The sequence below is a fragment of the Rhineura floridana genome, chromosome 18 (assembly GCF_030035675.1).
Source record: "Rhineura floridana isolate rRhiFlo1 chromosome 18, rRhiFlo1.hap2, whole genome shotgun sequence".
NCBI classification, from domain to species: Eukaryota; Metazoa; Chordata; class Lepidosauria; order Squamata; family Rhineuridae; genus Rhineura; species Rhineura floridana.
The window spans coordinates 10,413,238-10,656,137 of NC_084497.1; the positions used below are offsets into that span (position 1 = coordinate 10,413,238).

General features: G+C 48.1%; 7 protein-coding genes across 18 annotated transcripts; 4 read left to right on the forward strand and 3 right to left on the reverse strand.

Annotated features, from left to right (window-relative positions):
* Positions 1 to 7,493: 7,493 nt before the first annotated feature.
* PDE4C (phosphodiesterase 4C) lies at positions 7,494 to 65,892 on the forward strand. The gene is made up of 15 exons (XM_061602208.1): positions 7,494 to 10,949; positions 21,455 to 21,646; positions 25,261 to 25,297; positions 28,249 to 28,322; positions 29,467 to 29,519; positions 32,918 to 33,066; positions 41,739 to 41,832; positions 49,945 to 50,123; positions 53,058 to 53,156; positions 53,395 to 53,559; positions 53,984 to 54,083; positions 55,374 to 55,528; positions 55,725 to 55,847; positions 58,053 to 58,235; positions 61,668 to 65,892. Exons 1-15 carry the CDS (start codon positions 10,810 to 10,812, stop codon positions 62,217 to 62,219), a joined length of 2,295 nt encoding a protein of 764 aa, XP_061458192.1. The 5' UTR covers positions 7,494 to 10,809; the 3' UTR covers positions 62,220 to 65,892.
* A 14,485-nt stretch (positions 65,893 to 80,377) lies between these two features.
* Positions 80,378 to 98,317, forward strand: RAB3A (RAB3A, member RAS oncogene family). Of its 3 annotated transcripts, none has more exons than XM_061600599.1 (5): positions 80,378 to 80,496; positions 89,276 to 89,545; positions 91,133 to 91,251; positions 91,855 to 91,979; positions 96,277 to 98,317. In XM_061600599.1, exons 2-5 carry the CDS (start codon positions 89,318 to 89,320, stop codon positions 96,465 to 96,467), a joined length of 663 nt encoding a protein of 220 aa, XP_061456583.1. In that variant the 5' UTR covers positions 80,378 to 80,496; positions 89,276 to 89,317; the 3' UTR covers positions 96,468 to 98,317. The 3 variants fall into 3 exon arrangements, with proteins under 3 accessions (XP_061456583.1, XP_061456582.1, XP_061456581.1); XM_061600598.1 differs by having other exon boundaries at positions 80,414 to 80,496; positions 89,318 to 89,545; XM_061600597.1 differs by lacking the exon at positions 80,378 to 80,496 and adding an exon at positions 81,457 to 81,559.
* A 2,108-nt stretch (positions 98,318 to 100,425) lies between these two features.
* On the reverse strand, positions 100,426 to 108,239 carry MPV17L2 (MPV17 mitochondrial inner membrane protein like 2). Its single transcript, XM_061600600.1, has 6 exons — positions 108,071 to 108,239; positions 105,715 to 105,914; positions 102,873 to 103,043; positions 102,169 to 102,245; positions 101,964 to 102,092; positions 100,426 to 100,919 (listed from the first exon to the last, which is right to left on the reverse strand). The coding sequence occupies exons 2-6, from the start codon at positions 105,899 to 105,901 to the stop codon at positions 100,848 to 100,850; spliced, it is 636 nt and encodes a 211-aa protein (XP_061456584.1). The 5' UTR covers positions 105,902 to 105,914; positions 108,071 to 108,239; the 3' UTR covers positions 100,426 to 100,847.
* A 59-nt stretch (positions 108,240 to 108,298) lies between these two features.
* HAUS8 (HAUS augmin like complex subunit 8) lies at positions 108,299 to 119,637 on the forward strand. Its single transcript, XM_061600596.1, has 11 exons — positions 108,299 to 108,442; positions 108,524 to 108,576; positions 109,363 to 109,418; positions 110,092 to 110,188; positions 110,548 to 110,628; positions 111,149 to 111,219; positions 112,712 to 112,786; positions 113,506 to 113,664; positions 115,334 to 115,475; positions 116,316 to 116,457; positions 118,291 to 119,637. Exons 1-11 carry the CDS (start codon positions 108,417 to 108,419, stop codon positions 118,409 to 118,411), a joined length of 1,023 nt encoding a protein of 340 aa, XP_061456580.1. The 5' UTR covers positions 108,299 to 108,416; the 3' UTR covers positions 118,412 to 119,637.
* Positions 119,638 to 120,956: 1,319 nt separating this feature from the next.
* MYO9B (myosin IXB) lies at positions 120,957 to 210,567 on the forward strand. Of its 10 annotated transcripts, none has more exons than XM_061601376.1 (42): positions 120,957 to 121,148; positions 134,303 to 135,197; positions 151,254 to 151,348; positions 151,570 to 151,632; positions 152,368 to 152,467; positions 152,922 to 153,022; positions 153,585 to 153,714; positions 157,260 to 157,349; positions 161,983 to 162,099; positions 162,323 to 162,457; positions 167,732 to 167,853; positions 168,933 to 169,074; positions 176,757 to 176,952; positions 178,386 to 178,461; positions 181,046 to 181,135; positions 182,307 to 182,420; positions 183,820 to 183,859; positions 184,459 to 184,581; positions 187,054 to 187,134; positions 189,123 to 189,233; positions 190,349 to 190,471; positions 191,647 to 191,796; positions 192,620 to 192,786; positions 194,678 to 195,553; positions 196,339 to 196,402; positions 198,035 to 198,168; positions 198,880 to 199,028; positions 199,734 to 199,924; positions 201,223 to 201,321; positions 201,449 to 201,628; positions 202,129 to 202,170; positions 202,470 to 202,581; positions 202,816 to 202,889; positions 203,101 to 203,293; positions 204,132 to 204,260; positions 204,968 to 205,073; positions 205,528 to 205,659; positions 206,443 to 206,566; positions 207,535 to 207,582; positions 208,545 to 208,678; positions 209,427 to 209,554; positions 209,893 to 210,567. In XM_061601376.1, exons 2-42 carry the CDS (start codon positions 134,349 to 134,351, stop codon positions 210,054 to 210,056), a joined length of 6,294 nt encoding a protein of 2,097 aa, XP_061457360.1. In that variant the 5' UTR covers positions 120,957 to 121,148; positions 134,303 to 134,348; the 3' UTR covers positions 210,057 to 210,567. The 10 variants fall into 10 exon arrangements, with proteins under 10 accessions (XP_061457360.1, XP_061457363.1, XP_061457367.1 ...); XM_061601379.1 differs by having other exon boundaries at positions 202,132 to 202,170; XM_061601383.1 differs by having other exon boundaries at positions 209,427 to 209,566; positions 209,893 to 209,980.
* ZNF414 (zinc finger protein 414) lies at positions 210,564 to 226,379 on the reverse strand. The gene is made up of 8 exons (XM_061601388.1): positions 226,169 to 226,379; positions 220,324 to 220,477; positions 218,886 to 218,990; positions 217,708 to 217,815; positions 216,481 to 216,586; positions 213,901 to 214,439; positions 212,970 to 213,128; positions 210,564 to 211,598 (listed from the first exon to the last, which is right to left on the reverse strand). The coding sequence occupies exons 1-8, from the start codon at positions 226,169 to 226,171 to the stop codon at positions 211,522 to 211,524; spliced, it is 1,251 nt and encodes a 416-aa protein (XP_061457372.1). The 5' UTR covers positions 226,172 to 226,379; the 3' UTR covers positions 210,564 to 211,521.
* Positions 226,380 to 230,896: 4,517 nt separating this feature from the next.
* LOC133372581 (uncharacterized) lies at positions 230,897 to 235,728 on the reverse strand. The gene is made up of 2 exons (XM_061601387.1): positions 233,468 to 235,728; positions 230,897 to 231,873 (listed from the first exon to the last, which is right to left on the reverse strand). The coding sequence occupies exons 1-2, from the start codon at positions 235,716 to 235,718 to the stop codon at positions 231,842 to 231,844; spliced, it is 2,283 nt and encodes a 760-aa protein (XP_061457371.1). The 5' UTR covers positions 235,719 to 235,728; the 3' UTR covers positions 230,897 to 231,841.
* Positions 235,729 to 242,900: the final 7,172 nt, after the last annotated feature.

Genomic DNA, 242,900 nt, shown 5'->3' on the forward strand with positions numbered 1-242,900 from the left:
ATCCCCTTTGGCAAGCTTTAATAAGCCAAGAAGGGCAAGGGTTGAGAGGACATGTTGCTGGCTACATCATCGCAAGCACCTTGTCTACGTCAACAGGCGGCATCAACTGAAACCGTTCCCAAGAAGTTGCAGCAGACGTTGCACTGGACGCCTCATTGGGGACCACAGTAGATGTGGATGGGGCATCAAGACTGCTACGGAGGCGAGCCACTTTACCCTCAAAGTGCCTTGCAAACAATTCACAGTGGGCCTCCGAAGGGTCTAAAACTCCATTTCTTGGAGTCGATGTCAACAGCCCTGTCAAAACAGAAAAGCTCCACTGGACAGCTACTTGAGGATGCGATGGAGGCAGAGAAGTGGGCCTTCTTCGCCGCCCTCACTGCCACACAGTAGGCACGGTTATGATGTTTTACTCGTACCCGATCAGCCTCACAGCACGTCTTTCGCCACTTGCACTCTAGCCGTCGTCTATAGGAGCTCCTTTACACACAGTTAGATCATTGGGCCATCTAGCTCAGTATTGTCTTCACTGACTGGCAGCAGTGGCTCTCCAAGGTTTCAGACTTTGGGAGATTTGCTTTGATTTGGATTCCTGCATTGAGCAGGGAGTTGGACTTGATGGCCTTATAGGCCCCTTCCAACTCTGCTATCCTATGATTCTATGAGATCTTTCCCAGCCCTACCTGGAGATGCCGGAGATTACATCTGGGACCTTCTGCGTGCAAAGCAAGTGCTCTGCCTTTGAGCTACAGTCCTTCCTCTAAAAATAAGTAAGATTCTAGTCCTCATTGCTCTGCATAAAGTTTGTACAAAGCTATTTTACACTGAATTAGAGCAAGAGTTTATCTAGCTCAGTACTGTTTACACTGAATGGAAGCAACTCTCTAGGGTTCCAGGCAGGGGATGTTCCCAGCCGTACCTGGAGATGCCAGCAGGGATTGAACTGGGGAACTTCTGTGTGTTACCACTGAGCTACAATACTTGGAATACTGTGTACAGTTCTGGTCGCCTCATCTCAAAAAGGATATTATAGAGTTGGAGAAGGTTCAGAAGAGGGCAACCAGAATGATCAAGGGGATGGAGCGACTCCCTTACGAGGAAAGGTTGCAGCATTTTGGGCTTTTTAGTTTAGAGAAAAGGCGGGTCAGAGGAGACATGATAGAAGTGTATAAAATTATGCATAGCATTGAGAAAGTGGATAGAGAAAAGTTCTTCTCCCTCTCTCATAATACTAGAACTCGTGGACATTCAAAGAAGCTGAATGTTGGAAGATTCAGGACAGACAAAAGGAAGTACTTCTTTACTCAGCGCATAGTTAAACTATGGAATTTGCTCCCACAAGATGCAGTAATGGCCACCAGCTTGGACGGCTTTAAAAGAAGATTAGACAAATTCATGGAGGACAGGGCTATCAATGGCTACTAGCCATGATGGCTGTGCTGTGCCACCCTAGTCAGAGGCAGCATGCTTCTGAAAACCAGTTGCTGGAAGCCTCAAGAGGGGAGAGTGTTCTTGCACTCGGTTCCTGCTTGCGGGCTTCTCCCAGGCACCTGGTTGGCCACTGTGAGAACAGGATGCTGGACTAGATAGGCCACTGGCCTGATCCAGCAGGCTCTTCTTATGTTCTTATGTTCTGCAAACCGGCTCTTTGAACTGAGTGCAGAAACAAATTCTTGGCAGCCTTTCCAGAAATTGTATCATATGCTCCAACCATGGGGACTCTGTTAATAATCTGGCCACGTGCAATTTCTGCACCGTCTTCAAGGGCAGCCCCATGAACAACACATTGCAGTAATCAAAGCTTGAGGTTACTGGAGCATCGATCACTGGAGCCTGGCTGCCCTCATCTCCCAATAGGGTTATTGCTAGACCACCAGCCAAAGCTGATAGGAGGCATTCAGTGCCACAGAGACCACTTGCCACAGAAGGACACTTCCCCATCCACAGCGGGGGTACTTACCATTGCATCCCCCTCTTGTTTGCAGAGTGGGGGTTCAGTAGGGTACCCAGGACTCTCTAGCGCTGAGCAGGCAGTGGATGGTAAAGCTGTGTGAGTGATTGGCTTCAATTAACAGGGAGGAGGCTGACCCGATCAGCAGTCAGAGGGGCTGCCGACGACTGTGGGCAGACTCTCCTTCCCCAGATAACGTCAAGGGCAGCAGCAGGGTTGGCGTGTCGTTCAGCCTTTGGGGGAGGCAACTCATACATAAAAGGTCCTGTTGCGTCCAGGTAGCCAAATGGCACTCTGGAACATCATCAGAACATCCGAATTGCCCTGCAGGGCTGGATCAGGTCAAAGGGGGCCTATCTAGGCCAGCCTCACAGGGTCCAAACAGATGCCCCATTGCGAAGCCCGGAAGCAATCTCTTCCCCTCTTGTGATTTCCAGCAACCAGCATTTCAAAACACGCTGACTGTGCAGCCATTGTGGCCAGTAGCCACTGATAGTCAATCCTCCATAAACTTCTCTAATCCTCTTTTAAGGCCATCCAAGCTGGGGGCTATTGGTCCACTGTGTTTCATAAGAAGAGGAGTCCGGCTACTGGATCAGGCCAATGGCGGCCCATTTACGCCAGACTCCTGTTCTCCCAGTGGCCAACCAAGATGCCCATTTGGGAAGCCCGCAAGCGGGTTACACGAGTGCAACAGCAGGAACTCTCCAGCAACTGGGATTCAGAGACATTTACTGCCTCCGACAGAGGAGGGAAAACTGAGTCATTGATAGCTTTATTCTCCTCCATGAATTTGTCTAATTCTCTTTTAAAGCTGTCCAAGTTGAGGGCCATCACTGCCTCTTGTGGGAGCGAATTCCATTACCTGTGCATTGTGTGAAGAAGTCCTTCCTTTTGTCTGTCTTGAATCTTCCAGCATGATTAGATTGTGTCCTTGAACTTGAGGGGATTCAGAAGCAGAAGGTATAGCCATTGTGGCTAGCAGGCTTGTCCTCCATGAATTTGTCTAATTTTCTTTAAAAGCCATCCGGGTTCGTAGCCATTCCTGCCTCTTGTGAGAGGGAATTTCATAGCTTTAACTCTGTGCTGCGTGAAGACAGACTTTATTTTGTCAATCAGTGCTTGCAATACTGTCCTAGAATCATAGAGTCATAGAATCGTAGAGATATATTATGTCCACAGCAATCCCACAGTCTCCCAGGGAGGTTGTTGTTGTTACGTGCCTCCAAGTTGACTACGACCTATGGCGACCACCCTGTTTAGATCTTGTAAGGTCTGTGGCTTCCTTTATGGACTCATTCCATCTCTTGTTTGGCCTTCTTATTTTTCTACTCCCTGCTGTTTTTCCCAGCATTATTGTCTTTTCCAGTGAATCATGTCTTCTCATTATGTGTCCAAAGTATGATAACCTCAGTTTCATATTTTTAGCTTCTAGTGACAGTTCTGGTTTAATTTCTTCTAACACCCAATTATTGGGGTGTTACCCAAATTATGTGGGTGTAACCCAGGGAGGTTACCCAATCAAAAAATGAGATACTATTAGTCTGGCAGGATTTGTTCTTGATAAATCCATGTTGGCTTCCAGTAATCACAGCACTGGTCCTCTGGCTTCCTTCCTTGGTGATGGCAGTGGTGGAAGCCGGTTTGTCTGCCTGACACTGCATAGCCTCCCTCTCTCTCTGTGGAATTGGCCCCTCTTCAGCCTCCTACAAAGTGGCCCTGCTTAAGGCAGCTGTCCCACAGGAGGTGGCTGCAGAGGAAGGCTGTGAAGGGGACCCTCACCACCAGCCTCTGGTTGAAATGGACGAGGAAGAGTCCAGCCTTTGAGGGTGGAGGGAAGGGAGCTTCCCACTTTTGCTGCTAGACTGACCTTCATGTTCTTGAACGGACAGATGGGCTTGTGTTCAAGGTGCAGAGCTGGCCAGGCAGGAATCTCCCCCAAATTGTTCTTTTTTAAAAAGTGTTTTTAAATTTGTATATTTGTTTTTAATGTTTTTAATTGTTGTAAACTGCCCAGAGCGCTTCGGCTATGGGGCGGTAGACAAATGTAATAAATTAATAATAATAATAATAATAACTGCATTGTTTTCAAGGTGCTTACAGACTGACTGCTTTATAATCTGCTCCAGGATTTCCCCCCAGGGTTGATGTCAGGCTGACTGGTCTGTAGTTCCCCTGCTCCTCCTTTTTGCCCTTTTTGAAGAGAGAGACAGCATTTTCCCTCCTCCAGTCATTCGGCACTTCACCCATCCTCCATGATTTCACAAAGACAATAGACAATGGTTCCGAAAGTTCTTCAGCCAGTTCCTTCAATACTCTAGGATGCAGTTCATCGGGCCCTGGAGATTTGAACTCGTTCAAAGTGGTTAGGTATTCCTTGACCATTTATCTATCAATCTCAGGCTGCAATCTTGCCCCTTCAACTTCGCGTTTCCCAGGACTGTCATAGAGCCTCTTTTGGAAGAAGACTGAGCCAAAGTAGGAATTGAGCACTTCTGCCTTTTCTTTGTCATCTGTTATCATTTTGCCATCCTCACTGAGTAGCTGTGCCACCGTTTCTTTTCTCTGTCTTTTACTATGGACATACCTGAAGAAAGCTTTTTTGTTGCTTTCAGCATCTCTTGCTAGCCTTAGCTCATTCTCAGCTTTAGCCTTCCTGACACCATCCCTGCAATTCTGTGATACCTGCCTGTACTCTTCCTTTGTGGCCTGACCTTCTGCCTGTTGTGTAAATTTGTATAGATATTAGCAGAGATTGTCAACGGTCTGAGAAGCTGTTTGCCAGTGTGTGCGTTTACCTAAGAAAGCAGGCTTTTACCCTGCATTGAGATCACTGAGACGTAAGACTTAGTAAAATAAGAAAAGCTACTTTATAGAAATACATATTAGATAGAAAGGCATACCTAGTTCTAAATAACTAACTAAGTTGGAGGCACAGTGCCCAGGTTTGGGAGTTGCCCTCATGGCTCAGGAGGAAGAGAGCAGAGACAAAAAAGGTGTCTCCTCTCTCTCGACAGTCGAAGAAGAGAAGAAGGGAAAGGGCGGAAGGAGGAGGGGCAGATAAACTTCCCTAAGACATATCAGTCTAATGACGGAAGGAAGTCCGTCAGAGCATCACAGGTAAAGGTAATCAAGCTGATCCATCTGGAGGACCCTCACTCTACCTCCCTTCTAGAACATAGACAAAATAACAGAACAGGAGTTACTCTTGCCCCACTTCCAACACTTTCCACTTCCTGAATGTGTCCTTTCTTGTTTTCATGTCATCTCTATGCTTTTTGTGAAGCTACATTGGCTTCTTCTGCTGTCTTCCCCCCTTTTTCCTCTTGACTCAGGATAAGGCAGCTTCTTACCTTCCTAATTAAATCAGCTCTTTATTCAGGATCGTGAGGACTAGAATTTTACTTTATTTTTAGGGAAAGTGCAATAGCTGAATGGCACTTACTTTGCATACAGAAGGTCCTAGATTCAGCTGGCATTTCCATGAAGGGCTAGGAAAGACTCCTGAGCTTCAAATCCTGGAGAGCTGCTGCCAGTCAGTGTGGACAATACTGAGCTAGAGGGCATTCAAGAGGCAGCTGGGCAGACATCTTTGATTTGGATTCCTGCATTGAGCAGGGGGTTGGACTGGATGGCCTTATAGGCCCCTTCCAACTCTACTATGCTATGCTATGCTATGACTTAGGAGAAATCAGCTTCTTATATTCCTAAGTAGATGCACCGTAGCCTGAGGTACGTAAGCTAGTGTTATGTCCTTCCCACCCATTCCGGTGTTGCCACTCGGGAGAGGAGTCCCTCCACACCTTATTCTAACTCCGCCCTGGCCCCGAGGACGGGGCGCTCCCATCACCCTCAAACTCGGGGATGACTCCTCTGCATCCTCTCCTGCTTCACAGGAGCATGGAACTGCAAAATAAGTCAGGGGTCCCTTTAAGGATTGCAGACAGCTCTGCGCAGGTGGGGGCGGCACTTTCCCCTAATGCAGCCTTTCCCAACCAGTGTGCCTTCAGATGTTGTTGGACCACAACTCCCATATTTCGTGGCCATTGGCAATGCTGGCTGAGGCTGATGGGAGTTGTGGTCCAACAACATCTGGAGGCACACTGGTTGGGAAAGGCTGCCCTTATGTATGCATTTTTGCAAACATTGTTCAGTTGGCAAACTGCATTGCAAAATGTCAATAGGTTGAACAGAATTTTGAAGAGTGGTTTTTTTCTGGTTCTCATATTGTTTTGGAAAGGGCAAATTTGATAGATTCAACTTGAAATGTGAGCCAAATCAAAACTCTTGCCCAACCCTGCTGGAAGTGAAGGCCACGACAATTTTCTTAAACTCTCAGATGCCTCTGGTCCTTTGCTGAGACAACAGCTTCCCTAGCTCAGCCGGCAGGGCTCACTGAGAGCTGTCCAGGGTCTTGCCTTGCCTTGCCACAGCAGAGCAGGATAGCTTTGCTACAACAGCGTAACAAGCTGAAATCATTATGTAAACGCTTTCCCCTGACAGTCACAGAGGGAGACTGTGCAGGGCAGGGACTGTTTCACACTCAGCCTTCGTAGTGGACTCATTTCCAAAGCAAGTTTCCCTTTCGCCTCTCTGGTTGTAGTCAGTTGTGTGCATATGCCAAGTCTCCAGGATGCCCACAAGCTTTGCGTGTGCATCACTAGTTTGGGGAAATTGAGTTTGCAGCAAACATGCCTCCCCCATCCCCCAAATGATGTTTGAGATGCTACGCTGCTGCCATCTAGTGGAGCTCATTGGAACAACAACACAAACACACCAGGAACGATGGGGTGACATTGCAAAGGGTGGGGGGTTGGGGGTCCCCCAGGTTAGTCTGTTGCAGTGAAAACACCAAACGGCCTTGGGACGTCTTAAAGGTGGACATTTGTTCTGGCCAAAATATTCATGGAACAAATCCACTTTGTCAAATGTAAGGGATTGAACACCGATGCCTATTTTATGTGTGTACAGAGAATTAGACCCCCCCCCACAAAAATCATTGCAGTTTTGAAAGGTTCAGTTCATCACCTGGACTCAAACATTGAGAAAAACATGCTTCTTGGACTCAGGAGCCATCGTGCAAAATTTGCTTATGATCAATTAAGAGGTCTTCAAACAAACAACTTTCCAAAACAGTTTACTAAACTGAGTTGATTGAATTGGTGTTTTATGTATATAAAGGTGATATAAGTCCGCATACACCCCAGATATTTAAAGCACATTCCCAGCCCTGCCCCCCAAAAGACTTGTGATCTGCAGTTGGTTATGGGTGCTGGGAATTGTAGCTCTCCAGTTTCCCAGGAATCTGTGGGAGAAGCCATGTGGTGGCTTCAAATGTATGGTGCCTATGCAGCCTTTGCGTCTCTCTGTCCCCTCCTCGGAGACCAGACTTGGCCCTCCCTTCCCCACCAATGCCTCTGATTTGCAACCTTATATAGTCACTTGGCAGGAGCTACACTCTCCCCCCCCAACACACATGCATGTCCGTCAGCCCAGGAATCGTGGCACGCTGACATTGATGGACTTTCCCTGCACTCAGCTTCCCTCCACGGAGAATTTCCTCCGGGAATCTGCCACTCTCCTCCTCTCCGCAACTCCTCTCGGTCTCTCCCACCCCCCTTCTTCGAAGCTTCCCAGAATATCAGCATGTCTTGAGATGTGACGTTGGATTTCACCAGCATGCCAGGGCCTATTGCATGTGCTTGAAGTCCAAAGCTGCTGGGAGGAACGTCGTCTTGGATGTATCGCGTTATGTTGCCTCTTGAAACTGAGCTCGGGTCGGCTGCCGCTGGAGATGGGATGGCAACAGAAAGGGAAGGCCATAGCTCTGTGATAAATCGTCTGCTTTGCATGCAGAAGAAGATCCCGGGTTCAATCCACGTTGGGCTGGGACAGACCCTTGAGGCTGAAATCCTGGGCAGCTGCTGCCAGTCAGTGTAGACAATACTGAGCTGGATGGACCAATGATCTGACTTGGTATAAGGCAGCTTTCTAGGTTCCTATTGAAATTAGCCCTTTATTCAGAATCCCAAGGACTGGAATCTTAGATTTCTTTTTAGAGAAAGGATCATAGCTCAATCTCCAGCATCTCTAGATAGGGTTGGGAAAAAGGCTCCCTGCCTGGAATCCTAGAGAGCCGCTGCCAGTCAGTGTTGACAGTACTGAACTAGGTGGGCCAGTGGCTCCGACTCACTGCCTTATATTGACGTTTCTGCAAGAAATTCGATTTTGTTTGCATTTTAATGAGAAACTACCCAGTTCTCACTTTTCAAGCCAATATGCAAAACAAAACATAACTATCCTTTGAAATGTGCACTCCCACAAATTTTGAGATGCAGATCTCCAACCATTGTGTAGGAAGGTGCATCTGTTAGTGAAAATAACATAAACATGCATTAAATTAGGGGGAATTGCTTGCAAAAATGTCTGGAAATCGTTCTGGATTTGAATCCTTCCTCTGCTTTGGAAACCCTTCCCTTCTGGCTGCTTTCTTACTCTTGGAGATGCAGAAGGACCCCAATGGTATCTCCAGGTAGGTCTGTTTAAGTCTGGACAGCTGCTGCCAGCCAGTGCAAACAATATTGAGTTAGATGGACCATTGGCCTGATTTTGCATAAGGCTGCCCAAGGGCTCCTAGCTTCAAATCAAAGGATTGCATTGTTTCTGAGCCGGGATAGCCTGACCACTGTTGTCCACGCACTGGCAACCCCCAGGCTGGATTACTGTAATGCTCTCTATGTGGGGCTGCCCTTGAGGTTAGTCTGGAAGCTGCAGCTGGTGCAAAATGCAGCGGTGAGACTGCTCACTGGGGCAGGGTATCGCCAACATGTCACCCACTGCTGAAAGAATTGCACTGGCTGCCCATCAGTCATTGGGCCAAGTTCAAGGCTCTAGTTTTGGTGTACAAAGCTCTATACAGTTTGGGACCAGGATACCTGAAAGACCGTCTTACCCCTTGTATACCCAGTCGATCACTGCGCTCTGCAGGTGAGGGCCTCCTGCAGATCCCATCTTATCAGGAGGTCCATTCTGCACAACATAGGAAACAGACCTTTAGTGTGGCGACAACTACCCTGTGCAATTTCCTCCCTTAAATATTAGGCAGGCGCCATCTCTGTTGTCTTTTCGGCGCCTATTGAAGACCTTCCTCTTTCGACAAGCCTTTTAAGTCGAGACCTTATCCCAGTCTGCGTCTGTGTTGGAATTGCTTTTTAATATGTCCTTAAACCTTCTTTTTAAAAATGTTTTTAATCTTAGATGATGTTTTTATGAAACGTTTTTAAAGATGTTTTTGTTTTAATGTGTTCTAAAGTTTGTTTTTGTGATGTTTTTAAAGTTTTGTTTCCTGCCCTGGGCTCCTGCCGGGAGGAAGGACGGGATATAAATCAAATAATAAATATATATCTCCAGCCCAAAGGCTTCCTGACCCAGCATCAGTCAGAGTGAACAATCGTGAGCTAGGTAGACCAGCAGTCTGACTCTTTTTATCATGTCAGCTTGTTATGCCCATAACCCAAATCCTGCCATGCTTCTTTGTTGCGCCAGAAGGACCCATAGTTCAGTGACACAGGCCGTGCGTGCTCCTTTGGGAGGAAGAGCAGGATATCAATTCGATAAGTAATAGTGCTTTACATGTGGAAGATCCCAGGTTTGATCTCTGGAATGAAAAGATCCCAGATGTCAGTGCTGGGATTATGCAAACCTGGCCACTGCCAGTCAGAGCAGACGGTTCTGGGCAAGTTGGGCAAACGCTCTGATTCGGGAGAATGCTCATCGTCTGGATCAAATGACACCCTTCCACATAACAGTCACACAGACAAACACAAAATTGTGCCAAAGCCAGCATGCTGTAAGGAGTTCCTTTTGTGTATTAAGACTGTCCCGTCTTCACTACTGGGAGGTATTTGTGTGCGTGGGGGTGTTGCATCGTCATGGTCCCATTGACAACTGGCAGGTATTTGCGAGGAGCAGCAGCTAAAGGTCAGAGCAACTTTTTACCTTGCTGGAGGGGGAGGATTGAACGCCAAGGCTGCTGGGCGGACCAGCTGTGAGTTGATCTGCCTACAAGTGCAATTGGACCGTGGTCGCTGCAGCAAGGGCACAAGGGTAACTGGCCCCCGACTGGCTTTACGTTTGAGGCCAATCCCGCCTTGCAGGGATCGTCACTTTTGTTTACTGTGCCATATCAGCTCAGGCATTTTTATTTTTTTTGCACCTGGGTTTCTAGGACTGTGCTTTTCAGAGCCCAGTGGTTGCTGCTGGAAGCCAACCACGATTATGGGGGGCTTCTGGCCTCGTGAGCTGTGGAGGCAGGCCATTTGCCCCCTTGTCCCTGGCTTACCCCTGCCGGAGACAGCGACGACGAAAGAAACTTGGCCTGCGCAGCGCCGCTGTCAGTTGGGCCTCTGCCAAGCTGTTTGTTTAGCTTCCCAGCTGGGGGTGGGCCGTGCGGCAAAAAGTTTCCTGGGAGCAGGCTGGACAAAAACGTGTGTGCAAAATGCGGCTCTTGCTTTGGGATGGAGGGGCAGCTCAGCCCCTTGAAGAAAGGTGGCCCCTGCTGGGCTGGTGAGCCCCCACCCCTGTGGGGATCTCTGGTTTGCACGGAAGCATCCATGGAAACTCAACCAGTCCAGGGCCAAGAAGGCATATTCTTCGGGGCCAGCTTCAAAGAGGACAAGGCCCAGCTGGGTGCCCCTGCGTGGCACTGACCTGCCATGGCTCTGGGCTCCATCATTTGCTGCTGTGGTCTGAGTCTGTTCCAGATTCCCCGCAGCTGCCAACCGCACTCTCCCTGCTTCCAGAGGGAATGATCGCCCAAGTTCTCTGAATTTGTGGGTCGGCAGGAACGTCTCTGGGTGATGAACCCTTCCAAGGCACACGGTTCTCCAGGGGCCTCCCCGAACCCCTCACCCTGCAACTCGCCTGTCCTCGTCAGGAAGATGATGATGAATCAAAGCCTTCGTCTCCAGCGGCGATTCACCGTGGCCCACCCACTTTGGTAAGGGTGTCCAGAATTGGGGGGGGGGGAGTCTACATTCCAGGTTTTTTTTTTAATAGGGCAGTAGGTGGTCTGTTGATTCTAAGCCAGCTCTCCGGTTCGGGGGTAGGGACGGCTTTTCAGACCGAGGGCCGCATTCCCTTCTAGGCAACCTTCTGGGGGCCACATGATAGTGGTGGGTGGGGCCAAAAGTGTAGTTGCCCAGGGTCTTGCAGAGTGTTACTCTCCTTATTTTTTGGGGAACAGGGTCCCAGCAAAGCCCCTATGTCTCCAGTACCTTATGAGTCAATCAGCATGAAAGAGGAGTGTGTTAGCCTTTGAGAAGACTCTGGGTGTCTGTTGTTGTGGGAGAAGGCATCAACAAGGATCTCATTCACAACCCAGCAGCAAAAAGGGGGGGCGTGGGTGTGGCTGTGACTAACATGAAGGGACCCCCCCACTTCTGAATGTGCCACTACAACTACTGGGTGGGGCCAGAGGCAAAAGGGGGCGGAGCAACAAGCGTGAATTGTACCTTTGTACAGTTTATACACACACTCACCATCCCTGTCTGACCTCTGTCCAGGCAAGTAACAGCTGAAAGAGATTTTCTAGCCACGCAAAAGTGATACGGTGAGGGGTGAGGCTGGGGAGAGCATGTGACCTGGGAGAGTCTCAAGGGCCAGACAGAGAGGTCTGGCGGCCACATTTGGCTCCAGGACCTTACTCTGCAGCATAACGATGACCTTGTCAGGAGTCCTAACACGTTGCCCTCAAGCCTGTCCTCCAGAGTGGTGTGGTGGTCAGAGTGTGGGGCTGGGACCTCGGAGACCAGGGTTCAAATCCCCACTCAGGCGTGCAGCACAGCAGGGCTACTGCGGAGCCTGTCACCACTGCTTAGCCTCAGCCTCCCTCTGGGGGCGGGGGGGGGGGGCGGGAATGAAGTTCAATTTGCATTTAATGCCAACCTACCTAATTTTCATTTTCTGAAACTATGATCTGAAACGAAGTTAGCCTTCAGAATTCACACTTCTCTGAATTTCGTAGTGCAGTTCTCCAACCAAAAATGTTCATCAATGTGTGACTATTAGTGACAATAAATATTAAAAATCCACAACATTAGGAAATATTGCTCACAAAAATGTGCATATTAGGCAGAACTGATAAAAATGTGCATATTAGGAGAAATTAGCCCCAAAATGCTGATGAAGTGCCAGGAGGCCTTTTTCTTTTTTTAAACCAAACTGATGTGCAAATGTGGGGAACTGAACTTAAAGAATGGAAAAATGAGAAACCCAAATGTACAGATTCATCCATCCTTACATACCTTGCAGGGACGTTGTGAGGATCAAATCAGGGGAAGAGGAGAACCGCCTTGAGCAGGATGAGGAAAAGCAGGATGTAAACATGCACCCAGGAGTGGCTAACCAGATGCATCTTTTTTGCCCTGGCATCTGGTGCTGAGAGATAGACTGCCCCTGAACATGGATGTTCCATTTAGTGATCATGATGGATAGCACTCGCTGCTGTTGTCTTTCTGTGTCTAATGGTAGGGCCGGCCTTCCTTGTGGACTTTCTGCAGACCAGCCAAATGAAGCTCACCGACCCTCAGGGCCCTGCAGCCCAGTTTTGAAAAGCTCTGGGGCAAGGCACAGGATTTGTGCTTTCCCCTTCCTAACAAGCCAAGAACAGAATGCTGAAAATTGTCCCGGGAGAAACTGAGTTTGTGAGGGTTGAAAGAGAGGGGATTCATTGGAGGCAGCCTTTTCATGGGATGTAGTCCCTGGAATGTCTTCTTCTTTAGCAAAGCCAGGATCCATAAGAATGTAAGAAACTGCCTCCCTAGGTCAGATGTTGGGGCCACAATTTCCCACAAACCTGCGTTGGTTTTGACACCAATGCCAGAGCTGAATCAGGGGCAGGGGAGTTAGTTTATTTTTCTCTGCATTTAACATTAACTGCATTAGTAAGAAAAACAAGGCTTGCGTGCAAATAAAACCTACTCCAAGTAGACCCATTGAAATTAATAGATATGACTAGCTTCAGTCCAGTAATTCCAATGGTTCTGAGCAGAACTGAGTTGGATGCAACCCGTAGATTCTATCGTTATTACAATGCAAATTGTGTGTGTGAGGGGGTGGCTTGCAGAAATGCCATGGTTTTAAGTGGTCCTCCAAGAGACCCGTGGCAAGTGGTCCGTGGGGGGAGGGATGTGAGATCGCATCACGAGGCCCATTCCTGTTCAGCTGTTCCATGTGTGCTGCTCCCTCAGACACATCTCCCTGTTACTGAGCCTCTTCCAGCAGCATCAGAAGCTATTTATAGGAAACTGCTGGATTCCCAACGCACCCCCCCTCCAAATGAGGTCAGGAACTATGAAAGCAAACAGGATTGGATGGGATTGCTTTTTTTGCTTTTGTTAGTGGACGGTTTCTTGCCAAATGCCCCCCCCTCCTTTGTTGGGGGGGGGGAGAGGAATCTGGCTGAAGTAGGAATGGGCAAATCTGTCCGTCTGTTTCTCGGCTTCTTGTTTCTTCCAATCTAAAGTTCTGTTCTTCACATTTCCACATCAATTTGCGATTTTTTTTTTAATCCTCATGAAAATTCATTAGGATTTTGAGTGCAGATTTCTCCACATGTTTTTATGCAATGTTGCCTAATACACACATTTCTGCCAAGCAACTCTCCATAATATAATGTGGCTTTGTATGTGAATTTCACTAATACATGCATTTGTATGCAGTTTACCCTAGTGAATGCTTTTTTGTACACCTTACTTGGCTGGAGATCGGCACTGCAAATTCGAAGAACAGCTGAGTTTCAGTTTGAATATTGTTTCCGAAAGTGCAAATTAGACAGGTTTGCCTTTAGATAAGTTGAATTTTTTGCCCATCCCTACAGTCAAGCCAAACTCCTCTCCTGGGCTTCTGATGAGAAGACATTCTCTCTCTCTCTCTCTCTCTCTCTCTCTCTCTCATTCTCTCACTCTCTCTCCAGCAGCTGTTCTGGTAAGCTTGTGTTGGTTTTTCCAAAAGCATAGGTTGGCGTGTCCACAGTCCCCACAAAGGTGAAGGCTGCGAGATGCAGAACAGGCAACGGGCAGTTCTTCTTCAGACAGCAGACAGTTAAACTGTGGAACTCACTGCCACAAGATGAAGTGATGGCCCCCAACTCAAATGGCTTTATTATTATTATGCCTAGCCTTACCAGGCGAATGCCACTGGGGATTGAACCAAGGACTGCCTGCATGCATAGTGTGTTATACTGCTGAGCTATGCTCCCTAAAGACAAAATAAGATTCCAGTCCTTATGGTTCTGGAGGATAGGAAGCTGCTTTATCCCAAGTCAGACTAACAGTCCATCTAACTCAGTGTTGTCTATAGTGATTGGCAGCAACTCTTCAGAGTTTCGGATGCAGGGGGTATTCACAGTCCTGTCTGAAGATGCCTTCCGGGATTGAATCTGAGACTTCCACAAGCAAAGCAGATGTTCTGCTACTGATCTTTGGTCAAACTGAAAACATGCCAGGATTTGGCACCCCAAAATAGACCCCTCCACTGCCTCCGCCACTGCCTGCCTCACAGGCCCACTTAGATTCCTGCCCTGTGCTTCTCACTGAGTGCGACTCAACAGGCTCCCAAAGACAGCTGTGGGACACACAAAGCATCAGTGCAGAAGAAGGTGGCAGCTCACTTGAGCATGCACAGAGTGCTTTCTCTTCATTACTGGCTGATCACAGCGTGCTGTGTCACCCACCTGGAAGTTTTGGGCTGAGAAAGAAAGGGTTCCATGGCAAGGGCTCACTTAAAAAATAAATTCAGCATTGCCCTGGGTTGGAGAGGGAGGGCTAGGCGATCGTTTTCTGGAGCAGCTAATGGGTGAGGCTCATGGGTTGGACATGCTCAGTGCCCAGAAGTGGCCAGCGTCCGTCCACACAGGGCTGAGAGTTTCAGTCTGTACAGCAGACCCTCCATGCCTCCATGCCCTGGGACTCTCACCAGGCCATACCCCTTGCTGGCCTTGCCTCACACCCTGCCCGAGTGCTTGTGCCAGGCTGGAGCGTGTCCTTGAACTGTGAGGATGCCCCTTGAAGGGGTGTGTGTTTGGCCTGCCCGTCAACACCAGTGTGCGGTCCCTGGAAGGTTGCTGATGAGGGGAATGTGGCCCTTTGGCTACGGAAGGTCCCCCCAACCCCTTTGGTCATTCACCCCAGGCAGACCGTTTGTCCGGATGGTGTTTGGCCCACAATGGCTGCTTTGTGTCCTGTGAGGCTCCTGCCATCAGAAGAAATGATCTGGAAAGAAAACCAGAAAGGATTCCTGAAGCGATTTATTTATTTATTGCCTCAGCTCAAAAGCCCTGTGGCCCTCGGGGATCCTGTGCCCTGGCATGACTGGGCAGAAAGAAGATCCCACCATCAGCACGGTTGCCTGGGAAGGAACACCCATGTCTCGAGGGTGGTCTCGGTGAAGGGGGCCTACCCTGGAGGCCGATCCTGCACAGCCCAGTCCGAGGCCTGTACAAGCTGGGAGACAATTGGCCAATTATGTGCGCTGACGTGGGCTGCAGGCGGAGGCTGAAAGGGTGCCCTTCGTGTTGTAGGGATGAGAGGTTGTGAGGCGATGGAGGGAGGGGGTCTGGGGGGGTGTTGTGGCGAGGCGGGAGGGAGGCAGGGTGAACGGTGTGGCCCATTGGCGGGTCAACCAGACGGGTGCCTTTGGAGGAGCATGTTGTCACCTGCATTGGCAGTGTCCTGGGCGAGACCAGCTGGGTGCCAACCCTCCTGGCCTGCCCCTGAGGGCACCCAGTTGGCCCTCCCGCCTGCTTTGAAGTGCCCACATGGCCTCCGGGAAAATGTACAGGGGTCTTTGGTGTTATGTGCTAGCAGAGAATTGAATCGCAGCTGCAGCGGAGTGTGCATGTGTGGACATGTGCTGTGTCATTTACCTGACAGGAGCAGACCTTGACCCTGCATTCAAATCACTGAGACTTCTTGTTGTTGTTGTTATGTGCCTTCAAGTCGATTACGACTTATGGCGACCCTATGAATCAGTGACCTCCAACAGCATCTGTCATGAACCACCCTGTTCAGATCTTGCAAGTTCAGGTCTGTGGCTTCCTTTATGGAATCAATCCCTCTCTTGTTTGGCCTTCCTCTTTTTCTACTCCCTTCTGTTTTTCCAAGCATTATTATCTTTTCTAATGAATCATGTCTTCTCATTATGTGTGCAAAGTATGATAGCCTCAGTTGCATCATTTTAACTTCTAGTGATGGTTCTGGTTTAATTAGTTCTAACACCCAATTATTTGTCTTTTTCGCAATCCATGGTATGCACAAAGCTCTCCTCCAACACCACATTTCAAATGAGTTGATTTTTCTCTTATTCAGTTTTTTCACTGTCCAACTTTCACATCCATACATAGAGATTGGAAATACCGTGGTCTGAATGATCCTGACTTTAGTGTTCAGTGATACATCTTTACATTTGAGGACCTTTTCTAGTTCTCTCATAGCTGCCCTCCCCAGTCCTAGCCTTCTTCTGATTTCTTGACTCTTGTCTCCATTTTGGTTAATGACTGTGCGGAGATATTGATAATCCTTGGCAAGTTCAGTGTCCTCGTTGTCAACTTTAAAGTTACAAAAATCTTCTGTTGTCACTACTTTAGTCTTTTTGACGTTCAGTTGTAGTCCTGCTTTTGTGCTTTCCTCTTTAATTTTCAGACTTTAACTTGAGACCAGGGTTCAAATCCCCACACAGCCATGAAGCTCACTGGGGGACCTTGGGCCAGTCAGTGCCTCTCAGCGTCAGGGAGACAATGGTAAACCCCTCTGAATACCGCTTGCCATGAAAACCCTCTTCATAGGGTCGCCATAAGTCGGGATTGACTTGAAGACAGTCCATTTCATTTTCATAAATATTTTATTTATATAAATATATCGTTGACAGGAAAGGCCTAACTAGTTAGTACTAAGTTGGAGGCGCGATGGCCAGGGTTGGTCATTCACCCCATGCTGGAAGAGAGGAAACAAAGGCAAAAATGTCTCCTCTCCTCAGCTGGTCCGAGAAAAAGAAGGAAGGAGATTTTGGAAGTGAGGCCAGCTCCCCGAGAGTATCCATTTGCAACAGAAGCGAGACAGATGGAGGAACACGGGTAAGGTTTGGCAGCTTAGCCAGCGGGAAGACCCTCTCTTTACCTCCTCTTAGGTAGGCAAAGAGAATCCCAACAGGAGTTGTTCTTGCCACACTTCCAACAACTGGAAACCATTAGAGTCTGCCTCAGTTGCAGTTTCATGTTTGCAAGAATGATTCTTTCACAACCCTGAGATGGGTGCCAGGGACTCTTTTTCTGATCTTCGCATGATGGCAGTCGGGAGGTGGGTGGGCAATCATTTTGTGTGTGTGTACAAGTGAGAGAGAATGGAATTAAATTATTAATATGAATACATTTTAAGAAAAAGCGTAATGGCATGATGAGATGTTGCTTTAGGGGGAAGAACAGGGTAACTTTGGTGGTGTTTCGCTTTGTTCTTCTAAGGCTTGGATGAGTGCTGATGGATCTGAATGATGTGTTAGACGCATCAGGTACAGCCCCCACAGGATCCTAGAATCCCCGTGAGGTTGTGGCAGGGACGAGATCAAAATTGGTTGGGTTCTGGTAGGTGGGGTTCACAACTCGGTCTTTTCACCACTGTGCTATGCTAAACTCTCACATGTACTCAGAGTTATGCTGGCAATTTTCATTTCCCAAGGATCCCTGGGAAATTGACTTCAAGGTTCCCAGGGAAACCTGTTTCCAGGGATCCCAGTTCATTGCAGAGTGGGGGGTTGGACTTGATGACCTTCAGGTGCGCACCCACATTTCCTATCCTTTTACATTTATAGCTTCTTCCAATCCAGTGGCGACTGGTGTCTTTTGAAAGTGATGGGCAAAATGCAAGGAGCAAGCTGGAGCCAATGAAAGGTTAAGGCAGAACCAGCTGATTCTAGTTTTGCCGCCACCCTCCTCCCTGCCAGTCATGGAATGGCAAATTCAGAAGTGCAGGGTCCATGCATGATAGTCACACCACACCCTCTGACAGCCACGTCCCCAGGATTCACTCTCTCTTCTGCCACTAGAACCAGAATAAAACTGCTATGTGCATAGCGCCCCCCCCTCCAAATCACTCTCTCTCTCTCTGGGGACTAAATGTTGCCAGAAACCTTTTGATTTTAAGAATTCTGAAATGAAGTCAAGTGTGGGACTAGGATTTTGGAAACCATGGTAGTTTGCCATGAAGCTCACTTCTAACTTATCCTAGGAGTCCAGCAGCATGAAACGGGAGTTACTGACTCTCAGTTACTGACTCACCTCCTTTCACTCTGATTGGCTCCAATCAGCACGAAAGGACAAGTGAGAAGACTCTTCTCAGTGGCTACGCATGCTTTCCTTTCATGGTGATTGGCTGTACATAAGGACCCTGCTCACAAAAAAATAAGGGGCCTGTATCCCCCCCATCAGCCTGCTTCCCTGCTGAGTTCTACAAGGGAGTAAGGAGGAGGAACCTGACAGGGAGGGCTGCCAACCGTGGACGAGCTGGTAGCAAGAAGGTGGGGGCTGGCTGAGGGCAGATTGAGGTTGGTGGCGCAGAGCTCCGCTGTGCCAGTTGCCTGAGGTCTGTAACACCTGTGGCTCTTGGCTCCCTGCCTTCCTGGCCACCAGCCCTCCCCTTCTCGTCCCTGGTGGGGTGCACATTTTTTCTCTCACAACATCATGGAAATGGGCACAGAGCCAAGAGGCGAGAGTCAGTCTTCTCTTGGCCGATCCAGACTGCAGCCTGGGGGCAGCTTTGGGGTGAGGAGGAAGGAGGAAAAGATCTGGGCGTAGTGCTCCAAAAGGAGGTGCTGCAGGGAACCCTCTTCTGTTGGGGGGGGCAGGGATCTATCTATCTATCTATCTATCTATCTATCTATCTATCTATCTATCTATCTGAAAACAACACAGAAAAGGGCAGTCAAATTGATCAGGAGCTGGAGCCAACTCCATTGCAAGGAGAATCCTAGAATAGTAGAGTTGGAAGGGGCCTGTAAGGCCATCCAGTCCAACCCCCTGCTCAACAAAGGAATCCAACTTAAAGCATCCCTGACAGGTGGCTGTCCAGCTGCCTCTTGAAGGCCTCCAGTGTCGGAGAACCCACGTCCCTAGGTCATAGGTTCCATTGTCATACCACTTAAACAGGACATTTTTCCTGATGTTCAGATGAAATCTGGCTTCCTGCAACTTGAGCACATTATTCCATGTCCTGCAGTCTGGGATGATCCTGGAGAGATCCTGGCCCTCCTCTATGTGGCAACCTTTCATGTACTTGAAGAGTGCTATCCTATCTCCCCTCAGTCTTCTCTTCTGAAGGCTAAACATGCCCAGTTCTTTCAGTCTCTCCTCACAGGACTTTGTTTCTAGTCCCCTGATCATCCCCGTTGCCCTTCTCTGAACCTGTTCCAGTTTGTCTGCATCCTTCTTAAAGTGTGGTGTGCAGAACTGGACGCAGTACTCAAGATGAGGCCTAACCAGTGCCAAATAGAGGGGAACTAGTACTTCATATGCAATTTGGAAACAACACTTCTGGTAATGCAGCTTAAAATAGCATTTGCCTTTTTTGTAGCCACATCACGCTGCTGGCTCATATTCAGCTTGTAATTAAGCAGGTGGGGCTTTCTTATTTTAGGAGGAAAGGCAATTGAGTGGGGAGAAAAATGATAATGTCATATATAAAATGGTGCTCGCCGTGTAGAAAGATAAGTCTTTCTCCCACTCTCATAAAACAAGGAACACAGGATGCTGCCTTGGACAGAGTCAGACCATCATGCCATCTAGCTCACTACTTTTGACAGTGGCTGGCAGCGGCACTCCAAGATCTCAGGGAACATTCCTAGGGAAATGCTGGAGATTGAACCTGGATCTTTTGCATGCAAAGCTGTTGCGCTCTGCCTCTGAGCTATGCTCCTTTAAAAAAACACACACACACCCAAGATTCCAGTCCTCGTGGTTCTGAATCAATGGCTGATTTAAGCAGGAACACAGAAAGGTACCTTATACCGACTTAGACCATCTGCCTCAGGGGGTCTCTCGCAGCCCCTACCTGGAGATGCCGTTGGGGACTGAGTCTGGGCCCTTCTACATGCAAAGCAGATGTTCTGCAACGGAGCTACATCCCTTCCCCCAAAAGCAAACTCTGAGTTGTCCAATCGATTGGAAGCTGCTTCTAGACAGGCACAAGGAAGGGTTTCTTTGGGCAATGGGCAATTAAAATATGAGACTGCCTTCAAGTCGATCCCAACTTATGGCGACCCTATGAATAGGGTGTTCATGGTAAGCGGTATTCAGAAGGGATTTACCATTGCCTCCCTCTGAGGCTGGTCCTCCCCAGCTGGCTAGGGCCTGCTCAGTTTGCCACAGCTGCACAAGCCAGCCTCTTCCTTGTCTGCAACTGCCAGCTGGGGGCAACTGGGCTCCTTGGGACAATGCAGCTTGCCCACGGCTGCACAGGTGGCAGGGCACGTAACCCCCAAGCCACTCCCTGTGGGGGTGATCTTTAGCTGGCCCTTGACACCCAGGAGACACGAGCAGGGATTTGAACTCACAGACTGTGGACTCCCAGCCAGGCTCTCCTCCCCACTGGGCTATCAACATATGGAACTCACTGACACAGTATGAAAGATGATAGCCCCTAGCTTGAGCAAGGAAGGGGTGAGGCCAATAGAACTGGAAAAGGTTCCTAATTTATTGGAATGGATGATTTCCCATGCGCGCATCCCTAGAAACTTGAACATCCTAGATGAAAGTCTAGGAAGTAATTTGCTCTGTCTAGGTCAGAAGTGAGGGACCCTGCGGCCCTCCAGATGTTGTTGGACACCAACTCCCATCAGCCAATGGTCAGGGAGTCTAGCAACATCTGGAGGGCTACAAATGACTCTCCCTCTGGGCCTATGTAATGAGTCAGTGAGAAACAACAACAGCCTTTTCACGTACACAGCACTGACGCAAAATATTTGGAACCTAACTGCTGTTTATAGTATTCACTGTTGGAGACTGGAACTGGAATGTGTGTATGTGGACGATTATGTGAAATTACAAAACTGGATTTTTTAAATTAAAAAATATATTAAAGGATAGGCCGGTGCCTTGTAGTTTTAGAGTGTCAGAGTAGGACCTCAGGGACCCAGGTTCAAAGCCCACATGAAGGTCACTGGGTGACCTTGGGGCCAATCACTGTCTCTCAGGCTAAGCCACCTCACAGGGTTGTTGTGAGGATCAAATGAGGAGGGGGGAAACTGTGTATGCAACCTTGAGCTCCTTGGAGGAAAAGTGGGATATAATTATAATTAAATAAAAGATAGTAAGAGCTGTGATAGCTTAATTCCTTGAATTGGGTATGAAGATAAAGAAGTGGCGCATCCATTCTCAGTGGCCTCTAAATAATGGACAGAGATGGCTGTCCTTGCTTTCGTGCAAGGCAGTTGTTTCATCTTTCCTCTTTCTCTCTGCAGTTTTGACATCGAGAATGGCTTTTCCCCGGGACGGAGCCCGCTGGACCCCCAGGCTCCCTCGGGTCTGGGGCTTGTGCTCCAGGGAGCCACCCCACACGGCCAGCGTCGAGAATCCTTCCTGTATCGCTCAGACAGCGACTATGACCTCTCACCCAAGGCCATGTCCCGTAATTCTTCCGTCGCCAGCGACATGTAAGCATGGGGGTGTGGTGGGCTTTGTGGGGTGCACCTTGTGATTCTGAGGCAGCTTCCTATTCCATACAAGAGACCCACAGCAGTGCACAATCCACTCCCTCTCACTGTTGGGGACAACACTCCAGGGACATTTGCTGTCCAGCTTCTGCGAGGGAAGGTGCAGCTGTCAGTCTGGCTGGGCTTAAAGCCTCCCTGGGACCTTATTTTTGGTGTTGGGGGAGAGAGACATGGAAATAGAATTCTGTTTTTGCATTTTTAAAGCCAGTAAAAGGTTTTAATTTTAAAATTTTTCTGTTTTAAAAAATAGTTTATTGAATTAAAATATATATATATAGAGAGAGAGAGAGAGAGTGTGTTAGGGGATATATATATATATATATATATATATATATATATATATATATATATATTACTGCCACATCACAGAGCTGCTCATCTAGTATTCAGTTGAATGAGATCAATAGAGGAACATAATTTTTATAAATCACAGTTATGAGGTCCAAATTTCATGCATTGAACCACAACAGCCTCCACCTCATGGTTTTTAAATAGGTGGAGGACAAATCTCTTGTTGAGCAAATGGATTCAGTACCCAAGGGAAATAATAATAATAATAATAATAATAATAAATTTAATTTATGCGTCGCCTATCTGACCAATGGCCACTCTAGGCGACTTACATGTGAAAAATTAAAACACAATACAATAATACAGAATACAAAATAGAACAGTGCGACAGCAAAAGCAATAATAATACAGGGCATGAGGCATTTAATCATAGCATCTAGCCCTCCCCGGAAATCCCGAAGGCCTGCTGAAAAAGCCAGGTCTTTAAGGCTTTTCGGAAGACATTTAGGGAAGAGGTGTGCCGTAGATCTTGTGGGAGGGAGTTCCAAAGAGTGGGGGCCGCCACTGAGAAAGCCCTCTCTCTAGTTCCCGCCAATCTAGCTGTTTTTGTTGGCGGGATTGAGAGACGGCCCTGTGTGGCTGATCAAGTCGGGCGGCATAATTGGTGGCGTTGAAGGCGCTCCTTTAGATAAACTGGGCCGAAACCGTATAGGGATTTAAAGATTAATATCAACACCTTGAATTGGGCCCGGAAAACAACAGGAAGCCAGTGTAGATCGAACAACACAGGTGTGATGTGATCCCGGTGGCGACTATTCGTAAGTAAACGAGCCGCCGCGTTTTGTATAAGTTGTAGTTTCCGGACCGTTTTCAAGGGTAACCCCACGTAGAGCGCATTACAGTAATCCAAACGAGAGGTGACCAGGGCGTGTACTACCAGTGGGAGCTGATGAGCAGGAAGGTAGGGTCGCAGCCTTCGTATGAGGTGTAGTTGATACCAGGCTGCCCGGCTCACAGCCGAAATCTGAGCCTCCATGGACAGCCTGGAGTCAAGTACCACCCCAAGGCTGCGGACCTGGTCCTTCAGGGGAAGACTCACCCCATTGAACTTCAGGTCAACATCTCCCAACCTTCTCCTGTCCCCCACAAGCAGCACCTCGGTCTTATCGGGGTTCAGCTTCAGCCTGTTCCTTCCCATCCATCCACTCACGGATTCCAGGCACTTGGACACGGTCTCAACAGCCAACTCTGGTGAAGATTTAAACGAGAGATAGAGCTGAGTGTCATCCGCATATTGGTGACACTGCAGCCCAAATCTCCTAATGATTGTCCCTAGCGGCTTCATGTAAATGTTAAATAGCATGGGAGAGAGGATAGAACCCTGTGGCACACCACAATTGAGAGGCCAAGGGTCTGAAACCTCCTCCCCCAATGCTACCTGTTGGCACCTATCGGAGAGAAAGGAACGGAACCACTGCAATACAGTACCTCCAATTCCCAATCCCTCCAGGCGATGTAAGAGGATACTGTGGTCGACAGTATCAAAAGCTGCTGAGAGATCGAGGAGGACAAGAAAGGTGAATTCTCCCCTATCTAATGCCCTCCTCATATCATCTACCAGAGCGACAAAGGCTGTTTCAGTTCCGTGACCAGTCCTGAAACCTGATTGGTATGGATCCAAATAATCCGTTTCATCCAAGTGTGCTGACAACTGGTTGGCTACCACTCGCTCAATGACCTTGCCCAAGAATGGAAGATTCGAAATTGGGCGAAAGTTATTAAAAACTTGGGGATCCAAGGAGGGCTTTTTTAAGATGGGCTTTACAATTGCCTCCTTGAAAGCTAATGGCATCACCCCCTCTTGCAGGGATGCATTTACCACCGCTTTGATCCCCTCACCCAATTTCTCTTTGCAGCTTATTAAGAGCCACGATGGGCATGGATCAGTTAGGCAAGTGGTAGGTTTCACAGTCGAAAGCACCTTGTCCACATCCTCAGAAGAGAGAAGCTGAAACTGATCCCAATGTACCGGCTTGCAACTGGCCAACTCTGGTTCACTTACTGTGTCCACGGTGCATGGGATCGAGCTCCGTAAGTGTTCAATTTTATCGGCGAAGTGCTTTGCCAATATGTCACAGGAGGCCTTTGACTCTTCCAAGGGTTCCTGAGCAACTGGACCGACCAGGCTTCGGACCACCTGGAACAGCCTCCTGGGACAGCACTCCGCGGACGCAATAGAGGCAGCAAAGAAAGCCTTCTTTCCTGCCCTTATTGCCACTTGGTAGGCAGCTACTGCTGCTCTAACTTCTGTCCGGACATCTTCGGAGCGGGATTTCCGCCACCGGCGTTCTAGTCGTCTCACCTCCCGTCTCAGATTACGCAGCCGTGGTGTATACCATGGTGCTAACTGAGTTCTATTCAGGGGGAGAGGACGTTTCGGAGCCACCCGGTCCGCTGCTCTGGTGATTCCCTCATTCCACTCTATCACCAGGGTATCGACCGGGCAGCCTTCAGCAGGTTCCAATTCCCCAGACGCAGTCAGGAATCCTTCTGGATCCATCAGGCGCCTGGGGCGGACCATTCTAATAGGTCCTTTACCCCTGCGGAGGGTGTGTGGCATTGAGAAGTCTATGTTCACCAGGTAGTGATCTGACCATGACACAGGGGTGGAAGAAACCACCCCCAATTTCAGAGCACTTCCCTCCCCTCCCAGGACAAACATAAGGTCGAGAGCATGACCGGCTACATGGGTGGGCCCAATGTTACTAAGGTGCAGTTCCCAGGAAGCCATGGTTTCCAGGAAATCCTGAGGGGCTCCAGTGAGAGTGGTCTCGGCATGCACGTTGAAGTCACCCAGCACTAACAATTCTGGGGACAACGCCCGTACAGCCGAGACCACCTCCAGCACCTCGGCCAGGGAGTCTGCTGTGCAGCGGGCTGGGCGGTACACTAGCAGGATCCCTAAACTGCCCTTCGAGCCCAACCTCCAGTACATGCAGTCAACACATTGAGTCCTATGGAGAGGGAGTCTGGCAAATGGTTCAGAGCCTTCTGTACTGTGTGATGGGGCGGGCAGGAGTCTTTGGTTGTGAGAATGTGTTACAACTCATGTCTCTGTTCTGGAAGCAAGCTACTCCACTGAGTGGCATCAGCAGTTTGGTGGGGACTACCTCTCTACAGCACAGTCAGAGTGCCAATTAATCTGGACTGGCCTCTTCATCCAACCTAGTTGGGATTTACGGGCTTTATCTCTTTCGTTACAGGCATGGAGAAGACTTGATTGTCACCCCTTTTGCACAGGTAGGCTTCTCTTCGGGGCTTGGGTTTGTGCTTGAGTGGATGAGAGTCGGACAAAAGGAGAGAAGGAGGGAGGCTGATGGGAGATGGAGATGGTGTTTGTCTGCCCACCTGTGCCACTTGAAGAGTGCAAGACCCTAAAGAGAGCCCAACTGTTCGGAAGGGGGGGGATTTGGTTTGCTTTGCATTTGGATGTGAGCCAGCCTCATTCACTTTTCCAAGATTGACACGTACAAACTGAAACACAGCTGTCCTTTGAAATTCCCAGCGCAGCTCTCCAGTCAAAGAATGTATGCGCAAAATGCATACACATGGGAAAGAATGCACATAGTAAGTGAAAACAGTGTGCAAAACTGCCTTTTATTAGCTAGCAAAAATGTATGCACAAAAATGTGCACTGAAATGCCGTCAAATTTTTGTGAGGATGTTTAAAAAAAGAAAAAAAAAAGAAATAACAAGTGGATGTGGAAGCTCCAAACTGAACTGAAGACTGGGGAAAATGAGAAACTGAGTGAAAGCAAAATGGACGGAATCTTCTACCCTTACCTACTATATCAGATCAAATACAGCCCACCTGCACTAGCAGCCTCATTGACCACGTGGGCAGGAACACAGAAAGCTGCCTCACCTTGAGTCAGACCCTTGGCCCATCTAGCTCAGTACTGCCAACCTTGACAGGCAGCAGCTGTCCAAGGTTTCAGGCAGGCGACATTCCCAGACCGACTCTAGAGATGCCAGGGACATTCTGCATGCAAAGCAGGTGCTCTGCTACTGAGCTATGGTTCCTCATTTAAAAATAAAGTAAAATTCTAGTCCTCATGGCTCTGAATAAAGGACTGATTTAAATAGGAACACAGGAAACTCCATATGGAAAGAGGGATTGGACCAAGATGAAGGAGGTGTGAAAACTGGAGGGAGGAATATGAAGAATTTAAGATATGGAGACGATACCATACTACTAGCAGAAACCAGTAATGATTTTAAATGAATGCTGATGAAAGTTAAAGAGGAAAGCACAAAAGCAGGACTGCAGCTGAACGTCAAGAAGACTCAAGTAATGACAACAGAAGATTTATGCAACTTTACAGTTGACAACGAGGACATTGAACTTGTCAAGGATTATCAATACCTCCACACAGTCATTAACCAAAATAGAGACAATAGTCAAGAAATCAGAAGAAGGCTAGGACTGGGGAGGGCAGCTAGGAGAGAACTAGAAAAGGTCCTCAAATGCAAAAATGTATCACTGAACACTAAAGTCAGGATCATTCGGATCATGGTATTCCCGATTTCTATGTGTGGATGTGAAAGTTGGACACTGAAAAAAGCGGATAAGAGAAAAATCAATTCATTTGAAATGTGGTGCTGGAGGAGAGCTTTGTGCATACCATGGACTGCGAGAAAGACAAATAATTAGGTGTTAGAACAAATTAATCCAGAACTGTCACTAGAAGCTAAAATGATGAAACTGAGGATATCATACTTTGGACACATAATGAGAAGACACGATTCACTAGAAAATGCTGGGAAAAACAGAAGGGAGTAGAAAAAGAGGAAGGCCAAACAAGAGATGGATTGATTCCATAAAGGAAGCCACAGACCTGAACTTACAAGATCTGAACAGGGTGTTTCATGACAGATGCTGTTGGAGGTCACTGATTCACAGGGTCACCATAAGTCGAAATCGACTTGAAGGCACATCACACACACAGGAAGCTCCACATATATGGGGATGGCAACGATTCAACCTAGGGCCTTCTGCTCTGCCTTTGAACTGTGTGTCATAGATGCACCTATAGGAAGCCCACATGCAGTTCATGAGGGCGGTAACTCTCCTGCTGTTCCTCGCCAACAACTAATATTCCAAGGTAGACTGTTTCTGTTTGTGGAAGTTCCATTGAGCTATAATGGCTAATAGCTGTCGACAGACCTCTCATATTCTCTGAGAACTTCCTTAATCCTTTTTTTAAAGCCATCAGAGTCTGTGGTCATCTTTAGTTTGTGGTAGCCAGTTTTGTAACTTAATTTTGCATTGCTTGAGGAAGGCATTCCTTTTGGTCTGCTGCCCAGCCCTTTCATTTGGTGGTTTCCTCCTTCCCTCCCCACCCACCGAAGTAGAATATCTGTGTCCTCCACACCATGCATATTTAAAAAACATTTTTTTAAGAACTTCCATCGTATCCCCCACCTCATCCTTTTTCTAAACTGAAAGACTGATTCGCTAACTTCACAAACACCTTCGGCCCCCTACTTTACTTTACTTTACACCCTTGGGGACAGTTTGCTACCCCTGGAATTCCCTCTTTGACATAATTATTAAAGTTGCAGGAACCCTGAATTTTTTGCAGTTATTGAAGGTGAAGGAGTCTTCTTCCTTTACAACTATTAAAGGTGCAGGAGCCCTGAAACTTTTTTGCAACTATTAAAGGTGCAGGAGCCCTAAAACGTTTTTGCAACTATTAAAGGTGCAGGAGCCCTGAAACTTTTTTGCAACTATTAAAGGTGCAGGAGCCCTGAAACTTTTTTGCAACTATTAAAGGTGCAGGAGCGCTGTAGTTTTATGCTATTCTTTAAAGTGCAGAAGCCCTGTTCTCCTTTGCAACTATTAAAGGTGCAGGAGCCCTGAATTTATTTTGCAATTATTAGAGGTGTAGGACCCCGTATCATCCTTTGCAATCATCAAAGGTGCAGCAGCCCTGTAGGGTTTTTTTTTAATTATTAAAGGCGCATGCGCCCTGTTCCCTTTTACAACTGTGAAAGATGCAGGTTCCTTGTGGGATTGTTTTGTTTGTTTGTGTTTGCAGAGCCTCTGTCCTCTCTTCATCTGCCCACCCTAGATATTTACCAGGAAAAGTTACCGGGATTTGTTGTGGCCTTTTGCACCAGCGTGTCTGATGGGGAGCGTGTGTCTTATGTGACTGATCTCCTGAGGCAGGTTACTTCTTCCCCCGCAGGTCCTGGCCAGCCTGCGGACAGTTCAGAGCAACTTTGCTATGTTGACCCACCTGCAGGAACGCATCGGCAACAAGTGAGTGAATGAGAGAGGTGAGGTGAGATGATACAGTCATTTTGATGATTTACATGTGTTTTTATTCTAATGCCTTAGAATGATAGAATAGTAGAGTCGGAAGGGGCCCGTAAGGCCATCAAACCCCCTGCACAATGCAGGAATCCAAATCAAAGCATTCCCGACAGATGGCTGTCCAGCTGCCTCTTGAATGCCTCCAGTGCTGGACAGCCCACTACCTCTCTAGGTAATTGGTTCCATTGTCGTATGGCTCTAACAGTTAGGAAGTTTTTCCTGATGTCCAGTCGAAATCTGGCTTCCTGCAACTTGAGGCCATTATTCCGTGTCCTGCACTCTGGGATGATCGAGAAGAGATCCCGGCCCTCCTCCGTGTGGCAACCTTTCATGTACTTATTATTAGTCTTACTCAGAGTGGACCCATTGAAATTAATGAGCAGGTCTTAACTAAGATGCAATAATTTCAGTGGGTCTACTCTGAGTAGGATTTAGTTGGATGCAACTTAATAGAACATCATCATCATCATCAAACTGGAGCAGGTTCAGAGGAGGGCAACAAGGATGATCAGGGGACTGGAAACAAAGCCCTGTGAGGCGAGACTGAAAGAACTGGGCATGTTTAGCCTGGAGAAGAGAAGACTGAGGGGAGATAGGATAGCACTCTTCAAATCCTAGAAAGGTTGTCACACCAAGGGGGGCTGGGATCTCTTCTGAATCGTCTCAGAGTGCAGGAGACGGAAGAATGGGCTCAGATTTTGGCTGAACATCAGGAAAAACTTATGTTAGAGCCGTACAACAATGGAGCCAATGGCCTAGGGCGGTTGTGGCCTCTCCAGCCCTGGAGGCCTTCAAGAGGCCGCTGGACAGGCACCTGTCGGGGATGCTTTAAATTGGATTCCTGCACTCACTGGATGGCCTTATCGGCCCCTTCCAACTCTCCTGTTCTGTGATTCTATGATCTACATGTTATGATTCAGTTATAATTATATGATAAAAAAGCCATTCATTCAAGCAGCCACCTGGGTCTTTCATAACAGGGCTGAGCTGCTTGTTGGGGGAAGAGTGTGTACCCCCCCCCCTCTGCCAGCACCCACCACCAATGGCCTTGGGGGCTCAGAGGTGGTCACCGTCATTCTATATTTTCTAGGAGAGCATCTGGAGCAGGCAACCTGTCGTCCACGTCCAAAAGCAGCCTGTCAGGTAAGTGGCTGTGGATCCCTCCAAACTGCCTGTATTTTGCAGGAGGGTTTCAAGGCTATACTGGGGAGATTTGAGTTTGCACACTTAAAAGTGGATTAAAACACTCTGGTGCCCTAGCACAACAAATCCACTTAAAACAACGACGACACAGCCTTTTTGCAGTTAGAAAAGTGACTGGGAAACTAATGCACTGAAAAATGTGGAATGAACAAATGAGTGAAAACACCCTTTGCCTCACATCTTTACCAATGCTAGAAACTCACTTCTCTTTAAGAGTGAGACCTCAGAGTCTGGGGGTTATGGTTCATTGGGGAGGGAGGGAATTGCCCCCTGGCTCACTGCTCTAAGCCCTAACAGCAGGAGGAATGCTGGGAAGGGGCAAGGAAAGGTCCTTCCACACTCAGCCCACTCCCCTCTTCTTGAAAGCACAGAGGATGTGGAGGTAGGGTCTGAGGAAGCTGCCTTCTACCGAATCAGACCATTGCTCCATCTAGCTCAGCATTGTCTTCTAGACTGACTGGCAGCCGCTGTCCAGGCTTTCAGACGTGGGGGATGATTCTCAGCCCAACGAGGAGATGCTAGCGGGGACTGAACTGGGGAGCTGCTGCACGCAAAGCAGCAGGCCTGTGCCACAGAGCTGGCCCTATTGAAAGAGGCTGTCTGTGGGGTGTGTTTTTTTAATGACTCCTGTGGCTGGCAATCATAAGGACAGCTTTCCTGCGAAACTGGCTCTGTTTGTGTGTGTGGCCATTATCAGGGGATCCCTGCTCCCCTGCCCCCCACCATCCCGTGGAGCCCCCACCATCTGCAGTCTGCTTACGATGCAGCAGAAGGTCTGCTTCTTCCCACCCCCTCCCCACTCTCCTTTCTTCATGCCACCTCTGCGGAGGGTGGAACGTCACCCACTGACGTCAGTTTTTTCATTATTCAAAAACTCTCTGGCTTTTTCTGCTGGAGTCGGCATCTGGGCCTCTCTTTCTCCCTGCACCCAAATTGCCAGCTGCTGTTTTCCCCCCTAACCCTTTGCCCAACCTCCCACATTACGGAAACTCAATGCAACGGTGTGCGAAATGCATGGACACAGCCCCTGGCTCTGTGCTGGACAGGGCAAAGGAAGACTCCTTCGCACAGAGCGCACAGTCAAAACTAAGGGATTTGCTCCCACAAGAGGAAGTTATGGCCCCAATTTGGATGGCTTTAAAGGGGGATTAGACAGATCCACGGAGAAGGATAAAGGCTTTCAGTGGTTACCAGCCACAAATGGCTATGTTCTCCCTCGAAAGCTTCAGGCTTTATGCCTCTGACTATCAGTTGCTGGGAATCCCAAGCAGGGAGGGCTGCTGCTGTTTATTTATTTCATTTATTTAAAGTATTTCTATCCCACCCTTCTACCCTATAATAGGGCACTCAGGGTGGCTTACAAAAATAAAACCAGACATGTGCATAATAAAATTGTAAGCAGTAAAATCACAAAAACATTAAAATAAATTAAAATACATAAAACACAATTAAAATGTGCTGTTGTGCTCAGGTCCTGCTTGTGGGCTTCCCAAAAGGGGCATCTGGTTAGCCACTGTGAGGACTAGATAGCCCCCTAAGGCCTGAACCAGCAGAGCTCTTCTGACATCCAGCTTTAAAGAGGATCAGATGAATGCATGAAGAACCAAGGCTATTAATGGCTACTAGCCGGGATGGCTGTGCTCTGCCTCCGTTCAACAAGACTTGGACTGGGCAGCCCTTTAAAGAGGGGACGGGGTCAAATAGTCGCCTGTGAAGTAGGACAAAGGGCCGTCTTCCTCTGTTTGCCACGGATTGCGGAAGGGCCGGAGCTCTGTGGCTGAGAACACCTGCAGAAGGTTGCTGCTGCAGTCCTCAGCAGCATTGCCAGGTAGGGCTGGGGAACGTTCCCTGCCTGGAATGTTGCTGCCATTCAGTGCAGACAGCACAGATGCAGGTGGATCAGGTCAGGGGTCTGAGTTGGTATAAGGCTCTGCTTCTATGTTCCTTTCTTCATGAGGGCTGGAATCCTGCTTTCTTTCTTTAAGAAAGGACCACAACGTGGTGGTCGAGGGCCTGCTTTGCATGCAAAAGGTCTCTGGTTCAATTCACGGCGACTCCAGGGTGGGCTAGGAATGTCCCTCACCCTGGAGAGCAGCTGCCAGTCAGTGTAGGCAGTGCTGAGCTAAACGGAACAACGGTCTGACGCAGTGTAAGGCAGCGTCCCATGTATTGTGAAGTGTTTCCATCCTGTTGTTATCCAAGTCACAGCCATCTTGGGTCTGAACTGGGTTGGGAGGGCAGCAGTGCCTGGGACCAGGCACTTGCAAGGCCGTAGCTCAGTGGTCGGGCGCCGCTGCGGTGCAGGCAGAAAGTGCCCTTTTCAGTCCTGAGTGGCATCTCTAGGTGGGGCTGTGACAGACCCGAGTGCAAAACCCCAAAGAGCCGCAGTCAGTCAAGGGTGGGCAAAACCGAGCTGAGCGGATGGCCTGACTTGGAACAAAAGAGCTTCCAGTGTCAATGAGCCAGAACCATGAGAGCCGGAGACTTAGGGTAGAGACTAGGGATGGGTGAGAGTTTCGATTCAGTTCGCATTTCAAGCAGAATGCATCAAATTTGCACTTTCTGAAACAATACGACAACTGACACAGCCGTCCTTCGAAATTCGCATTTATCAGAATGTTGGGGTGCAGTTCGCCAACTAGACAATGTTTGCAAAAATGCATCTATTAGGGGAAAGTGCTTAAAAATCATACATGCGTGAAAATAACATGCAAAAAGGCATTAAGTGATGAGAAATGGCTTGCAAAAATGTGTACCTTGGTCAAAACTGCAAACAAAAATGTGTTTATTTGGAGAAATTTGCACTAAGATGGTGGAGAATACTCAAGAGGATTTAAAAATAAATAAATCGCCGGTTGCTGGAGAAATGTAGAGAACTGGATTTAACATTAGAAAAGTGAGAAAGAGAGACAACCGAAATTGGCAGATCTCTCCATCCGTAGCAGAGACATACACCCTCTTCGAGGGCACATGGTGGCACTAGTCAAACCCCACCTCTTTTGACTGTCAGCCCTGGTGGGATCAGTTCAAGTGCTTTTTTTTAAATTCCCTTCAAAGAGATTTTGCAACTGATCGGCAGATCAACCCATTCCCCCTCCAGGTGTGGCCAATGGAAACGCTTTGCTGTAGGTGACCAGGGTGCTCACAGCTTAAGTTTTTTTCAAATGGAAGGACCAGCGCTTGGCATGTAGAAGGCGGCCCTGGGTTCAATCCTGACATCTCCAGGTAGGGTTGAGTGAGACCCCCCCCAGGCTGAAACCCTCAAGAGCTGCTGCCAGTCAGTGTAGACAGTATTGAGCTAAACACAGCAGAAGGCAGACTCTGATGTTCTGTTTCAGATTGCCCACCTCAGCAGCGTCCTTTGCTGTCTTCCGAGGATGCCTACCAAAAGTTGGCCGTCGAGACCCTGGAGGAACTGGACTGGTGCTTGGACCAGCTGGAGACTCTGCAGACCCGCCATTCGGTTAGCGAGATGGCGTCCAACAAGGTACGGACCTTGGATCCTCCGACGTCCAAGAGACAAGTCTTGGGTTGTGCTGACTGGCTGCTTCAAACCCCAGTCAGTTTTCAGTACTGAGCTAGATGGACCTCTGGTCTAGCTCTGTATAAGGCAGCAACTCCCATTTAAAATTAGCTCTTTATTTAGAACCATGAGGACTAGTGCTTTACTTTTTAGGGGAAAGGCCATTGCTTAGTAGAAGAACACCTGATTTGCATGCAGAAGGCCCTAGGTCCATCTCCAGGTATTGCTGGGAAAAGACCCCCTGCCTGAAAGAGCCGCTGCCACTTAGTGTAAACAATATACAGCTCAATGGACCTATGGGCTAAGGCAGCTTCCCGTGTTCTGTTAAATGGAAATGGCCTCCCTTCAAGTCGATCCCAGCTTACGGTGACCCTATGAATAGGGTGTTCATGGTAAGTGGTATTCAGAGGGGTTTACCATCACTAGCTACAGTTTTCCTTAATGATTTAATATATTATTACGGTTTTCCTTAATGACTATTATTATAGTTTTCCTTAAGCACTTAATAATAATTAATGTCAGGTATTATTATTTATCACATGTGTACACCACCTTCGCTTCCATGATAGATATAATATGTAACTATGTTACATTTTAAGATCCTCTGTGGCGCAGAGTGGTAAGCGGCCGAAGCTCTGCTCACGGCCGGAGTTCAATTCCAATGGAAGGAGGAAGTCGAATCTCCGGTAAAAGGGGTCGAGGTCCACTCAGCCTTCCATCCATCCGTGGTCGGTAAAATGAGTACCCGGCCTATGCTGGGGGGTGAATGAATGAATGAATGAATGAATTTATTGATACAGTCAATAGACCAATCCAGACAACATACATAGTTATTTAATGTACGTCGCCTAGAGTGGCTATCTGCCAGATAGGCGACACACAAATTAATTATTATTATTATTATTATTATTATTATTATACAAACAAATACCAAAAATCCAGTGTTAGGTCCAACCCCAGCACAATTAAAACAATTAAAATGACTATACATATTATTTTACAATTGGGAAATTCTTCCTACTTTTCCTAAGTTGGATGGCTGCCGCACTAAATTTAGCGACTGCAAAAGTCACCTTGGGGGAATAATCACCTAGTAAATAGTCTGAATAAAATGCATAAGATCTACCTGGAAGGGATGATAAAATAGGTAAAATTAATTGCTTTCTCAAGTCATAATAGTATAAACAGCGTAGCAGGACATGTTTGTTGGATTCAATTTGTCCTTCATTACAAGGGCATAGTCTCTCTGAGTAAGGAATTTTATTATATCTGCCTTCAAGGACAGCAGGGGGCAAAATATTTAATCTCATAAGCATAAAGGCTCTACGAAATTTAGGAAGCTCCAAAGTCGAGAGGTAAGACATTAAAGTAAAGAATTTGGGGTTGTGGCGTTGATTTCTAACGAGTAGGTGGTGCTGAAAGTCAATATCTTTGAGTCGTTGTTTGGCTAACTCTCGAGCAGATTGATAACCCAGTTGGAGAATATAAGATGGAGATAAACCTAAACCCAACAGCTTATCTTGAATCATTTTTTTCCAGGGGGAGTAATAGTTGTCAGCAAGAACATGGGGAGCCAAGCCTAAAGGGTTAAAAATCAATTTCAGCCAAAATAGTATTCTCAATTTCCATATACATGACTCGATAGATTGGAAACCACATTCTAGTCTCAGAATGTGGTTAAGGGACACAGGTGGGGACTCCTAGAATGGATCTTAAAAAGGAGTTTTGAAAAGCTTCAAACTTTGTAAAGTTCGTATATGTACTAGTTTGAGCACCATAGAGAATTTGCGGTACAATTTTAGCCACGAATACTTTTATGGCCGGGGAAATAGATTGACCTCCTTTAGTATAAAAAAAAGATAATAAAGTCTTTGTTGTACGCTTGGCATTTAACAGAGTAGAAGTAATATGTTGCTGCTGTGAACCTGAGGCTTGAAATATAATTCCAAGGTACCTAATGGTTTTAACCTGTTCAATGGGTAGTTTGTCAATCCTCCACACATGATTTATCTTTTTTTTGGTGAAAACTAGTACTTTGGTTTTCTGGTGGTTTATTATTAATTCTTCCTCTAGACAGAATGACGTGAGAGCAGCCAGCATTCTTTTAAGACCTATAGGGGTAAGCGATAGCAAAACTATATCATCGGCGTACAATAAACAAAATCTCGGAATGCGGAATAACATTGGAGGGTGCGATGAGATAGGTGTAAGAGTGTCCACTATGGCATTGATGTAGATGTTAAATAGCAGGGGTGCAAGAATGCACCCCTGTTTAACTCCCTTTGAGGTGGAGATTTGTTTCGTTAAATGGCCTTTATTATTACATCGTATTTGTAACGAAGTATTTTGATATAGACCTTGGATCAGAGCTAATAGACGTCTATCAATGCCCAATTTTTGCAATTTCAGCCAAAGTCTAGGTCTAGAAATTGTATCAAAAGCCGCTTTTAAATCCACAAAAGCAGCAAATAAAGGATGGCCCTTATTAATACTATACTTAGAAATCAAGTGCTGCAAAACCAGAGCATGGTCGTAGGGAGAGCGTACGGCTCGAAAGCCTGCTTGCTCTGGAGCTAGGAGATCCCTTTGGTTGACCCAATCTAATAATTTCCTATATAGAAAGGTGGCATAAAGCTTACTTATAATATTAAGCAAACTTATTGGCCTATAGTTTGCTGGATCTAGATGGGAGCCTTTTTTAAAGATGGGAATTATTATTGCTGCACCCCAACCTACAGGAATGACCATTGAGGAGTTGATCTTAGTAAACAAAGCAGCCAAAAGAGGGGCCCACCATTGAGCATTTAGTTTATAAATCTCTGGGGGTATATTGTCAGGCCCAGGAGCCTTATTAAGTTTTAGAGAGAGTATAAGATCCAGGGTTTCGGCTGCAGTGACAGGTGGCCAGGGGGGGATGTCGGTGAAATGAGTACCCGGTATATGCTGGGGGGTAAAGAAAGGCCGGGGAAGGAACTGGCAATCCCACCCCATATATACGGTCTGCCTAGTAAATGTCGCAAGACGTCACCCTAAGAGTTGGAAACGACTCACACTACAAGTGTGGGGGCACCTTTACCTTTATGTTACAGTTTACTAATTACCATGTTGAAAAAATGGACTGCCTTCAAGTTGATCCTGACTTATGGCAACCCTATGACTAGAGTTTTTATGGTAAGCGGTATTCAGAGGGGGGTTACCATTGCCTCCCTCTGAGGTTAGTCCTCCCCAGCTGGCTAGGGCCTGCTCAGCTTGCCACAGCTGCACAAGCCAGCCCCTTCCTTGTCCGCAACTGCCAACTGGGGGGCAACTGGGCTCCTTGGGACTCTGCAGCTTGCCCGCAGCTGCACAGGTGGCAGGGCACGTAACCCCTGAGCCACTCCCTGTGGGAGTGATCTTTAGCTGGCCCTTGGCACCCAGGAGACACGAGTGGGGATTTGAACTCACAGACTCTGGACTCCCAGCCAGGCTCTCCTCCCCACTGGGCTATACCAGCTACTACATTCTATTAAGTACAGTCTAAAATGTCCTAACTGCACCAGTAGACAGAACAGGGTTGTATGTATGCATATATTTATTTATTTTATATCCCACCTTTCCTTCCAAAAGAGTCCAGGGTGGCACACAACAAGTGATACAACATCATAAAAGCACCTTCAAAACAATTCCAACACAGACACAGGCTGGGAAAGGTCTCTACTTAAAAGGCTTGTTGGAAGAGGAATGAGACGGCGCCTGCCTAATATTTATGGGGAGGGAATTCCAGTGAGTCAGTGCCACAGCACTAAAGGTCCGCTTCTGTTTGTTGTGCAGAACGGGCTTCCTGATGAGATCGTATCTGCAGGAGGCCCTCACCTGCAGAGCTGAAGCGATTGATTTGTGTATTTAAAGGCTGAGGTGATCTTTCAGGGAGGCCCGTAAGTAAATGAGGGCATTATGTTTGTACAGCTAAAGGCTGAGAGGCAGATCGCTGCTTATAGTGCGAACGCATCCAAGCCAGAATGGTTTGGTGCAGCCTTTCCCAGCCTTTGGGTATCCAGGTGTAGCTAGACTACAACTCCCATCAGCCCCAGGCAGCATGGCCAATGGTCAGGAATGATAGGAACTGTAGTCCAGCAACATCTGGGGACCCAAAGGTTGGGAAAGGCTGGTCTAGTGGTTAGAGTGTTAGACGAGCACCTGGGAGACCACTCAGCTATGAAGTCCACTGGATGACCTTGAGGCCTCTCAGCCTAACCTACTTCACAGGGTTGTTGTGAGGATAAAATGGGGAGGGGGGAGAGCCATGTACACCGCCTTGAGCTCCTTGGAGGAAGGGCAGGATATAAATGTAATAACAGAATGGATGGAAGCCAGAGGGGGTAGGAGAGGCATTAACCCCTTTTCCTGTTTAATGGAAATGGTGCATTTAAAAAGGTTTTGTCTAATCCAAGGTCCTGTATCTCTCTTCCACATTTGTTCCCTAACAACAATAGAGGTAGACTTCCCTTGGGCAAGAAGGCTCTAGCTATCCTGGTTAATAGCTGTGGATAGTCTCACAACAAGAGCCCTGTTTGGTCAGGCTAAAGATCCATCCTGCCATCCTAATCCTGACCCTACCTGCAGAACAGTCAAGAGCCAGTGTAATTTAGTGGTTAGAGTGTTGGACTAGGACCTGGGAGACCAGAGTTCAAATCTTCACTCAGCCAAGAACCTCAGCACGGTGACCTTGCAGTGGTCAGTTATTGTGAGGATCAAACAGGGAAAGAGGTAAAGTCTTATGCCGCCCTGGGCTCCTTCTGGAATTCCTTCCTTTATTATTTAAATAATAAATACTTTGAGCTCATTGGAAGAAAAAAGTGGGGTATGAATGCAATAATAAATAAACAAAATAATCAACTACCAGTGGCCAGAAGCATCTGCCACAAATACCCACACACATTTCAGTAGGAAAATGTTTGATTTTGCAGGTGTGTTTGTTTGTTTTGCAATTTTGGCTGAAGAGACAGGAAAGAAAAACAAATAAACCACTGGGTTGAATGGAATGTTTGTCCTTTTAATTTCCAATGGGTCTACTCTGAGTAGGACTACCATTGTAATGCCTCTCTTTCCAGTCACCTTTCTCTGTCTGTTTGCAGTCCTTAAATCCTCCCCAAATGCCAGCATCCTTTGCGGATGGCTGGCCAAATGACGATGGAGTTACCACCACATTTCCACCTTGCCAAACCCTATTTGAAAGCTTTGACTGCTCCCAGAGCTCAGCAGAGGTGTGTGCGTGCATGTGTGCATTAAAAAAAATGCTCCCAATGCTTTGAGCTGCATCTGGGTACCTCTAAACAGTTAAGCCAAACAGCAGCATCCCTGAGGCGATGCCAGCCAATAGGAATACTGAGCTGGCCCCTGCCCCTCAGCTTGTGGCTTCTGATTGGGTGGATGCGGAGACGAGAGATACCTGAAGCAAGCTGGAGCATCCTTGGTACATCTGTCTGAGTAAACCTCCCACTGGCTGTGATGCAAGGGAGACCATAGCCCCTTCCTCACCTTCTGTCCCAGCTCTGAGCTTTGCAGAGAAGCGTTCGGCTTTTGAAGAGGGTTATTTTTTAAGCATCTGGTTGTGGGTCCAGGCCTCTCTGGAGGAGGTTTCGTGGCCAAGAGGGTGGGAGGGTGGTTGAGCAGCGTCTGATGGCAATCAGGCTTGGCCAATTTGGTGTTGCGATGCCTGACGCCAGCCCCTGGCTGTTTGCGTTCCAGGGTCACATCCTCAAGGTAAGCGGTGGTGTGCAAGGGTCGCCTCCAGCTCTTGGCAAGCAAGCAGCCCTTTCCATCAAGGGGCAGAAGGGCTGCTGCGAAGATCTGTCCCCATACCAATTTTTGTTTATTGGTGGGGGTGCTTTCCTAGCAATGGGGATGCATGCTTCATCTATGGGACTACGTTGTTAAGAAGGGGTGATTTTGATTCATCTTGGGAAGGGCCATAGCCCAGTGGTAGTAGAGTGCCTACTTTTCAAGCACAAGGTCCCGGGGTCAATCCCTGGCAGCTTGTCCAGGTAGGGCTAAGAGAGACCCCCTATTTGGAACGCTGGAGAGCCGCTGCCAGTGCATGTCAACAGTATTGAGTAAGATGGACTGATGGTCTCAGTCAGCATAAGGCAGCTTCCTAGTTCCCAAAGTGGGGCATTTTGTTTTGTCTTTTAGCCCCAACAAAAGCTCTCTGAGGAGCTCCCTCAGAGACGCTGGAGACTTGGGAAGACCACCCTCTCCGTTTCACTGACAGCAGACAGGGATTTCCCCAACAGCAAAAAGTCACGTGGTACCTTAACAACGAGCAGGTTTATTCTGGCAGGAGCATTTAGTAGTCCAAGAAAGCTTGTGCCGTAATAAATCTGGCAGTCTTTCAGGTTCCACAAGACGGTCATTTTTCCTGCAAGACACTAACAAAGCTCTCTCTCTCTCTGGGAATTGTTGCAATGGGGTTTCAAAGTGGACCTCCTTTCCCTTTCCCCCCAAGCAACATGCTTCTGGATTCAGAGCCACTCTGGCTCTCTTCAAATAAGCTTTTTGGGGACAGCTAAAGAAGCAAACATTTGTTTCAAATGTCACAAATGTCACATCACTTTCCTTCCTTAGACTGGCTGCTTAAATTTTTTTTTTAATGTTTCTCGATGAGGAAATGGTGTGTGTTAACCCCACAATAAAACTGCAGTGTGTGACTCCATGCTGTCTCCCAGACATAAATCACCCCCACCTAGTAAATCTGTATTTACCATTCACCCTGATGAGTTCTGCGCGACTTGAAATCATGTGTATATGTGTGTGTGTGTGTGTGTGTGAGAGAGAGAGAGAGGGGTGTCTTGTGGGCAGGAACTGTACTCCACTAGTAAGAAAGTAGATTTGGTTCAATATATGCAAAATCCAACATATTTGGAGCTAAGGGCTGCTCTAGACATCCTCTTTATTTTGCATTCAAGATTATTTGTGCTTGTGATGGTATCGGGGCGATTATACGCCATGCTACTTTCAATACTGTTTGCACCCGCAAAGGTTTCGGGGTGGACGTCCTCCTTCGTTTCCAATCAGTGCATGCCCCATCATTTCCTGCTGAAATCCTGCAACTTTTCATACCACAAATATTATAGGGTTTATTGTTTTGGTCCCATTTTTGTTGCTCTGTAGTGCAGGAGTGCATCTCCGGATGGCAATAATGCAATAACATAGGGGAAGCATTGCAGAACAGTTAATAAAGCAGAATTATGTGTGGGTGCAATAATTGGGTGTGATGCACTGTTATTGTATCAATATGTTGCAGAATATACTTGCACACAAACATATACTTGCACACAATATACTTGCACACAAAAAGAATCCTGCCAGACTGGAAGGGCCTTTAGTCATGTTTGGGAAAACTCGTAAGATATTGAAGACCTCCTTACATACATAAATCGTTGCATTTGTGACATATCCTTTTCTAAGATTATACAACTTTCTGAGATTATAGAATAATCTGGCTAGGTTTTAATTCTGCTTTCTGCTTCTCTGTCACTGCCATCATTTGACTGCCCTTTCTCACTGTCAGAGATATTGCTGGAATTACTGAGTCCAGTGTGTCTACACGTTTATCTCCTGCAGCTACCAAACTGCTTGATGCTGTAGATGGGATGCTGTCATCAGGATTCACTGTCTCTTCTTCCGCAGTTACAGAATTCTCCCTCTCCATTACTTGTCTTGGCTTTTTGAAGTAGGAACTAATAAAGGCTGGCTTGCAATTAACACTCACTGGCACTCTTAGTGGCTAACAAACTCCCCTTTTATGCTGACTGGCTCATAGGATGCTGGAGACATAAGGACCCTGCTGGGACTTTGCTCCCAAAAAAGTGAGAGGTCTAAGACCCCAGACAGCTGCACCACTACAGATAGGATCAAAGGTTCTCCACCCTTTCATCCTTTATGTGCTGTTCTGTTTTCCAGAGCCATTTTACAGCAAAATTGTGTTATGAATTAAAAAAAACTTTCAAAATCTGCTTTTTAAAAAAAGCTCTGGTTTTTAAGTCTTGTTGATCCTTGTCAAGGATTCACGTTACTTGGGTCAACATTTTTCATATCCCTTGGATTTAAACCTAAGAAATCCATAATTAGAAATGCTTTAAAAACAACTAAAGTAGGAAGATAATATTGTAGGTCAATCTAAAATATTGTAGGTCACCAAGAGAATATGAAATCTGCCCCCCCCCCGCAATCTCCAAATTTGCTTGGATTCTCAGTTGCAAACTTTAAGCTGCTTTTGTGTATATCAGGGATGAGCAACCTGTATCCCTCCAGATATTATTGGATTCTAAGTATGATGGGAGTTGGTCTCAAATGAAATCTGGAAGGCCACAGGTTCCCCATCCCTTCTCTATCACAGCCTGTGGAAATGAAAGGGGAAATTCATTCCAAGTGCCCAGAGGCATTTCCCTGCTGCCCAGGCCACTTTTCATGGGATCATGAGGACTAGAAACACAATTTTTTTCTCACCAAAAAATTTTGTCTCCTGAAAACAGCTCTCTTACCTATTGTTAACTTTTGGTGGGATACAAAATATCCTGATTGTCACGCAGTGGTGTCTGCCTGTCCGTTGCTCATTTGAGTTGTTAAACTATTTCCTGTTTTCTTTTTCTCTCCAGTTCAAAAGGATGCTGAATCGGGAACTGACACACCTTTCAGAAACAAGCCGTTCTGGCAACCAAGTATCCGAGTACATCTGCAACACTTTCTTGGGTGAGTCCTTGGCTTTGTGGTCACCAAGGGCAGAGCTTGGGGAAATGGTTGAGACTGGCAGGGTGGGGCGGGCTAATTAATTTGTGTGAGGGGAATGCAAGTGTTTAGTAGGGATGGGATTTGGTAGCTGGCTTCTATCTGCTTCTGACAGTCTCGCTTTCAGTACTGATCTGCCATTTTTTGTTCCGGATTGTTTGCGCAATTCCCGATTTGCTGGTTTTTCCAGTGAAAAAAAATAACATAATTGCTAATGAAAATGCTTAAGTGAGTTAAGAATGCATCAGCTTAGAGAAAAGCTGATTATGAAGACAGTAATGTAAAATTTGGAGCAGGTTTTTTTTTTTAAGTGCTGATGACAGCCATGCTGCTGCGAGAGATCAGTGCCCATCCGAAAACAATGTGGATTGTCGGATTATATCAAAATCCGGTAATAAATCCTATTTAGCGAATGTTCTTGCCCATCCCTAATGTTTAGGGAACGGTGCCCTGTAGCAGAGCAGAGGAGGGTGGCTAATGGCTTTCTCCTTTCCTGCCCTGCCTGTGCATGTCAGCCTTGAGCAATGGGGCTTAAAGGATCTTAGAAATAATTTAAAAAAACAACTAGCTCTTCAAATGTCAAGCTCCTTACGAGCACCTGCTTTGCGTGTGGAAGGTCCCAGATTCTGTTTCCAGGGAGGGCTGGGGAAGATCTATTAGTCTAAAACCCTTGAAGAACCACTGCCGGTCAGTGTAGCCAGTACTAAGCTAGATGGCTCCGTGGTCTGACTGTGCAGAAGGCTGCTTTCTTATGTTCCTGTTTCATTGTTCTGCAGAGCAACTTGCCCCCGTGAAACTGACCTGTGCGTGGCCTGCCCTACATTCGGTTATGTGTGGTAGCCCCCGCCATTCTTTCCTTCCTCCACCCCCTTCAGCTGTCCCTCACTCTTCTCCTCAAAACCAGAGCTTGGAAGATTACTTTTAAAAAGTAATAAATTATAGTTACGATTACATGGCCCAAAAACTACAATTGCTCTGAAAGTAACTGATTACTTTTCCTCATAAGTAATCACTACAATTACATTTCAGTTACTTTTTTTAAAAAACGCCTACAAGGTGCTGGTCTTGGCTGCTGCACATACAAGTAGCCTAAAACAACATTAAAAATAAACACACACATACAGAGGTAGTAGAATAATTCTTTTTATCCATAAGATAGCAATGGTGGTCTCTCCGCTGGTGTGGGAGGCAGAGGCCACTACTCAGATCTTTGCACAGCAACATTTTCCCCTGAGATGCAAAAAAGTTTAAATACTGCAAATGCAGCACAGTAGCCAGAGAGGGTGGTGGAGGCCACTTTGTGTGCCAAGTGCAAACACAGTATTCTCTCTCTCTCTCTCTCTCACACACACACGTTGTCATCTTTTGCCTCCACAGTTCTTTATCTTCATTTTGCTGCTGCCTCTTTCTCTTCCTTTATCTATGATCTTGCCCTCCGGCTCCTTTTTCCCTCCACTCCATTCTTCACTACCACTATCCATTTTGTTAAACAACTGTTTTCTCCACTCCACCCCGTCTCGCTCTCCACCTCCTCCCTAGTCGTCTCCTACCCACCCACAGAGCATGAGGGAAGAGCAACACTGCACAGAAGCCCAGTTTGAGGCACATGATTTTCATCCACAAATCAGAGGAGCAGAAGACTTCCCCTGCTCCCCCCCCCCGAGTAATGCCCAAACATAATTCTGGAAACATTACAATTACTCCACAAAAGAAATAAATTACTCCTAGTTCTATTGCAATCAAAATGTAAAGGAATTACCCACTTGTTCCTCAAAAAAGTAACAAATTACAAGTAATTCATTACTTGTAACTAATTACTTCCAAGCTCTACTCAAAGAGAGCCAGTGGGGCATAGTGGTTAAGGTGTTGGACTGTGACCTGGGAGACCAGGGTCCAAATCCCACACAGCCATGAAGCTCACTGGGTGACCTTGGGCCAGTCACTGCCTCTCAGCCTCATGAAAACCCTATTCAGAGGGTCACCATAAGTCGAAATCGACTTGAAGGCAGTGCATTTACATTCCACAAAGCGGCTTTTGATACCATCGACCATGGTATCCTTCTGGAGAGGCTCGCGGAGTTGGGAGTTGGAGGCATTGCTTGGCAGTGGTTCCGCTCCTATTTGGTGGGCCGTCTCCAGAAGGTAGTGCTTAGGGAACATTGCTCGACACCGTGGGTTCTCCAATGTGGGGTCCCGCAGGGGTCGGTTTTGTCTCCCATGCTTTTTAACATCTATATGAAGCCGTTGGGTGCTGTCATCAGGAGTTTTGGAGTGCGTTGTCATCAGTACGCTGATGACACGTAGCTCTACTTCTCCTTTTCATCATCCTCAGGTGAGGCTGTCGATGTGCTGAACCGTTGCCTGTCCGCAACAATGGACTGGATGAGAACTAACAAACTGAGGCTCAATCCTGACAAGACTGAGATGCTGCTGGTGGATGGTTTCTCTGATCGGATGGTGGATACATACCCTGTCCTGGATGGTGTTACACTCCCCCTAAAGGAGCAGGTCCGTAGTTTGGGAGTCCTCTTAGACTCTTCCCTCTCACTTGAGGCTCATGTAGCCTCGGTGGCACGGAATGCGTTCTACCAACTTTGGTTGGTAGCCCAGCTACGTCCCTATTTGAGTAAGGAGGACCTCACATCAGTTGTACATGCTCTGGTAACCTTGCGTTTGGACTACTGCAACGCGCTTTATGTAGGGCTACCTTTGAAGACAATTCGGAAGCTACAGCTAGTGCAAAATGCGGCGGCCAGATTGCTAACAAGGACCAAGCGGTCCGAGCATATAACACCTGTTCTGGCTCGCCTGCACTGGCTCCCAATATGCTTCCGGGCCAGATTCAAAGTGTTGGTATTGACCTATAAAGCCTTATACGGCGCGGGACCACGATATCTGTCCGAACGCCTCTCCCGATATGAACCAGCCCGTACACTACGGTCTACTACGAAGGCCCTCCTCCGGGTTCCGACTCATAGGGAGGCCCGGAGGGTGGTGACAAGATCTAGGGCCTTCTCAGTGGTGGCCCCTGAACTGTGGAACAGTCTCCCCGAGGAGGTGCGCTTGGCGCCGACATTGTTATCCTTTCGGCACCAAGTTAAAACCTTCCTCTTTTCCGAGGCATTTTAATTTAAGTTAACTTAATTTTAAATGTGTTGTAATTGATTTTTGATTATGTTGTTTTTATATGCTCTATTGTATTATATTGTGTGATTTTATTGTACTCTTGTGTTCACCGCCCAGAGAGCTATTGCTAGTCGGGCGGTATAAAAGTGTAATAATAATAATAATAATAATAATACTCAAAACCAGACGTTGAAGCCTAAGGTCCTTGTAGTCAGGGACCCATCTTTCATTTATGCTGTGAACCCTGATGCTGCCGGATTAATAAAGAGGGACGGCACCTCTTTTGTATGAGACTCATGTTAAACACCCCCCCCCACAAAACCAATCTGACAGAAACAGTGAATAAATTTATAGCATGCCTTATACTGACTCAGGCCATTGGTCCAACTGCCAGTATTGTCTGCACTGACTGGCAGCAGTGGCTCTCCAGGGCTTCAGCCTTTCCTGGAGATGCTGCCAGGGATTGAAGCTGGGACCTTCTGCATGCAAGGCAGGGGTTTGTCCCTTCCCCACAGAGTATCTATATTGCTGCAGACACACGCAGGATGAACTTAGGCTGGACCAATTTCTTCTGACGTAAGTGTTTGTGAAAAATAAGTATGTTGTGAGGCCAAAATAACATGACATGTAAAATAAGTAAATAATTGTCTAAAAATCCATTTCCCTTGCAAAGATCAAGTGTATTCAATGCTGATCATTCAAACCGCAATAGAAGGTGATGACACAGTTACCTCAGCTTTGCAGTGCTAATTGTAGACCGATGGGTGAGAGAGAAAACTGTTCTTGATTACGCTCTAAATAAATATAATCAAACATTCTGTAATTTCATGCTAGAGGCTCTTGTCAAGGACTGACAAACCTTTCTTGTACACGTGAAGTGTTCCTAGCTTTGCTATGCTAACTAAATGTGTCCACGCACAGACATATAATATCTCTGCTCTTGATAAAGCTCTAAATGCCTGCAGTCAAACATGCTGATAATTTTAGTTCACTCGAGTCTCCTTTCAAGGAAGCAAATACTGAAGTCAGGCCCAAGGCTCCCTTTTACACATCAGATGTTAACCCATTCTGTCCTAGTTTTTTCCTGTAAACTGAACATCTGTGGTGGAAGAGAAAACCCTGGGGTCAATGAAGCCCTAAACAAATAGAATCAAAGTTACTGGCTAAATTATATTACAGCAATTTCATAGAATAGTAGAGTTGGAAGGGGCCTCTAAGGCCATCTAGTCCAACCCGCTGCGCAATGCAGGAATCCAAATCAAAGCATTCCCAACAGGTGCCTGTCCAGCTGCCTCTTGAATGCCTCCAGCGTTGGAGAGCCCACTACCTCTCTAGGTAATTGGTTCCATTGTCGTATGGCTCTAACAGTTAGGAAGTTTTTCCTGATGTCCAGTCGAAATCTGGCTTCCTGCAACTTGAGCCCATTATTCCGTGTCCTGCACTCTGGGATGATCGAGAAGAGATCCCGGCCCTCCTCTGTGTGGCAACCTTTCATGTACTTGAAGAGTGCTATCAATTTCACATTGATGTTCTTTTGCTGAAAAGTGGAACCGTTCAAGCCAAGCGACAGAGTTGTTTCTCCATTGTTTGAAATCTAAAACTTATAAAAAGTGGGGTGGGGAACTGCTAGAAGAAAATCTCTGACAGGCTCAACGATGCAAGATGCAGTTGATATGTAATCGACTGAAAAATTGCCAAGAACAAGCCACAATCTTGGGGATGAGCCAGCAGATCCCGGTATGTTCATTGGAAGACTCCCCCTTTTTTGACCAAGAATATGCCTTGAACACACCATGGCCAGAGTTTTTAAATATATAATACATAAATATTATAAGTATTGGAGCGAATTTGAAGAATGGAAAAAAGGAGATCCCATTTTAGGGTGAAGATGTCAGTTCATCCCATTGAATCAAGTCAAGGGGTTCATTATTTATAAAGGAAGTATCCTGTTGTAAATTAGGTACTAAATGCTGGGTAGGTAAATAGTTCAGGGTGGTATGTTTAGTGCATTTAATTCCTTCAAAGTCTGCACTACCAGACGGAGAGCCCTGAGCAGATTTTTTCTTAGTACTAACAGATCTCTTCTAACTGACACCCTTAGTATTAGTACTAATACCAGAGCCGTTTATAATGTCTCTTTGTCTCTTAGTGGGTAATAGAGGCTCAAGGGAAGAGTCTTTAAAAACTCTTACAGGAACAATTAGGAACAATAACCTGTTCCTAATTAAAAAGGTAGGAATATCTGATTTGGTGAAACTAAGAAGCACACTGTTATAAGCTGGAGAAACAGACAGCAGTTCTACTGCTCCCAGATCTATAAATCTGATTCCAAATAGTTGCTTTAAATGATGTGGATTTATTTATTTTATTATTTATTTTATTAAATTTATTAGTTGCCCATCTGGCTGGTTGTCCAGCCACTCTGGGTGACGTACAAAATAAAAACATACAAATACATTAAAACATTAAAAATCTCAACAACAATAATAAAACCTAACCCACCCCAAAAGCCTGCCTGAAGAGCCAGGTCTTCAAGGCCCGGCGGAAGCTCATCATAGAGGGGGCATGGCAGAGATCATTTGGGAGGGAATTCCACAGAGTGGGGGCCACTATTGAAAAAGCCCTCTCCCTAGCCCTCACCAGTCTAGCTGTTTTAACTGATGGGATCGAGAGAAGGCCTTTTGAGGCTGACCTTGTTGGGCGGCATCCCTGATGATGTTGGAGGCGCTCCTTCAGATAGACTGGGCCAAAACCGTATAGGGTTTTAAAGGTCAGAACCAACACCTTGAATTGGGCCTGGAAAACAACCAGTAACCAGTGCAACTCCTTTAGCACTGGAGTGATGTGATCTCACCAGCAGCTGCCTTTAATCAGGCAAGCTGCTGCATTCTGTACCAGTTGCAGCTTCCGGACCGTTTTCAAGGGTAACCCCACGTAGAGCACATTACAGTAGTCTAGTCGAGAGGAGACCAGGGCATGTACCACCTATGGGAGCAGATGATTGGGAAGGTAGGGACGCAGCCTCCGTATCAGATGGAGTTGATACAGTGCTGCCCGGCTCACAGCCGAGACCTGAGCCTCCATGGACAGCTGGGAGTCAAGAATGACAAGAATGTTGTCTGTTCAGCACTGGTTAGGCCTCATCTTGAATACTGCATCCAGTTCTGGTCTCCGCACTTCAAGAAGGATGCAGACAAACTGGAACAGGTTCAGAGGAGGGCAACAAGGATGATCAGGGGACTGGAAACAAAGCCCTGTGAGGAGAGACTGAAAGAACTGGGCCTGTTTAGCCTGGAGAAGACTGAGGGGAAACATGATAGCACTCTTCAAGTACATGAAGGGTTGTCACATAGAGGAGGGCTGGGATCTCTTCTCGGATCGTCCCAGAGTGCAGGACACGGAATAGTGGGCTCAAGTTGCAGGAAGCCAGGTTTCGACTGGACATCAGGAAAAACGTCCTAACTGCTAGAGTGGCTCGACAATGGAGCCAATGACCTGGGGAGGTGGTGGGCTCTCCGACACTGGAGTCATTCAAGAGGCAGCTGGACAGCCATCTGTCGGGAATGCTTTGGTTTGGATTCCTGAATTGAGCAGCGGGTTGGAATGGATGGCCTTATAGGCCCCTTCCAACTCTACTATTCTATGATTCTATGTTTGACCAGCTGGACTGTATGCCAGCTTGGCATGCCTCCCTTAAAGGGCCTAATATTTAAAACAACCTGGTAAGCCTGCAGAACCAAGTGGTATCCTGTGCCCCCAAAATCCCATTTTGCAAAATATATTAGCAAGAGGTTCTCCCCCAATCTGTTGGTTTGTCACACAAATTTATGTGTGCATGTTGGGGGGGGGGGAGAGAGAAGACCGGGGTGAGGTGGAGAGAGAGAGAGAGAGAGAGAGAGAGAGAGAGAGAGACCCTGTCTGGCCTTTGAAACATCACTTTCAGGAAAGGACCAGCATTCCAACACGCATTGTCTCCCGTTGCCGTGGCGTCAGTAATATTATTAGCCTCTGCTGACGTCAATCGTTCTGCGTCTCAGTAATACAGTATTGGGGTGGGGGTCTCCCTCAGAACAATGTGAGACTCGTGCACGGAGCAGGGATTTTCATCCTGGGCCTTCTCCAACACGGTTGAGCTCCTCGTATTCAGAGGTGTTACCCCAAGGAGGGCGATCCAGACTCATTTTTAGAGTATGGTGCTGGGGAGCGGCCTAGGCAAGGTCCCTGCTAGAACTGAGGACTGCTTTGGATGAGGTTCAGAAGGCAGCAGCCTTGCTTCCATTTCCCTCTCCTTCCTCAGTTTATGCCTGTGTCGAGTTTTAGATGGTGAACTCCTTGGGGCAGGGACCTGTCCTTCTCGGGCTTTGTAAAGCTCTGTTTATAATAATGCGACAGAACGATGTGACCCATTACTAATTGTAAGAAGGAATGTCTTTTGGGAACGGCATATTGCTTCTGCTGAGATTTTCATACTTTGCACCCTTGGGGAACTTTTTTTCACCTCCCAGCCCGAGGAAGTTCCAGAAGGTTCTGTGGTGTGTTTTTAACAGTGGACAGTCAAGTCAGCCATCCCAGTCAGTTGGGCCTCGGTGTTGCCCCATTTGAACTAGTATGGAACCCTGGAACCTCCTCACAGATGGGTTTTGTGCAGGGACTCAAGATGCAGATTGTTGACCCCTCCAGCTCAGACTGGCAGCGTCTCTCCAGGGTTTTAGCCGTGGGAAACTCGCACCCCTGCCAGGAGATGTCACTGGGGATTGATCCTGGGACCTTCTGCATGCAAAGCAGCTGTTCTGCTACGGAGCCACGGCCCTTACAGGACGACCCTGTAATTTGTAGGGAGAGCTGTTTTCCAAGGAAGCACGATAATCCCCCACCCCCATTAAGCTTCTGGGGAACTGTCGAGACTAAGCTTAGCCTCATCGTTGCTTGTGTGTTCCCTGCTTGCTTCAGACAAGCAGCATGAAGTGGAAATCCCGACCCAGCCTCCCAAAGAGAAAGACAAGGAGAAGAAGCAGCACCCGATGTCGCAGATCAGTGGCGTGAAAAAATTGACGCATAGCTCTAGCTTCAGTTGCGCCACCATCCCTCGCTTCGGGGTCAAGACGGACCAGGAGGGGCTGCTGGCCAAGGTGAGGAAGAAGTATACCAGCATTTCAGGAGGAGATGTTCCCTATCGCCAGGAATCTGGTATGATCCATCGTGTGCCCATATATGTGTATCTATTCTGGGAATGGGGTGGGGGGACGGGGTTCAATTCAGTTTTCATTTAAAGGTGAACTTACCAAATTCACATTTTCCAAAATATTACGCAAAATATTACACAGACATCCTTCACAACTTGCACTTGGCTGAACTTTGTCATGCAGTTCCCCAGCCAAGTAATGTGTACAAATATTTATTTCTTTTATTATTTAATTTGTATCCCGCCCTTCCTCCCAGCAGGAGCCCAGGGCGGCAAACAAAGTGCTAAAAACACTTTAAAACATCCTAAAAAGAGATCTTAAAATACATGAAAACAAAACAGCGTTAAAAACATTTTTAAAAACCCCAACTTTTAAAAAGGGTTAAAAACATTATTAAAAAACATGTATTAAGCAATTCTAACATGCATATCCTAGGGGGAAAGTGTCTATACAAATGCACATATTCATGAAGATAACATACAACATTGCATAAGGACAAATTGCTTTGCAAAAATGGGTATGTTATTTTTATTTATTTTATTAAAGTTGTTAGTCACTTTTCTACACACATATGCACACTCAAAGCAACTTGCAGTTAATAAAAAATTAAAAATAAAGTAAAAGATTAAAAATACGTGAAAGTTCAAAACAAAAACATACTGTAAGGTGGTTGAAGCGAGAAAGGCTTAGAGGAAATTTGCACTAAAATCCTGATGAATTTTCACAAGGACTTTAAAGAAAAAAATCCAAAAAATTGATGTGCAAATATGGAGAAGCAAACCTAAGGTTGGAAAAATGAGAAACTCAGATAAACTAAAATGGACAGGTTTGCCTGTCCCTCATCTATGCATGGTTTGCAGAAGGAGAACGGCAGTCTGTGGCACAGAAGACAGGAAACTTTGAGACTGTCGCTATTTTGCAGGTGGGATTCTGTTCGCATACCAGCACATTCAAGTTGCGCAATTATAGTTGATTTGGAGCTCTTGTGCCACAAACCCACTTCCCCAAAAGATTGAACTCTCTGTGATAAGGGAAGTGGAACTCAGGGCGGCTTACAAATAAAACTACATGTAGTTAAAAACATACAAAAACATACAATTGAAATACAATTAAACTATACACAACCTTAAAACCATGAAACAGGCACTTAAAATACTAAAAAACAATTTAAAATAATACAAATAACAGCATAAAACAATAAACAAACCTTGTAGAGCCCAATCCTAAACACCTTCTATCCCAAAAGCCTGTCGGAATAAATAAGTCTTTACTTGCTGATGGAAGGATGGCAAGGAGGGGCCATTCGTGCCTCCCTAGGAAGGGAGTTCCAGAACCTAGGAGCAGCCACTAAGAAGGCCCTATCTCGCATCCCCACCAATCGCACTTGCGAAGGTGTTGGGACTGAGAGAGAGACTCTGAAGAATGACAATTCAGAGTGAATGCCCAGTAAAGGAGTCATGTGCAACTGTCAATTTCTGTTTCTTTCAATTTCTCATTTTTTTAAACCTTAGGTTCATGTCTCAACATTTCTACATCAATTTGCAATTTTTTAAAAAAAGAGTCATCATAAAAATTCATCATAATTACAGTAACTGCATCGCAAAGTTCAGAGAAGTTTCAGTTTGGCTGTCTTTCAGTTTGCATATCGTGTTGGAAAGTGCAAGCCTTTAAATATGAACTGAATCGAGCCTCTCCCCACATCCCTAGTCTGGAAGCACCCACAGAACATCTCAGTGTTCATTACGTTTTTAAAAAACAAAACCAAGTTTCTTGCTCTAAAACTGTAATGGTAAGCCATAGTAAAGATCACCAGCTGCAGCCCTGTTGCACGGGTAGTGTGGTGGCATCTTTTGAGGTTAGATGGGGTGGGCTGCAAGGGAGAAAGATCTGCTACTATGGGATGCCCTTCTAAAACTCTTTGCTTCTGTTCCAACCCACCCCAGGCCAGGTGAACACTGTTTTCTTTGTCCATCCTTTCAATGGAGCATTGTCTTGCTGTTTGTGTTCCTCATGTTATTCAACTGACAATTTCAGGTTGCCTAAATTGCTTTATATTTCATTTCTTGTGAGTTTTTAACGTATGTCTGTCAAACATCCTGGACATCAGGAAGGAAGTGAAGAAACTGAGGGAAAGAGATAGAGGGAATGAATGAATGAAACTGAAATATTGCAATGAGAAAACACAGGGAGGAAGTAAAGAAAAGGATGAGGGGAGGTAGAAAGATGGAGACATCTCTAGTAGAAAAACAGACATTGAGAGGGGAAAAGAGAGAAAGATTTGGGAGAAAAAGGAAGAAAGGAAAGGGGAAAAGAAGCAGAAGGAAAAGACAAGAAGCCAGAGGGGTGACCAAATTAGATGTCTTTTGACTGCAGGGTGTATTGCCTCTCTTCTCTGTTGTGCTGAATAGTTTGTTAATTCTGCCTGACAATGAGCCATTGAATTTCAGTTTTGTATGGATTGCTTTGTTGTTTGATTCCTTTCAATTAGAATCATAGAATTGTAGAGTTGGAAGGGGTCTATAAGGCTATCCAGTCCAACCCCCTGTCAATGCAGGAATCCAACTTAAAAATCCCCGACAGGTGGCTGTCCAGCTGCCTCTTGAAGGCCTCCAGTGTTGGAGAGACCGCCTAGGCCACTGGTCCCATTCTTGTACCGCTTTAACAATTAGAAAGTTTTCCTGATGTTCAGTTGAAATCTGGCTTCCTGTAACTTGAGCCCATTATTCCATGTCCTAGTTGTTACTTTTCTGCTTAAAACTATGGTAAAATGTTTATTTAAAGTTCTTTTTGTTCTGCTGGGTTGGCCTTCCTGTTTTGGTGGGTGGAGTGCTCTGTTACAAATTTGCTCTCTAAGATTACAGCCTGCCCTCTCCTCTCTAGGAATTAGAAGATGTGAACAAATGGGGCCTTGATGTCTTCAAGATCACCGAGTATTCTGGACACCGTCCACTGACAGTCATCATGTACAGCATCTTCCAGGTGAGCCATCTCGTCCTCGTAGAAAGTACCAGCTCTTGAAAGGAGCGACTTGCCCGACACCAGTCCTGTGCTGGCTGTGTACTGCGAGAGGAAGTGGTTGTGTTTGCTAGGACCAGCAGCCAAGAGACAAGTGGAGGGTGGTCATATCCACATCAGAATTCTGATGAAAATGGAGACAGGAGCAGAAACGCATGTTAAACTACTAACAACTTCTTATTCTGCACTCCCTACTCTGCAGGAGAGAGACTTGCTTAAATCTTTTCAAATCCCCGTGGACGCTTTCATCACGTTCCTGATGACCTTGGAGGACCACTACCACGCTGACGTTGCTTACCACAACAACATCCATGCAGCTGATGTGGCACAATCCACACACGTCCTGCTCTCCATGCCAGCTTTGGAGGCGAGTGGAGATTCTGGGGAAGGCTCTTCTGAGGAGCTCAGGGGGTGCGGGGGAAGAGAGCTGGGGACCTTCTGGCTTTGCTGTAATTATTGGCACAAGTTTCTTTCTAGCTCCTCATCTGGACTGCAGTTCTGCAGGTAAAGCAAGCACTTTACCAATGAGCTACGGGCCCCTTTTAAGAAAATAAACAATGTGAAGAAATGTGCATGAGACTCTGAAGGGACCACATTTCCAAGGGAAACCGAGTGCCTGGCAAAGCAAGCCAAGGCCTCAGTTGTCCCTGCAAGAGCATGGGCCAGCACTTGCCTTCTGATCCTACCACACTCCAATCTGGTACCCCAGTCCTAAAGTTCTGCTCATGCTGTCATTGGTTTTGTCCTCCTCACTTTCCTTCTTTCTCTCTCTCTCTCCCCCCCCTCCCCAGGCTGTGTTCACTGACCTGGAGATTCTGGCTGTCATCTTTGCAGCTGCCATCCATGATGTTGACCACCCTGGTGTCTCAAACCAGTTCCTGATCAACACCAGTGAGTGAGCCACATCCATTACTTGGCACAGTTTCCATATTTCCAGCTGTTAGAAGATAAGAACATAAGAAGAGCCTGCTGGATCAGGCCAGTGGCCCATCTAGTCCAGCATCCTGTTCTCACAGTGGCCAACCAGGTGCCTGGGGGAAGCCCGCAAGCAGGACCCCAGTGCAAGAGTGTTCTTTGGGGCCTCGCCTCTGGTCCTTAATTTCTTGTATTTGGGTGTGTTTATGCTGCTTATCATACGGCATCCCAAGGCCTTCCTTGGCAAAATGGGTAACAGCAAGCTGAACAATTTAAAACATCAACACACACCCTCACCAAAAAAAGAGGATTAGACAGATTCATGGAGGATATCAGTGGCTACTACTAGTCATGATGGCTGTGTTGTCTCTCTGCTGTCTGACGCAGTATGTCTCTGAATGCCAGTTACTGGGAATCACAAGTGTAGTGAGCTGCTGTTGTGCACAGGATCTGCTTGTGGGCTTCTCATTGGAACATCTGGTTGACCACTGTGAGAACAGGATGCTGGACTACGTGGGTCCCCGTTGGTCTGATAGCAAGACTCTTCTTACTGTATATTCTCATGAAAGCATCAGAAACCGGTTAGTAGGTCCATATAAATTGGTTGGCTATTTCTATTTCATAGAACCATACACTAGTCGAGTTGGAAGGGGCCTATAAGGCCATCCAGTCCAACCCCCTTGCTCAATGCAGAAATCCAAATCAAAGCATTCCCAACAGATGGCTGTCCAGCTGCCTTTTGAATGCCTCCAGGGTCGGAGAGCCCACTGCCTCTCTAGGTCATTGGTTCCGTTGTCGTATGGCTCTAACAGTTAGGAAGTTTTTCCTGATGTCCAGTTGAAATCTGGCTTCCTGCAACTTGAGACCATTCTTCTGTGTCCTGCACTCTGGGACGATCAAGAGATCCCAGCCCTCCTCTGTGTGGCAACCTTTCATGTACTTAGAATCATAGAATAGTAGAGTTGGAAGGGGCCTACAAGGCCATCGAGTCCAACCCCCTGCTCAATGCAGGAATCCAAATCAAAGCATTCCCGACAGATGGCTGTCCAGCTGCCTCTTGAATGCCTCCAGGGTTGAAGAGCCCACCACCTGTCTAGGAAAATCAAAAATTTCAAATCCATACATGAATTTATGCAACTTGGCTCCCTTTTACCCAATATGCATGCCCTCCTCTGATCCTAAGTTCTGGGCACCATGTTGACCTGACAAATTAACCACCTTCCTTCTCTTCTCTTTTCCTCCTCCAATGGCGCATTCTTTTCCTAGACTCAGAACTGGCATTGATGTACAACGATGCATCGGTGCTGGAGAACCACCATTTGGCCGTGGGATTCAAACTTCTACAAGAGGAAAACTGTGACATCTTCCAGAACCTCTCTAAGAAGCAGCAGCAGTCGCTCCGCAAGATGGCGATTGACATGGTGAGGAGTTCAGCCCATAGTTAAAACTAGGGCTGGGGAAGTCTGACAATTAGCTTTTCTGAATATATCATTTATCCATTTATCCAGCTCTGTTTGGAAACTGGTAATTTATATTTCAGTTGATTTCCTTTCTCTCTCTGCCAGTTTTTTTTTCTACACTGTAAAAAAAAATCTTTTTCTGTGGTTCCAACAACAGGTCCTAGCAACAGATATGTCCAAACACATGAACCTTCTGGCTGATCTGAAGACTATGGTAGAGACCAAGAAGGTGACCAGTTTGGGAGTCTTGCTTTTGGATAACTACTCAGACCGCATTCAGGTGAGGCTTTTTTGGAGGGGAAGGAGGTTGAATTAGAAGGGGGATCCTGAAGCAGAGCTGGAATCTCAGCTTGGAAGGAAGGGGGGAAATACATGTGAATCCAGATTTGGGTTCAAGATCTTGCTCTGAAAGGATGGAATTCAATTAAGTTTGTAGTGGGAGCCTTTTGACTCACTAGTTGTCATTGTTAGGTGTAAGGGGCACTCCTGGATTGAGTTAACAGGGGAAGTGTGGTTAGGAACGTAAGGAGGTAGCAGTATCTGTCCCATCCTGGGTTCACCGCAATCAGCGCTGTTTCTGTTCTGCTGTAGTTCAGCTTCTGCTAAAACCTACGTTATTTGTTTCACTATCCACAATGGCAATTTATTTATTACATTCATACCCCGCCTTTCTTTTAATGCGAGAAACCCAAGGCGGCTTACATATGGTTACCAGGCAGTTTCCCATCCAGGGACTGACCAGACCTGACCCTGCTTAGCTTCAGCAGGGTGCTGGCCTCATGTGCCTTCAGACCATAGCCATGGAAGGGAAATGTCAAAAGCAATTTAGCAAATAATGTAATTATTTACCTAATGTCTGTGGACTTAGCAAAAATGATGATTGCAAGTCCTGCTTGTATATGCGTGCATGATTTCTTTACCTGGCCCTCTAATGAACACACAAATTGTGAGCATTTCTGCTCCCATTTCTGTTTCTGATGGAATTTTCCAACATCCTTAAGTGTGAGACAATAAAACACAGAAAGTTGGTTCGCACAACATGGTAAGCCAAACTAGGGCTTACTGAGACAATGCCCAGAACAAACCTTGGCTACAGGGCTGGCGCTGGTGTGTTTGGCGCCCCCTGCAAATTATAAATTGGCACCCTTACCTTTTATAATTTTTTGTGTTCATTTTTCAATTCAAATGTTAGTAATTTATTATTAATTTTTCCAGGTGCTTTAAAAACGGTTTCTGGGCTTAGGGGCACCTCTGGCGCCCCTCAAGTGTTGCACCCTCCTGCCATGCTTACCTTGCTTACTGTGTTACGCCGGCCCTGCTTGGCTATAGCTCTTGGTTAGTGAGGAGAGAGTTTAACCATGAGTCTCCGTTTGGACGGTGCACTACGCCAAACCTAGGCTTCTCTCAGCAGTGCAATGGTAAAAAGAACCAGGGAAGGAGCAAAATAGCTGTGAGCTTCTCTCCGGGAGCCCACATGTCCACACTGTCTCGGAAATCCATGGTTTGGTTTACTGAGTTGTGCAAAACAAGCCATAGTTTAGTCAACATTTTGCCTGAGGCTTGATGCTGGACCAGTTTCTTGTCCAGTCACCTTCACAGCTCAGTGAAAGAAAGAGATATCAAAGATGGATGAATGGGTGGGTGGGTGGCAGGCCATTCATGAGAGACATAAATGCATCCATTTAATCTTATTAATAAAATATCACGATTGCAGAAGTATCGAATAAGTACTAAGGGACCTTCAGACTATCAGGATTTCATGGGGGGATTCAAACACATACAGGAGGAAGTGGATTAAAGTGCTCTACTGCCTTAGCACAACAAATCCACTTTCAAAAAGAATGAGACTTTTTTGCAGTTAGTAGAGTGACGGGGAAATGCCTGGGAAAGGGTGGGCTGAACAAAGGATTAAAAGAAAGACACATAAAAACTCTGCAAGCAAAGCGGGACAAATGCTCACTAAATACTAGCTCTAATCTAACCTCTGCATCAGGATGACTTCTCCATAAACAGGCTGTCTGGAGAGACCTTGGAGACAGGGAAAGTCATATGGCAATGGAATTTCAGGCCAACTGAGACGAGGGGTGGTTTAGCTCTGCAAGGCATCTCTGGAGTGCATCTGAGAATATGCAGAGTTCCTTATCTCATGTAGTGGTTGCGATGGATTCATTCCTTGATCCTCACCACAACGTGTCTGCTCGACTTAGGCCAAGGCTGAAGGAGCCCAGTATACTAATGAGACAATGTTCACTTTTTTGTTTTAATTACAAAATATCTCTATGAATAAACTTTAAAGAATATTAACAGTAGCTTCAAGACTGCACAAGGTTTGGGTGGAATGGAGAGGAATTTGTTGCATGCCAGGGTACTCCCCAACAGGTGTCTGCAATCAGTGTGTGCATGGCATGGGTACTGTCCAATCAGTCCCTGCAAATGTCACTACTTGAATGTACACTTGGCAGTGATGTCACTGATGCCATTGCAGGTGTTGCAGAACATTGTACACTGTGCAGACCTCAGCAACCCAACCAAACCACTGGAGCTGTACCGCGAATGGACTGACCGAATCATGGTGGAATTCTTCCACCAAGGGGACCGAGAGCGAGAGAAGGGCATGGAGATCAGCCCCATGTGTGATAAACATAATGCCTCCATAGAGAAGTCCCAGGTGGGTACACCAGGTGGGCTCTGGGCTTGTTGATGGGGTGGGGACAGGAGCCCTTTCAAAGGAAGAGATACACTTTGAAACGAGGGAGCTCAGACTTCCCATGGAAATCTGTAGGTCAAACATTACAAAGCAAAGATTCCTGAAGTGGTGTAGTGAGAAGAGCCTCCGTTATAATTTCTTAAAGCATTTAAAGTACTTCAAGCGTTGCAGGCAGTTTGTCTCTGAGTACCAGCTGGACTGATCCTGACTATCTTAGGTCCTTATTAGCCTTCTCCTCCATGAAGTTGTTGACCAATGGCAGGTAGTAGCGATGCCTGTATACTACCTCCACTGTCTGAAACAGTAAATGCCTCTGAATACCAGTTGCTGTGATTCACAAGTGGTGAGAGTTGCTGTTGCACTCGGGTCCTGCTTGTGGCCTTCTCAGAGGCCTGATCCGGCATGCCAGGCTCCTCCGATCTTCCTATGTGAGTTGAGGGTGTTAAATTGTGTGTTTTGCTTTGAAATAAAATTATAGGGTTGTGTAGTGCGGGGGGGCGGGGTGTCTTACAAAATGGTACTGGACTTAAACGTTGGAGGCAGAATAACTATGAAAAGAACTGTTAGTGTTGGGGGATTTTAACGTGCATGCTGAGACCACTCTCATTGGAGCCCCTCGGGATTTCCTGGAAACCATGGCTTCCTGGGAACTGCGCCTTAGTAATACTGAGCCCACCCATGTAGCTGGTCATGCTCTCGACCTTGTATTTGTCCTGGGAGGGGAGGGGAGTGTTCTGAAGTTGGGGGCTTTTTCTTTTACCCCTGTGTCATGGTCAGATCACTGTCTGGTGAACTTTGACTTCTCGTTGCCACACACCCTCCGCAAGGGCAAAGGACCTATTAGAATGGTCCGCCCCAGGCGCCTGATGGATCCGGATGGATTCCTGACTGCGCTGGGGGAATTGGAACCTGCTGAAGGTCGCCCGGTCAAAACCCTGGTGATGGAGTGGAATGAGGGAGTCACCAGGGCATTAGACCAGGTGGCTCCGAAACGTCCTCTCCCACTGAACAGAACTCAGACAGCACCGTGGTATACACCCCGGTTGCAAAGTCTGAGACAGGAGGTGAGACGACTAGAACGCCGGTGGCGGAAATCCCGCTCTGAAGATGTTCGGACACAGGTTAGAGCAGCAATAGCTGCCTACCAGGTGGCAATAAAGGTAACAAAGAAGGATTTCTTTGCTGCCTCTATTGCATCCGCAGAGTGCTGTCCCAGGAAGCTGTTCCAAGTGGTCCGAAGTCTGGTCAGTCCAGTTGCTCAGGAACCCTTGGAGCATTCTAAGGCTTCCTGTGACAAATTGGCAAGGCACTTTGCCGATAAAGTCGAACACCTAAAGAACTCGATTCCGTACGCTGTGGATGCAGTGGAGGATCCAGAGTTCACCAGTCATAATCCGGTTCAGTGGGATCGGTTCCGGCCTCTTCCTTCTGAGGATGTGGACAAGGTGCTTTCAACGGTAAAGCCTACCACCTGTCTGACTGATCCTTGCCCATCATGGTTCCTTATGAACTGCAAGGAGAAATTGGGCGAAGGGATCAGGGCGGTGGTAAATGCATCCTTGAAGGAGGGTGTACTGCCACCGGCCCTCAAGGAGGCAATCATAAAACCTATCCTTAAAAAGTCCTCCTTGGATCCCCAAGTCTTGAACAACTTTCGCCCCATTTCGAATTTGCCATTTTTGGGCAAGATCATTGAGCGAGTGGTGGCTAACTAGTTGTCAGCACACTTGGATGAAATGGATTATTTGGATCCATACCAATAGGGTTTCAGGACTGGACATGGTACTGAAACATCCTTGGTCGCTCTGGTGGATAATATGAGGAGGGCATTAGATAGGGGAGAATTCACCTTTCTTGTCCTCCTGGATCTCTCAGCGGCTTTTGATACCGTTGACCACGGTATCCTGTTAGATCGCCTGGAGGGATTGGGAATAGGAGGCACTGTTTTACAGTGGTTCCGATCCTTTCTCTCTGACAGGCATCAACAGGTAGCATTGGGGGATGAGGTTTCAGACCCTTGGCCCCTCATCTGTGGAGTGCCACAGGGCTCTATCCTCTCTCCCATGCTATTTAACATCTATGTAAAACCGCTGGGAGCCATCATCAGGAGTGCTGATGACACGCAGCTCTATCTCTCTTTTAAATCCTCACCGGAGTTGGCTGTGGAAACCTTGTCCAAGTGCCTGGAATCCGTGAGTGGGTGGATGGGAAGGAACAGGCTGAAGCTCAATCCTGATAAGACCGAGGTGCTGCTTGTGGGTGACAGGGGAAAGTTAGGTGTTGTTGACCTGAAGCTTAATGGGGTGAGTCTACCCCTGAAGGATCAGGTCCGCAGCCTCGGGGTTGTTCTTGATTCTAAGCTGTCCATGGAGGCTCAGATTTCGGCAGTGAGCCGGGCAGCTTGGTATCAGCTACACCTTATACGGAGGCTGCAACCCTACCTCCCTATTCATCAGCTCCCACTCGTAGTACATGCTCTGGTCACCTCTCGATTAGACTACTGCAATGCGCTCTACGTGGGGTTACCCTTGAAAACGGTCCGGAAATTACAACTGGTGCAGAATGCGGCGGCTCGTCTGCTCACAAACAGCCGCCGCCGTGATCACATTACGCCAGTATTATTTCATCTACATTGGCTCCCAGTTGTTTTCCGGGCCCAATTCAAGGTGTTGGTGTTAACCTTTAAATCCCTATACGGTCTCGGCCCAGTTTACCTGAAGGAGCACCTCCAGTACCACCAACTAAGCTGCCTGACTAGATCAGCCACGCAGGGCCTTCTCTCAGTCCCACCGACGAAAACAGCTAGGTTGGTGGGGACTAGAGAGAGGGCATTTTCAGTGGCGGCCCCCACTCTGTGGAACTCCCTCCCATTCGATCTTCGCCATGCCCCTTCCCTGGATATATTTCGCCGAGCCTTAAAAACTTGGCTCTTTGGACAGGCCTTTGGGATCTCCGGGATGGGCTAAAATTGTTTAAAATTGTTTATTGATTGCCCTACATTGTTTTATACTGCTGCTATCTAAAATGGTTATTGTTGACTGCATTGTATTTTATGCTGTATTTATATTGTATTTTATTGTATTTTAATGTGTACGTCGCCTAGAGTGGCTTCGGCCAGATAATTTATTATTATTATTATTAAAAGCCCAGCACATTTATTCAAATTTGAATGATTTGGTCTGATTACAAAAAAAAAAGGGAAGCATTTTTATTTATTTATTTATTTAGGCTTGCACAAAAGTTTTCCAAGTGCAGAATTGAGACGGATGGGGAGGGAGACACAGACTTGAAATGTAGATTACGAACTTTTCCTGGAAAGGAGGTACATAGTTGGGCCCAAAGAGTTGCTTGTGTGGCATATTATCACACCCTGCGTTGCTTCTCTTCCGGCAGGTGGGATTCATTGACTACATAGCTCATCCGCTGTGGGAAACCTGGGCTGATCTAGTTCACCCTGATGCCCAGGAAATCCTGGATACTCTCGAAGACAACCGGGAATGGTACCAGAGCATGATCCCTCACAGCCCGTCGACACCTCTTGATGAGCCAGGATCCGAGAAAGGAGGCGGCGGCGGCGGCCCTGATAAGTTCCACTTCCACCTCACCCTGGAAGAGGAAGATGGAGAAGAGTCGGACCCGGAGCAAGAGAGTGAGAGCCCCCTGGAGGAAGATAACAGTGAATCCAAAGCTTTGGGAACCACGGACGACTCGGAATCTGCAAACGAGCCGCTGTCCTCCCCCACGGACAAACTGGGCAGCCCCCACAGGAATGCCCTGGCGAAGCAGCAGGAGGCATGGGATGCTGGCAACCAGAGGACACTCTCGCAAAGTGGCAGTGGTTCGGTGGCAGCCCCCTCCGAGTTAGAAAGGAGTGGGAGCACGGCTGGTACAGAGCCATGCCTTGACAAAGAAGGGAATATCACTTTTTTGCCCCTGGGGACGTAATGGGGGGACGGCAGTGTTGTTGCTCCATTCTGGCAGCACCTTGGCGTGGGTGTCTTAGCCGGTGCCTTTCCGCCAGCAGCCTCAGACTCCGCTCCCCAATGCAAGCGACTGCCACTGTGGTTTTTTCCTCATCCAAAGAAATCCGTGGGAGGACACCAGGTTTGAACTGCAGGCGTGTGCTCACCAGGGGCAAAACGCCAAGCTCTTCCTTCCAGCATTTCTCCTCGCAGCATCCGGGTTGCGCCAAGCCCAGCTGAGCAGAGGTGATTCCTCACTTTCTCTCGTCAGATCTGTCCACGTCGCCATCTCCCAGCGTGGTTTCAGCTTGGACAGAGCCTGCTTCTTGCTTTCAGACAGCCCCTGGCGGAAGAGGGTCTGTCTTACTCAGGCTTTGTGTGCAGAGCGTCACGTCTTTAATCCCTGACATCTCCAGTTTTTTTTAAAAAAGGATTTTGGGTAACTTAAGCGGGCCGGGAACAGGATTTTCCCCCAACTGTGAGATGGACCTGGGGAGCCATTGTCAATCAGAGTAGACAAACACTCATGGTCTGACTCATGTGGTTCTCTGAAAATGCTGGTTTCATTTGGGGGGTGGGCTCCATGGTGGAGCATCCAGGTTCGACCCCCACATCTTGAGGAAGCAGGGCTAGGAATGGCCTTTCTCCTTCTGGGAGCATGCTGCCAGTCAAGGCAGACACTGAAGGGTTTGATGGACAAGGTATCAGACTTGCGGAGGCAGCTTCAAATGTTCTGAAAGAGGGGGGCTGTGCAGAGAGAAAGGACTCCGCCATGGTTCCCTCAGCATAAGCAAACCAGTTTCCCTCCAGCTCTCCCAGAGAGAAGCATTCACCCTGGGAGATTGCCTCCGTCCAGTTACAAAGTGCCAGCGGCTGCAACGGCTGCCCACCATTGTGATGTCAGGCCTTTGGGATGGGAAACTCATCCCTTTGTCTTGTCCTGTTTTGTTGCCACGCTTCTCCTGGTATCCACAGAAGTCAAGGCCTTGCTTCACATGATCTCATCCTGATAGCTGCAGGGAAAATAACTCCCTTTAGGCAAATCTCCTTGTGGTTTTTTTCTGCCCCATGGAAATATTTCCAGAAAGCGATAAAAATCTACCTTTTTTTTTGAAGGCTCTGTTTTGGAATGGAAACACACGATAATTCCCCGCCCCCTTTACATTTTGCATAAAGGGGGAAACTTTAGTTTCATATCCACTTTGTTTTGTGATACATGTTCCATTTATTTATTCATTTATTTATCGGTTTCTCCCAGTGCAGTATTTTTTTCAGAAGGCAGGAAAGGATCTGGGGAGAGATGAAACTGTTTATTTTAAAATAAGATCTGGGTGAAAAAATGGTCTCAAGAACAAAATATTAAACAAACATTATTGTAATATTTAGCTAATCCCTGCCCCTTAACATTACTTCTAATATAAATTGTTTTTTGTAATGGGCTCTGACAAAATTTAGGTTCCAGTGGAAAGTTTTGACACTTTCCCTGAACAATATAATTTTTAATTGGAAAAACAAACTAACAAGATAATTTGGCCCTTCTGAACGTTTGACCATTTGGAACTTTCTTACAGTAAATAAAATCCTTACCCTTTTCCACTAAAGGGGGAAATTTCTTGCAGGAACTGTGTGCATATCTGACTGCATATAAGGCTCTGGATTTATGCATTTGAGCATTTTCAATTTTTTAGGAGACTTTCCTCCCCAAATGGCCCATTTTTAAATAATTGTGTTTAAATTGTCAAGATTTTTTTCTTTAAAGCTGGATTTCAAATACGGGAAACCTAGGTGGCCCCCCAGATGTTGCTGGACTCCAACTCCCAGCAGCCAGCATGGCCAATGGTGGTCAGTGAGAAGGATGTGAGTTGGGGGTCAAAAATGGCTCCACAGGGAAGGCTATGCTAGCTTCCTGGCAGGTGGGTTGCTGTTGTTTACCAGGGGCGCAGGGGAAGGGTGGCCGGCATGGTCGTCAAGTGCACCATTAGGAGCACCAGATTTGCCCAGCTTGGAGTGCAACATGTGGAGGACCCTGAAATGTGGAGGGGCAGCTTGGGTGGATCAGGGCTAGCCTTTGCTGTTTTTTTATTTAATCTTATTGGTTCTACACTTCCAAATATCCCATACTTTCCACAAAGGAGGATTGTTACAAATGGTGTTTTTCGTTGCTAAAAAATACTTCAGATAACTTTAGATGAACCAGAGTTCTGTTCAATTCTTGAATATCTGTAGGCCAGTCCCCCTTGCCTTCAAGGAGACCCGCAACTCTGGTGGTCTCTGTCCAATATACAGTTCTCCCCAATGGGGATCTGCTGCCGCCACCACTTGAAGTTATGCCGCCACCACCCCCGGGTTGCAGAGCATCATAAATAGGAAGCAAAGTTTTCTGGGACTGCCATCAGCCACTCCAAGTTAGGGTGGGAGGGCACAGGTTGAGATTTGCATTATATTTGCATATGCTAATTTATATGTATAGATACAGATTTCAAAATCATCACTATATTTAAAAATGGAAACACAATGAAATCTCACCATAGTGTGGAAAAGACTTTGGCCCTGTGTGCTGCCAACATAGGCCGCCTTTTGGGTGCTCACTGTTGATGGGCAATTTCAAGGCACCCCTGCGCTCCCTTCTTAAGGTTGTCGCCAACTAAGTCCTACTCAGGGTAGATCCATTGAAATGAAGGTACCCAAGTTAGCCATGCCCATGCTTTTCAGTGGGTCTGCTCTAAGTAGGACTCACACTGGACTCACAGCCATTTATCTTGAAAGCAGACTTGGAGCAGAAAACCCTTCCACCAGAGGACCATGCTCTGTAAAGTAGGGCACATGGCCACCCTATAGCAAACAGCAGAGAGAAGTTGTAAATGGAAGACCAAGGCTTGGAGATCGGATTCGAGAACCTGGCCAAGCCACCTTTTATGGTCCTGGAAGGATGAACAGTTGGTAGAAAGTGTATCCGGTGGGGTCTTATGTAAGTATTGGAAATCCAGGGAGTATGTAAGCAAGAGTGACTCTATGAGCTGGATCCAGGGAGAGTCAGAGTCAGAGTAGACTCACTGAAACTAACAGACAAACATGGCTCATTTAGGTCCATTGTTTTCAGTGGGTGGTATCCAGTGTAGCACTAAGCAACGCATTCTGTCAGCACATGGATTCACGCTTGTGCAGCAGAACTTCTACTCCCCTCTCCTCCCATGTGCATCTGTTCGGGGTTTGGAGTTAGGAGATGGGGGTCCCAGGCCATGACTGGTGAGGTTACCACCCTTAATTTATTTGGAAGGGCATATATTTATTTAACGGAGATTTTTGTAGCCTTATGTTTAACAATAATAATATGGACGTGTAATAACCCTCACAACTGTGTTTTGCTCACTTATCTTGTGTTGTTAGATACTGGTATTACTGTGACTTGCACTCAGAAGTTATGTTTTTCACATTGCACTTTTGAGTTTGCTGACCAGCTACTGAGGCCTGGCCTTGTAGGCTGGGCCGTTGGAATTATAAGGGAGAGATTCTTGTTTTCTATGGCATTTGGTCTTCCGTGCAAGATGAACCATTCCCCACCTTTCCTTTTTTTGCAATGTAATTTCCATGTAAAAATGCTGATTTTTATTTTTTATTTTTTTAAAAATCATGCTATAAAGCTATAACGTTTGAAACTTGAATCTCTGCCCCAAGGATTTTACAATAACAGAACAACTGACAATGGACAAAGAAAACAGCGGATGGGAAGAGGGAAGGACAATGGGCTGGTTGTGATTGCTGCAGACAGTTTATAGCAAGCTGGGGATGGAGATGGCCATGTTAAACAAGGGCGTAGGGTTACAGCTAGAGAACAGAGAGATTTGGGGAGAAATTTGAAGAAAGAGAGAGGTAACATTATGGTGGCTCAGAAAGAGTTGCAGGCCTAAGAGCAGAGCTTGGAAAAGTTACTTTTTTTGAACTACAACTCCCATTAGCCCCAGCCAGCATGGCCACTGGATTGTGCTGATGGGAGTTGTAGTTCAAAAAAGCAACTTTTCCAAGCTCTGCCTAAGAGGCAGGAAAGGGTAATGGTTAAGCCTAAGGGCCCCTCCAGGCTGGTGTCTTATGGAAGGTAGATTTATTCTGCTTTATTGGTATGATGCTTCCCCAATGCTACCACGTTATTGGTGGCCAGAGGGGCTCTAGTGCAACAAGAGTGGGACAAAAATAAACCAGAACATTTCTATCTAACTAACTATATAATATTTTTGCAAACCATCATGCTGTCACACATGGGAGTGGGGCACAGCAGCAGGCAAGGGAGCGAGTGTGCGCATGAGCATTGGAGGGCAAGTAGGTGGGCTGTGACGCCCTTCCCTGGCTCTCCCTGTCAGGTTCCTACCTGCTTGTGGCTACTGCCTTTCACTAGGCACCACCAGGGACTCCACCAGTCCGGACTGTCCTTTTTTATGGTTTCTCTCTCCGCTCTAGCACAGATCTCAATAGATCCCCCTGCTAGGCAGCACCACCAGTCACGTTCTACAACCAATGTTCCCAGAGACCTTGCCTGAGTCTCTCTATCCGGTTACATTCGTGACTGCGTGCCTATGTTGTTCCCAACCCCCTTGTATCAATGCAGATAACTCATAACTCGGGGTTGCTCTGGATACTTATAATGTTATCTTCTCCTCTTCACCGCTGCCACCATTTGTTACTGTTTCCCTTCAGCCTTGGTTATTACCTTACCCTCCCTTCTGGTCTCTGAAACCCCAGCCAAAGATCAGGCCTTCGGTAAACCAAAATAGTATTTATTAAATAACATTAGTAACAAGATAACTTTGATAATGATCTACAAGCTTATGGTTTCATCTATTACTGTGATATTTGACTTATTACTAATCCGAACTCCACCTCCCTCTTTCTCCACACTCTCCTGACATACACCAACTCACACCCACCTCCAAACTCCACCAAAACAACCCACTAACATCCACCAGACACCTCTCAAACAACCCACTCACGTCCACCCAGATTCAACTGTCATCCTTCCATTTATACTCTCAGCCATCCAAACACTCAGCCAATCATCCAGCATTCTACTGCTCATTTACTCCCCCCTCCTCTTTCATTCCACTTACCACATATCTTCTATACAAACAGCACTTACCATATATACATTAATACAGGAACATCACATTTCCCCCCCCTTAAAAATAACGGCAGAGTATTATTCCTGCTCTAGGATTCATACGCCGCGTTAACAATAAAACCAAGTCTTTATGGGGAAAATGTCTTTTTTGTTCCTACGTCTGTGTCACGTCACTGCAGTCCCGGCCACTTGCCTGGAAAGTCCATCGGCCAATACATTGTCCTTGCCTTTGATGAACTTGAAGTCCACCTGATAGTCTTGTAGAGCCCAGGACCACCTCTGCAGCATAGTGTTATGGTTTTTCATAGTCTGTAACCATAACAAGGCCTGATGATCCGTCGTCACCGTAAATCTTCGTCCCCACACGTATGGGCGCAACTTGCTCAGTCCCCACACGACCGCTAGGCACTCCTTTTGGACCGACGAATAATTCTTCTCCCTCGATGTTAGCTTGCGACTAAGATACGCCACCGGATGTCTGGTGCTTCCTGTCTCCTGCAGCAAGACGACTCCCAGTGCGAGGTCCGACGCATCCGTAGCCACGGTGAATGGTTGCTCATAGTCTGGTGCTATTAATATAGGTCCTTGGCACAAGGCTTGCTTCAAAAGATCAAAAGCCTTTTGACATTCATCCGTCCATACCACACGTTCAGCACACTTTTTCTTTGTCAGCTCATGCAAGGGGGTTGCTATTTCCCCAAACTTTTTCACAAACTTTCGGTAGAATCCAGCCACACCTAAAAATGCCCTAACTTGTTTCTTTGTTAAGGGGATAGGCCATGATTGTATTGCCTCCACCTTGCTCCATAAGGGGGTTATTTTCCCACTCCCCACCTTATGTCCTAAATATATGACCTCATTCAATTCAAACTGGCATTTCTTGGCTTTTATTGTGAGGCCTGCTTTTCTTAATGCCTCTAATACTGTGGTAATTACATACGTCACTGTGTCAAGCTTTTCTCTTATGGTATATGGTCCATCCCAGTTAGCCTGTAATTTATCATGTTTCCTGGGTATGAATGCCATAACCATATCTCCCACATCATACACACGTTCCCTGGCTGTTCTGTCATACCAGTAACTTTGCTTCTCCAGAGCTTGACTCAAATTCTTTTGTACAGCTTCCATCATCGATGTTAATTTGCTGCGGAAGTCTAATACAAAATCAACTACAGATGTTTTGTACTCTCCCAGGGTTCCTTCCCATGAATTTTTTAACAGTTCCAAGGGTCCCCTCACTTTTCTAGTGAACATCAGTTCAAAGGGTGAGAAGCCTGTTGACTCCTGAGGGACTTCTCTGTACGCGAATAAGAAGCACCCCAAACGTTCATCCCAGTCTTGTGGGTGATCTTGAACATAACTTCTTATCATGGCCTTCAGAACCCCATTAAATCTCTCAGTCAATCCATTAGTGGCTGGATGGTAAGTGGTGGTCTTTAGATGTTTTAGACCACAACACTTCCACATACATTGCATCACTTCTCCCATGAATACACTGCCTTGATCCGTCAGCACTTCATGAGGGAAACCCAGCCTCATAAAGATTTTTAACAAAGCCTCTGCCACTACAGGGGCTTCTATGGATCTTAATGCTTCCGCGTCTGGGTACCTGGTGGCAAAATCCACCACCACCAATAGATATTTCTTGCCATGCCTTGTGGGTTTGGAAAAAGAGCCCACCAAATCTACTCCCACTCTATAAAAGGGTTGTCCAATTATAGGAAGGGGCTTCAATGGTGCCTTAGTCTTTACTCCACTTTTTCCCACCTTTTGGCATATACCACAAGATAGACAATGTTGTTTTACATCTTTGGAGATATTTGGCCAATAATAGTGTGCAGCCAATCTCCTCTTGGTCTTTTTTATTCCCAGATGTCCTGCACATGGGACATCGTAGGCTACCTCTAGCAATCTGGTTCTGTATTTGCTAGGTACTATCAATTGCTTCACTGGTTCACATTCATCCTTTCTCCCAGCAGGCATCCACAGTCTATATAAAATCCCATTCTCACACACAATTTGATTCCTCAGTTTGTCAGTGAAAGGAATCTGTTGGGTCAGGGCTTGCTCCTTTATTTGCCTCAAACTTGTATCCCTATTCAGTTCTTCCCTGAACTGCTCTGCCTCTTCCCCAGAGACCATTTGATACAGTTTGTCTCCTTCAGCAGGCCTGCCAAGGGTTGCTATGGTGACCTTAGGCTCGATAACAGGTTGCACCCTGTTTTCTTCAGCCTCTGTTAACATGGCTTCTGTCTCTCTGCCAAGCTGTCGTCTGGTCACCACATATATTTTTCCTTGTGCCCCCATTACATCTCTTCCCAGTATCACTGGTTCTTGTTGCTGGGCATTAATACCCACTTTATATTTTCCCTCTCTGCCTCTCCACTGCATTTTCACTAGGGCCATGGGTAAGCTTTCTGGTTTACCCCTCACTCCTTGGATAGTCACCGTTTCCTGAGGTAATATTTCCTCAGATTTTATTAAATCTGGCCTCAGTAACGTCTGAGCGGCACCAGTATCAAGCAATGCCCAATAATTTGCCCCTTGAACACACACTTCTTCTCTTAGACTTGTATCAAAGTCTTTTACTTCTGTCCAGTTTATCTGGCAGAATTGAACCTTTTTTGTTTCCAGCTCTTTTGGTTCTGTTTTCACTGCCCTTCCCTGAGCAGGATTGCTAATGGGGTTGGCAACCTCACATTGAAAATGTAGGTGCCCCGGTCTACCACATTTATAGCATAATTTCTCCTCCATTTTAGGGTACACAGATCCACTCTGGGGTGTCCTGTGCCCTTCAGATTTTACTGGAGGACTCACTCGCTGTGGTACCACATCCTTTCTGCCACCATTATATGGTCTGGGTTTAAACTCTCTTGATGTTTTCCCCACCCAGCCAGTTCTATTGGAGGCAAAGTGATCTGCCATCTCTGCGGCCTCCTGCACCGATGTAGGGGAACGGTCTTTGACAAGGAGCCTTATTTCTGGTGGTAACTGATGGAATAATTGATCCAGTATCATGAGGCTTTTCACCTCTTCCACTGACTGAGCTTTGGCACTACTCATCCACTTTCCAAATATATCCATCAACTTTGCTCCCAGTTCAACAAAAGACCTCCCTGCTTGGATCTGACAGTTTCGGAATAACTTCCTAAAGTAGTCAGGTCCCAGTCTGAATCTTTTGTATACTGCCTCTTTAAACTCGGCATATGTGACGGGCCTGTCTGAGGGGAAATATTGATATACCTCTGCCAACTCTCCCTTGATCAAGTTTAATAAATATTGCATATATTTATCCTCTGGTAGCCCCCACATTTGAGCTGCCTTTTCAAAGGTGCTGAGGTAAATTTGTGGATCTTGTCCCGGCTCAAACACCGCAAAATCTTTTGGTGTAACTTTTATTTTGGTTTTATTTCTGTCCTTTCTTGTTTCATCAGAATGAAACTTCTCTCTTTCAAATTTTAACTTTTCCACCTGTATCTCAGCATCCCATGCTTGTTGCTTCTCCCTCTCCTCAAACTCCATTCTCAATCTCTCAATTTCCAACTCCCGCTGCTTTTCCTTCTCTTCCATTTCAAAGACCCTCTGCTTGTCTTTTTCCTCAGCCTCCCTCCTCAATCTCTCAGTTTCCAACTTTAACTTCTCTCTCAAATACTCTATATAAGCGGGATTGCTTGAGTATCCTTCTGGGGTCTCTTCCCTGACAGGTTGTTTTTGCTGGGCAGTTGTAAATCCTATTAGTGCTACCCTCAATTCATCTACCCCTTTACCCTCGTGAGGTAAATTGAATATTATGCACTTCTCCACCAGCTCCTCTCTTTTCATTTTTATATATTCAGCCATGGTGTTGGAGTTCACTCACTCTTTGCCACGCACTCTTTGCCAGTCACTCTCACAAGTAATCTTTATTTGTTATTTCTGTTTGCCACACCACTGTTAGGGACTCTCTTTTGTCCGTATCTGGACTCTCTTTTGTTTGTATCCCACCGCTACAGCCACCACCTGTGATGCCCTTCCCTGGCTCTACCTGTCAGGTTCCTACCTGCTCGTGGCTACTGCCTTTCACTAGGCACCACCAGGGACTCCACCAGTCCGGACTGTCCTTTTTTATGGTTTCTCTCTCCGCTCTAGCACAGATCTCAATAGATCCCCCTGCTAGGCAGCACCACCAGTCATGTTCTACAACCAGTGTTCCCAGAGACCTTGCCTGAGTCTCTCTATCCGGTTACATTCGTGACTGCGTGCCTATGCTGTTCCCAACCCCCTTGTATCAATGCAGATAACTCATAACTTGGGGTTGCTCTGGATACTTATAATACTATCTTCTCCTCTTCACCGCTGCCACCATTTGTTACTGTTTCCCTTCAGCTTGGTTATTACCTTACCCTCCCTTCTGGTCTCTGAAACCCCAGCCAAGGATCAGGCCTTCGGTAAACCAAAATAGTATTTATTAAATAACATTAATAACAAGATAACTTTGATAATGATCTACAAGCTTATGGTTTCATCTATTACTGTGATATTTGACTTATTACTAATCCGAACTCCACCTCCCTCTTTCTCCACACTCTCCTGACATACACCAACTCACACCCACCTCCAAACTCCACCAAAACAACCCACTAACGTCCACCAAACACCTCTCAAACAACCCACTCACGTCCACCCAGATTCAACTGTCATCCTTCCATTTATACTCTCAGCCATCCAAACACTCAGCCAATCATCCAGCATTCTACTGCTCATTTACTCCCCCCTCCTCTTTCATTCCACTTACCACATATCTTCTATACAAACAGCACTTACCATATATACATTAATACAGGAACATCACATTGGCCAGTGAGTGTTGGGAACGAGTGGGGGCAGGTGAGCAGGCAAGTGAGTGAGCATCAGGGGCAGGCAAGTGGGTATTGGAGCGAGCGTGGGGGCATGCAAGCAAGCAGGCATGAGGCAGTGACATTGCAGGAGGCAGGTAAGCAGTTGAGGTGGGCAGGCAGGTAAACGGCCTAAACGAGGCAGCAGTGCCTGGAGGGCTGTTTTGGGAGTAGCCTGGGGGTGGGGTGGGCTTTTGGGGGATGTGTATGTGCTTGGAAGTGTATGTGCTTGGAAGTGCCTGATTGTGTGTGTGTGTGTGTGTGGTTGGGAGTCCTGGGGGGTTGGGAGTCCCTGTGGGGGGATTGGTGCGCAAAGCGCTCAGGAGCAAAGCCCCTAGTATGGTCTTAAAAATTTATGGGATTTCCACAGGAAGTTACAGGACATGCACTGAATGGAAATGAAGTGGCATGTCTGCCCCAAAACCTTTGGCGGTGGACACAATATCAAAAGCTGGATGGCGTATGACTGCCTTGATAGCATCATGAGCACAAATAATCATGAATGTGCAGTTAAAAGGGCGCCTGGAGTAGAAGTGGAGGAGAAATTCGATTCAGTTTACATTTCAGACCAGATCTATCAAATCTGCACTTTCTGAAACAATAAGGGAGCCTTAACACAGCCAGCCTTTGAAATTCGCACATACCGGATGCAGCTCATAAACCAAGCAATGTTTACAAAAATGCATATGTTAGGGGAAAGTGTGTATAAAAATGAATTCATGATTGAAAATAACATACAAAAATGTATTATATGATGAGAAATGGCTTGCAAAAATGTGTACATTATTCAAAACTGCTTACAAAAATGGGTTTATTAGGAGAAATTAGCACTAAAATGCTGGAAAATTTTCATAAGGTTTTTTTTTAATTGTAAATTGCTGTGGAAATGTGAAAAATGAATTTAAAATTGGAAAATTGAGAAACCAAGAGAACCAAAAACGGACAGATTTTTCCATCTCTAGTATTGGAGACCTGAGTTATGAGTCAACTGACCCTGGGAAATAAGGGCAGAGAAAACAGAGTCAGAGTCATATAATCACTGCTGTGGGAGACAGGAACTCTGCAGGTTCACACAACATTGATGCACAATGTTGTATCTGTGTGAAGAAGCATCAAAATCCCACGTATCCAGCAGTGTTTAATTTCTCAGAGATAAAGGGGCTCAGGTGAGTGCCCCCCTCTCAAAAACAAGGGAAAGGGCCATAGCTCAGAGCACCTGCTTTGCATGCAGAAGGTCCCAGGTTCAACCCCCAACATCCCCAGGTAGGGCTGGGAATGTCCCCTCCCTGAAGTCCTATAGAAGCTGCTGCCACTCAGGATATACACTAGTGAGATGAGCTAGATGGGCCAGTGATCTGAGCTGGCATCATAAGGCAGCCTCCTCTGTTCCTGTTCAAATCAGTCCTTTATTCAGAACCTTGAGGACTGGAATCTTACTTTACCTTCACAGGAAGGACCATAGCTCAGTGTTAAGCACCGATCTTGCATGAAAAAGGCCCCAAGTTGAATATCTACCAGACTGGGCTGGGAAAGGCCACCCCACCACTGCCTGAAACCCTGCAGAGCTGCTCCCAGTCAGTGCCAATAGTACCAAGGAAGATGGGCCAGTGGTTTGAGTCTGAATAAGGCAGCTTGGAAATGGAAATGGGCTGCCTTCAAGTCAATCCTGACTTATGGCAACCCTATGAATAGGGATTGCATGGTAAGCGGTATCCAGAGGGGGTTTCCCATTGCCTTCTTCTGAGGCTGTGAGGCAGTGACTGGCCCAGGGTCACCCAGCGAGCTTTGTGGCTGTGTGGGAATTCGAACCTTGGTCTCCCAGGTCCAGCACTCTAACCACTACACCATACTATGTTCCTATTTAAATCAGTCCTTTATTCAGAACCATGAGGACTGGAATCTTACTTTATTCCTTGGGAATGCATCAAAACTCCAAGGGAAGATCCATGACTCAGTGGAAGGGCACCTGTCCTGTCTGCAGAAAATCCCAGGGTCAGTCACCAACATCTCCAGGTAGGGCGAGGGAAGACCTCCACCCCACCCCAAGTCTGAAACTGGACAGCCGCTGCCAGAGGGGACAAGATGGGATCAAGGGCCTGGCCCAGTACAAGGCAGTGTCCTGTGTTCCTACCCACACACTCTTGCTCTCCAGATGCACACGTGTCATCCTGTGAAACACTTTCATGGAAAGAGGGAGGGTCAGCTGGCAGGCTCTCTGGTGTATGACATTTTCAAGCTAATGATTTTTGGACGGCCGTCCGGGGCTCAGCAAAATGACAAATGTCCATCTTGGCGCCAGCCAAGCCCCTCCCAGCAAATCCATCCTTGACAAACCTAGCTTCCAAGTAATGTAAATATTTAATCTCCAGGTTGGACAGCTTATCTTTCCTCCTTGTGTGTGCTGCTTTTCCTGGCTTGTCCCTCAACACCCTTGATTTATTACATACGTATTATGGCCCAGTTCGACAAGGTACTCATACCTCCACGGGGATTTATTATTACAGTGGCTGGGCACAATCTGCCAGCATTTAAGAGTTCCATGGGTCCAATTTCTCTCTTGCATGAGATAAAAAGTCATGGAGTTATAATTTAGGGCACTGGAGATTGCAAGGTGACCAAACAGTAGAATGCTCAGAAATTAAGTTCCTGATCCTCATAATGGTGCAGGGAAAGCCTGTCAACGGAGCACCAGAGATGCTGTAGAGAGGGCCTCACCATCAGCATTCAAGCCACACGTGTCAGCCTGTGATCCCAGGGACTGGAAATGAGAATTAGCAAAGTCTGATGCTTCCCTGCACACCAGGGGGTTTGGATGGTGACGATGACGTGGGAAAGTACTTAAAATGGAGTGTCCTTCCATTAAGCAGGTAAGATATTATTATTATTATTTATTACATTTGTATACCGCCCCATAGCCGAAGCTCTCTGGGCGGTTTACAACAATTAAAAACATTAAAAACAAATATACTAATTTAAAAACACATTTAAAAAAAAACAATTTAAAAACACATGCTAAAATGCCCAGGAGAAGAGGAAAGTCTTGACCTGGCTTCAAAAAGATAATAGTGTTGGCGCCCGGTGCACCTCGTCAGAGAAATCATTCCATAATTTGGGGCCACCACTGAGAAGGCCCTCTCCCTTGTTGTCAGCCTCCCACCTTCCCTCGGAGTAGGCACCCGGAGGAGGGCCTTGGATGTTGAGCGTCGTGTACGGGTGGATTTGTGTCAGGAGAAGCGTTCCAACAGGGATTGTGGTCCCAAGCCGTGTAAGGCTTTATAGGTTAAAATCAGCACTTTGAATCGAGCTCGGAAACATACAGGCAGCCAATGCAAGTGGGCATTAAATGAAGAAGACATGAAGTGAAAGTTGGGGTGCCTCCAGCCTGTCACTGTTTTGCAGGTGGGATCCAAACACATGCTGAAAAAGGGAAGGCTCATAGTTCACTGGTAGAGCATCTGTTTTGCATGTCGAAGGCCCCAGGTTCAATCCCCAGCTTTTCCAGGTAGGCCTGGGAATGTCCCCTACCCGAAAGCCTAGAGAGCTGCTGCCAGATGGACCAATGGTCTGACTCAGTAGAAGGCAGCTTCCTATTTAAATCAGCACTTCCCATGTTTCCATGATTAAAATCCTCTTGTTGCCCTAGTGCAGTTGGTTGCCAACCCATTGTTCACAGATGTCATGGTGCCCACCAAGGCCTTCAATGGCACCCCCAGCAGGTCGCCCAGAATCTGAGCTTTTATTTTTGTTTTTTTAAAGTAAGCCTCTAACCCTCCTAGAAACCACAACGTGCGGGTCCCCTTCTAAGTGATTTATGTGAAATGAGCCCACCTGGCTGCTCCCGCCTGTCAGTCTTATTAGCCAATTAGGGAAGTCAGTGCTGTGATTGATAAGGGAGTTGTTTGGACACCAGGCAATAGGAATCCCTGGGGTCCAAAACAGCTGCTGTTTTGCCCTCCCTTTTAGTGCATTTTCCCTTCTTTTCTCTGTTTTTTTCCCCTAGTCCTTGAAATCTCCACAGTTTGCCCTTCCTTTTCCCCTAGCAACCAGGATGCATCTTTCCTGTGCTGGGTTTGTCTGAAATCAAGTAGTAGTATTTGCAGAAACCTTGGCCCCTTTGTGCAACAAATCCACTTTTACAAAGGACTGGACTTTTTGTGATGTGGAAAGTAACAGGGAAATACATGGAAAAGTATGGGATGAACCAGTGACTAATTAAAGTATAAACGCCCAACAAGCAAACCAGGATGAATGCTCAATAAACAGGCTGTCTGGAGGGGCCCCTGGAGTCAGGGAGAGTCAAAATTGCAACAGAATTACAGGTCAGCTGAGATGAAAAGTGGTTCAGCTCTGGACCGCAGCACTGGCATGCATCTGAGAATGTGCGAGTGCCTTTTCCCATGTAGTAGCTACGATAGATTTATTCCTTGATCGTCACTGCAACCTGTCTGCTCCACAAGCAGGTTCAGGCCAGGATTGTCCAGGTAAACAGATTCAACCTGCCCCTATCCTTTCCTTTTCCTTTGTTTTAAAATAAAAACAAACTTTTACTTCTGAAAATCCCACTGTGGCTTTTCAGCTTGGTCCCAGAAACTTAATAGTGATGGCAGGTTGCCACCTAGCGGCCACAAGCACTTCTCAAAGTTAAGATTCATTCATGCAGGGCTGGAAAACCTCAGGCCCACTATCTGACCTTTGGAATTCACCACAACCCTCACTGGCTTTGCTTTCCATCCCAAGGGTTTTTGCCTGGCTGGAATTTGTCCTTGAACTCTGATAATGCTTCTTGCTTGCTTAGATGGAGGACAGAGAGGGGTGAGTGAGTGTGAGCGTGTGGAGCAACCAAGAGTGTAGTGAGACAATTTTCAGTGGGTGGGCAGAGACAAAAATTGGGGAGGGGGGGCATAAGGGTTGGGGCATCGGTCACTACAAAAGAGGTTTCTGGGGGGGGGGAGGTTTTCTTAGGTAATGACAAAAAATAAACCCCAATTTATGCATTTTAATTAGGAACTATGATTTGTGAAGTTTTAAAAAAGCAAAAAACAAGGGAAAATTATGGAGCAGATTATAAAGCAGTCAATCTGTAAGCACCTTGAAAACAGTGCAGTGATTACTGGAAGCCAACATGAATTTATCGAGAACAAATCCTGCCAGACTAATCTTATCTCGTTTTTTGATTGGATAACCTCCCTTGTAGACTGTGGGAATGCTGTGGACATAATATATCTCAACTTCAACAAAGCTTTTGACAAAGTGCCCCATGATATGCTGATTAGCAAGCTAGCTAAATGTGGGCCGGATGGAACAACTCTCAGGTGGATCCACAGTTGGCTACAGAATCGTACTCAAAGAGTGCTTGTCAAGGGTTCCTTCGCAAACTGGGGGGAGGTAATGAGTGGGGTACTGCTGGGCTCAATCCTGGGCCCAGGGCTTGTCAACATTTTTATTAATGACTTGGAGATGCTGGGAATGCTTACCAAATTTGCAGATGGTACAAAATTGGGAGAGATACCTAATACCCTGGAGGACAGAAACAAAATTCAAAGGGATCTTGATAGGCTGGAGCATTGGGCTGAAAACAGTATGAAATTTAACAGGGATAAGTGCAAAGTTCTACACCTAGGAAAAATAAAACAAATGCACGGTTATAAGATGGGGGATATTTGACTCAACAGTACTATATGCAAGAAGGATCTTGGGATTGTTGTTGATCACAAGCTGAATATGAGCCAACAGTGTGATATAGCTACAAAAAAGACAAATGCGTTAACAGAAGTAAAGTTTCCAAACTGCCTCATCTTGAGTACTGCATCCAATTCTGGACACCACACTTTAAGAAGGATGCAGACAGACTGGAACAGGGTTCAGAGATGGGCAACGAGAATGATCAGGCAACTGGAAACAAAACCCTATGAGGAGAGACGGAAAGAACTGGGCAAGTATGGGTAGCATCCAGCCTGGTTATTAACGGAGCAGACCCACTGACATCTGTGGGCTTAAGCTAGTCACGTCCATTGGGATGGATCTAGCTAAGCCAGGAGTGGGGAACCTTTTCCAGACCATGGGGCACATTCCCTTCTGGGGAACCTTCTGAGGGCCACATGTCTATGGTGGGCAGGCCCAGAGTCAAAAGTACACAGAGCAACAAATGTGAATTTATCCTTTGTACCGACGGGGGCAAATGAGGGCATTGCTCCCCCAAACGATAATTCTGCCTCCCAAATGAAATTTTCCTTCAGTGCCCAAACTTCTAGCATTGCAGTAACTTGAAACTTCAGTCAAGCTTTTAAAAACACAGTTTAGGCATCCAAAGAGAAGGGCAGGGCAAAGTTACCAAGGGAATGCAAGCACAGCAAATGCAAGAAACGTGAATGAAGTGAACACAAGTCTTGATGGATGGCGGAAGGAATTGGCAAACCAAAGGGTTTGCAACTGGAGGAAGGCAAGGCGGGAAGGACAATTCTGTGGTGCACTGCAGCGCATCTCACCCTCCCCTGCAATACTCAACCAGCCTCTGGGTGGCGTTGTAGCCAATAAGTGTTGCCCTCCAGGCAGTACCAAGACCACATTGCAAGGCCTGAAAATTCTTGTTTTCAGTCTTTTTCTCTCTTGTGTGCAGAAGTCAACTTTAAATTTTCCTGGGCTGTTAAAGAGGGCAGGGTTTTAAAAACCTTTCCAATATGAAGCTTTAAAGCTGCAATGCTAATCTCACATACCTGGAGTAAACCCCACTGAATTCAGTAGGACTTACTTTTGCCTAGACATGGCTAGGAAATCTCAGGGTTTGGCATACTTCTGGCCTGGCTGTTTATGACCTCATAATTCCTTGTACCAGATTATTTTGTGAAGGGGAAATAATAAGAAAATAATAATACACCACATCATCTTGAGGTAAATTGTCAGAAACTCCTTCATGTCTTATTTGGTAGCCCAGCTACGTCCCTATTTGAGTACATCAGTTGTACATGCTCTGGTAACCTTGCGTTTGGACTACTGCAATGCGGTCTACGTAGGGCTACCTTTGAAGACAGTTCGGAAGCTACAGCTAGTGCAAAATGCGGCGGCCAGATTGTTAACAAGGACCAAGCGGTCCGAGCACATAACACCTGTTCTGGCTCGCCTGCACTGGCTCCCAATATGCTTCCGGGCCAGATTCAAAGTGTTGGTATTAACCTATAAAGCCTTATACGGCGTGGGACCACGATACCTGTCGGAACGCCTCTCCCGATACGAACAGGCCCGTACACTACGGTCTACTACGAAGGCCCTCCTCCAGGTTCCGACTCATAGGGAGGCCCGGAGGGTGGTGACAAGATCTAGGGCCTTCTCAGTGGTGGCCCCCGAACTGTGGAACAGTCTCCCCGAGTTGGTGCGCCTGGCGCCGACATTGTTATCCTTTCGGCTCCAAGTTAAAACCTTCCTCTTTTCCGAGGCATTTTAATTTAAGTTAATTTAATTTTTAAAATTTGTTGTAACTGATTTTAGATTGTTTTATTTTTATATGTTTTGTTGTATTATATTGTGTGATTTTATTGTATTTCTTGTGTTCACCACCCAGAGAGCTATTGCTAGTCGGGCGGTATAAAAGTCTAATAAATAATAATAATAATAATAATATTAATAATAATAATATTTTTGTGTTTATTCATTGGTGACCAGGATTTATATCTCATGTTTTGACGACACATATTACTCGAGGAGGCTGACCATTGACTAAAAATCATCTTGAGGTAAATTGTCAGAAACTCCTTCATGGCTTATTTATTTTTGTGTTTATTCATTGGTGACCAGGATTTATATCTCGTTTTTTGACCACAAATATTACTCGAGGTGGCTGATCATTGACTAAAAACAGAATTAAGCATAGATTTCCCTCAATGACACGTGATTGCCCCGCCATAGATGCATCTAGAACGGAGGGAGGGAAGCTCGCTGAAATAATGGCGGGAGAAAAAAGTGCCGCGAGAGGATGGCAAGATCTCGCCCCCCCCCCCGGCTTTGACAGCGCGGTCTCAGAAGTACGCCGCATTGAGTTCCATGGGGCTGCTCCCAGATAAGCCAGTTATCGGCGATCCGCCAATCGCGTGGCGAGGCTGCAGCCCCATGATCCCGCCTCTAGGAGGAGGTCCTTCGTTTGCTGACTTCACTCCCTGATTTGCATTCCTCCCCTCCCCTTTCGGAGCGCTGGTAACGTCAGCCCGGGTTCTGCAGGCAGGTGCTGTTGCCTCGCGCCGCCGCCGCCGCTGTGTTTGCTGCCAGACCAGAAGCGCGTCCCCGAGGTGAGTGCGCGCCCGGTGCGCCCCCCTCCCCTTTTATCTCTTTGCACCCCCTTTAGGTCCTGTCTGCACCCCTCACTTTGCATTGCATCGGGATGGCCCCTTCGATGCCGTTGCGTTTGCATTGGGGGTTGAGGGGGGGTAACCTTCATTTGACACATGCAAAGAGATGCACGGGTGGGGGGGATATTGGGGCACAAAAGCCTAAGGCTCGGGATGTTTCTTTTACAAAGAGGTGCATTACTGTGGGCCGGAGCGGTGCTCGCTTTGCAAAGGGGAATGTGGGGGCGCGCGCAGCAATTAAAAAAATAGCGATGGGGTGGATAAGCTTTCCTTGCTGGCCTCGCAAAAGAGGCTTCTGTGGTGCAGATGGTAAACAGGCGGATCGGGAGAAGAGGACGGATGGGATGGGGAGGCGGGGGGGAGGCGAGCGGCGCAGGTTGGAAAGGCAGCCAGATCTAGCATAGCTGCCTTGGGTGGGCCTTGTTAGCGGGGCCGGGGGTGGGGGCGAGGGAGAAGCAAGCAAGAGTCTTGCAGCAACGTTTCGATATACCCCCCAGCCCAGACAAAAATATCCCTTTTCTAAATCTCTTTGAGAACTGGGTTTTATATCAAGTTGTGGCAAAATGGGTTTTTTGTCAATGAATGGCAAGCTGAGTTTTTGATGATTTTGTCTTCTCTCTCCTTCTAAATATGCCGGTTCTTTTTTTTGCGGGGTGGGGGCTGTGCCTGATCAACCTTCCTTCGCTTTAGAAATGACCCATACATTGCCGTGCTTGGGGACCCATGTGCAGTCCTGGAAATCAGGCTCTACGTCTTAGAAAAACAATCTACACACACTGATAGTTTATTAATATTTTCAGGGCCCTCTTTTGCAGACCATGATTGCAGCCCTGTTTTCCTGGAAAGGGGGGTGTCTGCCCCATTGTATGCAATGCAGCACTGGATGGAGGTGATGAGATGCCTTTCGCATGGGAAGGAGAGAGAAAAGCTCCTTGGGTTACATCTGATGTTAGCCCTACTCAGAGTAGACTCACTGAAATTAAGGCCCTTAAGTTGGCTCTGGGTAAGATGTATGTTGTGCAACCCTTTCCTTCTTTGACAGTCCTTAGTTTGAAATTCCACTGTCCTGGCGCTGTGGATACCTGGTACCGGAGGGCAAAAAGGTGGACTTGACACAAAGGCACCATTTTTAATATTAAACAGCTGCCTTGCTCTCTGTGCTATTTAATAACTGGGGAGGGCTTGGCTTCAGCACGGAGTAATGCTTGCGATGGGATCAGATTGTGCAAAAGAGGGAGAGGAAGGGAGAAGTGTGTTCTGTTGACGGATGGGGCCAGGCCAAAAGGGCCTTTGTCAGTTGACATGCGAGGTCTGGCCTATGAATGATTGATGCCCCAGCAACCAGGTAACGTGGGACTATTAGGGTCACTTCGTGCGCTTTCCCTCTTTTGCATGGACCACAAGTTTGTGGTGATGGGGGGCTGGACTGGGTGGGTTGGGGGGGCTGGACTGGGTGGGTTGGGGGGGCTGGACTGGGTGGGTTGGGGGGGCAAAAGTGTGTGGGGGGAGGAGAAGGCCTATTAGTAGCTTTGGCAGCTCAGATAGAACTCCTGTGTTTAGGAGCAGTCTACCTCTGAATACCTGTTGCTGATGGGCATGGAGGCAAGACTTCATGCCCTGCTTGTTGAGATTCCTGGGAGCTTGACTGCTGTGGGCACAGCCAGCAGGGCTCTTGGGTTATTTCCTTTTACGTTTCTTTTATTACTATATTTATATCCCACCTTTCCTCCATGGAGCTCATACAAACATGGTTCTCCCCTTCGTGAATTTATCCTTGCAACGACCCTGTGAGGTAGGTTAGGCTGAGAGACAGTGACTGGCTCCCAAGGTCACCCAGTCAGCTGCATGGCCGAGTAGGGATTTGAACTCAGGCCTCCTAGATTCCAGTCTGTCACTCTAACCAGTACACCACATGGGTTGAAGAGGTCAGGCCCAGGGCCCAAATGTGGCCCTCCAGGCCTCTGTATCTGGCCCTCCAGGCTCTACCCAGACTACACCCCTCACCATTCCTCCTTCACATGCTCCTCGACTGCTTTTGCCCGGCTGGAGATGTGTCTTTGAGCTCTGACCATGCCCGGATGGAGGGCAGAGGGGGAGGTCCAAGTGTGTGAGAACCCAGCCTGCTGGACAAAGATAAAGATTTGCATTTGTTGCTCTGCCTGCTTTTGCCTCTGGCCCCTGGAAAGTTTCCCAGAAGGGAGTGTGGCCCTTGGGCTAAAAAAGGTTCCCTGTCCCTACACTGGGCACATTTTGTGGAAGGTAGGTCTATTAGCTGCAATAGCTAAATGTAGCCTCCATGTTGGGAAGCAGTCTACCTCTAAATGCTGGTTGCTGGTGGGCAAAAATTATGGAGGGGTGTTTCTAGGGCTGCAGATCGTTTTCTGAGTCTCCTGGGTGTTTCTGAATGGGTCATGAATTTGAGGGAAATAAATTTCATTCCCGATGACTTTAGAGGTAATTTGGGAAGTAATGTTGGTGTAGTGTTGGACAAGGACCTGAGAGAGACCAGGGTTCAGCCATGAAGCTTGCTGGGGTGGACCTCAAGCCACTCACTGCCTTCTCTCAGCCTAACATGCCTCACAGGGTTGTTGTGATGATAAAATGGGGAGTGGGAGAGAGCTATGCTCGCCACCTTGAGCAATCCTCGAAGGAAAGGTGGGATATGTACTATGTAATATTATTACTGTATAACATATCTAATAGTAAACAAGTAGTTAATGGGCCTGCGTTCACCAATGGCACCAGGATGGATTACATGACAATATTACAGCATAAAACAGCAAATGGACATGTCAAACCTAAATTAAAATATTGGTTAAAATCAAATTGGCAACAGTTATGTCACTTGCAATATAGCAGGAAGGACCCACTTTCGCTTATCTCATCCCAAAAGGCCTGGGCAAATAGGTGCATCTTTACCTGCCAATGAAAAGCATATGGTGATGGAGAGGAGGTCGTTCTGCCACCCAGGGGACCACCACAAAGCAGACCGTGTCACGCTGTGCTGCCCCTTGAACCTCACTGGCTGGCAGCAAGGCCTCCTCTGCCAACCTGGACACCTGGGCAGGTCCATATGGGAGGAGGCTCTCCTTTAGATATTCTGGGGACTGGGGTGATAGAGTGAGGAACTGAGTTGATTCAGAGCAGGAACTGTTGAGGAAATTTGATTTGGGGGGTGGCAGGTGAATGAATTCAAGAGGAACTAATTCGGGGTACAAATTAATGGAAGGTTTTTTTCTTCTGGGGGTGGAAATCAGCTGGCCTGCCACCTTTGACATTTGGATTTGTATCTCTGTGTATAAATTAGCAAGTGCAGATTTGGTGCAAATCTGTGTCTCTGGGGGTGGGGAGTGTGCCCTGGATCCTTGAAGTCCTTAGCAACGGCTGTTCTTATGCTTATATAAAGATGAGCCAAGTTCCTACAGGCAGATAGATCTACCAAATGGATGTTAGTCATTACTGCACAAGTTTTCCCCCAAATGCCAAGTGCTGGAGGCATTAAAATGTGGAACGTCTGACACCTTCATCTCTTGCTTGTGGGCTTCCCAAAGGCCCCTGACTCTGGCTGGCATTGTAAACAGAGGGTTGCATCCAGTTAAATTCTACTCACAGTAGACCTATTAAACAATGGACCTAGGTTAGTCGGGCCCATTAATTTAAATGGATCTACTTTGAGTATGAATAATACTGGATGCAACCCAGGATGCTCTGCTGAAGGAGTGAGTCTGTTGATGGCTTTTAAACCAGGCTAGCTAAGTAGAGCCTCCCAGCTGAGGGGCAGTCTACCTCCGAATACCACAATGCTGGTGATAAACATCAGTGGAAAGAGCTGTCACTTCTGTGCCCTCCTTGTGATCCTCTGGAAACAAGATGCCGGATTAGATGGACCTGCCTCTTGCCTCCAGCAGGACTTTCCTTCCAAATGCCATTCACTGGGTTACAGCACTAACTCTGCTTGTGTTCCTGTAGTTTTCCCATCCTGCCCCAAATGGAGCAAATATGGGGCTTGTGGATATGGATTCCAGAGCATTGTGGGGCTGCGTGTTGCCCAGGTCTGAAGCTGTGCACCTCCTTTGCCCAAATTACAAGTTGTGCACGCAGGACTAACACAGCAAATGAAATATTATGTGGCGCTGTTTATTTTATGTAAGCAAGATCAGTGTGTCTACCCACACCCTGCTCTCATGCACCGGGTTCAGGTGAGTGGGGTTTTTTTAGGTCTTGAAGAATTTGGCTGGGCAAGAGGAGGACAGGGTAGAATAGTGGGATTAACAAGGGGCAGTGTTTGGGTTCTCAAGGCCTCCAAGAGGGTCTGTCAAGGGCTTAGAGTCAGAACTGAAACCTTATGGGTCCTTGAACATATTGCAGACCCTGGCTTAAAAGGGCAACTCCGGAACAACCATGAGAGCTAGAACCTTAGCTTGTTTTGACGTTTGTTTTTCGGTGGGAATGGTTGAGGTTCTCCAGAGCCTCAAGTCTACACCAGAAACCCAGTCAGATACAAAAAGATGGTCGCTCGCCCCAATTAAGGTGTGTGTGTGTCCTGCATGTGGATGTGCTGGATGAGCTAGTAGGGAGGGGACTGCAAGCCAGGTGTGCTCTGCCTCCCATGAGAGGCTGAGGACCGAGGGGAAGACCCAGAGCTCAGTGAGAGAGCCCCTGCTTTGCATGCAGAAGGTCCCACGTTCGGGCCCTGCTGGCATCTGCAGGAAGGAGCCCCTGCCTGAAATCCTGGAGAGTTGCTGCCAGTCAGTGTAGACAGCGCTGAGCTAGATGGGCTCATGGTCTGACTCGCTATAAGGCACCTTCCTTGGTGCCCTGTGCAAGGAAGGCATTGAAGCTGGACTCCTGCATGAATAGCATGTGCTGAGAGGTCGCCTCTTCCTCTTCAGATCTCGAAAGTGGCAAAGGGCATTAAATGACGGTGTGCATGTGACAAATGTGAAGTTTTGCGTTCGAGGGATGGGTGTAGGGCAAACAGGTGGACTGTTTATTGTCTGCTCGTTGATCCTTGCAAAGGATGCTAAACTTGGGGGGATCTTTGGTCTGATTCTGTAAAGGCAGGCATGGGGAACCTCAGGGCCGTGGTCCAAATATGGCCCTGCAGTCCTCTCTATGTGGCCCTCAGAACCTTGCTCAGGTCATGTCCCTCATCGGTCCTGGATGGGTGGATAGAGAAGTATGTGTGTAGAAACTAGCCTACGGTACAAAGGTTAAAATTTACATGCGTTGGACTGCCCGGTTTTGCCTCTGGTCCTGTCCATCTCTGTGGCCCTTGGAAGGTTGCCCAGAATGAAATGTGGCCCTCAGGCTGAAAGTGGTTCCACATCACCGCAATAAGGCGCTTGAGTTTCCCCCTTGCCTGTGATCTGTGTATGTGCTTCTTTGAATGAAATAACAATAAGTCTCGTTCTGCATTGGCAAAGTCAGGCTGGTTCGCTCCTGTTTTGACCTCATCTCTTAATCTCATTTTCCTGTTATCCTTTCTGGATTTAGCCTCTTTGTCATAATTAAATACCAGATGTCTGGAGGGGTTGCCGGGAGGGGGGGGGAGAAGGGAGAGGCATTCAAACTGGGAGCACTTTCTCAGGAGGTAGATGAACGGTGACTCCAATCGTGGTTTCGTGACACCACCACCCTCACTAGCCCCAGGGAAACAAGGCCGCGGAAGTAGCCCACGGCTAGAATCTGCTTTTTGACATCCATCTCCCGGGCGTGAAAAGACATGCTTTTCACCCGACAAAATCCTGATTAGGTCACTTTTAATTCTGCCTATAGGAACGATTCGATCCCATGATTTGTGTCGTATGGTGCGAGCGAGCAGCTGCCTGTTTAATTAGCTAAAAGGTTGTTCTTGCCCGCTTGTCTGATGAAGCAGGAGAAAAAGTAGGCCAGGGTCTCTAAAACCAGCCAACCAGGTTTAATGGTAGTTTTATATGGTAGAGTGGTTTTTTTTCCTGCTCTAAGGAAATCTGGGAAGTGTAGTTCTGTGAATACTGACCTCAAAGAGATAGTATTTTTAGCATTTTTGCCAGTTGGTGTAAAAAGAGCCCTACTAGATTGGACCCCAAATAAATAATGAGAATATGGTTCCTGAGTGAATGATCCTGTTGTGCGGTTTGATCAGAAACGACGGCAATGAATGCGAGTGTCCTCCGCTAGGGATGGAAGAATTGTGTCAGTTTCTCATTTATTCTGAGCTGGCTACCCCATTTCTATATATGTTTTTAATTTTTTAACAAAGCATGAAAATTCGTTTGCATTTACACGTATATTTCCCCTAAGATAATGGGTTTTTTTGGCTCAGTTTTTCCTAGTAGCAAGCAATTTTCCCTGATAGAATTTTATTTATTTTTTACTTACCACATTTATGCCCCGCCATTCTTTCATCATAGAAACCCAGAAGGCGCAATAGATGTGGTTCCCAGGCAGTCTCCTATCCAGGCACTGACCAGGCCCAGACCCGGTTAGCTTCAGCAAGATGGTAGCCTGGGACTAGAATGCAGTTCTGTATGTTGTTTTGCCTAATATACACATTAGTGTGTGTGTGTGCGTGTGCAGTTTTCACCAACATGTGCATTTTTTTGATGGAGAACTGCCTTGCAAGGTTTGGAGGGGAGATATGGATGGAGAGTTAGGTTTTGGTTTCATGTTCGTTTGGAGAGTGTAAATTTGGTAGGTTTGTGTTAAAATGTGAATGGAATAAATTTCTTTCCCATCAGTAAATCTGATATTTTTTACATAGTAAGTAAAAAGAAAGGCTTGTGGGCCTATTATTATTATTATTATTATTATTATATCCCACCTTTCCTCATGGAGCTCAAAGTACATTGAGGTTCTCCTCCCCTCCATTTTATCCTCATAGCGACCCTGTGAGGTGGGTTAGGTTGAGAGGCAGTGACTGGCCCAAGATCACCCAGTGCATTTCATGGCTGAGGGGGGATTTGAACTCTGGTCTCCCAGGTCCTAATCTGACATCCTGACCACTGTACTCTTGGGCCTGCAGTCTATAGTTAGCACAGGGAAAGGGGGAACTAGTGTGGTGTATTGGTTAGAGTGTCACACTAGGACCTGGGAGACCTGAGTTCAAATCTCCACTCAGCCACAAAGCCCCTTGGGGGACCTGGGATCAGTCACTGGTGCCCTCCAGATGGTTTGGACTTCAACTTCCCCTTATATATAGCCAGTTTGGGGCTAATGAGTGTCCAAAATGGCCATGCTGACTAGGGCTGATGAGTGTTGCAGTCTAAACATCTGGAGGGCACCCAGTTGGCGAAGGTGGCGCTAAATCAAGAAAAATAAACTTTCTCAATCAACATAAAACTCAATGGTTAAAGCATAAAAAAAGCAAAGAGCAGAATGACCCTTTGTCCCCGCTCTGCCTTATAAATGGAAATGGACTGCCTTCAAGTCGATCCCGACTTATGGCGCCCCTATGAAGAGGGTTTTCATGGTAAGCGGTATTCAGAGGTGGTTTTACCATTGCCTCCCTCTGAGGCTGAGAGGCAGTGACTGGCCCAAGGTCACCCAGTGAGCTTCATGGCTGGGTGGGGATTGGAATCCTGGTCTCCCAGGTCGTAGTCCCACACCTTAACCACTACACCACACTGGCTCTAAGCCTCCCAAAATGACAAAAAATGTGGTTGGGGCATCCCAAGGGAGGGGGGTCCATCACCTGGCAAATACCAGCCGTGGCGCTGATGGAAGTGGCGTCAGAAGATCTCAGGGAGCAAGGATGTTGGAACTGACCTTCCCTAAGTACGGGCCAGATTGGTGGGGATTTGGTGATCTTGGATTTCCTTAGGCCTGTATGGTCCAAGGAGGCAGATCTGTTGCCAAGGATTGGAAGTGGGGGGGGGGTTGCCTGAGGGGGAGACCCTGTGAGAAGACGAGGGGCAGGAAAAGCCAGCTTGGAGCGAATTGAGAAGGGGCGCAGGCTGTTTATCCTTAAGTGCTGATAAAATCCAGTTAGCCTAATCGCCTCCTCCACTCTCTGTTCTCACGCATAGCCAATGGTTTGCTTGACAGGACTGCAAAAATGTTCTCTTTGTTTCTTCCTAAAATAGTTATATCCTGTCTCTTTTGTGGGAGGTCCTCAAAAGAGCCCCCAAAGGCAGCTTGTGCATACAAGATTGGATCCCGAATTGCCCCTCTGTGGATAGAAACGCACCTTTGAGTCACAGAGGGAAGCAGGATCCAGGGAGCACTTTTCACTCCCCCGCCCACCTCCCGGTGGAATCCACCACACCGTTTCAAGGCATTCCGCAGCCCTTCTTAAGGAGTCTGCAGCAGGGAAGGTGGAATCGGTGGAAATCACCGCTCACCCCTTTCATCCAGCGTGGGCAGATCTCTGCTGAACACAAACCTGGACGCAATGTATAAAAAGTGTTTTTAATTTTTTTTAAAAAAATGCAAATGTTATAATAAAACAGGTAGCATTTGTTAGGTCCAAACCCAGCCACGAGCCGTCACAACCTACTCACCTCTCGTTCACCCGGGAAGGTGCGGAGTTGAGAGAACTATCCCCCACTGCCAGAGGCCCCAGGAAAACAAACACATTTAAATGCTTGCTGCTCTGAGAAGCAGCATTTCCCAGCGAGTGCAACAGACAGAGGAATGCTTTTTTGCTGATATTCTCCTTCCTGCCTTGTTCAGCAAGCGAGCACTGCAGTTGCCTCCTGACTGGTGCCTCGTACTTCTATCTCCCCCTCAACTCCAGGAGACCCTCACAGCCCGTTCCCCCTCTGCTTCACCCTCCCAGATGGCCTCTGCCACAGATGCCCGCTATGGCCAGAAGGAGTCATCGGACCAGAACTTTGACTACATGTTCAAGATCCTCATCATTGGGAACAGCAGTGTTGGGAAGACCTCTTTCCTCTTTCGATATGCTGACGATTCCTTCACCCCGGCCTTCGTCAGCACCGTTGGCATCGACTTCAAAGTCAAGACCATTTATCGCAATGACAAGCGCATCAAATTACAGATCTGGGTGAGGACCTGGGCTGGAGTTGTTCTAGGGTTGTTTGCAAGGATTAACAAAATAATAAGTGCTTGGGGAGGAGGAAGAGCAATTTCTTCACATGCACAAGGGTCCCAAGTTCGGTTCCCGGCATCTCCAAATGCAGGGCTGTGAAAGACTCCTGGAGAGTAAAGTAAGATCCCTTGTCTGTAAGCCTAGACAATAATGGGGCTAGATGGACCCCAGTGATCTGACTGCAGATGGCAACTTCATTTGTGATAATAATTATGTTATGTTTTATTGCTAGGCTGCCTTTTGGCCAAAAAGGCCCCCAAGGAAGCTTACACACAAATAAAAACAATACAATTTACAAAAAATCAAACGAACAAAATTACAGCATTTCTAAAAAGCATCAGCAGCTATCCAAAAGCATTCATCTTCCTGGTAAAGACAGTCCTCAGAAAAATGTCCCTGAGAGCAGGGGTGAGGGGGCATAGCAAGTGGGGAAAAGTGCCCCTTGATGGTCCCAGCAGCCTCATCCCTAATATTAGCCCTTCCTTGCAGGGTTGTTGCAAGGGAGAGATGCGGAACTTGAAGAGCAACTATTTTAGTTTTTGTTTCTATATCTGATTTGAAATGTGCATGTTATTTCTGTTTTTATTGCGCAAGTCGCTTTGAGACACATTGGTGCAAAAAATGCAACGATAATTAAATAACAGCTACTACTCCCATCCTCATCTCTGCCCATTGACCAGGCTGGCTGGAGGGGCGGATGCATCTGGAGGGCACAGCTCAGCTCAGGCCATTGGTCCATCTAATTTAGCGTTGTCTGCAGCCCTGACTGGGGTCGTCCCTCCAAGGTTCCAGACTCAGGAGTCCTTCTCCCAGCCCTCCTTGGAGATGTCTCAGATTGAACATGGGACCTTCTGTGTGTGAAGCAGATACCGTCACTGAACTATGTACCTTCCCCTAAAAATCAAGCAAGATTCCAGTCCTCATGGCTCCAAATAAAGGGCTGATTCAAACAAGAACATAAGAAGCCGCCATTGGTCTGTCTAGCCCATTATTGGGACTGACAGTGGCAGGCAGCAGGTGTTTCCGAGCCATTCTTGGAGATGCTGCTTGGGTTTGAACCTGAGACTTTTTCTCATGCAAAGCACTTGCCCTCCAGCAGGGGTGGAACCATAGCAGGATCTGCCTTGTGGGCCAAATGTAACAGGTGGGCAGGGCCACCTGCCTGTCAGTCACCTGGCATCACCCTTATAGAATTGGAAGGGGTCTGTAAGGCCATCCAGTCCAACCCTCCTCTCAATGCAGGAATCCAAATTAAAGCATCCCTGACAGGCGTCTGTCCAGCTGCCTCTTGAAGTCCTCCAGCGTTGGCATTCAAGTGTTGGCATCAGGGTTTTTTGTCCGTTGAAGTCCTGGCGTTGGGACTTCAAAGCATGTAGCAGCCAGCAAGTTGACCTTATTCATTTGGGTGGTTGTAAGGATTACCAAAAACATGTTAGGGGAAGAGTCCTCCAGAGTTAATTATTGCTGGGTTGCTGTCGAAGCAGAATTGTTGGCCTGTTCCATCGGGGTAACTTCATAACGCTCTCCCCCTCGGCCTCCCAGGATACAGCAGGTCAGGAGCGATACCGGACCATCACCACTGCCTACTATCGGGGGGCCATGGGCTTCATTCTGATGTATGACATCACCAACGAAGAGTCCTTCAATGCTGTCCAGGATTGGTGAGTCATGCTGGAGACCCTTTAGGGTAGGGGTGGGGGTCACCAGTGTCCCCCCCAATGTTGTTGGACTCCAAGCTCCCATTGGCCCCAGCAGCCGCCCTTGCCAGCGTCTGGAGGGCCACAGATGCCCCCCACTCTTGTGCAACACAGCCCACCCACCCCTCTTCTGGAAGCTGTCATGTCCTTCATTTGCTAAACTTGTTTGCCCACCGCCGCCGCCGCCTTTGCTGTCCTGCACTGGTTTTCCCCACTTTTTGGGGGGGGGCACTTACCCTTTGGGCTTGCATGACTGGGACAGATTGAGAAACAGACAGGGTCCATTTCATGGCTTTTGCTCCACAGGATCTCTTCCCCGTGGAACTTCTGCATCTCCCCCAAAACACCCAGGGAGGGTGCCAGTGAGGGGTGTGGTCTGGGGAAAGTTCCGAGGGCCAACTAGACAGGCCTGGAGGGCCACATTGGGCCCCTGGGCCTGTGGGACCCCTCCTTGCTTAAGAACCTCCTTGGCTACCGCAGCAAGGCTCAGCTTGGTAGCGGAGTGGGGCGTGTATGTCTTTGCTTGTCACTCTCTCCTTGTGTCTGCCTCCCACTTCCCTCTGTCAGGTCAACCCAGATCAAGACCTACTCATGGGACAATGCTCAGGTGCTGCTGGTGGGGAACAAGTGCGACATGGAAGATGAGAGGGTTGTGTCGTCCGAGCGGGGCCGCCAGCTCGCCGAACACCTGGGTGAGTGAGCAGAGAGGCTTGGTGAAAGAGGGGTGTGTGAGAGAGAGCTGGAAAGACGGGGGGGGGAGGAAGCAGGGAGGTGGAGACTCAAGGGAGATGACTGAATATGTTTTCCTGTGGGCTGGGCTTCAAGGCTGTGTATGGTTCCCCCCCTCCCGCTCCCACCAGCCGGCAAGTTGCAAACTATTTTGTTCCATATATGAGTTGCTTCCTATAAAATATCTTGAAGCAATTAATAAAAACATAAGCAACAAAAAAAATCACGACAATATATTTATTTATTTGTTACATTTATATCCCGCCTTTCTTTTTCATGAAAACCCAAGGCGGCTTATATACGGTTGCCAGGCGGTCTCCCATCCAGGCACTGGCCAGACTTCAGCAGGGAGCTGGCTTCATGTGCCTGCAGACCACAGCCTGGGACCTAATATAAAAGCAATTAAAACAGTTGTGTGCGGGTGTGTAGCTACTGGATATCTGAACACACACAATTTCAAATCTGATACAGATAAAAGCAAAGATACTGGGTTATACCAAACTAAATTCTATTCATCAAGGACCTCTTTAAATTAATGGACCTTTGTCATGTCTTTTAATTTCAATGGATCTACTTTGAGTAAGACTAATGTTAGATACAACACATAGGAATTATGCAAAACATACATAGAAATGGGGCATATTTGCATTATTTCTACAAGTCGCCGAATCTCCCCTTTTGCTGGCTCTTTTAGCCAGCGGTCGGTGAAGGCTGCGTTCTCAGGCTAGCGGTTGCTCTCTGCCTTTCGTGGTGACCCTGCCCTGCGGTTCGCTCATTCCTTCCCATGCTGTGTTTGGTCTTGTCCTGTTTTTCAGTTTTTTGTCGTGTAGCGTTTCCCCCCATTCCTTCCATTGTTGTTGCCTATGGGGGTGGAAATTCTCTGGTTTTGGTGGGGGCACCCTATGTCCGGAGCTGCCCTTGCTGTCTGGAGTAAACGTTATCCCTGTGCAGAGCCTTGGCGCATCTTGCTAAGGACCACTCTCAAGCAGAAGTGACATTTTGTTCCTACTGCAGCTGCTTTGGTAGCTTGCCTTGCTCTCTTTTGCTCTGTTGGCAGGTCTGCAAGAATCAGCCAAGGGGGCATTTGCTCCCCCTGGCTGAACGCTGTCTGCCAGCTCCTTTCTTTCAGGGCATGCAGTCCCAGCAGTAATAACCCATCAGGTACATTGGAGCTTGGGGGTTGAGTCTTGCACTGAGTAGCAACACCCAGTTTTTGGCATGCCGCTTTCCCCCCACCTTTTTCTTTTTGCTAGGTTTGTAGAGAGTGGCCTCTGTTGTGTCCATGGCTTCCCCTCCCATATTGGAAGATTCCCACCATGATGGCTACTCTTTGGGGGACCTGTCAGATTCCATCATCTCCACGGCTAACAGGCCTCACTTGACTGACATTCCCTCCAGAGCTTCCAGTCAGCAGAGAGCGGAATGAGTGTCCTGGTGGTTCAGGACCCCCCAATTGCCTTTCCAAGGGAGGGGGAGTTTCCTCATTTTTTGTCTTGGATGAAAGACTACATTTCCAAAGAGAGAGGGAGAGAGTATTCCTTCTCAAGTGAGGGATGACCAGAACAAGGACAGGTCCTTCATTAGGAAGGCTTATAGTCCGAAAGGTCTAAGAACTGCCAAAGGGGGAGATCTTACAGATCTCCTTCCAGTTCCACCTCTGTAAGGTCTTCTTTCTCTAATTGCTCTTCCTGAGGGGTGCTGTGGTCTCAGCTGCCTTACCAGTGCTGGGTTTTTGTAGGACAGCCACACAGGTCTCCCATCACACTTTTCTTAGACACTACAAAATAGATTCTTCTGCATCTGCGGACGCTGTATGTGGTAGGAAGGAGCGCCAAAAGGTGGTGAGGAAGTGAATAGGGGAGCAGAGGAATGTCGCCCTGGTTTCTGTTATGGCTCTGATCTATCCCTGTCAGGAATGTCTTCCATCAGGATCTGGCAAAAACAAATCTGTTTTACTGTGAATTTCTGTTTGAAGATCCTTTTGGAAGATACTTCATCCACTTCTCCTTCCTCTGTTGACTACGTTGTGTGTGTGGCTAAGGCTTCCTGTCCCCTTCTGAGGACATTACCTGTCACTGGGTATTGGGTTCCTGTTTTTTTATGGGAGGGTGGTGTTCCTCTTTGGTTTTCTGTTCTGGGAGCTGCTTTTCTTGTTCTTCTGCATTTTTTCTTTCTGGGGTCTTCTTCAGTTAAGTTCAATTGCTTGTTACCAGTTCTGGTCCAAAGATCAGTTGGGGGTTGAGAGGCTGTCTCCTCTGCCAGCTGATCTGGCTAGAGGAATCATAGTTTTGGGGTTCGGTGCCACCAATATGCAGATGACACCCAACTCTACTTCTCTTTTCCACCTAATGAAACCAAGGAAGCCGTCCAGACTCTGAATCGAAGCCTGGTATCAGTGGTGGACTGGATGAGGATGAACAGGCTGAAATTAAATCCTGACAAGACAGAGGTGCTCCTTGTCAGTCAGAGGGCGGATCGGGGAATAGGGACCCAACTTGTGCTGGACGGGGTTACACTCCCCCTGAAATCACAGGTCCGCAGTTTGGGAGTACTCCTGGACTCGGCTTTGAGCCTGGAGGCACAGGTCTCGGCTGTAGCAGGGAGTGCTTTTGCTCAATTAAGACTGATACGCCAGCTGCGCCCGTTCCTTGATTTGTCAGACTTGACTATGGTGACACATGCACTAGTTACATCCCGATTAGACTACTGTAACGCGCTCTACATGGTGCTGCCCTTGAAGACTGCTCGGAAACTTAAATTGGCACAAAGAGCTGCAGCCAGAATGTTAACTGGTGCTGGACTTAGAGAACGTACAACTCCTCTATTGTACCAGCTCTGCTGGCTGCCAATTTGTTTCTGGGCACAATTCAAAGTGCTGGTTTTGACCTATAAAGCCCTATACGGCCTAGGTCCAGGCTATCTGTTAGATCGTATCTCCCCTTATGAACCTGCTCGACCTTTGAGATCATCTGGTGAGACTCTTCTCTCTATCCCATCTTCTTCACAAGTTTTTCTTGCGCAGACACAGCATAGGGCCTTCTCAGTGGCTGCCCCTAGATTATGGAACTCTCTCCCCAATGAGGTTCGTACGGCTCCCTCGTTATCGTCTTTTCGTACCCAGTTGAAGACTGTTTTATTTAGACGGGCTTTTAATTAATAATGTTTATCTGTTTTTAATCTATTTTGGATTTAATGTACTTTTAACTGTTTAATTGTATTCTTGTTTGATTTTAATTGTTTTGGTTTTTAGCCTAACTATGTTTTAATTGTAAGCCGCCCTGAGTCTTTGGAGAAAGGGCGGGGTATAAATATCTTAAATAATAAATAATAATAATAATAGTCATACGACAGTAGAACTGGAAGGGGCCTATAAGGCCATCAGGTCCAGCCCCTTGCTCAATGCAGGAATCCAAGTTAAAGCATCCCTGACAGATGGCTGTCTAGATGACTCCTGTCCCTGGAGAGGAGGCAAAAGACTTGAGAGGACCCTGCCTGATCCTTCTAAGTAGAAGGTGTCAGCACTATCAGGAATGGCTTACATCAGGATCTACAAACAGAAACTCGCAGTAAGACAAATTTCTCTTTTCATTGCTAGTCCTATTCAGAATGGACCCGTTGAAATGAATGGATATGGTTAACTTAGGTTTAGTCATTTCAATGGATCTTCTCTGAGTAGGACTTAGTTGAATGGAACCCATAGTTTAGCATATTTCAAACCATCTAGCCAAGCTGTGGGAGGGAGGGTTCTGGGGATAAATCCTATTACAATCTCCAGGCAGGGGTGTGGGGTGGTCATAATGAAATGATTCAACAAAAGGTTGAGGGCAGACCAAAAAAACCCACGTGTCCTTTGCACAATCACATTGTTGATTTGTTGCTGTGAGGGCCGACCCGCTTGGATGGCTTCAAAAGGGGAGGATTAGACAAAATTGGTGGTGAAGTTTAATCTATAGACATTAGCTGTGATCCCTCAATTGAGTCTCCATGGACAGGAGCAGTCTGTCTCTGGCTACTAGGCTGTTGCCATGTCATGCTGTGCAGTGGGGGGGCATCCCAGAGGCATTTCTGGCTGTCCACTGTTGGGAACAGCATGCTGGGTCTGATTCTTACTCTTTTGACAGTTCTGCTACTCTTGCACTGGCTTTGGCCTTCATCCTTCAGAGCTTTTTTCAGGTTCCTGTGTTTTCCTTTCTTCCTCTCTCTCTCGTGCGCGTGTGCATTTTTACCGTCGCCCACCTTCTCCTTCTTCCTCCATGCCAGGATTCGAGTTCTTTGAGGCCAGCGCCAAGGATAACATCAACGTGAAACAAACCTTTGAGCGTCTGGTGGACATTATTTGTGAAAAGATGTCCGAGTCCCTCGATGCAGCCGACCCGGCCGTCACTGGTGCCAAGCAGGGTCCCCAGCTGACCGACCAGCAAGCTCCTCCCCACCAGGATTGTGCCTGCTAAAGAGACTTCGGTGTGGCCACCCCACTCTGTCCCACCCTCCTTGTCTGCCTCACGCTCCCCCCCTCCCCAGCAACTTGAGTCCTGGCCTGGTCCTCTGTGCACCCTCCCCCCAATACCCGTCCCCCGTCCCATTGCTTTATCCTTCGTGGGGCTGCGGGTGGGTGGGGAGCGAGACTCAAAAACCTAGCAGGCATCCACCTCTCTGTTAAAGCTTTTTTAAAGAAAGCTTGCTCCCTTTTAACCATCCTTTAATGGGTGAGAATTAAATCCCTGCCTTGCCTGTCTCTCTTGTGGCTAGTTAGAGATTCTCTCTCTCTTTTGCTGTGGGGGGGGGAGGGGAGCATGGGGAAGGGGGGGTCGGCATCAGAGGAAGCTATTTTAACTGTTCTAGTTTTATTTATTTATACACATCTCTATATTTATAAATTTCCTGTTTTACAAATCCAGACCTGTGCTGCTATCCCTCCTCCCTTCCTCTGCTCCCCCTGTTGCTTCTTTTAAGGGCCCCTGTGAGCTCCTCGCATCCCATGTCTGTCCACAACCCCCCCCCCCCGGTCTTCTTGGAAATTCATATTGACACCAACAACCAAAGACAGTGGAGCAAACGTCTGAAGCTGATATTGTTGTGAGTGTATGTGGTGGTGGGGAAATCTTGAGGGAGGGCCATAGTGGCTCAGTGGAGAAGAGCCCGTGCGTTGCCTGCAGAATGTCCCAGGTCCAATCCCCAGGCAGGGCTGGGAGAGCCATTGCTGGCAGTCAGTGTAGACAGTATGCTAAGTCAGATGGATCGATTGGTCTGACTTGGAATAATGCAGATCCCGGTGTCTCTCTTTGGGAGCCACTGTCCCCCTCTGTTTGATCCAGGAAGGCCGAGTCATGTGGGAACATCCCTCGGTGCAAGCTCCATACAGGGATCTGCTAAACGAAGCCAGCCTTCCAGCTCCCCATTCGTTAGCTCCGATCCGTGCCTGCCCTGTTACAGGTACCATCCTCTGCCACTTATGCACACCATAGTGGGGTCCTTCTCTAGGAACGCTCTCCCTATCAGGGCGGCAACCTGTGACTCTCGTTGGCTGTAAGGTGGAGCTGGGGAAGCATCTGTGGCCCTCGAGATGATGTTGGACTCCAACTCCCATCAGCCCCAGCCAGCCAGCATGGCCAGCAGTCCGGGGTTACCCATCCCTGATCTAAGAACCAGCGTTCCCTGCCTCATGTCACATTCCATCTGCTAGCAGCCACCTTAGCCAACAGTCAGGGATGATGATAATGATGGGAATTGGAGTCCAGCAACATCTGGAGGGCCATAAAGATGTTCCCCATCTCTGAGGCCTAGGTCAACACACAGCCCTGGAAGAAATATACCTGGCTCTTCTGTCTCCACCTCAGAAGCCAAGGTCTCGCAACAACCAGATCAAGAAGACTTACTGCATTTAGAAAACTAATTTGCAGTTGTGGGGGTGTCTTGTCCACTTGCAGTCCAACATGGTAACATCTAGACACAATTTCTTTGCTCGTTTTCTTTAACAGCAGGCCTAAGTCGTAGCAAAGTCTTGCTGCTTGGCTGGCTGTGGGGAGCACTGTTTTGGCTATGGAGGCGGCCAAAGACGCTCCTCACCTACGCAGTGCCACTGAAATCCCGCTGGACCTTCCCTTGATTCTCGCTGCTAGTCCTTCCAAACCTCTGCCCTGCAGATGTGTCTGTCTGTGCTTCCCCCCCCCCCAATTTGCCAGCTGTGTAGTAATATCCTGCTCATATTTGTTCTTTCTCCTCCCGTCTTCCTCAGTGTACAGGAAAAGAAAAAAAATGCAATCTCCATCCCCACTTCCCTGTAAATAAAAGTAGACAGTGACGTGTGTGTGTGTGTGTTGATGTCCTGTTGCTGTGCCGTGGTTTGTGCCAGTGGTGTTTTTTATTTTTGTGTGTGTGTGTGTGTGGTGTTTTTTTTTAAGTTACCAGATGTGGTGTTGTTTTCCATTCCTTGTGACCCTTTTTTTTTAAAACCCAATATTTAAAAAGAGACAGGAAAATAAGGCAGGGGGAGGAGGGGGGGAACAACCAGTGAATCCTTCTTGGCTGTATTTGAAAACCAGCTTGAGAAAATAAAGGCTTTCATACCTGAAGTTAATGGACAGGCTACCTTAGGTTCATTAATTCCAGTGGGTCTGCTTGTCTCTCCCTTTTTCTACACAGGGCTTTGTTCCCCTTCCAGGTGTCGTTGTGACTGCAAATCCCATCAGCCAGCGGTCAGTTGTGAGTCCAGCAACATCTGGACGGCCATCATGTCCCGTCTTAACATATTTCAGCTTTCCTCCCATCTGGTGCCTTCCAGATGTTTTTGGATTGCACTTCTTACCAGTCCTGGCCTCATTAGGCCATCCTGGCTGCAGCTGATGGGCGTCGGAAAGGACCGTAGCTCAGGGGCAGAGGATCTGCTTTGAGTGCAGATGGTCCCCGGGTCAATCTACGGCACCTCCAAGCAGGGCCAGGAAAAGCCAACCCCCCTCCATCTGAAATTATGTTGTTATACTCCAAAGAGCTCAAGATGGTGTACAAAATTCTCCTCCTCCCCATTTTTATCCTCACAACAACCTTGTGGGGCAGGTTAGGCCGAGAGAGTGTGAGTGGCCCAGTGAGCTTTGTGGCTTGGGTGGGAATTTAAACCCACTCTGTCTCCCAGATGTTAGTCCAGCCCTCTAACCACTATGCCACCCTGGATAGCCACTGCCAGTCAGTATAGACAGTAATGAGTGAGATGGACCAATGGGTGTGACTTGGTGTATGGCAGCTTCCTGCATAGTCCAAAACATCTGGACCCTACCAGCTTGGGGAAGGCTGACATTATTTTTAGCTATGGAGAGCGAAGGGCTGGGCGGTTGGGCCGAACCTGCTGCCGCTCTGTTACACAAGGTCTCCTTTCTGCAGCCTTTCCTACTTCTGCCTGTAGAACTGTGCAGTTCTGTGGCTAAGTTTTCTCCGTGACCGAATCCCACTGTTGACGTTCTCCTTCGGTGTACTCCCCTCCCTTGTTCCCCTTTGATTTATTTTTCATGGAAACACTACCAGGTTTGTTTTACAGATACTTTGACACAAGATGTTCTCTCTCTTCTTGTGAAGTTTACTTCTATGGGGAAAATATATCTATAAATATATATATACTGTACTGTATTTAAAAAGTAAAAACCAGAACCTGTCAGAAGTGTCAAAATAAGTTGTTTCCTAAAAAAAAAAAAGGGGGGGGGGGAGAAATCTCACATCACTGTACTAAGGAGATATTGTGAAGAAATAAAATTGCTGATTACAAAAGCATTTCATGTTGAGAGTTCCTGTGAAGGAAATGGGAGATTGAATGCTGAAGTGTTTTAACTTTGCAGGGGAGATTGGTAACTCTAGTGCCATCTCCGTTTCCCTGGGCTAGTTTGGCTTGTGCGTTCAAAAGAAGGAAGGGGGCTAATTGCCATGTGATTTAGGGAAGGGCTGTATGTAGCTCAGTGGGAGAGCATCTGCTGTGCTCTGTCAGAGGACAGTGAGGCTCACGGTAGCCAAGGCGGCTACATTGAGCAGGGGGTTGGACTATATGGCCTTATAAGCACCTTCCAACTCTGCTATTCTAAGAGTCTCCCTCTGCTGTCTGAAGCAGGACACCACTGAATACCAGTTGGTGGGGATCATACGCAGGAGAGAGTGTTATGCTCAGGTCCTTCTTGCGGGGGCTTCCCATTGCGGCATCTGGTTGGCCGCACTGAGGAAAGGATAGAGGACCAGATGGGCCCCCTTTGGCTTGACCCAAGCTGCAGGCCTCTTGCGTTCTTAAAAAGACAAACCACCCCAATAAATTGAAGTGATAAAATGTCAGTCCTTGCACTGCAGAACTTACCTGCAATAATAAATATTTGTCCTTGAAACATAAAAAAGAAGCAGTCAAGATTATATTTAATTAAGGAAACAAAAACATAATTTTATTTATTTATATCCCGCCCTTCCTCCCAGTAGGAGCCCAGGGCAGCAATATTACACTTTTTACTTTCTTTTTCTTAAGGAAACAACTTAGAAGGGATCAGCTTTCAGAGGATGCCAACACTTGGTTCAACCCACGCCAAATCTGGCCCCGAAGGGAACTGCTTCAAGTCCTCCAGCTTTGCTCCTTCCAGAGACAGTTCTTGGTGTGGGAAGCTTGGCCGGTGGAAGAGGGAGCCAAGCTGCTGGTTTTCGGCCGGGGTGGGGGGTTGGCTGTTAGCCCAGGCAACAGTTCCTGCTTGTCCAATCCCAACTGCCTCGTCTTGGGGCACAAGGCTCCTTTTAGGCAGAGATGCTGGAGGCCTGCTCCAGAATGCAAGACGCCCATCATTGTTGTCGTCGTGGGACGGAGCAGGTGACCGCTGTCACCCAGCCGTTTGGATTTCAACGGCACCAGGCTTGCAATCCCCCTCTGGACTGTGGGATGGTTCTTTAGGCTAAAGAGAGAGGTGGAAATCAGCAACTGGGGGTGACTTTTAACCTCAAGGACTGTAGTACATCAGCTGTAGCTCAGCGGCAGAGCATCTGGCCTGCATGCAGAAGGTCTCCAATTCAATCCCCAATGGCATCTCCGGGTAGGGCTGGGAGAGACTCTCCACCTGAAACCTTGGGGAGCTGCTGTCAGTCAGTGTAGACAATACTGGGCTAGGTGAACTGACTGACTGAGTCAATATAAGGCAGCTTCCTGGGTCCAGGGGTGAGCAGCCTCTGTGGCCTTCAACAAATTGTTGGATTCCAATTCCCAACAGCCAACAGTCAGGGAAGATGATGGGGTATGGGGGCTGGAAGTCCAGCACAACCTGAAAGGCCACAGATGTGTCCCCCCCCCCCAAGCACATGCTTGGCTCCTCCTGGGAAGAAGGGCGGGGTATACATTTTAAAAATAAGTAATAAAATAATGTTGAATGTACCAGGTTGAGCCACCAGTTAAAGCAGGATTAAAGCATCCCTGATCTAAGAAGCAACATTCCTTATTGCACGAGAGAGATTATTATTTTTTGATTTATATCCCTCCCTTCTGGCAGGAGCCCAGGGCGGCAAACAAAAGCACTAAAAACATTAAAACATAAAAACAAACTTTAAAACACATTAAAACATCTTCAAAAATGTTCCCTAAAAAAAAGCTATCAAAACATCTAAGATTAAAAACGTTTTAAAAAAGAGTTTAAGAACATATTAAAGATGGAGGGATGCCTCTATTCGGAAGAGGCTTGCGTGCTGAATGCGGCTTCTGTCTCACCTTCGGGCCTCTTCCCCTGGCCATACCGCCTTCTCAGCCACACATGCTGCTTTGCCCCCTCCTTGAGTGTTTCTGCGTGGCTGGAAATGCATCCTTCAACTCTGATCGAGCCTCTGTCTTGCCCGGATGAAGGACAGAGAGGGGCGCGCACAAGTGTGTGTAAAAACCAGCCTACTGTACCAAAAGGTAAACATTTACATTTGGCGCTCCACCCACTACGCCTGCAAGTGGCCACACTCACCCGATGTTTCAGGTACGACAGGTAAGTGTCCCAGCCAAGTGTGATAACGTTCATGTAGACCACGCGGTACTTGGGGGGCAGGAACAGGAAGTTGATCAGCTGCGCTGGTGGCCAGATGCACCAGTCCATCTGTGCACAGGAAGAGGAAATCCGGTCAGGGGCTCAAGTCAGGAAAGGGGTGGCCGGCCGGGAGAGCTGTACTCACCTTGTAGAACTCCCAGAAGTTATCCTCCAGGTCCTGCCAGCTCTGATCCAGAGTTTGCCCCTCTAGCGATCCCATCCCTGCAGGCAGATGAAAGAAACTGGCAAGATGGCCCTTGCGTTCTTGCCCCAGGAGTGGTGCAGCAAGAAAGTTTTAGGCCTGGGTTTGCTAACTCTTTTTAGTCTTGTTGGCACATTTGGATTTTTGAGTGGGAGCTATTGATGCCGCTCCTGGTCATTTCTCTCCCACCTCCCCTCCCTGCAAAAGACAGGGTGGGATCCACTGTAGCACTAGGTAACTCATTCCATTAGCGCTAGGATTTACACTAGTGTAACGGAACTTTCTCTGTGAGCCCTCAAAATCTGTTCGGCAGGTTCCCCCAACCATCCAGAGTAGAGCTGGACAGAAGGGGGGAGAATTCTGTTGTGCAAATGTAAATCCTTACACTACTGGAACAAGTGCATTGGACCCCACCCAGAGCACATGAACGCACATACGCTTTGCTTTTCCAAGTGATCTGAGTAAAAAGTCAGATCCAGAGGATCTGGATGTGCAAAGCACATAAAGCTGGAAGTGGGGAAGAGAGTCACTTCAGTTCTATGTATTTTTCAAGGGAGGAAAAGGTAACTGAACTTCTTACTCGCTCCCCAAAGTCCCCCCCCCCAGCACCATCAAGAACATTAACAGCTGATGGTAACTAGCCTTACCCAAGAAGTACCAAACTCCCAGTGCCGGTGAGGCCACAATCTGGTCGATGAAAACCTTCTTGAGCACGCTTCTGATCCCGCTGAAGCCAGCAGCAGGGAAAATGCTGTCCAGCCACAGGTACCAATAGTGCATCAAGGGGCCCATGCTGCACCCGACGGCGAACATCCGAGCTGAAGGGCAAAAGCCACCTTGGTTAGCCAAGCGCAAAACCAGCTCCGTCACTTGGGAGCCCAAATGGGAGCATTGTTCGCAGGGAAAACAGATTGGATTCAAACGCCTTCCTCCAAATGGAACTTTTCCCCCTCTGCAGACGTTTGCAGAGGGGATAATGCTTTGTTAAGAGTAGGGATCAGGATCTTGTGGCTCTCCAGATGTTGTTGGACTGCAACCCGCATCATTCATGACCGTTGGGACTGTGCTGGCTGCAGCTGATGGGAGTTGGAGTCCGATAGCATCTGGAGGCCCACAAATGTTCCCCATGCCTGCTTCCTCCGCACTTGCTTTAAGAGAGCAAGCCCTTCTGAAGGTGTGCTTTCAGTGACAATCAGCTGATTGGTGCCGAAAGCAAGTCTTCTAAGGGCGTTGCTGTAATGGCCAGTCAGCTGAACTCTTATGAATGTTGCCAGGTGATTGACAGGCATGTAGTCCCACCCACCTATCAAAGTCAGCCTGTGGGAGGTCAGGGAACTAGAGATCCAACCCACTGACCAGTTCCAGCTCCCCATCCCTATAATAAATAAATAAATGTTACCCAACTGTGGCTTTTGGACCTGTTAATACAGTGACCATTTAACATTTGCCAGTTTTATCCCTTCTTTTAACTTTCATAATAGTTAACTGTTTTTCCTGCTGCGATTCCTACTTTAGTGCGGCACTTATCAGGAGTGTTGTGGTCTGCTCTGAGGATATTTATATTTGACAGAGGTCTGAAGGAAGGCTAGGAGAAAATGCCACGTCTGCTTCCTCAGAGTCCAGAGCAGTGAACTTTGGTCTTCCACTAATATCTTCAGTCAGGGAAGGTGGCATTGCTCAGCGGTAGAGCACATTGTTTGCATTCAGAAGGTCCCAGGTTCAATCCTCGGCATCTCCACACAGGACTGGAAATGTCCCCTGCCTGAAACCCTGGAAAGTGGCTGCCAGTCTGTGCAGACAATACACTGAGCTGGATGGATCAGTGGTCTGACCTGGAATATGGCACTTTCCTATTTAAAACAAAGCTTTCGTTGCAACCATGAGGACTGAAAACATACTTTTATTTTTAAGGGAAGGGCCATGGCTCAGTGGTTAGAGCCCCTGCTTTGCATGCAGAAGGTCCCAGGTTCAAACTCTGGCATCTCCAGGTAGGGCTGGGAGAGACCCCTGTCTGAGATCCTGCCGGTCAGGGCAGACAATACCGAGCGTGATGGATCAATGTTTTGACTTGGGACAAGACAGCTACTTATGTGCTTTCCTCAGAACCAAGAGGACTAGAATCTTACTTATTTTTAGAGGAAGCACTGTAGCTCAATGACAGAGCACGTAGTCCTTGCATGCAGAAGGTGCCAGGTTCAATTTTCAGTTAAAGGATCACGGGAGATGGGAAAGTCTCCCTCGCCCTGCAGATCTGGAAGTGCTGCTGCCCCTTCGAAGTAGGCAGCATTGGGACAGGCAGACTGAATAGTCTGACCTGAAACCCAGCTAATAAAAATATTAACAGATGCCTGCTTTCTAGGTGGACAGATCTAGCTAAAAAGCAGTTCACCAACACAGCACCTGCCCAATTTCCAGAGGGGCAGCCCGTGTTAGTAAACTCGACGTCCTTGTGGTGCCTTAAGGACTAAACCACTTATGGCAGAAGTCTGGAATCACCAACCTTTTTTAGACCAGTGGATACATTTGGATTTTTGAGCGAGTGGTGTGGGCACCATCCCCTCTAGCCACTTCTGGCAGAATTAATCTGAGCCTTGAGAAGTACACAGAGCTGAAAGCTGGGAAAGAGAGACACTCTTCCAACTTCCTCCTTCAGCTCTACGTACTTTTCAAGGGGACAAAGGTAACCACTCTGTTTCTCATGAAGAAGTGGGCAGTGAGTGGTGACGATGGGAACTCAGAAGATTCGTGGACATCAGGAAAAGACCTCAAGGGCACCACGGATGCCATGCTGGTGACCGCTGGCATAAGCTTTTATAGATTACAGTCCACTTCATCAGAGACATGAAGCTTATGCCATAATAAACTGGTTAGGCTTTAAGGTGTCCAAAACTCTAAGTTGAACTAGGGCAGGGAATAACAGCTGGTGTGGTGTAGCGGTTAAGGTGTTGGACTCCGACCTGGGAGACCAGGATTCGAATCCCCACATAGCCATGAAGCTCACTGGGTGACCTTGGGCCAGTCACTGCCTCTCAGCCTCATGAAGACCCTATTCAGAGGGTTGCCATAAGTCGGAATTGACTTGAAGGCAGTACATTTACATTTTTAGGGCAGGGAATGTGTAGCCCCCCCCTCCCCAAGGTTGCTCGAATACAACTCCCAGCAGCCAGCTGGGCCAATGCTCAAAAGTGATGGGAGGTGGGTGGAAGCCCAGCAACCTCTGGGAGGCCATAGGTTCCCCAGCCAGGCTCCATCTAATAAGTAGCATTTCCTACTCCTGGGGTGGGGACCATCTGTGGCCTTCCACATATTGCTGAAGTACAACTCCCATCAGCCCCAGCAACATGGGCTGTGGCCAGGGATGATGGGAGTTGTAGTTCGGCAACATCTGGAAGGCCACAGATGGTCCCCATCCCTGATTGAAACCCAAAAGGAGGCAGCTGAAAGAAGAGGCAGGCGTGGCTCAGAATCCACTCTGAAAGGCGGCCTCACCTGTCCGGCCCACATCCCGCTTCCGTTTGGGGTCCTGCCTCATCTCCCAGGCTTGGCGGAGAGAGTCCCCGGCGGCCAGGAGCCCCCCGCAGCTGACGGTGTTGGTCACTAGCAGGAGGCGACCTCTGAAGAGTGGCTTCCAGTAGACCGAGAACCCCACAAAGATCTGCCTCCCCCGGGCCAGCATCGCTGCTCTTCACCTGAGTGGACAGAGAACCACAGAGAGGGAGGAAAAATGAGATGGTGAGTGTGTATCAGGGGTGACTTGCATTTCTCATCTGATGCATGCAGGTGCGTCCCTGCATCTGGGTGCCTAAAGAAACACTGCGGTCCTCCTACACATGTTCAATGGGACTTACAACCTAGGAAGCACGTTAAGGGTTAGGCCATAGCTCAGTGGTGGAGCATCTACTTTACAGGCAGCATGTTCAGGTAGGGCTGGGAATGGCGCCTGCCTGAAACCCTGGAAAGTCGCTACCAACAGTCTTGACTCAGTATAAGGCATCTTCTTGTTTAAATCAGCTCTTTGTCCAGAACAGCGAAGACTAGAATCTTACTTTATTTTTAGGGGAAGGACCGTAGCTCAGTGTAGAGCATTCAATCCTGGCATTTCCAGGTAGGATCACCCCCCTCTGTCTGAAAACCTGGGAAGCTGCCACTAGTCAAGGTAGACAGTGCTGAGATAGATGCTGAGTTAATATGAAATCAGACTCACAAATAAGACCCACTCTCTGGAGTATCTTATTACATGATGGTGATGATTCTCCCGGAGGTCCCAGGCTGGGTTACAATAATTAAAAAAAAAAATCCTTAAAAACAATTTGAAAGCAATCACAATTTAAAACACAATTTTAAAACAAGGCAGTACAAGAAAGACCCTGCTCTTGAAACTCTGGATAGCCACTGCTGGCCAGTGCCAAACAGGTTCCTCAGTTTCTGTTGCAGATTAATGGAACGAAGAAGCTTAGAGGCTTTACCTTTAATGCCTCCACCGAACCATTTATAAAATCAGCATGTAAAGCAAGATTGGTGCCTCCCAAATGTTGTTAGGTTCAAACTCCCATCATTGTCCCTGACCATTGGCCATGCTAACTGCTGGGAGTCCAGCAACATCCGGAGGGCCAGAAGTTCCCCATCCTTGATGTAAAGCTTTTGTTCCTGCATCTCTTGAATTCCTGTCTGTTGTGCAGCAATAAAAAGCTTCACCCACGCTTTTGACTTTTTAAAATGCTCACCTGAATAAATTCTGTTTTATTCTATACATCTTTATTGATATACTGTACCATTTCCCCATCATTCTGTAGATTGCTTTGGGAAGCTGTGTCCCGGAAAGCAGCGTGTATATAAATGTTTTCAATAAAGTTAGCAGCTTAGGATTGAATCCAACTAACCCACTGAAGTTAACGGACCTAAGTTTATCATGTCCATCAGTTTCAATAGATCTACCTGTCGGGAACGCTTTTAAGTTGGATTCCTGCCTTGAGCAGGGGGTTGGACTTAATGGCCTTATAGGCCCCTTCCAACTCTACTATCCTATGTTTCTATGGTTCTATAAGTATGGCTAATCCTTTAGCCCTTGATTAGCAAGTCCTTTGCCCTCTACTGGGATATATGGGGGCAAAAAGCCTGGGAGAACAGAAAGGGGGGGAACTCTACCTATGCTAAGAGGCACAACACAGCTCTAGAAAGGCTAGGAGTGGGGAGACTGCAGGTATGTTGGGGTGTACTTTGTGGGCTGTTGGTTTTTGCTCTTGGTGCAAAAGTCATAACAGAATTAAAGAGTCTTGAGTCCTGGGATTGTGTTTCAAGTACCCAAACCGAACAGAGTTCACAGCTCTTAAAACACACAGAGATCTATCAGGCTTATTGGAGCAGTTTTATTGAAATGTAGCGTTTGGCTTTGTTAAACCTTTTTGTAAGTCTCTCGCTTGACTTCATTTGTGCCATTTATTTCAACACTTTATAAGCCGCTTAACGCCATGTTTTCTAGAGAATGCCAATAGATCTAGGTCTACCTCTTCTGCCTACGACTGTGATGAGATGTGTGTGACCTCTGTGCGTCCTCAGAGGAGCTCTTCACAATTCTGCGCCCTGCCATGGAAACTTTTGATGGGAGGGCAGCTCAGAAATTTCTTAAAGTAAGCAAACAGAAGGATCTGCTTTATAAGGTGTGTGCAGGCTCTGTACATGCTCAAAGGCACTCCTCAGCACGCACTTTGTCCCTCGCCCTTAATTCTTTTGGTGAAAAATGTCTGAGAAATAATTTTGGATACAAAGATAAATGAATAAACAGCACCTTCAAGAGCTGAATAAATCAGCTCCCCCTCCTCCCAACCAAAAAAACACGTGCTCTCACCTTTGACCCCTCTCCTCCTCCTCCTCCTCCTCCTCTTCTTCCTCCTTTTCCAAAGCCGGCTCCGCTTCCTCGCAGCTGACTCCAAAAAAAAAAGAAAAGGGAGAATGAATCAACCGGGGCAAACTCCGCCCTGCATTCTACTTCCGCCTTGGTACCTGTCATGGCCGCCCCCATGCTCGCCCGCCTATGAATTCTGCGCATGCGCCTTAAACGCTGAGGCGAGAGAAAAGGGCGCTCTAGCCCCGCTGCCGTATTTGTCTCCTCCGCGGCCACTCGCAACGCGCACTGAGCATGCTCAGGAGACTTCCCTTTTTTTTTTTTTGCTTCGTGTTTTCGTGTGAAGGAAATGGCGGGAAAAGCGCCGCTCGGAGGGTGAGGAGGAGAACTGAGGTAGCGGCTTCTCCCTTCCCTTTCCCCCTCCCTTCTCTTCCTCACTTTCCCTTCTTTCCTCAGGAAGCCCGGCGGGACGCCAGAGTTGGAGGCGGGAGCCCGGCCGAAGCAGAGAGGTGAGGGAGAGGAGGGGGAGCAGGCGCTCTGCACATGCCCCTGGAGCCTTGGGGAGGGGAGTGCTCTGCGCGTGCTCAGGAGTCCTGGAGGAGGTGCTCCATGGGGCTGTATTCTGAGTAAACGCACGCGGGGCAGCACAGTTACTCTTGCAACACCCCTGCGAGGTAGGCCAGGCTGAGAGGTGGGCGCCCAGGCCCGTGTTCCCGCCCAGTGGTCTTCATGGCTCCTCGCACCACAGCAGAGGAAGAGAGACGGGCCTGTGGCGGGGAGGGAGGCCTCCATCTGCTTTGCTGAAGGCACCAATTTGGAGGCCCTCCTTCTTGGACACGTCTCATTCCAGCTGCTCAACACTAAGAAACGGTGCCTGAGTTTGCTTTTTCCTCCTCCTCCTCCCCAGCGCCCTTTCCTCTTGTGCTTTGCCTTGCAAGCCTGAGGGTGGGCGCTGCCTTAACGCTGACATTTGCAAGCCCCTGCGGGAGTTTTGATTTTGTTGTTTTGCACGAGGGACAGGATAAAAATGCTTTCAATAATAATAGCAGCAGCTGAGCAGGGATTTAAACCCAGGTCTGCCTTCGCCCCTGTCCGGTGCATGGCACCACACTGGGCCAACATGCTCTGTGTTGGAGCCCTGATGTTGAAAAGGAAGCCCAGTGCGGGGCTTTTGATGCCGATGCCGCTCCTTTCCGCCCAGCGTGCGGTCACCTGTCTTGAGAAAAGCCGCTTCAGACATGCTCAGAGGCACTTTGCTGGCAGCTTCCTGTTTCTCTTGCTTTGTCTTTGTTTAGGAGGAAGAATCGTGCCGTCGCGTTACTTGCAGTATGACAGGAAAGGAACTGGGAAGGTGAAGTCTGGATTTCAAATCCCTCTTTTCGTGTTCCTCGTTTGTCTCTCTTTAAACTGCTGGTCTTGGACCGAATTAAATAAATTCATTCATTCATTCATTCTCTCTTTAAAACTCAGCCGTTAGTAAAGCTAAGTATTTTAAGAAGGAAACAGCACAGTTAATTTCTCATATGCTATGGAGTTGGACCTTTGGCCCATTGACCTCAGTACTGTCAGGCAGGGGGCAACCTTCCTCATCCATACCTGGGGATGCTGGGAACTGAACCTGGAGCCTTCTCTATGTAAAGCAAAAATGCTCTGGAGTTGAGCTACGGCCCTTTCATTTAAAGTGCACAGAGATGAGTCAAGCCAACTGCAGAGCAAATATTTCACCAATATTATTGCCTTCAGTCTTGTTCTTGTATGTCACTCCCTGCGTGCTAAGCTATGTTTGTAAATGCAGAAATTATCCTTCCTCGAGCGGATAATTTTCCTCTTGTATCATGTCTATTAGATTGTGAGCCAGCAACGCTAAGTGCAGTTTCCTGGATGTAAGCTCAGCTGAACCATGCTTGGGAATCTATATTTTGATTTGTCAAATTACTTGTGTGCACACACACATGCCATATTGCAATAGCAGCCCCATAACAGCAGTTTGCTAATTTGCAATGTTTTGTGTGCTTAATTGCCAGGCCACCTCAAACACCAGCCTGTCCTTTGCCAAACTGGAAAAGACTGCCCCTCCTAAGAGACCATTGGTTCAGTTTCAGAAATGCAAAACCTCGGCAGGTGAGTGGTTGGTGTTGCACAGCCCAAAGAACCTGCTCTCTGGGGTTGACCTGTTTTTCTTCACAAAATGTTCACACAGTGGTAGCTTCCCAGCTTTGTAGAACTGCTGCTTAGATGAGCCTCCTCTGTTTTCACTGTTGTAATTGTTGCTTTGACTTTTGAATGTTGTACTCTTTTTAATGGGCTTTTATTACACATTTAAATCGTGGGTGTTTATTTCAGTGTTTTGATGGAAATGTTTTATTGTGTGTTTTAATTAAATGTGTTTATATGTAATTAGTTTGATACTTTTAAATTGCTTAGATAACACTTTGGCTATTAAGCAGTATATAAATAATGATGAATTTTTCTCTCCCTAGAAGCTATAGGTGTATTGCAGTCAACTCTGGTGGAAAGTCATGGGAGTTCCCGGCCTGACCTGGAAGTGTCTGCGATCGAAGGTATGGGTGCCCTTGAGCTGTGTCCTTGAGCTTTGGAAATAACTTCACTTTCTGGCTGCATGTCCTTGGCATGGAGAAACTTTGTTTGTAAGGCTGAGGTATGGCCACTTACAAAGTGGTTTTGATACGATGTAATGAGAGAGGGAGGGCACTACTGAGAGGAAGAGAAAGTCAAAAAAATTGTGCTGGGTGCCAACTCCCATCAGCCCCAGTAGCCAGCATGGCCAATGGTCAGGGATGGGGATGGGAGTTGTAGTTCAGCAGCATCTAGGGGGCATCTAGTCTGTCCTTTAAAAGTATGGGTGGCCTGTCTTCTGTGACTTTTGACATATTCATTCTCTCACTCACTCACTCACTCACTCACTCACTCAAACCTTAAACAAAGACAAGAGAGATTGGTGTTGGTGTTGCAGCCACTTGTGGGTTTCACTCTACTAGTTTAAGCCCAGCATTCTAGCCTAATAGTTCTAAGTCAAACATGCCTGTCTGTGTGTGTCTCTGGTTGCCTGTGTACTTCTAGACAAAAGCCATCTCAAGATATCGATTTCAAAGCCAAGTGTACAAGTCACCTCCCGAAAAAAGCAGACCCCGGTGAGTGATGCTGGTTAATTGAATGGAGACTGTCAGAGGTTAGACCTCCCATGTGAGTAAGAAAAATCCCTCTGTGCTGGAATTTGAGATAAAACAGGGGTCTCAGTTTTCCAGAAGCTATGAAAATTTCACTTGGCTAGGCAGGCTGCTTGCAGAGCTTACCTGAACAAAATCAAGGTTGTGATTCTTCAGGTTTTGCTCTTTTATTATTGTCATAAATATAAATAAATACAAGTCCTAAGAGACAAGTTCTCTAAATCAAAAGCCAACTATTATAACAAGTACATTCCTTTTTCTACTCAAATATCCCCCAGTACGTCCTTTTGTGTCTCTCCATCACTGGCAGTCAGGTATGTCCCAACTCCCACCAAGCCAAAATCTTATGTCCTTCTGGCCCAGGTCCAATACATTTCTCTTTTCTTCAATTTCTATCTGTTATCAAAAGTCTTTTGCCCTCTTAAAATCACACTGGGGCCTTTGCAAAGAAAGAATCTAAACATCAGTCAGCTTTCATAGCACAGCTGACCCGTTGCTATACAGATCTCATAAAAAGTTTGGTTCCAGGCAATGTGCTTGCTCTCCTGCTTGGTGTAGATACATGTAAGCTATTTCATCTCAGGCCTGTGACAAGACTATAAGAACATGAGCCTGTAGTTGGATCAGGCCAAGGGGACCCATCTAGTCCAGCATCCTGTTTTCAGTGGCCAGCCAGATGTCCCAATGGGGAACCCATAAGCAAGTAGTATTTTCCCCTCCTGCAGTTTCCAGCAACTGGTATTCCAAAACATATTGCCCCTAAATGTGGAGGAAGAACATAGGCATCGTGGCTAGTAGCTTTTGTTAACTTTATCCTTCATGAATTTATCTAATTACTTTGGGAGGAAGGATGGGATATAAATTTAATATTAATAATTATAATCCTCTTTTAAAGCTGTCCAAATTGGTGGCCACCTCTGCGTCTTGGAGCAAATTCCATAGTTTTAACTATGCACTATGTGAAGAAGGATTTTCTTTTGTCCATCCTAAACCTTATAACATTCAGCTTCATTTAATGTCCATGGGTTCTGGTGTTATATGAGAGAGAGAAAAACTTGTCCGTATCTGCTTTCTCCATGTCAACCATACATTTATACACATCAATCTTAACTCGCCTTTTCTCTAAACTAAAAATCTGCAGATGCTGCACCCTTTCCTCATAGGGGAGTCACTCCATCCCCTTGATTATTTTGATTGCCCTTTTCTGAACCTTTTCCAACTCTACAACTCTATATTTCACTTTTTGAGGTGAGGTGGTCTGTACTGTGTCTGGTGACCCTGTGGGGATGTGTTTTCTTAAGATCTTACTGTTTTTTTTATGAGATGAGCAGCAGAACATCAGCCACAGGGAGATCAGAGTCCCTTTCTCTTGAAGAAATGGCCAGAGAGTGTGCATAAAGGCCCTTTTCTGTCCCTTGCACATAGTTGGAAGGAAATCTGTTTTCTTTTCTTTCAGGCATCTTCTGATCCTGACGACCTGATTGGGATGCTGAACTCTCAGATTCTGCTGTTAACCTATGCCTCTGTAAAGGTAAAAGGCCAGAAACCCTGTACAGTGTGGTGTGGGGCTTGGAGTGTCAGTTTAGGACCAGAGTTCAGATTCCTAGCTTAGCCATGAAGCTCACCGGGTGGCCTTCAGCCAGTCACTATCTGTCTCTCTCTCAGCCTAACCAAACTGGCAGGGTTGTTGTTAAGCTAAATTGGGGAGTGTGAGAAGTGTGTATGTCACCCTGAGCTGAGAAGGAGTGGGGAACTCTTTTCATCCCATGCCAGAGGTGGGTGGGGCCAGAGGCAAAAGTAAGCAGAGCAACACATGTAAATTGTACCTTTGTGCAGTAGGCTAGTTCCTTTGCACACCTCTCTCTGTCCTCCGTCTAGGCACACAAGAGACAGTTCAAGGGCACATTGTAGCCCGGCAAAAACACTTGAGGGTGCAGATCAAGGCCAGTAAGGTCTGTTGCCTGGGGAAAGTTCTGAGGGCCACATAGAGAGGCTTGGAGGGCCACATTTGACCCACAGGCCTGAGATTCCCCTCCACTACTTGAAGGAAGGTGGTATATAAGTCTAAGGTGATAGCCAGTGTTTATACTTGGAGTAATCCCATTGATTCCATACTCTTCAGTATGACTTAGTTGGATATTGCTCATAATAATAAATAGATCTAAGACTCCTTATTAGAAATGAAACGCTTCTTTAAGATGTCTTTTGTTCACACGTTTTTTTAACTGAGAAGTGTTGTGTCGTAAATAGATGGAGAAGAATCTTGCCCTTCTGGCAGATAATTCAGAGAAGAGCTTGATAACACTCTGTGAGGAAGCTGGGAGACTTCAGGCAGAAGTCCACAAAAAGAAACTCAAATTGCAGCACCTGAAGAAGAAGCACCAGCTCTCTGAAGCACTGGACAGACAGGTTTGTCTTTTGTTTTTCTTGTTAATAATAATTCCAGATGTTAATAGTTTTATTTTAGCCAGTAGGTGAGGAATTGTTTTTGCTGATGCAGCCAGGAGTTGCTCTTCTAGTGTGCCATGTGCCTGGGAGAGCAAACTTTCTTCTGCTCTTGGAGTAGCTGCCTTGGTTGCCCTGTACTGTGTGTTGGGAGTGAGATGGGGTGTGTGACTCGATTAATGTTCCTTGATCTCTCAGTGGCTTTCGATGTCATGGTATCCTTCTGGGACGACTGTCTGAGTTGGGTGTTGGGGGCACCACATTGCAGTGGTTCCCTTCCTACTTGGATGGCCAGCTCCAGAAGGTGGTTCTTGGGGAGCATTGCTCGGCTCCGTGGGTTCTCCAGTAAGGGGTCCCGCAGGGGTCAGATCTGTCCCCCATCATGTATCATATCTACATGAAACTGCTGAGCAGAGTCATGTGGCATTTGGAGTGCATTGACATCAGTATGACACGCAGCTCTGCTTCTCCTTTCCACCCTCTGCAGGTGAGGCAGCGGACAGAGTGAATCAGTGCTTGGTTGCGACAATGGACTGGATGAGGGCCAATAAAGTGAAGCTTAATCAGTTGTGGGTGGGTGGGTATTTGGCAGTGCCTGGGGTGGGTGGGGGTTGGAGAGCGAAGCCAGCAGTGTTGTGGTGGTGTTGAATTTTGTTGTGGTATAATTTACATTCCATAGAATAAAATACAACATAAAAAATAAAAGAAGCAATAGAAATACAATTAGAGATCAATATGAATATTTAATATGGACATGCTGTGGACCACCTGAACGAAGCTGGTGGATCACTGGTGGTCCAGCAACCACAGTGCAGAAACCTGTGGCATAGGCAGTACTGAGCTAATTAGCCAGTGGTCTCATTCAGTACAAAGCTGTTTCCTGTGTTCCTTTCTGGGTTGTTGTTGGTCTTTCCATCCTATTGCCATCTATCAGAGCATGTTCTGGTCCTTTATTCAGTACTTCCCTTTGGGAAGGTGCTGGAAAGTTTTTTCCTTTTGAATTCTGGGTCCACGGGCTACTCTTCCTGGAAGATGGACTGTTGGCAAGTGATGGGTTGCACCTCACAACAAGTGGGAAGAATGTGTTTGGCCACAGCATGGAGAAGTTCATCAGGAGACCTTTAAACTGAATCCTAAGGGGGAGGGAGACTTAAACTTGGCGGTAACAACTAATAAAGACTTGTGCACAGTAACAGGAACTGAGAGAACGGCTCTAATGGGGCCCAGGAATAGTCTTCATAAAAATGTAGGAAGGAAGCCAGGCCATAGATCACATGGTCTTCAATGTCTTACTATCAAAAGTATTTTAAAGTGGTTTATGATAAGAGTCAAAACTCTAAAACTTACATTGCAAATAAACAACAACAACAAAATATCCAAAATATTCTAACTAAAAAATCCTGCTGCAATGAATAGTTGGGAAAGAGGTGTGTTTTGTAACAAGTGTCTGAAATGTGCTACAGATGGAGCCTCCTGGCTTAATGGGGGAGAGGGTCCTGGGAAAAGCCTTCTGCGGTGCTGCTGCTTGCTGGCGTTCCACAGGTCTGGGGGAACTTAATGTGTGGGTCTGGCTTGCTTTGGGTGCTGTGGCTAACTGAAGTTTCTCTCTGCTTCCACCCCACTTGACTTCCAGCTTGAAGCACTCGGTCCTGTTTCTCTGCTATGCACAAAGTTCAGGGAGGAATACCAACATTTTGCCACAGCCCTGGACTCAACGAGGCATGAGCTGCCTGTGAAAGAGATCTACATGGAAGGGAACAAAAGCCAGTATCTAGGTATGGGGACAGGAATGCGAGAAGGTCCCAGGTTCAGTCGCTGGTATCTCCAAGTAAGACTGGACATATATCCCCCAAGTCTGAAATCCTGGAGAGCTTCTGCTAGCCAATGTAGACCACAGATGGAGAACTCGGGCCCAGGGGCCAAATGTGGCCCTCAGGACTCTCTCAGGCCACACCCTTCTCCTCAGGCCCTGCTGCACACCTTCTTGAGTGTTACAAACTCTGATAATGCCTCTTGCTTGCCTGAATGGAGGAGGATAACGAGGGGTGTGGTGAGCATGTATGTGTAGAAACTACCCTACTGCACAAAGGTGTAAAGCTCAGATTTGCTGCTCCGCTAGCTGGACCAGTGGTCTGACTTGGTATGAGCCAGCTTACTGTGTAGAGGCGTCACTGCTGGCTCCATAGTTGTAGAAATCTTTTTTTTAAAACCCTTGGTTAACTCAGCTGACCTCTTTGCCTGCCTTCTTCAGGCAGCAAGTCAAAAGCTGCTGTTTATGCATGCATTGGATTGGAGCACACCCTCCTCTCAATCCCTTTCCTTTTCTGTGTTGTATCTTTTACAACTTTGAGCCTAACAGTGGAGACTGTCTTGTTATCGATCTTTGTAAGCCTTTTTCAGCTGAAGAATGGGGTGAAAATGCTGCTTAAATAACACAAAAACTGTTTGGGTTTATCTCTCTTTATCCTTTGCTGTTACATTGCTGAGGGTGGGCTGTGGCTGTAGATCACACACTTGCATGCAGACAGTTCCTGGTTCAAGTCCCTGCCATCTCCAAGTAGGGCTCGCTATTGGAAAGGAACTGGGCTAACGGCATATTTCTGTTTCCTTGGCAGACAGTTTGCGGAAGGTCCTGACCGTCACTCAGAATGTTTTGCACGAAACCTTGTCAGAGCACTCTGAAGAAAATGCCAAAGCACTGAGTGTTGTGAAGGAGCTGGAGAAGGCATCCTTGAAGGTGGTGGCAGAGCTGCCAAGGTATTTATAATAAAAGCATCAAACCCAAGGAGGAGAGTTGTTGTTGGGGTGGGTGGAGAGAGCAAGTTCTCAAGAAGATGGGGAGGAGTACTTGGTGTACGGTGAACGCCAGCAGTCCTGACTTCTGTGTCAACGGTACAGACTTTAGAATACAGATTTTTTTGGAAAGACAGAAGTATGGTGCCCCGTTTTTCTCCCATCTCTCCCCTCAATCCCTTGATAGTTGCTTATCCGGTCTTTAGCATATTTTTTGTCACTGTGATGGTTGTCCGCAATGGAACTACACTCACAACAGCCCTGTGAGGAAAGTCAGAACAATTCTCTGGTTGGTTGATGGGAGAACTGAACTTGAAACAGTTGTGGAGTCAAGGCCTCAACTGGGTTTTGAATGAGAGTCTGGCTTCCGTCACGAGCATGAGGGTTTCTTTTCACAATAATGGGGGCCCCTTCAGATGGGTGGATTTTTTCGCATGCTTGTTCTGCAACATTGCATTGATGCGGTAACAGTGCGCTAGTGGTAGATTTATAGGACCGCCCTCATATATTTCCGCTTCATTAGTTGTTCTGTGATGCTTCGCTAATGTTACTGCGTTATTGCTGTCTGGAGAGCCACTCCTGTGCTATACGGCAACACAAGAGGAACAAAAAAACCCAACCCTAGAATAGTTGTGGTATGAAAAGTTACAGAACATCAGCGAGAAGTTATGGGGCATCCACCTTTTGGAAATGAAGCATATACCTGCTTTGAAACTTTGGCAGGCTCAAACACAGTATATATGCAGTCCTGCTTTCAAAACAGCCTGGCACCATCATGGTCAAAATAATCATGAACGCATAATGAAAGGGATGTTGGGAGGGGCCTCTGGGCTCCAACTGTGGCTCTTGGGCTGCTGGGGCTCTTGGAGTCCAACGTCTGGTGAAACACAGATGTTCACCATCCCTTTTCTATCAGCTGCTACACACCAGGACGTTTCTTAGAATCATAGAATAGTAGAGTTGGAAGGGGCCTATAAGGCCATCAAGTCCAACCCGCTTGTTGTGGGTGAGATGAGAAAGGAGATGCACCTTCTATACGACAGTGAGATTGTAAGCCTTTTGGAATTAGCTTAGAAAACAAAAAGCACTGGGGTAGGGGAGTGAAAGAAATGCATAAAATCATACATGAACAGAGAAGACAGGGAAAAGTTATTCTCACTTGCTCATACTAGAATTTGGGTCATTCAGTGAAAGTGACTTGCAGAAGATTAAGGACCAACAAAAACAAAGTTCTTCACACGGTGCACAGTTAACTTATGGAACTTACTGTCACAAGATAGCCACAGGCTTAGATGGCTTTAAAAAGGGGATTTAGACAAATTCTTGTAAAACCACTTCAATAGTATTCAAGAGAGGCTGGTGACAAACTAATTTTACAGCATGGGTTATATCCATGAGTAGAGCTATGGAAATTCATGGACATGGCTGACGTAGTCTATGAATTTCATTGGTTCTGCTCTGAGTAAGATTTAGCTAGAGGCAACCCACAGAGAATAGTCTTTGAGTGGTGTATTAACCATGATGGCAAAACAGAGCCTCCACATCCAGAAGCAGTCTCTCTAAATACCAGATGCTGGGGAGAAATATAGCCTTGGTAGCAACAGTCGTTCCCCCATTTTCATTCTGGGGGCATCTGATTGGAAAGAGGCTGTTGGATAGATGAACCTTTGTACATCTGAAACTGCAGGACTACTGTTTCTGTATTCTTCATTCCCTTTTCACTTGCTCTTTTTCAAAGAGATTAGCATGTTTACTTGCCTGATTTCGTTTCATGTTTTCCTCCTCCCCCATCCTCAGGACCTTTACACATGTCCTTGACTTGTCTGCTGATGTGAGCAAAGAGGCCTCGCTGCATCATCAGAAAGTGTGCGAAGACTCCAAGGGTCTGGAGAACGTGAGGCAACTGTACTTCTGCTAGGCCAGTGGCTGTTGGTGTCACTTGCCCAAACAGCAAACTGATCCACCAGGTCTGTCAGCAGCGTCTTGTTTATGCAGCATAAGGACTAAAGCTGCACTTCGCTGCTAAGTTGCAATAGCGCAGGGGGTGTGCCTGCATGTATGACTATGCAGTTTGGCCCCAAACTTTTGCGTCTGGCAGCGTATGCTGTCAAAGAGATTGAGAGGTGGCAAAATGGCTGCCAGGAAGACTCTTCCCCCCTGAAAGGCAGTTCAGCCTAAGGGAAGACAAGATGTGTTTGTACTTTGGAGTTCTTGTATTTTTGCATTAAAACATTTTTCAACTGCAAGGCTAGCTTCAGCCTTGTTTGCTGTCCTATTTTCTATTTACATGCACTGGATCATTTACAGCAGCAATTGGGGGACTTCTGTGGCTCTCCAGATGTTTCTGGACTCCACTTGCATCTTCATCCCTGCCCATTGGCCATGCTGGATGCTGGGCATTGAGAGTCCAACAACAGATGGAAGGTCACTAGGCTGGAATTTCACATGTGGGTGGATGGATGGAAGAATGGGGGGGAGTCAATGTAAAGCAAGGCCCCACAACTGTTGCTGGACCCCCAATCCCATCAGCCTTGGCAGCTGGCGTGGCATGAATGATACTGGAAGCTGGAGTCCAGCAACATCTGGAGCGCATGCATGTTTGAGGGAACCTTCATTACAAAAGCCTTTTTCCCCCTGCAAAGGTTATAGCAGTGACTATTTGGACAGGAGTGTTCTTTGAGTAAAGCAATTTGGTCTTTCCTGCTGCAAATTGGGTGAAATGTTTTCAAAGGAACCTCAGTCCTCCTAGCTTCTAATTTAATTTCATGGAGTTGAATCCAACTGTGTTCTGCTCAAGAGTAGATCCGTTGAAATTAGTAGATCTGTCAGTCATGTTCATTAAATTTGATGGGTTGACTCTGAGCATAATACAACCCATCTTAAACATTAATTAATTCGTGGCCAGCCTCTTCTGAGAAGGCACCTTCTGTTCTGATTTTTTTAAACACCAGCTGAAAACTTTTCGATGTCACCAGGCTTATGCAGATAACTGAGACGGTATCTTTCTGCAATAGTTAATTGATTTCTGATTGTAAATTTGTATATAGTTCTATTCTGTGTTTATATGTTGTAAATGGCATTAATTTTTTTAATGAATAGCAGTATATAAATACTTTCATAAATAAATGTGAACTGTTTTGTGAAGTCTGCCTGAAAAGTGGTATATAAGTTCCTTAAATAATAAAGTAGTTTATAAATGCTTTAAATACTGAGTAGAAGGGGAAAGACATGAAGGGAGGAGATTTATTCCATTGCCTTCAACATGAAAGCCACCAACCTGGATGGGTTTTGAAAGGATTAGACAAATTCATGAAGGTTTGAGGCTGTGTTCTACTGGCAGGAGGCAGTAACACCTCTAAATATCAGTTGCTGGGAGTGTCAGGCAGGGAGAGTTGTGTTGCACTCTGGGGAAAGGCAGAGCCCTTGCTCTGCATGCAGAAGTTCTCTGGTTCAGTCCCCATCAGCTTCAGGTAGGGCTGGCATGAACTCCGTTTGAAATGCTGGAGAGCTGCTGTCGGGTCATTGTGGACAATACAGCGTGGGCCAATGTATAAGGTAGATTCCCATTCTCATGCCTTTTGAAGACCCTCCACTTTCAACAAGCCTTTTAAGTTGAGACCTATCCCAGTCTGTGTTGCAATTGCTTTTTAATGTTTTTTTTTAAAGTTTTTAACCTTTTAAAAGATGTTTTTAACCTTTTAAAAGATGTTTTTAAAGCTTTTAAAAATGTTTTTAAAGTTGTTTTAGTGTATTTTAAGGTCTGTTTTTGTGATGTTTTAAAGTGTTTTTAGCGTTTTTGTTTGCCGTCCTGGGCTCCTGCTGGGAGGAAGGGTGGGATAGAAATCAAATAATAAATAAATAAATGTGCCTATTTAAATAATCCCTTCTTTTGGAACCCTGAGGACTGGAATCTTGCTTTGTTTTTAAAGGAAGGGATCATAGCTCAGAAGTAGAGTGTCTGCCTTGCATGCAGAAGGCCCCAGGTTCAGTTCCCCTCAGCATCTTCAGGTAGGTAGGGCTGTGAAGGACCTCCCAAGTGTGAAACCTTGGAGAGCTGCTGTCAGTCACTGTGGCCAATACCAAGCTAGAAAGCGCTCTCGTTCAGTATCAGGCAGGTCCCTCTAATCCAGTTTAAACGAGCTTTTTATTCAGAATCTTGAGGACTGGAACCTTGCTTTATCTTTAGGGGAAGGGCCACACTGTGGCTCAGTGGTGCTACGGGCAGAAGGTCCCCAGGTAGGGCTGGGAAAGAGGGAGCCTTTGTCTGAAACTCTGGACAGCTGCTGCCAGTTAGGGCAGGGGACCATAATAAGGCTGCGCTCCACGCCCCCTTTCTGTATGCTGCTTTCGGAAGGGAGGTAAGTAGAGGCAGGCGCTGGGGGGGCGGGGAGGTCCCGGCCACGCTGCCGCAGCCTGGACTTCAACGGCAGCGCGCCTGCGCGGCTCTTCCCTCTCGCCCGCGCGTGCGCCATAGGGTCGGCCGGGCGCAAAAAAGCGGCGCGCTCTGTGCCTCCCGCAACCCGGAAGTGGCTCGCGGCGCCGCCTCCGCCCTTCTCCTGCCCGGCGGCGGTGCGGGGGGGGTGAGGAGGAAGGGGGGCGGCTCCTGGTGTCGGCCCGGCCCAGGCGGAGAGTTGCCCGGAGGAGCCGCCCGCCAGGTGGGGATCTGGGCTGTTTGTGGGTGGGGGAGGGAGACTCGTGTGTGTGTTTCCACGCCTCCTGTCTGCCTGCCTGCATTATAGCTCTGAGGTAATTTGGAGGGGGAGGTTGGGGGTGCTCGGGGGGGGAGGGGGATTGGGCAAGGCACTTTGGGGTCGGTGGGGGGCAGTCAGTATGCACACCACACGCGCGCGCTTGATTCTCCATCTCTGAGGTAATTTGGAGGGTTTTTTACTAAAGAGGGGTGTGTTTTTTTTAGGAGTGTCCTGGATGGGAGGAAGAATTGGGGGAGAAAAGGGGACGTTTGGGGGACATGGGTCGCAGCCGTGTAGCTTTGAGGTAATTTCGGAGGGGGCTCTTCAGTGGGGGGGATGTGGGGGAGGGTTTCTGGGTGGGGGCAGTTATGGAACATACCGACTCCCCCCCCCCCGTCACTGGTCACGTGGTGGGGATTCTCCTGAGGGAGACTGGGGTGCTCCTCGGGGAGCAAAGGGGCAAGTGGGGTGAGTTAGGAAGTTCATGGGGGTAAAGCTCTGAGGTAATTTGAAGGCAGTTGTCAAGTTTGGGTACTTGGGGGTGGCATTGATGGTGGCATCTGACAAATCCTGGGGGTGGGATGTGTGTAGATCAGGGTGCTGTAGCTGTGAACCCATTTTGAGGGGATTTGTGGGGGAAGGTGTATATTATATATAATATAGATATATAATACCTTTGAGGCAATTTGAGGAGGGATCTTTTGAGATTGGGCTGGGGGATTGTATGTCTTTAGGGGGACTGGCTGGGCAAGAAGTGTTCGCGTAGTGGGAGGGATCTGAGAACGTCAGAAGAGCCCTGCAGTGTTGGATCAGGCCAAAGGGTGTTGTCCCGCTGGCCAACCAGATGTCTATTATGCGAAGCCCCAACAAGCAGGACGTGAGTAGAGCAGTGCTTTCTCCCTGCACTTGGGGAAAGTGCGGTATTCAGAGGCATTTTATTTTCTCCGACAGTGGAGGGAGAACATGGCCGCTGTGGCTAGTGGCCGCTGTGGCTAGTGGCTAGTGGCCACAGACAGCTTCATCCTCTATGAATTTGTTTAACTCCTTCTAGAGCTGAACATCAGAAGAGCCCTGCAGTGTTGGATCAGGCCAAAGGGGACCCATCTAGTCCTGTCCTCACAGTGGCCAACCTGATGCCTTTTCTGGGAAGCCCACAAGGATGATCTGAATGCAACAGCAACTCCCCCCCCCGCAGTTGTATGTTATAGCTGTGACATAATAAGGGACAGACTGAATGAGTATTCAGGAGGGATTTGTGTTTATGTGGAGAGACGCAGAAGAGGGAGTTCAGGGTTCAGAGAGAAGTTGAAGAGTTGGGACATGTGAAGGGGAGGGCCAGGTGGTGGAGAGTAAATATTGGAGGGGTGGGAGGAAGTGTGCCACAGTTGTGACTGTGTCTTTGAGGGGAGGGGTATTGGTCCCCATGGGGGGGATTCTCTCACCTCTGGGGCATGAATTTGATTGACAGATGTGGCATGTATTTGGAGGGTATAGGAGATTGCATCTGCAATGTTGGGGACAGGAAACAGAGGCTGGTATGTTGTGTGGGCCTGGGGAATGATGCCACTGTGAGCCTGCCAGACGACCGTGGATATATATGGGCATGTGTTGGGGAAAGAGAGCCGGAGTCTGGGCTGGGAGTCTCCGGAGGGGTGTAAAGTTGGGTTTGGGGGTAGCTATGGGGCTAGGGAAGACAGTGCCTGGGGCTGAAGGTAAGTAATGAGGGAGAGTATGTGTTGGACACAGAGATATAAGGGGTGTGTGTGTAGAATTGCCAAGGCAAGGAATTTGTATAGGGTGAGAAATTTGGGATTAATTTGGGGACCTTTGGGGGATCTTTATGCTAATCCACTAGCGGGGCCTGTGCAGGTAGCTGCGTGCTGTGCCCACTTGTATTCTCCAATCTAGACTCTCTCCTGTCTTGCTCATCTAGAGGAGGATTCTGCAAGATTCTGCCTGCACAAGAGGAAGGGAGCTGAGAGCAAGTGATCCCATCTTTCCCTTTTCTGCCACTTACTTAGTTTATCAGGAGGTGGGAACATGCAGCTGGGGTCATGTCCTGCCCTGAAGGGCAGTTGGGACTCTGAAGAGAGCCACACGTATCTTTGCCCAGTGGGGTGCTTGCAGTCTATGGGTTTTTCCATTACACAGGGAAGGAAACAACAAATGAGAGGGATTCTATGCATAAACTGAGGTGTGTTTTGTAGTCTCTCTGTTTCAGTTGCTGGGTTGGGGGGCTGCGTAAATGATATTTAAGGGGTACACGGCCTACCTCGCCACCTATGGTGAAAGGATCTTAGCTGTTCTGGACTGTTAAAGCTGGAGGGATCTAGTTTTGTGTAGTTCTCTGGTATGACCTTCTGCCTCAGAAACTTGCCCCACCCCTCTGGGTGGCTCTCGGCTCCCTTCCTTGCAATTAAGGCTGTGTGGTGGTGGTTGGGCTCTAACCGCTCAGCGGCCTTAGGCTAAAACTCCTGCCTGCTCTGCTAGTTTTTTTTTGGAGAGCAGTCCTAAATGGGGGCTGTTTCCCTAGCAGACGCATTACTAATGTGGCTGTCCCATTTGGAGCTTCCTGACATGTCTGGAGATGGTTACAGTGGTAGCGAAGGGCTGTGGAGCAGGGGGGGCAGTGTGTGTTCTCCTCTGACAGATGTGGAAGGCAACCCCTTTGGAGCTGGCCTGTTGGCACCCCACTACCTTCTTTGTTCTGTGTGTTTGAAATTTACTTGCCAGCACTCACACCAGAGCCTTTTGGGCTGAAGCATGCTGGTGGCATTGTGCGTCCGAAGATTGTCATGAGGCAACCCTCCATTCTGCAAAGCATAGGAGTGCTCACACTCACGGTTTGGGCAATGCTCTCTCTTTGTCGCTATTATTAAAACAGATCCCCACCTCCTCTATTTATATGCTTCCCCCGTCTCCAAAAAACAAAACCAACCCTGTCAGGATAAGGAGGGGAAGCAGTATCCGAAATAGTTAGGCAAGCATTTGGACTGTTCTCCTTTTGCTTTCTAAACTATCCTGACCTCGGGGTGGAGGAGACTCTCATGTGAATCAGATTATGTGCCTCTCTTGTGTGTGCTGTTACCTTCTGTAGTGAGGTTGGTGGCAACGTGTGGAGGGATTTCCCCCCCCCCCCCGTGGTGGTGTCCCATATGCAGAACTCCTTGTCCCAAGAAGTTAGGGTGCCTTTCTCTTTATTTGTATTCTGCATACAATGGTGGCAGCAGAATATATTAATGTATAGCAGCTGAAGGTTCTGGGCTGCTGCTGCTTTCAGTTTGGCAATTTCTGCTTTTAACGGTTGGATTGTTGGTGCTTTTATGTATCTTCTGTGGGGAGAGGGAAAGCAGGGGATATATTGTTTTAATCCTTTTTATAAATTCCAGAGAAATGTGGTTAGGAGTTCCCCAATGCTTGGTGGTATTTAAAAATGTGTTTTTTGCATCCATGGTAGTGGTGCCCATTTTGATTTTTGGTTTGATTTAATATTTGCATTCCACCTTTCCAGAAACTGTTTTGAACTCAAAAGTGGGATCCACGATAGATCCCACCAGCGCCACCGGTTGCGAGCATCAGCCTTGAAGTGAACCATCCAAAGCTGCCTTAGATAGGAAGTCAGACTGTTGGCCCATCTAGCTCAGTGCTCGTTCACACTGGCAGCGGCGGTGGCTGCAGTGGCGGCTCTCTTCAGGGTTTCAGGCTAGTCCTCCCTGGAGATGCCATTGGACCTGGGATCTCCTGCATGCAAAACATGCTCTGCTACTGAGCAATGGGTAGAGTTGGGCTCAGATCTATGCCCCTTTCCCTCCCCCTAGCCATGAAGTTGCCATCTGTTGCCCTTACCTACCACGCAGGGTGGTTGTGAGAATAAGAGGGAGGTCACTCCATCTGTATCTGCTTGAGAAAGTGGTGGGATGCAAATTAAACATATCAGCCAGCTCACCACATTGACTAGTGGAAAATGCACTCTGTGTGTGTGTGTGTGTGTAGGTGTGTGGCAGGCAGCCATGGGCAATTCTGACTAGGCTCAACCCTTTGAAAGTTCCTCCACATTTTGTCTCTCACTTTAAGCGCCGTCTTCCTTCTCACCAAGAGCTCTTCTTGTCTCTGTCTTGACTTCAGAAGTGGCACTTGGGGTGGGGGAGTTGAGTGGGAAATGTCTCTGCTTGCGCATTTGAGCCCCGCTTTCATCCTTCCCTGCCCCTCTCCCCAAACTTGGAGGAGGCCCCTCAGTTCAGGAGTTCTGTAGGCTGTCTCCTTCCCTCTCCATAAGGAAGAGCCTCTCTCCCCCCCCACAGCATTCCTCAGCTACAGATGTTCTTGATAACTTCCTCTCTCTTTCAAACTGAGCTGTGCATTTTGCGCTGCGTCTGACGACTAGCTGACTAAACAAAGAGATTTCTTCTCTCCCCCCCACCCCGCCCCACTTCAGAGGTTGACTCAGTTCTTTTTCTGTGTCAGTCAAACCAACCCCCAAACCGGCATCTGCATGATGACTGGGTGTCTGGACTGTGCGGACGGGGCTGACAAGGTCTTCTGGTCTCAGTCTGCCACGGAACGTTAAACGCTTGTCTCACTAAATAATTTAAAGAGAGTTAAATGCTGCCTGCTAAAATGTGTGTGCATGGAACGGATCTGGTGTCTGAAACTTCAAGCAGGCTGCATTTTGTTTTTTTCTAGAAAAAGTGATTCATGGATACGGTTAGCTGAATAATAAACCATTTGACTTGTCTGCTTTTAGCCCTCAACTCTCCCACTCTTTTATTGCATTTTACGCTTGAGGGGGAGAGGAGACTTCAATGTGGAGAGGTCTTCAGTATGTAAGCAAGGCGTAAGTCTTTATATAGGACCCCTTTTTTGAGTGGGGAGCATTAGGCATCTAGTTCTCAACACTGTTGGGACTTGAGGTCTCGACTAACCTAGAAAGTTCTGTGACTTCACTCCCTCTGTGGCAGAGTTGAGTGGGGCAGTGATTTCGGTTTATAGGTTCAGGGTTCAGGTCACCTATTGGGAAGGAACAGCCTCTCAACCTCTGATTTCAAAAGCCCGTATTCAAGGCTTCAGGTTAAAAAGAGGGAAAAGCTACAAGCATGGTCTTGCTCTGCCTGCTTCAGCTGAGCTCTGAGAAAGGATGAAATTTGTGATGAGGCATTTAGAAACCGGCCTCCCCCCAAGTCTTACAGATGGGAAACACTTGCGTGCATTTGTTCAAACAGCAACCTACCGGCCCAATCTCTGCAGATATTGTGCCTGTGGTGATACATTTGGGATTCCTTTGTGGGGGTTGTAGCTATACATCACCTTCTCCTTGGCACTGGACTGCCTGATGTTTGCACAAGGATTTGCTAGCAAAGCCTTTCGTGCTGCTGTTTGGGTTTTTTTGTATGTTTGTTTACTTCTGTTAATGTCTGCAACATCCTCCTTCCTTGTAAGTGTGCTCAGTTCTGTTTCTTAACGCCCTCAAATAGTGAAATGAAGCTTTGGGATTAGCAGAGCTACTATACATCATGCAATGACTCTGGCCAGCAATGCTGTACAGAACTCTGACAAAGGTGACATACTCCATTGTAAAGAGAAGCTCCTCAGTTATTTTAAGGCCCAATGATTTTGATCGACATGTGTGTATGAGAGAGAGATGCAGTCTTACAGCCGTGTAATTCTGCCAGAGCTGAACTGTCTGGTTTTGGAAAAGGCAAAAAGCTGCATTAACTTGTCAAATTTCTTAGGATTTGGGGGGGAAGTGATACAGTGCAGGTAGTACTCAAAACACTGAATGTATGTGACTCCCCCCGCAAGTGATACTGTTTTATTTACATATTTATATTCCACTTTTCCCTCCATGTTGGATGATCCAAGCAATATGCAAACAGTACAGTGACAACAATTTTGAACAAATCAAAGCATTATGACTCTGTCAGTGAAAAGGGGGAAAAACACTCAGAGCAGGCCCATTGAAATACTAAGTTAGTCATTTCCATTAAATTCCATGAGTGTACTCTGTGTATGGCTAACATTGGATACATCCCTCATGGAAGGGGAGGAACATTCAAGTGAAATGCCTTGAATGCTTAAAAGCTTGAAATGCAAAGTTGTTCTAATATTTGTTGATTTATTGATGTTAATTCCATTGATGAATCTCTTCCCATAACATAAATAAAAGTAGTTAGCATGTTACAATTTAAAACGCATGCTGAAATGCCTGGGAGAAGAGGAAAGTTTTGACCTGGCGCCGAAAACAGTATTGGCCCCAGGCGCACCTTGTCAAGAAGATCATTCCATAATTTGGGGGCCAGCACTGAGAGGCCCTCTCCCTTGTTTCCATCCTCCCAGCTTCCCTCGGAGTAGGCACCTGGAGGAGGGCCTTGGATGTTGAGCGTTGTGTACGGGTGGGTTCGTGTTGGGAAAGGCGTTCCATCAGGTATTGTGGTCCCAAGCCATGTAAGGCTTTATAGGTTAAAACCAGCACCTGGAATCGAGATTGGAAACATACATTTCTTTTCATGGTAGAAACCCAAGGCGGCACACATGTTCCCAGGCGGTCTCCCATCCAGGCACTGACCAGACCTGACCTTGCTTAGTTTCAGCAGGCAGCTGGCCTCATGTGCCTTCAGACCACAGCCTGGGACCAACACTTGAAATGTACTGTGCAACCATTTGTTGTTAGACTAGTAACACTTTGCATTTAAAGTATTTCAAAAAAATTGCAATATATTACCTTAGCAATCCTTACAAGAGACATGATAAGGTAGGCAGGCCAGTGTCATGTGAAGCTGCCTTGTGCTGAGTCAGACTGTTGATCTGTCTAGTCCAGCATTGCCTTCTCTGAGTCGCAGCAGCTTTCCAGGGTTCTTTCCAGGCCCTGTGTTCTCAGATCCTATTGAGCTGGAGATGCCAGGATCTGAACCTGTGAACTTCCTGCAAAAGTAGGTGCTCCAATATGGAATTGTCCTCCCTCTGAATAACCTGCCTCATCCCAAATTAGAACATTGGTTCATCTAGCCCAGCGTGGTCTATTCCAGCCTTCACCAACCTGGTGCCCTTCAGATGTTTTGGACTCTGCCCCAGCCATCATGGGGCCTTCTCCATGTTGGCTGGGGCTGATGAGTTCAATCCCCAGCATCTCTGGGTAGGGCTGGGAATATCCCCGAGCCTGAAACACTGGCGAGCTGCTGCCAGCCAGTATATGTACAGTCCTGAGCTAGATAAGCCAGTCTGGTCTGGCTCGGTATAAGAGCCTGTATTTATAGGGGATGTGTGATGTTTGTAGTGGTCGGGGGAGCCCTCTGTTTCCTTTTGACATAGCTTTGGGATCTCTGCTCTTACAACGGCCGGGGCGTTCAGAAGCCTCTTGTCTACCAGGGGATGGAAAGGTCGTATTAGTAAATAGAACGAGTTGTTTGAGGCTGTTGCTTCCTCCCGAGTGTGTGGTAATAAAATCCCAGTGTGGAAAGGAGAGACTCTTGGGCAAAATTGGGACGAACTGAAATGTGCAAACTGCCTTCTATTCCCACCCACCCGCCTCTGCACAATTTTGTGTTCATGGTAGCTTTCCCTTTTTAGCTCTGGCATGATTCACTGGTTAAACATGCAGCTTAAAATTATGGGTTTATATAGACTAAGCTGCTGCCTTGGATGGATTGGGGGGCAGTCTGTCACGCTTTCCAGTGGCTGTGAAAGACACACAAGGTAAGGGTTCTCTACGCTTTACAAATCCTGGTGGACACACTGAGACTCTTTAGAACAGGTTGGGCTGAGAAGCTTCGAGACCTTGAGAAGCTGGCTCAGAATTTTGGTATTGGCTCTGGGAGCTTGCTGAGGAAACAGGTCAATAAAAGCCTCCTGAAAATTACTTTCTACTATACCAGAAATTCGCTGCTGCTTCTGCACCCAAAATGGCAGTGCCCCCCCCCCGCACTTAATGGAGTGATTCTCCTTTGGCAAACAGAAAACTGGTATATTGCTCCAAAATGGGAGGAATGGTTGTTTAACTCTGGCCCACATGCATACCCAGCCCAGGAGAGGGCATTGGCAGCCCTCCTCCTCTTCCCCCTGTCTGTTGAAAAGGAAAGAGATTCCACAGGTTCCCTTTGTGGCAGCTGCGTGGGTTGGCCGAGGAAGAAGCAAACCAAGGCTCCTTCATGTCCTGTGTTCCCTTTGGGAGGAAGGAAAGAGAGAGCTCTGGGGATACTTATTTCTTTATTATTGGATTTATATCCCGCCCTGCCTCCCAACAGGAGCCCAGGGTGGCAATATCCATCTGCCTTGAGAACTGTTCTTGTAAGACCCGAGGAGCGCACAGAGAGGGCTTGCTCTGTCCTTAATGTCTTCCTCAATGGACATGTTTTGAGTCGATCACGTTGTGACCGGTTTGTTCCGCCAAAGCCCACGGGCCAGCGAGCACAAAGCCTTGCCTGTTTTTGACCTCCCCTTCGACTGCACGGGGTGCCTCTTTTGGTAAATCTGTGCGCAGCATGAAACCCTGCCAGGGTCCCCACGCCTCACTTCTCCGGAGGGGGTGCAATGGGGTGGGGCAGCAGTTTCTTCCCGGCCATCCTTCGGAGGCTCACGTAACGGGTCTCTCTGGCTTCCAGGGCTACCTAGTTGGAGACAAGATCCCCTGGGAGGGAAGAAGGAACTTCTTTACCCTTTTCAGGTTGTAGAACAAATGGGAGGGTGTGTGTGTGCAGAGGTTTGGAAAAGGAAGGAGAGAAGCCTTGTATTTATAAAACAGGAGTTACAACAGCCAGTGTAATGCTGTGGTTAGACCAGCCCGGCACCTTCAAGATGTTTTGGACTACAGCTCCCATTGTCCCCAACCAGTGTTAGCTGGGCTGATAAATTCAACAGCAGCTGATAGGCACAGGTTGGGAAAGGCTGGGATAGACAGTCTGACGAGGGCCAGGAAGAGGAGGGTTCAGATCCCCGCTTGACCAGATAGCTTGATGAGTGACCTTGGGCCAATTGCTTTTTCAGCCTACCATATCTCACAAGGTTGTTGTGAAGATATGATGGGGGGGGGAGTGAGGCAAGGAGAACCATGCAACATTACTCAGCATCTTATAACATATCTTGGAAACCTGTGTCCCTCCATAGAATCACAGAATAGTAGAGTTGGAAGGGGCCCATAAGGCCATCAGGTCCAACCCCCTGCTAAGTGCAGAAATTCAACTTTAAGCATACCTGACAGGTGACTGCTCATTGCCTCTTGAATGCCTCCAGTGTTGGAGAGCCCACCACCTCCCTAGGTCATTGGTCCCATTGTCATACTGCTCTAACAGTTAGGAAGTTTTTCCTGATGTCCAAAATCTGGCCCTTCTTTGTGTGATAATCTTTCAAGTACTTGAAGTGTGCTATCCTATCTCCCCTCAGTCTTCTCTTCTCAAGGCTAAATATGTCCAGTTCTTTCAGTCTCTCCTCATAGGGCTTTGCTTCCAGTCCCCTGATCATCCTTGTTGCCCCCCTCTGAATCCGTTCCAGTTTGTCTGCATCCTTCTTAAAGTGGGGTGTCCAGGACTGGATGTAGTACTCAAGATGAGGCCTAGCCATTTCCAAATAGAGGAGAACTAGTACTTCACACAATTTGGAAACTGTACTTCTGTTAATAAAGCCTAAAATAGCATTTGCCTTTTTTGCAGCCACATTGCACTGTTGGCTCATGTTCAGCTTGTGATCAACAACAGTCCCAAGATCCTTCTCGCATGTAGTATTGCTGAGTCAAGTATCCCCCGTCTTATAACTGCATTTGGTTTCTTTTTCCTTGGTGTAGAACTTTGCACTAATCCTTGTTAAATTTCATTCTGTTGTTTTCAGCCCAATGCTCCAGCCTGTCAAGATCACGTTGAATTTTGTTTCTGTCCAGATGTTGTTGGACTACAAGTCCCATCATCTCTGATCACTGCCCATTCTGGCTGATTCTGGGGAGGGCAGTTGCCTTGTGGGCTTCTTGGAAGCGTCTGGCTGGCCCCTGTTGGAAGCAGAGGTGCTGGGCTAGGTGGCCCTCTCTGTCCTGGCCATCCAGCAAGACTTCTTTTGAATTCTTACTGCAAGATAAATTCATGGAGGAGGAGAGATCTGTCAGCTGCTATGGAGAAACAACCGGGGGGGGGGAGAAAGTGCTTGCAAAGTCTTTTTTTCATTGCTGATGAAAACAAGTCATGAAAGTGTCATGTTGCCAAACTATAGCTATGCTGTGGGGAGGGGGCTCTAGGCAGAAGGAGTCACTGAGGATATCTGTCTATTTTTGTGTGTATTTAAGATTATCTGTGTAAGGCCTCCCTTTTAAAAAATATCTGCCTTTTCTCCTCCCCAGCCAGAAGACAGTGTGGTGCACTGGTGTGCTGGATTGCAGCCCACCAGTTTGTGGTGTTGTGTGTTCCTTTCCCATCGCACACAACCCCCTCCCCACAAAAAAGTTGCCTCTTTGGATGCTTTCATAGTTCCATTTTGTAGATGGAAGCAGGTATTGGGCATTGGGCTAGAGTGGAGTGTGCAAAGGCTTGTCCAAGTTGGCAACCATGCCCAGAGCCACAGCCACTGCTAGACACGTACAGTCATTCTCAGTGGTTTCCTCTTTGAGAGCTGGAGAGTGTGGGAAGATGCTGTTTTTCAGCTGAACCTGGGGTTGCTGTTAAAATGAGCTGCGGATCAAAAAGGGCTTTGTATCCTAAATTATAGTATTATACAAATTATAAACATAACAGTAGAGTAATACCTCGGTTAGGCAGTGTAACTCAAGAAAGCCCAGCAGCTGGTTTAGGCCAAACGAGGCCATCTAATCCAGCATCCCCTTCTCATAGTAGCCAACCAGAGCTCTCTTTTTTTCTGGTTTAGCTTTTTGAAGATGATCTTTTGAATTACACTGTTGCCACTGTGACGGGGGGGGGGGGTTATCGACTTGTCTATTTCCTGCTGTGGCTTAGAATATCTTTTAGGGCAAGTGCTCCCTGCTGATAAGCTGACAGGCGTTCGGGGGAGGGGGAGAAAGAGGGTTAGTGTAGCAGTCGGTACAACTTTGTGTGACTGATGTGACAATTAATAGTATCTAGAACAAGCAAGGCTGCTGCTCCGATGAGGCAGAGTGAGGTGGCCACCTCGGGCAGCTGATCTAGTGTGTCATGAAAGAGCTGGAAATGGTTAACTATTTAATTGTTGCAAGAGGGAAAACAACAGGACATGAGGTGTCTAAGATTATGCATGGGGTGAGGAAAGCTTTTCTCCCTCCTTCATAATAGTAGAACCCAACAGGGTCTTCCAATGAAAGTCCTTCTTCACACACTGCGTAGTTAAACTGTGGAATTTGCTCCCATGGGATGTAGCAATGGCCACCAGCTTGGATGGCTTTCAGAGAAAATTAGATAAATTCACGGAGGAAGAGAAGGCCGTAAGTGGCTACTAGCTGTGACAGCTATGTTCTCCCTCCGCTGCTGAAGGCAGTGTGCTTGGAATCACAAATAGGGAGAGCTGCTCTTGCATTCAGGCCCTACTTGCAAGCAAGGCTGGTTCCATGTTTCTGGGGGCCTTCGGGCACAGTTTATTGGCGGGCCTGGTCACCTTCTTCTGCCGCCACCTGTCTTTGTTGCTGTGGGGGCCCACCAGCACTACTACCACCACCACTTCCTCCTCTTCCTCAGCGCCTTGCCCATCCCTCCAGTGGCTGAAGGTTTCAGTGCTCCGCAGCATGTCAGGCCTCCATAGCCTCTGTAGCCACGGTGGTGTCCTTGAGGCAAAGTTTCCTGTGCAATGGAGGCTGCTTCTGAGGAGGTGGGGCCTGATGTGCTTCTGGTGGCGGTGGCTGTGGAAGGGTTCATGGCGGAGTACCTGGAGCCTCCAGCCGCTGAAGGGATGGGTGAGCAGGGAGGAGGAGGTGGTGGCAGTGGCGCTGGTTGACCCTTGCAACAATAAAGACTGGCATTGGAGGAGGTAACCAGGCCTGGTGGTGGTGAGGGGCTGCTATAAGCTCCTGGGCCCTCAGGCCAGTGCCTGACCTGGCCGCCTGCTGGCGCCAGGCCTGCTTACAAGCCTCCCAGATGCATCTGGTTAGTCAGTGTCAGGACAGGACATTGGACCAGATGATCCAGCAGCCATTCTGTTGTATAATGCATTACTGTTGTAGTAATTTTACTCCTAGGGACAGGTGGTTGTGGGGGGTTTCTGTTTCGCGTGCCGAAACAACTTGGTTAGCTTAGGATGCTCTGCTACTTGTCCTCACCTTGCAGCTTCTTGGACGTTGGTGTTTTATGCTGCACTCTTCGTTAAATCTTGCAGTTGGTCTGAGAAGTTGTCTTAACGTGGCTTCTCTCGTCAAGAATCTCGAGTCCCTGACACAGTTAATTCTGTGGGCACGAAGCTTTCTTTTTCTTTGCTGCAGATTGGGCCATTGTGAGTCCGTGCAGGCGGCTGCATGTTAGGGGTCACTGTGGGCTAGTTGAACGAGGCTGCAATTGGCCTCTTACTTGGCCATTGCAGCCGCATCCCTCTGTGTCCCTGCTTTGAACCCACCCTCTTAGCAGCAGCTTGCCTTTCCAACATCCGCATGGTTGCTGTGTGTTCCTCTTCTTCTGGATTTGACCCTGATTATACGTAACAACTGCTAGAGTCTGCAGGGCTGTTTCCCCCAAAGAATAACAAGGCACCTCCAGACCTACTCATGTGCATTTGCCTTTCTAGTGTGTGCAGTTCAAGTATGGGGAACTTTTGATCCTCCAGATGTTGCTGAACTACAACTCCCATCATCCCTGGCCATGCTTGCTGGGGCTGGTGGGAGTTGTAGTTCAGCAGCACCTGGAGGGTCAAAGATTCCCCATGCCTGATGCAACAGGGGAGGGGGTTCTCAATTTGGAGTGTCTTTACAGAATGGACACAGTTCACTTAATCAAGGCATCCCCCAGGACAGGTAGTTTGTGTGAATGCCCAGGTCTTCCAGAGTTCCCTTGCCTCGCCCTCTGGACTCAGCCCTCCAAAGCGTCTCCTTGCTGTGTGTGTGTTTTTGGAAGGTCAGTGACCCCCTTCCTTTCCCTGCCCCCGGCCATCTGGTTACCACTTCTGCTCTTCCCCCTCTGTTTCCACCGCACCTTCTCCAGGATTCCCCCGACTCAGCTCTCCTTCCTTGCTTTCAGATAACTGACCCGGCGCAGCGAGCGCAGGGCGGCATGCCGAGGCAGGATGAACGTAAAAGAGGCTGGCGGTGCTTCTTGTCCAGAAAAGGTGGCCTACACTCTTCATATTTACCCCCAGCTCTCCGCCGAAAATGCTTCCTGCTGCCGGGTAACGGCGACTAAAGACGCCACCACTGCCGACGTCATCAAGGATGTCATTGGCTCCTTGAGGCTGGATGTGTCTAAGCACTATGTGCTGGTGGAGGTGAAGGAGTCAGGGGGAGAGGAGTGGGTGCTGGATGGGACCGACTCCCCCGTCCACAGGGTCCTGCTTTGGCCCCGCCGGGCGCAGGACGAGCACCCTCGCCAAGATGGCTACTATTTCCTTTTGCAAGAGAGGAACACGGATGGGACCATCAAATACCTCCACATGCAGCTGGCCTCTGGGGAGGAAGAGGGGCAGCCGGGGGCCCGGCGGCTGGTCGAAAGGGGCTTCCTCCCTTGGCTGCAGGAGGACTTCAATGATCTGTGCAACCTGCCCAACTTGACAGAGGCCACGCTGCTGGAGAACCTCAAGCAGCGCTTCCTGAAGCAGAAGATCTACACCTACGCAGGCAGCATCCTCATCGCCATCAACCCTTTCAAGTTCCTGCCCATCTACAACCCCAAGTACGTCCAGATGTACGAGAACCACCAGCTGGGGAAGCTGGAGCCCCACATCTTTGCCATTGCTGACGTGGCCTACCACACCATGCTGAAGAAGTGCATCAACCAGTGCATTGTCATTTCGGGGGAGAGCGGCTCGGGGAAGACGCAGAGCACAAATTTCTTGATCCACTGCCTCACTGCCCTGAGCCAGAAGGGTTACGCCAGCGGAGTGGAGAGGACTATTTTGGGAGCTGGACCAGTGCTGGAGGTAAGAGAAAAAGAAGCCGTCTCTCTTTCTTCAGCCTTTTGTGCCTGGGAGGGTGCTTTCTGCCCTTGTTAACGGGGGTCAGAAGTGAGAAGAGTTGCTGTGGCCCTCAGGTCCTTTGCCCTGATCCAGCTGCAGGCTCTTCATGTCATGTTGGGAGATTCAGGACAGACATGAGAAAGTGCTTCTTTACAAAGCACATAGTTAAACTATGGAATTCACTCCCACAAGATGTATTTTTTATTATTATTATTATTATTATTATTATTATTATTATTATTATATTTATTATATTTATTAAATTTGTTAGTCACTTTTCTACACAAATATGTGTAAGAGCGACTTACAGTTCATAAACAGTAAAAGCTTAAAATACATATATATAAATAAGTTTTTTTTAAAAAAAAAATATAGGGCAGTGGAGCAACCCTTCGTAGGAACATAAGAACATAAGAAGAGCCTGCTGGATCAGGCCAGTGGCCCATCTAGTCCAGCATCCTGTTCTCACAGTGGCCAACCAGGTGCCTGGGGGAAGCCCGCAAGCAGGACCCGAGTGCAAGAACACTCTTCCCTCCTGAGGCTTCCAGCAACTGGTTTTCAGAAGCATGCTGCCTCTGACTAGAGTGGCAGAGCACAGCCATCATGGCTAGTAGCCATTGATAGCCCTGTCCTCCATGAATTTGTTTGATCTTTTAAAGCCATCCAAGCTGGTGGCCATTACTGTATCTTGTGGGAGGAAATTCCATAGTTTAACTATGCGCTGAGTAAAGAAGTACTTCCTTTTGTCTGTCCTGAATCTTCCAACATTCAGCTTCTTTGAATGTCCACGAGTTCTAGTATTATGAGAGAGGGAGAAGAACTTTCCTCTAACCACTTTCTCAATGCCATGCATACTTTTATACACTTCTATCATGTCTCCTCTGACCCGCCTTTTCTCTAAACTAAAAAGCCCCAAATGCTGCAACCTTTCCTCGTAAGGGAGTCACTCCATCCCCTTGATCATTCTGGTTGCCCTCTTCTGAACCTTTTCCAACTCTATAATATCCTTTTTGAGATGAGGCGACCAGAACTGTACACAGTATTCCAAATGTGGCTGCACCATAGGTTTATACAACGGCATGATGATATCGGCTGTTTTATTTTCAATACCTTTCCTAATTATCCCTGGTCGGTCACCACCAGTTCAGATCCCATGAGCGTATATGTGAAATTAAGATTTTTTGCTCCAATATGCATAATTTTACACTTGTTTATATTGAATTGCATTTGCCATTTTTCCACCCATTCACTCAGTTTGGAGAGGTCTTTTTGGAGTTCTTCACAATCCCTTTTTGTTTTAACAACCCTGAACAATTTAGTGTCGTCAGCAAACTTGGCCACTTCACTGCTCACTCCTAATTCTAGGTCATTAATGAACAAGTTGAAAAGTACAGGTCCCAATACCGATCCTTGAAGGACTCCACTTTCTACAGCCCTCCATTGGGAGAACTGTCCATTTATTCCTACTCTCTGCTTTCTGCTTCTTAACCAATTCCTTATCCACAAGAGGACCTTTCCTCTTATTCCATGACTGCTAAGCTTCCTCAGAAGTCTTTGGTGAGGTACCTTGTCAAACGCTTTTTGAAAGTCTAAGTACACTATGTCCACTGGATCACCCTCTATCTATATGCTTGTTGACACTCTCAAATAATTCTAATAAGTTACTGAGACAGGACTTTCCCTTGCAGAAGCCATGCTGGCTCTGCTTCAGCAAAGCTTGTTCTTCTATGCGCTTAGTTAATCTAGCTTTAATAATACCTTCTACCAGTTTTCCAGGGACAGAAGTTAAGCTAACTGGCCTGTAATTTCCGGGATCCCCTCTGGATCCCTTTTTGAAGATTGGCGTTACGTTTGCCACTTTCCAGTCCTCAGCCACGGAGGAGGACCCGAGGGACAAGTTACATATTTTAGTTAGCAGATCAGCAATTTCAGGTGGATGCCATCCGGGCCCGGTGATTTGTCAGTTTTTATATTGTCCATTAAGCTTAGAACTTCCTCTCTCGTTACCACTATTTGTCTCAGTTCCTCAGAATCCCTTCCTGCAAATGTTAGTTCAGGTTCAGGGATCTGCCCTATATCTTCCACTGTGAAGACAGATGCAAAGAATTCATTTAGCTTCTCTGCAATCTCCTTATCGTTCTTTAGTACACCTTTGACTCCCTTATCATCCAAGGGTCCAATCGCCTCCCTAGATGGTCTCCTGCTTTGAATGTATTTATAGAATTTTTTGTTGTTGGTTTTTATGTTCTTAGCAATGTGCTCCTCAAATTCTTTTTTAGCATCCCTTATTGTCTTCTTGCATTTCTTTTGCCAGAGTTTGTGTTCTTTTTTATTTTCTTCATTCGGACAAGACTTCCATTTTCTGAAGGAAGACTTTTTGCCTCTAAGAACTTCCTTGACTTTGCTCGTTAACCATGCTGGCATCTTCTTGGCCCTGGCGGTACCTTTTCTGATCTGCGGTATGCACTCCAGTTGAGCTTCTAATATAGTGTTTTTAAACAACTTCCAAGCATTTTCGAGTGATGTGACCCTCTGGACTTTGTTTTTCAGCTTTCTTTTTACCAATCCCCTCATTTTTGTGAAGTTTCCTCTTTTGAAGTCAAATGTGACCGTGTTGGATTTTCTTGGCAATTGGCCATTTACATGTATGTTTAATTTAATAGCACTATGGTCACTGCTCCCAATCGGTTCGACAACACTTACATCTCGCACCAGGTCCTGGTCCCCACTGAGGATTAAGTCCAGGGTTGCCGTCCCTCTGGTCGGTTCCATGACCAACTGGTCTAGGGAATAGTCATTTAGAATATCTAGAAACTTTGCTTCTTTGTCATGACTGGAACACATATGCGGCCAGTCTATGTCCGGGTAGTTGAAGTCACCCATTACTACCACATTTCCTAGTTTGGATGCTTCCTCAATTTCATATCTCATCTCAAGGTCTCCCTGAGCATTTTGATGAGGGGGACGATAGATCGTTCCCAGTATTAAATCCCTCCTGGGGCATGGTATCGCCACCCACAACGATTCTGTGGAGGAGTCTGCCTCTTTTGGGGTTTCGAGCTTGCTGGATTCAATGCCTTCTTTCACGTATAGAGCGACTCCGCCACCAATACGTCCTTCCCTGTCCTTCAGATATAGTCTATATCCAGGGATAACCATATCCCACTGGTTTTCTCCATTCCACCAGGTCTCCGTCATGCTCACTATATCAATGCTCTTCTCTAAGACCAAGCACTCCAGTTCTCCCATCTTAGTTCGCAGGCTCCTAGCATTAGCATACAGGCACTTGTAAGCAGTGTCTCTCTTCAAGTGTCTTTGGCACTTGTGGTTTGGCCTGTGGTAATTTTGCCCTTCTGAATTTATATCCTGTGCCCCTGCTCTCACAATGCCTACTTCTAGGCCTACCCCTTTTAAAATTTCATCATTTCTTTGTTTTTTATCCCAGGGGGGAGGTTACTCCGAACCGGACCTTCCTTGGCTCCTGTCGGGTTTCCCCCCTCAGTCAGTTTAAAAGCTGCTCTGCCACCTTTTTAATTTTAAGTGCCAGCAGTCTGGTTCCATTCTGGTTCAAGTGGATCCCGTCCCTTTTGTACAGGCCCGGCTTGTCCCAAAATGTTCCCCAGTGCCTAACAAATCCAAACCCTTCCACCCGACACCATCGTCTCATCCACGCATTGAGACTGCAAAGCTGTGCCTGTCTGGCTGGTCCTGCACATGGAACTGGTAGCATTTCAGAGAAAGCCACCTTGGAGGTCCTGGCTTTCAGCATCCTAACTAGCAACCTAAATTTTGCTTCCAGGGCCTCACGACTGCATTTCCCCATGTCATTGGTGCCAATGTGCACCACGACCACTGACTCCTCCCCAGCACTGTCTACCAAACTATCTAAACGACGGGCGATATCCGCAACCTTCGCACCAGGCAGGCAAAACACCTTGCGGTCTACACGCCCATCACACACCCCACTGTCTATGTTCCTAATGATCAAATCGCCCACTACCAGGATTCCTCCACCCCCTGGAGATATATCCTCGGCACGGGAGGATAGCTGCTCATCCCCCAAGGAATGGGTCCCTTCTAAGGGATCGTTTCCCTCTTCCTCAGCTGGATGCTCTCCTTCCCTGAGACCATCGTTCTCCATGATAGCAGAAGAACTATCATCCTTGGAGTGGGACACAGCTATAACGTCCCTGAAGGCCTCCTCCACACACCCCTCTGCCTGTCTCAGCTTTTCCAGGTCAGCCACCTTGGCCTCAAGGAGATGAAGTCGTTCCCGGAGAGCCAGGAGCTCATTGCACCGAGAGCACACCCACGACTTCTGTCCAACAGGCAGATAGTCATACATGCTGCAGGCAGTGCAAAAAACTGGAAAGCCCCCACACCCCTGCTGGCTTCTTACCTGCATAGTTTTGTTTAAGGTTTATTACGTCAATGGGTTGGAAAGTGCGGTTTAGTTGAGGTCAGGGAACAGACAGGCAGAGTGGGGGGGCCCTGGCCTCCTCGCCCTGCTGCCGATCTCGATCTGCTGCTTAACTCGCCTTGACACTTTATCAGCTGGGGCCTTGACGCTTCGTCAGCTGGGGCTCCCTCTAGCTCGTGGAGCAACAGAAGCCCTCCAAGCACTGAGCCTTATAGGCCCCTTCCAACTCTACTATTTTATGATTCTATGAAAAGCCTTCCAAAGTAAAAAAAACCAAATGCCTGAGGGAGCAGAAATGTTTCTGCCTGGCGGCTAAAGGTGGATAATGATGGTGCCAGGCGTGCCTCCCTGGGGAGAGCGTTCCACAGGCGGGGGCCGCCACTGAGAAGGCCCATTCCCATGTCGCCACTCTGCATGCCTCCTTTGGAGGGGCACACAAAGAAGGGCCTCCGATGCTGCGTGCAGGGTCCTGGTTGGTACATATAGGGAGAGGTGATCCTTTTAGTGGTGGCCACTGACTTGGATGGCTTTAAAAGAGGATTGGACAAATGTGTGAGGTTATCAGTGGCTACTAGTCACAATGGCTGTGTACTCCCTCCACTGTTGGATTCTCTGAATAGCAGTTGCTGGGGAGCGCCAGCAGGGAGGGGCCCTGTTTGTGGTCTTCCCTTTGGGGCATCTGGCTGGCCACTGAGAACAGGATGCTGACTAGCCCAGCTGCTGAAGGGCTCTTCTCAGGTTCTTTTGTGGATTTTAAAGCAACACACTTGAGGTTTTGGACTGCCCTGGGGAAGGAAGCTATTAAAACGTGGTCGTTTCCTCCGTCTCAGGCCTGGCTTTGTTTTCTGTGCAAAACTCCTCCTGACCCTCTCCAAAATAGCTTCTCTCTCTCTTCGTCTCCTCCCCCCCTTGGGCTTCATAAATCTCGCCTTATGTGGTCATATGTTGGCCGTGCTGGCTTTCCCTTGGAGATAAAGATATGGGGAGAGGGGGGAATTGGACACTGACTGCCCCCACTTTTTTGGGGGGGAGTCTCAAGCTGAATCTGACTTAGCTTCACTGAATCAGAAAGAGAGGCAGGCAAAGTCTTTCTGCAGTTCAATTTTCTGTATAGCTCACAATTGCAGTCTCCTTTAGAAAGACTTTTCTCCCTCCCTCTCTGTCTCTCTCTGCTCTCCCCCCTCCGCCTTGCTCTTTTTTGTCGCTTGCTTCTGTTTCCTAATCTTCAGCAAGCAAGAGCCCTCTTCCTCAAATAGGCTGGCCAGAGGCCAGGTGAGTGACTTCTGTCACTCCTGGGTCACTGCACAGCTCCAGTGTGCTCCTGCTAGTGACAGCCAACACCGTTTAGCAGCTCAATGGAAATCTACTGGTATGTGCGTGCTCCCAGCCAGTTCAGATCCCTAGGGCAGCTGTTGCCAACCCTCCAGATGTTTTGGACTACAACTCCCATCAGTCCTGAGCCTGGCCGGGGCTGGTGGGATTTCATCAGGCTGCCCTAGATGATATCAGCCAAGCTGCTTTCTTATCCTTACCCACACCCCCTGTCTCTCCCATCTGTCACTCAACTGGCAGACCAGAAAGCCCTACAACAAATGCTAAACAGCAGAAGGAAATTCCTCCTCGTGTCTAACCTGATTCCTCTGTGCCACCTGTTTAATGACACTGGCCTGATTTGCAGGGTTGGTTGTAGAACTGTTAAGGCAATTTTTGAGTATGCAGGAAAGGCTCTTTATTAATGTACGTGGGGGACACATGTGAGAGGCTTTCTTCAGGTTGTAGTTCAGTTTTCAGGCTGGATTGACTTAGCGGTTAAGGGCCATTGGAGAGGTGCAGCCTTAAGTCAGTGGCAGAGCACCTCCTTGGCATGTCAGTGGTCTCAGGTTCAATCCCTGGCATCTCCAGGTAGGAAGGGAAGACCTTGGGAGAACCAGGTGAAGAAAGAGCCGTGCCTGATGTTCCCCTGAATAACATCCATGATTGCTGTTGCTGGTCATTAAACTTTATTATCTGTATTTACAAACTGCCCCTCATCCTGTAGCCCAGGGCAGGTAATAAAAATATATTTAAAAAATAAGAGGCACTTAACAATTAAAATTGTAAAATAAAAACCACAACGTTTGCAGTGCTAAATTTTAAACCGGGTGGTTCAGGCTCCTTGCCTTCATAATCTTTTATGGCCAAATGACTCTGTGTTTTCATCTGAATATGTTCTTTGTGCTTTGTAGTGCACTGTTGCAGTCTCGTTCACCTGCATGAGATCCTTTAACTGAGGGACATTTGTGGCCGTTCAGATGCTGTTGGACTCCTGTGAGACCCAGCAGCTAGTGCAGCCAAGGAGAAGGAGGGCGGGATTTGTAGTCCAGCAACATCAGGAGGGCCACGGATGCTCACCAGCCCTAGTGAGTTTTACACTCTTGCCGTGATTGGTACTGAGGACTTCCTGACTCATCAGCTCAAGTCTCTTTGTCACGGTTCCTGCTCTCTTAAGGATTTATCCACCTCAGCTAGCCAAGTGCAGTTTGCAATTAAAGCAAGGTGCTTCCCCCCCCCACGTTCTATGTTTCTTCTTGTTGTAAAGGGTTTCTAAATCTAGATTGCACTTGGATGGTTCAGAGCATCTGCCTGTCTCTCTGCCCTCCGCCCGTACATCGGAAAGCAGAAGTCGAGTTTTCAGAGTCTTGCTACCTCGTCAAGCTTGCACTTGTGGTTTCTAGACCAAAGCAGGAAGGCGGTAACTATGGAGAGCCCCGCTTGGATCATCTGATTGCCTGGCGTTAGTTGCTGCTAATTCATTCAGACTTTAAAAGGAGACAGGCGGGAGGGGAAGTCCCTGTAGGTTCCTCCTGTGTATTAGAAGTGTGACCCCCATCAGATGTCTACATCTGGAGTGGAGATTCTGCAGTTAAAATCAATATTTCGCTTAAGCATTTCTCGGAATTTGTGTCTTTTGAAAAGCAGATGTATGTGTATGCATATTTATTTATTATTTATTTTATTTTATTAAATTTCTGTACTGCCCCATAGCCGAAGCTCTCTGGGCGGTGCACAAACTAAAACTTCCATCTACAATTAAAACACATATTTAAATTCAAATTCTTTATTGTTACAGTCATAGACCAAAACATTTATATAAATAAAGCTATGTACATTTATAACAAAAATACATCTATACAATCGTATCAAAAACAGAGAAGTATAAAAACAATAAAACAGTTATATGGAAAGGGAAACATCTGAAGGGGTAAGTGCCCTCCGGACTGATTGAGCCGCAGAAATATATTTGGCTACAAGCAAGGTAGTATCCCTGTTAGCCGCAGACAGAAGGTAGCAGAGTAAGCGGTCAAGCGGTTTATTAGGGAATTTATTTATAATAGGAATTATAAATTTAGAGCGAACTGCAGCATATAAGGAACACTCAAAGACGACGTGGAATAGGGTTTCTATGGCACTGACACCACATGGGCATAAACGATTTGCGTAAGGAATGCGTTGAAATCTCCCTTCTAATAAGGCGGAATAGAGACAATTAAATCTAGCCTTCATGAAGGCTAGACGGTATTTGGGGATCGTAAGGTATTCCAGATAAGAGGCGCTGGATGATGGCGCAAAACTCAAACCAAAATGAGTGGGGGAACAGGTCGAAGTGGCTGCAGTGATGGAACTTTGAAGGTCCATATCACTGATACTAGTCAGGATTGAAAGCTTAGCTGACTTTGGATCCTGAGTCATCAGATGTTCATTTGAAAGGCCAATATTTGCAAGATAGTTTATCAATGTTTGGGCCCATTTTGAAATAAAAAGATCTTCCCAGAGTAATGGGAGATAGCCAGAAGAGTATTCATAAGACATTTTAACCCAAAAATTTAGGGCAGTCATCCATGCTTGGGACTTAAGTGAGGCCAGACCAGTTTCCAACCTGAGGGCAGCCGAAGGTACACATCTGGGAACACCTAGAATCTGTCTAAGGAATAAAGATAGAACTGCCTCCATTGAGGGGTTGAAGGCACCAATCCATAAGGGAGCCCCATAAAGAAGTTGGGAAATAGTTTTGGATCTGAAAACCTTCATGGCTGCCGGGATGTACTGTCCTCCTTTAGTAAAGAAAAACCTTCGGATGCCATTGGCTGAATTTCTGGCGGTAGCAGTTGCACCTCTAATGTGAGGAGTCCAAGACAGAGAAGAATGAAATAATAACCCAAGATATTTAAAATGGGAAACCTGTTCAATTTTATGAGTATTGATCGTCCATTCATGAACAGAAGAATGTTTAGCAAAGGCTAAAATCTTTGTTTTGGAAAAATTTATAATCAATTTGTTTTCGTTACAATAACTCATAAAGACTCTAATTAGACGTTTAAGTCCTACTCTAGATACTGATAGAAGAGCATCATCATCAGCATACAGTAGCAATGGGCAATGCAAATTCGCTAGTTTGGGGGGATGGAAATCCGGGGATTGACAGTGTAAAGACAAGTCATTCATGAAAAAATTGAATAATAGCGGGGCAAGGATACAGCCCTGTCTAACTCCTTTTGTAGTATTAATAGGATTTCTAAGGTGACCATCGCGACTGCACCTGACCTGGAAAGATGTGTGTTGGTGAAGACGACTAATTAAAAAAAGGAGTCTTTTGTCGACTGTAGATTTAGCGAATTTAGCCCAAAGTATCTCCCTTGGGATGGAGTCAAAAGCCAATTTCAAATCGACAAAGGCAACAAAAAGACTGTTGCCCCAGCGATTCTTATATTTTTCGGCTAAATGATTTAAGATCACGCAATGCTCGATCCCAGACCTACCTTTCCTGAAGGCTGCCTGCTGCCTCCCAAGAATGTTTTCCTCCTCAAGCCATGAGGAGAGCCTCCCTTTTAAATAGTAGGCATAAAGTTTACCAATAATGGAAAGGAGATTGATTGGACGATAATTTGCAGGGTCTTCATTGTTCCCTTTTTTAAATATAGGGATTACAATGGATTCAAGCCAAGACTCAGGAATACATCCCAAGTTATTAATTAAAGTAAAAAGATTTGCAAGAAGGGGGACCCACCAAGCTTGGTGAGCTTTCAGCATTTCAGAGGAAATATTATCAAGGCCAGGGGCTTTACCAGGTTTCAAACAGGCAGTCAGGCCGGCAATTTCTTTTTGAGTTACTGGTTGCCATATGGGGAGATTTGTTGGAGTATAAATTAAAAGATCCACATTAGCAGATTCATTGCAAGCAGAAAAATATTTTTCCCAGAGGTAAGGAGAGATGTGACAAGGGGACGGATTTAATGGTCTCATGGAGCCAGCAACAATCCTCCAGAAACACTGCGAATCTTTTGTTCTGGAAGCTTGGATTAGGGCTTCCCAATCTTCATGCATCACCTGCCTTTTTTTGGTGGCTATCAATTGCTTGTAATTCTTTTTAATAGAGTAATACTCTGGGGGTAGGGAAATTAGATTTAACTGTCGGTAACACATATTTAAACAATTTTAAAACTACATCCAAATTGCATACACACGAGCTTCCTTATACCAGATCAGTTTATAGTCCTAGTTCACATGTGGTTTGTTAAACTGTTGTTGTTAAACAGTGGCTTAGCAGTGCAAACCCTGCCCAGCAGTTTAACTGCCTGCAAAGCACGACCTGAACCCATGGTTTGCTGTTGCCTTGTGAACCTTGGTTTGTTTTAACTGTGACTCTGTTGTTACATGTGGACACAGCAGCCTTCGTTAAGTACTGTTTGTTGGACTGCTCGCCCCAGATGCTCACCAAGCTTCCAAAGGCAAGGAGGCAAACAAACCATGCTTTGGAGAAACTAACGCTGTGGAACAACTTGTTGTTTGTTAAACAAACCATGGTTTGGCATTGTGTATGAACCAGGCATGTTTCTCCATTTGAGACACAGAGGGAGAGCCAGGGTGGCTGTGATCTCCCTCTACTGTCAGAGGGAGTCTGCCTCTGAATACCAATTGCTGGGAATTGCAAGTGAGCGGGGGTTACTGTTGCTTTCGAGTCCTCTTTATGGGCTTCCTAGAAGAGGCATCTGGTTGGCCACAGTGAGAACAGGATGCTGGACTAGATGCCCTCCTTTGGCCCGATCCAACACTGCAGAGTTGTTGTTGTTCTTATGATTGCCCATGGGACCTTCTGCAGGCAAAAGAAGTGCCCTGTCACTGAGCTGGGGCCCTCCCCTCCTCACTGGTTAGTTTTATTGTTGACCACTGCTTTGATACTTGCGTGAAAAGCAATATATATGTCTTTCAGTAAGTGATGTTGTTGATGATGGCAAGGTTTATGAGGAAAGGGTCAAGATATGCTTCAATATTGGGGGAAAGGTTAGTACAGTGAATGGCACTGAGAGTCTTCAGATGCCTACATGTCAGAATGAAATGGGAGAAGCAGCCTACCTATCTGCGTGTGGACTGTTTGGTCTAAAACACCGGGAAGGTGAGATGCATGCAGGCAGTAGGAAGAGAAGCCCCACATCTGCCTCCAAGAGGAGGAGGAGGAGGAGATGTTGGTTTTGGTAATGGAGGCAATTCGTTCCCTGGAAGCTCCTATGGCAGGGCTCCGCAAATGCTGTTGGAAAAGTGTCTGCCTTATGGCACCAGGGAGATGGTTCTGTGGTGGGCACAGTCCAGAGGAATTTCAAGCAATTGGCTTCCCTGGCACGGGTGGCGACTTCTCCCATGACTCTGGAGAGAGTCTGATTCCACAGTGGATGAACCCCAACAGAACAAGGGGAGGGTGCGGGGGAAGGGGGGCAGAGCTGGCTGCTAAGGGCCTTTTGCTGCACAGATTCTATCCAAGTGCTGCTGGTAGCGTTTTGGAGAGTGTTCCTTTTTCATTTTCTAAAGTCAGTATCTAGCTTATGGGCTTTATTTTTTGGGGGGGGGGAGTACTTTGAGATGCCCTAAAAAGAGGCAGCCACAGCCCACCCCCAATAATAGCCAAATGTCATTGCCACAGATGCTGCTCAGCGACTTTATATCACCCCAGTTTGGATTTATTTTTATTTTTAATCAGCTTTGGAGAATTTGCTCTATAGTTGGACTAAATACCTCATGGATGAGGTAATTGCACCCTTTGGTTGCTTCCAAAAACCATAGACCACTTACATGGGTAAGTCAGAAAAGAAGAAAAATTAGGGAATTGGTCAGGGTGGATTGAATATTGAAATCAAGCTTCCCAGTTCATGATTATTTCTTAAAACGATTGTAATGCATTCTGCTAAAACAATGAAAGAGAGTCCTGGGCCCAGTGCTCATCAACATTTTTATTAATGGCTTGGATGAGGAGATGCAGGGAATGCTTATCATATTTGCAGATGATACAAAATTGAGAGGAAGACAGAAACAAAATTTAATTTAATTTAATTTATTAATTTAATTTAATTTATATACCGCCCTAAGCCAAAAAGGCTCTCTGGGCGGTGTACATAAAAGATAAAACAAGCAAAATATATAAATACAGTAAATATAACAGAATCAAAAGTCAAAACAACAAACAACAACAACCAAGCAACATCAAAATATAACAATATTGAACAAAAATTCAAAATGATAGGCTGGAGCATTGGACTGAAAACAGCAGAATGAAATTTAACAGGGATAAGTGCAAAATTATATGTGTTGGGGAAAAAGAAACCAAGTGCACAGTTATAAGATGACGGATACTTGGCTCAGCAGTACTACACGCAAGAAGGATCTTGGGATTGTTGTTGATCACAAGCTGAGTATGAGCCAACAGTGTGATATGGCTGCAAAAAAGGCAAATGCTATTTTAGGCTACATTAACAGAAATATAGTTTCCAAATCACATGAAGTATTGGTTCCCTTCTATTCGGCATGGGTTAGGCCTCATCTTGAGTACTGAGTCCAGTTCTGGTCTCTGCACTTTAAGAAGGATGCAGACAAACTGGAAGAGGTTCAGAGGAGGGCAACAAGGGTGATCAGGGGACTGAAAACAAAGCCCTTTGAGGAGAGACTGAAAGAACTGGGCATGTTTAGCCCGGAGAAGAGAAGACTGAGGGGAGATAGGATAGCACAGAGGAGGGCTGGGATCTCTTCTTGATCGTCCCAGAGTGCAGGACACGGAATAATGGGCTCAAGTTGCAGGAAGGCAGATTTCGACTGAACATCAGGAAAAACTTCCTAACTTTTAGAGTGGTATGACAATGGAACCAGTGACCTAGGGATGTGGTGGGCTGTCTGACACTGGAGGCATTCCAGAAGCAGCTGGACAGCCATCTGTCGGGAATGCTTTGATTTGGATTCCTGCATTGAGCAGGGGGTTGGACTTGATGGCCTCATAGGCCCCTTCCAACTTTACTATTCTATGATTCTATAAATTAGTGACCTCTGGAGGTTGTGGGCTCTCCAACCCTGGAGGCATTCAAGAGGCAGCTGAGCAGGCATCTGTCGGGAATGCTTTAACTTGGAGCAGGGGGTTGGACTTGATGGCCTTATAGGTCCCTCCCAACTCTACGATTCCATGATTCTAGGATATGTTGGTTTTCAACAAGATGGAGCCTTTATAAATCTAGTAGCATAACCTAGAGCAGGGATGGGGAATGGACTCCTCCTCCCAGCAACCCCAGCAGCCGGGATGGCCAGTGGTCATGGGAGTTGTAGTCCAGCAACATCTGGAGGGTCACAGGTTCCCTGACCCGGACCTAAAGCCTTTTAGTGACACAAGTCCACACATGTTCTGGCTGCTTTTAACCAAGAGACAGACTGCTGCAGGGTTCTCTTTGCACATGCACAAGAATACTAGGCACGATCACTTTATTTGAAGGTGAAGGCTGTGGAATCCTCTACATATTTATTTTGAAGCAAGTCCTGTTGAACGAAGTGGGATTTGCTTCCAAGTAACACTGGGCAGGATCAGGCTGCAATACATGCACAGGACCTTCCAGAATCAAGGGCTGCTAGTTAGTGAGCAGAATAATGTTTTTACGTAGGAGGTTGCCTTAGATGGGCCTTTCCCAGCCTTTGGGTCCCCAGATGTTGTTGGGCTACAACTCCCAACCCCTGCAGCTGGCAGGGCCAATGGCCAGGAATGATGGGGATTGTAGTCCAGCAACATCTGGGGACCCAAAGGTGGGGAAAGGCAGTTCTAGAGTTCTCTTATACATAGAAAAGAAGCTGTTGAGCTTGCTTTGGCAGCACACATACTGGAAAGGAAGCCTTTTTAGTCAGGGAAGATTGCCCTCTGAGTGTGACTAACATTGGATGCCACCCATGAAATGTAGATCAGCTTTCCCCAGCCTGGGGCTGTCCAGATGTTGCTGGACTCCAACTCACATCAGCCCTCTTTCCTGGCTTTCCTGGATGGAAATCTGGAGTCCAACAGCCAGTAGCATGGAGAAGGTCCTGGTCCTGGAGCTGGCTGAAGGCCGAAAGTTGGTTTTGGAGAACAACAGACTTTGAACTTAAGCAAACAAAGCTTGATTTTCGACAACAGGAGATGCGATCTAGCATAGTATGTTCAGCTGCATCCGTGGGGCAGTGGACACAGACCAGAGAGATCTGGGTTCAAATCCTTGCTCAGCCACGAAGCTTACTGAGTGCTTGCAGGCCGATAGTTGTTTCTCAGTCTAGCCTACCTCACAGGGTTTGTTGCTGGGATAAAAGGTATAGGGAATGTAAATGTAGACCACCCTGAGCTGTCTGCAGGAAGGACAGGACAAAGAGGCGTAAATAATAACAAGTTGCACGGCCTGTGTTCTTTCCAGGATGGAGAAGTATGGACAGCCGTCTGTCTCGTGTCCTGGATGCCACCGCTCATTAACCTATTTTGGTAGCCTTATTGAGGTGGTGGAGGAAAGGTTCTGGAGGGAGGCATCTGTTGGCTGTCATCTTGCCCCGGCCTGTTTGCTGAAGGCAGTTTGGCCTTGCTCTTTCCTTACACTCTTCCTGAGTAAATTGCTTTGCAAGCCACGTTGGCCTCTTTTGTTTTTCTTCTACTTACTTTGCTTATCCTTTCCTTTTTAGCTTTTCTTTTGGATTCAGACTAGAAGGTTGCAGCTGATGATGATGAGGTCACCAAGGCAACACCTTTTCTAAGCAAGAAGGGTTAAGGAAGGCCGTGTCTTCTTTTCTTTCTTTTTAAAGGCCTTGCTGATTCTCCTGATGTCACAAGGCTGTTGCATTAGCTCTGTGTCTCTAGGATAAATGACTCAGCCCTGTTTGGGTTGGTTTCCGCCCCGAGATGTGAGCTGTTCACTAAGCAATGTGGCTGTTGCAGCCAACTGCCTGCCGCAGTACACGATCGCGTGTGTGTGTGCCAGATGAGACCAGGGGAGAGAGTTGTTTTGGTCCAGCCTCCCTGCCTCTAAGTGGGGGACATCTCTCCATCAGCCGTCCGCCTATCAGCAAGCCAGAGGCAACCCTTGAAAGAGATGTCCCCTCTCCCTGCACACAACACACCTTTTGCATTCACCCGTGCCCATGCCGGCCTGTGATGCGCTACCTCCGCTGTGAGAGACAATATGCTTCTGAATAATGCCAGTTGCTGGGATTCAGAGGAGGAGAGAGTTGCTGAGTTGCACACAGGTCCTGCTTGTGGGTTTCCCTTTGGTTGGCCACTGTGAGGACAGGAGGCTGCAGCAGACAGCTCTGTCTCCAAGGATTTGACCATTCTCTGGATTTAAAAAAGATTGGGTGATGTGCTGCCAACAGTTGAAGCTGTGTGTGTTTGTCATGGCTAATGGCTAAAACAATAAAACTCAGCCGAGCCAGCTGCAGGGGCTGTAACTCAGTGGCAGAGCACCTGCACGATCTGGCCAGTGGCCCACCTAGTCCAGCATCCTGTTCACACCGCGGCCAGCGAGATGCCTGTGAGAAGCCTGCAAGCAGCACCTGCGTGCAAAGAGCACTGGCCTTTTCTGTGCTTTCCAGCAACTGGCATTCAGAAGCATATTGCATCCAGCCGTGGAGGCAAAGAATAGCCATCGTGGCTGGTAGCCACTGGTAGCCTTATTCTCAAATTTGTCTAATCTTCTTTTAAAGCCATCCAAGCTGGTGGCCATCACTGCCACCTGAGCGAGTGAATAGAGCTCAGCTATGCACTGCCTGAAGAAGTCCTTCCTTTTGTCTGCCCTGAATCTTTCAACATTCAGGCAACATGCAGCATGCAGCAAGTCCCCTGTTCAATCCCTGCTGTCTTCACTTAATGCAGAGGGTTTGAGGAATCTCCAGAGGTGGTTGGATGGGTCACAACTCAGCTGCCTTGAGTGCAGAATGTTCCAGCTTCAATATCCAGTTAAGGCTGTGAGAGATCCCTGCCTGAAACCGTGGACAGCTCCTGCCAGACTGCGCAGGCAATACTGAGCTAGAGCAATGGATCAGACTTAGTAAAGGGCAGTTTATTTAATTCAGCTCTTCACCGAGAACTACGAGGACTGGAATCTTACTTTATTTTAGGGTAAGGGCTGTAGCTCAGTGGTAGAACATCTGTTTTGCAGGCGGAATGTTGCAGGCTCAATCCACAGCATCTCCAGGTAAGGCTGGGAATCTCCCCTGCCTGAAACCTTGGAGAGTTGCTGCCAGTCAGTGTAGACGATACTGAGCTTCACTGCAAACCCTTTCTTTCATTCTTTTGCTTCACTGTGTAGGCCTTTGGAAACGCAAAGACAGCACACAATAACAACTCCAGCCGGTTTGGGAAATTCATCCAGGTCAACTATTTGGAGAACGGCATTGTCCGGGGGTGAGTGCAATGCACAGGCTCGGGGGGGGGGGTTGGAGGGGTCCTCCTCAGTCTGCAAAGCAATAGCCCTTCACCAGCAGGACGTCGCTGGGAACGAGAACTGCCTCCCCCACTTAGTGAATTCTAGCATCATGGAACAGCGTTTGGCGGAGAGCTGCACAGACGGATAGCAAGTGCCTTTGTCCACCTGCCTCTTCATCCTTTTTTTCTTGGGATTCCAGGGCTGTGGTTGAAAAATATCTGCTCGAAAAATCTCGCTTGGTGTCCCGGGAAAAGAATGAAAGGTAAGAAAGAGCTTGTGAAGTGAACAGTTTAGCCAGAGCCGTTGTGCCTTTTGCACGTCAGAAAAAAGGAAGTTACGACAATTGTGCACCAAAGTGGGCCCAAAGGAGGAAGCAAGGAGTTTTGGGTTGATGAACATCTTTCTGGGGACTGCCCTTGCCAGGAAAATTAATGTATTTGGCTTTTAAGTGTGTGGGGTTTGTTTTTTAAAATTTAAGTTTTCATTGTCTTACATTTTTGTAATTCGTATTTTTGTTTCTTTCTTGTCTCTTGCGTTTGTGCATGTTGCCTTGGGGGCCTTTTTGGCCAAAAAGCTCCATAGAAATAAACTGTAACATAACTTAGGGACCTGGGGCGGCTATCGAGCATGTAAAATCGACTAAAAGCCAGAAAATTTAGAAACCATGTACAATACAAAATCCCTAAATTGCTCATCCAAGAACACAATCGGAAGGTCCTGGCCCCTTCCCACTAAATGAGGAGCACTGCAGTAGAGGCTAGCCAAAGGCCTGGCTGAGTAGAAAGGCCTTCACCTGGGGCCTAACACCGACAGGGATGGTGCCAGGCGTGTCTCCCTAGGAAGAGCCTTCCGCAAATGGGGGGCCACCCTCTGCTCTTCCCTCAGATGAGGTGCGCAGAGAAGGACGCCTAAGTTAGCGAAAGAGCGAGGTGGTGAGTTGTAAGAGCAAAGTGGCTCCAGTTAACGGGGGGGGGGGTATGCGTGTTCTTTCTTGCAGGAACTACCATGTGTTCTACTATTTGCTGCTTGGTGTCAACGAGGAGGAGCGTAAGGAATTCCACCTCAGGCAGCCCGAAGACTATTTCTACCTCAACCAGGTACACAAAGGCCCTCCTTGTATGAGCTCGGCTGACAGATGCAAAGGCGGCTGTTGTGCCTGCCGCACTCTGGAGGGGAGGAGATCTGCAGACAGGCCTCCTTTGTTTTCACTTGAATGTTCAGCAGACATCCTTGCTCAGCACCAGAAGGCCAGAGGTTGTGCATCATGGGTAGAATTTCATAGCTGGGTCAGGCCTAACTCATTGAACACCCTACCCTCAAGTATTGCATACCTCCCCCCTCTTTTTAAATGATTTCTGTTTCATTCATGTTATATACTGTACACACAGGTATATATATATACCTTCTTTTCATGTGCAATATAATTCAGAGTAGGTTTCCATGAGAAAGTTGGATACAAACCAAATGTTGTTAGTGCCTTTTTTAGCAAAGAATTTTTGTTTTATATTTGCTTGCATGTTTTGATTTATTCATTTCTTCTTCTTCTCACAGCATAACTTGAAAATTGAAGATGGGGAAGATCTCCAGCACGATTTTGAACGGTTAAAGCAAGCCATGGAGATGGTCGGTTTTCTTCCAGCCACAAAGAAACAGTAAGTAGGTTTGTGTCCTAGCTGCTGGTGACCTGTCAGCGTTCAGCCATGTGGGGAATGATGCGCCACATCCAGAGGTGTTTCTCACATGCGCAGGCACACTGATAGGCGTCAGGGGCAGCATGTCATGTGCACTTCTTCATGTATTTATTTATTTGTGCTTATACCTTCATCAAGTGGCCTCAGGGCCGGTTACGAAAAACAGAGCAGCTAAAACAAATACAAATTATCTTAAAGTCATAAAGTAAAACCACAGAACTTAACAAAGCAGCAGCGCAGAAGAGGGTTGCAGCCGGAGCGGAAATACCTGCTCAGCCAAAGGCCCCCCCAAAAGAGAGAGAGAGAGAGAACTCCTCATGGCCAGTTATTAAGGATAATTGGAGCTGGAGGGCGTCAGGTTGGAAAAGACCGCTATCACACTGACCGTCAGCAGCTCTCCAGGGTTTTGCACAGACATCTTTCCCAGTCTTGCCTGGAAGCACCAGGATGGGGAAGGCCAGCTTAGTGTTCGGTGCGATCACAGCGAGTGTCTTAAAGTGTTCACTGTGTTTTCTTTCTCCAGAATTTTTTCAGTGCTGTCTGCTATTCTCTACCTGGGGAATGTCACTTACAAGAAGAGGGCAGCAGGTCGGGACGAAGGCCTGGAGGTTGGGCCCCCGGAAGTGCTGGACATTCTCTCTCAGCTGCTGAAGGTACCAGGCCCCTCCTTCTCTATATTGCCATTTGTCTCATCGAGAGAATGTGTCGGGGCGGGAAGGAGAGATCTTAACTCTAATTCCTCTTAGACATTTGTATATCTAATTTTTTCTTCATGAATAATTATTTGCTTGTTTTATTTATTTGCTTAAAACAATTTGTCAGCTGCCCTCCATTCGTCACCCTTCGTCCTGAGGTCCCCAAAAGGGTTACAACAATTTAAAATACATGCTTAAAATCAGTTTAAAATAACTTATAATCACAAAAAGCTTCCATCAGAAGATTCCAGGGCAGCGTGACAAAAGTTTGAATTAAAAAAACCTTGAATTCCTACATAATCTTAAAAGTGACAGATAAGCAGTAACAAGAGGTTGTATCCAGCTAACTTCTACTTGGAACAAAACGTAAGCTAGTTGTGTTCATCAGTTTCAGTGGGTTGTATTCAAGTCAGCTCTACTTGAGAGTAGATCCAAGGCAGTCATGTTCATTCATTTCAGTTGGCCTACTCTGAATAGGGTTAACATTGGATGCTACCCGAGACACAGCGAAGAAGATAAAAAGCAAATTAAAAGCCTGAACAGCTGAAGAGCAAACTGGAAACAAAGAGAAATGGTCAAAAATGCTAAAATTCATTGGGCAAATAGGAAGGCCTCAGATCTTATGCCGAAAAGCTCATAACATTGGTGCCAGGTGTTCCTCCTTGTGGGAAGGCATTCCAGAATCAAGGGCCACCTCAGAAAAGACCCTGTCCTCTATGGAAGCATGATGTAACTCTGCAAAAGAACTTAAGGCACAGGAAGATTGGCATGGGAAAAGATGCTCGTTCAGGTGCTTGGACCCCAACCCATTCACGCTTTTTGAACCCAAAAGCAACTAACGTACACATTTGAAACACTAAACATCAAATACGAAAACATTTTTATTTTATTTTTATTGACTTTTACAACATGTTTAACAAAGGAAAAAAGGGTGAGAAAAAAAGAACCCATTAGCTCACATTAAAAATACAGTAAACACCAGTACATCCATCTTACAAGAGACAGCTGGACACCCATCTGTCGGGAATGCTTTGATTTGGATTCCTGCAATGAGCAGGGGGGTGGACTTTGTCATGGCCCCGTCGGAGGACTCATCAGACGAGGATGACTCGGGAGTAACAGCAGCAGACCCAGAAGCAGCAGACCCAGAAGGAGAAACGGAGGAAACTCCTGAGAACCCAGCTCCTTCTCCCCCTCAGCTGCAGAGCACCCCAGACACAGCTGAAGCCCTTCAGCCAGACGCAGGCAGTGAACAGGATACTCCCCCCGCACCTGCAGAACGTAGACAACAGAAGGTCAGGCAGAAGAGGGGCAGGCCTGTCCACTTAAGGCCAAAACGCTGATGGCTCACACCTGCTGACAAACCTGCTCCTTAAAAGACAAACCTTGGCTTCAGCTTGTTGCTGACTACAACGTCAGGCGTGGCTTCGTGTGTTTTCAGTTTCCCTGAACCTTAGCTTGGACTGACCCCTTGGCAATTGAACCCGGACCTCTACTGACCTCGCTTCTGGACTTCTGGCTTGGCACGTAAGCTTGGAAAGGGCCTTGCCCTTATCACGCTTCATCCTTGTTAGCCTGGCAGATTTACGACCAGGCTGCCAGCTAAGGACTTTCCCGCCCTGGTAAATACCCAGGAATTATCAGCCCCTGCCTGCACTGCCGTCTCGGTGCAGAGCTGACAGACTTGATGGTCTTATAGGCCCCTTCCAACTCTGCTGTTCTATGATTCTATGACATGTTTAACTCAAGTTGATATAAGTCTATCCAATTGCCCACATGATGTTTATAGGCAACATATTCAAATGTAGCCAGGGCAGTGAGGTCCTCAGATCACAGAATCATAGAATAGTAGAGTTGGAAGGGGCCTATAAGGCCATCCAGTCCAGCCCCCTGCTCAATGCAGGAATCCAAATCAAAGCATTCCCGACAGATGGCTGTCCAGCTGCCTCAGATCTTTGCATAATACATGGTGTGTGTTTATTCTTTCAGGCATGAAGTCTCTTAGTGATCTTAAAAGTTCGCAAAATATACTTTTGGTGTCCTGCCGTTAATCCTCATACTAGAGGAATACAATTAAAAAGTTTCTGGACATCTGCAAATATCAAGGATTTGGCACATACAAAATTGATACAAACGGCCATTTCAGACCAAAAAGAATATATCCTCTTTGCCCATATCATATGCCTCAACGAGGCATTTCCAGTGGTACAAAGTATTTATTTATGTATTAAATTTATTAGTCGCCCATCTGGCTGGCTGTCCAGTCACTCTGGGCGACGTACAAAATAAAAACATACAAATACATTAAAAATCTCAACAACAATAATAAAACCTAGCCCACCCCAAAAGCCTGCCTGAAGAGCCAGTGGGGGCCACTATTGAGAAAGCCCTCTCCCTAGTCCTCACCAGTCTAGCTGTTTTAACTGGTGGGATAGAGAGAAGGCCTTTTGAGGCTGACCTTGTTGGGCGGCATCCCTGATGATGTTGGAGGCGCTCCTTCAGATAGACTGGGCCGAAACCGTATAGGGTTTTAAAGGTCAGAACCAACACCTTGAATTGGGCCCGGAAAACAACTGGTAACCAGGGCAACTCCTTCAGCACTGGAGTGATGTGATCTCGCCGGCGGCTGCCTTTAATCAGGCAAGCCGCCACATTCTGTACCAGTTGCAGCTTCCGGACCGTTTTCAAGGGTAACCCCACGTAGAGCACATTACAGTAGTCTAAGGCGAGAGGAGACCAGATGGGAGCAGATGGTTGGGAAGGTAGGGGCATAGCCTCCGTATCAAATGGAGTTGATACAACGCCGCCCGGCTCACAGCCGAGACCTGAGCCTCCATGGACAGCTGGGAGTCAAGAATGACCCCCAGGCTGCGGACCTGGTCTCAGGGGCAGTTGTACCCCATTGAGCACCAGGTCCACATCCCCCAACCTTCCCTTGTCTCCCACAAACAGTACCTCGGTTTTGTCATGGTTCAGCTTCAGCTTATTCCGTCCCATCCCAAATACAAAGCATGTTAAAAGTAAACAGGAGCTGATGGGAATTGGAGCGCAACAACATCTGGAGGATCACAGATGTTTCCCCACCTCTGCGTTTAAAGGTAAATGGAAGTTTAACTCAGGCGTGGGGAACATCTGCGGCCCTTCAGATGTGGATCCCCCCCCCCCAGAAGCCATTATGGCCTATGATCAGGCAATGTTTGGAGCTGGAATCCAACATCTGGAGGGCCACCGATGCTCCCTACCCCCGAGTTAAACCTCCATATCTGGATCACTTTATTGTCCTCATCTTGCAAGTTCTGCAGTGGATGCCTCTAAGCAATTTGTGAAAACCAAGAGCATTGATCATTGGCCCGTTTCAGGGAATGGATGAGCTGGTCCCACAGGGATTCCATGTGCCGAGGGTAGTGAAACGATTGTGGGCTGACTCCATGTGCCTCTCTGCCAGGCCCTTCCTTTCAGCTCTTTCTTCTCCCACTCTCCACCCCCACCCTGCAACTTTCCAGGTGAAACGTGAAATCTTGGTGGAAGTATTAACGAAAAGAAAAACAGTGACAGTGAACGACAAGCTGATCCTGCCGTACAGCCTCAGCGAGGTGAGTGCCATGGGCTTGGTTTGCTAATCAGAGCATTATTAATAGGAGTACAGGGAAGGGAGACTTTTATGACAGGTGGGTCAAATAAGGAAGTTGAAGTGAGCAAAGGGGCTTCTTTGCTTTTATTTTGAGGCATTTGTAGGCCGCCCTTTAATAGAGTTCTCGGGTGGTTCATCACAAGAACTAAAACAATTTTAAAAACAAGAATTAAAAGTATAGTACAGCAGAACCCCCCCCCCCAAATCACGGAGAGTGAAAGTGGCTTACAGCTAAAACAGATTAGAAGACCATGGGAAACAAAATATGCTTTTCACCTGACACTGAAATGGGAGGGGCCACAGCTCAGTGGTCAGAGCATCTGCTTTGCACGCAGAAGGTCCCAGGTTCAATCCCGGCATCTCCAGGTAGGAATCGGAAAAAGTCTCAGTTTGAAATCCCAAATAGCTGCTGCCAGTCAGTGTAGACAACACTGAGCTAGAGGGACCAGTGACCTGACTCAGTGTAAAGGCAGCTTCCTGTGTAAAGCTGGTGTCCTCCTCCTTCCTGCCGCCTTCCCTATCAGAGAAGGACTTGCAAGTGCATGTAGGTCCATTTGGGGAGAAGCACAACCTTGGCGGTTGTGAACGGCCTCCAGGGTCAAACCAATGCATTAAATTGTTTCTGGAAAAGAAATGGAGAGCCACTGACAGTGCCAGAACATCGCCGTGGTCCCCTCGTAATGCCCGGTCCCAGTGAGCAACCTCGTTGCTATATTCTGGAGGAAGTGGGATGTCCTGGACCATTTTCAAAGTTGCAGAAGGAGGCTTCCTGGACATGGGAAGCTGAAGCAAGGCTATTCTGTCCAGGGAGCTGTTGCTGTCACCTTTGCAGGAGGAGCTGAGAAAGGTCTGGTTCGGAATAAACCTCCCCCCTGGGATAAAAACCAAAGAAATGATGAAATTTTAAAAGGGGTAGGCCTAGAAGTAGGCATTGTGAGAGCAGGGGCACAGGATATAAATTCAGAAGAGCAAAATTACCACAGGCCAAACCACAAGTGCCAAAGACACTTGAAGAGAGACACTGCTTACAAGTGCCTGTATGCTAATGCTAGGAGCCTGCGAACTAAGATGGGAGAACTGGAGTGCTTGGTCTTAGAGGAGAGCATTGATATAGTGAGCATAACGGAGACCTGGTGGAATGGAGAAAACCAGTGGGATACGGTTATCCCTGGATATAAACTATATCGGAAGGACAGGGAAGGACGTATTGGTGGCGGAGTCGCTCTATACGTGAAAGAAGGCATTGAATCCAGCAAGCTCGAAACCCCCAAAGAGGCAGACTCCTCCACAGAATCGTTGTGGGTGGTGATACCATGCCCCAGGAGGGACTTAATACTGGGAACGATCTATCGTCCCCCTCATCAAAATGCTCAGGGAGACCTTGAGATGAGACATGAAATTGAGGAAGCATCCAAACTAGGAAATGTGGTAGTAATGGGTGACTTCAACTACCCGGACATAGACTGGCCGCATATGTGTTCCAGTCATGACAAAGAAGCAAAGTTTCTAGATATTCTAAATGACTGTTCCCTAGACCAGTTGGTCATGGAACCGACCAGAGGGACGGCAACCCTGGACTTAATCCTCAGTGGGGACCGGGACCTGGTGCGAGATGTAAGTGTTGTCGAACCGATTGGGAGCAGTGACCACAGTGCTATTAAATTAAACATACATGTAAATGGCCAATTGCCAAGAAAATCCAACACGGTCACATTTGACTTCAAAAGAGGAAACTTCACAAAAATGAGGGGATTGGTAAAAAGAAAGCTGAAAAACAAAGTCCAGAGGGTCACATCACTCGAAAATGCTTGGAACTTGTTTAAAAACACTATATTAGAAGCTCAACTGGAGTGCATACCGCAGATCAGAAAAGGTACCGCCAGGGCCAAGAAGATGCCAGCATGGTTAACGAGCAAAGTCAAGGAAGCTCTTAGAGGCAAAAAGTCTTCCTTCAGAAAATGGAAGTCTTGTCCGAATGAAGAAAATAAAAAAGAACACAAACTCTGGCAAAAGAAATGCAAGAAGACAATAAGGGATGCTAAAAAAGAATTTGAGGAGCACATTGCTAAGAACATAAAAACCAACAACAAAAAATTCTATAAATACATTCAAAGCAGGAGACCATCTAGGGAGGCGATTGGACCCTTGGATGATAAGGGAGTCAAAGGTGTACTAAAGAACGATAAGGAGATTGCAGAGAAGCTAAATGAATTCTTTGCATCTGTCTTCACAGTGGAAGATATAGGGCAGATCCCTGAACCTGAACTAACATTTGCAGGAAGGGATTCTGAGGAACTGAGACAAATAGTGGTAACGAGAGAGGAAGTTCTAGGCTTAATGGACAATATAAAAACTGACAAATCACCGGGCCTGGATGGCATCCACCCGAGAGTTCTCAAAGAACTCAAATGTGAAATTGCTGATCTGCTAACTAAAATATGTAACTTGTCCCTCGGGTTCTCCTCCGTGCCTGAGGACTGGAAAGTGGCAAACGTAACGCCAATCTTCAAAAAGGGATCCAGAGGGGATCCCGGAAATTACAGGCCAGTTAGCTTAACTTCTGTCCCTGGAAAACTGGTAGAAAGTATTATTAAAGCTAGATTAACTAAGCACATAGAAGAACAAGCCTTGCTGAAGCAGAGCCAGCATGGCTTCTGCAAGGGAAAGTCCTGTCTCAGTAACCTATTAGAATTCTTTGAGAGTGTCAACAAGCATATAGATAGAGGTGATCCAGTGGACATAGTGTACTTAGACTTTCAAAAAGCGTTTGACAAGGTACCTCACCAAAGACTTCTGAGGAAGCTTAGCAGTCATGGAATAAGAGGAGAGGTCCTCTTGTGGATAAGGAATTGGTTAAGAAGCAGAAAGCAGAGAGTAGGAATAAACGGACAGTTCTCCCAATGGAGGGCTGTAGAAAGTGGGAGTCCCTCAAGGATCGGTATTGGGACGTGTACTTTTCAACTTGTTCATTAATGACCTAGAATTAGGAGTGAGCAGTGAAGTGGCCAAGTTTGCTGACGACACTAAATTGTTCAGGGTTGTTAAAACAAAAAGGGATTGTGAAGAGCTCCAAAAAGATCTCTCCAAACTGAGTGAATGGGCGGAAAAATGGCAAATGCAATTCAATATAAACAAGTGTAAAATTATGCATATTGGAGCAAAAAATCTTAATTTCACATATACGCTCATGGGGTCTGAACTGGCGGTGACCGACCAGGAGAGAGACCTCGGGGTTGTAGTGGACAGCACGATGAAAATGTCGACCCAGTGTGCGGCAGCTGTGAAAAAGGCAAATTCCATGCTAGCGATAATTAGGAAAGGTATTGAAAATAAAACAGCCGATATCATCATGCCGTTGTATAAATCTATGGTGCGGCCGCATTTGGAATACTGTGTACAGTTCTGGTCGCCTCATCTCAAAAAGGATATTCTAGAGTTGGAAAAGGTTCAGAATAGGGCAACCAGAATGATCAATGGGATGGAGCGACTCCCTTACGAGGAAAGGTTGCAGCATTTGGGGCTTTTTAGTTTAGAGAAAAGGCGGGTCAGAGGAGACATGATAGAAGTGTATAAAATTATGCATGGCATTGAGAAAGTGGATAGAGAAAAGTTCTTCTCCCTCTCTCATAATACTAGAACTCGTGGACATTCAAAGAAGCTGAATGTTGGAAGATTCAGGACAGACAAAAGGAAGTACTTCTTTACTCAGCGCATAGTTAAACTATGGAATTTGCTCCCACAAGATGCAGTAATGGCCACCAGCTTGGACGGCTTTAAAAGAAGATTAGACAAATTCATGGAGGACAGGGCTATCAATGGCTACTAGCCGTGATGGCTGTGCTGTGCCACCCTAGTCAGAGGCAGCATGCTTCTGAAAACCAGTTGCCGGAAGCCTCAGGAGGGGAGAGTGTTCTTGCACTCGGGTCCTGCTTGTGGGCTTCCCCCAGGCACCTGGTTGGCCACTGTGAGAACAGGATGCTGGACTAGATGGGCCACTGGCCTGATCCAGCAGGCTCTTCTTATGTTCTTATGTTCTTAAGAGTGGCTTTCTTTGGTGCTGGGGGGGGGTTTGCCCCCACACACTGTGTCCTCCAGATGTTGCTGGACTCAACTCTCCTCATGTCTGCAACATCCAGAAGGCACCAGGTTGGGGATGGGTGGTCCTACATCTGGAGAGCCCAGAGAATGTAAGGACAAAGGTGAGCCTTGGGTTTTGTTGACGCAGCAGCTCTTTGTACTTGGCCTCCTTCCCCAGCCCTCTCTGTTCTCCATGACCCTTCAGAGATGGGCAGCTTGGTAGGAAGGGTGTGTCCTGCATTCCGGCCTCAGCCTTTGGGGAGGGTGGTTGCCAGAGGCAGTTTTATTAATTTGTTTATTATTTGATTTATATCCCGCCCTTCCTCCTCGAAGGAGCCCAGTTGCTGGAAATTGCAAGCGGGAAGTGTTGCTGTTGCACCTGTTTGGGGGCCTTTTCCCATTGGGGCCTGTTTGGTTGGCCATTTGAGAACAGGGCGCTGGGCCCCCTTTGGCCTGATCCAGCCGCAGGCCTCTTCACATGTTCCTGTGCGGTTGTACATTTTTTCCCCACTCTGCAGGCCATCACTGCTCGTGACTCCATGGCCAAGTCGCTCTACAGTGCACTCTTTGACTGGATAGTTCTGCGGATTAACCACGCGCTCCTCAACAAGAAGGACATGGAAGAGTCTGTTACGGTATGTTTTCTGGGAGCAGTTGCAGCCGCCTTGCTGCCAACAAGGCGCTTCTTGCCTTTGGGTGGTGGGCCTGCCTGTCCCCAGGCCACGTCGGCACTTGGCAATTTGAGAAGCTGGACTTGCAGAGTGTGGGGAGGGCCTCTTTTTGATTTTGCTTTGAAGGCCCTTTCCCCCTTCCGCGGTGGCGTCTGCCATCCTCCTGACTCTCCCTCCTGCTCTGCAGTGCTTGTCCATTGGGGTCCTCGACATTTTTGGCTTCGAAGACTTCAAGACGAACAGCTTTGAGCAGTTCTGCATAAACTACGCCAATGAGCAGCTGCAGTATTATTTCAACCAGCACATCTTCAAGCTCGAACAGGTAAGACTCGGGGGAGGCAGTGTTGCGTGTGCGTGTATAGATCATACAAGGATGGAATCCAAGAGTTGTATAGAACAGGAATAAGCCAGGCCAGGCAAGTTTCTTGTAAGAGTCTTTACTAGGCAAAGACATTAGACACAGTTCTCTTCACAGACAGCTTTTCCCCCACACTGAGTTTTTCCAAGCATCCCACCTTATCAGGCTTCCCAGCCAGCTACTGACCTTGGCAAACCTGGCGCTCTGTTCTCACAGCTTAACCCTTCTGCTTCAGGTTTCACTCTCTCTGCTAGAAACCCTGTCTGTGAGTCTCACAGCCTGCTTCACTGACCAACAGCCCCCACCTGAGACTCACAGATTACAAAACTTCATTGTTCATTATTACATTTCTACAATATTAACTTTTCATTACAATACATATCAGTACATGGTTTGTTTTCTTACAGTTTCTATTTACATTTTCAGTTCAGTTCTTGTTTCTTTATTTCTTTATTCACACAGGTTTTACAGAGTCATTTTTGTTCACTTTTATTTGATAATACATTTATATTTCATTCCTCAACACAAAACTTCCACATGAGATCCATTGTTTCTTTATCTATTGGTCCTTCTTTTTCCCATTCTACTGGATATTCATCTGTTTCATCATTCTGTTGTGTAACATTAAATGTGAATCTCTGAGGTGGTTGACCTTTCGTTTTTCTTTCTGATCTCCTAACATTATCTATTTCCATTTCTTCCTCACTCTCTATTTTACTTGGACCAGCACCTGTTCCTGCACTTGTACTTGGCATTTCTGTATCTTGCATTGCCATGTCTTCACTTCTCAGTCTTTTTACAGTACGTTTGCCACCGTGTATTAGATCAGTCAATGCAGTTCTTAATGGAATTTGCTGCCCAAAAGGAACATCTGCTGCTTCCTGCTTGCTTGCACTATCAAGTATAACTGTTTGACTGTCTCTCCAAGGTTTATCTATCACCTTTATGCTTCTGCTTAACACTACTTGTTGTTTCTCAGGCAACCAAACTCTATAATATGAATGCTGAAATCCCAAAATGCGTCCTGCCTGAGCTCTTGAGCCTAATTTACCATGCCTTTTCTGTTTTGCAACATGTACCCAGCATTTTGCCCCAAAACGTTCTATGTGTTTCACCCTGGGCTTTCTTCCAGTCAGTTTCTCATAGGGAGACATGCCTCTTGTTCTGTGCATGAGACGGTTCTGAATATAAACAGTGTACAGAATACATTCACCCCAATAAGTGTTATTCATATCAGCATCTGCTAGCATGGCTCTCATTGAATCCTGCAATGACCGGTTCCTCCTCTCTGCAGTTCCGTTGGAGGATGGGCTAAAGGGAGCAGTGAGACTCTGTATTATTCCCTTCTTTTCCAAATATGTTTTAAATGAATTACTGGTAAATTCTCCACCTTGATCTGTCTTGATATTTTTGATAACAACCCCATATTGTGTCTCTGTTCTCTGTATAAATGCCTTCAATTTCTCTTCTGCTTCACTTTTCTTTTTCAATAAGAACACATGTGTAAATCTGGAGAAATCATCCACAATCACTAAATAAAACCTTGCTCCACCTTTTGAGCACTGGAAAGGTCCAGCCAAATCCACATGTATGAGCTGATAGGGTTCAGTGGTCGTGCTTTCACAGCTCTTATTTACCGGAGTCACAGTCATTTTTGTTTTATAGCATACCTCACACTCATCCACATGCTCACAATGTGTTAATTTCAAATCTTGACTATGCTTTGGGGTGTTTTGTACCTTTTCGAAATGTGCGTGTGCTAATTTTCTGTGCCATTCATGTAAACAATTATCATGTTTATCTTTATTAACTCTTATCCAGGCACACGTGGGTTTATCAAGATTGCACTCAACCATAAACATTTGGTTCTGTAATTTCCCTTGCATACATATTTCACCATCCTTTCTCACAAAACATCTATCCCCTTCAAATGTAACTTTACATCCTATTTGAGCCAATTTTCTTACTGATAGAATGTTATATTTTAAACCAGAAACCAATAACACATCTGTTAATATAGTTCCCAAATTACGTAACCTGAGCGTGCCTTTTGCAATCGCGTCCTGAGTCGATCTGTCAGCCAGATAAATCTTCTCCTGCGCCGGCTTTGAAGTGTAAAATAAACTAGAGTCTGTGATTAGGCAATTAGACGCTCCACTGTCGAGAAGCCACTTAGAGTTAATGAGTTTATTGTCCTCCTTAGTAACAAAGTTCACGCTTGTTCTCTGACTTCCAAAGTCCCTGTTATTTCTCTTCTTTAAACAATGTCTCTGTATATGTCCACGGGACCCACAAAAGTAACATATTTTATTCTCTTGCCTGCTTCTTTGATTTTGTTGTTGTACAGTCACAGTCTCTTTTAACTCTGTTTTCTTATTCTCTTGTCTTCTATTCCACTCTTGTTGAAGTTTCTGTTCTACAAAGTCCAAATTCAGATGTCCGTCGGGTAAAGTTTCCAGGCTAGAGACCGGTACATCCCATTTTTGATCAAATGAAGATAACAGTATATAGACCATCTGAATGTCACTATGATGCACTCCTCTATCTTGCAGCTCAGCATTTAATCTACGGAATTCAACCAGATGCTCTGTCATAGTCACTTCATCTGTAAAACGCATCTGATAAAGTTTCCGTGCTAAACACAGCCTGCTCCCAGCAGTTTGCTGCACATGAGCGGCTCTTAGCTTCTCCCACATCTGATTAGCTGTCGGCTCATTACTCACCAGCAACAGTTGAGAATCAGACAGCCCCAGAGTAATAAAAGCCTTCGCTTTCTCGTCTTTCTTCAACCACGCTGCTGAAGGAGCTGCCGGAGGGGGGTTTTCTACAACATCATTCAACTCTTCTTTAATCAGAACTGCTCTCATTCTCCATTTCCAGCTGGAGTAGTTTACAGCATTCAGTCTCTCCATCGGCATCCCGGATAATAGGTTTCCAGCCATGTTGCCCACTCTTACTTGCCTCTTTCTTGCACTTTGTTTCTCTCTGCAACAACGTCACGTCAACACTCTCTCGAACCCGTTACCTTGTATGATAAGCTGGGCCCATAACCCCTGTTGCGTGTGCGTGTATAGATCATACAAGGATGGAATCCAAGAGTTGTATAGAACAGGAATAAGCCAGGCCAGGCAAGTTTCTTGTAAGAGTCTTTACTAGGCAAAGACATTAGACACAGTTCTCTTCACAGACAGCTTTTCCCCCACACTGAGTTTTTCCAAGCATCCCACCTTATCAGGCTTCCCAGCCAGCTACTGACCTTGGCAAACCTGGCGCTCTGTTCTCACAGCTTAACCCTTCTGCTTCAGGTTTCACTCTCTCTGCTAAAAACCCTGTCTGTGAGTCTCACAGCCTGCTTCACTGACCAACAGGCAGGAGGGTGTCTTTGCCGTTTGGTTGTAGGTTAAAAGCAAGGTAAGTAAGGTGGTGATGGAAAAGCAGTTGTTAAGATTTATTGCAGGTGTGGGAATCCTCATGCCCCAGGGATTGAATGTGGCCCTCCAGGCCTTTCTGTCTGGCCCTCAGAGCTCTCCGCAGGCCACACCCCTTATCAGCCCTGCTTTGGACCCTCTTTAGGTGTTTTTGCAGGGCTGGGATGTGCCCTTGAACTCTGACAATGCCTCTTGCTTGGCTGGATGGAGGGGAGAGTGAGAGAGTGAGAGAGAGAGAGAGTGTGAGTGAGTGAGTGAGTGAGTGAGTGAGTGAGTGAGTGAGTGAGTGAGTGAGAGTGAGTGAGTGAGAGTGAGTGAGTGAGAGTGAGTGTGTGAGAGTGAGTGTGTGAGAGTGAGTGTGTGAGAGTGTGTGAGAGTGAGTGTGTGTGTGTGTGTGTGAGAGTGTGTGAGAGTGTGTGAGTGTGTGAGAGTGTGTGAGTGTGTGAGTGTGTGAGAGTGTGTGAGTGTGTGAGAGTGAGAGAGTATGTGAGTGTGAGTGAGAGAGAGAGTGTGAGAGAGAGTGTGAGAGTGAGAGAGAGTGTGAGTGTGAGAGAGTGTGAGTGTGAGAGAGTGAGAGAGAGAGAGTGTGAGTGTGAGAGAGTGTGAGAGTGTGAGTGTGAGAGAGTGTGAGTGTGTGAGTGAGTGTGTGAGTGTGAGTGTGTGTGAGTGAGTGTGAGTGTGTGTGAGTGTGTGTGAGAGTGTGTGTGTGTGTGAGAGAGAGAGAGAGAGAGAGAGAGAGAGAGAACTAGCCTGCTTTACAAAGGTAAGATTTACATTCATACCTCCACCCACTTTGGCTCTGGCTCAGCCCACCCCTGGCATGTGGCCTTTGGACTGGGAAAGGTCCCCACCCCTGGAATATTTGAAGGCAACAGCCTTGTAGACTGTCTCTGAAGCTGGAGGTTGCATTTAGCAGTGGGGGCCCAGAGCAGCCTTCTGCAGCATATTGCCTTTTGGATGTTGTTGTTGTTCGACTCCAGCGCCCAGCAGCCCCAGCCCCCAGCCTAGCTGGCGGCCACGGGTGATGATGGGAGGTGAAGTCTAGCAGCATCTGGATGGATGGGACTGCCTTCAAGTCGTTTCTGACTTATGGCGACCCTATTAATGGGATTTTCATGGTAAGCGTTATTCAGGGGGGGTTTACCATTGCCTTCCTCTGAGGCTGAGAGGCAGTGACTGGCCCAAGGTCACCCAGTGAGCTGCATGGCTATGTGAGGATTTGAGCCCTGGTCTCCCAGGTCGTAGTCCAACACCTTAACCACTACACCACACAGGAGGGCACTAGATTTGCTATCTTTTCGGCGCCAGGTAAAGACCTATCTCTTCGCCCAGGCATTTTAAAAATTTTAAAATTTGAATTTAAAATTGAAAATTTTTAATTATGTTTTATTGTGTTTTTGTATTTTAACCTGTTTTACTATGCTGTGCACCGCCCTGGGAGCTTATTGCTATAGGGCGGTCTAAAAATGTAATAAAATAAATAAAAATAATAATAGATTTGGCAGGAGGCTGGCTTGTAGTCATTGCTGGGCCTCTCGGCCTGTCTTAATTAATCTACTTCTCCTTCAGAGCTGTCCCTGCCAGTGGGCATCCCCATGTCTTTTGGCAGATTCCATCCATGGCATGAAGAGGCCATTTTATTTTCTCTGTCCCCAGCTGACTGCCAGTCAGTTCCACTAGATCTCGCTCGCTCACTCGCTCACTCGCTCGCACGTCGGCCAGGGTCTTCTATTACAAGAGGAGGAAAACGTTCTCTCTGTGCTCTCCACACTGTGCATGAATGTTTAAAAACGTTTTTGTTTCTTTGCAGGAGGAGTATCAGAGCGAAGGGATTACGTGGCACAACATTGACTACACAGACAATGTGGCCTGCATCCACTTGATCAGCAAGAAGCCCACTGGCCTCTTCTACCTGCTAGACGAAGAAAGCAAGTAAGCTGGAGGGAGAGCCCTGAGGAGGAGATGGGTGGGTGGGTTCTGTAAATGCCTGGGGATCTAAACAGCGGCGGCAGCAGGACAGGCCCGGCCTGCGAGCATGATATAAAAGGAAAAGTGGATAGGGAGGGAAAAGGAGAAGAAGCAGATCCAGGCTTCAGTTCTTCATAAAGCTGGCAGGCTGGATCTTTACCTCTCCCCCAGCTCCTACAGGCCCTTTTGTCGGATGGGCTAAACCACCCACTTCTTAATCACCTGACATCACCAGGCATTTTTCCTTTGACTTGAAATCAAGCCACGCAAGCAAGGGACAGGGTGTTGCAAGCGTCACTGATCAACAGGGAGCCGAGTATTTATTTGCCCCGCACGTGACATCATCATCTGTGACGTCAGGAGTCGCATGGGCTGGGCCTGGCTTGGGCAAAAGTGGCCTCGCAGGTCCAGGGAGGACCTGCTGCTGGCCTTAATCGATAAAGTTACATATACGCTAAATGAGCAGTTGGAGGGGAACAGTTCTGAAGGGGTCCCAGTCCGAGTTGAAATGGGGAGTGAATTTTGGGTGTGTGGAGGGGGCAGATAATTGTGTCATAAGCCCATGGTTGGGGAGTGTCCGTGGTCAGCATTTAGGGGGTGGGAGCTGGAGAAGGTGAGCTCAGTGGGGACCTGTTAACCCAGCAAGAGGTGTTCAGAGGGACGGAAGAAAAGCCCATAGCTGGATCCAGCCCAAGGGGCCCACCTGGCCAGCAGCCTGTTCTCACGGTGGCCGACCAGACGCCTCCTCTGGGAAGCCCACAAGTAGGACCTGAGCCCAACAGCGCTCTTCCCCTCAGCTCCATCTCTGCTGGGCGGCTGTTCTCAGCTGTGACTGTTCAGCTTTCCCTCCCCCTCCTCCTCCTCCTGGTGAAGCTGGCGGAGAACGTAGGGAGATGTGGTGAAACGAAGACCGTCCCTCTTGCGTGCTCTTCTGCGCTGCCTCCCGCCCCAGGGGAAGCATCGAGGGCCCCCTCACACGCCTCTGTGTCCATGGGAGAGCAGAACCCTCTCCTAGCCCTTGCCTTCCTCTCTGCCACCTGCAGCTTTCCACACGCCACCAGCCAGACGCTCCTTGCAAAGTTCAAGCAGCAGCACGAGGACAGCAAGTTCTTCATCGGGACCCCCGTCCTGGAACCCGCATTCATCATCCAGCACTTTGCAGGCAAAGTGAAATACCAGATAAAGGTAGGGGAGGAGACTCTGTTTCAGAGCAAGGGCCACACTCCCATTTGGGCAGCCTTCTGGGGGCCACGTGCTAGCGGTGGGTCAGAGGCCAAAGTGGGAGGAGCAACAGGTGGGGATTTTTCCCTTTTGGTACAGTAATAATAATAATAATAAAATTTTATTTGTTAGTCGCCCATCTGTCTGACTTAACAGACACTCTGGGCGACTTACACAATATAAAATACAATTTAAAACATATTCATACAACAGTCACCATATTAAACAACAATACATCTAAACCACCCGTTAGTAATACAACATAATAGCCTAACCCACCCCAGAAATCCCGTAGGCCTGCCTGAATAACAAGGTCTTTAAGGCTCGACGAAAAGCCATCAGGGAGGAGGCATGTCGAAGGTCAAAAAGAAGCAAGTTCCAGAGGGTGGGGGCCACGACCGAGAAGGCCCTCTCTCTGGTCCGCACCAGCCTAGCTGTTTTCACCAGTGGGACCAAGAGAAGGTCTTGTGAGGCCGATCTTGTTTGGCGGCATATTTGGTGATACTGGAGGCGTTCCTTCAGATAAACTGGGCCAAAACTGTTTAGGGTTTTAAAGGTTAATACCAACACCTTGAATTGGGCCCGGTATACAACTGGCAACCAGTGTAGCTCCGTCAACACTGGGGTGACATGATCCTGGCGACGGCTTTGCTTTATTAAGCGTGCCGTCGCATTCTGTACCAGCTGCAATTTCCGGACCGTCTTCAAGGGTAACCCCACGTAGAGCGCATTACAGTAGTCTAATCGAGAGGAGACCAGGGCATGTATCATGGTTTCTTTCATGGATGCCAGTGAGGTCTCCATGTGGGTTATAGTCCCCAATCAGCTCGAGACAGGAACCTGTCATAATTTTTTCTTGGCTCCTCCCCTTCTTACTGAGGTGATGCCAGTTCTGTTCCTGTCTCAGCTCGGGCAACAACCTTTGGCTGTTTTTCTCTCACTTCTGTAGACTATCAGCCTACGGCTCCTCTATTTTCCTTCGTTCTTTTCTATACTTCTTATTATCTTTCTCTTCCTCTTTTCGTACCTATTCTTTCTCTCGTGGCTGAGATATGGAAGCACTGCTGTCTTCTCAGACCGCCAGGACAAAAACCCTTAGAGGAACAGGGCAGCACACAGTGGCTACTGTGGTCGGATCCCTGCAAGGCCATAAAGGGTCAGGGCAGCACTCAGCTCCTGCTGCAGTCAGTTCCCGGCCGCTGTCTGTCCCACAATCCCAGAACAAGAAGGGACACAAAAAATCAGGGCAGCACCCAGCTCCTGCTGCGGTCAGTTCCCTGCAGATATTGGGCATGACGGCAACAGCTCCAGCGGACGCGCAACGTCCGGCCAGGGAGCATAGGCAAGAAGCCTCACGTCAGAGCATGAATTTCGCTGCTACATCGCGGCACAGCTCTAATCGGGGCGGAGGCCTACTGTGCGAAGTGAGCCTTTCACCACCGCCTACTGCCTCTTCCAGCTCCCTAATGATTTTTCCCGCCGAAAAGGCGGCGGCGGCCATCTTGAGTGGCACTCAAGAGACGTGTTCGATAGAGCCTGCAGTCCAGCACCATCTACTGGAGCAGCCGGACGACAGCAGATCGGAGGATGAGGGAACGACGGAAGCCCATGGGCGGTATGGCCCCCCCGTCTCTCCACCCCAGCTCTCTCCTCAGGCTATGCCAGTTCCTTTAATAACCCCTTCAATGACGCTGGCGCAGTTGTTTTCGCCTGATGTAATTCGGCAACTTAAGCAGGCACTATTAGAGGAGGTCCCACCATTTACTGTGATACCCCCCAATACTCCACAATGCCCACAGCCTACGGCAGTAGCCGCCCCCCCACCATGTAAGAGACCACGCCAGGTTGCCAGACAGCTTTCCCCTGACCGGACTTTGGTGGCTATGGGTACGGGGTATTATGAGCGGGACCACCAGGATGCCCTGTCAGAAATCGGAACTACAGGGTCCATGGATGACGGAGAATGGACCGATGCCTCAGAAACAGAGGCTCAAAACTCGGTCAGACTATTTTTGGAAGTTCATTTTGAACCATTATTAAAAAAGGTGATTGCTTCCCTGGAGCTGACTGCTCCTTCTGAGGAACAACCTACCTCCTTCAGGCCAGCTATGGTACTGCCTACTGTTAAGACCGGCCCTAAGGGCATTCCGTGCCCACCTATGCTGTTGGCTAATATTCAACAGGAGTGGGAGCTACCGCTATACCCCAAAAGAGGGACTAACTGGGCTAATAGACTATATACCTTAGAACCCAGTGTTATGGAACAGTTGCGGGCCCCAGACGTGGATGGGCCTATTACTGCGCTCCTGTCACATTCGATCTTGCCACGGGATGGGGATGCTCATCTCAAAGATCCCATACAGCGCAAGTCAGATCTAGCACTTAAGCGGGTACATGAAGCGACGGCTATGTCCATAAGAGCCTCTGTGGCAGCTTCAGTATTCTCTAGGGCATCACTGCTGTGGATTGAGGACCTAGCCCAAAATCAGGAGCTGGAGGTCTCCAAGTTACGAAAGTCCATTTTAAAACTCTCACGCTGCATGGCCTTCGTAGCAGACGCTACTATGGATTCCTCACAATTTGCAGCCAGGGCTATGGCCATGGCAGTGGTAGCCAGGCGCCTAGTATGGCTTTCACATTGGGATGCGGAGAATGCATCCAGATTTAATCTAGCCACGGCTAAATATACAGGTGGGAAATTATTTGGGGAAGACAATCTGGCGGAGGTATTGGTGGACAGTAAGGATAAAAAGAAAGTTATGCCCTCACAGGGGAAAGAGGAAAGAAAGCCATTCCGACGCTATACTCCCACTTTCCAGACGCGTTCCTTTCGTGGCTCAAGGCCCTTCTTCAGCAACAGACAGAGGGATTTTAGAGGCTCCCGTTTTCCCTGGCAAAACCAGAAGCCTCCACAGAGATTCCACCAGAATAGACAGCAGTCCTACCAGACTAGGCAGCAGCGTCAACCACAACAACGTTTCTGACTCTATACCTGTCGGAGGTCGACTCAATTACTTCCTAAACCAATGGCAGACAACAACAAAAGACAAATGGGTCCTGAGCATTATCAAAGACGGGTACAGACTGGAGTTACATCAGTATCCACCCCCACGTTTCGTCTTCTCACACAGACCGACATCACTACAAAAACACGGAACATTCCTAGCAGAAATAGAGCACCTTCTACAAATCTCAGCTATAGAACCCGTCCCCATGGACGAACAGTTCTCAGGAGTGTACTCCCTCTTCTTTTTGGTGGCAAAAAAGGACAGTTCATTCAGGGGGGTGCTCGACCTCAGGTTTGTCAACCAGTTCCTGAAACGCAGGACTTTCCGGATGGAAACTATAGCTTCAATCAGAGAGGCACTCCAACCCCAGGACTATTTGGCATCCATAGACCTCAAGGAGGCCTACCTGCACATTCCAATTCACCCCACGCACAGAAGGTTGCTCAGGTTCACATACGACAAGAAACACTTTCAGTACAAAGCCCTGCCATTCGGACTTGCCACGGCACCCAGGATCTTCACCAAGGTGCTGGCAGCAGCACTCTCAGGCCTACGTCTGAAAGGGGTGCACCTCTCCCCTTATCTGGACGACCTACTTCTCAGGTCTCAGTCGTTTACCCAGGCAAACAAAGACTTAAATCTTACACTTAGTTTCCTACAAAACCACGGTTTTTTAGTGAATGTTCAAAAGAGTCACCTCTACCCCACGCAATCACTTATACACCTGGGCACGGTGATAGACACCCTTGCTCAAACTATAACGCTGGCGCCACAACGAATCCGGACCATCACAGGCCTAGCACGCTCCATACGCGACCAAACGAAATTAGACTTGATGCGCCGGCAAAACTGCTCGGGATGATGGCATCATCTATAGCAGTTACACCATGGGCCAGACTTCATTCACGTCCTCTTCAACATCTTCTGATCAAGTTCCAGAGAGACATCGCCTCGAGGCGACACCGTGTGATTGCCTTACCACACAAAGTGCGTCAGTCTCTCACCTGGTAGCATCGGGACTCGAATTTGTCCAGGGGGATCCCGATACAGGACCCGCCTCGCACAATAATTACTTCAGATGCCAGCCTCTGGGGCTGGGGGGCTCATTATATGGATCTCTTTGTACAAGGACGTTGGAGTCCACCAGAGACAGCCAGGCCCATCAACTGGCTGGAACTGAGGGCAGCTCACCTGGCGCTGAAGCATTTCTTTCCCAGTCTTCACTACCCCGATGTATTGATCAAAACAGACAACACCTCGACCAGATCATACATAATGAGACAAGGAGGGACCCGATCCAAGCTCCTCAGCGGAGAAGCAATAGCCATGCTGTCCTGGGCAGAGCAGCGCCTTACATCTGTATCGGCGGAATACCTGCAGGGAGCAATGAACGATTGGACGCATTGGCTCAGCAGATGTCAGATATTCCCAGGGGAATGGGCACTCAACAGAAGCGTCTTCCTGATGGTTCAACAACACTTCGGAAAATTAGAGGTGGACCTCTTTGCCTCGGACACAAACTATCAGATCCCTCGATATTTTGCAAGATTCCACATGCGTGGGGCGGAACAGATAGATGCACTGACGGCGAGTTGGCCACAGCTCCTACTGTATGCGTTTCCACCAACTCCTCTCCTCGCCAGAGTCCTCAACAAGATCAGGAGGGAAGAGGCGCAGGTGGTCCTAATAGCCCCATACTGGCCGAGAAGACCGTGGTTTGCAGACCTAGTCCAGCTGTCTGTCAGAACCCCCCTTCCACTTCCAAATCGACACGACCTGTTACATCAAGGACCGGTCCTCCACCCAGACCCAGCCTGGCTTCAGCTAGTCGCCTGGAGGTTGAACGGAGCAGGCTGTTAGCATTAAATATTTCACCTGATGCGACAGCAACTATCCTGGCGTCACGTAGGCCATCTACGCTCAGGATATACCAATCCACTTGGGCAGCTTTCCTGCGTTGGTGTACAGCGCATGACACCAATCCTATGACGGCATCCGCACCACATATCCTGCAGTTCCTCCAGGATGGCCTCCACCAGGGTCTACGTCCTAACACCCTCAAACGTCAGCTATCGGCGCTTGCATCCGTTCTATCTTTAGACGAAGGGGTCTCTCCAGCGTCACATTCGCTGCTCAAGAGATTTCTAAGAGGAGCAACCGTTATCAGCCCTCCAGGAGTGCACAGATTTCCTTCATGGCACCTCCATACAGTGTTGACCGCACTACAGAAATCTCCATTCGAACCCCTGCAGACGGTTCCTTTGCGAATACTCACCTTCAAAGTCACGTTCCTCATAGCAATCACGTCAGCACGCAGGATATCAGAGATTCAGGCTCTATCAGTGCAAAAACACCTCTGCATTTTCCATAACAATAGAGTTGTACTGAGGATCGACCCTAGCTTCATACCAAAGGTCAGGTCTCAGTTTCACCTGCAACAGGAGATTGTGCTGCCCACGTTCTGCCCAAATCCTAAACACCCCATGGAAAGGGCATGGCACTCCCTCGATGCGAGGAGGGCGTTGAAGGTATACATCAATAGGACAGCTCAATTCCGTAGATCGGAATCTCTGCTGGTATCATTCCATCCTCCGACTCTAGGCCACAAGGTGTCAAAATCAACTATAGCTAGATGGCTAAAGGCATGTATTTCCTTAGCCTACAGATCAATCAGTAAACCCGTGCCACAGGGAATCACGGTGCATTCCACTAGAGCGGCAGCCACAACAGCGGCCTTTTCAGCTAATGCCCCATTGGAGGAGATCTGCAGGGCAGCAACTTGGGCCTCACCTTCGTCGTTTACCCAACACTACAAAATGGACTTATACGCATCTGCGGAGGCCGCATTTGGTCGTAGGGTTCTCCAGCAGGTTCTTCCTCAATAGACCCACCCTATGGCCGAGCTTTGGTACGTCCCACGTGGAGACCTCACTGGCATCCATGAAAGAAGGTACGGTTGGACTTACCGTGAACGGTGTTTCTTCATGGATGCCATGAGGTCTCCACGACCCTCCCTATGAGGGGCTGGGAAATCCATCTGCAATCTGTGTTATCTGCTCTTATTCTGTTGTTATATCTTCTGATTTGTTCTTTCTATGTTACACTGAGGTGAAGTTCCGAGCTGGTCAAGAAAGAGAACTGGCATCACCCCAGTAAGAAGGGGAGGAGCCAAGAAAAAATTATGACAGGTTCCTGTCTCGAGCTGATTGGGGACTATAACCCACGTGGAGACCTCATGGCATCCATGAAGAAACACCGTTCACGGTAAGTCCAACCGTACCTTCTATCACAGTCGTGCACCCTCTGCGTTCTCCGTCCAGGCAGACATGGTCAGAGTTCAGGGATGTGTTCCAGCCAGGCAGAAACACGCAAGGAGAGTGTGGAGCAGGGCCGGAGAGGGGTGTGGCCTTCTGGGCCTGAGCTCCCCCTCCCCCTCCTCAAGTGCAAAGGGAGCATTCAGACTACGGACATAAGAAGAGCCTGGCTAGGCCACCATCGTGGTTTCTACAATGGCTGACTTTCAGAAGCTGATGAGCAGCCCTCTCCCCCCCGTTATTTGTCCCCTAGCATATGGGAATCAGAAGTGCAGTTCCTCTGTATGTAGTAACATGGCTGATGGCTGTTGCTGGTCACCTGCATCTCAATGAAATACGTGCACTCCGAGGGTGGGCAACATCTGTGGCCCTCCAGGTGTTGTGGGGCTCCAGCTGCCAGCATAGCTCAACGGTCAGGCAGGGCCAGGTTAAGCTGAGGAGGGCCCCTAGGCTGACTGGTGTTTGGGGGCCCCTTCTCTTAGGCAATATCAGGAGGGATTGCAGGACAGGAGCTTCTGAGCCACCCACCGTCCCATCCCCCCCGCTTCACCTACCTTTCTGCTTTTTTTGCGGCTGCTCGCACAGTGCACACAGGTTTGCCATCACTCAAGATGGCAGCAGAGGCTTCAGCCCCTTAGGGAAACCTCAGCCGCCATCTTGATTGATGGCAAACTGCAAAAAACAGCGGAGAAAAAGGTAAGTGAAGCGGGGGGATGGCGGGCAGTATTATAATTTTTTTTAGCTTATGCACGGGCCCCTAAGAGCTCCGGGCCCCTAAGAGCTCCGGGCCCCTAAGAGCTCCGGGCCCCTAAGAGCTCCGGGCCCCTAAGAGCTCCGGGCCCCTAAGAGCTCCGGGCCCCTAAGAGCTCCGGGCCCCTAGGCTTCAGCCTACTAAGCCTAATGGATAATCCGGCCCTGTGGTCAGGGATGGTGATGTCAATGCCAGGCAACATCTGGAGGGTCACAGGTTCCCTTTCCCTGGCCTAATCCTTTTGAAAAGCTATCTAAGCTAGTTGCCATGGTTGCATCTTGTGGGTGTTACTAATCAAAGTTGATTTGTGTGGTGCGTGCCCAAAGGAGTCGTCCACTGAGTGGCCACAAACTCTGGCAATAGAATGGGGGGAGGGAAAGTAGCTAGACCAGGGGTGGGGGATCTGTGGCCCTCCAGTTGTGGTGGGACTCCAATTCCCATCAGCCCTAGTCAGAGATGATGGGAGTTGTAGTTCAGCAACATCCAAAGGGCCAAACTGACTGACTCTGGCAAAGCCTGCATGCCCTGTGCCCCTAACTCTGCCATCCCTCAACCCATGCTTCCCCCTTGCAGGATTTCCGAGAGAAGAACATGGATTATATGCGCCCGGACATTGTTGCCTTGCTGCGGAGCAGTGACAGCGCCTACGTGCGCGAGCTCATCGGGATGGATCCGGTGGCTGTTTTCCGGTGGGCCACCCTGCGTGCGACAATCCGAGCCATGGCCGTCTTTGCAGAAGCTGGCCGCCAGAGAGCTCTGAAAACAGCAGGTAGGGGAGAGAGACCGTGGCGGGAAGTGGTAGCAGAGCACCTTCTTTGCATGGGGGTGGTCCCTGGTTCAATCCCCATCACCCTTAAAGATGAGACAGGCGCCATCTCTGCTATCTTTTCGGTGCCTACTGAAGACCTCCTTCCTCTTTCAACAAGCCTTTTAAGTAGAGACCTTATCCCAGTCTGTGTCTGTGTTGGAATTGCTTTTTAGTATGTTTTTAAACCTTTTTTAAAAATAATATGATTCTAACCTTTTTTTAAAAATGTCTTGAAAACTTTTTTAGAAAAAAATGTTTTTAAAGATGTTTTAATTGTATTTTTAAGTCTGTATTTTATGATGTTTTAAAGTGTTTTTAGTGCTTTCGTTTGCCGCCCTGGGCTCCTGCTGGGAGAAAGGGCAGGATATAAATTAAATAATCAATCACTCAAATCAGTCACCTCTGGCTTAAAAGGACCAGGCATCAGGTGGTAGAAAAGGCCTTTCTCTGCCTCAGGCCCTGGAGAGCTGCTGCCAGTCAGAGTAAGATGGACAGATAGTCTGACCTGTACGTAAACCCGTAGCAGTTAATGCAGCCAAGGGATTTTATTGATGGTTATTTATTTTGTTAAAAATTCAATTTATATCCCGCTCTTCCTCCCAAAGGAGCCTGTGGTGGCAAACACGTCATTTTTTTCCTTTCCGAGATCAAATGCGGAGGCATATAGGAATGTTTTTAAATTCCTCCTGAAAGTCGGCCATGAGGGAGACAGATGCAGCTCACCTCACCAGGGAGGGTATTCCACACGAGGGAGCCAGCGCTGTAAGGGCCAGCGCCCCCAACGGTCTATATCCTACCGTTCTTTCCTTCAAGACGCTGCACATGTTTTCCTCACTTTCCCCCGTTTTATCCTCACAACAAGCCTGTGAGGTAGGTTAGGCTGAAAGGGGACAGTGACTTCATGGGTAACTTGGGTTAACTTAAGATTTTGAATAGTCTCTTGTTGCTGGGTCAAAAGTGATGAAGAATCTCAGGGTCCCTTTAAAAAAAGTCAGTTTTTATTGTGCTGTGAGCCTTAAGGTACTGCAAGACTTTTGTTGTGTGTTTACTGTAAGAGATTTAAACACTGGATATCTCCTCTGAAAGTGATTGATTGGATTGTGAGAACCAATAATTCTCTGTTGCATAATGGCAATAGCTTTGCCTCAAGAAGTGACCGCTTGTGCCAAGGGCTGATACCATTTATCTTGTAGCCTTTTTCTTGTTTATTCAAACAAACGTTCCAGGTAGGTGCAAGTGGCCTCTTCCAGTTGCCATTCCTTAAGAGCCTTTTTTCTGAGCAAGTTTTTAAGCCAAAAGCAAACCAGACAAGCCGTGGAGGAGAGGCTGCCTCTTGCTGTGGACTCCCTGTCTGAAATCAACACCATCCTTTTTCCCTTTCTTTGACCCACCAGGAGTGGTTCGCCATGGACCCAGAGTTCCCCTCGGGGAACTCCAGCAAGCCAACACCCCGATCGAGAGAGCTTATCGGTAGGTTTTATTGCTTTTAAAAAAAAATTCTCTGGACCAGAACGGAGACTTTGCATTGCTGCCTGTTCTACTTTGATCTTACCTCCCTCAGTAGTTCCAGGGTGGTTCTGTTTGTCTGTTCTGATTGTTTCTTTTGCTGCTTTTTCAACTCTCGTGGAAGCTTAAAACAATTAAAACGATGAGGAAAAACTAATGCTGTGTATCTTTGGGAGAGGGAGGAGGCAACTTGAAGAAACTGTCTAGCAAGAGAGAGAAGCCAATTTGAGCGAGGGACTGAGGGCGCTTGGCCTGGAGATCTGCACACTCCTCCGTGCATTGTACAAGCCGGCGTGTCCTCCTTCCCCGCCTTGCTTTTGAGGGCTCGCACTTAGACCAGCTTGGCTTCTACAAGGCTGTTGTCTCCACAGTTCAGATCAGAGCTTGGAAAAGTTACTTTTTTGAACTATATCTCGCATCAGCCCAATCCAGTGGCCATGCTGGCTGGGGCTGATGGGAGTTGTAGTTCAAAAAAAGTAACTTTTCCAAGCTCTGGTTCAGACAGGCTCTCTGCTTCAGAGGTGAGGAACCACTTTCAGCCCGAGGGCTGCATTCCCTTCTGGGGGCCAGAGGCAAAAGTGGATGAAGCAAGGAATATTAATTTTACCTTTGTTCAGGTCTGCACACGCTTGCACAGCCCTCTCTGTCCTGCATCGGGGTCAAACAAGAGCCGTTATCAGGAGCATTGAAGCCAGGCAAAAACATCGGAGGGTGACGCAGGGCCAGTGAGGGGTGTGGCAAGTCCCAAGGGCCACATAGGCTCCTCACCTCTCCTCTGCCTGTTGCCAAGGAGGACTGCCCCTCTCTTTGTAGTGGGCATCATGACTTCAGAGCGCTTGCGTCTGGACTGTGGGACTCCCCCCATCATGCTTTCGTTTAGCACGTTCTACCTGTGCTGTTACAGCCCCCCACCCTGGCAGTTCCCAGGGAAGTGTGCCTCTCTTGTGTTGGGCGCTTGGTGCTGCGGAAGTCACTGCTGCCCGGCAGGGAAAGTGTGGCCGCTGCCCAGGTTGGGCTGTCAGCACTCTTCTCCAAAGCATCCGGTTGGCGTAGCGCTGACTCAGTCTAAAGAATGGCTCATAGTCAAGCAGCCGACGAATCCAATGAGTTTTAAATGGATCAGTCAATCAAATCTGCACAAATGTTCATGTGACTGAAACAGTTGTTCCAAAAGAGAGGATTTAGATCGCGGCAGCCGTCCAGATATGACTGGGCTCCTGTAATCACTGTGACCCTTGGCTGTTTCTGGCTGCTGGGCCCGTTTGGACCTGGAGTCCCGTCGACATCTGGAGGGCCACGGAGGTGAAGCCCACCCTTCTAGCTGCAGCAGTGCTCCAGAGCCTTGCCCATTCTCAAGTCTACTAAGACAGTTAATCTGGAGAAGCAGGGAGGGGAGACATAGTAGCATGCAGCCAGAAAGCAAAGAAGAAACGACTGCTCCAAAAAGGCGCCGAAATCTATTTGAGCCCAGCACATCTTGGAAAAACAGTTTCCTCCTTCAGGGGCAATGTTGAGTAAATACGAGGAGATAAGAGGCCTGTAGCTGGATGGGGGGCCCTCTCCTCCGGCATCCTGTTCTCCCCATGGCCAACCAGATATGCCCCAAAGGGAAGAGGCCTGCAAGGAGGTCGCAGGAGGCAAGGGGGGCAGGTTCTCCCCATGCAGCCCTCCACGTTGGTGGCCACTGCTGCCTCTTGTGGGAGCAAATTCTACAGTTTTTTAAACTGTGGGTTGTTTCTTTTGTCTGTCCTGAAGCTTCCAGCGTTCAGCTTCATTAGATGGTCCTGAGTTCTGGTCTTACGGTAGAGGAAGAAAAAGGTCTCCCATCTCCTTTTCCCCACCATGCATCACTTTATACACCTCTATCATGTTCTCCCTCTCCCCCCACCACCTTTTTTACCCTTTCTGTAAACTAAAAAGCCCCAAATACTGTACCCTTCCCTGATAGGGGAGGTGCTCCAGCCCCTTGATCATGTTAGGTTGCCCTTTTCTGAACCTTTTCCCCACTGTGGTTGTCAGCTCTGAGACAGTTTGGTTCAAGAATGTTTCAGTGTTTGGGTTCAAGAGCCCAAGGAGCACAATTTACTCAGGTTACCCCCAAAGGAAGAAATGGTTTTGTTCCCCCAAAACACATTTAGCTTTAATAAATCTAGGCACTTTGGGGGGGGGGGATTAAGTTTCTCCTTCATCTTGTTGGGTCACCCTGATAGCCAACTGATCAGCTAAAGATTGCTGCTCTCCTTCTGCAAGTAAAGATGCCAAGTGTTTGGAGACTCAAAAAAAGTGGCCTGCCGTTCCTGGTTTTCCGGATGTCCTGTGTGTTCCTTTTTGGCATGTGGTTCTACCGGCACCCCAGTTAGGCTGGTGGCCTAATGGCTTCTCCAAGGAGCTGAGACGGCACTTGGTTTGGAGATAAAGGTTTGCGAGGGGGAGTCTGACCTTTCGCCATCCCTTCTGCTGCTGCTGCTGCTCCTCCTCTTGTTGCTCGCTTCCTTATGACGCCGTTCATTCAGCCTCTCTGCATGTTCCCCCACCTCCGTTTTTGCAGCTGCTCAGTGCTTGATTTCTCATTTGATTGCTCTGAGGATTTTGATATAAACGCTTTCGAAGACATCATTGCTTCATACGGAAGCAGGAAGTAAGTGGGGAAATGTGGAGGAGCTTTGCCCTCTGTGGCCAGGGAGGAGCTGTCCTGGGCAGGCGGAGCAGAGAAAACTGAGGACATGCGGTGGGCAGAGAGTCTCTGCTGCAACCTCAGGCGTGCAGTAACTAAAAGCCACAACTGGGCCATTCTCTGGCTGCTCAAAATTTTGCAGCTGCGACGGCCAATGTGACCCTTTGGCCTGAGTGAGCTTGGCAGTACAAAATTGCAACGATTTACGCTATAAAGCTACACAACGTTTCAAGAAATTGGGGGTACTGTTAAAAAAACAATATTGGTTGACCACTCAGAAGAACTGAACGTTATTCCTCTGCCCAGGAGTGACCCCCTTTCACACTTTCTGTTGTCGCTTTTTTGGTTTGTGCCTCTCTGGAGGGTGGCACAGGTAAGGGTGTATGTGTGTTCTGAGGCTACTCTCTCCACAAGCATGACGCATGTTGGAACACTGGTGACAGTGGCTCACTCACTCACAGGGGATCTGCCCTGGCTGACTTTGGGAGTTAGACGTGGAACGAGGCATTTCTGCTGAAAAACAATGGGGAGGTTTTAAAACGATGAGGGGGAAATTAAGTTGGATGTTTTAAAATTAAAGCTCATTTTAAAGGTCCCTTAAAAGCAACCTTGGGAAGGGCTGTAGCTCATTGGCCGAGCAGCTCCCTTTCTTGAAACCCTGGAGAGCTGCTAGGTGGACCAAACGTCAGTAGAAGGCAGTTTCCTATATTGCTAACCTGATTTGAAATGCATTCTGAAGCCGTGCTAGCATGTTACAGGCCTGGTTGGCACATAATGCTAAGCCAGGGTTTATATTGGGCCAGACTGTAGCAGGTTTAAATTTCCAGTGGCTTCAGCCCCACCCTGCATGCACCAGATTGGACTGCAGCCCTTTACCAAAAAAAAGGATGCTAATCTCACGCTACAAATTAAGGCTACTTTCTCTGGCTCAGGCCCAGATGCCTTTCCCCATCCTAAAGCCAAAACCGTACATGTCTAAGAGCAGGACAGCCCAAGGCAATCTCCTCCATTCTGTCATCTCTAGAGCATGTCTGAAGACAGTGGTGCTCCTCTGTTTAATTCCTGGTGGTTCTCTCTTCACGGCTGTCATATTTGTGTGTGTGTGTCCTTGTGTTGGGTGTGTGTCCTGTCTTAGGGACTTGCATGAGCAAATAGTCCGGACTATAAAGGCACTGCCCTGGCAGGGTGAAGATCCCCGCAGGCTTCTACAGTCACTCAGCCGTTTCCAGAGGCCCAGCAGCCACTTCCTGTGAGTTTGTGGTGGCGACAGAAGGCTGGCGGCCAGGGGGCGGGGGGAATACTCAGATTTTCTTGCTTTGTAAAATTTGTGCAGAGGAGAATGAATAATGCAGAGCTAAGCAAACATTTGCAAAAAAAATTAAACAGCGGCCGGCATCGAAGAACCCACCCACCTTTCAGTTTTTGGATTTGTGCTGAAAATGCAAGATTTTGGTGGATTTCTCAACCCAGCCTGTGTTTTTGAGCTTTGCCACAAGTGCTGTCGTGTCCATGCATTTATTAATTGGTTTTTGTTTAAAACATTTCCTGTCCTGCTCTTTGTAGCAAATGCAATTGCAGAGCAGGGTTAAAAAATAAAACAAAGCCAACATAGCATAATGCAAACACTAAAAAAAACCCACAACAGACATGCACAGAAGATAAATTACAACTGTCAGGCTAAACAAAAGCCTGGTAAATTATCCGTTCAGAAACTTAGAATGGGTGAGGGAGTTCCAGAGCTGAGGCATCTCCACCAAGAAGGTTCTTCCCCTACGTTTCCATGGCGCAGCTAAGAGAGCCTCCCTGGCAGCTTGATTTTTTAAATTCATATTTATTTTGACCAATTGTCACTTGGCTATAGGCATCTCTAAGCAGTGTCCCGCTAACTCAGTACAACAAATTAAATGAATAAAACCAGAATTTAGTTAAAATGCCTGGTGGAATTTTTTTGTAAAAAGTCTTCAGTAGGTACTGGAAGATCAACAGGAGGGGGGCCTATCTAACTTCATCAGGAAAGGAGTTCCATAAAATTGGGCCTGCAGTCCTGAGTGCACGATTCGCAAGCGGAGCCATGGGGGACCACTAACAGTAACTCCCCCCACCCAAAGACTTCAGCGATTGGTCAGGGATCAGGTGGTCTTGGTCCATATCTACCATCCAAAATAAAATTTGAAGAAGAGCTCTTGTTTTCAGGAACACAAATCTTGTTCTTTTTTAATGTCCCTTTTTAAATTCTGGAAAAAAGACGAGAGTCCTGTTTCTGCCGCACACACACGTGTTTTGTGGTTTCATATGTTGGAGGGGGGAAGCAAGGAGTTTTTGTTTTGGTTGCTTAAAGAATCTGAAATCCTGACTTACTTTTTTTTAAGGTTCGTGACTTAAAAGCAAATCAGGAAAGAGCCTTGCAAAATCGCAGGAGTTGGCAGCACAGCGCAGAATTAGTGTGCAGAATAGGAAAACAGGATCACTTGGTTCCACCTTTCCCAGCCACTCCAACCCATTTAGAATTGCTGCTCCATCCCCTGGTTCTCTGCCTGTTTTCCTTGATCTAATGTGCAAGGCATGCCTTTGCTGAACTAACCAAACTTGGATGGCCTATTAGCATTTTATCTCCCCAATAACTTTATTTTAAAAAAATATTTCAACAGGAAGAGCAGGGGTCCTAAACAAAAGCAGGTCATCCCAAAGGTAAGATTTATCGAGAGCATCTTGAGATTTGCTGGGTTTTGTTTTTCTTTTTAAAAAGTAACTATTTTGGTGGGATGGGGTGGGCATGTTGGGGTAGGCTTCCCGTGTATATGTACTGAAAATGTGTATGAATTTAACACAGCATCAAATTCAGTTCGCAGTATGTGAATTCTGCTCAAACAAGGGCTCAAAACCTTGTGCAAACTCACACCCGCAACCTAGAGATGGGGAATGATATATGCAGGGGTGTGTTGTATACATGTGCAGTTAACCTGCACAAGCTTCTGCTGAGCAGAGTTCAGGCACCTGAGTGTCTCAGGCGCTGTTTAAAACAAAAAGCTAAGTTTCCAGCCCTTATGAAGAGACTGAAAATACACAGGCAATCAAAGGTGACTGGAAAGCCAATGCATGGCATTTGACTATTCTTCGGAAATCCCCCTGCAGCTGGCAGTAAAACAACTGCGGAATGCCAGCACAAGTGCAAATTAAATTCCTCCCACTTGGCTTGCTAGCCCCTCAACCCCAGCTGCTGTGAGCTCTGCTCTGGGGCTATTGCAGCTGCCTCTGTGGTTAACAGTGGCCCATCTCTTCTACCGCAGAACTTGCTGGACTCAAAGTCCCTGAAGCTCATTGTGAGCATGACGTTGCACGACCGGACCACGAAATCTCTCCTTCACTTGCACAAGAAGAAGAAGCCGCCAAGCATCAGCGCTCAGTTCCAGGTAAGCAGGTGCCCAGTGGGAGGGGCTACCTTGACAGCCAGTTCAAAAGGAAGCCGCCTCTCTTTCAGACCACCAAGGCAGGAATTGAGGGCAAGTCCTTGAAAAGTTGTCACATAGAGGAGGGCCAGGATCCCTTCTCGATCGTCCCGGAGTGCAGGACACGGAATAATGGGCTCAAGTTGCAGGAAGCCAGATTTCAGCTGAACATCAGGAAAAACGTCTTCTTGTTGTTATTATTTATTGCATGTACATACTGCCCCATAACCAAAGCTCTCTGGGCAGTTTACAACAATTAAAAACATTAAACAACAATTAAAAACATTAAACAACAATTAAAAACATTAATCAACAATTAAAAACATTAATCAACAATTAAAAACATTAATTGTTAGAGTGGTACTACAGTGGAACCCCTGGCCTGGGGGGTGGGGGTGGGCTCACCACCAAGCAAAACAAAATATTGCTGGACTCCCAACTCCTCTGTCATTCCTGCCTGTTGGACCTTGCTAGCTGCTGGGAGTTGAAGTTCCACATAGTCTGGAGGGCCGTGCATGTACTCCACTCCCTGCCCTAGCATGTTTACCTCTTTAGTACTCCCCTTGCTGTTAGACGCCTGCTTTTCTTCATGGTCTCTCTGCGGCCCCTATGCGAGTTCTGATCAAGTGGGTTTTTTTGGGGAAACCTGCATCCACCTGTCATGGCACATGCTTAAGGGGTCATGATCCCGCTCTTCTGCCCAATCCCTCCTTTGAGCCTGGCTGCAACGGCATCTGTAGGAACGACTGTATGGACTTCTGCCTCTATGGCCAAAACTACTTGTTAAGATTCTTGGGATCCCAGTCAATTATTATTTATTTTATTTTTTAAGCATTTATATGCCGCTTTTTAAAGTATACAAACTCCCCAAAGCAGTTTATGCAGTGCTGAAAGTTGCACATTACATGAAAAATGGAAATGGGCTGCCTTCAAGTCGATCCTGACATATGGCGACCCTACGACTAGGGTTTTCATGGTAAGTGGTATTCAGAGGGGGTTCCCCATTGCCTCCCTCTGAGGCTGAGAGGCAGTGACTGGCCCAAGGTCACCCAGTGAGCTTCATGGCTGGGTGGGGATTGGAATCCTGGTCTCCCAGGTCGTAGTCCCACACCTTAACCACTACACCACACTGGCTCTAAGCCTCCCAAAATGACAAAAATTGTGGTTGGGGCATCCCAAGGGACTGGCCCAAGGTCACCCAGGGAGCTTCATGGCTGGGGGCGGATTCGAACCCTGGTCTCCCAGGTCATAGTCCCACACACTAACCACTACACCACACTGGCTTACATATTGCAGACATCCCTCAAAACATTGCACTTATCCAATAGGAAATGGAATAAAGTCACAACAGAGGAGCATTTAAAACCCACATGAGCCCAGTCAAAATTTCCTGAAAAGCCTGGACTGGTAAACTGTGCAGTCGCACAAGGACTCGGCATCTGAGGCCCTCCACAGGAGGCGTGGAGAGGGGCAAGACCAGAACAGGCCTTCTCAATGGTGCCTTCCCCCCCCCCCAAATTTGTAGCACGTTCTCCCCAGGGAGGTACCCCTAGCGCCATCATTATCCATCTTTAGGCACCAGGCAAAAACATTTCTCCCATGCTTTTGCTTTCTTAACCCCGGAACGTGGCTTTTGAAGGGCTTCTGTTGTGTAGCCTTCCTAAGGAGGGCTGCTCTACCGCCTGATATATGTCTTTTATTTTTTACTTCTAATTTTTATTAACTGCAAAAGTTGGAGGAGCAACATCGGCGCATTTTATCTTTGTACCACAGGCTACTTTCTATGCACACCCTTCTGTATTCTCCATCCAGGCAGGCAGCATCACTCAAGGGTGGCCTGTGGGGGGTGGCCTGGAGGGCCAGGCAGAGAGGCCTGGAGGGCCGCGTTTGGCCCCTAGGCCTGAGGTTCCCCATCCATGTACTAGGGGAACTTCCCTGGGGAGCAGAATTGCAGGAGGCAGAGCACCGTGGCAGGAAAGGTCCGTAAGGAGCAACCTGAGGGCCTTGAGGGCCTTTTGGTCATAAGGCGGGGTATAAATTTAATAAATAAATAAATAAATAGTTCAGCAGCAGAGGATGCGCTTTGCAGGCAGAAGATCCCAGGCTCACTTCCTGGCAGCTCCCAGTGGGGCTGGGAAACAACACCAGCCTGCAACCGAGGGGAGCTGCTCCCTGTCAGTGTAGGGCTAAATGGACCAGTGGCCTGACTCGCTATCAGGCAGCTTCCTGTGTGACTCACATAGATACACTTGGCCTGCATCCATCTATCAGGATTGTAAATCTCTGCAGAGCCCTCCCCCGGCGTATGTTGCCTGTGGCCTCGAGGCCTTGCGGAAGGAGGGTGAGGTGTCCCATCGGGTCTCTCTCCTGCCCAAAGGATGGGCTTCCTCTGGGGGACAGTGCCTGACTCCTCCCTGCTTGTGTGACCCATTGCAGACATCCCTCAACAAGCTGCTGGAGACCCTCGGCAGAGCTGAGCCCTTCTTCATCCGCTGCATCCGCTCCAACTCCGAGAAGGTAGGAGGTTTGATCCCTTCCCAGGACAAAACATTGCATTAAGTGTGTATGGGGGGGGGCTCCAGTTAGGAGCGTTGCAGGGAGCATCCCAGGGCCTCTTGAGCCCCATAAATATATATGCTTGCAAGGGCACTTTTTTCTCTGCAAGTCAACATGAATTTGCAAGTCTGGATACTAATTAGCTGTTAACCAAAATGGAGGCAATAGTCAAGAAATCAGAAGAATGCTAGGACTGGGGAGGGCAGCTATGAGAGAACTAGAAAAGGTCCTCAAATGCAAAGATGTGTCACTGAACACTAAAGTCAGGATCATTCAGACCACGGTATTCCCAATCTCTATGTATGGATGTGAAAGTTGGACAGTGAAAAAAGCGGGTAAGAGAAAAATCAACTCATTTGAAATGTGGTGTTGGAGGAGAGCTTTGTGGATACCAAAAAGACAAATAACTGGGTGTTAGAAGAAATTAAACCAGAACTGTCACTAGAAGCTAAAAATATGAAACTGAGGTTATCATACTTTGGACACATAATGAGAAGACATGATTCACTAGAAAAGACCATAATGCTGGGAAAAAACAGAAGGGAGTAGAAAAAGAGGAAGGCCAAACAAGAGAGGGATTGATTCCATAAAGGAAGCCACAGACCTGAACTTGCAAGATCTGAACAGGGTGGTTCATGACAGATGCTATTGGAGGTCACTGATTCATAGGGTCACCATAAGTCGTAATCAACTTGAAGGTACATAACTATAATACTAATTAGCACACGGATAGCCAACAGAGATGTTGCTGGACTCCAGTTCCAAGCATGGCCAGTTGTCAGGGACAATTGTGGGCGTCTGCATGCAAGGGATGGAGGGACGCCTCTCCTCAGTAGACGCATTCTTTCCTGTGAGCAAGGAATGTCTCTCCTGTGAGCAAGGGGGGGAGCACCTCTGGCCCTCTGGATGTCGCTGGACTCCAGTTCCAGTAGGCAGCTTGGCCAGTGGCCCAAGGTGATGATGATGATGGGGGGCGTTGAAGTGCAGCAACAGCTGGAGAGCCACAGACGTTTCCCATCCCTGCTGTAGATGTTGCAGGCTACAACTCCTTCCCAGTGGCAGCATGTGTCATGGGTCAGAGGTGCTGGAGGGCATCATGTTGGCTGCCCCGTGATTAGCATGTGCACATCTGGGTCCTGGGTCTCTGCCCCGACTCTTTCCAGGAGCTAATCGCCCCCAAGCTTCCTGTGTGTGGGTCGCCTTTCCTGGGTTTGGGCTGTCCTGCCCCCTTGATACCCTGCTGCTTGCACACAAGTGGGTGTATGAGGATTCTTTGCCTGCCTTTCGGTTTTGGCCAAGAGCAAACAGGCAGAGGAGCAAATGGTTGGAGCCGAAAATCTCCCACCAGCGTCTTCAGTCAGGCAAGGACAAAACAGCAAAACAATAACCGGAGATCATCACGGAGTTTAACTTTGGCTCTTGACTGATTTTAAAACAAGGTGATTAATTATTGTTTTAATTGGCTCATGAGTTGGTTAAATCTGCATGCATTTCTAAAGAATGTAATAGCAATAGCTCTGGAGGCAGAAGCATCCTTGGGTTTTTCGGTGATGTGTTAAGGCAGGTGCCATCGCAGAAGAGGCCTTCCTGCCTGCGAGAGAGGAGGAAGAAAGCACCCTCTAAGAAGGGCATGCACACACCCTCTAGTTTGTGCAAGAAATTTCCCAAAAATGTTTTAGTATTTTTTTTTAAAGACATGCTTCCCAATTAGCTAGGGGCACCTTCTTAATCAGTCAGTCCATTAGCTGATTGATTGATTAGTTGCAGCCCACATGAATGGCGAATCCTGCCCCGTCCATTTGCTGGGCTGGAGCTGCTGGGCAGAGAGTGTGGGGGTGACTCCAGCGATGCACTTTCCTGAGGACGGGCACTTCTCTTTGGGAGTTGGGGAGGTGATGGTGTCGGCGTGCAAAGCTCTGCTTGATCCTCTGCTCTTTCTTCTCTTCCAGAGGGAGCTTCTGTTTGATGAGTGGCTTGTGCTCCAGCAGCTAAGATACACAGGGATGCTGGAAACCGTGAGGATCCGCCAGTCTGGCTACAGTGCCAAATTTAACTTCCAGGTACTGTCAAGTGCTCTGAATCATGCAGTTACCCCTGCCCTTGTGCCCGAAAAGGCCCACTTGAATGACTGAACCTCCTACTCCAGTAACCACCAGAGACCCTGACCAAGTTTATTTTCAGCTAGGGTTAGGACAGAAGTCTCTCTCCCCCTGTGGTTTTTTAGTGGGTACCTTGAAAACAGCCAGCTACGTCTTTTCTCTCCCTGCTCTTGAATAATTTCCTTCTACCTGCACGTAAGAAATGCCCAGCAGTGCTGGGTCAGGCCAAAAGGGGCCACTCTAGTCCAGCATTCTGTTCCCATAGTGGCCAAATCAGGTGCCTCTCCTGGGAAGCCCCCAAGCAGAACCTGAGTGTCCCCACAGCAACTCTCTCCGCACTTGGGATTCCCAGCAACTGGCGTTCAGAGGCACTGGCTGCCTCCAACAGTGGCCACCGTGGCTAAATAGCCATTGATAGGTTTTATCCTCCGTGTTGAGGCTTTTTAGTTGAAGGTATCTGAGGCCGGGTCCATCATAGGTGTTGCAAACCTCAAGCTGCGTTTTACTACATCGGACTATTTGTCCATGTAGCCCAGTATTGCCTACTCTGACTGGGAGCATCCTGCCATGATCTCAAGCACAGAGGGGATCTCGGACCCCCACCCCATCACCGGCTACCTGAACCTTTGCAGAAATTGGAGATGTCCGGGGAGTTGGACCTGGGGCCCTCTGCATTCATGCCACTGCGCCTTGGTTTACCCCCTGCCCCCACACTTCCTGCTGCATGCAAGGTGTCACGTGGCCATGAGGGTAGAAAAAGGTGTGAACCAGGCAGCGCTGGAGGTTTTTTGTGCGGGGAGATGCACCGACCTTTACAAGGAGGCACAACAGCCTACAGCTGTAACACGATGCACATGTGGCTTTGGGGCGTGTCGGAAGGGCTGCTCCTTCGTAGCTTCAGGGGTGTCTTAAGGAGCTTGGCCCTTTAAGTCTGGATCACACTTCCTTCTTGTGGAGGGCAGGCTCCAGATACTCTCTCTCCACCACCACTCCCCCCCCCCCGGTTTGGCCCTCGTCTTCTGAGTGCTCTACTAAGTTGGCCACTCTTTGCTTGTCATTCCTGCCGCCCTTCCCAGGATTTTGTCGACCAGTTCCAAGTGCTGCTGCCCAAGAACGCCGAAGCCTCTCGGGAGGAGATCTTAGCCTTGCTGACCAAGCTGCGGCTGGATACAAACAACTATCAAATAGGGAAGACCAAGGTCTGTTTTTTTAAAAAAGGGAAAATGCCCACCCGACCCCTCCTTCAGCCACACACTCCCGTCGCCACAATCCTTATGTATGTTGTGTATCAAGGGGGAGGCCCCTTTTTTCAGCCCCTTCCAGTGCACACATTAATTTTATTTTATTTAACAGCATTTATGAGAGCCAGTGTGGCCTAGTGGTGAAGGTGTTGGACTACGACCTGGGAGACCAGGGTTCAAATCCCCACGCAGCCATGAAGCTCACTGGGTGACCTTGAGCCAGTCACTGCCTCTCAGCCTCATGAAAACCCTGTTCGTAGGGTCGCCATAAGCAGGAATCGACTTAAAGGCAGTACATTTACATTAACAGCATTTATAAACCGCTTCATATTAAAATCTCTGAAGTGGTGTAGAATATAAGAACAACAAGCAATATCATTAAAACCAAAATATGACATAAAACCAGTAAGTAATGTACAAAATATACAAGCAATACAACAACAGAAATTTGGGGGAATCAAATGAATAAAAAAACAGTGTCCAATCTTATGGGTTAGGGAAAGCCTGGGCTAAAAGGTCGTGTCTTTACAAAGACGTCTCCAAAGCAACTGATGGGGCTGCTTCAGATCTGGCCGAGGGAAGGGCAATAGTTGGAAATGCTTGTTTTCGTGTCACCGCTCTATAATATTCTGCAGGCTGTGGTAGCACGAGTAGAATTTCCCCAGGAGGTCTTACAGGGGCAGGCAGTCTTTCGGGTGACCTGGTGCCAAGTTGTTCAGGGCTTTATATATTAACAAGAAGACCTTGAACATGAATGATCAGGGCATCAGCAGCAGGGAGCCTCTTTTCAGCCACCATTCACTTAAGGGAAAATCAGCCTGGCCTGAATTGGCTATGAATGCCCTCTTATAGTTCACCACTTTATTCTGGACTTTAAGAACTGATCTCCCACCTCGGTTTTCTCCCCTCCGCTCCCCCTTTCCTGGCGCCCCTTGCCTTTTGAGTTTTTGTAAGGCTGATGGCAGGACCCCCATCATTACCACTCTGTTTTATTGACGTGAGACTCTTATTAGGAGATAATAAGTGGGTGAAAAGCGGGTTTTTAAATGGCAGGAAACCAGCCATGGAAGAGGCTGGCGTTGGCCTCTTTTTTTCTTTTTAGTGACCGAGGGGGGCCATTCTTGCCATCCCAGGTGTTCATGAAGGAAGCTGTGCGGCAGGTGCTCCAGGAGACTCTACACAAGGAAGTCATCCAGAAAATCATCCTCCTCCAGAGCTGGCTGCGGATGGTGTTGGAGAGAAGGCGCTTCCTCCGGGCCCGCCAGGCAGCCGTCACTTTGCAGGTCAGAGAGCCTGCCGGTAGCTGCCTGCCTCTTCCCGCCCCCAGCGCTCCCTTCTTTCATAGGGACGTCGGGAGTTGCCTCATACCGAGTCAGACCAGTAATGTCTACACTGACTGGCAGTCAGTGGCTCCCCAGGGCTTCAGGAATGGAGTCTTTTTCCCAGCCCTACCTGGGAGCTGCTGCCAGGGACTGCACCTGAGTGCACAGCAGGTGCTTGGTCACTTGAGCGATGGCCCCTCTGGCATCTGCAGCCCTTATTTGTCCGGCCCCACATCTTTAAGTGAGCTGGTCTAATTAATGTCTCCTGAACTAATACACAGCTCAGAATGCAATTGTCCTCCGGATTTCAAGGTTCTCTGGTATCTGCAGTACAGTTCCTGTTCAAAATTCATGTTAACATTTGTATTTTATGAAAAAACGAGTTTAGAAAGGTGTACGTGGAGATAAAATGTGTATTTAAAATTTATACTTTGTGATAAAAATTGCTTGTCAGGTTGGCATGTGAGGCATCCATATGATGGTTGTGTGTCCAAATTTTTCCAGGGGGAATTGGGACACACAATCCATCATGTGGGTGTCTCAGTAGACCTCTCTAGAATGCCCAATCACAGTAAGAGGATCCACATTTCCATTTAACTGTGTATTTAAAGATGAATTTCTATGCCGACTTTTTTTCAAAAAGATCTGTAGATTAATCTGGAAACCAGATGGAACGGACTTATGCATAAACACCCATGTGAAACGCACGGGCTGGAAAAGAAGTGGTCCCTCGTCCGCACCTACCTGTGGGCTGCTTCTTCTCACCTTTGCTTTTTGGCTGCAGGCTTGCTGGCGTTCATACCGCGTCCGCAGGGCGCTGGAGAGGGAGAACGCTGCCGTCTACATCCAGTCGGCATGGCGTGGTTACAGGGAGTGGAAGTCTTACCGCCAGACGAAAGCAAGGATTTGCCTCCTTCAAGCTCTGGTCCGAGGACACCTCCAGCGTAAGAGGTGAGTAAGGCTTGCGTGTGTGTATTTGTGTTTAACCCCAAAAGGTAAAATTTAAGTGCGTAAGAAGAATCCTGCTGGATCAGACCAGGGGTCTGTCTTGTTCTTCAACTTTTGTATTAATTTACAAGAAACTTAACAGTTTGGGTCCAGGATACCTTAAGAACCACCTGCTACCTTTTATATCCCCGCCTGATCAACGAGGTCTTTAGGTGTTCAGCTCTTTGGGCCCAATCCTGTGGAACCTAGTTCTGGCTGAGATCAGACAGCCCCCAATGGACGTCCAGTGCTTGGTGAAGCCTTTTTAAATCTCAGCAGACATTTTAAGTGAATTTTTCTGAAATTATGGTTACTTTTAACTGATTTTTACGATGTATTTCTATGTATACAGCGTCGGAACTATGGCATTAAGTGGTATATATCTTTTTTTGCAACAGTTGACCTTTGTTACTGTATTTTTAATGTTTATTTTTTATTCTGTGGTGGTGGTTGTTTTTAACGTGTTGTAAACCTCTTTAATGTTTAACATCTATATGAAGTCCTTGGGAGCAGTCGTCAAGAAATTTGGGGCAAAGTGTCAGCAGTACGCTGATGATACCCAGCTCTATAACGTCTGAATTGGGAGAGGCTGTGCAAGCCCTGGACCGCTGCCTGGGCTCGATGGTGGGCTGGATGAGGGCCAATAAACTGAGTCTGAATCCTAGCAAGACAGAGGCACTGTGGGTTGGTGGTTCCCAAGTCTGAATAATTGGTCAGTTGCCTGCTGTGGATGGTGTTATACTCCCTCTGAAAGAGCAGGTTCGTACTCTGGGGGTGCTCTTGGATCCATCTTTGTCACCAGATGCTAAGGTGATCTCAGTGGCAAGGAGTGCCTTTTACCAGCTTCTGCTGGTTTCTGGACTGAGATAGCCTGACGCACTGGTAACCTCCAGGCTGGATTACTGTAAAGTGCTCTATGCGGGGCTGCCCTTGAGGTTGGTCCGGAAGCTACAGCTGGTGCAAAATGCAGTGGCGAGACCACTCACTGGGCAGGCTGGCTGAAAGAATTGCACTGGCTGCCCATTTGCTACCAGGCCAAGTTCAGGGTTCTAGTTTTGGTGTACAAAGCCCTATATGCTTGGAACCAGGATACCTGAAAGACCGTCTTATCCCTGATATGCCCAGTCGATCACTGCACTCTGCAGGTGAGGGGCGCCTGCAGACACCATCTTATCAGGAGGTCCATTCTGCACAACATAGGAAGCAGACCTTTAGTGTAGTGGCACCTCCCCTGTGGAACTCCCTCCCCTTAAATATTAGGCAGGTGCCATCTCTGTTATCTTTTCCGCGCCTATTGCAGACCTTCCTCTTTCAACAAGCCTTTTAAGTAGAGACCGTATCCCAGTCTGTGTCTGTTGCATTGGTTTTTTAAAGTGGTTTTAAAAAGATGTGTTAATATGTTCTAAAGGCTTTTATTTTTAAGATGTTTTAGAGTGCTTTTAGTGTTTTTGTTTGCCGCCCTGGGCGCCTTCCATGAGGAAGGGTAGGATACAAATTTAATAAATAACTTTTTAAATAAAACCTTGAGTTCCCAGACATTTCTAAATTACCACTCCCAGCCAGCTAGGTCGGGATTATTGTAGTCCAGCAACATCTGGGGACCAAAAGTTGAAGGACACAGATCGAGGCCAGTGTCCTGCTTTCCACAGTGGCCAGCCCGGTCCGTGGGGAAGTGGAGTCCAGGGGATGGAAGCACTTTTTGCTGAAAACTCCCAGTCCTGGGCTACTCTTAAGGTTGTGGTGGTGGAGGGTTGCTGTGCTATTTGGCGTGCCCTTTTCTCCTTCTCTTGAACCCTCCCTGAATGAACAACAGTTGTTGTTTTTCCCTTCTCCCCCTCATAAACCCTTAATCTAGATTTCATCGAATGATCACAGATAGAAAGCAAGAGGAAGAAAAACATTGCGCTCTCGGGCAGCAGGTGAATGGGCTAGGCCAGCCAGCGGAACCCATCTCAAACCAGGAAGCTCTGGAGGTGCCACTGGAGGGAACGGCTGGGCCGACAGCAGAGGACAACGGCAGAGCTGAAAATGGGGATGCAGGGAAGCAGTCTCCTCTCCTCTCCCCAAAGGGCGCAGCCAGCAGCCGGGAGAAGCGTGAATCCCGCCGGCAGAGGGGGCTGAAGCACAATGAGCTGCAGAACAAGCACGTCACCTTTGCCTTCGAGGAGCAGCCCGGAGTCTCCCCCAGCAGGGCGAGGGTAGTGGAAGCAGGCCAAGAGCCTGGGCGGCCTGTGATGGAGGAAGAGCAGGCGGCGGGCGTCGCTTCTGAACCTCTTCCCAACAGCGCACAGGGGGAAGGGGCACGAGGGAACGGCGTTCCTTTGGACAGTGCCACGCCACTCCCCAGCCTGCCCCAGGGACTGAAGCAAGAGGAAAGGGCAGCTAAAGAGGAGACAAACGGACTAGGGAGGGTGGACAGCCCCAAGATCCGCGTCAGCCAAAGCTTTACGTATCCCGAGAGGCCCTCGGAGCTGGCCTTGAGCCTCCCAAACAACCTGGCCTCGAGCCAGAGTTTCCGGAGCCCCGCCAGCAAGAACAAGCGGGTTGCTCAGAAGGACCTAGACAGCCTCCCGTCCTTCCACCTCCAGCGGTACCAGGACGACCCAGGCAAGCTGCGGGACAAGCGGGAGCGCTGGAAAGGGAAGAGGCGGCTGGCCAGCGGGCAGAAAGAGGCGCTCAGCCAGTCCTTGGACGAGAGGAGCGAACCTGCCCAATCGCCTCTGCAGCTGATGTGAGCCTCCCGCCGTGCCGGATGGCGGAACAGAAAAGAGGGAGCTGGGAATGGTGGGCTGATAGGAGTGAGGGGTCGGGCACCTCCAGTGCACCTTAGGCAGAATTCACACCCCCTCCCCGCCACCTAAACCACTTGGGTTTGGTCTTACCAAAATGTCTGTTACAGATTTTTTGTTTTGTTTGTTTATTACGTTTATATCCCGCCTCTCCCCCAAGGAGCTCAAGAGGACGAGCGAACGTGGTTCTTCCCCTACTGGTTTTATCCTCACAACAACCCTGTGAGGGAAAGTCATTTTGTTGCTGCTGTTAAAGCAGTTGGGAGTCAGAAATCCTGGCCAATCTACTGAAAATCACCCTGAGATGCACCAGTAGATCTGGGATCTATCTTCTGCTCATCCCTGTCCTGGAGAGTCATATTTAGCCTTATCCAAATAGCAGCCGAACAGGCAATGGATTCCCTTTGGTGCCCCCTTTATTTGCGGTGTGTGTGAGAAGATCAGATTGAAGCAGGTTTCCCCCACCCCCAAGAAACACATCAACAGGACATACGGCACTGGCCAAAGAATTCTGGTTTAGCACCAAAGGTTTGCCCACTCTGATTAAAAACTACCCTGCTCTTGGCCTCCAAGTACCTCCCGGTGTTGGACTCCCAGCAGCCGGGACAGCCAGCGGTCAGGAAGGATGATGGCAGTTGGATCCCAGCAATTTCTGAAAGGTCACAGATACTCCCCTACCCTGGAAAATGGTTCCATTTTGAAATGCCTCTTTTCTCCCTCCTTGCAGAAAAAAAGCAACAGCTTCTTCCTTGGACGACATCCCCAGGCTCGCTCTGCCTGCAGGTACCCAGGTACAAGTGCTGTTCAGACTGATCTAACCTATTTTTCTTTTTTTAAAAACTGATAGGATTGTGAAGTGACCACGAGCCGGCAGCAAAGGGAGTGTCATCTACGGCAGTTTGTGCAAAAAGACCAAAGGGTTGTACCCAACCAAGTGTCTATTCAGAGTAGACCCATTGATATCAATGGGCCAAAGTCAGTTGTGCCTATTAATTTCGGCTGTTCTGTTCTGGATAGGATATAGTTGAAAACAGCCCCCAAGTTTTGCTCCTTCATGAAGCGAGCGTGTTCCTTACACTGCTTTGGGGGCCCAACAGATACTCTGGACTCAGCAATGGAGGGTACGCTCTGCATGGAGAAAGTCCCAGAGTTAGGCGGGCTGGAAGAGGAGGGCCTCTCTTTTCCCCCAGACTGTGGAGAGTCACGTGCCATTTTATTTTATTTACTTAGACAGATGAACAAAAGAGTCTGGCTGGGTGTAAGGAAGCTTCCTATGTTTAGGGAGAGATGATAGCTTGGCAATGGGGTGCTTGCCTCGAAAGGGTCTTGGGCTGCCCTCCTGGGGAAGGAGGCCTTGGAGAATGCTGTCTTTGGGCTGGATGGATCATTGATCTGACTCCGGACAGCAGGGGCGAGATTCAACCAAGCTGAATTTCCAGCATCATCGATTCAAGCACAGGTGGGGAATATCTGTGGCACCGCAGATGTTGCTGGGACTCCTGGCTCCAGTCAGCCCCGAGGTCAGGGGTGATGATGGGAGTTTTGAGCCCAGCAACCTCTGGAGGGCAACAGGTTAAGAAAAGCTGGAATAGCTTCTACATAGGGAAGCATCACACTTTATTCAGCCTGTCCACTGGGTGCTGCCCAGTTGCTGTTGACCCGTGACAAGTCCCCGTTTGTGGAATGCCCTCCCTGGTGTTTTTAATGTCTGTAAACATTTGTAGATGTTTTTCACTGGTTTTACAATGTTTTAAGTGTGTTTTTATTCTGTTTTCAGTTGCACTGTTTTATCACTTCTGTGTTTGCTGCCTTGGGCTCCTTAAGAGGGAAGAAGAGTAGGATGTATAAATTTAATAAACGCCTGAATAAATGTATTGATACACCTTTCTAACTAGAATAATAATGAAGGCGCCCGACAGTGACATTTTTCAAAACAATAAAAAGAAAATAAAGAGGCTTAATAAAAAACAAAGAGCAGATAAAAGTCACTCCAGAAAATAAAAGAACAGGAAGTGGTAAAACATTAAAACAGCAAGCACCACCTTAACAAGGCAGACTCTGCTGTCCTTGCTTGATGACCAAAGCTGCAGGAGCAGGGGAGGAGCCTAAATAAACCTCCTTAGGGAGAGAGTTCCAAAGGTTTGGGGCCGCCACTGAAAAGGCCCTGGGTTGTTTCTCCTACTCATAGTAGACCCGCTGAGGATGATGGTCATGACTCACTTAGGCCCATAAATTTCAGTGGGTCTAACTGTTGAGTATAAATTAGTTAGTTAAAAAGCAACAACTCCTCTTCTGCATCCCTCACTAAAACTGCTTTGGATTCTGCCTGGGCGGAAGGAGCTTCCTGGACGGATCTTAACCCCTCTGGCCGGCTGCCTCTTTATGCAGTGTTTGACTGGCTTGCTTTTCTTCATCTTGTGCAGCCACCGCCTCTGGACGTGGGAGAAGGCGACAGGAATAACAAGAAGCCTCTCATGCCGAGGCCGGCCAAGGAGCCTCCTTCCATTCTGGATGCAGCCAGCCCCACCACCCAACCCGGCCAGCAGGTGGACGGCAGGTACGTGTGCGGTCTGCGCCTGGCACTGGCTGAGCGCAAATGGGCCGAAGGTTTTCAGGGTCATCTGGGGAAATGGCGCTGGGGGGTAAAGTGGGGAGAAACCTCAGCTAGGTGCTGTTCCAGCATCTCCACCTGCACGCAGAAAGGCAGACACGCTCTTGACAAGAGCCCTGCTGGCTGGGGCTGATGGGAGCTGTGGTCAGAAATATCTGGAGGGCGCCACCTTGGCAAAGGCTGGTTTAAGTCATCTCTGGGTGCCCTCAGCCTTGTCTGCCTGAGGCCCAGCGCTTAGGCCTGGTAGCTGCTCCCCATGCAGGACTGACCGAGAGCCATCGTGGTGTGATGGGTTAGAGTGTCATTCTAGGATGTGGGAGAGACCAGGCTTCAGATCCCCCACTCAGCCAGGAAGCTCATTCGGGTGATCCTGGGGCCTCTCTCACACACACATACACACACACCCTAACTTACAGGCTGGTTGTTGTGAGGATAAATGGGGGGGGAGCTGTACACTGCCTGGAGCATCTTGGAGGAAAGCGGGAAATAAGTGTCGTGATAAATAAATACTGAGCAGCCACAGAGGCTCTTCCTCCTCCTCCCCACAAGCCAGACCTGCCTTCCCGAAGCCCCTTCTGTGCCTTTCAGCTCTGCGGTCCCTATTGAAACAACCTCATCGCCTTCCCACCTCCTTTTCTCTTTGCCTTTCCTTGCCAGGGGTGCCTTCAAGAGCCCCCTGCAAAGACTCCTGGGGAAGAAGCCGCAGAAGAAGAACCTCAAGGAGAGTTCCGACGCCTCTGAGGAGGGCGAGGCCTGCCCGCTCTTGGCATGCGTGCTGCCTGTGGAAGCAGTGGCGGCAACAGAAGGTGAGGCCTGCCATCCTTCGGGTGTGTTGTAAAGAGAGAGAAGGAAACCCTTCGTGGGTTGCTGAAGAGATATTGCCCAGATATTGCCCTCCTCTTCCTCCTCCTTTTAACTACAATAATTACTATATATCCCACCCTTCATCCCGAAGGAGCCCAGGGTGGCAAATGTAAACAAAGCAATTTAACAAGAAAAAGAGACACTAAAAACGTTCTAAAATGCAGTTAAAAACTTGTAGGAAGTAACAGTCTGATTCCATAGGTCAGGTGGGGAACCACAGGCCTGGGGGTTGAATGCGGCCCTACCAGGCCTCTTCCTCTGGCCCCTGGAACTTTTCCCAGGCCCACGCCCCTTACTCTCCCTGCTTTGCACCCTTCTTGCTTTTTCTTACTTTTAATTTTCCTGGCTGGGATGCGTCCTTGAAATCTGAAAATGCCTCTCGCTTGCCTGAATGGGGGATAAAGAGAGCGGTGTGCAGAAGCCAGCCTATTGCACAAAAGATAACCTTGACATTAGTTACCCCTGCCACTTTCACCTCTAGCCCTGCCCAGAAGGAAATGCAGCCCTGCGGCTGAAAACGGTTCTCCACCCCTGACGCAGGTGGTAGTCAAAGCCTTGTACATCTGTTTTGGAGTGATTTTTGCCCCAAAGGGAGTTTATGACGGACAAAGAGCGCCCGTTAATCCTGCCTCTGTGCTCCTCCCCAGCTCCTTCTGGGCCTCCGGATCGCCCCCTGGTGGAGGAGCGTCCGGGAAAAGAAGCAAGTAAAAGTAAGAGAAGCCGCACCATTAAGATCAGCAAAGCCAAGGCGGCCCCAGAGAAGTGGCGGGTGCCGTTCCTCAGGGAGATTGCAAATGCCAACGAACTGAAATACTTGGACGAATTCCTCCTCAACAAGGTGAGAGAAGGGGCGGTAGGAGGAGCTCTGTTGGATGGAATCAGAATGAAGGGCACAGCTTCCTGGTCTTTGTAGTTAGTTTACCATTTGCCCTTTTGAGACCAACTTTAAAAAACTATTTTAAGATGTGTGAGAACAGACTAGATTGGCTGCCCATTTGTTTCCGGGCCCAATTCAGGATGCTTACGTAACTGTTTAAAGCCGTACATGACTCAGGCCCCAAATATCGGAGAGACCTCCTGCTTCCCTGCAGACAACCTCAGGTGTCTACAGGGAGACCCTCTTGGTAGCTCCACCACCCTCTGAAGCGGAGGCGGCATCCTGGAGGAGAGCGGTCTCTGGGGCAACCCTTCATCTGTGGAATCCCCTCCCACAGAGGTGCGCCTGGTGCTTTCGTTGTATTGCTTTCGTCATATGCCTCTTTACTCCGACCTTTGACACCTGAAGAGCGTGTGTGTGTGTATATATATATATATTAGGATCCACATTATTCTCTTGATTGTAATTTGCTTAATCTCATGATAAGGAATCTAATAACAACCAGGAAAAACAAATGGTCATCGTTAAAGGTGTCCTGACAGCTTTCCTTGTTAGAACAACACGCCACCAAAATTGCTTCACAGACATACACAGAGAAAAACTCCTTATGAGCAAGCAAGCAAGCAACGGGTACCTCAGTTGGGGTCAGTTTCATGACATTTGAGCAGACCAAAAGTAAAAGCAATGAGACCTCCGCACCCTTTATTTTATTTTACCTGCAAATTTATAAACCGCTTCATGACCAAAAGCTGCCGAAGTCGCATACGAGTGAAACAAAATGTCATAAAATGCAAAAGATTCCAGACTCAGTAACTTCTGTGCTGTGTATGCATTTTGCCTTAACCACATAACTTATTCTGATGACAAGATTAAGATTGTCCATGCAGAATTGGAGGGATCCTCACACTGTGGATGCTTTCCCCGTTAGGGTTATTTTACTGTTGTTGTTTATTGTTATTAACTATTATTTTTATTTACTGTTCTTGTTTTTGTTATTGTCATTTATGCTTATTGGCCACTTTTGTACAAAAACATTTCAGAGTGACTTAACAAGATAAAACACAGAGATCAAAGTTTAGCCTTGTGGAGGGGGTGACAGCGCCCACATCCCCCCCCATTATATTGGTGATTAAGGCTGCAATCCAATCCATGTCTACTCAGAAGTAAGCGTCATTGGGTTCAGTGGGGTTTACTGCCACATAAGTGTGTATTGGATTACAGCCTAAATCAGCATTGTGGCTTTCCTCTCGCTCTCCCAGATAAATGATCTTCATTCCCAAAAGTCTGCCATCGAATGCTTGTTTTTTGAAGCTACTGAGAAGTTTCGTGGGAACATAAAGACCATGTATTCTGCCCCTGTAAGTAGCTTGTGCAGGAACTTTGCGGGAGAGAGAGAGCCCCCACTTGGTGGTGGTGGTTGGTAGTGATTATGCATTATACAAATTTTGTTAAGTAAATAAAATGTTGTGTCACTGCTTTCCACAGAACGGACAAATCCACGTTGGCTACCGAGACTTGATGGAGAATTACCAGCTCCTCGTGGTCAATATGGCAAAGCAGAAGGAGGAAAAGGATGTCAAGCTGGTCCTGAACCTGTTCCAGTCCCTTCTGGATGAGTTTGGTCGCAGTTATGCCAAGAAGGAGGAACAGCTGGGACAGGCCAAGGTCTGTGGGGTCTCTGCCTTTCTGGTAGGGCCTGTCCAGAACCTCAGACCACGTCTCCTTCGAGAGTTTTGGGGATGTGGGTTGTTTGGATTGCTTGGTAAAAGAGGGGCATCCAGATTATCCTTCCTTGTTCACACAGCGGGGGAAGAGATCCTTTCTCCATTTGGGTCCTGAATCCTGGCCCATAGCTTGCGTCCTGGGAGACGGGCCTGTGTTTTGGTTTGCTCTTTGTTGGCCTTTGGACTTTGCTCTGAGGGTAGCCGGAAGCCGGAAGAGGTTTTGCCTCTTCGTGGGCTGGACCAGGTGGGAAAGGATTCCTCCAGCCCCAGCTCCTAGGCCAAGGAGCCTGTGGGGCCCTCCAGAGGTTGCTGGACTGAAACTCCCACCATCCCTGGCTGTTGGCCATGCTGATGCTGAGGATGATGGGAAGAGAAAAGAAGAGGGGGGAAATGTGGGCTTTTTTCCTTATTCTCTCCCTCCTTTCTCCCCCCCCCCCCCAGCAGAGCAAGGCCCAGAAGAAGAAGCGGAAGCAGGAACGCGTGGTGAGTAACCACGTAACGCAGTTGGCAATCCCATCAGTCACCAAACCCTGGGTGGGGCTTTGGCCAATTGTAGATGCTGTCAGCTGTGGAAGGGCCTCAGTGGCAGCAGGTCCCTGGTTCAGTCCCTGGGAATGTCCCTTGCCTGAAACCCTGGAGAGCCACTGCTGCCAGTCAGTGCCGACTATACTGAGCTACACTGGCTCTGTACAAGGCAGCGTCGTACGTCCACAACTCGGTCATTCCCATCTGGAGATAAGTGTCGTGATAATACGATTTTGCTTTGAATGTCCTGCTTACAGATTGAGGAGCTGAACGGCCACGTCTTTGTGAGCTACCAGGTGAATATCCTCCAGTCTTGCGAGCAATGCTGTTCCTACATCTGGCCGATGGAAAAGGCCTGTCTTTGCAGGAGTAAGTACGGGGGGGGCACCAAGGGTTTGAGGCCAAGGGAGGGGCTCGCATCTTTGCCACCCCCAACCCACCTCCTTGCTTGGCCCCTCGCTGAATCCCTGCGTTTCAGAACAAGACGCCGTTGGTGATAGTCGCTTCCTATGTCAAATGCCTCGAAGCAACTTAACACTGTGTACGATGTGGTGCTGACGGGTCCTTCCTGGTCTGTTTCTCTGTCTCCCCCCCCCCATCTAGTCTGTAAGCTGACTTGCCACAAGAAATGCCTGTCCAAGATCCAAAGCGGATGCGTCTCCTCGCTAGCAAAGAAGGTAGGCGATGGCGGCTCTCTGCCAGGCTCTTTGCGGACTGAGGACTGCAGCTTCCATCATCCCTCAGTTTGGGCAGTCGGAGTGGTAGACCAGAACACCTGCAGGCGGCCACCAGCTTGAAGAAGGCTGCTTTAAGGTGTTTCTGGCTCTCTTGCGCACACCCCTACACACCCTCCCCCTGGGTAACACTTTGCCTCTCCCCTGGACGTAGGGCGACCCAGAGCCAGAGCCGCGTCACTTTGGGGGGCGTGTCAGCACCTTGACGAGCGAGAAGAACTCGGTCCCCATCGTCATGGAGAAGCTGCTGGAGTACGTGGAGATGCACGGCCTCTACTCGGAAGGCATCTACCGGAAGTCGGGCTCGGCCAACCGCATGAGGGAGCTCAGGCACTCCCTGCAGGCAGGTGAGGAAGGCAGGGCCACTGTGCCACGCCCTCAGCCTGCCTGGGCAGAGCCGCCGCCTCCTGCTCCTCCGGTGGCTCTTCTTCAGCACTTTGTACGTTGTGCTTTAGGATAGCATTTGGAACCGCTTCCCCCGGCCCCTCGGAACCAAGAGGCCCAAAGCGCTGGGATTAAAATGAAACAAGGAGCTAGCAGCAGGAGGCACACGCACAGCACCTCAGACAAATTTGTTCCAGAAGGACCACAGTTAATTGCTTTTTCAAAAAGCCATATTTATTACTATGGCCCTTTTGCTTTCAAACCAGGGTGGGGGGCTCTTGCCAGCCTGAGGGGCACAGGCCAGTTGTGGGCAGGCCCCGAGGCACAAGCGGGCCAAGCAACAAATGCTGATTCTACCTTTGTTATGGTAGGCTGGTTTCTACATGTGTTCGCCCGCCTGTCTCTCTCCTCCACCCAGGCGAGCAAGCAGTATTGTCACAGCTCCAGGCAGAAACGCTCAAGGAGCGTACGAGTAGGAGGGGGACTGTTGCCTTGGAGAGCCCTAGGGGCCAAACAGAGAGGCTTGCAGGGCCACATTCAGCCCCTGGGCTTGAGGTTGTCCATCCCTGCTTCAAAATGTTATTATTTCTCTTTTGTTAGTCACTGTAGCATAGATACAACTAAGAGAGGTTTTCACATGATGATGATACCCTAACCGTGTGGCTCTCTTCCTCCAGTTATGCTTCCTTTAAGGCAAAAGAGCCTCATCAGACGATCTCGGAGAAGGGGTAGAGTGCAATGACGCAGTTGTTCATCTTCTCAAGCTGACCTCTCTCTTTCATTCCACCCCCCTCGTCCCAGACCCAAACTCGGTGCGGCTGGAGACCTACCCCATCCACACAATCACCGGGATCTTCAAGCAGTGGCTGCGGGAGCTTCCAGACCCACTCATGACGTTTGCCCAGTATCATGACTTCCTCCGGGCTGTGGGTGAGTGTCCAAGGACCAGGCTGTAACTCAGTGGTGGAGCACCTGCTTGGCATGTGAAGGGCCAGGTAGGGCTGGGAATGCCCCTGAGCCTGAAACCCTGGAGAGCCGTGGCCACCAGTCAGGGTAGATGATACTCACCTGGGTGGGCTGATGGTCGGACTTGGAATCAGGAAACATCCGAAGGGGGTGTTGTGGGGGTGCGGTCCCAAAGCATGCCAGCGATGCTGAGACCAAGAGGGAGGGGAGTGGCTGCTGCTGGGCAAGCCCTTGGGTGGCTTCCAAGGCTCTGAGACAGCATTCCCCAACCTGGTGCCCTCCAGGTATTTTGGCCTTTTAACTCCCATCAGCCTCAACCAGCACGGCCATTATAAAACTAGTGGAACTAGCAGGAGGTAGCTTCAGAACTGGGGAGACACGTAACATCTAATTATGTTTTTTTTTTAAATGAGGCCACAACAGCCACTGGCTTAGACATCCTTTAAGGACAAACTGTCATGGAAGAGGAGGGGGCTGTCTCAGCAGCAGTTAACCACGGTGGCTAGTTGCAGCCTCCTGGCCAGGGTACTTGAACACCTGGTGCTGGAGGCAGATGGCAGGGCAGAGGAGGGCTCCCTTTCCTGGGGGTATCTGGTTGGCCGCAGTGATGGGCTCAGATGGGCCATTGCTGTGATCTAGCAGGGTTGTTCTGACCTCTCACTCTCCCCCAGAACTTCCAGGGAAGCAGGAGCAGCTGTGCGCCATCTACAGTGTCCTCGAGCAGCTTCCACGAGCCAATCACGACACGCTAGAGCGCCTCATCTTCCACCTTGTCAAGTAAGAGCCTTCCTTGACTTCTTCCGTTTCACTCAGGTGGACGGAGAAGACTTCAAGCCATGATTCCTTAAGATTTGTGTCTGTGTAGGGCTGACGTTTAAAAGAGATGGGCAGGACTTGCTTACGTACTTTAATTATTTACTATATTTCTATCCTGCTTTTTGGACACTTGTTGTCTTTCCCAAAGAGAGAAACTCCTGCCGTCAGGTTTAAATTCAAAAGACCAGACTGGCAAGGAAAGGGGGAATGGAGGGAAAAGAGACTGGAGTTCAGTTCCTCGAGGCCAGAGCAAACTGGTGAGAGATAAGATGGCATTTACATTTACAGTTGGGGCCAGGCTGGTCTTCCCGCTTGAATAGCACAAGGGTGTCCAAAGATGTTGGCAACACAAATGAGGGCACTCTGCCTTGAGCTTCACCACCTGAGTTTCTCTCCTCGGACCCTTGTGACACAGGGTAGCCCTAGTGGAGGAGGACAACCGCATGTCTCCCAACGCCCTGGCCATTGTCTTCGCCCCGTGCCTCCTGCGCTGTCCGGACAACTCCGACCCCCTCACCAGCATGAAGGACGTCTCCAAAACGACCACGTGAGTTAACTCAGGTCGGCTGTGGAGGGGCTGCCCTCTGTGGGTTGTTGTAGAAGCAGTGTGGGCAGGTGCAGCCTCTTTGTGTGAGACGGGGGTCAGTGTTGCTAATCTACACAGTGAGGACTAGTCAGATGGCCTCTCAGAAGCAAATGTCCCATAGATCTTCACTGAGAGCCTCTCTCATTCCTGCCTTCTGGTTTTAATCATCCTTTCATGGATTGTCCTCATGCTAATAGAGACCCAGTCTGCCGCCGCCTCCAAAAATTATTTTATTTATTTATTTATTTATTTATTTTGTTGCATTTATATACCGCCCATAGCAAGTAGCTCTCAGGGCGGTAAACATGCCCATGTTGCCCCCGTTACACACACACACGTGTTTCATGTCCCTTCCAAAAGTCTTTGCCAGCCCTTGGACTGCTTTGCTTTTTCTGATTCAGCCTCCTCCCTCCTGAGCGTCTGTAGAGCCTGGATCGTTCCCTGCTGGAAGAGGGAGGACGGACAGGTGGAGCCGGTGGGGGAACTGGAGGTTGGCCAGCTGTTCATGCATGGAGCCACCGTGTGTGACCATCCAGTGGCCCTCCCACGTCATTCGCTCTTCTGTGGGGATGGGCGGGGGGGAAGTGGGTCTCTCTTCCATCAAGCTCACCTGGACCCCCACCATCCATGCATGTGCTGCCCACCAGTCGAACCACCCGCATGTCTCCTCTCCCACCCACCCCGCCAAGGGATCTGTGATGGCTTCCCACCGGCGGTCTGCCTCCCCCTTGCTCTCCCCCACAGATGTGTGGAGATGATCATCAAGGAGCAGATGAGGAAGTACAAGGTGAAGATGGATGAGATTTGCCAGCTGGAGGCCGCAGAGAGCATCGCCTTCCGACGGCTTTCGCTGCTTCGGCAGAGCACAGTAAGCCTCGGGGCAGGCCGGGGGGGGGGTTTCTTGGGGATTCCCTTCCTCATCCTGCCTGTGATTCTTCATGGCGATCGCTGCACAGGAAGCTGTGCACCCTTTTTCATTCCAAAAAGGAGCTGTTGGTTTCAGCAGGCTGAACCCAATCTTATTTCTGGTCAGAGTAGGCCCATTGAATTGGATGGGCATGGCTAAGCTGGGTCTGTTAATGCCAATGGGCCTACTCTGAGTAGAACTCCGTATGTGCCAACCTGATTCCCTCCACATGTGAAGGACCTCAGAAGAGCCACTCAGCAGCTGGACCAGGCCAAAGTGGCCCCTCGCAGTCCGGCACCCTCTCCTCGCAGGGCCAGCCAGGGGCCCCAGCAGGAAGCCCGTCAGCAAGCAAGCAGGGCCCGAGTGCCACAGCCGGGCCGAGTGCAGCGTGGTGGGACTGTGGCTCCCCCTCAGCCTGGCACTCAGCAAAGGCTGATGCACATCTCGCGGCTGAGGGCTGAAACAACACATTAAGGCAACCCGTTGTCCCGACGTTTGTCCTACTCAGAAGAGACCCATTGAAATGAATGGGCGTGACTGGTTTGGGTCCACTTGTTTCAGTTGGACAACTCTGAGTGGGACTTAGTTGGCTAACCAACCCTTTATTGATTTGGTTAGGGCATATTTCCCCCTCTGGGGAAGGCAGGCTCAGCGGCAGAGCCCCTGCCTTGCATGCAGAAGGCGCCAGGTAGGGCTGGGAGAGAATCGCGTCTGAAATCCTGGAGAGCTGCTGCCAGTCTGTGTAGACAGCACTGAGCTAGACGGGCCAATGGCCTGATGCAGCATCAGGCAGCTTCCGGTCTCCTTGGGTTTTTTCCTGCCGTGTTTAATGTCACTGTTGTTGTTTTAATGCAAAGAGAGTCGGGGGTGGGGGGGAGTGAGTCTCTGACATTTGAGAATGTGGCCATCGTCTTTCTCCCTTTTTCTAGCTATGGCCTGTAAAACTTGGTTTTTCTTCTCCCCGTGAGGGAGCACTGGTAGGTGGATGCTCTCTGAGTGCATGCAAAGTTGTTTTCATTCTCTCGTTCTGTCACTCGCACGCACGTGTGTACATGCAGCATGACCCAAGAGCCAGAAAAGGCAGCTTTTCAGAGCAGTTTTCTCTTTGCCTTTTTCTCCACCCTCATTCTCACCCTTCATGACGCTGCATGCTTCATGGCTGCACATATTTCCTCGTTTCCCAATTTAACTGCGGTGTCCAAATAGCCATTTCAGTGCTTCACTTTCAGAAAAAAGAGCTGCTTTGGGTCTCAAGTCAGCTTAACCTTTTCTTTAAAAAAAAGAAAGAAAAACCTTCCGTGCTAACCCCCAACATTTTATTTATTTATTTATATGTGCATGCCTTTTATAATGTTTAAAGTGCTGGTTGACTTGCGGTTGCTTGGTGGCAAGGGGAAGGTATTCCTTTGCAAATGTGCAGAAGCAGCCTTTAATGTTGTACGTATTTTCCCCACCCTTGTCCCATGGCATGGAAAAAGGAATATTCTTGTGTACAGGCCGAGCCCTGAGAAAGGTGAGAGCAGTTTGTGAGACTGCTTTCCTCCATCTGTAGCCACATTCAGCATGTTAAAAACCCTTTGTGATTCTCCCTATTTACCACCAACAATAACCCTGTGAGGTAGACGTAGTACTGAGAGGGGACCTCTTGCCCAGAACCCTTCTCTGCTACAGGGGATTTGCCTCTGGGTTTTCCACGTTCACCCTCAGCACTCTTCCTTCACCACACCACCCTGGTCAGTTAATTTGCCATCTCGTTTCAAGTCCACGGAGCTTGAAATTGGCCACCCAAAACTGCTTCTAGTCTCATTGCGATCCAGGATGAGGGGATGAACAAGTGTTGGGTTTGATCAGTACCAAACAACTCCAGGGAAGGCAACTTTTGCCTCCTTCCCACCCCAGCATGGATGCCAGATCTTGCTGTCTGTTTTGTTTCTTGTAGAGCAAATATCCTGTGAGTCCAGGGGGGAATGACAGCACCTCGCCAAAGCTGGGCTTTATCCCTGAGGAAGAGGAAAGAGACAGCCGGGAGAAGGAGCTGTTGATTGAGCGGATCCAGTCGATCAAGGAAGAGAAGTGAGTGGGCAGCCCTCACAGGCTCTTGCCAGGCAGCAGCAGCGGTAGCAGCGCGGGGCAAGAGAGGAGCTCCTGCCAGCTCGTGTGCATTTCTGGCATGTGGATTAACACAGCAGGCAGGCCTACCCTGGCGGAGGGCAGCAGGGCTGGGGCTTGAACCTCAGAGGGGGTGGGGAAGGGATTTCAGATACAGCCTTTGCCAACCTAGCACCCTTCCAATGTTTTGGACTCCAACTTGCCCCAGCCAGCCCTGCGGTGCTGTCTTTAGTCTAAGTGTTAAGCGGCCAGGGCTGATGGGAGTTGTAGCCCCAAATGTGCGTGCTGGCTGAGCTGAACATCGGTCCCAGATATCGGAAGGGCTCCAGGTTGGAGAAGGTTTGAGGTCTGCCTGTACCTGTCTTAGCTGTGGATGAGGCGCCTCCGGTCCTCAGTTCTGAGCCCCCTAGTTGCCCCAGGAGGCAGTGCAAAACCCATCATGTGTAACCACCTCTGAATACCGCTTACCATGGAAACCCTATTCATAGGGTCGCCATAAGTCAGGATCGACTTGAAGGCAGTCCGTTTCCATTTCAATAATAATAGCATTTGGTAGCTTCATCTAGAACGGTTCCTTTTCTTGCCTCCCTGGGGTGTGTGGGGAACAGTGTTCTACCAAAGTTGACAGGCCTCCTTTTCAAATCAGCAGCTGGGCTGAACTGTCCCATTTCTGGAGTCTTGCGACCTGCCTTCTGTTCTCTCTCTGGTGCAGGGAAGACATCACGTATCGGCTGCCAGAGCTGGATCAGCGGGGTTCCGACGAGGAGAACCTCGACTCCGAGGCGTCAGCCAGCACGGAGAGCCTTCTGGAGGAGCGTGTGGGGTGCCCAGACCCTGAAGGTCAGTATTAAGGTACTGTGCCCACTTTATTTTCCTAAGAAGCTGGCTCATACCAAATCGGACCGTTGGTCCATCTAGCTCTGTATTGTCTGCGCTGGCTGGCAGCAGCTCTCCAGGTTTGAGGCAGGGAGTCTTTTCCCAGCCATGCCTGGCGATGCTGCTGGGAATTGAGTGGGCAAAGGAGGAGCCCTGCTACTGAGCTGCTGTGTGGCCTCTCCATCACCACGTGTGGTGCGGCTGCACTGCCGGTCATGTCTGCAGTTTGCTTTTGTTGCTTTTAAACTGTTGCTGGGATTTCGGGCCGGCTCCTGACCCACCTCTTGTCCTCTCTTGTAAAGGAAGGGAGGAGGCCCCCTTTCCGTGCCTCCCGTCGTCTGCCAAAAGCGTGGCTGGGTCGGCAAGCGTCCTGGCACACCCAGCCCTGGCAAGCCTCGCTCCCTCCGCCTCAGCCGCCAGGTGTGGGCCGTCCTTGCTGGTGCTTCAGGAAAGGCCGCACCAGTGACCTGCTGTGCTCCAGCTGCTCCTGAGGGGTGAGCTGACTGTGGGAAGGGCCAGGGCTTTCTGCTCTTCCACCGATTCTGCACATGGACAAGCCCGGTACTTAAGAAGCCCTGACGTTTGGCAGAAAGGAATGGCTGTGGCCACGGCCAGGGCTCTTGCGTGCCGTTCAGTCTGGGAACGCTTTGCACCTTCTCCTCCAGGAGTTAGGTGGCCCCAGCCCTGAGCCCTCTGGGCCTCCCCTGGTCTGAGGCGGGATTCCTTCTCTTCACCCCCCCCCCCGCCAGTTGTGCCTTCCCTCTCTTCCTTGGAACAGGCTCTGATAGGACCAAAAGGAGAGTCGAGACAAGTAACTATCCATCTCCATCGGAAACCCCCATCTGGCCCGTTTTTCCTCGACAACTTTCCAAGTGGTTTACAAGAACTTTTTAAAATTTTGTAATAACCCTTGACAGAGACCAAAAAAAATATGTATCGTTGTTTATATCAATACAATGCACTTTTCTGAGAAGAAACAGAGTGTCTGGCTTCTCCTTGGTGGCATGACAGAGATGGCTCTGTCCGCTTGGCAAGGCAGGCGGCTGGGGTGAGCTTGTGGGGTCGGCTTCTCCCAGGGCTGCAGGGCAAGAGCAAGGCTGGTTACCAAGGCCAGCCCTGCTGCCTCCGCGTCCTCCCTTGAGGTCCTGAAGAAAGCCTTGCAAGCTCCATTCATTCCTGCAGGGAAAAGGGCTCATCTTCTGTGCCCCACCTTTAACCAGAGCTGCTGTCTGCTACTTGCAACAGGCCTCCTTGGGTGGGTGGGATTTCACATCCGAAGAAATGCAGCTCCTGTTTTTGAGAGTGTCGTCCACGAGGCTCACCTTGAGCCTGAACAGCCAGTGTGCTTATTTAAAAAAAAATGGTGTTCCTTGAGGCCTTTGCCACTAGCTAGCTATGAACAGCTGGGGAGAAAACAAGCCCATCCTTTGAAAGATAGTGAGAAACACACATGCAACAAGGCACACTCTCTCTTTCTGTACAATTCCCATTTTATTTCTTTGTTTGCTTTTTTGTTGTCTTTTTTGCAAAAGCAGCAACTAGCCCACTAACAAACCTGAGCAGACCTCATCATCAGCTGTAAGGGAGGGGCCCCTCCAAGAGGCAGGGAAGAAGGTTTTTGCCTTAAAGCAAGAGAAACCAAGTCTGGCCGGGAAAGAACAATGCACAGAAAGTTCCTAGATTAAATTAATATTAATAATAATTAAATTTCATCCACATTCTTAGGAGTGGGAGGGAGGAAAGCTTTCTCGTGTGGTGTGTCTTCACACACTTGTACACACGCTCTTGCACACTTTCTTTTCTTTTGAGAGGGAGGTGGGGAGGAGCAGACCCTTCCCTCCCCATCCTTTTCTACACCTTCGGGACTGGGGGCAGGGGAGAGAAATAGTGATGAGGATAAAACGAGAGATTGGGGCAGCACGGCGGAAGCCTCACAGGGGAGAGAAGAGGGCATTTTCCACTTCGGGCGTCAGCTTTGGGTGGAACGAGGGAAGCCCAACTCCAAAGTCTAGGTGAGAAAGAGGGGAGATAAAGAAGCACAAAAAATCAAAAGAGAGCAGTGTTTCTGAGCGTGAAGAAATTATTTCATGGCTATAAATATAGAGAGAAACAGTTTTGAAAGCGACAGTCTCTTCCCCCTTGCTAGTGGGTCTTTAAGAGCTGATGTACAGAACGATTTACTCTCTGGACACGTTGGCACCACATGGCCTGAACCTGGAGGACAGTACCAGCATCATTGAGCTTCTGCAAAGGAAGCCCCTCTGAGCATTCCATCCTCAAAGCTCTATAACTGCCACCTTGGTAACAGCATTTGGATGTTAGCAGCTGATGACATTTTGTTAATATAATAAAAACCTCTGTTTGGTTAATCACAATTACATTTATATATATATATGGAGTTGCTCATTGATTTTTGCTTTGAGGTATTTTATGGGAAGCGATTCCTAAATAGAATAGAATGAAATAAATCAGTGTATGTAACACAAACCAGTTATCCAACCTCTTACACCCACAGTTACATCTCTATATATCTCAGATTGATAGATAGATCTTCAGAATATATACAGAGAGAGAGAGACATACACACACAATATAGAACTATCTCTTATACACCAAGTAAAAAAGGCTTTGTGTTACAACAGCCAACACTCACAGTTCCATAAAAAATCAAGTCATGTTGAAGGCAGCAACACAGAGTTGCAAAAAGAAATGCAAAGCTGCTGAAATATTGAGTAATTGCATACATATTTGCACCAAGTTTGGTACTTCCTTTTGGTCAGGAAGTGGCCTGACATGTATATATTGTGCAAATATTTAAAGCTCATGTTTTGTAGGCCAAATTGGGGAATTGGCTATACTCTAGCGCAGCCACCAGTGTGCCTCCAGATGTTGTTGGACCACAACTCCCATCTTTCCTGACCATTCGCAATGCTGGCTGAGGCTGATGGGAGTTGTGGTCCCTGAATGAGATTGTCCCTGAATGAGATCCCCATATACACACAGCCAAGGATGCCACACAGAGGAGGGCCAAGATCTCTTCTCAATTGTCCCAGAGTGCAAGACATGGAATAATGGGCTCAAGTTGCAGGAAGGCAGATTTCGGCTGAACATCAGAAAAAACTTCCTAACTTTTAGAGCAGTACGACAATGGAACCAACGACAGAGGGAGGCAGCAGGCTCTTCAACACTGGAAGCATTTAAGAGGCAGCTGGACAGCCACCTGTCAGGTATGCTGTAATTTAGATTCCTGCATTAAGCAGGGGGTTGGACTAGATGGCCTTACAGCACCCTTTCAACTCTACTAGGATTCTATGAGTGTAGCCCGAGTTAAGATCAGAGTTAATTTCCCCACTGGCTGTTTCATGGAAATGGCACTCACCCATTTCACCCTCCAGGCGGGTGGGCGGGGAGGGGTTCTTGCGGTGGTCTTCGATGTGTTGAGTCACCTCCTCCCGCGAGGCCGTGGAGTAGGGACACTGGAGGCAATTGTAGCGGCCCCGAGTGTGTTCCCACACAATGCGGCTGTTGGAGGAGTGTCCTGGGACGGGATGCACAAAACAAAGGCTCAGCCGTCAAGGAAGGAGGGGCGATTATATACAAACACCCAGTTCAGTTCTCCATGGGGCCTCTCACACACACCCCGCAGCATGTATCCAGTTCTAGTCCCCTCCTTCTTGCTAGTGGGTCTTCAGTAGCTGATGTACGGAAGGCTTGCCCCTTTCAATAGCCCCCTGCTGCTGGGAGCTGACCTCGCCTGTCCCCCCTGCTTTCAAATTTAGGCTGGCTTTGGAGCCGAGCGCAGAAGACCAGGGAGCATTTGGACACAGCCGGCTGCATTAGCCACTGACTGCCTTGCTCTCCCTTCGTGCCAATCTCTACTTTCCCCCTTTTTGAAACAGGCTCTTTTCAGCCCACGTTCCGTTCCTACATGAGACGGGTCAGGGAGGGAAACCAAATTAAATTGCGGCTTTAGACTTCCAGTTGCTCATAATTGTCTGTTTCCCTTCTTATTTACACCTTGGGGGCAGGTGAATGAGGGGCAGCTCTCTCCGCGAATTAGGCAGAACTTGCTTCCTGTTCCCAAATCTGGATCTGTTTTCCCTTGCAGGCCTGACGGCTGGAGACCTGGTCTTTATAGAGGAGTATAAAATCTGAGATTCTCAAAGCAACTTTGCATAGTCACTGGGTTACCAGCAGCAGCAGCCCCAGATGTGCAAAGGCTTCCTCCCCTCCCCCTGCCTGAGCCAAATACGGGATTTGACCCTCTTTGCAAAGAAAAATATTCCTCTAATGGAATGGCCACTGCTCACCTTGGCTTTTCTTCCAGACAGCATTGGAGACAGGGAGACCCTGGCCAGGCAGGAAAGGCCTGAGGCGATTCTGGACAGCAGCCTGAGGTAAAGTGTAGGTTGCGGGGTGCATATAGGGCAAAAAGGGCCCCGGGACTGAAGGGTGAGCCGGCCCGGAGAATCTTGCCAGGGAAGGAGGTCCGAAGAGAGACTGTTCCAGCAGGGGGTACGGGTGAGAGGCCGGCAAGGGTATTGGCATTGGCCCTAAGGGGCCGTGGAGGCTGGCTGGCAGTGAGTCAGTGGCCGGAGCAGCCTCCGTCATGCTGGGGAGGACGGCGTCCTTCTTGAGGTTCTGGATGACGCTCTGGGCTTTGGGGGGGTCTTCAAGCAGCTTCGACGGGGGCTCCTTCTCTGAGCCGGAGGTAGGCGGCAAGGTGGGCTTCTCTGCCACGAGGACCGGAGAAGGGCCAGCGGCAGCGGCGGCAGCAGCGTCAGAGCAACTATGCAGGTGCTTGAAGAGGGAACGGTAAGTCTGGAAACGCGACATGCAATTCTCACATCTGAAGAGAAGTGGGGGTTGCCGGGGCGGGGGGAGGAGAGAGGACAGGCAGAGGTGGGTGGATGGGTAGCTCTGAGAAGCTGTCACACTATTTTGTTTGTTTATTTATTTAAAATATTTCTATCCCACCCTTCTACCCTACAGTAAGGCACTCAGGGCGGCTACAATAAAATTGCACATGTATATAATAAATTACACAATAAAAACACAAACATAACAGTGAATTAAAATGCATAAAATACTCCTAAAATACATAAAAGGCATTATGCACATATGATATGCATACGTACATGTGTATATGTGCACGCACATATAAGGAAATGAGAATAAAAGATAAAAAGATAACTATGTCACCAATCCTCCGTCCCAAGGAAGAGGCAGGCATTCCAGACCAGCACGGCAGAAGAGCGGTGGCAGAGGAAGCCATGGGGTTTGGTATGGGAAAGAGGTACTCAGAGCATGTCCCCCCCCCCATATTTTGGAATGCTTCTGTAGGAAAGCTACTGTGGATTGCCATTGCTTTGGGGACATATTAAAAACATACTTTAAAAGGGGGTGAGAGAGAAACACTACAAAGTAATTGGTAATCTTGTCTTGACAACTGTAATGTGTTCTACATGGGGCTGCCTTTGATGACTGTCTGGAAACTTAGAATGCTGTAGCCAGGCCAGTGGCTGGGAGGGTGCAATCCCCATGTTAGCAAAAACCATCACTTTTCCAGGGGTTGAGATATTTGGGCGTGTCCTGGCTCAACCCCTCTGGATCAGTGATGTGCTTCTCTCCATTCTTTTTAATGTGTAACTTAACTCTAGAGTGGTACATAAGTCAGGTTACAGGTTACACAGGTCTCTACACAGCACAGCTACTCAAGCTAAGACATTGTCACAACAATGTGATATGCCCCGAGACCATTTTGTGCAGGGACTGTCTCCCTAGTCAGGACTTGCCCAGCAAATGCACTCCTATGGTCTGAGGAACAGGCTCAGTCTGTTCGTGCGTCCTTGGTGAGGGGAGAGGAGCTGCCTCGACCAATCCTTGCCCAGAGTCCTCCTGGCCCAGGGCAGAGTTGGAGGTGGCTCTGGAGGCACAGCAGGGTCAGAAGCCATGGCGATAGGATGCTCACCGGCAGGCGCCATCTCATCTCTTGCACACAGTGCCTCAGGGCCAGGGCTGTCACTGGCCAGGCTACTAAAGTCTTTTCCGGCTTCAACTGCTCCCGTTGCAGACCATGGGGCCCCTCTCCCGGACCGCAGTCGTCGTCCTCCTCCTCCTCTTCACTGTGTCAGGAGTTCTTGATAGTCATGACAGGAAGAGGGAGGCCTTTCCGTCCTGCCAATCCCTGAAGCATGTTTCCACAGAGGATTCCCTGGGCAGCTTTTATCTTGGCTCTTCCTCTTAAGGAGCTGAGAGCACCAAATGTGACTTTCACACACACCGTACTACATTTTTTTCTAGCCATCACCCTTGTGAGGTAGGTTAGGTGGAGAGAGCATGAAATAGCCTGCTGTTACTCTGCGAGTTTTATGGCTTGAGTGTGGGATTTGGACCAGGGTCTGTCTCTCTCTCTCTCCCAGCTGTCCTAGTCAGAGACTCTTAGTGCCCTTCACCAAACTGGTTTATCAGGCTGAGCCCTGCTCAATGCCCTTGGACTTCCCTCTGAGTAAAAATGCACAGGATCTGCACTGGAAACTGTATGAGGATGTGAGGGGGACGGGCCATAGCTCAGCACTGCTGTGCATGTGGGAGGTGCCCAGTTCAGCCCCTGAGAGCCTCTTCAGGGAGGGCTGGGAGAGACCACTGACTAGAGAGCCACTGCCAGTCTGTGTAGACAATATTGAACTTGGTGGACCATTGGTCTGCCTAACCATAAAGTAATTTCCTCTGTGCCTATAAAGAGACGGCGGCAGAGCAGACAGTGATTGGACCTCCTTTAAGGACTGTTCTAAAGCAGCATTTTCCCTCTTTTTTTATGGAATACTTTTAAAACTTTTTTTTTGTTAAGTGCTTTTTTAAAGAAATAAAACAGCCAAGCAGAGTCTTACTTGAAGTAGCGGTTTGGCTTGTAGTGGACCTTCATGTGCCCCATGAGGTCTTGCATGGTGGGGAACAATTCCACGCAGCCCAGAGCAGAACAGCGGAAAATCTTCCCTAAAAAAAAGAATCGGCAGCAGCAGCAGCAATGGGCAGGTCAGGAAGTTTGCAAGTTGGATTCCACGCAAGTTGCTGAACTCTGCCCCGATCCCCAAACTGGGTTCGTCAAAAGTTATACGTGCAGAGAGAGTGTGTGTTTATTTTTCCTCATTTGTCCATAATACTAGAATTCAGGATTGTCTAATAAAAATAATGATTTAGGACTGGGGGAGGCGGGGAGGACTTCACTTTATGCATAATTAACTTACGGAAGTCCCGGCCGTAAGAGGTGGTGGCCCAAAGTTAAGTGGTCCTTGAAATGGAATTTGGGACATGGCCAAGGCAACGTGCCAGTCGATGGCAGTTGCTGGAGACAGGCACAGGCTGGGCGGCTTCTTGCCAACATCTGGCTGGCCGCCAAGGGGGAGAAGGCGCTGAATTCGATAGACCTTTTCATCTGATTCAGGCAGGTGCTCCTTAAAATCATCTCCTTGGTCAACCCCCTGTGCAATCTATGTGCACAAATGCTTAATATAATATGCCACGGACAATGTTCATGTACTGCTCTGTGGCAGAGTCCCTGCTCTACATGCAGAAGGGTTCCAGGCTCATTCTCCACTGAGGAAAAGTCTCTCTGCACGAAGCCCTGAAGAGCCACTGCCCGTCAGAAGGTAGATTAGGATCTACTATTTATTTATCACATTTATACTCCACATTTCTTTCATCAAAACACCCAAGGCAGCATGTGTGTGGTGCCCAGGCAATCTCTTTTCCAGGCACTGAGCAGAGCCAGACCTGCTTATCTCCAAGGTGGAAGGCTCCTGTGCCTCCAGATCATAGCCTGGGACTGGCAGATCTCTGGGTAGTTTGCAGTAGATCACCAAGGATCTCTGACTCCCACTTGTTTAATAATGGCAACAACTTGCCCCTTCAGAAATAAATTAGGGTGTTGAAACAAATAACATTTAGGGAGGAAACCAGGAATGAATTCTTATGTGAAAGGTCGAAGGCTGTCCACCCCAGGAGAAGAGCAGAACACACAAATGGTCAAACCTTGGATAAAGATCCACAAGCGTGCCATTTCTCTTCTCCCCCCCCCCCGGCCACACTCAGAGACAGGATTGCAAATGGCGACTTACCCTCCAGGGACTCTGTGGGCCGGTAGTGGACGGGCATGTGGTCTAGCAGTTCTTTCAGGCTCCGGCAGGCGAGTCTGCAGCCGTCACCAGAGCACTGGTAACGTTTCCCTAGGGCACGAGAGAGCAGAGAGATTGCTCCCTCCCTCAAAGGAGCAGCGCACACTAATCCTTGGCTGTGACTGATGATTTGAGAGATCCTGAACCACACAGCACCAGTTCAAGGCCCACCACTGCTTTGCAGTCGTTCCTGTGGCCTTGAGGGGGTTTGCTCTCTTCCAGCCTCAATTTTCCCATCTCTAAAATGGGAACAATGATAACATTCCGTTCTCCCCCTCCCCCTGGTTGCCTCTCGAGTTTAGAGCAAAATACGATAAAGATTTTTTTTTTAAAGTATGTACAGAATACACATGAAATTGGCATAAACCTTTAGAGCAGAGGCTGGGAACCTTCAGCCCAAGGGCCACGTTCTCTCCTGGGTAACCTTTCAGGGGCCACAAGCCAGCAGACGGCAGGACCGGAGGCAAAAGTGGGAGGAGCAACAGATGTGACTGACATTCTAGCCACACAAAATCTGGAGGTTTACATGCGCACACACACCCCCTACCTCCTTTCCCACCCAGGCAAGTGGGACGACCCCAGAGTTCCAGGCCACATTCTGGCCAGGCCAAAGTACATGAGGAGGGTGTTGAACCAGGCCAGGGAGAGGCACAGCCTGGGGAAGAGGGTGTGGCCTTAGGAGAATCCTGAGGGCCAGGCAGAGGCCACCCTGGCTTTAGGAAAAAACACAGCTCGGTCTACCATCAAAGCAAGGGCTCTGCGAGCCTGGGGTGCACTTTAAGCCATGAGTGAGCTCTCTCTGGGGTTGTCTGAGGGACACAGAGGAGCCATTGCCAAAGCCTGATGCTGCAGCATCATGCGCACAACTGGTCACTAACAGGCTGGCAAAAGGACAACACTGTGTGCTTTAATTCCTCCACTGAGCAGGGCGTTGGACTCGGGGGCCTTCTAGGCCCCTTCCAGCTCGACTCTTCTATGCCTCTATGGTTCTTTTGCCTGGGGCGAGACGCCGCACCCATTTCCAAGCTGTTCGCGCCATCAGGACTGGCCACTCCGAACGCCCCGCTGAGGAAAAGAGAGCTGGGTGTATGTGTGTCGCAGAATGCCATCTTCAGGCTTACCTGGGGGTCTGCGCTTTGGGAGTCGCAGGTCCTGCTTCCGGATCCTGCTGCCTCCAGTTGGCGTGGGCTGGGACTGGCTCCGTGCAGGCCCGGGATCAGTCGAGCCTGCGCAAAGCAGGACAGGAAAGAGCGGCATCGTCAAGAGAGGGCACGGGGGAAACCCGGCTGCTTTCAAGATGGGGGCCAGTGAATAGGGCAGGCTTGCCCTTCAAAGGGAGTGCCATCAGAGGCCCTGCTTTGGCACGCAGAAGGTCCCAACTCCAATCTCTGGCACCTTCAAGTCAGGCAGGGAAAAGACTACTGCCTGAAAACGTGGAGAGCAGCTGCCAGTCAGGGTAGACAATACTGGGCTTGATGGACCAATGGTCTGTCTTGGGATAAGGCAGCTTTCTAAGTTCCTGGGTTCCCTCTGTGGTGTCCTGTGGGGCAGGAAAATCAATTGGATTGCCTCCCCCCCCCTGCAATCCTTGGGTGCATTCTCCTTGGAGATCCAGTCTTTACTCAGCACATCTTTACTCAGCGCATAGTTAAACTATGGAATTTGCTCCCACAAGATGCAGTAATGGCCACCAGCTTGGACTGCTTTAAAAGAAGATTAGACAAATTCTTGGAGGACAGGGCTATCAATGGCTACTAGCCACGATGGCTGTGCTCTGCCACCCTAGTCAGAGGCAGCATGCTTCTGAAAACCAGTTGCCGGAAGCCTCAGGAGGGGAGAGTGTTCTTGCACTCGGGTCCTGCTTGTGGGCTTCCCCCAGGCACCTGGTTGGCCACTGTGAGAACAGGATGCTGGACTAGATGGGCCACTGGCCTGATCCAGCAGGCTCTTCCTCTGTTCTTAATCTTAACAGGAGCCCTGCTGCATCAGGGCAGAGGTGCATCTAGTCCTGTGGTCTGTCAGGTGCGTGCAAGTAAGGGGCTTGGCTCTGCTGTGTGTTTGTCTCCTAGTGTCTAGTATTCGGAGACACTGCCCCCAAGTATGGAAGCTGAATTTAACCAGCATTCACGTAATAAGATGAAATGTGCTGGATCAGACCAAGTTATATTTAAATAATTAAAACTGAGTTATTTTTGCTGAAATTATAACTAGAGGAAGCTGCCTTGTATGAGTCAGACCCTTGGTCCATCTAGCTTAGCACTGTCTACACTGACTGGCACCGGCTCTCCAGGGTTTCAGGCAGGAGTTTTCTCCAGACCTACCGGAGATCCTGGAGATTGAACCTGGGGCCTTCCCCACTGAGCTATGCCACTTTGGTAGAAAAAGCGAGGTCCTAGTCCTCATGGTTTGGAATAAAGGAATGATTTAACTAAGAACTGGATTGCAGTCCATCTCTCCTTTGCTCAGTAAGAAGGAAGATCCCCACCTTGGCCCCTCATCTCTAGCTAGGTATCTTGGCATGCTGAGCCCCCTGGATGCTCCCCCCTAAACAATACCTACCCCCTGAGGAGGCCATGAGAGAAGTCACCAGTGGTGGCTGCAGCCCCTCTTCTTTCTCTGGTTTGCTTCTGATGCGGCTGGGGGAAGCCCTGAGGTCTTGGCAAGCAAGTGCAGCAGCAGCAGGCAGGGCGTGCACAGGCGAGGGTGTCTTCTCCTGGCCAGCGTGGGGGGAAGGAGGGAGACAAAGAGACCCAGTCAGGCACAGAGCTAGCAAAAGTCACTTCTCCCCAGGAAGGTTGCCTGGTGCCACAATTGGGGTTGGGGAACATCTGTGCCTCTCTGGATGGACTCCACCTCCCATCAGCCTTAGCCAGCATGACCCACGGTCAGGGTGACGGGACCTATAGACCAACCCCATCTGGAGGGCCCCAGCCGTTTCCCAGCCCTGTGTTAAGTGCAAGGCAAAATACCAAAATATCCAGGTGCTCCTGGATCCATCTTTGTCACCTGTTTGCCAGGTGACCTCAGTGGCTAGGAGTGCCTTTTACCAGCTGCGACTGGTGAGACAGCTGAGGCCGTTTCTGGACTGGGATAGCCTGACCACTGTTGTCCACGCACTGGTAACCTCCAGGCTGGATTACTGTAATGCTCTCTATGTGGGGCTGTCCTTGAAGTTGGACTGGAAGCTGCAGCTAGTGCAAAATGCATCGGCAAGACTGCTCACTGGTGCAGGGTACCGCCAACATGTCACCCGCTGCTGAAAGAATTGCACTGGCTGCCCATTAGTCATCAGGCCAAGTTCAAGGTTCTAGTTTTGGTGTACAAGGCCCTGTACAGCTCAGGATACCTGAAAGACCGTCTTACCCCTTATATGCCCAGTCAATCACTGCACTCTGCAGGTGAGGGCCTCCTGCAGATACCATCTCATCAGGAGGTCCGTTCCGCACAACATAGGAAGTGGACCTTTCGTGTAGTGGCACCGACCCTTTGGAATTCCCTCCCCTTAAATATTAGACAGGTGCCATCTCTGTAATCTTTTCGGTGCCTACTGAATAACTTTCTCTTTCAACAAGTCTTTTAAGTAGAGACCTTATCACAGTCTGGGTCTGTGTTGGAATTGCTTTTAAAGATGTTAAATATTTTTTTTAAAGAAATGTTTGTTTTGTAAATATGTTTGTAGAATTTTGTCCCCCGTTTGCCACCCTGAGGTCCTTCTGTGACAAAGGGCAGAACAGAGATGTAATAAATAAAAATAAATGCCTTCTTATTCTACTCAGGCATTTGGACCTTGATGTGGTTTGAGTTATTATTAGTCATTTGAGTTATTATGATTTTTGGCCTGTTCTTGGTTTTTGTCTTTTGGATGGGTGGGGAAAGGATGTTTTCCTGGTTAATTTATTGCTGAGGATGAACACATTTTATAATATGAATTAATTGTGGTTTTACTGCTTCATTGACTATTGGTTGTCAGATGCATGGAATTTTATTCTGTATCCATATCCTGGCTATCTCTTTGGGAGGGGGGGAGGATGCAAACAACAGAACTGGTCCTTAGGGAAATGGGTAGATATTGCAATCAAAATTAAAAACTTTTTTTTTTAAAAAAGCCCCTTAAAAGTGGACCATTTTCCAGTCTACATCAGCTGCAAGGAGGAAAAACATGAACAGGATGTGCAAGGGGCTGTGGGGGGTGGAATAACAAGGAAGCTGATTTTTAAAAGAAGCTGAATTCAATTCCTGATCCAAGACACAGCAATGAGGACACACAAGCGGGTCTGGAAAGAAGGCAGGCGTTAATTCCTTGCGCACAGGACTGGCCCAATGCATTTTGCAGCATGAGGCAGAGTCCTCACCCCCCAAAATCAAGGTGCATAGTCCCCAAGGCTGGACAAATCATTGTGGTGCCTGAGCACCCCACAAACGCTCATCCCCCTGCCAAAAAAAGCCCCTTTGTTGGCAGCGCAATAATAAATCAAACCACCCAAAGGCAGACGCCCTGCTCTGCCAACCCAGCCCTGCAAATTGTGCCAAAGAGATAAATAACCCCAAGGCGAGTTCTTTGTGTGGGACACCCTGAGCTATGAACTCACGGATCGTTCCCCTGCGTCTCGTTCCAGTTTGGAACCCGTGTAAGCCAAGCGCAAGCCAGCAATAAAAAGCGAGCCTAGCACAATCCTCCCCCCCACCCCGCGTTTCAGAAAACCAAGCAGGACTAGACTGAACTGTGCCCTATAATCTTACAGGGTGTTTTGTCTGTCCTAAGAGTGTCAAAGAGGCCGAGAGACAGAACTGCTTGCTTATTTGGTTTTGCCGTTTGCTGTAGCAGACTTACACAGCGGCCCCTCTGAGTCTCCCTCCCCCGGCTTTTCCAGAATATTGCTTACATTGGCATGCTCGCATGAGACTATAGGAGAGGAAGGCTTTCACCCTGGAGAAATTGATGACCGGGGCAGGGATTAAAATGTAACTTTTCAGCCAGTCTGACAGTTCCACTGATCATGTGATGCTTGTGAACAATGGAATCAAGACGTCAGGGCTGGCTTGCTCTGCTCCCTCCACCATTGGTGCCCCCCTCCCTTTTGAAACTCCCACCCCACGTGGAAAATTCTGTGCAGTCTCATTTTAGGGCAGCCGCTAAAGTGGCTTATCTTTAGTAAAACAAGCCAGGTCTTGCAGCACCTTAAAAGATTAATTTGGGACACTGCATGCAAATATGGTAATATTTAGAAAAAAGAGGCAATCCGACACGTTATTTCATCATTTCCTAACGTATTGGTGTCGTAAGCTACATGATCACCCCGGCCCATGTATGCTACCAGGAGCATTATGGGACATGCATTCTTCCTCTGTTTTTATGCATGAAATCTACATCTACATGAATTCGGGCTTAGGGCGGTATATAAATTAAATTAAATAAATAAAAATAAATAAATTGTATATATTTCCACCTACTGATTTTACGTTAGTCGAATTGACTATAAATAATAATAATAATTAATTATGTTATGTGCCTTCAAGTTGACTACAACTTATGGCGACCCTATGAATCAGCAGCCTCCAACAGCATCTGTCGTGAACCACCCTGCTCAGATCTTGTAAGTTCAGCTCTGTGGCTTCCTTGATGGAATCAATCCACCTCTTGTTTGGCCTTCCTCTTTTTCTACTCCCTTCTGTTTTTCCCAGCATTATGGTCTTTTCTAGTGAGTCATTGTGTCCAAAGTCTAACCGCAGTTTCATCATTTTAGCTTCTAGTGATAGTTCTGGTTTAATTTGTTCTAACACCTAATTATTTGTCTTTTTCGCAGTCCATGGTATCCACAAAGCTCTCCTCCAGCACCATATTTCAAAAGAGTTGATCTTTCTCTTATCTGCTTTTTTCACTGTCCAACTTTCACATCCATACATGGAGATCGGGAATACCATGGTCTGAATGAGCCTGACTTTGGTGTTCAGTGATACATCTTTGCATTTGAGGACCTTTTCTAGTTCTCTCGTAGCTGCCCTCCCCAGTCCTAGCCTTCTTCTGATTTCTTGACTGTTGTCTCCATTTTGGTTAAGGACTGTGCCGAGGTATTGATCTAAAACAATTATTATTACAAATAATTGCTGCCCTGGGCTCCTGCTGGGAGGAAGGGCGGGATATAAATCAAATAATAAATAAAACAAACAAATAAATAAAAGCAAACAAAAAGACTAACTTCCTCTGTTGGACCTCCAGAGGCTGCTTCACGTGTTATTAGGTGGTACACATGGATGTACGGGGGGAGGATCATTGCAAAAGGGGAGTTAAATGCAAAAAGAACCATGTGATCGTTTATTGAGAAGATATGCACTAATTAGGCACAGTGACCCTTCACCACAGAGTAACTAAGGACACAGTCATCTTAGCATGGCCAAGTAAAATTAACCTTTTGTCTCTAGCAGGGCCCAAATGAATGAAATCAAACTTTGGTACTGGTTCCAGTCCAGCTGTGACATTCATGGAGCTTCAGATTCCTCTCCTGGAGAAAGGCCACTTTTTCAGGTCAGTTACAGAATGTCCTGGGCAGTTGAAATGTTCAGTTCTGGTGTCAGATTTATGTTCATTTATTCTTTTTGCCCAGAGGCAAACCTCTTTGCTCAATGTGGAACGCAAAAGGACTCATATTTTCCTTTACTTCCTTCCACGGCCTGATAGTGGGACCCTTGTGCTACTATGTGATCTTGGCTTTTTAAAATTGTTGCTATTATTTATTAGATTTCTATAGCCTTTTGAGTTATGTATATTGGGAAAGGGACATAGCTCCATGGGAGCGAAGGTCCCCGGTTCAATCCGCAGTGGCATCTCCAGACAGGGCTGGCAAAGGGCTCCTTGTCTGAAACTCTTGGGAGGCAGCTTGGGCACTACTGAGCTAGATGGTCAGCCTTGGAATAAGGCAGCTTCCTAAATTCCTATTAAATCAGCCCCTTTGTTCAAAATCATGAGGACTGGAATCTTGCTTTATCTTGAAGTGAAAGTTTAGTGCTGCAGCACCTTCTTTCAATTCTAAAAGTGCCAGTTTCAATCCCTGGCAGCATCTCCAGGTGGGACTGGGAACTGCCCCCTTCCTGAAACCCTGCAGAGCCTCTTCCAGTCAGTGTCATGAACACTGAACTAGATGGATCCAATGGTTTGAATCAAAGGCATCTTCCTTGATTCTAATGCTAAAATTCCCTGAGAGTCTTACAACAAAACATGGAGAAAAAACCACAATGCACCGTGTTAATTAAAAGCCAACAATAAAATAAGTGCAGCAAGAAGCTTCCTTGCATAGAGCCAACGTAACATTCACAGCCTGGATTTAAAACAGGCCGTGTTCAGAAACGTCACTCTCCCCCGGCTGCCATTTGACCCTCATCCGCTTGCACTGACTGGCTGCTTGCTGGGCTATTCAGGCTTTTCACGCATGGTTTGCAAACCACCAACATTTTCTCATCATTATCTACCGCTGGGTGTGTCTGTGTGATTCATGTGGCACCGGGTTGGATCCATACTCAGAGGAGACCCACTGAAGCTCATGGACCTAAATTAGTCACGTCCATGAATTTCAGCAGATTGACTCTGCACTAATATTGGAAGCAACCCATTGTGTTGATGGGACACACATATTAAAGCTAAAAATTAACTCAGAGATATATAGAGTCTTATGAACCATTCCACTTTGACAGAAAGGGAAGGTAAATCTTACCTCTTACTGCACTGTAACATTTACGTGCAAGCCCTATACAGAAAACAGCTTTGTGACCTAAGCGTTCACACTAACATAGCTCTTATCTCATTTTTCTGATGGGAGACCATCTTCAACCATCATCATTAACATTTGCCAACAAATAGTCAGTGCCGTTTGCCGCTGTTCACGACACTTGCTATAATTTTTTAGAAAAGCTTACAACAACCTTGCAAGGTAGGGCAGCACAATCACCCGTGTTACAGAAAGGGCAGCCAAGATGTTTAGCGCCTTTGTCTATGGCCATCCCATCATGTACACACCCACACACCCCAATATTGCTGCTGTTGTATGTGGGCAAAATAGGATTGATTTCCCACCCCTAGTCGTAAGGCCCAGGGCAGAGGCCCAGGGTTAAAAAAAGTTTTATAAAAATTCGGGGAAGGGCCGCGGCTCAGTGGTTACAGCCCCTGCTTGGCATGCAGAAGTTCTTCAGGTCGGGCTGGGAATGCCCCCCTGCCAGCAAAGGTCTAAGGGGCGGCTTCCCCTCTGCAGTGAGTGCATCCCCCCCCGCCAGGAGGGGCTCTCCAGGTCCATAGGGCCCGAGCTGCTGGGGGATCGGCCAGGAAAGAGGGGGTGCCCGGCATGGGGGGATTTTCGAAGGATGCCCCCCGACCCCCACACACGCAGACCTGCAACAGAATAAAAAGGAGCCTCACCATCTCTCAGGCAGGAAATCCTCGCGGCGTGCCTTTTGCAGCAGCAGCAGCAGCAGCAGCAGCAAACGGGTTTGGTTTCTTCCAAAGGGGGGGATCCCCTGCTCCCTCCCCCCTCCGCGGCTCGGGCAGCATCAAAGCCAGGCGGGAGGTTACATTGTAGCCATTTTAACGCGGCAGCTGTCGCGAGATCGGAAGTGCGGGCGAGGGGCTCGCGGCTGCCCCCCAGCGGAGAAGGGGGGAGCCGCCGCCCAAGACGCAAAGTTAAAGCCGCCTATGCCGGGAAATATGTTCGGTTGCATAGGTGGGTAGAACGTATAATTAAAAGTTGTATCTGCATTTTTTTTTTAATTTTCCCGTGGCTAACGGAAGGGCCACCTGCTCCTCTTCTCAGCGGCCAGCTCCCAGTTTTTTCATGCCGGCTGTGGGCCAAAGATGCCATCTGTCGGGAATGCTTTGATTTGGATTGCTGCATTGAGCAGGGGGTTGGACTGGATGGCCTTATAGGCCCCTTCCAACTCTACTATTCTGATTCTATGCCCTGCCCAGAGGCGAGTGGGTGGGCGGAAGGCGGGATGCACAGAAACACGATGCTTTCTTAGTTGTGCACTTGAGATTTCCCGGCCCCAGCGCGCAGCCTAGATTTGCCAAGCTTCCAGCCCACTTTGCAAAGGGGGATGCGCTCTGAAGTGCAGTCCCCAATGAAGGACGACCAGCCCCACAGGCGCCTCTGGAGCATGGCGTGCTGCTTCAGGAAATGTTGTCATGTTTGGGGCTTTCTAGAGAGCCAGTGTGGCATAGTGGTTAAGGTGCTGGACTACGACCTGGGAGACCAGGGTTCGAATCCCCACTCGCTGGGTGACCTTGGGCCAGTCACTGCCTCTCAGCCGCATGAAAACCCTCTTCATAGGGTCGCCATAAATCAGCTTGAAGGCAGTACATTTACATTTAGTTGGGGGGGAAGTGAGAAAGGAAGAGGTGGGGGCAGGTCTCTCCTGTGATACAAGGACCTGGCAGGCTCATCCAAGGCAGCAGGAGGGTGGGATATTCAAGGCAGGCAAAAGGCCATCTTCACACGGTGTACCAGCTCCCAGGAGAGGCAGTGATGGCCACCAACTCAAGGAGGGCAAGGCAATCATTCCACGCCTCCTGTGTCCCACCTCCAGCATCAGAGGCGGCAAATGCTTCTGCATACCAGTTGCTGGGAGCCACAAGTGGGCAAAAAGGCTGCTCAGGCTTCTCTCAAGAGGCATCTCGTCGGGTCCTCCTTGAGGACCTTGATGCTAGTCCGGGTGACGCTTTGGTCTGACCCAGGCCTCCTGTGCAAACAACCCCCAGGCCCATCAATCTCTCCATAGTTGTGTTTTGTCATGACTGGGGCTGACCCGAGGCCCTGCCCTATCCCTTTTTTTCAGACGGTAATACGAAAATTTAGGAAAATCAAGAATCCCCCTGCCAGACCCAGAAAATCTAACCTTCACCCTTGAGACTACTTTCTTTACTTTGGGATAGCCATGTTTGGATTTAAGAAGGGTCACTGGATGTTTTTTTTTTAAATAGGACTGGCAGCAGGTGCTTTGATATTTAATTTTTGCTTCCAAGCCCCGCAGCAATCTTTCAGGCATTCAACTAAAAAAGCCTTTTAGGTTTGAAAGGGTGGGGAAGTTTAAGGGCCAGCATACCTTGCGTGAACACACTAGAATAAACGGCCCAGCCAACTACTAATCCTGGAATTCTAATCAAGAAAGCCTGCAAATTAGGTGTCCTAACTCCATGCAATATGTGTTGGTTTCAGTGGGGCATGTTTTCCCTCAAAGAGTGCATGAGACCGTAGTTTTAGCCAATCTTATTACTCAGTTTAAAGGTTCCCTTGATTTCAAGATTCATTTCCTGCCTTTGTGCAAGTGCTGGAGGTGATTTTAACAAGTAGGGTTGTGAATAGGAGTCTCTAGGGCAGGGAACATATGTGACCCTCCAGATAATACTCCTACCAATCTCAGAGGATGTCCTCCCCGAATCTCAAAATGGCTTCCGCCCTTCCAGGGGGACAGTGGACATTATCTTCACTGCACAACAGCTTCAAGAAAAATGCCAGGAGCAGAATCGACCTTTATATACGTGTTTGATCTGACTAAGGCTTTTGATACTGTGAATTGAACTGCTCTCTGGACCATCCTTCTGAAAATTGGATGCCCTGATAAATTTGTGAATATTTTGCGACTCCTCCATGACAACGACAATTTTGGACGACAATGGCTTTCAGAGTGATCCATTCAGAGTCGGATCAGGCGTAAAACAGGGATGTGTCATTGCTCCTACCTTATTTGCTATCTTCATTGCTATGATTCTACACCACTTCCTACTGGTGTGGAAATCATATATCGAACAAATTGAAAGCTTTTTAATCTCAGTAGGCTGAAAGCAAAAAGTAAGGTAATGTCAACCTCTATCATAGAACTTCAATGTGCCAATGCAGTCTCCGCACATTCAGATAAAGATCTTCAAACTATCCTAAATGTCTTTGCAGAAGCATATGGAAAGCTTGGGCTCTCACTTAATATTAAAAAAACCAAAGTGCTTCATCAACAGGTGCAAACTAGTCCCTCCGTAGCACCATCAATCCAGCTTAATGGTGTGACGCTGGAGAATGTTGATCACTTCCCCTATCTTGGCAGCCATCTCTCTGTAAAAGGTGACATTGATGCTGAAATTCAACATTGTCTGACCTCTGCGAGTGCCGCATTCTCCCGAATGAAGTTCGAGGATCGGGATATTTGCAGGGAGACCAAAATGCTTATTTACAAAGCCATTGTACTACTGACCTTACTGTATGCCTGTGAAACATGGACGCCACTCCCAACTTCTTGAAAGATTCCACCAACACTGCCTCCGGAAAATTCTGCAAATTACTTGGGAAGACAGACGGACTAATGTTAGCGTTTTGGAACAAGCAAAGACTACCAGTGTTGAAACAATGATCCTTCAACATCAACTTCGCTGGACTGGCCATGTTATTCGAATGCCTGATCACAGTCTTCCAAAGCAGCTACTTTACTCCCAGCTTAAGGATGGAAAATGGAGTATCGGTGGACAACAAAAGAGGTTTAAAGATGTTCTTAAAGCGAATCTAAAAAAAGTAACATGAGCATCAAGAACTGGGAAGTCTTGGCCCATGAACGTCCCAAATGGATGTTTGCTATTATCAAAGGTGCTGTGGACTTTGAAGAAGCACGAATACAGGGCGAACGGGACAAACGAGCCAAGCGGAAGGCACGTCAAGCAAATAATCGCATCTTCCATCTGGAAACCTATGTCCTCTCTGTGGGAGGCTGTGTGGATCCAGAATTGGCCGCCACAGTCACTTACGGACCCACTGTTAAAGACCTTATCTTGGAAGACAATCTTACTCGGCCACGAGTGATCGCCAATGAATCCTTGGCCATGCTGGCTGCTGGGATCTGCCAACATCTGGAGGGCCAAAGATGCTCCCCATTCCCGCAATCCAATTTCCGGGCATTCTTGAAGATGAAGCAAGTGAACAACAAAGGCTTGTAGCACCTCAAAGGCTCACAATTTCCTGATGGCATAACATAACACACTTTCATGGACTAGAGCCCACTTTGCTGGTTGCATGCCATGTGATGGCCTGATTAGCAACCACCAATGTTGACCAGCTTCATTAGTAATTTCCAGTCATAACTCAGTCATTTTTATGGGCCAGGGTAGCTTTTGGAGAAGCATTTTGTTTTTAAGTTGTTTTTAAAACAGGCATCTAAGAAATCTATTAATAATTATCCTGATGCATCTGATGGACTGTACTGGAGCCCATGAAAACTTCTACCATAATAAATTATGTTTATATTTTAATGAGATTGCTTTATTATTTTACTTATGGATGTTTATGGAGCAGGTTTTTGCAGCTTTCCAACCACTTAGAAGCCGGTTTTGGCAGTAAATAGTTTCATTATTAAATTTTATATCCTGTCCCCACCCCCAAAGGAACCCAGAGCAGCCATATATGAGTTAATGGGGCGGAGGGAATGTGCAAATGTTATCGTGAAGCACTTTGAAGAGAGGCAATTGATCAACGATTGAATTGAAAAAGCAGCCGCCTTCAACTGGTGGACCTTAGAAACAAACCCTTCAGCTCCAAATATGGACAGAACCATCCTGTGGTGGGCCTGGGTGGAGCCCTGCATTACAGCGAGACGAGTGGTGGTTAGTGTCCATTTAGGGATGGTAGGGTGCAAGGCAGGGGCTGAAAAGCCAGTGAAGCCACGGCCAAGCAGAGCCTTCTTGCTGAACTCTACAGGGGCAACACCACGAGAGAGGAGGAGGAGGGGGAAGCTGGTGGGCAGAGCCACTGCCTGGACTGGTTGGGAGTAAGACAAGGCGTGGTGGTGGCAGGCGGCTGGCTGAGGCTGAAGGGGGCAGGACCAGCCTCCATGGTATAAGACTAGCCAAACTGCACTGAGCTGGTCACTTTGTGGTTGTTTGTTTCGTTTCTCCCTCTAGGAGATCCTGTCCAGCTCCACCTCACGTGCCTGGAAGCCTTCAGCAGGGGGTTAACCTTTCCTCGGTACAGGAATGAAGTCAGCCTGTCTCAGAGGGCTGGCATCGGGATTATCGAGGAAGCTGGGACAATTTTGAAACTGGGAAGCTGAAGCAGTGGAATGAGCAGAGTTGCTTCCCTCCTGATGCAGTGGGGAGGTATGAACCAGAAGACACAGCTTGTGAAATCAAAACAACATTTATTCAGCAGCAGGACTTTAACAGAGGAACACGCTTGCTGGTTTAGTCACACACCAATTCTGAAGATGCTGCCCCCCCCATTACAGGAATTCCCCTTTGAGTCACCAAATGTCCAAAAGGACCAGAATTTAACTGGTCATCTTAAACTGGAGATCTTCCCACCAACACCGGAACACGTGGCTGCAACTGCAAAGCAACTGGGGGGAGAGAGAGAATTGAGAGAGAGGCGGTCTGACTCCCTATTTACCAAAGACCCAGCACGGCTCACTGCCAATCAAAGATCCCCTGGATGGTCTGTTCCTGCCACCAGGGGTGACGCTGGGGGAGGGAGAAAAGTCAAGCCAGCCGGAACTGCCCACAAGATGCCTCTGCCTCTCTCTCAGGAAGCTGCAAGCGTAAAACTAAAGCGAAACGTAGGTGCTCGGCTCATAAGGAAACCCCAGGAGTAAAAGGTGTGCCAGTAGGGAAGCAGTCACATTCCCTGGTACTGAGAAGGGTATCAAATGGCCCCTGAAGCCTGATCAAACAGAACTGCTTAACATGGGGGGGGGCAAACTCATCTTGCGATGGGAGAGAAGACCCCCCCCTCTCCAAAAGCCCTGGGGCCTTGGGGGGCCACGAACGGTGGCCTGTGGAAGCCCCACAGCGCCAGGACGCCTCAAGGCTGGGCTAGGATGGTCCAAGCCCACTTCCCCTGCTATGGACACAAGGGGGGGGGGAAGAGTCCAGCCAGCCCGAGTCCATCTTCGCCTCTGTGCCCCTTCCAGATCCCAGGAGGATGAGGGGCTCAAAGAGCTGGTGGAGGCGCTTCTGCTGCAGGAACCAAATGCTCTGGGATGGCAGGTGCCGAGTGGCGCGATGGAGCGGAGCAGGTGCCTCCTGAAGTCTCGGGGCACCGCTCTGCCGGAGGCGGCCTCCAACTCCTCACTGCTGGCCCTGTTTGGCCCACTGCGCAGCTGCAAAACAAGGGACAACTCTGAGCGGGTGGGAGATGGCGGAGGGCCAGAGGGAACGGCCACCACTGGTGCCAGGTGGGAGGGAGGGCAAGCCCCAGGAACTCGCTTCCACCAGAGAGGAATGGTTCCCTTTCGGCTGCTTTGCCTTGCCTGCCCCCTTTTTGGCAGAAGGAAATCTCCCCACCCTGATTAGAGTGAGTCCTTTTGCGCTTCTGGGGCTGGTCAAAGTCCCCAATGGGGGTGAACATGGGAGTTTGCCCAGTGTCCGCCACTGGTTTCCATGACTCTGCCCCATCTGACAAGGAACAGAGATCCAACTATTCTCCTGTCTGAGTCTCAGTCAGGAAGCCATCTTGGCCAGCTCAGATAGCTGATCCTTAAAAAAAACTCCAAAACTGGCAGCGGCAAGGATTGAACCCAAAGCTTTCTATGGGCAAAGCATTGACTCTTCTATCCCACTGAGTTATCCCTAAGACAGGCTGGTGTTCCTCTGCATGGGTCAGAATTCACTTGGCAAGACGCAGTGTGGCAGAGGCGGGGGGTTCTAATCCTGCCCCCTTTATCTACCTGTTGATTCTTCACTGAAAGAGCAATCCTCTCTTATGCTGTACCTGGTCAAAGCTCAGACCCGATTGGAGCAGGATCTTACCTTTATCCCTCTTCTTCGCAGAGGCTACGCTCTGGGAAGCATGCTCTTTGGACTGCCCGGTACGGAGGAGAAGGGCAAGTCCCCCGGTTCCCTCAAGCCACTGGGCGAGAGTGGACCCAATCGCTCAAGGGGAGGTGACACCTCCCTGCCCCCCGGGAGAGCTGCTGATCTTAACAGCCAGCTAAGCCAAGCTGGCTGCAGAGGAAGGTTTAGCAAAGAAGATGATGTGATGGATTTTTAACTCCCCATTAAGAGTCAGCGGGTTGAAACAATGAAGAGGCAGAACACAGCAAATTGGGCCATGGGACTTGTTGCCACTGGCCATCCAAGGAGTCTCAGAGAGATTCACTTTACTCTCTGGTGAGGGAGAGCTTCTTGAAACTCTCCAGATAGTTCCACACAGTTTGTAGGCTCTTCCTTGGTTCTTGCAAATATCAATTTTCAACCTTCTTGCCCTCAACTTATATATATATTTGTGTGTGTATATATATATATATATATATTATATACCTGCAAACTGATGCCCGTCAAGACTGTGCCACCAAAAAAAAGTGTCTTTTGGAGCTACCCTGTGTGAAAAAATAAATGTTTATTTCCAGCGTACTTCAATGCTGGGCCTCCTAGACGTTGTTGGACTCCAACTCCCATTGTCCCAAACCACTGGGCTCAGTTGGCTGGGGATGGTGGGGGTTGCAGTCCAACAATGTCTGGGGGCTTGTGGTGGAAGAGAGCTGCTTGCTTCCATACTCAATGTGAAACAGTTCACATGAGCGGTAAAGATAATATCCAGGTGCTGAGCTCCTTGACGCACCCCAAGGCCGTATGGCAGCCTTTGCCAACCTGGTGCCCCTTCAGATGTTTGGGCCTCCAACTGCCACCAGCTGATAGGAGCTGGAGTCCAGCTGCCTCATGGGAACACATCTTGGGTGCCAGCAAAGGCCTTACCTGTACTTTGGGGCTGAGCATTGCCAGGCTGGCGGCGTGAACCAGGCCTCCAGGGCAAAGGTCTGAGATGCGCAAAGCCAGCTGCATTTAAGGCCCCTCTGGAGAACTGGTTGTATCTCTTGTGGATCAGGTTCTTTGCAGGCTGTGTCAACTGTGGGAACCTCATGATGATCTCCCTCAAGAGCTTGACTTTGTCTTCAGCAAAGAGCATCCCGTCAGTGCTCTGGCTGATCATTTTGGACGAGACGGACCGCAGCCGAGGGTTGATGGCGCCAAGGACCTGCAAGCGGCGCTGCATGGTGAGCCGGTAGTTCATACTGCCAATGTAGCGGATGAGGCGCCTGGCCCACTCCCGCAGCTCCATGGGGTCCACCCCCTCCTGTTTCTCCAGAGCTTCCTCAGCCATCTCATAGATGGTCATTGCCGGGGCTAGCATGTCCAAGACCTCGTTCTGGAGAATGTTCATGTCGTGGATGGCCGCTGCCAGAAGCCTCTCCTTGTTTTTGTTCAGCAGGCTGGCGATCTCTGGGTTGAGGCGAGGGGTCTCAGACATCCTGTGGGGCAGGGTGGGGCGGGGGCAGACGGACAACAGCCTGTCCTTCATCTTCCTCGACAAGGCGCTCCGGCACTTCATCCAATATTCCACCACCTGCTCACGGGGGGCCCACATTTTTGAGGTGAGCAACGGGGTCGCCACTGTGCTGGATGTCACTTGTGCCGAGGAGCTGTTCTGGGCAGGACTACAGCCACCTCCGTCTGCGTTCTCCTCATGGTTGCCTTCCCATTCGAGGGTCCCCACGTCTGCTCCAGCGGAACTCCATCTTCTCTTGAAACCGGTGGGGCTGCCCCAGTGTCTGCTAGGGGTCTGCTGTGCATCTGACCTGTTGGGGCTCCTGCCTCTGGCCAGGGGGGAATGCTCCTGCCTGCTGCACTCGGGACTCTCCCACCTGCCTCCGCCACACTCCACGCTGCCCTGTTTCCAACTTGGCGGGTTTTGGCCGCTGAAAGTCCCCAAATCCTCCTGATGATCGGGGCTCCCCCAGTTCCTCTCAACTCTGTGGGGGCCCTCCTGCTTCCTCCCCCTGCTGTGGTTGCCCCAACCCCTTTCCCCTCTGGCTGGGCTATGGGGCTCCCTTTCCCCCCTCTCAGGCCCACGCCACTGGCCCCCAGCCTCAACAGGGCTGGCTTGCAGCTGCTCCCTTCGGGGGCGCCTCCTTCCCGTGGAGCCCTCATGCCTCGTCTCCCTCTCCAGCTCAGCCCAGCCGCCGTGATGCCCGTTGGAACCCCCCAGTTGCTGCTGCTGCCTCCTCACCCGTTCTGGGCTGTCCTGGCCCAGGTGCCCTCTAGCGGGAGGCGGGGCTAGCAGCAGGAGCTGCTGCAGCTGCATCTCCCCCTCTTTCCGCCTGGGGCTGTCCCAGCGGGTCTTCCACCTGGCCTTGCCCAGGGGCTCCTCCCTCACGGGCTGGGGGGGCTCCTGCCTCGCCTGTCTCTCTCGGCCGTCCCACCTGCTTCTCCTGCCGCAAGGGCGCTGCTCCTGCGCGGCCTCGCTCGGGGGGCCACTCCCCCACTGGCTCTGGGGGCCGGAGGGCATCAAGTGGCGGGGCTCCCCCCCACGCACCTGCTCCCTGGGGGCCCTGCCCTCTCTGGCTGGGGCGTCCCACGTCTCTCGGGGGCCTTCCCCAAACAGCCCCTCCGTGCGGGGGCCTTCCCACACCCTGTCCCAGGAGCCTCCCCTGGGGGGCTCCGCAGGCCCTCCTCGCCCCCCCCACTGAGGGCCATCCCATCCTGGATGAGGTGGGGGGGCAAAATCCGGTGGGGGCCCGCCGCCCCATCCGGGCTCCTCTCCCTCAGGCCCCCAACGGCCGTCCCAGCCCTCTTCCCCGTCCCATGGACAGGGGGACTCCCGGGCAGGGCGGCGGCGCTTACGCCGGCGCCGAGCCGCGTCCGCCTGATGGGGACGCTGGGCCTCGCCAGAATCCGCCATTCCTTTGCGCACCACACGGAGGCAGGGCTCTTTCCCTTCTCTCCCCCGGAAGTACCCGGGGAACTTCCGGTTCCGGCTTTCTGGTTGCCATGGAAACCCATTTGCGCGGCCAATACTTGCGCCCCCCACGCGAGGAATCTGAGTGCGTTGGCTAGAGCGGCACTCGGGGGGGGGTACGGCGGGACCATCAGGGCCCCAGCCAGCCCCGGCAGCAACGAGGGATAACGGGAGTTGGAGTCCAGGGAACGCTGTAAGGCCCACGGGCATTCTCCAGGCTTTTGCCGTCCCGGTGATTTGAACGGCAACTCCCATCAGCCCCAGCCAGCAATGCCTGACTGAGGCTGATGGGAGTTGTAGTCCAAATCGTCTGGGGAAGAAGTGAACTTGAAGAAAGGGGGCCGGAAGAGAATCACAAAGTCAATAAATAAAAATTAAATGTTTCTTTACACAACACACATAAACACAGAACGTGTGGAACTCCCTGCCACAAGACAAAGGTCCACAGGCTTACAAATGAATAAAGACTGATCAGCAGGATAATATATATCAACAGCCTATAAATAGAGCCTCCAGGTTCAGGAGCAGTAAGCCTGGCCTACATATCACTAGATACAACATCTGGAGGGCTACGTCTTTTGCATCTCAGACTGAGCTTTGGAACTTAGAGACCTCTCCCAATAGAGTCAGATAACAAGGAGACTCCAAAATCCACACTTTGGCAATACCTTGATGTTGATGAGGACCAAACAAAAATGCCACAAAATAGTGAGCGCAGGTTTTTTGGATTCTCCATTGTGCTTCAGATGTGACGCCAAGCAGGGCCTGATTAAGAGTTCTAGAGAGCTCAGGAGCTTGTGCTGACTATTTTGTGACAGTTTTGCTCCACCCTTGAACGGTTTCCTTTCCAGCTGGTCGTTATGAGAAGTAGTGCTCCCATTTGTGTTATTTATTTATTTATTATACTTGTATACCGCCCCATAGCCGAAGCTCTCTGGGTGGTTTACAGTAACTAAAAATAAATACAATTTAAAATACATCTTTTAAAAAACAATTTAAAACACAATTTAAAAATTTAAAACAAATTCCCCTTTCCTTTTGTGTCGTAACTTTTAGATTGTAAGCCTGGGTGGGCAGAGACAATGTCTTCTTTTAACTGATTACACGTAAGTCACTGTGGGAGCCTTCTCAGCTGAAGAGCAGGGTACAAATGCACCAAACAAATTAAAAATGGGGGCTTTTGGAGGGTTCCCTCTCCCTTTCTTATGGACCAACATGGCTCCCTGGCCATCATCCATGCTGGCTGAAAATGCTGGGAGTTGGAATCCAACAACAACTGGAAAACTACAGTTGTTACCTCAGTGGCCTCATGGGCCCCTTCCAGCTCTACTGTGCTATGATTCTATGATCCCTGCTCTAAAGGGAAGGTTTAAAGCACCAAATTAATTGCCTCCCTCCCACCCATGATTAAGCCCAGTTGCTTCTTCAAGGGGAAGGGGGAAATCACACGGTAGAGTCCTTGCAGGACTGTACCACATCAGGAGAAGGCAGTCATAGGCTCCCCTTTAAAAACTGCAACTACTGGGTGCAGATCAGGGAGGAGGAACCTCTGTGGCCCGCCAGATGTTGGATTCCAACTCCCAGCAGCCAGCATGGCCAACGGTCAGGGCTGATGTTCTCCAGCAACATCTGGAGGGCCACAGGGGTTCCCCCTCCCTGATGGAGAGCATTTTTAAAAAATTATGTTGAACACTAAAAAGGAAGAAGTTTCTTTTATTGTCTCCCTAATGAAAGTGTTAATTTTCTCTGTGTAAGGACACGGTCATTCTTTTCTTAGCATGAAATTATTATTATTATTATTATTTATTGCACTTTTAGACCGCCCTTTAGCAGCAGGCTCTCAGGGCGGTGTACAACAAAATAAAACCACATTTAAAAACCAGCGAGTGTGGATTACAACATATAGGTATAAAACACGTTTAAAAACAGATTAAGACAAAATTAATAGAGATTACAATTAATTAACTATAAAATTAAAATTAAAACTAAGATTAAAATGCCTGGGCAAAGAGGTAGGTCTTTACCTGGCGCCGAAAAGATATCAAAGAAGGTGCCAGGCATATCTCGTCAGGGAGGGCATTCCATAATTCGGGGGCCACCACTGAGAAGGCCCTAGATCTCGTTATTGCTCTCCGGGCCTGCTTGTGAGTTGGGAAATGGTGGGTAATATCCCTCCCCCATGTCCCATGGGTGGCCTTGGGGCTGATTTTCTCTCAGCTGCTGCACCTGCCTCACAAAGTTGTGGTGATGATAAAATGGGTTGCCCTGAGAAAGGATGGGGGGGTTACAGAGCCAATCGACCAGCCTATTCCCCTGGTGCCCTCCAGATGGACTCTGGCTCCCATTAGCCCCAACCAGCATGGCTAATGGACGGTGAAAATGGAGATTGAAGGCTGTGCACACACACACCCTTTCAAGAATCCTGGGAACTGGAGTTTGTTAAGGGAGCTGGGAATTGTAGCTCTGTGAGGGGTAAACTACAGTTCCCAGGATTCTGGAGAGTGGGGTGATCTACTTTAAGTGTGTGGTGTGCACACAGCTGGAGTCCAGCAAAACCTGGAAGGTCGCAGGTTCCCCAATGCATGCTCTAAATCATGTTATGCTGAGAACTTGTGTCCAGAAGCTGAGATCATCTGCGTTAGGAGGATTCTCTCCTCCTGTATCAAGACCGCCCTGAGTTTGCCCTGAGGCGCTGCGGTCACCACCATAGAGGGGAATAATAGGGCCAAACCACCCCCCCAGCACTGCAACCAGTCTCCCCCTCCATAGGGCAAAACAATGTCATCCACGCCATCATAAAGGAGGAATGAAGTGAGAAGAGGAAGATGTGCGGTGGGGGGGAGGGGGGCAGAGGAGGAGCAGCATGAGTGGGGTCTGTGATCGTGGAGGGGGGGGACCCAAGGTAGATGTTTTGGGACAAGGTGAAGTGGGTCGCTCGCTGGATAGGTAAGTCCACCATCAGTCTCTCTGTTCCCTGATAGCAATGCAGGCTACAATCCTACCCCACTGAATTAAATAGGACTTCTGGTTAGGACTATGCTTACTCTTTTTATGAACCTCCACCCCTTTCTGAGACCCTGAAAAGCTGCTGCCCGTAACATCATCAAGAATTATTTATTATTATTATTATTATTATTATTATTATTATTATTATTGGTCTGCCGTGGGGCCTCACCTGCCTCAAGGTGTTTATATTGCAAAATAGGCAAACAATGGAGGGAAGGAGGAAATGGGGGAGAAGATGGGATTGTTTCAGTTACATGTACTTTGGGCTTAGTCACAACAGTTAAGGCAGGGATGAGGAACATCTGTGGCCCTCCAGATGTTGGTGGATTTTGATGCTCCTCAGCCCAGGCAGCATGGCCAAGGGCCAGAGTTGACGATGGGCAGGGGAGTCCCGGCACATCTGGAAGGGGATGGATGTTCCCCACCTCTGGCAGGGGTGGGGAAGCTCAGGTGGAGGACTGGATCCGGCCCTCCAGTCCCCTCTATTTGGCCCTGAGGATTCCCCCAGGCCACACCCCTCACTGGCCTTGCTTTGCAACTTCCTGGGGCATTTTTGCCTGGGTGGAAATGTGTCTGTGAACTCTGACCAGGCCTCTGGCTTGCCTGGATGGAGGATAGAGAGGGGGATGTGCGGGTGTGTGTAGAAACTAGCCCTACTGTACAAAGATAGAATTTACATTCCTTGATCTGCCCTCTTTTGCCTCTGGCCCTGCCCACCACTTGCACGTGGCCCCAGGACGGTTGCCCAGGAAGGAATGTGGCCCTCTGGCTGAAAAAGGGGGTTTTCACCCTTGCAATAAGATACGGATAATTATAATACTGTGGTAAGTTGATTAATGGCCCTCAACCTACCTTGGGTAGTGATCAGATGCAGTAGAGATCCTTCCTCAAGTCATACTGGTGAGTTTTTCCCCTCGATACTGGGAATATTGCAGACATTGATGGCCATCAATATGATGAATGGTTCTGACAGCACAGAGCTTGGACCATGCCAGAAGTCCTTCTCGTAATTAGGTGTGTCCTTCTGTCCTGCCCAGATAGCGGGGAACTAGTGGGGAAAAGGGTTGAATTGCATTTGATTCCCTCTCTCTCTTTGTAATTGTTTAACATTTATAACCAGTACTACAATTATTCTTCAGAGTTTGTACACACTAATAAAGGGATTTTTTTACAGTAACGGAAAGGCATGGTTTCACAATATTTACAATCCCAACACTGTAACTAGTGACCACAGTCAGTTCAAGAATTTGTGTGGTGGATTATTATGGGTTCTCCTGTAATATATTAATTTGATCCCCATTATTTTCAAACCATTTTTTTCTTTCTAACTTTAGCTATCCAAATTTCCATAAGCTCTAATAAGCTGACTGCTATTTCTAGATCTACATTTAATACTTGATATTTTAAATAACCCAGAAGCAAACTGTTAACGAGTGTCCTGTCATTTCATTAATCAAGTTGCAAATTCCGGTCTTTTGAACATTCCTAGAATATGTGGAAACAGTCCGACCTTGTCTCCACATCTTGCCTCTAGCGCATGACACAGTAGCATAAGCAATAAAAATTAAAATGTAATAATAATAATACACTAATTATTATTTATTATTTCATTGTTATTTATTATATTTCTCAGATTGCCCTTTTCAAAAAAGGTCACAAGGTGACATAAAAAATACAAAATTTAAAACTGCTGCACTGAGAAGAATAGTATCTATTTATACTAATAATAAACTTTGCTATATGCGAAAGAATTATCAAGGTAATACCACCAAATAAGACTATTGGGTGTCTCCAGCTAAGAGTTGTTCACATGTTGCACTGAATACAGGTAGAAGTTGTCTCTGCACGTGTACCAGCTAAGCAGATCTGGTAGCGCTCGCACAATGGAACTTCCTCTACCTGTGCATCCTATGCTCTTCCCAAATTTGCTCTGGAGGGGGAAACCCAGAACAGATTTTAGGGGGGTATGGGAGGACTGCAAAGGGAGAGGGAAGAGAAGTTCCTTTGCGCAGCCAAAAGTCCTTGTGTGGGCAACCGCACAGTGAAATCAGTGGAGATGTTGAATACAATCCACTGGCAATCATAACTTTAATGTTTCCCCTTATATAGTTTATCCTACTTGGGCAGGCTTTTCATTTTTATCCTGAAACTGTGGTTATGATTTTATTATTGTTTTGGAGTTTTATTCCTGAAAGCAGGCGGTTTAACACTGCAATCCTAAATCTTAGGGTCTTATTGGGTCTTCATTTCCTCGAAAGGTTATCACACAGAGCAGGGCCAGGATCTCTTCTTGATAGTCCCAGTGTGCAGAACACAGAATAATGGGCTCAAGTTGCAGGAAGCCAGATTTCAAATGAACATCAGGAAAAACTCCTGTTAGAGCGGTACGACAATGGAACCAATGACCTAGGGACGTGGTGGGCTCTCCAACACTGGAGGCCTTCAAGAGGGAGCTGGACAGCCACCTGTTGGGTATGCTTTAATTTGGGTTCCTGTACTGAGTTGGGGGTTGGACTGGATGGCCTTATAGGCCCCTTCCAAATCTCCATTCTGAATGTGGTCAGTTCCCAAGTGGTCTAATAATAATAATAAATAATAAATTTAATTTTTGTGTCGCCTATCTGGCCGAAGCCACTCTAGGCGACGTACAAACTAAAATTCAGTAAATTACAATACAATACAGATAAAATACAATAAAATCAGTACGATCATTAATCATAGCAGCATGAAATCAGTTAGGGCGATCAATAGATAATAAAATATCCCCCCCCAAAAATTAGCCCACCCCGGAATTCCTGAAGGCCTGTCCAAAAAGCCAAGTTTTTAATGCCCGGCGAAATATATTCAGGGAAGGGGCATGGCGAAGATCGAATGGGAGGGAGTTCCACAGAGTGGGGGCTGCCACTGAAAATGCCCTCTCTCTAGTCCCTACCAACCTAGCTGTTTTCGTTGGTGGGACGGAGAGAAGGCCCTGTGTGGCTGATCTGGTTGGGCGGCTTAATTTGTGGTACTGGAGGCGCTCCTTCAGATAAACTGGGCCGAGACCGTATAGGGATTTAAAGGTTAATACCAACACCTTGAATTGGGCCCGGAAAACAGCTGGCAGCCAATGTAGGTGAAATAATACTGGCGTGATGTGATCACGGCGGCGGCTGTTTGTAAGCAACCGAGCCGCCGCATTCTGCACCAGTTGTAGTTTCCGGACCGTTTTCAAGGGTAACCCCACGTAGAGCGCATTGCAGTAGTCTAATCGAGAGGTTACCAGGGCGTGTACCACCAGTGGGAGCTGATGAATAGGGAGGTAGGGTTGCAGCCTCCGTATGAGATGTAATTGGTACCAAGCTGCCCGGCTCACTGCTGAAATCTGAGCCTCCATGGACAGCTTCGAATCAAGAACCACCCCGAGGCTGCGGACCTGATCTTTCAGGGGTAAACTCACCCCATTAAACTGTAGGTCAACAGCACCCAACCTCCCCCTGTCACCCACAAGTAGCACCTCGGTCTTATCAGGATTGAGCTTCAGCCTGTTCCTTCCCATCCATCCACTCACGGATTCCAGGCACTTGGACAAGGTCTCCGCAGCCATCTCTGGTGAAGATTTAAAGGAGCTGCGTGTCATCTGCATACTGATGACATCGCAGCCCAAAACTCCTGATGATAGCTCCCAGCGGCTTTACATAGATGTTAAATAGCATGGGAGAGAGGATAGAACCCTGTGGCACTCCGCATGTGAGGGGCCAAGGGTCTGAAACCTCATCTCCCAATGCTACCTGTTGATGCCTGTCAGAGAGAAAGGAACGGAACCACTGCAAGACAGTGCCTCCTATTCCCAATCCTTCCAGGCGATCCAACAAGATACCGTGGTCGACGGTATCAAAAGCCGCCGAGAGATCCAGGAGGACAAGAAAGGTGGATTCTCCCCCGTCTAATGCCCTCCTCATATCATCCACCAGAGCGACCAAGGCTGTTTCAGTACTATGTCCAGTCCTGAAACCCGATTGGTATGGATCCAAATAATCCGTTTCATCCAAGTGTGCTGCCAACTGGCCAGCCACCACTCGCTCAATGATCTTCCCCAAAAATGGCAGATTTGTAACGGGGCGAAAGTTGTTCAAGACTTGGGGATCCAAGGAGGCCTTTTTCAGAATAGGTTTTATAATTGCCTCCTTGAGGGCTGGTGGCAAAACACCCTCCTTCAAGGATGCATTTACCACCGCCCTGATCCCTTCGCCTAATTTCTCCCTACATTTCATAAGAAACCATGATGGGCAAGGATCAATCAGACAGGTGGTAGGCTTTACCGTTGAAAGCACCTTGTCCACATCCTCAGAAGGGAGAGGCTAGCGCACATCCTTCTGGTTGTGTTGTTTGGATTAGCATTTTTAG

Coding starts and splice junctions, on each gene's coding strand:
- PDE4C (XM_061602208.1), top strand. CDS start 10,810: ATGAACCCTTCCAAGGCACACGGTTCTCCAGGGGCCTCCCCGAACCCC. Junction 55,529..55,724: donor GCAAGATGGCGATTGACATG/GTGAGGAGTTCA, acceptor TTCCAACAACAG/GTCCTAGCAACAGATATGTC. Junction 58,236..61,667: donor CCTCCATAGAGAAGTCCCAG/GTGGGTACACCA, acceptor CTCTTCCGGCAG/GTGGGATTCATTGACTACAT.
- RAB3A (XM_061600597.1), top strand. CDS start 81,503: ATGTTAGCCCTACTCAGAGTAGACTCACTGAAATTAAGGCCCTTAAGT. Junction 81,560..89,275: donor GGCCCTTAAGTTGGCTCTGG/GTAAGATGTATG, acceptor CCTCAACTCCAG/GAGACCCTCACAGCCCGTTC. Junction 91,252..91,854: donor TTCAATGCTGTCCAGGATTG/GTGAGTCATGCT, acceptor TCCCTCTGTCAG/GTCAACCCAGATCAAGACCT.
- MPV17L2 (XM_061600600.1), bottom strand. CDS start 105,901: ATGCTGGCCCGGGGGAGGCAGATCTTTGTGGGGTTCTCGGTCTACTGG. Junction 103,044..105,714: donor GCGGGATGTGGGCCGGACAG/GTGAGGCCGCCT, acceptor TTTGCCCTTCAG/CTCGGATGTTCGCCGTCGGG. Junction 100,920..101,963: donor TGTCGTACCTGAAACATCGG/GTGAGTGTGGCC, acceptor CTCTCTCTTTAG/CCTAAAGAACCATCCCACAG.
- HAUS8 (XM_061600596.1), top strand. CDS start 108,417: ATGGCGGGAAAAGCGCCGCTCGGAGG. Junction 110,189..110,547: donor GAAATGCAAAACCTCGGCAG/GTGAGTGGTTGG, acceptor TTCTCTCCCTAG/AAGCTATAGGTGTATTGCAG. Junction 115,476..116,315: donor GAACAAAAGCCAGTATCTAG/GTATGGGGACAG, acceptor TTTCCTTGGCAG/ACAGTTTGCGGAAGGTCCTG.
- MYO9B (XM_061601376.1), top strand. CDS start 134,349: ATGAACGTAAAAGAGGCTGGCGGTGCTTCTTGTCCAGAAAAGGTGGCC. Junction 199,029..199,733: donor AGCAGTGGCGGCAACAGAAG/GTGAGGCCTGCC, acceptor GCTCCTCCCCAG/CTCCTTCTGGGCCTCCGGAT. Junction 199,925..201,222: donor ACGAATTCCTCCTCAACAAG/GTGAGAGAAGGG, acceptor TCGCTCTCCCAG/ATAAATGATCTTCATTCCCA.
- ZNF414 (XM_061601388.1), bottom strand. Junction 216,587..217,707: donor GCCCACAGAGTCCCTGGAGG/GTAAGTCGCCAT, acceptor TCTTTTTTTTAG/GGAAGATTTTCCGCTGTTCT. Junction 213,129..213,900: donor TGTCTGGAAGAAAAGCCAAG/GTGAGCAGTGGC, acceptor ATCCCGTCCCAG/GACACTCCTCCAACAGCCGC.
- LOC133372581 (XM_061601387.1), bottom strand. CDS start 235,718: ATGCCCGTGGGCCTTACAGCGTTCCCTGGACTCCAACTCCCGTTATCC. Junction 231,874..233,467: donor TGCTCAGCCCCAAAGTACAG/GTAAGGCCTTTG, acceptor CTTGTTTTGCAG/CTGCGCAGTGGGCCAAACAG.